Source organism: Pagrus major, chromosome 6 (genome assembly GCF_040436345.1).
Source record: "Pagrus major chromosome 6, Pma_NU_1.0".
NCBI lineage: Eukaryota > Metazoa > Chordata > Actinopteri > Spariformes > Sparidae > Pagrus > Pagrus major.
The window spans coordinates 30165955-30454312 of NC_133220.1; the positions used below are offsets into that span (position 1 = coordinate 30165955).

Consider the following 288358-nt stretch of genomic DNA (forward strand, 5'->3'; position numbering starts at 1 on the left):
TGTTCTGAACATTATGTGTACATTTTTCACGTCAGTCCTCGTGGAAATCAATCCTCGTGGTGACCCACCCGTGTGCTCTGAAAAAACCGGGGAGCATATTTATGAGCTTACTGTGCACTCGCATGGAAGGAAAACAAGAAGGGCAACATTTAGTCATGCACAGAAAGTATTGTTCACTAATACTGAAATACAGAGGAAACTCGCCTGAGGGTGGGTTCGCTATTAAACTTTGTTTTTGATCTACTTTGAAGAAGTTTCTCCGTCATTTACCACATCAGTGTTCCTCATGATCACTCTGATCTTTATTGTCTAATATTGCTTGTCAAAACCAAATTTTTCTTAATATTAAGCAGCAGGGATCTGATGACATTTTTGATTTAAAGTGTCATTTCATTCACATTTCCTGAACTGATCTGAAACATAAAACTGTATTTGTCGGAGAGCACGGCAGCTCACCGCGTGTGACTTACAGCAGGAAACAAGCAAGTGCTCATGTACAATGTGTGTGTGTGTGTGTGCGAGGTCAAAGGTATGTGTGTGCTCGTGCCCAGGCGTGCGTGTGTGTGCAGTCAGATCTCGCTCCTTCTTGTGTACCGGTGTGCAGGGCCACGCTGGCCCCTTCAAAGCAATCTCTCTCCATATGGTGTTGTGTGCTGTGAGCGGGTCAACTTGCAGCACAGCTCTGGAGAGGAGGATTTTCTCCCTGCCCATTGTCTGTCCACAGAGCCTGCGGAGAGAGCCTGCCGCTTTCAGGGCATCACCGCCAGCCCCTAATATGGCAAATGAATGCATGAGCGAATACAAGGGTGAATAACTGAATGAATAACCAAAGACAATTTACATAATTGCACATAGGGTATGTATTTTCTAACGTTTGAGCAGCTATTTGCATATTCACACTCTATAGAAATTATTCAGTCAATACTGTAGATCCATCATGTAACTACAACTCCTTTGAATTAACGGGAAAAAGGGGGGAAAAAAGAACTCAAACAATAATAATGTTAATGATGTTTTATGCCCTGAGGGGAGATCTCCTCCCAGCCTCTAGAGCAATTGCTGTCAGAATAAGAAGTGTGATCCCAAAAATTTGGTCATGACATGTTTACTTAACAGGTAAACATCAGGCGAGAGAGAAGAGAAAAACAGAAGTCTTCTCTGTGCTGCAACCCTTTTTTTCTTCTTTTCTTTTTTTCTTCTTCGCCCGCAGCATTGATCTTAGCTCGAGCAAACCGTCCATTTCATCCATTTCAAATGTCAGGGGGTCTTTGTTATACACATGTGATCACAGTTTGCAGAAAAAACCTCGCCGCAAATCGTCGCCACTGTCTTGTTGCATCATTTGAAGTGCTGTTTTCCCTCATGTCACCCTCCTTTGTGATCAAGATAGACACTGGGTTTATGCGCGCTGACATCTTTTTGAACTATTCAAAAGCGCCACCGTCACTCCGCGATCCTTTTGTTGTTGTTTTAGGCGGCATAAGAGGCCAGTTAACCTTCACATGGCTTGTTTGAGAATGAAGGCAGGTTCGTTGGCGGCGGTGGAGGGGAGGATGCAGGGGGTTGGAGTGAAGAGAGTGGCGGATGAAGAGGGAGATTGGGGGGAGAAAGGTGGGGAGAAAAGTGTTGTGCATGTGTGTGTGTGTGTGTGTGTTTTGACCTGGCTACCCTTCACCTTTTGTCTCTCTGTGTGGTGCTGTTGTGAGTGCTGGAGGAGGACATGTGAAGAGCCGGACTCTGGCCAGCAGAATGGCACCCCTGCCTGGGTTTTCACAATCCCCCCTCCCCTTCTCTCTCTTTCACTCCGTCTTCCTGGCCTGCAGCTAAAAACACATATTTTCTCTGTTAGGGGGGGGGTTTCAGATCAGAGGGGAACCAAACACATCAAAAGCCCAAGGATGGAGTATGTAGTTGTATTTGACCAGGTCGGTCAGCGTTGTCAGATTCTACACGGCTCCCTCACTTCACTCAATCATCTCATTTTGCAGAATACGAGCCTTTATGCCTCATTTTGCCTGTCATACTTAAATTTCTCTTGTTTGTCAGCCGTAATTCAGCGGCTCATGAATTAGTCATGAGAATAACTGTTTTCATTTAGGGGCTTTAACCTGTGCAAAATCCTCCTTGGCTGACTTGGCAGCAGCACGCACATTTTGGGTGGGTGCTGCAGGCAGGAAGCTGGGAGCCGCGCTAGATTCGCAGCGCTCTGTCCACAAACGGGAGAGAATGTAAATGAGATGGCCTGCAGTCCTGAGAGGGGGTGGTGGGGGTGGGGGGTGGAGGGGTGCGCTGATCACTGTCCACCACATTAAGCACCACTCATTCCCTCCCCACTCACACGCACAATCATCACATCATATGCAAAACAGGCGGCTTCCAGTGTGAAAAACAACAACAGCCGCACTAATGAAATGCTCGCCTTTAATGTGCTTCTGAGTAGCATGTCATTTGTTGAAGATGGAGAGATGTTGTGTTTTAAAAAGGAATATAATCAAAGTGGAGACTTGCTGATCATGAACACGCAGCACAGTGCAGGTTGGACTGCTGTGGGCGCTGTTAATGGTTAAAGGATGACACAGGTTTGTTAAACTTAGGTCTTATTTTCATACATCTGGCCATCATTTTTATGTGTTATGATAACATTGTACTCACCATTCATTCATGACATCCTGCATCCTGCATCCTGCGTGTGGTTAGGTTTAGCATAACCAAAGCACTTTGGTGAGGATAATAGAAAGATCATGGTTGTGGTTATATATTGAAAAATTAAACCAATCCAAGTGTGTTGAGTTGCTTAAAGGTAACCATAAAACTATTGAAGTTTGACATTTTAGGAAACACAACTTAAGAACAGATGGATCCCACTGCATTTCTTGCAAGACCTGCCCTACTCTGTCTCTGATTGGTTACTTTTGCTACGCTTGACTCAAACTGTTACCTATGGTGGTTTATGAGCTGTAGTTTCCCTGGTAAACACACTGACCTCTTCAGCCTCCTTCCCAGTTTACTGCTGCTCCCATTGGAGTCACTCATCCTCCGGAGCAGTGCTTCCCTGCCAAATTTGCAGGGTGGGCTGCGACAGCTGAAGAGGTTGGTGTATTTACTAGGGAAACTACAGCTCATAAACACGAGGCAACTGCTGAACATACAGTTTGGAAATAGCACACTAGCTAGCTAATTCCTGTCTTATTTGTGGTGTTTCAGCAGATTCAATGTGGTCCCACTAACCTCCCTCTCTCTGGTTGTCCAGTGGACTACCAGGGCACTACAGGGGTGTCTGGACACAGGAGGAATTTCAAGAACAGGCATGTGGCCATTGGCACGGGTCAAGCTGATCTATCTTCCACTTGTTGTGGACAGTGGACTTTCAGGGCCGCAAAAATCTCTGTCAGATTGACTGATTGATTTTTGTCTACAGGAAGAGGATGCTTATCAGTTGAACTTTGCCGTTTATCTAATTCTCTTCCATTGAAAATCTTATTGGATCACAAATCTGTCGAGGCTTATAAGAATACGATAATGATAGATGCAACCCAATCACAAGAAGAGATGGGTGGGTTCTGCAAGAAAGCAGGGGGAGACAGCTAGCATGACTCTGTCCAAAGGTAATTATCATGTTATAAGTCATTGTTTCTTCAAAAAACTGAGGTGCAAATGACAAATTGTAGTTTTTTGCAAGTTATGTAGTGTGCTATTTGTTGGGCCAGATGGAGTGACTTCCTCAGGTGATGACAAGAATCCAGCTCCAGTTCAGGTAAGTGGTTTATGACTGTAGCTTAATATTTAAAGGACAGATATGTGAGCGGTATTATTATTCATTTGAGTATTTTAGGAAGTAAAAGTAAAATGAATTAATATGAACTTTGCAGATACTTTTACTGAAAGTCTTCTTTGAATATAATCCAGGAAACATTACATTTCTTTCAAAACATATTTGCTCTTTCAAAAGAGTGGTATACAGTATCATTTTGTTGAAGAAAACATAGAACTATCCTTTAAGGAGAGCACAACCTTGATGAATTATGGAACCATAGCTATAGATTGATGCAGGTAGGAGACACCTCCCATGCTGATTTGTCAATAGAATCGGCTGTTGGTCACAGACGCAGTCGATAGGACAACAGAGAGGACTGTGACCCGGCACACATCCTTCAGTAGACTCATAATAACTTGACAGGTTGTGACACTGCAGCAGCACATTAACATCCCGTATCTGTCAGTGACAAATACAGCAACACTTGTTGTGTACTTTACTCAGATTCACCCTCCCGTCCACTCAGCAAACAAGCGCTGCTGCGGTTATTTACAGCAGTCGCGAGTTCTGCAACGGTTAACACATTTGTACTCCCTGAATGCTTCATTTATTAAACTGTGTCGGCGCAATTTGTTCACTTAGCTACATGCCTACCTATTTGTTCCTTTACATGACAGGGTAGAGCTTCCTGTCAGGAGTGTTTTTGTTTCCTCTTAGTATGCTTCCAGCATTCAAATGTGCTGAACACACAGAGCGCACCCGGGCGGGAGAGGAAGAGAAGGGAAGGAGAGTAAGCAGACTGGAGTAAACAACGCTTTGGCTCCTTAAATAAAACATTTGTTTGTGATTGAGGCTTCGTGATGTGAACAGCATGACCTGTTTTACTGGGAGTCTCTAAACAGCCAGCCCGTCGCCCTCGCAGAAACAGATCCCATCTCTCTACCCACAGACTCAGGGCCTATTTATATTGCATGAGAACAAATTTTTTTGACAACTTGAGTGATAGATTTGTACAAGGCCCAAATGTTTTCTTTTTCTGCAGAGGCCCTGTCTGAGTGACATAAATTGCTATTAATAAAAATTTTAACAATACATGGCAAATGAGTTTTTTCTGTTAACATGGTAGGAGCAGGAGCAAATGGTGCTTGTTGAGGGCTTCCTGGGAATAAGGGCGCTGTCTGAGTCAACATTTGAAGAAAGCATGTTGGGGAGGAAAGAAGGCATGTGGTGCTGTATTCTGAGGAATAACATGAACACATGGATGGTTAACAACTGAGACAACACTACCTAACTGACAGAAGAGACCACATTGATGGTGATCATTTCTTCAGCTCTCAAATTCTTAGTTTTTATTTAAACCAAGCTGCATGATTTTCATTATTGGAGAATTCATGCTTTAACGATTGAATGTAAAAAATGTTCTCAGTGTACTCAGATGAATTCAATCCAGTTTAAAGACATTATTCTATATTGATTTTTCTTCTTAAATCAAGAAAAGTGGTTGAAAAGGAGACAGACAATAAAGAGGAGTTTGAGAGGTATTGTGAACCCTTAAATTTTGATCCTTGAGGAGCACTGTAGGAGTGCGAGTCATGGGGACTATAAACCTTTGAAAACAGTTGTATAATGTCTGCTGCGGCTCTGGAGGAGCTGTTAAAAGCCTGCAAAATAACCCTCAATGATGTTATCAGCTGGGACACAAGAAATGTATTACCACCTCATCACAAACTGGAAGTGAGCTGTTCAGAGGTGGAAGAAGTACTCAGATCTTTTATTTAAGTAAAAGTTACAATATCTCAGTGTAGAAACACTAACGCTAACAAGTGTTAGCATCAAAATAATCTCCGAAAGAGTTGGCACGCTGTGGTTCTCCCTTTGCATGTTGCAGACTTCCAATTTAATATGAGTGTATATTCACAAAAAACAATGAAGTTTAGCAGTTTGAACATTAAATATCTCGTCTCTGTACTGCATTCACCTGAATGTCAGTTGAGAAAGAATTGCAAATCATTGCATTCTGTTTTTGTTTACGTTTTACATAATGTCCTGATGTTTTTGGGATCAGGGTTGTACTTAAAGAACCAAAAGTACTCATTATGCAGAATGGCCCCTTTCAGTAAAATGAATTGTATTATTACTGGATTATAATCTTTCTTCTATATGATAGTGCATCGTCATTTTTTTTCTCATTATATTTAGTACTATATTAATCTGAATCAGCAAACTCATAGTAAAATTCTTAACTAAACATATAGTGGAGTAAAAAATAGGCCCAAAGATTTGGCTCTGAATTGTAATGTAGTATAAAGTAGCAGTAAATGGAAATACTCAAGTAAAGCTACTAAGCTACTAACCACCAGTGACATTTAACAGGTGTTGAGGGACGTACAAGGAACTAAAGCATCAAAGAGACAGAACCAAAACACGTTCACATGTCCTTAACGACTCTGCAGGAAAATCCCACACAGGGTTTAAAAGCCAACTCCTCCAGTTAGTTAGAACTGAAGAAGCCTCTTTGATGAGAGGTGAAACGTCTTCAACAAACTGGAACAAGTCCAGTTGCCTACAATACAGCACTTAGATTTACCATGACCTGGATGACTGAGAACCTTCATCAACACAACCAAAACAATTGCATTATGGGATGTGTAGGATCCAGTGTTTTGGGGGCTTCACTCATAAACGGCTGGTTGACCTGCAACCCAGTACAAAAGAGGTGACCAGACCTGTGTTTGTGGTGCTCACAGTATAAAAAATTTGCTTCAGCAGTAACATGTCTTTCCAGAAACGGTGCCCACATTCATCTCAATAACCCACCAACCTTGAATTGACAAGTTTTCATTGCAACTACTCTACCAAAGAAACAGTCCAATGAAAACAAGTTTTTGATTTATAAATGCTTCAAGCACCAAAAACAGATGCTATTCACCCTCATTTTTATTGAGGTGGGGGCAAAAGAGAGACAAATATCCCAATAAAACCTGGCTATACAGTTTATCACTTAGAGGTTTAGAGAAATGTCTTTTTGGTGTATCAACCCTTTAATATTGCATATATTAAAAGACTTCTGGGTGCACTTTTGTTTTTATTTCTCAATCTTTTCCTTCATTTCTTGTTATTTAGTTTTGGTTGTCCTCATTAAATGCTGGCTGTGCTGCACACACATACACACACACACACACACACACACACACACACACACACACACACACAAACACACACCGCTGCATGAGGCGGACTGACAGCAGAACAGGATTCCACAGTTGCCTCTCTATCTCCCGTCTACGCGTCTCGCCTCTCACTTTGTGCTGAAATAATTAACTGCGTGCATGTTTGAAGGCGGGATTACAGTTGTCTAATTGTAGTGAGCGTTGTCATGGAGACTATCAGGCCATCGGTGAATAAACAGCCTTACTTGGCAGTGTTTGGCTAAAACGGGGCTTTGTGCAGATGTCAGACACAGATTTATGATGGTGAAACAGATTATATTTGGCAGGAAAATCAATAGGCTGACCACTCTGGACTGGCTGCTTATTTTGATAAACAGCTCTGTGGATGTAACCTGCCCAGAAGCTTGTCTCCTCATCTGTTTGCTCTGAGAGCGTGAATTAATGTAAAAGTTTACTTTTCCAAAGTAGCATGGTTCAGTTTCACACAAATTCACCCTGTTTTGCTGTAAGGTACATGAATACTTACTGCTGTCAAAACATAACAACATTATCTTTTTTGATTAAGTTACTTGCAGTGAAAAAAGACATTTAAATGCTTTCTCCTTTCGGTAACTGAAAACAGTTTGAGACATTTATCAAAGGAAATAAAACTGACTAATACAATGCAGGTTTGGAATCTCAATTTAAGGAAATATTCGATTAAGTTGCCATGAATTATTACATCATGCGGAATATATGGGAATAATTTGCACACATCTGGAAAATGAAACTGGTTTTGTCTTTTATTTCACCAAGATCCAGAAGTCAAAGAGAAAAACAGCGATGACAGAAAGTTGATGACAATAACAGTCAGTTCTACTGTGATGTAACGTTGATGACATTATGGAGGATACAGACTGTCTGCACAGTAGCAGTGAACAGGTGTGGACAGTGAGACGTGCAGTAGATACAGTGTCAATCGTGTCATAACCCAAACAAACCAAACCCATGTGAAGCAATCGACACCTGGAGGGAAAAGTTCAACTTGTATAAAATAGTTTAAAGGTAATCTAAACATGATTTTTGCTAATGTCAAATAAATAGAAGGGTATGTTTGTGACCAGAAATTGAATTGTTTGTTTATATTAAACAATAATAATGATTATAAATATGAATAATCAACAAATAGTAGCGAATAAATAATGTAAGATTTTTTTGGGAAAAAAGGTAAATTCTTATTTAGTAAGAAGGTAGCTGCTGTCAACGTTAGCGTCACCTTACACTTGATCTTTAGCCACTTGGGGGCAGCAGAAAGCAGCTGTCGACACATAATTTAAATAGAATTGCTACAGTTGGTATGGCAAACTCATTAACAAACAATAGTTTTTTTACACTTGCAGCAGTTACGGGGCAATATTGATTTACAAAAAGAGAGTAAATATTGGACTAAATGATCCAATATTTACTCTCTTTTTGCTCTGTTTTGGTCTCTACCAACTCCTGATGGGAACTTTTCACTCTTCGGCTGCTATATACTACATTATGTTCACCAGCAAGTTGCTAACTTTGTCTGTCTGCTGTTTGGTGTTGGGCAGGTCTCGTACGGCGGGCTTTTAGCTTTTTCTCTGAAAATAGCTGCGTGCTGTGGCTGAAAACAACGCTATGAGAGCATTGAGAGTGAACCAAGACAATAAAGTTGTGGGCTGGACAGCTAAACAATGAGCTGAAACTCACCATAAATCACAATCAACAATCACATAACTGGCCCTGCCCTGTTTGTCTCGCCTAACACAGAAAATGAAATAAAGTGGTCATAGAGAAAACTGCTGTGAAATGAAACAAACTTTGGAAAAAGGAATTTTGAAATAAAAAAACTTCTGACCTAAAATAAAATCATTAATGTGAATAAAAGTATGAAATAAGTTGTGATAATAAATAGTTGAATTCTAAAAATGAATTGCAGTTTTTCCACAGTGGCATTTATTGTATATGGCACTTAATATATGTCATACTATTTCTTATCTATTTGTTTGGTTTTGTCCACTTTGTGTCTCCATATCCACACAGATGTTTTTACTTAATGTGCCTGATTAGACGTGTTTTATACTTTTGAGAGAGGCACTCGTGCTGGTTTCATTTTTGCAAATGACTGTTGAACTTCTGGAAAGTCTTATCAGCAGGAAATTAGTTTCTGAATCATTGTTGTGCTTTTTGTAAATAAAAAGAAAGAAAAGAAAAACCCCATCTGCACCCATGACATTAGTCAGATTACAGTATTCCTCACATTTTAGCCTTTCATGTTAAAATGGTGATACTTGTAATGAACCTACGTGACCAAAATGTTGTGCACAACTGTCCATGATCTTGAGGATTTCATCACTCATACTCAAATAATACGCTTGTGTTTTTACACTCTTCTTTGAGAGTAGGTATTCGACCACAAATACAGCCAACAGATTTTTCCTGGTCTGCTTTTATTTTGAAATGAGCTCATGGAGTGCTTGGAATAGCATCCAGAAGGAGCTTCAGCTCATAAGTCTGGTCCCTCTGGACAATTCACATCGACTGTAAAGACGAGAAAGCTGGATGTTGCTGGTCACTGTTCAGTTCTTATGCTTTTATCAATGCGGTGTCATTGATTTCGTGTAACTCAAGCTGTGCTGTTGTGTAACTGTGTGAAAACGCTGCCACTATAAAAGCAACATGAATGCTTGGTTGATCTGCACAATATCTTGTATCCACAAAAATCAATCTAAATGATCGATTTTTGTTTTCAGTCATTCAATCAATTAATTAAATCTGCTATTAGCTTCCAAAAGGGTTGTTTTTTTAAAATCTCAAATATAGTAAGTGAGGATGTTGATAAGACATTCAACCAAAGCTAAATGTTTTTTCTTTCATCAATTGTGTGAAATTAGATATTATATCACATAATGACCGTAAATCGCTGAAGAAAACTCCGGACAATGTGTTGTCAGGTCGGAGGAATGCAGCTATCTGCCCTCTCATCTAAGGCCCAGATGTAAACCAGCCCTCCCGGCAATCAGCAGCTATTCCTCAGACAAACAGTTAAAGAGAAGGATATGTCTGTAATATATTCACTTTCCACACATGCCTGCAAACTTAAAACGAGTTCAGTTAACAGTCAGGAGAAAAACATTCCAGGAACAGGAAGTCAATAACGCCGGTATCCCCCTCAGGGTGCACATTACCATTGTTGTGAGCCAGGTTAATGTACTTCAAACAAGGTTTATTATATACTGCAGTGCACAATAGTGAGGTGAGGAGTGTAGTGGTCATGTGCTGAAGGTGAGACAGGGAGCTGTTCGCTTCTCTCATCCCTGTCTCTGGTTGTAATGACCTCATATGTGCAATAGATCTGTTGTAGATCTGTTTGTGTGACACAGTGTTGGTGTGAGGGAATTCTGATGTGACCCTTATCTGAAGCTATCCGAGAAACACTGACACTTACTATATTACCTCCTCATGTAGCTTGTAAACAAGATCCTGATGTACTGTTTTCGATGATATCTTATAAACACAGCTGCTTTGTTAATGTGCTTTTTTGCGAGAAATCTGCAGTTACCTTATAAATCTTTCAGCTGACACCAGTGGTGGAAACAACATTTACTTAAGTTCTGTATTCAAGTATTAATTTGAGATACTTGCACTTTACATGACTCTTTCTTCTTCTACTCCACTACATCTCACAGGCAAATTCTGTACTTTATACTTGACTACATTTATATGAGAGCTTTAGCTTTCTAAAAAAAATCAAGATGTTTGAATACGAAACGTAGTAAAAAGCTTATGAAATAATGAAACAACAGATTACAGATACAATTTTTTAATAAATGGATCAGTTGAAGAAGTTGAGAAATTAGCAACTATTTTGATCATTTTTCATGACAAAACATTTAATGGCTCCAGCCTCACAGATGTGAAGATTTGTGGCTTTTCTTTTAAATTATTTGAATTATTTTATTTTATTTCTTAGTAATTTTGAGGTTGGATTAAACAAGCATTTTGATTTGTGTCACTTTGGGCTTGGGATATTTATGACATCATCAATCATTCGCTGTTTTAAATTCATACTATAACAGCAACAGGGGAAGTTTATCTGCATTTAGTCCATTTTCCTGATTATACTTGCATAATTTTTCTAAAGTAACATTTTAGTGCAGGGCTTTTACTTTAGTATGGTATTTTTGCTTTTTGAAGCAAAGGATCTGAATACTTCCTTCACAACTGCCTGAGACAATCTATTAAAGGTAGGGCAGGTGAATCACACAATACAGACTTTTGGTTTCATTATTTCACGACCTGGGAATGAGACTCAACAATCAACTATCTTTGTCCAGAATCACCTTTGCTTCCTTTAAATCATAACCATCTATGTTTGTTGTGCAACAACTACAAAATATTTCACAAAGCCCCACAGCCTGCCTTATTTAGACTTCCTATTTTCATTATTTCACATATTTCCAAGAATCACTCAGTGCACTTGCCTGGACTTGTTGTGACCAGGTGTTAGATTCAGGGAAAATTTGTCCAGATTCATCGACCTGCTTTTCGTAAATGACTCAGTATTGACTCAGATATGAGACATGACAGCTCTTTGGCAATGCATATTTTGAATGAAGGCCTTCTGTTTGATGCAGGTCTGTGTTTCAGTTCATCTGAGAGATCCAGGGCTGTAGCTAAGATTTTATATTTAGTCTTTTGAGGTCAGAATTCACCAAAAAGAAAGTCCCTTTATTTTGTGTAATTGTTTGGATTGTTTTATTGTATTTATTCAGTTGTTCAATTATATTTTCCACCAGTTTAATTTAAATTGGCAAGTTCTTTAAAGGATATTCTTCTCGAAGTCTTTTACTGCCATCAAGCTCAAAACTCTCTCACAAATGTATTGCTGTTTTATATGTAAATTCTGGAGGAGAAATATTGAATCCCATACTTATTTATTTTGTTGCAAGTAGTCCATTTTGATTGACTAGTCTAAAAGAATTGAAGTCAGGCTAATGTGTTTAAATTTAACCCAAATTCCTTGAAAAATGACTACCTACCTTCCTACGTTACCAGTCCCTGGCTACATTGTTTAAGTTTCTTAAATTACAAAAAAAAAGTCTTGGGCCTCGAGTTTTATGGCAAAAAACTAGCCAAATTCTGCAGATAACCCTGGAGCCCTGACAGAATCTCTTTCTGTTGGTGTGTTAACAATATTTGGCTCTCTTTCATGATCTTCTGACTCTGATCTCGCTGCCCGCTGCAGCCCTCAGTGGCCCATGGGGTCCACTGGAGTCACCCTCCCCACTCAGCAGGCCTGGGGTCCAGGTGGGGGCTTTTAGGCCGTGCTCCTACACTGAGGGGCCTGCAGGTCATCAATATTGCAAAGGAATAAAGTAGGCTGGTGTTGAAGGACAGGAGTACTGAGGCCTAATCAACCATCAATGTGCGCCAAACCAGAAGACTAACAGGGATATAGATTAAGGGATACACTTTGCCATAGCTGTTTAATAAATAATAAGGAAACATATGGCTTATTGCACATCCTACAGAAATGTACCAACGGTACAGGAGAAACGAGATAATGTGTCATGCTGGTCCTTAAGCCTGGGGTGTCCATCAGCAAGTGAAGACACTCGAGCCTCTCACTTGACTGTTGTGGTGACCAGAGCCTCCCTTTTATTCTTCAACGGACTCCTAGCACCACCCGGTTATGCACGTTTCTTGTACACAACAGCAGAAGAATGCACGCTGCAGCTCAAAGGGATGGAGAGTTTACCTTTATTTCAATTATAAAGTATACTGAATATGGCTGACTTTGAACACAGCAGGGGTGCCGAAGCCCTGCACGGTTTTTGTTCGTTATGCTGCGATACCTCAGCGACGGCCTACGGTGCCGCAATAAAAGACCAATGAACGGTGCACATCCTGTATTGATTTGTTTGCTGAATATCAGAGTGAATTTTCAGATGTATTTATAATGGCCTTATTAAAGCCCCCTTTGATCTAAAGAATACAACAATAACAGAATCGTCTGTGTTGTTTGCAACCGAGATCCACTGTGGTAAAAATGTCAATATTAACTGGAGTTTTTCAGGGCTATTCAATTATTTTTCCTTTTAATCATAAAATGTAATCACTTTCATGGGGTGGGCTCGGGGTTATTCTTTTCTACAATTGATGCAAAGCTGTCCATCCAATGGTGTTGCTCCACACATGACTTTTTTTGTAAATGAAATATTCTATTTGAAATACAAAACAGCTTTAATTATTGAAACTGACACTGCACTTGACTTTGAAAGACTGTCAGCTGTTGACATTGAATAAAGAAACAGCGAGTTGTGAGGGTTTCTGCGCTCAGCACTTGTACGATGAAGACATTATTTGGAGGTGAATCTCATCTGTTTTAAGAGTTACTGAAGCGGGCGAACACAAAGACAAGTGATCTGATGAATTGGTGATTAATGTGAGAGGTCGTTAAGTAAGGATGAGGATCAACCGTCTGTGCTTGTTTTCTTAGATGATGTTTGAGTGGAGTCGAATGAAAGAAAAACACTAAAGAAAGACAATATCAAGTGAAACTTGAGGAGCGCACATTATTCATTGGAAAAAACTGCAGTTCAAATGTACCCAAGGATAATACAGAGCAACATTTTCTGGTGAATAACTACTTTAAGACAGTCCTTGAGATGAAGAACGTGTAATTTGTTGGAATTAATTCAAATGCTTAATTCAACCATACAAAAATATTCTATGTTGTGGAATCAATGTTGTTACATACCTGTAATGCAGTTGCTATTCACCAAGCCTTACCTTGAAGCAACAATACTCAGTATTTTTATAGTTACAATGACAGTTTGAAAGGTGTAACCTGTAGTTATGAACCTACAGAGAATCATCACTTGAATCTGCAGCTCTATTTGGCTTTATGAAGTTTTAAATTGAACTTCAGCTCATAGTTCAGCTGCATTGCTTCAACTTTACTGATTGGTTCATTCCCACTAATGTTGTTTTCAGATACAGCAAACCCAATGAACACAAGTTTAGCAACTAGCTGTTGAACATAATTAAGCATTTAGGAGCTAAGGAGTTAGCAGAGACCAGTAACAGAGCTGAAAACAGTAAATGTCAATGTTGTGGTCACAACTTGTTTCCACTAACCCCAAAAGTCCAACAAAAATCAGTTATTGAAGGTTAAATATATGTAATACATATGTAACGTTTCTGCATTAAAATGTCATAAAACAACTAGACCTGGTTTCTCTACGGAGCGGGATCACTGATTTAAAAGACGCTATAAACTCAGTCCGCTCTGATGTGAGAATCACGCAGCTGACTATCACTCAGATTCAATCTAGACCTTTATTATATAATTTGTTGTGTTGTGTACTTACATTATTTCCAACAATGTTCAAAGCGAGAGAAATCCAAGTTTACTTAGAGTAATGCTGCTTTTTATTTCTCTCTGGTCGCTATAACTTCCAGAAGAGATTCAGAGTGTGAGAAAGAAAGTCACCAAATGAGGATACACACCGTTCACTAACATTTGTGCCTGAGTCACGTCAGATAGATTATCATCAGAAATGGTGGCTGTTTAATGGTGTGTTCACTGTCAGTGGGATCATTTGTGCTTATTCATGTTACTTGCGCAAGTGTTCATTTGCCCCAAATGGCCGTAAGCTCACAAGCAACTGCACACACAGAGGTGTCTGTGTTTGAATTCAGGTCAACTCTCACTACACTCAGCATGCACCAGGCTCCAGTTCTCTCTCTTCTTTTCCCCCTCTCTTCTCTATGATGTTACGTTCATGAAGTAAAGCGCATTTTGCTTCCAGCTCCAGTCGGCAGTCAACATTACAGCAGATAAACACCTGACAACTGAGGTCACCTCTGTGGATTGCTGCTGCAGTCAGGTTGTTAAATGTGAGTAAATATAAATCCACTTTTTCATACCAATAGTAATCTCTAAACTCCTGTCGGATCAGAGCACAAACTGATGTGACTCTGGGTGTTTATTCCTCCAGAGGTTCTGGCTCATCACTTGACTCCACAGATGGCCAGCTCTGAGCAGCTGAATGGCAGCAGAATGAGGAGGTCATCCTCCGACTTAGCATCCTAGCTACCTAGCTACATTCACATTCATGAACACGATAAATAATGAAAAACAAAACAGCAATTCGGTCCGATTATCAGGCCTGTTGAATCCAAAATGCTTCCACACATTACCTCTCAGAGTGTGTATTTTTACCACCTACCTCGGTGTGGCAGGTTGAAAGATAGTTTGATCCATTTTGCATGAAGAAAAAGAACAGCAGATGGTGGTAATTTACTGATGAGCGAGGCATGCAATAAGTAAGAGTGCCTGCTGTGCTTAGGGAATAAAAGTTAGAATTTTAGCATTCCTGAAAATGTAATATTTAATGTTTCGCCACATTGAATTGATCATTCCAAATCTGGATAAAATCTTCTATTGAAAAACTGCTGAATTATCATTTGCCGTAGTGCCTCATGTCAATCAGTAAGTTGTTGGCGCAAACAGAATTAATGCTGAAGTGAACACTTTGTCACTTGCTTTTCCAATTTGAGGTGGCATCTGTCGTTAGACTTTTATGCTTTGATACACTGTCCCATCGCTTTATCAGGGCGGATAGCAGGATCACATGTGCAGCTAATGAAAGCTGACATAAGGACTGAATCAGTATTCATGAATTTATCATGCAGCTGACATGAAGCTATTGTTTAGGTGTTACAAACGCTAAATAAATGAGCGCTAAATTGCCGGCTTGTCTTCTTGTTAACCTGAACTCTTAGGTTGCACATTGTGATTATTGTGACAATATGATAAGACACAGGACAGCTAAATTACACTTGGTATGTCTAGTGGATTTTCACTGTTAATAAATCATCACCATTCTTCACATATCTTCCCCTCCACTGTGGCACAATATAAATGTGTTGTTTTTAAACCAACAATCTGTTGTCCATATTTAGGGAAAGTTGGTCGCAACCCAAAAATATCATTTGGCTTGGCAGACCTCTCTAGGAAACCAGTTGCTACAGCTTTCTGCCTTTGTAGATAAAAAAAAAGACACAAATTTATGCTCCTTATGGATCCAGTCACTCAGAATCACTGAACAGGCAATTTATAAACACGTCTTCCTGTTGGACAGTGTGTGCATCCCTGTTTTAAATCAAGTCTCCAAGAGTCATGGTTATCTTTAGGTTCTCAGATGTGGTGAGGTGGTTTTTCTTCAGCTTTTCATCAAGTCCAAACCGTCTTCATGTGCTCGAAATTTTACAGCTGTAGGTTATTTGATCCTTTGCTGAGAAACATGCCAGTGTGAAGATTTGATAAAGCTACAGATAGAAATTCAACAGGGACTTTGCTTTTTCCCTGATCGTCACCGACAGACGATCTTCCTGATTGAGAGACGGCCTCTCAGCTGCCAACAAACACAAATGACTGTCTCTGTTTCTCATTGTGTTGATGAGGTGCTGCAAAGGTGCGACGTATAGAGTAGCCAGAGTAAACTGAGCCGTGATTGCTCCGAATTGAAACGCTTCCATGTGAGCCTGATCGGCGGTCCCCGTGCGCTCCGACAGCAATGTTTAGTTAAAGCCCAGTTCCACATTAAACCGGAGCAGTGAAACAGTTTGACTTGTGCAAATATCATTCATACATAAAAAATGATCATGCTGTTCGTAATGTTTTCCTTTTTATGGAATCCGTGGCACTGAAGGTTATTTCACAACCGGGACGTTTTTTTCGAACGGGTTGTCAAATACGCCTTGTATAAAACTCCCCACACACAGCGCATGAAAACATCAGTAAATTTTAAATATCTATAAATGGTTTTACTCAAGAAAACTGGTGGAGCAGATGTGTCGGTGGCAGAGAGAATAGGAGAGTTTTTCTCTTCTCTCAAGGGAAGACAATACCGAAGTTCTTCTGAGGCCAGTGGTTTTCATCAGTGGCGTGCTGTACGCCAGCGGCAGGGGCACTGGTTTGGCTGGATCATGAGACAGGAGACAGGGGGAGGGCAGGTCGTACATTTGTATTAGTTTAGGATTTCATACATCATTAGAGAATGGACTGACTGTATTTATCCACAGCCGCTGCTCTGCTCAGCTCTGCCAAGAGGGCGCACGTAACCTGAAAGACAGAGCTGAGGAGGGGAAAAGAGCCGTTTCTTTACTTTAAAACCTAAAACAATGTCATTTATTGTAACATGGCACCTCTCGTGTGTCTCGTGAAACTCAAATTATCAAATTAAGTGCACCAGATCACATTCCAGTCCTTGTGAAAAAGCTTCATTCTGCTCATTTGGGGGGAAAATTAAAACAAACGTAAATAAATAAACAATTCAATTCCTCCAAAGGCGTCATTCTTCCACATTTCAAACACCACAGCAGCTAATTATAGCCTTAAGTCAGGCGCTTTGATGCATTTTCCCTCAGCAGGAATCCCTGGCTTTTCTTTTCCTGGAAGTGCTTTTCTGTCGGTCCTGAGGTAAACTGCCCGATGGCGCACAGCAGGCTCGGATCACTCTGAGCATATAGTGCATTTATCTGTGTGTGTTTATGTGCATCTGTGAGGGGAAAAAAAAGAATAAGAGAGGTGACACCCATACCATGTTGTCTCCAGTGTGGCATGGCACAAGAACACTTCTAGAGCCCACATCACATGCAGATTGTAGACTTTGGGGCTCTAAAGAAGCAACCACAACCCAAGCAGAAAATGTACGTCTACACTGCACAGAAAAAGAAAAAAAAAAGAGACAGGGAGAAGAAATTACCTTCCTGGTTGTAGACCTACGTCTGACATTGGCAGGCCCTCTGCGTGTGCGCACCGCGAGCCCAAGATCAACAGCGAAGACGGAGCAACCACCCCGTGTGTCGGCAGACCGCTGCTGTTGGGCCCGTCACACGCAGGAGGGCTGCTGCTGTCACACTCAAATGCACGAAACCGTAAACTTGTCTGGCCTATATGAAAAAGCTTTGGGAGGGAAAGAGGGGAAAAGGAGGGGGTGTTGTGTTCATACAGGGGTGGAAGTGTAGACCCTGGGCACTGCCGTTTCCTCTTGGCTCCCTTCCCGGTCTGCCTGCATGCACACACCCCGCACAGGCATCCAGGCCGCCTCACATGCAAAGAAGTGTGAATGTAGCGGGGGGTTCACTCCGAGGCTAAAAACGTTTCACCGAGCAGTGACGCAGCTCCATCGTGCTCCCCCTCCCTATTAAAGTCAACCCAGGGTGACATATGACATCCAGACATGCAGGGAATAATTGTTTTCACTGATGCTCCCTGACGATGCCTCGTCAATGTATGAGGCTCCTTGTCTCAGCGGAGCGCCGCTCATGTGTTTCCCATCAGGAAAGTCTGTGGTTACCTTCCTGATTTTGCTGGACTGGAAAAACATAGCTAATATGGTGTGATCTGGAAAAAGCTTTGATGCAGGGGCTTTACAAATAAACCCCCGAATGCCATATGGTTTGCATTCATCTCTTAATTTATTTCCTATAAATGTCTATTGAATATTGGGCCGAGCCAACATGTGTGTAACCAGACTTGGAAAACAGAAGGCCGGGGAGAGCAGTTTGTGGCAAAGTGTGATTATTATGATTTGTCCGTTTTCTTCTCCTCGCTGCATGATAGATGAGCGGCGAAGTCGTTCCAACACAAGCAAACAAGAAAACATGCAAACAGTTCCCCTCTGAGCCTGACAGTTCCCGGCTCACCTCCCGGTGCCAGGCCCGACACGGCGAAACATTTCACTGAAAGAGCAATTAAAAAGTAATGATTGTAAGCTTCACCATGACTCATCAGCTGACAGACTTTTCCCAGTGAAGTTGGGTATTTGGTTACCACTGATGGAGAAGTCAACAGACAGCGGGCGTCCAGCGGTGGAGGACATGGAAGTGAGCTTTTCCAAACGCAGCAGACTTTCCTACGGTGGCTTCCAACGCAGCGGAGATATAACCTGCTTTCTGTGCGAGGCTACGCTCTGGCTACAGGGAGCCCAAAATTTGTCATCAGCAGCTGCCAGCTGTGTGGGTGTGAGCTTTACAAAACACACAGCATTGTGGTCCTTTTCTATGCTTAGAGCCATCTATGCAAAAACACCAAGGAACAAACATATCGAGCGTTTGTTTCATGGTTGCGGTCAACAACAAACCTACAGCAGACACGTTTTCCACTGTCTCGACCTTTTCCACGATGATGGCAGCTAAACAGGAAGTGGCTCGTGTGCTGGAGTTTCATTTTCTGCCCACTAATAATCTAGAAATCCACCACGAGATAAACACAGAGTGTGAGGAAGACAAACAAAGCAAAACAAAATTATGAGTATAGATAGGGCGAGTGTGCTGGGCACTAAACAGCCGCCTCGGAGCACATGTCACATGCCATTTGGTGGCCACTTTAAGCCAAAATGAGACATTTTTAGCACGTCTGAGGCTCCTGGCAGTGTTAGTGCCACGCTGTGCTGTATACAGAGCAGGGAGCTATTAAAGGATGCACTTGCAGCATGTGACACTTAGCAGCACATGGTAACTATGTACCAGACAGAATATTCATGCCTATCCCTGCGGTCCCACCAAATGCATTTTAGCCGGAGATAGTGGAGTCCTGTATTTACTTTCAGCGGGGTGAGAGGAGGAGAGGCTATAATCACTGATTGAAATGTAAATGTGAGGTAGCTAACTGAAGTATTAGGGCGAGCGAGCGCGCAGAGTGGAGATATGAATTACAATCTGTCTGACAAATTTTTCTCATCGGACATTATGTAAATGGAAGTATAAGTGACTGGTAGTATTTGAAACAAAAATCGATGCAGTAGGCGATAAGTGAGAGTGGTTGACAGAGTGGTTCTGGATATCCACAGATATTTCAAATTCAGGGCTGATAATTTGATCATGCAAAGTATATTCATTACATAAGGGCCCCTGCATGCTAATAGAAGACATTATGTGTTCTATAAAGTTAATATTGACCATATGTGATCATTTAAAACTAGTGTTATTATCATGGCATGTTTTCTGATTAACGATTTTTAAAGTTGATCCGAAATGAAAATTCTTTGTTGATGAGAATCAATGTGCAGATATATCCTTAGTGTTTGTCTGGACTTATGTATGATATTGGTCAATATCGTAATAACCAGAAAGTTTTTCTTTTCTTTTCTGTCAGAAATAGCAGTGATCAGAACTTCTGCATTCTCTGCGGAAAAAAAAAAAAACTTACACTTTTCATAGGCAAATGACTTAAATTAAGCCTGAAACATCACTTCATGCTTACTTCATATATCTAAATAATTATGGAAGATAATGAAAAAATAAAATTGATCTAATATTGTTGATTATTATTGAATATATCAGTTTTTTAGGGCCCTTGAACAACACCACATAAATACGAGCTCATTGGCAAGAGTGGACTAAACAATGTAGAAGTACTGCTAAAATCATTGAGAAATTACATTAAGAGTGTGTTGGTACATGTTTCGTGCAAGTAGAACAAGTAGACCCAGTTGTGACAGAAGAAGCCTAGCCTTAATTTTATTAGTAGCTGTAGTTTTTATGCTAACAAATTAGCCTAGTTAAGGTTTCATTATGTTAAAATTACGAAGGTTTCAGCCCCTTACAACTAATGCTGTAGAGGATTCAATTCAGTCTTTGAGTAAAGCTCAGCAACACATTCACAGAAGCTAACGGAGCAGATGCTAGCCTGGATGTGGGGACAGCCTTCCACTCCAAAACACTGCTGATCCAACTTTCAAGTTCAAATTACTTCCCAATAGGGTTAGGGTTAGGGTTAGGGTTAGGGGTTCCCCAATAGCCTTTTCAGAATAGCGGGGTCTTTAGAAAAAATGGGAAACCCCGCCATTACGAAGAATGGAAATCTATTTTCGGAACAGCGGGGTTTCGGAAAGGCGGAGTGTAACCCCTGGATGTGACATCAGGACTTCAGCTCTTTATGGTGTCCCCCACTGGGTGAGTACTTGTTGCGTTGTTTGACGATGAGGGTATTTTGATGTCAATAAAGTTTCAGTTTGTCATAATTAAACTAAAATATCATCTAGTTATGTGTTAAACACTCGGTGAACTACATCACATTGTTAGCTGTTAGCTGTTAGCTGTTAGCCGTGAGCTGGTTGCTGTACTTCAGTGTTACCGGCCTGGTCGTTTACTGTCACCGGTTACACCCCGCCTTTCCGAAACCCCGCTGTTCCGAAAATAGACTTCCATTCTTCGTGATGGCGGGGTTTCCCATTTTTTCTAAAGACCCCGCTATTCCGAAAAGGCTATTGGGGAAACCCTAACCCTATTGGGAAGTAATTTGAAGTTGAAAGTCGGAACAGCATTGTTTTTGGGGGAGGGTCGGAACAGCGGTGTTTCGGAATGGAGGGTGTTTCGGAATGGAAGGCTGTCCCCACCGTCACCGTAACCTAGATAGGCTAACGCGAGCTAGCCCCTCTCCTTGCTTATAATGTGGTACAAATACAGCGCTGACTCTGTAGGAGCTGCCGACAACAGCCGATGCTGAAATAACATGACATGTGGATTTCACCAAGTGGGAATGAGTGCTAACATTAGCAAGCTAGGTCAACTAGCTTTCACTTTCTGACTGAAATACATACTTAGGGACACAGTGGGTCATTCCAAATGTTGAATGTTGGAAAGAGACAGACAGCTTAAATTGCTAAATATGGATAGCTAACATTATGTAGACTTGAAAGAGGCACACGTGTGAGTGTTCAAAGGCCACACAGTCAGTATGAGTCAGTAGCTTCCTGCAGAAGTTGAGGCTTAGATGCTGTTTTCTTAGTCAGAAGAATTCAAATTTTCTATTTCAAGTCCCTGAACTGATCTGGTCATAAGATGTTGTGAACATGATTTAATTTAGAGAAAAAAACACTGAAAAAGATTCAAACGCAGGCCTGAAATAACATCAAAGTGAAGTCCAGCTTGACAGTTTTATCTTTTTCCTCCTCTGTTTAGAAATGGAGTAGCCTTGACAGGGGGGGGGGGGGTAATCGGGGTGGACCGGCCCGGTCTGCACCCAGCCCAGTTCCCCGTCTGTAAACAATAGGGGTGTGGATTAGTTTGGAAACAATGTGTTTATTTAAAAAGCCCACTTCCTGTATGGACTCAGCAAGTCTCCCATTAATTTTATTGGCGGCGGCTCCAGTTCTGAAAATCATTGTTTGGAGGGGGGAAAAATACAAAACAGGCAATGCGAAAAGGAACGCTTTGCATCAGCGCTCGGTTCCTGTGTGATACGACGACTGCATTAATAGAATTGGTGCTCGCTATTTGTGTGTTTTTAATCATCTGGAGGGATCTTACTGTAGTGTTCAGAGGAAAAAAACAAATGGGGAAATATTTTGATGTTTTTGTTGAGTCTGCCTTGGCAGAAGCATGCTGCTGCGTGCCCTACGTGTATAAAGATGTGAGTTTCATGAAGAAAAAAACAAAAAAAAAGAAAGCCAAACAGTTTTTCTGCTTAGTCTAAACTGCCATGAGCGGTCTACAGAATCTGCCTGCAGGGGTTGAGATTCAGCTGAGGGCTGTGGAGCCCAGGAGCGACGCCCACCATCCCCAACTGCCCAAAGCCACATCCTGTCCAAAAGGAAAAGACTTGCACTTTCTCCTCAGGAGGAACACATGCATTAATGTGATCTCAATTACCCATAAAGCCGTCGTGCAGCAGCGCTCACACCTCACAGCCTCATTCGGCGTCGGTCACATCCTGCCGTACACATGCGCTTTAACTTTGGCTGATCTGATTGCTGCAGTGGAAAGTTTGGAGGCCCTCCGGAGCAGGAAACAAACACAACTGCTGATGTGCCGTTACGCTAAACCAATTTTGCAATGTAGAGTAGCCTCGGTGGAGTTTATGAGTTCATTTCTGAGACTGACAGATATGAGGGGGGATGAAAAGGCATTAAGAATAAGCAGAGCAACCTTAGCCCATCCAGACGCACGCTCAGAGGCCAGAGAGTAACAGGTAAACTCGGGGGAGGGTGGTTAAGCCCTAGTTAGGCATGTAAATCCCACCCTTTACAGGCAGAGCGCTCCAGTAGATCCCTGTCAATTTCCTGCAGCTGTGCTTGGGCGGATTTACATGAATACACTCTATCACTAGCGCTTAGCCTCCTGTGTTATACATTTACTCACTTCTGGGTTGGTTCTAAAATTGGTTATTTTCTTTTGACTGTTTTTTTTGTCTTCTGTAGAGAAAGAATGGTTTTATTTACAAGCCACCCGGCATGGCTTCTTTTGTAAATTGACTCCTCAGTTTTGTCCACGCGCCAGGCACAAGAAGGTTAGCTGCCTGTTTCCTGATAAGCTGGCAGAACCTATCAACCCCGGCAAGAAGATAGTGCTCTGTATTTCTGTCATGCTTTATCATCAGCTGGGGTGAAACTAAACCGGTGTTAAGCGAGAGTAGAGGGACCATTTCCCTGGATTACAGGCGTCAACTTTAATTTCAAAGACCAATGGTGTATCCAGGGAAGGTGCAGGCTTCGCTTGCCACAGATTGGCAGCGGGTTCCTGATAAGGACCCAGTAGCGTTGTTCGCATTCACCACGGGGGCCTATTGATCTCCGAGCCGCTGGTTCATTTCATAAAATACAAGGCAAATGGTGTTAGAGCGGCAGTATGGCTCCCTATTCACCAGACACACTGCGTCCTGTGCCAAGCTGTCTCGGCTCTGTGCTGTGGCGAACAGGAAACGCACCGCAGGAAGACGGGGTATTTGTCAGGAGTCATTAAGGAAGGAGGTGACAGTTCAAGCTTTTTGCTCGGAGAATACGGCGCTGAATGAGCTTCAGAGGGAAGATGCTTTTTCTTTACAACAAAGCCGAGTCAGGTTACGAGCAAAGTTGTATTCCAGCGCAGTGTGAGCCGCTCTCACTGGTCAGACTGAACCTGAAAGCACAGCTATCATCTGTGATGCTAAAATTCATATCAACATATTGAGCACTTCTTCATATTGAAACGTCTCCCTCCTTCTTCATCTTCTTTTTTTTTTTCCAAAACCAAATTTATGAAAAGCATAATCACAACATGAGGGCCCTCTTATTTTATTATCAGTGGGTGTTATTATTAGAAAACCATTTCAAATGATATGTCACATGGGAACAAATATCATTTACAAACCACTAATGACTTGCAAACACTCCTCTAGCCTCCGGTGCAGAATGACGCCGTCTCACAGTGTGTGCTCTGCTCGCCTCTCTACGGGGACGTGCAGTGGGACGCTGCACGCTTTCAGAATCAAACAGAATAAACAGGAAGACCTCTTTTCTTCCAGCTCGGGCCATACAGTGGCAATAACACATTAATTCTTAAAAATCAGCCCATTTAAACCTGTCATTACCACGGTCATCTAATGGTTTTAAGGTGTGTGTTTGTTGCAAAAATTCAAATGAGACACTAAAATATGTACATATTCTCTGCAGAGATGGATTAGGTTTTGGATATTAATAATTAAGCAGGCATTATTATTATTACACTTTGCATCTTCTGGGTGGATCAAACTCACCTCACTGCTGGACTGCTAATAATGAGTCATCAATAAAACATTTTCATAATGTCAGGAAGACACTTGTGTAGATGCACGGTCTAATTTTACATGGGCTGACTTGGTCATTAGTTCACTATGGCGTGAATGCTTCGCCATGCAAAACACAGAGGAGGTTACAGAGGTGGCCTGATGTGGCCTGACAGTCGGTGCATCAAGCCGCTCCTTCATTAATGTTAATCATCTTGAAATTGTGAATAACCAAATCAGTGCACCTATATGCAAATATTTAAAGCGTTTTACTTTTTAATGGAAAAGGTGTTTTTGTTTCTGGCACTATCATTTGCATAGTAATCGTGTCTATTGTGTCGTGTTTCTTTAACCTCAGACCGGCCTGGATGAGCACTGGATAGTTGTCCGTGCTTGAATGTGAGCTGCAAATGAATAGATAAAGGTTGCAGCACGCAGGCAGGAAAGAAAATCATATTAAAAAAAAAAAACTCTGTAAAAGTTTCCCTCTTCAAATCAAACATCATGTAGGCTGTTGGACTTGAAACCTTCCAAAATTTCACCGAGCTGTAATGAGAAACTAAGAAAAGCACCGAGCAGAGGCAGAGAGCCGACTTTATTGCCACCCAGCCATAATAAGTTAATGCAAATTGTAACTAGTTAAGCACAGCAAAATAATATGATACCATTGTCTGCGGCAGATTGATATTATAATGTTAGCATGTGCAAATAATCACATTTTCTCCCTGATACAATTACATTATTTGTTATGGTTGTATCATACACCAATAAAAGCAAACATCATATTAGGATTCATGGCACTTTTCGCATTGCGTTATCAATATGTGGAAATAATTGTCTGCAGAGAGATTAAATTACATTATTGTGTATCTTTTTCATGCCTAATAAATAATGATGGATGGCTCTTATTTTCATCACCACCTGCAACCATTTTGTCTTCTTCCCCCCTGCAAGTTAAAAATGAGAGAATAAATAAAGAAATAAAGGCGGAGAGTGAGGGAGAACCTCGAGCCATACGAGCCCGCAGGTCCTTGTCACTGAAGTTTTACTGTCTGATCAAGGCAGTAACTGCAAATAAAAGCCAGAGAGACGCCCTGAAAGTCAACACGCCGCTGTTTGTTCATTGACACGTCTTCTAAAAGAACACATGTGATTGACACAGAAAAAGCCTCGTAGGGTTTGTTTTTGTGCATCATCATCATGAACAAATATTGTTCCTTCAAACTGCAGCATATGTCATGCACAAGGTAAAAACCTGTCGCAAGCAACATATAAGCCCTTTTTAATTTCTTTATTTTCAGATAGAGTCATCTTCTTCTGTGCTGCCTGATTCTTTTAGTCAATGAATTAAAAGTTGTTCCTAATATCAGATTATTAGAGCAGCAAATGGTTCAACTAGTGTGTCTAAATATGCTACTTAGCTACAGGGTTAATATGATCGTGACGACAGATAGTCCTCCACTTACTTATTATCATTGTGTAATTAAGCGTTGTCAGTGTGTTCTGCTTACACTTGTGACAATGCAAATGTGTACTTGTTGTGTAAAATGTAGCCACGAGGAGATACGGATGAGTTGAGGTGCGGTTCACAGTAAATATTGACTGATGTAACTGATGAGGGTGACAGGTTTCACTGAGAGTCCCACACTGAGACAATAATTCAAAAGTTTTTGTTCCTGAAAAAGTGAAAGAGTTGAAGAAGAAATGTACATTTCACAACAATTGGAGAATATCTAGAATATTATATGTTGAAATATTTTCAGAATGAAAATATTGGAACAAAGAAACCAACTCGGTTTTCATTTTCAACCCACATCGAAGGGTTAAATATATCTTTGAAAACCCTCTGTCTAAATTTATTTTTGTTTGAATTTCCTTCTTTGACATTTCCAAAATTTTATTTAAAATGCTGCAATTTCAAAAAAGTTGCTCAAATTCAATTCACATCTATTAATTCAAGTCGAGACATAAATGTAATTGATGAAATTAGACTGGTCAAACAACGGATCAGGGGTGTCGCAATATTCATGATAACCTTGATATTAATAAATGAAATTTTGATGTTGTGTTAATAATCCACGTATGATAATATTGTCTGAATAATCCAGCTAAGATGTCAGGCATCTTTTGTTTATGAGTTCATCTGGTTGCCTTTTTTCTAGTAACTGTTCTTTCTGTGCACTCGTCTTTTGAGTCATTTATTTCCCCAAATAACAAAACACACATAAACAAAGTTAGAGATAGATTTGATTGCTAGCAATTTTTTTTATCCCTGAGGATATCACGATAATATCATTAATCGTGATAATCGTGTAGTGAAAATCTGATATCGTGACAGCTCTACATTAGATAATAAATAATTATATCTGCGATATCTGAATTTGAGAACCTTGAGCAAAGCTTTAAACAACCTTCTTGAAATTCCAAAGAGGGGAAGTTCAGATATATCGTTTGCAGCGTACAATATTCTAATAGTTAAATATCAACATTTAAAATAATCTATGTAGGTTAAATTTCACAATCAGATATAGAATCCAATCATTACAGCCTCTCTTTGCTTCCATAGCGCTCTGAGTAAAGTGTACATTTAGCAGGTTGTTTCACAGTCCTGACAAATGAGATAAACCTGTATGTCCAGCAGCAGCAGCAGCAGCAGCAGGCTGTGTGGCCGTCGTACTCATTTACAATTCTCGTTCACTCCTTTCTTTTGCATAACCTTAATTTTAATCACTTCATTTGCACTTTAGGTAGATAAGAGAATTGATTAGCCCACCACTCTCCAGGAGGCTTCATGTTTGACTTTCTCTCTTTTTTTTCTTCCAGTCCACCAATCTTAGCTGTCAATACCTGAAACTCTTGTTGCATGTGATGCATTTGTGGCGCGCTATTATGTGGCGATAAAACAAGGTAAGGACATTATAGTCCCCCCACCAGTTAATTGGCATCAGAGAGAGAAATGCTGTTATAACTTCATAACTTCTTAAGTCATGCCTTGTGCACAGCTAGACGTACGGCGTTGTAAAAATTTACATTTTAATGAAATATTTGAATAAGCACTTGAAATTCACTCTACCAGGTCTCCCGGTTCTAAAACCAACATTTCATGTTTGTGTTTTGAATGGCAGCGTCAGAGAAATTAGCATGCCAGTCATACAGATTAGGAGGGCATCAGTGTAAAGTCACAGGCTTTCTCAATCAAGGTTCACTGCAGGTAAACACTACCCATGACATGTTTAAATGATAGCTTTTTTTTTTTTTAAGAAAGGGGGAGGAAAAGGCATTAAATTCACAGGGGAAGGAGAGAAATCCCATATAGGAGAGGAGAGGATGGAAATTCAGACTGAAGGCTATCTGCAGTTTACAATAATTCACTTCCTTGAAGAGAACCACCAAACTACTATTTAAATGTCCACATAAGTGATGTTATATGTTTTTATTTTAGAAAATATGGATGGTGCAGTTGTGTGGAATTCATGACATGTGTTAAGTATATAGCTGGTAGTTTGACAGTTGGATTTGCCTCGAGGCAAGAAATAGAGTGTCATTTCGGGAAAAACACTTATTTGCTTTCACTTCAACTCGACAGTTAAGATGAGAAGATCAATAGCACTCTCATGTTTGTACACTTAACATAAAGCTATAGCCAGCAGTCAGTCAGCTTAGCTTCATTTAGACTGGAAACAGATGGAGGGAAGCAGTTAACCTGAATCTGTCCAAAGAGACAAACTCAGCCAACCACCACCTATTAAAGGTGCTGATGGTGCAATGTGTAAGATACGGACAAAAAAAAAGAAAAAAAAGAGAACTATCCCGTCTTGCAATACCACTTCATACCTCAAGAGGCAATAGTCTAATAGGGAAGCCGGAGATACACTTGCTGTTGAGCCACATGTTAGCGTAGACAACCTGCTGCCTGGTGAACGCAGTTGTTCACATATTTGCCTCTTGCCAATTACGTTACATTAAATCTGGACACAGTGTTGGAGGTGTAGACCCATTCATTCCTTTAAAAGCTGCACAGTGGTGCATAAAGACAAAATGGCTCGACTTCCCAACTATAAAAAAAACCCAGATCTTCCGTGTTGTGCGACCCATAGAGTGCACGCACTAGAGACTTCCACCGACCGAGCAGTAACTTCCATTTTAGCGCCTGGCTAACGTGAATAGAGATAAAATGATTTAATCTTGGCCTTAGTGCATCACATGACGTTGTAATTACACGGTTGGACCACTACAAAAGTTGGCTTCAAAGCGTGGCGGTCTTCCTGGGGGCTTGCTCCTACTGTTCGTGTACATATTGCATCTTGCGTACACGTAGCATAAATTTCTGAGGACATGTGCAACCGGTGCTCCAAACAGAAGAGGTATGGTAGCGGCGAGTTTGATACGTCTCACTAGCTGCACGGCTAACTGAGCTAACTAGCTAACCGCAGCTAGTACCTACAGCCAAAGATAGCTACTACAAGGTGTGTAGTAAGCAGCAGCTGTTGGTGATGTGCTGCCCCTTGTTTGTTTGGAGCAATCTTTACATTTTGCACCTTTCAGTTGATTAACGAGCACGTTATATATTGGATTGTGTTACCTTTAGACAGAGCTGGTTATCTGTTTCCTCTTTTTCTACTAAGCTAAACTAACTGGCTGCAGCCTTTAGCTTCATATGTAGCACACCGCTGTCAGATCCATCTTCTCATCCATCTCTCAGCAACAAATCAAATGAGTATATTTCCCAGAATGTCGGACCTTTCCTTCAAACATATTGTACAGCAAATCCATCAAAGTGTAAAAAATAGAGCCATATTTCTACATAAAACATTTTTCAGCCTTGAACCTTCAGCTCCAACAATGGTTTGCAAGCTGTGTGAAAGCAAACATATAATCTGGACCTTGGTTTTAGTAACACGCTTGTCATCTGATAAGAAATCTATTATCTCTTTTAAAAACCGTCCCAGCAGCAGCCACTTCTCTGTTAATTCACTTTGACACAAAGTGCGAGAGTCAAACGTAATTATTCATGTTGTTTTGCATCTCTTCAATTATTCAAACAAAACATTTCTTACAGGGATGCTGGATGCTGGCACAGGTCAGACGGAGAGGGCTACAGTGCACTTCATCATGGGAGTCACTTTGTTTACAGCGGAGCAGAATCAACCCGAGGCTCTACACTCCACACCTGCTCCACACGGCCCGGTTACGAGTGATGATGCAGTTCATTAGATACTGATGGTGACCAAAATCTCGGGCCTTGTTGATTTGATTTTCATCTAAAAACACAACAGAGGTATATATGCAAGTCACACACAGATCTGATCTCAAGTCGAGTCCCTGTAAGTCAAGCAAGGCAGGTCATTGCTCAGGTCAAGCAAGTCACAAGTCAAGTCAGCACAATTCTGATGATCTCGCCAAGTTTCCACATTTAAATCAGTTAAATGAAGGTAGTAAACAACAATGGAGACACTCTGAAATTATAGTATAATTCCCCGAGTGATATCATACCCTTTCCTGGATTTTACATCAGCAATACGTCTAAAATGCATGTAAGCCTGGTGTGTCAGGGTCCTCACATAGCTCAAAGTTAATATTAGCGTTTGGCTAGCTAAGAAATTCACTAAAAAGACACATTCACATACCTTTCTTTGTGGGTTTTGTAGTTTTATTTGTTTCAAGTTTTCTATGCAGTATGTCAGGCAGTGTGTCAACCATTCGCATGATGGAGGCGTTTACGTCTCGTAACAGAACTCCTTTCTTGACCTGTCCTCAGGCTCTTCAATTCTTCAATTACTGAACTGGGAGCTGACACACAGAGTGATCTTTAACATAGATAATAAGTCCTAAACATCTTATCTCCATACCATTGGACCGTCCGTCTGCTGATGAAGACTTGTATAAGGTTAAAAGTCCAAAAATTAGGTAGTGGACCTTCAGTTGGGATTGTTTGTCAGACTATTATTTCAAAGTCAAGAATAAACTTTAAGGCTTGAGACTTTAAAGTGGTCCTGACTGTTCAAAAAGAATGACGAGCAACATGAAACAGCCAAATATTAAACTGAAACCCTTTATATCAAAGAAGAGATGAAATTTGGGGGATTGGGGTTGCTATAACAACATCAGCGGGTCTTTAACCAACCGTGCATCCACATTCAGCTCCCATCTCAGCACCTGCATTGTATTGTTAGTCGTCTTCAGTTAGTGAACCCATCAGTGGATCCAACAGCTCCCCCACCCTTAACCCTCTGTTACCAAGAGAAGGAGACATCTGAGCATCTCGGCTATTTACTCAATGAGCGTAATTACCATTGGCTACTCACACGAGGCCTGCTAACTGATGTGATAAGTACCTTTATACTTTCATCTTCCTTTAGTTCCCTTTTTAATTGCTTGGACTCTCTTTGAAATCTAGCTGTGCCTTCTAATAAAGAAGAAAGCAGGCCCAGCTGTGAAGTACTGATTGTTGTGTTGGAGCTGGAGCTGCTAGTAAAGCAGGCCTTGCGGTATTGTTGTGTACATGTGTGTATATATGTGTGTGTGTTTGTGCGTGTGGGGGGCAGCGAGGCATGCCTTTTGAACAGCAGGTGGTAATTGAAACAAAACAAGGGCTGATTAGGGAAGCGTCTGGCAACTCATGATCCAAACAGCGAGCCGCCGAGGAGCCACAACACAAGAGCCCTGGAATAAAGTGGTCATCATCTAATTAACAGAACACATTTTAATTACCGAGTAAACCAAGCAGTGCAGTGTGTCAATTTAACTGATGTGGTAAGTGCCAGTTTACAATATCAGAAACAGACAAATAATTGGAATCTAATTACAAGCAGGTCTATTGCACACCAGCGCCTGCAGCCCATCTTAATAAACAAATTTTTACATCAAACCATGAATAACAAACACTGCAGGACTGCTAATTGCCTCGCTGCAATGTTGGGAGTTTGCCAGCTTTGACTATTTGACTGAAGCTCTTGTGTGAATGGATGAGGCTGTGCCACTCCGTAATTAGAATAAAGTGAACAGCAGCCATCCATGTTTGTTTTTGTCATCTGACAGAGCTTAATAACATGACTGGTGATCTGTTTGAGTTGTAGGGTCAGTTCATAACAAAGACACATTTCCTCACTGACGTCAAGCGGCATGAAGATAGGTTAGGTTTAATTTGCCCAGGTTTTAAGACACCTCTGCCCACACCTCGGCGTAATGGAGGTGAATGGAACTTCATTTGCAGCGCTGCAGCACTGAGAAATTATCCTGTCTCCAGACCATGTATTATATGGAAACCCATTTCTGCCAGGAATAGGAAAAGATTCACATGATAACAATTTTAATAAGACATGATAGTTCAAGAATTATAGGATACCAAGTCAAAACTGTGACTACATTCTGACATATCAAGTTGTGATACATGATACTTAATCAAAAATGTGAAAAAAAAAAAAACTGAAGTAGTATCTTTTTCCTTTTTTAGCTAAAAAAAATGGACTTTCCACATCTCTGATTTGTTTAGCAATCAAAACACGGTCTGGTGTTGTGCTACTTGATTGTAGTTCCCAGGGATGGAGAAGAAAAATCAACCAATCACAGCTTTGCATTCAGGATTGAGAATGTTGACGGTTCCCACATAGCTAGCACTGCTGTAAATTAGCAATGACACAATGGTGATAGGTATAGATGCAACCCAATCACCAGAATAAAAGCTAATTTCTGCAAAACCACAGATATGTTCAAATTTAACATTTATGTTGCTACTTGACCTTTGTTTAGGTTCAATTTTCTATTTCCCATTGTGCTTATGCTCTGGTTAGGTTTAGGAACAGAAACCACTTGGTTAGGGTTTGGAAAACATGATGGTTTGGCTTAAAATACCTGTTCTGGTCGCCACAAACATGAATGGAGATGGTCCAACTTCCTATGAAAAATAGCCAGTTTGGTCGCCACTCGAATGGCTGGAAATCTCCCAACAGACTTAAACTGCTGTCAGCCATTTGGGAGCCTTGTAGTTTGTTATAACCTCACCACCATCGCCTCCACTTCCTGATGTGAAAGTCAGCTGATACGCATTTAATGTGAACGTGATATGTCACATTTGGGACAAATGTATAGATATTCCTGGCAACTTCTACTGCGGCTTCAATTTCAACTAAAAATTAAGCAAAATCTGACTTTTTTTTTGGAATCCGTGTCGCCATCACTCAGGATAATTGACAATAGACAAGTCATCAGTTTTCATAGGGACTATTTCTTCAGTACAAACAAGTTCCAGTGTAACCCAGTGACAGTTAGTGGGTCATCCTTGAGTAATAGCAACTTTGTTTTTGGGGGAAAGATGTAGATGTTAGTTTTGTAAATGTGTTGTTGTAATGATGCAATGATACATAATACAGTGTCACTTAAAGCAAGGCGAGATGGCTGCCAAGCGAGATGATGTTTCAACATTTGTATGTCTGAAACTGGATTTTTTTTAACGAGATGTCAGGACATTGTCCAGCTGTGTTTGTGGCAACCAAACTGGATACTTTGACGAGACATTGGGAAAATTTGCAGTCGAAAACTTGGTATTTTTCAGTGTTTATGCTGATGGAACCATGTAAACCAAAACAAGATCTTTTCCTAAACCTAACCAAGTGGTAGATACATGAGTTGCAACATAAAGAAATGTAAAGTTGCATCATTTGTGGTTCGCAGAAACGGACCTTGGCATCATTTATTCCTGGGACTGGGTTGATGAGATCACATTCTAGACATGTCAGCGCTCATGACTCATGCGGTGCCTGTATTATCCGCTCCTCAGTCGCTGAGCCACTGGTTGTTCAGAGAATTCTATAAAGAACTGAAGGAAAACACAGCAGTATTAGTGAGGAGCTGCTTGAGGGAGGCTTCAAAGAAAGACCACTCATAAGTTATGAATGTGAGATTCAGAGAATTCACAGAACCTGATCAGAAATCAGAGGAACTAGAGCCATACTTAGACTCTGTTTTGTTTCATTTAGAATTTATTTTAAATGTGAAAATGATTAACACAGAATTGCACCAAAACATCATGTCAGACTGGTGTGCGTCAACGCTCTGCAAGGAAAGTCAGATTTATGTGATGAGGGTCTGTATTGGCTGATCATGTCACAGCGCCAATATATCCACAGAGACCCACAGTTCCCGTAATATTTCATCCACCTTTATGGTCTATAATAATATCATATGTTAATGCCTCTCTGTAAGTTACTGTGCTCAGATTAATTGATGCGAATGCGTCTGCTCTGGATGACTTTTGAGCACAAACGCCTTCCATTACCGCGTGTTCCCTCCAACTTTATGTTGCCCAGTTTGTGATCAGTGTCATGACAACAACACAGATACACATGAATCCTGACCACCCGGTGAAATACGGCCTGCGGAAAGATTGCTTGTGATTTTATATCGTTTCCATTAAATCTTGTCTTTCAAAGCTCTTAATTAATAATACACTTGACATTTATGTTTTCCAGCAATAAGCTAAGCAAGAAACGATTTATGTCACCTAAAGCTTTTTAACAAATCAATGCAACTATTTGTAATTGCTTGTTTCACAAGATTAAAAGTGCTTAGACTTGATCTCTGTCTCCTGTTTAGTGGCCAACATGACCTGCGCCTCCATCGTAAAAACGCAAGTCCTGGTCATCAGCATTAGCTCCCGTCACCAAATCCATATCGCTATTATTTCTGGAGTTTTAATGCTGTTACAATTTATAGCTTATCAAATGCAGTTACCTAAATTGCTGTTAGGAAAAGACAGTTTAACTGTCTCTTTTTAATTACGATATAATTTAAGGTTGAGGCTGAGATGAGAGCCTTGCTTGGAGATGACAAACAGGTCTGTGTGGATCGGGTCTGCAGGCCAAAATAATGAGGGAAACAGCACTGATGGGGGTTTGAAAGGTGATATCTGCAAAACTGAAACACTCACTGTTGAGAATTTATCTTGTAATATGAGTTTGTATCAGTCAGAAATATATTTACTTAACTTTTGATGCATTGACTGACCTTATAGTGGATAGCAACTAAGAAAAAAAACCCAGTTTTTTTGCATTATGAGTGCTGCAAAAAGTAATAGAAAGTATCGTTGATGTATTCAAACTTTAAATGACTTGTTAATTCTGTCATCACTAGAGTTCAGTTACATGTGATACAATCAAAACAGTAACAGAAAAAGAGACTTGGAGAAAACGATGTGAACAACCAGCATTTTATTGCATGTTTAGAATGCTCACGTCAGTCGTCGCCACTGACTACAACAGAGTGGTCTGCATCAGACAGACGAGGAATGATGAGGAGGTTACAGACTGATGGAAGTGATGAGCAATAATATTTCTCTATAAAAAAAAAAAAATAACAGGAAAAAGAAACTACAGAGTACATCTTCAAAGAAAAAAAACAAGAGAGAGAGAGAGAGAAAGAAAAGAAAAGCTGCTGCAGGATGAGAGCACCGTGACAGCTCCTGGGCTGCACACCCGCCTCCCTCCCCTCTCCCTCCCTGCCTCCCCCTCCATCTGTAAAAAAAAAAAAAAGAAAAAAAAAAAGTGTGGTGTGAGAGAGGGAGAAAGAGGGGGACGGAATGACAGCGGGCTGGATGGTTGGCGATGGATGAAAACGATGGCGTTGGAGCTCGGGTGCCAGTGTGTGATGTGATGTGATGTTGGGGGGGGATCTGATGCCACGTGGCCGCAGTTTGCAGGACGTTAAAGTCTCCAGCAGCGTCTCACCTTCGACCTGCCTGCTGTGCTTGGTTTGACTCATTTACAATGACCCTTGAGATAAAAATATAAATATCTTGATGCCGAACAAAATGTGTGTTTTAGGTGTTTTTACCTACATGACATGGATGATGATGATCATGATGAGAAGGACACATCTTTGATGCGTGAGTGAAATGAAATTTTCAAACAAACAAAAAAAGAAAAAAGACAGCATTTAACAATATTCTTTACATCTTGGCACTGCATATTTTTTTCTTTTTCCTATTAATTTCATATAAAATATCATTAGATTGATACACCCTTATATTATTACTGACCACTTAAAACCATATCCCCCACCCCTCCCATCTCTGTGACCCTGGGATTAGTCATGCAAGATATCTCCGTCTCATAGAGGAAATATACCTGTCTGCCCTTTTCTCCGAGCAGTAATCTTTAACATACAGCCACAGAAGGCAGTGGTTGGACCATCAAAAGGAAGTATCAAAAAACAGCTTAACACAAAGAGGGAAAAAAAATCTGTACAAAATGCTTAGGTCAATGATAACAGAGAAAAGTCTGTTTTTCTATATTACAGTTTAAAATCCAAAATGGGGGATAATCTCCCCCCCGGCCTGCCCCTGCCCAGCTCACCCAGATGTCTGCGTGGATGATGTGATTTTTTTTTCTTTTCTTTTTTTTTTTTTAAAGCAAGGATTACTAAGTAAAATACATTTGCAGCACAGTTTGCTATTCCAATACATACAGCAGTTTTTTTTCTCATAGCTATTTCATAGTTAATACAAAGCAGTCGCGATAAAGCAAACATCATAACACAAATGTATTTTTTGATCTTAAAAAAAAGAGAGAGAGAGGAAGAGAGGACAGGAAAAGACAAAAGGCTATACCGACATGTATGTACAACCTAATATTGGAACGCCCTTAAAACAACCCATCAGTACATCGGAGAACAGACTTTTGACAGGATGAATGGTGCCACACACAGCTGGGTGATATTTCGATGAACAAAAAGGCCTGAGGTTTGGATTGGTTTGGCAAAAACAGAAAAGGATGAAGCCTTTTAAAAGATAAACGAGCTCTAATTTCATTTTTTTTTTTTTTTTGTCATTTTCTCTCTACAGTATCAGACTACACATGCAAGACATACAACTAAGTGCAACTGAGTGAAATGTTTATTTTTTTCTCATTTAGTTGACTCATTCCCTATAGGTTTGAACTGAGGTATGCGTACAAACGGTTTTTTCTCATGCTGTTATCTTTAGTAATGTCAAGCTACACATGCTGAGAATGTTTTCTAATCTAACCAGCCATTTTTCCTCCTTTTTGAATACCAAACAAACCAGCCGCACGAGGCGACTGGAGGTTTGTGGATGAGCTCGGCCCTGTTCTCACGATCCTAGCCTGGCTGTAACTGACCCATCCCACAGCTGCCTGGATATTAAATACATCTTCTGGAAACCACAGATTGCCCTTTTCCTCTTTGTAATTAATGAGCGGTGAACTTAAAAAATATAATAATCATAATAATAACAATAACTGCCATAAAGTACCTTGTACCCAGCTTATTAGTTGACAGGAGTGTTTTTTAATATAAAAAGTAATATGTTGACAGAAACTAAACACAATCATAAAGTCTTGCCAATCTTAACAAAGACGCTAAACCCCCTAAAAAGTGGCATACAATCATTACAAAGGATACAAATGAAGAAGGAATCAAAAGAAGAGAAACATTGAATCATTGTGTGGTCCAGTTGAAGTATAGAATCCGTTTCACATTGTTCTCTGCAAAGCTTTTTCCCATTAACCAGTATATTTTTTTTCCTTTATCTACATACCCTTTATGTTGCACACAAATCTGCTCCTGACCAAAAAGCTCCCTTTTCCACTCACTGGCCCAAAGACAAAAGAAGTTTCCCTAATTTGGTCATCATGTAGTCAGACTGTCAGCGCCTCCCATTCACTTTTGGTCACTGCAAACTTTACTGCAGCTGCCCTGTTCGAGACACTCCCCTTTGGTTTTTTTAAATCTTTTTTTATAAAAATGAATGAAACACCAGCTTGAGGAGCTTTTTTTTTTTCCCTCGATTCGATCTGCCACCGGCTCGATCGCAGCCAATGGGAGAGAATGGAGGAGAGATATTTGGCCTTATCTGCTATTGCATGGAACACACAACATCGACTTTGTAGTTTATCTTTGGTAGTCACAGAACAAGATATTCAAACACATCAACAACTAAAAAAAAAAGCCAAATAAAACATAAAATAATAATAATACTAGTAATAAATAAAAAAAATTAAAAGTGGTTGATTGCAGTCTTGAAATTCATGGTCTCTTTCAAATTTGACTCCCTATCAAAGCTGGAATTTTTATGTCGCTGCATCACAAAACCACGTGTGGATTCCACTCAGTTCAATGCTGTGGACTACATCTATTGGCTTTTTGGGTGACACTGAACGTCGAGGTCTCCACATTCCCTAAAATAGCATGTATGGATGTTTGGGCCCTTTTATGATGGCTGTCAAATGCTGGAATGTGCAATGTTTAGGTCTTATTGCAGGTCTTTTCTCCCTCGGTGAAAAAGAAAAGTGAGCATTTTTCATCCGGTGTGCAATTATTAACACTCACCACAAACTTTAAACTAGCCATGCGTGTGATACAAATAAAAAAAACTACAGGGAATGCACGTTTATCTTCAAGCACTGAATGAAATTACAGCGTGGAAAAAGGCAGACAAGTTTGATTAACAATGACAGTTGTGTTCAGGAATCACAATTAGTTGGTCTAAATCATTATCTTTCGCCGGTGCACACCTGACATTTTCATTTTCCTTGAAAAAACCCGGAGCTCGTAAGTGATCAGAAATTCTGTTGCGGCTCAACATGCTCTGCCGTGAGGGGCTGTTTTAAAGTGTAATTTCATAAGGATAAATCATAACCTGCATGATTTCTCTGTCATTCATTCGCATCTTAAATTAAACTTCATTGATGCGTGGAGAGAGCCTTCATTATGAGTAGTGCATTGCCAATGGACTTCATGAGCAGGAGGAGGAGGAGGAGGAGGAGGAAGAGATGGGGGAGGAAGAGGGAAGAAGAGGGGTGAGGGGCGGGCTACACGTCAGAGTGGTGACTTTTCTTTTTTTTTTTTTGAAGATCGTGGAATAAATGACAGAAAAATACTACTTGGTATGTGACATTCTGCTTCATGTGTGTGTGTGTGTGTGTGTGTGTGTTTAACAGAACAACATGAAAGGAAATCATAAACATTCATCATCAAGTGCTGACCACACAGAATCTCCACAGCATGGGCATGAGGTCTGATCAGTTTAAAGGAATAAAACAACAAACAAAAGATGCAACATCAACAACAGCACTGAATGGAAAAAAAAGACACATTATGTTGATAATCTATAACCTCTCACCCCCCGACGAAAAAATACACCCAAATAAAAACATCCCCTCCCACCCGAGATGGAATCAAACCAATGAGAAGTGTCGAAGGCAGTGACAATGAACAAGTCCGCACTCGCTCTCCCTCATGCGCGGTGTAAATTAAACGTCAGTCATTCCCTCTCTCTCTTGAGTTTGTGGTCAGATGTGTGTGTCTGAGAGAGGGAGGCAGAGCGAGGGTGGGGGAGGTGGGGGTGGGGGAGAGACACAACCCCTCTTGCAGTCCGCCGAGTGTGAGTCCGTCCTGGCTGCACGGTGAGGGGTCTCCGACACCCCCTGTACCAAACAAGTCCGATCCCACACACGAGTAGAAATGAAGTTTGTTTTCACGTTTTTTTTTAAGCTTTACTTGAATCAAAAGTAGAAAGTAATCAGAAAAAGGAAAAATCCCACGTGTGGGGGTGTGGTTTTTTTTGTTTGTGTGTGTTCTTGCTATGTATTGTAATGGCACTAAAAAGTTTTACTCGGAGACATTTTGAGCGCTGTCATCAGTGGCTGAGACTGCAGTTCAGTGTTTGTTATCTGCGGAGCGTTTTCTCCCAGATCACCCAGACTGCCTCTGCCTCTGAGGCCGGGGGAAGAGAGGGGAGGGGGGGCGGCGCTAGCCTTACAGCATGTCGTCGTGGCCCTGGTCGTCGTCGTAATCTCTGTGGTGATCTAAATCTGGACTGTGATTGGCAGTCGTTACCAGGGAGAGGGGCCCTTCGTGGTCTTCGGGGTCCAGTGGTTCCTCCTTAACGCTGATGTGATGCCTGGAGGAGGAGGAGGAGGAGGAAAAATTTAACTTTTAGTTGTTTAACTTTCTTAATTTTTTTTCATAACCTTTCACAAATTCAACTGATTCTGTTTATAAAGAAGGAAACAGGGGAACAAAAACAAATGTCTAGCTTCAATGAGACTGTGAGCGGGGGCCTCACTGGTGCTGATGATAATTTCAGCTTTCTTTTGAGGTATTCCAAACCCGGCAAAGCTGCAGGCTTTTTTTATTTTCATGGCAACCGACAACAGGGTATTCACTTAGAATTGATAAATGAGGAAGATTAACAACGTGAGATGACGAGAGGAGAGAATGGACTGTGCCGAGTGAGCGGGCTGCCGTTGTCAGCCTCCTGGTGGCGGAGGATCAGCGGCGCGCTGTGTGTTCCCCTTCCTGCTCGTTAACATGCACAACCTGCGAGGCGGGTCTCCAGAGGACGACCCCGAGCCGGCTTCTATCATTAATCAACTTCAAGCAAACACAGCGACCAGACACCGGCGTACATGCTTTAAACTCCAGAATTAATGCATATTTTCAAGCAAGTGTCAATAAGGGAAGAAAAGCGCTGGCAGGAAAGGCGCGCGAGGAGAGCAGCGGCGGCTCACTCGGCACAACACCGTGATAAGAAACAGAGCCCTTATGAGAATAATAACGCTGTCACTTGTAAACAAGGCAAAAACATGAGACCACCCCCCCCTCCTCCTCCCCCCCTCCAGCTCACAGCCTGGGCAAAAGAGCCACTAAAGAGATGAGATCTGCCAAATTTCTCATTACAGAAGCAGAGCAGGAATAAAGCACAGGGGGGAGAGGAGGCCTGGCTGTGGCAGAGAGGAAGAGAAAAAAAAAAAAACCTTAAAAACATTATGAGCAGCTGCAGGGGACTCGCCGCTCTAACCTGCGGTGCCAGGCTGCCTTAGTGGAGGCAGAGTGGTGTCAGGATGAGGCACCGGGCTCATTTACTACAACAACAAGGGACAACTGGCAACATTCTTCATCACCAAAGCCCACATTTGATTTATTCGCACCAGGACGTCTTGTGTGATCTGCAAACTATTGTGATGGAGACGCCTGTATGCTAATGAGCCGACATATTTTTGTGTAAATTATAAAAAGGGGGAAAAAGTAAAGTCAGCTTTTCTATCACTTTCACATCAAAGTAACTCCACAAGTGCCGTTGCCTCGGGTCTGACTCCGTGGCTGCGGGGCAGACATGAAATTGTTATTATTATGCTATTGAACTGCATGCTGATTCTACACTTTGCTTATAATTAGCCGTCTCTGGGTACCTGCTTCTCGTCTGGCTGTTTAGGAGAAGTGCTCTGGTTTCCTCAGCAGTGTTAAAAAGCTGCGTCTTGTCAACCAGCAGCAGCACATGTGGAAAACACATGTCGTTACACAGTTAACAGTGGTGATGAACTTGTATTTGGCACTGTGTGAGCCAGAGCATCACATTAAAACGGGGATATTTTTTGCACATGTTAGTTTATTGCTTATTCCCTGCGCAAGAAGAGACTTCCAGTGCTGCTGCTACTGTATATAACATTTAATGCTCAATCCGTAGGCATGAAAGGCCGCGTATGTTTTGTTAATAAGAGAATAAAGTTCTTTAAAAGCAAAAGAAAACAGATTTAACTCATTTTGTGCTTGAATAAAGCTTATAGACATAATTATGGAGCGAGAGTTTGTGAGCCCCATCAGCCTAAAGATAGAAGCAGAGGGGCAGAGGGAGAAGCAGGCTGCCTTTAGGCCAGCACACCCATCCTGTCTCTGCCTTTCCTGTTCCACAGCCATGCTCAGAGCTATGTTCACAGTGATTAGAGATGGCACTTTCCTCCATTTGGCCAGGAGCTCATTACTGCACCTTTTTTTTTGTTTCAGGCAGAATTTCCCCCAAGCTCAGACATTTCAGGAGGCCATCCCTGAGTCTACCCGCGCCGCACGTCGGTGGTCTGCCCCCACATCTGGAAACGATGCAGCGTGTGCTGTATTATTTTAGGCTTCAAACAACTTAGCAGACACTCCTATACAACAAGTGAACGGGGAGCTGTGGTTTCCCGGCCGACCGCAACTTTCCTACATGAGAATCTTGGATGATGTCCTCCAGACTAATTATGCTTTTGTGTTGTTTTTCTTGCCACAGCTCGGAGGCGTTTGTGAAGGTGTTGCGGCTCATGTTTCGGAGCCAACAGCTCTGTCACTCTGAGTTCTGGCATTTTGTAAATATTTGAACGAATTGGAATGCTGATTATGGCGGGACTCAGACAGACAGCAGGACACATGAAGGAGAGTTCATAAACTCGCTGTTAGAATAACAGAGAGGCTCCGGTCTTTTCTTTCTTCCAAAAGGTGGAGTTTCCTTTTCTGCAGGGAGGCCAGCCGCAGCTCTGGCCATGACCCCACACACCACTCCAATATCACCCCTCTTCACTTTATTTATTGTCCTCTTATTGTTTCTGTTTCATCTGATGCCATGCATTAGGTAGTATTTTGGGTGGTTATTGAAATGTTTTCTGTCTATATTTCTTTAGAGACGGCGGCTGAAGCTCTTTTCCTCTCCTCTATTTTCATACACAGACTGTGGTGCAGATAGAAAGCGTGTGCGTGCCACTCACATAGCTGGCAGGGGCGAGCGTCCCGGGCTGCTGTCACTGCCGTTGCTGTTTCCATGGTCCATTGCTCCATTCATCTCCTCACGGATGGCGTTAGCCAGGGAGTTGAGGGTGGGACTTCCAATGGAAGCAGTAGTGTATAGAGGTATGTTGTTTTCTGCCATTGAAGCCTGAAAAGCAAAGCCCGAAGCATTAAATGTGAAACGGAAGAGAGTTGTCAGCACTTTCTCAGTAGCCCATCACTCTTTTCACACTGGTACAACCCCTTCAAAACAAAGACTAGAGGAGAGACTTTTATTAGCTTTTAAAGTTCCGAGTGCTGCAGCTAAAGATGAAGTCACTTTTTGTTTTTACCTGGAAGGCAGCAGAGAGGGTCGGACCATAGCCCAAGCTGGTCTGAATGTTCTTCACTAAGGCTGGACTTCTGCAAACAGAAAAATCAAATTACAAACCACAGACTCGTGTCTCACCTAGCATGCATTCCTCAGCTGCAGGATCTTATTTCATAAAGAGAAATCAATGCACTTTGTATAAGAACTAAACACATTTACTGGTGTAGTAATGTGGATATTAAGGCTATAGTTCTAAGATGTTCAATCACTTGACAATACCACACAACTATCTGAAACACTTTGCATTTCATGGGAGGAAAGAACAGGTTGATTGAGCATGATGGATGGCGAGCCAAACACAGAAAGCATGATGACAACATTGAAGGGAGGGGGAGAGGAGGCATGCAGGTGGGGCTGGGCCTCTGGAGTTTGCAGGGCAGGCGGAAGTGCTTACTGTACGAGCAGTTCGTCAAAGTTCTCATCAGCGGCGTATTTCCGAGGGCGACCTCGCTGTATGTGGCGGCCGCGCTTAAACTCCTCATCATCAACGGTCCAAAAGGACCCAAACTCATCCTCTACTCTCACAAAGCACTTATGCAGGGAAAGGTTGGTGCGAATGGCACCCTGGGAAAGCAAACCAGCAGGGGGGGGGGAGCGGGGGCAGCCAGATGCAGATGCAGTGATAGACGGGACAGAGACAGAGGACGGACACACACAGAGACACAGGGAGGAGGGCAGAGGGTGAGGACCAAAATGAAAAAAAAGCCATTGTGAGTTATGAAGCATCACCAAAAGCATGGAGGGGAGGCACACACCAAAGCAAGCAGGGACCTTGGACGTAATGGCAAACAAACAACGAGATGAAGCAGCAACAGCCTCTTTCCATCAGTGAACGGTGACACAGGGCTCAAAAGGCCAAACCTACCCACTGATCTTTTGAGGCCGTCTCTTTTGGAACTCTATTTCGTCGACTGTCCACACAGCCCCTTTTACGTTTTCTACCCGCACAAAACACTTGTGAAGACTAAGATTATGCCGGACTGCATTCTGCAGTTGGTGTAAAAACAAAGAGAGACAGAAAAGGTTGCTATCAGTACAGTAAACATGTCTGCATAGGGAAAAACAAGAACTATTTTGACAAGCACTGGATGAAACCTGAATGAAAACAATAAATAAACCAGAATGTTATTGGCAGTAAAAAAGTCCCGAAGTTTCAAATTACTTAAACAACACATAAATATTTCTTGGTTTCCATGGCAATAGGGTTAGTGACATTCTTTGTTCTTATCATTCATGACGCTGCCTTTGCTGCTCAGTCAGTGTGAATGTAATGAGTGAGATACAGAAACTAGCATTTTATTCATAATATCTGCACTGACTAGAAAAGGTCATTTAAACATTTCCTATTACATTATCTGAGGAGAGAGAGCGAATTAAACTCAAATCCAGCGTCCAATCCAAATCATTTAGGCATGAAAGTAGACCTGCATATATCATTCCAGGAGCTACGCTGAGTGTGTGTGTGTACACTGAGTGTGTGTGTAGAGAGAGAGAGAGAGTTGTGGACTCCAGTGTTTATAACACCAATGTGCCCCCTGTCAGTAAGTGTGGGAGCAGTGTATGTGTGTGTGTGTATGTGACATATCAGGTAAGGCTGAGGAGACTTCATCATCAGCGTGTTGTGTTCTGTTGTGTGTGTTTGTGTTTTCTTGTACTTGCTCCATATTAAGGACCATATTTTTAACCCATAAAGCGAGGACATGTTTGGAAAGTGGGGACATTTTGGCCAGTCTCACAAATTCAAAGGTCTGTATGAAGGTTAAGACTTGGTTTGGGATAGGGTGAGGCATCCAGTCGTGATAGTTAAAGTTTGGGTAAGGGGGAATGCATTATGTCACTGAGGATCCTCACAAGTACTGAAGTACAAGCATGTGTGTGTTTGTGGCCTGGTGAAAAACAGAGTGTTCCCTTCTGAAGTGAGTGTGCGAGGCTCAGCCAGGAGTCACTGGCAGAGCTCTGCTATGTTAAACTAATGCCACCCACCACCAGAACATCCCCACATATTACTGGGAGATTTCTTTTTCACTTTTCTTCTCTCTCGTTCCCTTTTTTTTTCTTTTTTACAAAAAAATGCACATATTCCTCTCCTTGGTTTTTCTCCACGGTTCATATGTTTGTTTAAAGGGTGGTTCATTTGGACAGAATAAGTGAAGTATTGTTATGTGTCAGGAGAGGGGTTCATTTATAAAGGTATAATGCCTGGCTATCATTTAATTCTCCTTAACATCAACTCAATGTCTCCATCTGGTTTAAAGAAGTCAGCAGGAACAAGCAAAATTACCTTCCACGTCGCTGCGTTGCGCCTAAAATATGCAAACATTCGTGTGAACCAGTTGTAGATTTCGTTTAGTGTTAGCTGCTTTTCTGGAGATTCGAGGATTGCCTGCATGAGGAACAGTGACAGAAACAAACATTTACAATTTTGCTCCCTTCACAAAGCAATCAATAATTCACAAGAGGCATGCAGGTTTGTGTGTGTTCTCTCGACAAGAACACAGACAACAGCAGAGAAATTGTCCATGTGAAGTGTTTTCCGAAGTCTTCTGCACTTTTCATTCAAAACGGCAGATTTGAATATATTTTCTTTTGTGGGTGTAAATGAAGGGCAAGCGAAAACATTTCTCAGGCAGATTACAGGGCGGCAATTATGGCCGGCTCAGATTAATTCCTGAGATCCCAGATTACTGCGGCCCAGCAATAATTGAGTGGCCATCTTAAAACAGGTTCATCCCTACTGTTGTGTGAAATGAATTTGGTAATAATCACAGCCACTGAAATGCTTAATCAAATGCAATTGTCGTATGTGGCTGTTTTTTGAAATCCCGTACGCATTCTTGCACTCATTTCGAGATGGTTAATGTGTTCCTCTGTCTAAACTGTATTGGAAATTTAACAACGAAGGAAGAGAGAAATAAGTGGAACAAATGTAGTTTGTGACCTTGTCAATAGCGGAGTGTATATTTGCTGTATTTCTTGCTTTGGCTAGGCACTGTGAAGGAGGTTTAGGGCTTTTTCCTAAATGTAGACACATAAAAGAAAAAAACACTGGCAGAGTTCTTACCTGTCTTATTAATGAGGCGTACGTGAACGGCGGTCTAACATCTGCATTCATGTAAAACTCTTTGTTCTGACTGAGATCTGCACACAGGGAACAAACACAAACTGTGTTAACATAGAACAAAATGATTGGGTGTCAACAGTAATGTGCCATCAGGGGCTGATAACACAAATTATAGCATGATAACATAATTGTGTGTATATACAGACACGATATGTAAGGTTTGCGTGTCAGTCACAGAGATGAGTGTGCAGTTTGTGCATGTGTGTACCTGGAGAGATGGGCATGTTGTACTTTTCTGAGTAGCGCCGTCGCATGGGGCCCATGCTGTGGAGGCTGTTGGCTGTGATGACGGAGTGGGTCTGGGACAGGGGTGTGAGGGGTGCCGTGGGTGTGGTGGGGGTCTGTGGCAGGCTCAGAGGAGGAGAGGCCTCTGGGGCCGATTTGGACAATGTGACGTTGGACACCAGGTTGAGCTGAGGGGAGGAAGGACAGAGAGACAGATAGAGAGGGGCACAGTTAGACCTCTAATTACCCATGTGTCTCAGACGCCTCATTGGCTATGCGTATCTCCGCTCTAATTGCAGGCGGGCCCTGAGATGATCCATGAGCGTTTGCTAAATGTTTGGAAAACAACCCTGGAGGCCGGCTCCTCCACCTCCTCCTTTCTTCACGCTCTGCTCTCTCCTCCCTCCCTCTCTGTCATGTCGGGCCCGTTCCCAGCTTTCTGTTTCATCGCCTTTTGTTAAATCTTTTGTCCCTCTTGTCCTGTTTGGACAACACGCCCCCACCTCCTCCACCCACTCTGGAACAACAGCACGGTTGCTAGTGAGGGTTGAGCAGAGTGAGGGAAGATGGGCCCGAATAGCTCTGAAAAATGACAGTGTGATTCTCACCTACCGCTGAGCATCCCCGCTAATAAGGCAGCCAGAGGAAGAAGCCAATCTGGGCTAATTACGAGCTGAAATTGTATTGTGAGGACTCTAATTAGGCGCTGCTTATGGAGGTGATCTGATGATTAACTACTGTATCTGACTGACCTCCATCATCAGGGCCACGATGGCCGCAGCAATGACAGCCTCAGTATTTTCAAGTAGAGGATATTTGGTTTTTACCACTGAGGCCTGCATGTGTGTGTGAATGGGCTGGGCGGGCGGAGGAGAAGGAGGATTTAAGTAATAATGGCTACAAGGTAAACTAATTATGGCAAGTGCTCCAAAGGTATAGCATAGCTTCCAGCAGCTGCGGCGGCTCTGAGCCAAGTGCCAAGCCTCCGTACTGGAGCAGCAGTCAAGTGGAAAATTCTAGCCTGACCCCCTGCTCCAGCTATTAATTGGCAGGAAAACTAATGACACAGATACATATTCCAACAAAATTGTTCTAATTGCTAATTTGCCGAAGGAGGCCAGTTTCCAAATTAAACATGACTTCAGACTGTGAGAAAGAGAGAGAAGAGAAAATACAGAGAGAGAAATGGAGACAGGAGCCACATCTCATGTGTGACGTCATTGGTTGATTACGAGGGGTCAGATGATGATGACAGTTAAATGTGAACAGACATCTGACTGTACACAGCAACACAGATCCTGTTCAGCCACAATTATTATTATTATTACCAGCACAAATTATAGGGCTGCAACTAAGGTTTTTTTTTTTTCATTATCAATTAATCAAATGATTATTTTCATAATGAATCAATCAATCTTTAGGCTATAAAATGTATGAAAGTGATGAAAAAGTCCTGTCACAATTTCTCTGAGCACAAAGTAACATCTTCAGATTGACGTCTTTGTCTCACCAACAGTCCAAAACCAAAAGTCTCTACATTTACAAGAAAAAGCAGCAAATCCTTACATTTGATAAGCTGGAACCAGCTTGATTACATGATTAATGGATTATCAAAATAGTTGGCGATTCATTTTCTTGCGACCAACTAATTGAATAATCGACTAATCATTGCAATCCAAGCTCCCCAGAATTGACTGCTGACGCTGGCACTGTCATTTCATTTTAATTATTAATTCACACTTTTTTATTTCTTCCCAAAATTAAACATTATCAAATGATTAAGTTTCAAACTGCTCTCACCAAAATTAGAGACAGACATGTGTCCAAGTCCTCACAATGTCTGTTTATGTTTTGGAGGCTGAACTCTGGCTTTTTTGGCAGAGTCTGCCCAAATAATTTGGATTACTGCTGGGATGTACAAATGTACACTACATCCTCACCAACAGCAGCACAAGACGTGTTATTCTAAATCACGAGCAAAATAAATCACACTGGGGTTCGCGTGTTTCTGACACAATGCTATCAATAGAACGGGGCTGCGGTGTTGACTTCTCTTCCTGTGGATTAGCAGGCTTTGTTTCATGTTTCATCCATATTCCCTGGCAATAAACACAGAGAGGCTTCAACAATAGGCCAGACAGGCTGGTAATAGCCTTGCCTTTGTTTGCCTCACCATTTGGGCTCACTCCAGTGCCTAGACAAAATGAGACTTCAGACTGAAATTAATTAAATGGTAATTGGTGATCTAATTATACTGGCTTTGACTCGGCAAGCTGCTAAAGAAAATAAACAAAAAGTCCCTCCTTAATTATGTATGGCGTAAAAGGTCAGATTTCTGACAAGAATGCTTAGTGACACCGAGTGCAGACACCCACCCACACACTCAGAGGCAAATACAAACACGCACACACACACACACGCAGAAACAGGCATTGCTAATGTGGCACATTTTGTTTTGATCCCCCCCACACCCGCCCACCCACCCACCTCAGAAGAATAAAATGAGTCCTATTCATTTGACGTCGTGCATGCACAGTATCACTTTGTTTGTCTTTAATTATAACTAAATGTAAACCAGCAAATTCATCTGAGCTGCTCTGCTGTGACAGCCGGCCACTTACACATGCCTTTATTATATGCAACAGCACAGAACAGCAGAAAAGCATAACTAGCAATTACAGGACGAACACAATTGTTTCCTCAGAGTGGCTGCATCTCCAGTCAGCTCTGACAATACTTTCATTCTGCAGCTACTCAGAGGGCCACCTCTGATCTGCAATCTCACTAAAGCCTCAGAGGGGCCATGGGACCCTGACCTGTGTAAGTCCAGCACTCACCCAGCCGAAGCCAGACATATTTATCATAGCGTTTCATAGCGGCTCGCAGCAGGCAAAGTGGCTCTGAGAATGGGAGTCTATTTATTTGAATAAAAATCCCAGCGTGCCCCCTTGAGAGTGTTAACGCTGAGCTCTGACACAGCCATTCTCACAGGCCCCGGGGAGAGAGGAGAGGTAGTGAACTCAAGATGCTATCTGCCGCCCCTACCACTTTTCATATACAAATGTCCCTGTGTCAGAGCCCTCGTTTTGCACTCTAATCTACACAATCAGTGTGTGTGACACAGGCGCAGCTTTTACAGACAGCCTATTGTCGTTCGACATCTCCAGGCGCTTTATGTTGACGGGCTGCGCTGCGTGGAGCGCACACGCAGCATCTGCACGTCAATAGCCACCTCTCTGACTGTAAATAAATGATCCAAGCTGCACAGTGCGCTGAGAGACGAGGCTCCTGCATGTACATTGTGTGCGCCTGTGTGCGTGATTTCACATTCACGCCCTGCAGTAAAATGATCTTTGCACATTTGGCTCTCTGAATGGACTGTCATACAGACTGAAATATGGTGCTGAGGCCCCTTCTTAAACATGACAAAACAGCGCAGACACTTAAATGCCATATGTTAAGCCCTTGCCCCTATAGGATAGGGATTAGGCAGGAGGCTTTATGGCATGGCATATATTAAGAGTGATAAGCATGATGTCTGGAATGTGTCAAGAAGATAATAAATTGATCTGCTGTAACATTTACTCACACTTTCAGCTGATCAGCTACAGAAAATATTGGTGAATTACCAGTTAGACATTTTTTTTCTTTATTCATCCTGCAAGATATTAATTTAAACAAAATGACCTTTGTTCACTCTTCATTCTGTTGTCGACTTTTATGCCAAACTCAGCTTAAGATACGTAGAAGTAGAAACTACAACTTAATGTAACGTAAAAAGATGCTTACAAATAAAAACTGATATAACAACTTTCACTTTTCTGTCTGAATGTTTGGCTAAAATAAATTTTACCTTGACCCAAGATTAACCCCTGTTCAGTTCTAATTCTACTAATTACTTTTAAAGATGGCTGAGGGTAATTCCTGACAAATCTTTTACCTAAAATGAGGATTGAAATGTCCTCAGGGAAGCGTTAGCTATCATAGAAAATCAATATTAAAATCAGTAGGTGTTACTATCATCTGAATGTTTCTTTAAAAAACAGCACGGAATATCTACATCAACACATTAATCAGCCCCTAATTGAAATATCACAATTTTAATATATTGTTTCAATTGTTTCGTCATGTAATACTGTTTCATTTTTACAGTCTTCTTTAAGCTACATCCATTAGAATGATTTCTTATATATTTAATTTTACGTGGCAGGAAAGTATTTTTTAACTCTTCTTTTAAAATCACTAAAAATAAATGTTATATCTTATCTGTTTATAAAATACAATGCCTGATGTTATTACTGTATTTCTATCTCTTTTCCATCTGCCCAAACCGGCTCTGGTTCTCTGTGTCTGAGGCTGTTACAGAGTGAGCATCCAGTTCATCACAGACACCCAAATTGAATCTCAGATGTCAGCAGATGTGGTCCAAACAATATTTACTGCCTCCCACAAGAGAACAGCTGTTTTTATTTAGCACATAAATAAGAAGATGGAGGAAGGGATTAATGAATACATGTGTGCCAATTAAGACAAACAAAAGGATGGGGGAGGGACAGGAGAGAGAGAGACAGAGAGACGTATGACGGGGTCGCTGCTCACCGGCTGTGGGGTGGCTTTGGGCTCCGTGGACTTGACATGAAGGTGCGTCATCATCGCTTGCAGACGCTCTTTGTCTTTCGCTAGCTGTGATGAGGAAAGAGAAGACGTTACATTTTTTATGAACCAAAAGGAGAAAAAAAAAAAAATCTATTTCTCTACTTTAGTTAATTCCAAACAGTGAAGGCACCTTTTACAATCAGCGAAACAAATCGATCTTTTTGCTCCCGAGACTCGTCTAATTATTTGTTTTCAAAATGCTTTTGGAAGCTGTCAACAATCCTACACTTCAGACAATCTAACTACTGTCTCCAGTTCAAGGTTAAAAGATACTGCGTCTCATTGCCAATAACAAGCCCGGGCCCTTTCTACCTGTCTAAAACTCAGTGCTGTCTTAGCTGCCAGCTTAAATCATGGTGATAGGCTGCATGCAGAGGAAGTGTGCGTCTGATAAACCTTCACGCCATCCCTCTGGATAACACACCACCAGAGCGGAAATAACAGGACGCTGGTGTGGTGTAATGTTCGAGCAACTGAACTCTCATTGTTGAAGTTTAACATCCTGTAAACCACGAGTGTTTCACACTCATTATTTGGGGTATGATGTGAACTGCAAAGAAATCTGGAATATGTTGCATTTGATCCTGCTAATTAATAAAATACAGTTTAATGGAATGATTGATTTTATAATAATAAATAAGTGCAACCTTACATCAGCACAGTGGTCATGTTTGCCATTTAACCCACCATCGTCACACACGCATATGACACACTGGCCATTATATTGCCCCCCTAATGGGATGACATTGAACCATGTCTTTTTTCATAAGCGCATTCTTAATGTACACATGCAGATTTTTTTTTCTCGCGCAGAAAAAGACAATGAAAGATGACACATATTAAGATCCACTCATTACCAAAAGTTTTCTCCAGTGGGATGTTTTTTCTTTAAGTCAACGCTGAGCGCCTAGCCACAGTACACTGCCGAGTCATTTCACTAAGTGTTTTATTGTTGGTGCTAAACAGTTAAAAGTCATAAATAACTTTAAAACCCAGTAAAATTCAAAATGTAATTATCTTCTCTTCTTAGCCCCGGGCCCCTTCATATATCTTTTCCTGGCTGTCATGCATACATAACACATTTTTAATGACTGATTACTTGCAAATGTACAAAATTATTTTCATTCTGCCCCCCCTCCACGAGTGACCCTGTGGCTGATATCAGACGGACAGGGAGGGGTTGGGCAGACACTGAGGAAGTGTCAGGAGAAGAAGACACATAAATATTTGGGCCAAAACAAGCGCAGAGACAATACCTGCAGCTCCAGCTGTTGTACGACCTGCATTTGCACCCGACACTGGGCCGTGCTCCTGTCATCCAGGGCGTGCTCATTGTTAAGATGCCTGGAAAACAAAAAGCAGAGAACGGACAAAAAAAAGCTGATGTCAGTTTGATTTCGCCTTCTGCAGCTGCTTAGATGTAAAAGAAACAAAAGTCCTGTGATGTCCGGTTTAATGACGCAATCCGGTAATGGAGCACAATGCAAAGAGAATATGTGGTAACTTGAAGGAAAATATTATGCAGATCTTCAATATGAAACTAGCAACATTTTGCAAAGATTACACACAGAACCAGAAGAAGTACCTCTTTTAACATACAAGAATGACACTCAATATTTCATGGCAGTCATGTCTGCTCCAACTACAGCTCACAGATAAGAAGAATGATTGAAGAATTTCAGGTTGGACTCCTTTGCTAAATTATGCACAGGTGCCCTCGTGTCATTTCTTCTCCTTCCAGCTCCATTGTGCATTCTTGAATTTGCCCCTTTTGTGTTTTTTCTGCTAATTGTGTCATTAAAATTAAGAGAATTCAAATAAAAGCCAGACCAAATGCCGAGGACAACAGGACGAGGAGATGGGATCTGTCACAAACTTGAATTATTGCCATAATTATGCGTGATTATTTTATACAGGGAAGATGTTCTCTTTTCCTGTACGTTTATAACTAATCTAAATAAGTAGCTCGCCGGGTAGCAGACGGGGCTTTTTTTCTGTGATTTATATAAAATGGTAGAGATAAGGTTCACGAGTGAAGGAAATATGATTGGAGGAATTTTATCAGCCGCCGCATGAATTACTGTTTGAAAATGCTTATGCAGGGGCATTTCATTAATCATTTAATCATAATCCGAGCAGGATGTTTGAACTGATTTCACAAATACCCTTTCATTTCACTACTTCATTATGCTCGCTAATGGATCCAATATATTATATATATCATAAATTATATCACATCTTCGGTGACCATGTAGGTCACTGTCACCAGGCATGTCTGTGTGCACACAGTGGCGCCGGCAGACGGGGAGAGAGGTGTGTAATGCGACTGCCTTTTCAAATGCACTTTTTCTGTCATTTACTGCAAATCAAAAATAGCCAGAGTCAACCTGTGAAGGCAGCGCTGGCGTCCTGATAGCCCAATAAATTTTGACGCCGTTGCTTTATGTACAGACAACACATTTGTGCGTTAAACAGCACGCGGACACTCAGAAAACAGACACATGGGAAGGGACGGAAAATTGATAGCGCTCTGCTTGGAAAGTGAAGGTTTCTGTTCAGCTGTGGTGTTTTCAACCTTGAGGTGAATGATTTAAATCTTTATGGGAAACGTGGTCTCTTCTCTTCCCCCCTCCACTTCAGCTCCTCCTATTGTGTTTTGATAATACATTTTTCAAAATGACCGTGATATACATTCAGCACTCGGAGTTAATTATTGTGGCGGAAAAAGAAATTAAAAAGGCATATTTAAAGAAAGCGTGGGCAATAACCCCCTTTTTTCGCTGAAATCAATTCAGACTTCTTCTGGGCTTTTCCATTTGTTTGAGTCAAATAAATGCCCATTTAATTAAGTAGGTCGGAAAATGAAACTGGTAAACATTTCAGGACATCTTACTAAATTTCAAAGAGGAAAATAATAGGTAAAGACGTTTCAACTTCAATTTAACTGGCACGGACTGAATTTTCAATGAAGGGTGGCCTACGTGAGCAGCTTTGGAATTTCTCTGTTCATAGGAGACATGTGCCCTGCTTCTTTTCATCCTTTGTTACATTCCACTTTATTTCTTCTAATGACATGGAGAGTCACAGTGCATAATTAATAGGAAATGAAATATTCAAATGGCCCTAATGCAGCCTTGAGAGGAGTGTCTGGACACGGGAGCAGGGGATACAGGGGAATTGACATCGAGAGAGACTATGAACGTTGGCATGTGTCACTTTCTGGACTTCAAATGAAGCCACTTTTAAAAGCTCTCTGGCAGGATGACAGTCCCTAATGTAAATTACCACAATAAAACAAGTTAAACAGGCATTCCTGTACCAGTCTGCTTTTTACATATCAGTTAGTTTGCCTGCTATTTTTTTTTTCCTTTCACAATTTCTAATTACATACATAGAGTGGACCCAGAGCTTAAGGCTGTCTCTGAGGAAGGTTTATCATCTTCACTGTTTGGTGGATTTTAAATTAAATCACACATCTTAATAGTAATATTTACATTTAAAATGCATTAAAAATTCTGATGAATATTTTTAATTATTTCTTTATTTATTAGTGCAGAGTAGGGCTGCACAATTGATTGAAATATTACTGAAACCACAATATGGCCAAGTGTGATATCCAAATCGCAGAAACTGCAGTTTTTTTGATAAATGTGACAAAACTAAATTTAAATGAAGTGTAGTGCCGCAGAGATGCAAATCCTGTTCTCCATGTGAGAAAACAGGTTTGTTTCATCATAATCATCATGATTTTCTTTCACTGATTTTCTTTCAAATGAAAAAATGTTTATTCCCACCTCATAATAACAGTCAAAATAATAACAATATGATTTTACCCCACCGTACAGCCCTACTACAAAGTATTTATTTTAACTAACATTATTTCATGCTTGGCCTTTTTTGTGTTTTTTCATGCGGGCTGCAGCGGCACAAAGCTGCGCAAAACAATTACTTTGTGGCGTTGAGGTGTGAGAGGAGTGTCAGTGGTTCCAGCAGACAGACAGTGTGGCACTAGAGGGCACTGCAGTGTTTCACTGGCTCTGACCTCTGACTGGACACTGAAGAGACGGGTCCTGACCCCCGTAAAAACACCGGGCTCCTATATGAACCCGGCCCCACCCATCTGTGTGCCGAACCCCGAAAACAGGAACAGGCATTTGCTGCTTCGTATTTATCAAGATAGTGCATGTAGGTATGTAATGTTTTCTTTAAAAGATAGAATAAATACACACACAGTTTAAAACAACATTTCAGTCCCATGTTAGTTGTTACTGTTGGCATGCAGAGCTGAAATCTGGTTGACGTTAGAGTCCTCCTCACCTTTCTTTTCTCTCTGGTATACAGTACACTGTGTTCTGCTGACTACACACACACACTCACACACAGACACTAACACACACACCTCTCTTCACTTATATTTTCAACATTTCTCCCAACCTTTTAGAGACTTTCATGAGAGCATTCAAACGTATTCTTTATTTTTATTTGTGATTGTTTTCGGAGGCCCACGGTATCAGTTGCTGGGATTCATGTGGAAGTGCTTAGGGGTTTGAGAGTTAACACCTTGGTGAGCTGCTCGCACTCTTGCCTGCTGTTAAACAAAGGCGGCTTTGTGGAGACTCTCCCCAAATGTTTTCTTAACATGTTCCAAGCAGTTTGAGCAGGCAACTAAAGTAAACAAGATGTTGCCATGATAAAAACACTTGTAAAAACAGAGCAGAGTGCACTTAGTGACTTTTGAAGGCAGAGCTCCACCGGGCACACTGAGTTTAATTCCCCCTCTCTTCTATAAACAAAGGGTGAGGCAATGTCAGAATACAATAAATAGTGATGGATTTAAGGGGCACTCCCAAAGCTGAAATATGTGTGTCTAATGTGTGAACGTGTGTGTGTGCAAGACGTGGTTTAATAACTACGTGTCACAGGATGTTTATTGAATGAAAATAAGAACACATAACTTTCGTTTTTTTTTTTTTCTTTTTCTTCTTGAACAGGAACTGTACTGTTGAGCTGTTCTAAAGCAAACTGCTCCGAGTGGATTTCAGTAAAGGATTCAAAATGTTGACAAAGACAGTGAAAACTTGGAGCTGCCTGTGAGGCGTCCCTCTGCAGCACCTTTCTCTCCTGCTCCTGCAAGGAAACCGTGTGTTCGCTGAGTGCTTGTTTTAGGATAATGGAATTGTGTCATATCTTGTTTAAAGTGCGACTAATCCAGGGTGACAGTGAGCCATTGATCTGCTGCCACAATGCAGATGTTTTCATCCTCTCCGTAACCATGGCGCTGTTATGTGTTGGATTACCCAGAGCGCACTGCACACAGGGCTGATTAGTAAACCAGGGGCCTGACTCAGGCAGAGAAACACGGCGCACAACAAAGGCCTGTGTCAGGCTGGACAGGGTCAAACCTGTTACACAGTTCACACTAGATAGATGCTGCACAGCAGGTGATACTGGCTTAGTACTGAACGCATGATTCATTTTAATAGTGCTAAGGTGTGGGCCTTCTGTAAACCAGAAAACAAGTGAAATAAAGAATGAGAAAGGAGAAGGAAAGGCAAACAAACCACTGAGAAAAAGACAAGACACACACACCAATCCCCCTGTCCAGTGACAAGGGCAAACATGCAGAGCGCCCCTAAGTGCGGGCTGCCACAGATAAACATCCTACCGTTGTTTGTTTGGGAAAAACGGCCCCTGTCACCATGGGAACTGCACTTATCACAGGAATTAGAGGCCCATGCCATTCTCAGAAGGAGACCCCGCCACAGTACCCTTGTCAAGCGAGTGCCAGCCCAGGCACCCACACTCAGGAATAACAACCAGCTGCACCTGTAGTGCCTCTGAGTCGCTGGGGGTCACCAAACGTGTAATCGACCCAACGAGAGGACAAACAAACTGCGATAGGAACACGCCTCTGCACGGACTGGGACTTTTACTTACTTGAGGAATGAATGGAAATCATCGAACACCGCCTCACATCCAGGCCACTTGCAAACGCCGTGACCGTATAGAGGGTGACTGTGGTGGGAAGGCTCTTCTAACGTGGATCTAAAAGAGACAGAAAGAGACATGGTTATTAATGATAGAGCTGCGTGATTAGTCAACTGGAAATAATACTAATCAGCAACTGTTTTGATAATCCTTTCAGTCATTTTGAACCATTTACTGCTTCCACCTTCTTAAATTTAATGATTTGCTGCTTTTTTTGCCATTTATGACAGTAAATGAAGGGTCTTTGGGTTTTGGACTGTTAGTTGGACAAATGAAGCAATCTGAAGACATCAATTTGTGCTCTGGGAATTTTTGATGGGCACTTTTCACAAGTTTTTCCACATTTCTTAGACAAAACCATTAAAAAACTAATAATAATCCACAGAGTAATCGATAATGAAAACACTCATCTGTTCACTTTCACCTTTCTGTCATATTAAACCCTCCATCACCTCACCAATCACGATCATCTGATCCCTTGTAATCAACCAATGACATCACAGGTGAGATATATCTCGTCTCCATTTTTCTCATCTCTCATCATCACATTTTTCACATTTTTTTGACACTTTATTCATCAAACGATTATTCAGCTAATCGTGACAGTCATCATTAGTTGTGGCCCTTTTTAATAAAAGAATGATTTTCAGGTTTTCTGCAACACAAACACAGTTACAGGCCTGAGGTCATATAACATGACAAGGGGTCACAGGAGATGGTTTTAAGCTGGTGAACACCTCCCTGTGTGCACTGTATGATGTTTTCCACATGAGAATGTCATCCTCAGTCTGTGTGGAATCAGTGTACCTGCGTGATCTCTGCTTGCTCTACTCTTAAAAGAGGGGACTCACGGTGTGAAAGCACAACCAAATCAATATGTAATTATTTAGTATCACTGAGCCATGCTGCAGTTCACTTTGATCAGAACTGCTAGGGGGCTCCCTCAATCGCTGCATCACATCCCAGGGCCCACCTGGAGGAGCGCGCACCACAATGTGAAACCCCCAAAAAGCATCAGGCACTTTCACGGCGTGCACAAACTGTAAACATCCCCGCCTGGCACCAATTTATATACTGACCAATCCATGTCGCTGGGGGGCTGACAAGCACGCATCTACTGGGAGAGTATGGCTCTGTACAATCAGTCTAAATAGTGGGAACATCCCTGAAAAACAAACTTTACAACATCTTCCATATGGCGAGAGGCGTGGAAGCACAGCTAACCACAATGAGCGCTGAGAGAGAGAGAGCGGCCTGTGTGGAGGCAGCGTCTGCTAAGAGAGCGAGACAGGCAGCCATATGGACACAGGCACTATACAAGACACACAACTTTCAGCAACAAGAGCCTGGGGGACTGGCCTATATCGCTACCACCTGTGCTTCTGGTGGCTTGTGAGCACAACGCTGCTGCTTCTCCAGTCTGAGCACCGCTCTCCAAGACAACAGTCAGATAGGGAGATTCATTACACCACTGTAAACTGTTGTGTTGCCATGTGGGAATAACTCCAAGCACTACAATCTCATTCATATACATATATTAAATAAGAGATAACGCCTAATGCTGCTACTTCAGGGGATGTCTTTAAGGACAGAGAGGATAAATAAATACTGAAAATAACGTCTTGCATTGCTGAGCCAATCGTCAATCTACTGCGATTGAAAAAAATTGTAAATTCAAATGAATAAAAAAGAAAGTAATCTAACCATGGCGTGCCAATTTTGCAGGATTAAACAAGCCGATGTTCAGATTAAAATCTCATTTGTATCGATGTTAGTAAAGCTGTACCTCAAGTAGGAAATTTTAAAGGTCGTCACAGGTTTCCTTGTGTTATAATTACTTGCTTAAGAGTTCACATTGTTCATAACATGTGATAATTGCATTGCAATTAGGAAGCAGTCAAGCATTCATGAATGTGGTTAGCAGCTTTTTTTCCCTCCCTCTTTCAAAAGTCTGAATTTTTTTTATTCAATTATGAATTATGCATTCACATTAAGACCTCTGTTTTGATACAGCTAATAAATAGATGGAGGAAGACCTATTATAATGAGTTTTTAACAAGGAAATGTGTGTGTGGACTGGCGAAGGTAACGCTGGTTTTTAATTTAAAGAGATCCTTTTTTAATTCTTTTGCGAGCAGGCTTGTTGGTTAATTCTGTATTAATAAGATATTGAAATGTGGAGTGCGCTGGGAATCAGTGAGCACAGAGTGCTGTGAGGGGCTGGCGGCAGAAGAGCCCTTTTAAACGCTGGATGGCTAAACAGTAGTAAATGACAGAATTTACACCAAATGAGCTACATTAGTGTAATAGGAGAAGAGTGTAGGATTCATGGGGTTTTCTCCCATTTGAGAACATGTTGAAGGAAGGGGGGGAAAAAAAGAAAACCGCTTTGCAGTTCCCTGTGTTGCGTTAAATTTGACTTGCACCCATGACAGGTCTGTCAGGGTGTTATTATTGTCAGGCAGCCCGCGGGAAGAACACTCTAATGATCTTGTAACAGCGATGAGAAAAAGCGTGTCATCAGCTCCCTTTGGAGGAGAAGGAACATTAAAGCGCCTACAGACCCGGACAGAGAGTGTGCGCACCTTCCAGGTGTTGCACCGTGTTTACATGTGGACAGACAGGAGGAGCTGCGCACATATACGACTCCGACAGCTGCTTGCCAGTTGTTTTCTAGCTCACTTCTTTTGATGAGATGCTCGGGCCATAAACAAGTCATGATCTATGGCATCCGACGCTGATGGACTCAATCTATCAGCAGCAGTGGAAAGATTGATGTCCGTCATGCTAGGTCAGAGTCTGGCCGCAGTGTGTGAAGCCAGTCACAACACTCTCCCTCACCACTGGTGCTAATGTTAGCCTATTCCCATGTGTCCTCCCCCTCAATCCTCCATCCATACCCTCCTCTTTTTAACTCTCTCTGCCCAATACTGGATCCTTTCCTTCGGTCTTCTCTGCGCCGCTGCATGCTTTACCCTAAATGATTTAATTGTCATATTTTTTTTTTCTGGTGTAAGACAAATGAAAGGCAAGAGAGATGGGAGTGCTGTGCCAAATCTGATAATTTATCTCCTTTACAGATTGCTGCGTTACAGTCCCCGAGCTGTGGTTACTGATGGTTGTTGGGAAGTAAAGTGGGCCAAGCGCTTTGTGAGGATGCTCCCCCTTTACAAAGCTGATGCAGCACTGTATTGGGAATTTGTGTCAGATACAGATCAGGCACTTTTCATTTAAATAAGCAAATCATTGAATAAAGATGACCTGGCTCACAGGGGTATATCTCTATCTATGCATCACAGTTTGTGGGGCTGGGAAACAACACGTGCTGACAGATTGAGTGACTCAGGCCCTGGTCATATTGGGCATGTTATTCAGAAATCCCAGCCTGCCTTGTGCCAGAGTGTTCTTTGAGACAAGTAAGAGCAGGAACACGTGCCCCGTCTTCGGTGTGTCAAGCCGGCAGTGATTGAATTTCTCCTCCTTCCTTAAGACGGAAGTGCAAAGCCGGTGAGTGATTCCTGTGGATGCACTTAAGGTTTTAGTTGCAGGCGTCGTTGTGCCTGGGCAGATTTTATATGACACATGAAACTAACTACATGGTACTTAGGGCCTGCTGTAAACCAATCTGAAGCCAGTCGGGAAAACAGGCCCATCAGCAGAGAGGCTTGTTTCTGTTGCATGACAAAAGGACTTGCAAAACCGCATCAATTAAAAGTTCATTAAGTTCAGCGCTGGGAGGATGAGTGGATGCTCTCTATTTACGCCCGGGCCGGCCCAGCCCATTATCTTCAACCTGATTATTCAAATCCCTGGATTATAACACAGACGTTTTCTCAGAGCCTTGCTTAGAATAATCATACTTAATAATATTTCATTTTTCTTCCCATGGAGTCTGATTAGAATTGAGTCTGCATCATCAAAAGAGAGGAACAATGCTCTCGATATTTGCGCGATTCAAGTGTTCCAAAATTAACACAAGAAAGGATTATTGCTTGTGTGGATCTAAATTAGCATCATTCAGCATTTAATGAGGGATGTTTTGTGTTCACTTTGTATCGTTCATTGGAAACTGCGTAGGTAATCCTCGGGCAGATGGGCTGGATGAGAATCACCTGCTTGGATTTCTGACAGATCTAAGATACAGCGAGAATATTCAGACTGAGACTGCCTTCTTCACTTAAGCTTGTGTTAAACTGCTGTTGACATCTTCTTTAATCTCTGACAGTCAGTGCGAGGCAGAGGGGGCTGCCAGCTCTCGTGTTATGTCTTCTCCGATGTTTCATGGAGCCCTCAGCTCAGGCTGGTTCTTGCCTTTTCCTGCCATCGATGCTCACCTTGTTTGCTCGCTCGCGACAATGTGTGATGGAGTGATCGAGTCAATATCCTCCCCTGCGATTTGTCTTCAGCTGCACAGAAACCAGACATTCAGCCAGACACTGGATGAAGGACTGGAAGCCTGTGGAAACTGTCAAACTGTGGGAGCAGCGATCGCCTGTTTCTTATTTTATTTTTCTCCAGTGTCTGTGCTGGAAGATAACTTTGAACAGTGAACAGTAAAGAGGATAAGTCTGTGGAGGTAATATGAATCTGTTTAAAAACCTCTGCTTCTTTGGTAATAAGCGCTTCCCGTTTGTATCTCTGCATCAATGAATCATAGTATCATGCCTCTCGAAGTCACTCAGATCCTCTCTGCAACCCCCCTCCCTCCAACTAGCAGCCCCTCTTCACCTCCAAAGGCCTGCTGGTTTACTCTGCTAAACATGTTTTCATCTGCATTGCTTTCATAATGACGAGTAGGTTTTGATCACTGAAACACAAGTCAGATGTTATGCAGTGAGCTCATGGTGCCTGGAGGCTCCTCACTAGCAGTTCAAAGATCAGGCTTTGGTGCAAGAAAACAAGCAAATGTGTAAGATGCCAAATTAATTCCTTCCTTAAAGACGCAGACACAACGTTCAGAGTGGGCTGATGCATCCTGGTTTTGAAAATATGATACACTCAGGGTGTGTTTGTTCTGATGCATAATAGCATGTTGTTCTTGTTATGCTCTCTTTTTTTGTTCCTGAGCTGACAGGTGACGATCGTGTTGATTCTACATGTTCCAAGTACACAAGGAAGTGTTTTTCATTTCTGAAAAGACTCTGGTGTCCGGTGATGTTTTCAAGGAACTCAAGTCACAGCTGCAACTAAAACAATAGCAGGAGGGGGTCAATATCCTGAACCTCCTCATTAATAGTATTGTGCACATTTCTCCAAATCCCTCTATTCCTCCCAGGTGTTTCTATGAAATCCCCCGCTGCACAAAGGCACACACAAGTGTGACCTTAATGGAAATAATACTTACAAACTAGAAATTAATAGTAATCTCAATGCAAACCCTATGGGGATGTGTCCATCAACTGAGGCCCTGTGAGAAATTGTTATTTTAAATCATTATAATATGGAGCAAGGGCCTAGTGTTTGCTTTGTGTGAGGATGACAGTGAAGATCACTTTAATTACCAGCTGTAAAATGTAAGGAAGACACATGCAAATAAAAGAAAACAGGGAATATGTTAAAGACTCACGCTTCTCTCTTGTGACTCATGTACTGGCCGTTGGTGGAGGCATGCTGGTTGAGGAGTGGGTTCTTTGGCGGTGCCGGGGACGACAGGTCGAGGCCCCGGTGGCCGTTGTTGTTGCTGCTGCTGTTGTTGTGCTCCTCTTTCACGTGAGCGTTTGTCACCTCTTTCCACAGTTGCTGCAGCTCGGCTGGAATCATGCCTGAGACAAACAAATTGGATAATTAAATCAATTAACAGCTAATCCAACTCTCCTCTTCATCACTTAATTAAATCAAAGCGTCTGTAAACAAAGCCGAGTATTAATTAGAAAATATTCCACTACAGGGTAATGCACTGAGAGCTCTCGCCTCCCTCCCTCTCTCTCTCTCCCTCTCTCCCTGCCACCTCCTTCTCTCCCTCCCATTTTTCCTGTGATCTGAAGCGTGTTTGTATACACAAATCCCTGGCATTCACGCAAATTTCATGCCCAGAGTAAATAATTAACATCCAGACAAGGCATGAAATCTGAATAATCACCATCATTTTTCTCTCAAACAACAGAGATGTGCGGGAACATACACAACAAAAAGTTTACAATAGCAACACTAGAAAACATCCCACCCCTGCCTCCTTGAGAAACAGGACCCTGGGGTAATATTCTCAAAAGCGCATTAATGTGCAAAATACTTAAAGCTCTGCACCGCCTCCAATTGACACAGAAGACTTAAACCTCATTTAACAAGTCAAGCACACTGCAGCTCACACAGCCCTTTGAAAAAAAAAAAATCCCTTGAAGACAGAAGACATTTTTCAGTGTGCTGGAAACACGTCTACGGACTGCGTGTGTGTGCTTTTTTCTGCCTGTGAGTGACAGCGATCCCGACACACACGGGCCAGAGTCAGGACGCAAAAAGGATAATGCTGTGTTTGTGCACCCCACTTTCCATGTCTGAGAGAAGAGAGCCTTTGTTGGGGCACAATATATACGTGTCCATCTATGGTGTTTGTGTTTTCTGTGTCGGAGAGGTCCGCTTTCATTTGACACGAATGAGAATAAAGCTGATGTGTTAAATAAGATTAAGCCTCACGGATGCAGAATCTGTTTGTATTTTCTTTGAACACATCTGGGTAACCCTTTTCTTAATAGCATGCTGAAAGAGCTAATATGTGTGGATTTGTATTGGGTATTCAAATCCGTGCTTAAATAAGCCACATGTTTTAAGTATGGTGAAAGGAGCCCTCGGATATGTGGTGAATTTAACCACAGAGCAAATGGGCAAGACCACTCGTTTAACATTACAATTAATTAAATCCATTCTCAAAATGAGCACTGGCAAATGAAAGATGATTTGCACATGCTTATCTACTTGGGTTTATATTCTCCGGATCCCCCCTCCCTCGCCGTTTCTCATCAGCAGCTCTATAGATACCAGAAGTGCTCCTTTCAAGCAGCAGATTGTACCACATTGTGTGCAAAATGCTTAGTCTTAATTTATTCCTGTTGTGGAAAATAACTGTGAGGTGAAGATCTCAATACGATCAGCAAAAATATTTTTAATTTGATAAGCTACTAAAGATTTTAATTATGCTGGTAATGGAGAACATTGGCCTAATGAGGCGGAGGACTCCAGAGAGACGCAGGGGCTAAGAACTGTGAAATGAGTCTGATAGGATTGCTGTAAATTCACACTAGATCGTTTGCATATCAAAGAGCAGGAAATGATTACAGGACAAATCAATAACCTTTCCACGTTCCAAGGAGCGTCTTTCCTCATTCGAATATTTCAACAGCCTCGCTCCATTCTGCCTGCCTGTATTCTCCCTTATTCTCCTCAGTGCCTTGATGTGCCCTAATCGAAGTGCACGTCCATGACAGGCTAAACATGCTTAATATTGGGCTCTGTGTTGCAGCATGCTAATCCACCGCTTGCTGATTTCCAGTTGCATTATCAAAGGATCCATTGTTGTTTTGATGGGAGACTTTGGAGCCCAAAGTCTTTCTTGTTTCCTTTTTTTCTGGTTTGGAAGCGGAAGGTCACTGGTGATGCGAGTGTCCTGCGCTCCGACAGCGGGAACAATCATTTTCCCCCCACTTGGTGCCCGGTGACAGTGGGCGATGTATTTTTAGCCGATGTGCTTGACAGGGCGGCCCACACTGGCTCAATTACCCAGCAGTCCTGGTGACCCCGACACCACTGTTTACTCAGATGAAACCGCAGCGGATAGAGCGGTCTGATGAGGGAGCTAACGGAGTGGGACCAGGCTGTCTCTTTCTGGATCTGGTCCCTAGTTTTATTGCTCTCTGTTCGCCTCTTCCCTCTCGGTACACCTATCTAACCCTAACCTCTTCAGACTCCACAACAGCTATGGCTCATGATTCCACATAAATGACAATAAAATATCATTACACAAATGTCTCACAGGCTTGTGTTTGGACAAAATGCATTGAGTTTCTCTCCATCTGATTACTGTGGGACACATAATGACATTGATCTGTAAATCCTCTTCCTCGGGTCCCCCGGTTTGTCCATCCTTTAAATGGCGGATTGGTTTATCTTTCCTCTTTCCATTTTTCAACACAACTATTTCACTCATTACGACTGGGAAATACGGACAAGCACTCTAAAAAATGTATGTTGTTGGGACACTTGATTGATCACCGGCCTCCCAACTCAATTTTACCTCTGCAGGTAGCTCTGGCACCGAGACAGGCCGAGCTCTTCAACCTTTTCCTGTCCTTGTCCCCCTGTACCCAGGTGACCATGTTCAAGCAAGCAGAAAGTTGATTTAAGGTTCATAATGACATCAGTTGCAGGCCATCATCCCCCAAATAAAAAATGGCCCCCGGTGCTCCGGACTCTTTAAACCGAGCTGTTACTTCTCACACACAGTGCCGGTGCCATGGGGGGACAGTGACATCGCTATTAGTTTATTGTTCCGTCAGGCTGGGACCTTTACTGCACCCCTGTTTATGTTGCCGTAATCACTGGCCTGCTGATATGCACCCCTTAGGCCTGAAATATGTCCTGTCCTAATGCTGCAGGAACTATTACCAGTAGCCCACTGCTGGATGTATCAATCACTGACAGGTCAGCCGCATTACCCGCCGCTGTCCCTGATGTGCTGCTGCTCTGTGAGCACTTCATGGCTCGCCACATTCTTTGCTTTCATATTACCGACAAATTTGTCTTGTCACTGTCCCACTGGCCTCTCCCAGACAGCTTAAATGATGTTGTGCAGCTACAAGAACTCACTCTCTTGCAGAGCAACCTCGGCCGTTTTAGGCAGGATGTGCACAAACACTGCCCACCGCTGTGACACACACACACAGCCACACATGTGCATAAACATGCATACACACACACCTGAGCAACTTGAGCCTGAGGAACCACTGACTCACTTATCAGGTCAAGAGGACAGGCTTTTTGTGAGGAGGGGGAGGGGAGGGGTGGTGGATCAAATTTATATTTATGAGAGTTATATCCTCCCCAAACACATTGTTGTAATTTATAACAGACACCGTCTGGCCGCTTCCAACACTTTGAACATTAATGTCAAAAGAATTTACGACAAGAGAAACAAATTATGCTCCAGATAATGCCGGCAATTGTTTTTCACTCAAAACGCCTATCTACAAGTTTAGACTTAATTAGCGCTATCATATTTTTGAAAAACTAATTCAAATGCATTTCTTCAGTCCATCGTTTTGGCAGAAAAATGATGGTGATGAATCTGTCTCAGACAACAATTTAACTTAGCGGGAGACTGAGCTGTAAACTCCATCACAGAGCACAGATTGCACACCTACTATTCCTTAATTACTCTGTTACAGTGACCTATTATTTGAAGACCTTTTGTTCCTCAGCACATGCAAAAAGGATGCAGTGTATTGCATGTGATAACAGCACCTTTTTTTAATAATTACACTGATATCTACATTTTGGAATGAAAGAAATAAAAGGCATCAGTTAAAAAGTCATGTCGATTTACTGCCCCCAAGTTTGAATCCGTAATCAGCGCGACCCAAACAGAGCAGATCAACTCATCACTTCCGACGCAGTGTGCTAACTGCTAGCTGAATATTGCAGATTAGATCTGAGCACCATAGGCCTGGCCCGCTGATGCATGAAAGAGTTTAGTGATGTGGAAAACAGAAAGGTCATCAATAACTTCAAACAGTCAAGCAGAAAATGTGTAGAATAGGAAGACAAACCGGGGGCCTGAAGCACTGGCCTAAGTGTTGTAACAGCTGTCGGAGGCACACAGTTAACATTAGGGCAGAAAAGAACCAGGTTGGACTGGTTGTGACAAACTGAAACAAAACACTGATTGTACACGGGCAGACTCACTTCCTCATATTGATGTTTATGCACACACAACACTTTCAAGAAACGATCCCCTCAGTTTTGAGTGCAACGATACATTGTTGAGGGTAGAAATTTCATTAAAAATTAATATAATAATTTTCTCACTCAGTATTAAAAGTAAGATTTTATCTCACAATTCTTTGAGTCATTTTCTCAACTAAAAATATTTCCTTTGTAATTTAATAGCATCTGTGGTACCATATTGGGTATGGTGATGCAGAAACTAATCATTGTTTTCATTAACAATTATTCTGTTGATTATTTTCTCGATTAATCGATCAGTTGTTGGTTCTATAAAATGTCAGAAACTGGTGAAAAAAATGTTGATCAGTGTTTCCCAAAGCCCAAGATGATATCCTCAAATGTGTTGTTTTGTCCACAACCCAAAGTTATTCAGTTTACTGTCATAGAGGAGTAAAGAAACCAGAAGATATGGACATTTAAGAAGCAGAAATCAGAAAATGATGACTTTTTTCCCCTTAAGAAATGTATGTTATTTGGACAGATTAATCAATCAATCGTTGTAGCTCTACTGTATTTGTCATTTGTTGAAACAACTTAGGAAGAAATAAAGCACATGACGTGATGCATGGATCCTCATAGTAATAATCTAAATGTTTTAACCATGCAGCTCTAACTTTCAGTAAAGTGTACTGGACTTTCTTAATAAGATGAGATGCCTTGGAGGTATTTGATGACGGCTCAGTATAAACAGGATGTTCTGAGACTGTTGTGAAATCCATCAGCAGTACAGCACCTAGTCATATCACCCATATAATGCTTTACTCAAGGGGTGTGTGTGTGTTTGCCAGACATCTGACACACAGCAATTCAACAGAGCACACTCACAACAGAGGCGCTCCACGCCTGTGCCCATGGCAATCGTCTGCGAGTGGATGAGTGATTCCATACCCAGTCCAAACAATAACACCACTGTACAAACCATGTTTGTGTTTGCCTATTACCTAAGCACCCCCCGAACCCTCCCGTTTTTATCGCCCTTATCTTGTTATTTCAAAACTGTTTGTCTTTGCCGGGAATGAATAGTCTGTGTCATGTTCTAAAAACCCTTGTGTGACTGCGTCTTTGTCAAAGGGTGACCACTCCTTAACAAAAATATTTAAGAATAAATAAAGAAATAAACTTCCTGGCCAAACAACAAGTATTGACTGCCTATCAAGTAACAGGCAGTTTCACAATGACAAGTTCACTGGCAGTTTACGAACAATAGATCCAGTCTTTCTCCAGGCTGAAGGAGACTGCCACCAGGATGCCAATCACAGGCCCAGTACAGAGAGTTCAAGGACAGAGCATCGATATTAAACTCTGAGCGGAGGGATACTTTACTTCTCGAGTCCAGGGTGATAATAAACAAAGTCTATCAAACTGTATTGGTGCAGTAAAGGTTGAGGGTTTACAGAAGGTGTGTCCTGAATCAGTGAAACCACGTACAGTTTGTGGTCACATACTTAAGTGGCACTTTGTTCACTTTGACTAAGTCTATTTGTACAGGTATTGTAGAGCACAAAAGTACCAGTAGCAAATCAAACCATTCTGAATATACAGAGATACACATCTAGACAAGCTGTGATGTTTAAATAGATTGCTGGTAAAATCTGAAAAACTTCAGAAAAAGTACTCTCATTCAAGGTTTAGGTCTATGAAGACTCATAGAAATACGAATATTTTACAGTGTGGCTGCTTATAGTTTGTCCTGAGATCAGTATAAAAAGTATGGACGGGAAACACCTCATGATTTGATCCCATCCGATTCAGTTCGATACAATTAGATTTGATCATTTAACTGATTAAAATAAACAGATACATTTACTTCCATTATCTTTGCTCACACTCAGCCATCCTCACCAAAGCTCAAGAGGTAGCCTAATGAAATTGAAAACGAAATTAACCGAAACAAGACACAGATGTTTACGTCCGTAATGTCTCACCATCCAGTTGGTTCAGCCGTAAGCAACGCACAGCCCACTTTTACAAAATTGTTTGAATTGGGTTTTAAATGTCCAATTATTGACTTTTCTGCATCGAAACATACTGTAATCTTTCAAGAGACAATCCTGATGCATCTAAGAATCATTTTCTTCCCCCGCCTCTAATAAGCAGGAACATCTTTGCTCGAGAAAAATCTTTTTTTTCCTCCCGCAACTGTTGGAGATTAAAGGCCCGTGAAACAACATCCATCTTCATGATGATCATGTGACTCTTCAAATGAAAGCTCGCTCACATAAAAACGATTTTATGTTCTGATCATATGTTAGCAGGTGACACTGTACTTTTTACAGACAGTTGATTAAAATCCTCCTACACTACAATCAATTTCTTTCTCTGATAAGATATTTTAACAATTTCCAGTATAATTATAAAAAGACACTCACAGGCTGTGCACATGTTCAGGGGACAACTTCCAAAATAACAGGTGGAGGAATTCAACTGACCAACGTTTTAAAATACAAGGCCAGGGTCAAACAATATATCAATAAGCAGATGTATTAGTATAACCCTGATCTCCATTAGACTCTAGTTAGACTCTAGTGTGAACTCAACAGCAGACTAAGTCCTCACTATACATCAGCAAACACATTGTGAGCACTTCCACATCTATTTCAGGTAAAAGGAGGTGTTGGATCATCTCCAGAGATAGTTTTCTAGCAGTGTTTGGTTACCACAAATGCTTCTGAGGACTGATGGACAGCAGATTTGACAAAGTTCAGTGCAGTGCTGTGATATCATGTACTGACCCTGAGTGAGGGAGTGCAGTGGCAGGCCGGTCTGTCCCGGCTGGATTGTGAGCAGCCCCTGCCTCTGAAGGTTGAGCAGATGCTGCTGCTGGACCTGCTGGACCTGCAGGAGCTGCTGCTGGAAGGCCAACTGCTGTGCTGACACCTGCTGCTGATGGTACAGACACAAAAACACACACACACGGAAAGACAAAGAGGCACACCATCAGCAAACATACACATATATAAAAGCTCAACAGCCAGTGCAAACATGTAAAGCTGAATATCAGGTTTGTACATTACTGGACTGCCTTTGAAGAAAAACATTTGAAGTCCGAGGCCACTGAGTTCATAGCTCTTCACTTTAGAACAACAAGTTCATTCATAAAAAAACAAAGTTAATGGATTTTGCTTGTGCTAACACACAAAAGCACACTGTAATTTTCATAAATTTCACCTTTACTGTGGGTTTGTCTGGGCCCACTTAAGACAGGTAGAGTATACATCTCTCTCTCTCTTAATTAACGAGGAGTCGGGCGGCAAATGACAAACAATGAAACAACATAGTTAATCATTCATAATAAGAGCCACAGGAATTTAATTACAGCCATTCATAATTCAGCAAACAACGTGTGACTAAATCAAAGTGCTTAATAACCACCCGAGCAACTCTCACAACTCTCCCAGGCATGGCGCTGAGCTCAGGGATACACTCTCCCCCCCGACTGGCGCAGGGAGCTTTGTTCCATCGCACACTGTGGACTCACTCAGAGATGTGCGCTGTTTTGTTGATCTAACTGAGCGGCGGCTGTTTCATCGAGAAGTTTTTTAATGAAAAGCTGGTGTGTCTTTACTGATTTAGGGGTTGGGGGGGAGATTTTGGCTCTGCTGAGTGAAACGTGTGAACTGTGACAGGATGAAAAAGTGATATGAGAGTGGAGAAGAAAGTGGAAAGCAGAAAAAAGTCAGAATAATAAATAGAAGGAAATTATCTAATATCCCCAATCTCCTACGAGTCAAAACAAATGAGAGATGTTATTTAGATAACAGGGGCACAGAGCAGGGAGATGACTTTTGTCAACTCCGGCTCTCAGCAACTTACAAAAATGTCTATTATTACCAATTTAACAACAAGATCTATCAAGAGATGAACATAAAATATGCCTGAGACTCATCAGCATACAAGGCCTGTTTATGAGTACACAAGGCCAGTTGTCAGGCGGCTGGGAGAAGGAGAGGAGGGGGCACTAAAAGCAGTACAGGGGCTGCCAAGCTGTGCACCGCACCCTGTTACCAAACACAGGATACACCACTTTTGTTTACTTCTCACAATTGAGTGCATACAAAAAAGGTCTCGGTGCAACGTGGCTGTCAGGTCACTCGCTGGCGGCTCTGAAACAGCCAGATAAAACGCGTCCCCTCCGCCCACCCTCGTTCGGCTTGTCAAAAGGGTCTAGCGGCCTTCCTTTCCCTTCCTCTCTCCCCCCCTCCCCACACACCCTCCGCCTGCTGCTCCCGCACTGGCTCACTAAAAATAAAGCTCTGGGCAGCGCTGGTCTATTACAGCAAGCCGGGTCGTCTCATTGGATCAATCAGGGGAAGACGGCGCGTTGACAGTGGATAGCGGAGGGTCATAATTGAGGAGTAACCACATTCATTCACAGGCTCATGTGTGATCTAACCCAGAATGAGCCGAGAGAGAGACATTATGGAGGTTTCAGTGAAATTCAGGATGCAGGTGGCCTGTGATCCCCTCTGATCTGTTCTATTTATGAAAGATGGTTGCTTCTTTTTCCATCAGTGCGCGAAAAAGTTCCTCATGTCTTGAGTGGCTTTCTGTTCTCCAGCTCCTCCCTGACAGCCCGAGACAAAGATAATAGTGCTCCGGGGGTGGGAGTTCACTGGGAACAATGTCTTTCATCAAAACGCTAAATAAATAGAGGGTGGCTTTTCAGAGGAAAAAAAGGAAAAGAGGAAGAAAGAAAAATCGAGTATTGCAAATGAATTTAACACTCTCCCCTTCAGTTTTTTCTCTTCTTCTGGTCCCATCAGCTGACAGGAGCTCCTGTGCGCTCGCAGCATGCAGACACATTAAAAAGCCGAGGCCCAATAGACCAAATAAGAGGTTAACAAGAAGTGGCACGAGGGAGAGAAAAATACAGTCACTGACAAATGATAAAGAGTGGCACTGGCAGGCCTTTATTGTCAAGCTTCAAATATAAAGTTAAAGATCTTTGAAAAACTAAATTTTGATGTCTTTAAAATAAAAGAGGCACAAAGCAACAACAGGGGGTTATTGTCTGGCAGCCACAGGGGAGTCACTGCGTAATTCTTATTCTGTCTTTTGATGGCTGCGAGAAATGCGACTGGAAAAAAAAAGAGAGGGGGGGGAGAGAGAGAGAGTGAGAAAGAGGGAGAGAGAGAGAAAACATCGGCAGAGGGGGAGAGCCTCTCGAGGCTGCATCCATTTCCTGTGATCATACATAATATGCTTCAAAAGTTGTTTTTTCTTTTATTCTCATGCTCCATTCAACTGATCAATTGCACCTCCTTGCCCCCCCCGCCCCCCCTCCTCCTCCTCACCTCCCCCCTCCTCTTTTCTTGCTCCTCTTGTGTTTACATCAGATGCGACTTGGTGACAGGCCCTATCTGAGGCCGAGGAGCTCTGCTGTCATGTTGATTTATGGGAGCATCACGCCACAACTTGTCCAAACTGAAGCCCGCAGTTCATTAATTAGGGAGCTACGACTTTGAAGTTGGGAGCTTCGACAGCGCGCGGACGTGTGTGAGTGCGTGAGCATGCGTGGTGGATGTGTGTATGTGTGTGTGTGTGTCTCTGCTTTTAACATTGGGCTTAATTTTCTATGCTTCCTCTACTCTCCAAACATGGAACTCAACGGGGACAAGAGCGAGAAAAAAATTTCCCAGATTGTCTTTGAACTTCTTCTGACCGCACAATAATAATTTGCTTTGTCCACAGCGGTGCCTGTATCCTCCAGTCATTAACACGCATTAAGCTGCTGCCTATGAGCGTGCCCTGCCGTACTGGAGGGAAAGAAGGAGAGAGAAAGATGGAGGAGAGGAGGGAAAAAAAAAAAAAAAAAACTCAACGCAGGCAACAAAGCTGGGAGCGCTCTCTGCACTGATATCTCACAATTACATGCCTTCTCTTCCTCTGCCATTTCCATGTTAATTACCGAGAAAAGCCTCTCAGATTTATGTGCTCCGTGTTCCTGCCTTTCTCCCTTCTGCCTTTCATTATGTCCTACACAAGGCTCACAGGAGCGGTCATCTCTTTGTTGCATAGGACACTTGTTTACTTGGGAAATAAAAGAAACATCCAGAACAATGCACCCAGGCTCTATAAAATATTATACATTTAATGTGCTTCCAGAAAAAGAGATGCTGTATTCTTAGCACAGTATCAGTCAGTTGTTACCATTTATCCAGCAAGTCTGACATGCTAATCAGAAGCATGAGTGCACTTGATCCCCCCCCCCTTCCTCTGCTTTAACCACAGTCTGGAAGCAGATGGGGTTGAGGGAGGGAGCACACATGCCTTCCATGCTCTGTCTGGCCGACGGCTTTGGTAATGGCAGGCGGTTGGAGTGATGTCAGCCTACCTCTTTACTCTGCTTGCTGCCTGCATGCTGCTGCTGCTGCTGCTGCTGCTGTAAAAGCTGGAGGTGGAGCTGTTCCTGCTGCTTCTTGTAGAATTCTTGGAGTTGCTGCTGCAAAAAAGACAGGAAGGTGACTGTCAGTCATAAAGGCTCAGCAGTGGGTTTAGTGAAAATTTTCAGTACTTTGAGGAATGTTGTCTTTGAGGCTCGGAGAAAGAGAAAAGAGCAGCGGCTCAAAGTGAATTTATCTTTGTGAAACGCTGTCTGTACATGAGAAGATTTTTTACTCCAAACTGTGACATTCGTCATTTAAAAACACGTCTGACAAAAATGATTTTTGACACGACTGTCCGTTACCTGCTGTAACATGAGGGCCTGTTGCTGCTGGAGAAGAACCTGGAGCTGCTGAGGGCTCAGGACTTGCTGCTGAAGGATCTGCTGCATCTGCTGTGGAGTTATCACTTGAGGTGTCATCATAGCCACTGAAACTGGAACCTGCACAGACACACAGAACAAGCAGAGGGATGTCAGAAAAATCAACTAACACACTACAGAATTTAATCAGGACATAAAAAAAGAGACTGTGCCAAAGCTTATCCCAGCATGCAACAGGCAAAAACTCTGGTTGAATATGCAAAAAACTAAAGCCTGATGACTTTCCAGGGAAAATTACAGCTCCACAAATAAAAATAGAAAAAATATATTATAATAATGTATATAAGATGAGCTCTTGCTTTTGACTGGATTCTAGGAATACATCTCAAATGTCATCTTGATGTGTTACAAGCAGCACATGCCCTCCAACAATCACACAAACACACACATTACAACCCCTCTAACCATTCTGACACCACTCCACACAGAGGCGGACTAAAGGACACAAGACAGCCAGGCGTGGATCTTGCCTGTGGAGTAAACGTCCACATATCCATCCCAGCCTCCACCCTCCGACCTTCCCCTCTCACACACAGACCCCTCAACACCAATCGGATGCGATCTGCTCCTCCAAGCTCGCCGTTTACACAACATATCAAACGCACCGTACCTGAGGACGTTAAAGATTGCCTCAAAAAAAACGCTGTGGTTGGCTCATCATCGCGCACGCACTACATGTCATGTGAGAAGATTTCATTAGAGACGCTGTCAACAGCGATCTATTATTGTTGAAGATATGTAGTGCCTGGAGGAGGAGCCACGGTGAAGAACACGGAGGCCTCTAACTAACTCCCAGTAGAAAGGTGTGAGTGCATGACTCCTCAAAACAAGTGATTTGTTGTGACACTGAAGGAGCCCCCACAGTTGTCAGGGTGCCTTAATTGCTCCGGCGGCGTAGGGGACTCGGAGTGTGTCTGGATGCTGCCACTCACTGCTCTGATGTGCAGTACCATTAAAAGCTCCTTTTCTTGACATTCGGATGACAAACGGCGACTAAGATGCATTTGATAGTGCTGCGTCTTTGCAGCTGTTAACACGTTTTGACAATTTGTTCTTTCGTGTATGTATATATTAGGATGTATGTGCATAAGTGTGTGTTAAAATGTGATGTCAGCAGCTGATAGAGCGGACATACCAGGTGACAGTCTGTCTCCACCAAGGTTACCCAAATTGTGCGGCCGCCTTACAGCTAATGACACCCTTTGAATTTTTCATGCATTTCTGAATGTTATTTTGCTGTTTAAAACCTCGTCCGGTAAGAGGCTTTTCTTGACACACACCCTGCATGCATATCACCTTATTCATTGTCCCCACTGTAGCATAAAACAAAAACAAAGCGCTGCCATAATGAACAGCTTGTACTGCAAATGCAAGAGGAAAGGGCAGCGGTGTCAAATAGGACAGAGCAGCTTTGATGCTCTCCGTTAACTTTATTGAGCAGTGCCAGACTACACTGTGCTGTGCTCCTCCAGCCCCCCAAGAGACTGAAGGAGGTTCAGCCCCACCCAGGACTAACACACACTTCACATTTCTCATCTCCAGCACCAGGCGCAGGGAGCGCGAGGAGGAAAATGCAATATTAATTCCCCCCTGTATTATGTCTTAATATGCAGTTCATCTTGACTTTTGCACATGACTTGTCCTGTCATTTGCATAGCCCCGGCCTCCCATTTCCTAATTTCACAGTCATTATCCACTGAAGTCCTTTTTTCTGGGCATCGCTAATTTTGATGAACTATTTTGAAGGTCAACCAAGCAGCCCTGTCTTGCTGACATGCAAGCGCCATGCGTGATGTGATATATAGTTCCCGTCCAAACGTGACATTTACCCCCCGCGCACAGATAAATAATAATGCCCTCCCGTTTTTTTTTAAGCTTTACTTTAACTGCATGCATTAAAAATCTACTCCATACTTGTCATGCTCTATTTTTTACAACCGTGTTAAAGCTGTAAATTTAGTCTTATTTTCAAATGTATAATCATTTTGTCATGCCTTGTTATATAGAGTGTGATGTGAAAAAAGGGAGAGCAAGCTCCAAGTTACCACAGAGATTTTACACACTTAAGCAGCTCTCAATAGCTGCCAATTTCATTACAAATTAGGCTGAGATTTCCTTCAATTTAACTGTCTTAATTCTTTACACCTTGGGTGTATATCTCATCATGCTTTCACACTTCGCCTTGTCAGGAGCGTCTGGCTCACAGTAACTACAGCTACAGCAGCTTCCTCTGTGCACAGCCCCAGCAAGAGGCTATTACAGACCCCCATTTTATTACCCATTACTACTGAGGTCATTAGCAGCAAGAGGGATTGTATGCTTCTTAACCTATTGATCAATGTAACTACTACCATTTAATCCTGTGCTGAAGGAGTGAAAATCTGCCTAAGACTGGATCCTATTGAGAGGAAGGGCGGGAGGGAGCACTTTAACTGAAAAATATTGCCCTGGCCGCTGTATCATGCCCATTTAACGAAAACACAGGACGCCAGTCGCCATTTAGAGCACTCCCATATGGTGCACTCCCTTATCTCCTGGATAACATCATGACTCCAGATGATCCACAAAAATATATCACCATCTAAAGATAGTCTAAAAGGAGCGTCGTACTGGGCTAATAACTGGAGGGATCCACTGAGCCCAGCTCTAATCTACTCTCCCAATATGAGGGTGTGAAAAAGAGGACATTCTGAGGATGCCAGAAATAGCTGACGTTTATGAATTTCACGAAGGTGTGGCGCTCTCCAGGTGCCTCCCATACATAAACATTCAAACCTGGAACATTCTCACACAGCTGCAGAGTGACTGGAGGCAATATACTGTACCAGCACGGGCCTGCTGGCCAAACACACACACACACACACACACACACACACACACACACACACACACACACACAGAGAAATGTAAACTGTGGCATGTTAACTGTCACAAGCACATACAGGCACATAACACACTGTATATGACGAGCAAAAACATGTTTTCCATATGGGGTAAGTTTGTTTGCACTGTATACTCAGTGTAGAAATGTATATTGAATAAAGAACAAAACATTTAAAAATACAATTAAAAACTAAGATTAAAAACAATTGTCAAAATATTACTTCTGTTAAAAGATAGGGACCATTCATTCATATCATATTTCTCTGCACCTCTGACAATATATCAAAACACACGCACAGTATCTAAAACATTTGTCATGACAGGACACCTGCAGTAAGCTTCTCTCTGTGCATCACTACCCCGGAAAAAAGGTGCAAAATATGATAATCTAATGAGGGAACACAAACGGCACACGTGAAAACGTTGAAGAGTAACTGATTCAGAGTTAATGAAGACGCTCCCCGAGCACCCCCTCCTATCACAAGTCAGAGGTCAAAGCCCGGTGAAAAGGAGAAGGGGTGAAAGAGGCTGCGAGATAGCCCCTTTCCCCGGCACTGAGGCAATTAAGACGAACAGAAACGAGGGACAAGGAGGTGAGACCGGCACAGACGTTTCACTGGCCGCAAAGGTGCAGCTCGGCTCAAAGAAAAAAGCAAGAAGAAAAAAAAAAAGACAGAAAGAAGAGAATTATCAAATTTTCATTTGTGCTCCCTGGGGTCATCTTGTTTTGTGGGGGCATCAAATGGAATGGAGAAGTGAAAAAAAAAAGAGAAATAACAAGCCCTGGAGAAATCAGTGGGTCTAGTCCGTTTGATGCTGTTGTTTTACCTTGGCCAGCAGTGGCGCAAGGAAACGACTTCACATCCTCACTGTGATCTCCTGCATGAAAATGTCGCCGAAATGAGGATTTCACGGGAGCTATTGTACTTAAGTGATGTGTGAACATAATTAGTCGTCGACAAGACTGGAAAGACTAATTCCATATTACCCATTCAGGTTGATTGAAATCTCTGAGGTGGAGAGCTTTTATTCCCCTCTTAAAAATAGACGCACTATATTCACATTTTCCCCTAATAATAATAATAATAATAATGCTAATAATAATAATAATAATAATAATAATAATAATAATAATAATGATAATAATAATAATAATAATAATAATAACAATTTATTGCTATCAAAAAATTACAAAACATAATGTGTGTATAAAACATCACATTTGGGACCTTAGATTCTTCAATAAACCTAAAAAATGTAAAAAGTCAGGACAGAACAGACCATCCCTCCATGTGTTAAGACCTCCTTAATTCCTTCCTCGTCATCCACAATCAAGCTGCTTTAAAAATGTTTACAGCTCAGATAAACTGGATAATCACAGCCACATTTTGTCTCCCTTCACCATACACGACACACTCTAAATTGGGTGTAGGGGGTGTGTAAGGGGTGGGGGTACTGGGGCTCAAATTATTTGCAGCAACTGTAAAAACAAAAGTTAAGATTGCATTTTAATTAACTTTTCGACTACAAACAAACAGGTTGGGGCCAGAGCTGGTCCCAGTGTCGGGTTTAAACAAACAAACTGCGCGCAGAAGTGAGCAAGCTCTCACCCCAACAATAACAGCTGAGCTGCGAGCTGGACACTGTTTCCCACACTGGAGGCAGGTGACCACTGCTGAGGGGAGAGCACACAGGGCACCCACCCCAACACACACACATGCACACACACACACACGCACACACGCACACACGCACACACACACACAGATACAGACACAGCATCCTTTGCATCACCGTCATCTCTGAGTAGAGCATTCCAAATGTAATATTTGTTTTCCTGATATTAAAAAAAAAAAATCAAAAACCAGTTGATTTCTTCATCACTATTATCTGACATCATTATTCATTTTGGTAATATTAAAATAAGACTGAATCAGTAAATTATTTTAGTTTTTTTCAGAAGTGAGCATTTCAAAACGCAAACATTTAAAAATAAAATAATAAATCAGTTTCCCACAAAGTTACATTTTGACATGTGACTCACTGTCCTGTCACTCTTTTTGACCTTTTAAAGCCACACCTCCAAGTGCGTATTTCACAGCCACGAGGCATTTCAGTCCTGAAACCTGGCTCACAAACTCAAGGTGACAACTAGTATCCTACACACCGCCGCTCACTGATTTCACCTTTCCTGGAAACGTCTTACGAGCACTGTTTGGGGGTGAACCGCGTGCCCGTGATCTCTGCTCCACGAGCTCTACACGGTTACGCAACAATGCAAGTCGTCTTCAGATGCATTATTTGAGTCGGTTGAGATTTAATTAAGATCACAGCCTCTAAAATCCCTTTCAAATGAAACTGTAGTCAAAAGACAATGGCTGACACATCCTCGCGCAGATTGTTTCTATTCTCTGCACACCAGCAACGCTAAAGCTAATCCTTGTTTCCATGACGGCAGACAAGAGGGCCATAAATTGTGTTGCTTCATGACACTCTTAATGTTGTGTTATGTGACTCATTATAAAGTATACAGCTAATTAATGAAATGATGGAGAAAAAGATATTCAGTGTCAGCAGTCAGGAAGGTTAAAAATCAGGATGTGTCAAACTTGTTTGTGTCCACACACGACCCTAACAATCCACCCTTATTTTCCAGGTGCAACATGTCGATACCATCACATCCCTTATTGTTTTAAAAATATATAGGTCGTGACAGGGACGAGTGGTGAAAAAGACCTGCTGCCATAAAACACTCCACACCATGTAATCTCATCATTATCCTCCCATCTCAACCCTTTGAAACACATGGCATCTCAAGTGTAGAGTTAATCTCCCAATCTGAAACAGAGACGCACACACTCGGGGCAGTAATGACCCTCAACACAGGGAAAAAAAAAAAAAAAAAAAAATGAAGGAAAGCCTTTTTCAAGTAAAAACATGTTTTAGTCGGGAATAACAGCAGCGAGCAGCTGGTGGCTCACTATATCACTGCTAAACTATTCCCCCGTCTCTCCTCTCTGTCTTGCCTGCCTGCTCCAGTACAAAGCAGACACCGTCCCTGTAAAGGATATCCCAGCAAGCGAGCTGCGAGGCTCTGGCGGCGACCCCCTGTGCCCCCCTCTCCGGGTACACGGCTAATATCTGGTTGCCTATGTCATGGTTTAGAAATGACAGGTGCTGGCAGCCCCTCGCCTTGACAGGCCACTGCACAAATAACGCCCCTGCCTGAAAGGGCTAATGCACTACTAATGAACAATAAATCAACTTTGATTACAAACTGTCAACCCAATCAGCTCGCACTCCAGCTCTCCCAAACTGCGAGTCTCGGCACAGCTGCACAGCATTACGGTGCACGCTGCCCTGTTTAGGCTTCGCTCACCTCCTCCTTCAACCATATGATATTCTCCTCCATCTCTCCTTTCAATCAGGCACACACTTTCTTAGCTCTGATGCAAGGGTGCTGAAACATTGCACTCAGAAAAAGTTTCAGTTGAGTGGTGAGTGCAAACAGACAAAAAAAAGAAAGAAAAAACACTGAAAAAGTGACTCACATGTAGTTGCATTACTGAAAATGATTGTAATAAAATACTTGATGATTAAACAACAGAAAGTCAATAGCTGTCTTCTGTGTAAAACCTCAAAGCTTTCAAACAGGACTCAAAGTTGACAGCAGAAAAAATGGAAGAAATGACCACAACTTTCCCTCCTAAATGAACTCTGCAATCCCTTTGTTGCAACTACACACACACACACACACACACACACACACACACACACACACCACACAGACATGCATGTACAAACATTCACACACTCCAACTTTTCAGGAAGATACGAGCGATGACATTTGGAGTGACAGCGTGTCTCTAACGTGGTTTTGTGGTGACGGTGTCAAATATAGAGCTGTGCCAGCCTGTCTTAATTCACTGTGACACCATGAGGAGAGTGAGGATTAGTCCAGGCCATAGCCTGAGAGCAGGCAAGGTCTGACCAGCAATCATTAACTCAGGAACAAATCCTCACAAAATACACAAGCAGGAAAACATAATGTGAAACAAAAAATAAAAAAGGTTATTTTAAATGCCTCACCCTGGAAATAACCCTAACCCTAACCCTAAACAATAAAGCAAAAATACAATAATTTCCTGTGAGAAACAACAACGTAAAAGAGAAGGCAAACCTGTCTCCTGTTTATCCAAGAACTTTCCGTAATTCGGACAGCATATAGTACAGCACAGGATCCTGCTTAACTGGTTAGCCCACTATCAGTTAGGTAAACAAAACTAAACAAACAGTATGTACTGTCAGACAGAAACTTGTTGTAAATGGTTTCGTACACAACACACTAACTGACAAACAGGCAGAGCGAAAGAAACTGTTGCTTGAACTAAAATTGAAAAAGCTGAAAACCATCAACAGCACAGAACACAAATAAACAGAAGCTACAAATCCATAAAGTACAAACATTCTGATACAGTAAATCTAATGCACATGACACCTGCTCACTGTGTCTCTCCTGTCAGAACAAGACTGTAAACTGTCAGCGTCCCAACGGCGGAGTAAATCCCACATAACTGGCTTCCCTCATACAAACTGCATGACAAAATTAACCAATTACAATGACAGAACATCAACGATACACAGACAATAAGCCTCCGTTTCTCCTTTTCCCTGGTCAAATTAAATTGTCAAGTTTTTTACACAAGAAAGCTGGCAAAATCACAGAAATCAATCATATTGACAAACCTGACAAACTCCATTTAGCTGGCAGGGTAAACAGAGTGCTGGGCCACGCGGTGTGGAGTGAAGCAGAGCGGAGAGCAGAGCGGAGAGGGAAGGAGAGAGAGAGAGTGAGGGAGAGAGAGAGAGCGATAGGGAGAGGTAGAGGCACACAGGCTGGGAGGCTGAGAACGAGCGCTGCTGTGCTGTGGAGTCTCCAACCTTCCTCGGGATACAGACAGATTGCACGCGCAAGGTTGCTCCCTGGCTGACAAGATACAAAACTATCCAATCAACCACGCCCTTCTCCACCAATCACAAGCAGCCCTCTAAACATAATCAATTCAAATGGGGCCACACAATAGGGAGCCTCAGGCTGGGCTGCAGGTGAAACCGTGCCTTTGTGTGAGGGCCCCTTTAAAAAAAAAAAAAAAAGACACAGTTGACGGCTGTTAACCCTTTGACCCCTGCTGGGACTCCGGCCGTGCTATTGAAACAATGGGAGCCTAAAGAAAAGAGGCCCTTTAATTAAACAACAGATAAGTAAACACAGCTATCCAGCGGAAAGAAAGAAAGCTGGCCCCCGCTATCAGCCCCTTTATTGTTCTGCTAAATGGAATTGTTTACAGTGCCGGAACAAAGACACAACTCATTTCACATGTTCAAACAACAAATGCACAAACATTTCTTTGGAGTTATTTGGACTTTTTCTTCCTTTTCTGATTTCCCAAGCCAAGACAATAACACATGTATTTTATTCTACATTAAAAATAATGTATTTACGAGAACAGTTTGTTTTGTTTCCTCCACTTATGTTAATGTGTGCTCCTGCAGCACTGAGGACGCAACTAGTTGTGTGTGTATTTTTTGTCATAAAATCAGCCACGGCAGCATAAACTTTTTTCCAGTTTTTAAACACTTATCCTACAATTTGGCCTGAGACAAGCTGAAAAACCACTTACATTAATAGCTAACATTACACCAGCTACCATGCAATCCATCCAACTCCATCCCAATGAGAGCAATTAGCTGTCATAATATCATCACACTCTTTAACACCCGTGTGCACTCGGTAAGGGGAAGAGACAGGGGAGGAAAACAGGACTCTGCCACCTACTGGAGATCCTGCTTAAGTCACCAGGAGAGGATGAAGAGCCTGGCTCCTGTCAACATACACTATATATATTATAACTGTCTTTTTTTGTACATTTAGCAGCATTTATATATTCATATATTTCATTGTAGAGTAAATAAAAAGATAAATAAGTGGAATGAGTTGTTAATCAGACCTAGTAAGTAATAAAACCAGGTTCACTAACTTGTACAACCCACTTAGACAAAGAATTAGAAGAAGGCATGAGGCAAGATTAACACCTCACTTTGTTAATTATCATGACAATAAACACAGGGCTGAATAACAGAGCTCTAAAACACAGCTCATATCAACAGCTATAAACCCTTGGCCGAGGATGAAGGAATGTTCACGGGATGCATTCCAGTCCGCAAACACACTGGTAAAATAAACAGAGCGCCTGCATAACAAGCCACTGCTCTCATCTGCTAATAACTAACAATGAGCTCTGCTAAGCTGGCCTGACCTATATAAATTATTGACTGGGACACCTCAAGTGTCAAAAGTGACAATTCCAATACATATCAGAGTGAATAATTAAGTGGAAGAAAAGGACGCTTTTATTTTCTATCTGACACCCTCAAGACGGCTCACACAAAAAGACAGTGACGTGCAGGCATGTGCTTACAACTGCACTCCACATACACACGCACAAACACACACGTGCACAAAGTGGTTTAGGCTATGGCCACACTCTTCTCCCCCGGCACTCTCCCTGGGGTGGCATGTCGGCGTATTCTCAATAAAACACCTTCTTAGCAGTAATAGGCCACTGTTCTCATTTCAACGCTCCCAAAGGCCTCATGATAAATTTAGCAGACGCACAGTTCAAGCTTCTCCTCTCACACACTGTCTTTCTAATCCATTGCCTCTGTGCCTGCGCCATGTAAAATAATTACACATATGTGTCGATGTGATACACACGCTATATAGATTTTTTTTCCCGTTCCTGTGCACAGGGAAACATCAATATCCTCGAGCCTTGAACCGGCGTCCCCTGTGATAGTTTACAGAGAGTACTGAGCGATTGTGTTCATGACAGAGTGGATGACATTATAAAATACTCCCATTTCCTGCTTGAGTTAGAGTGAAAGTATGAGTTAACGTCTGGTCTGGCCCGGGCTCTGCTCCGCCTGGCTCTTTGTTAAAGATAACGGCTCGGCTCCAATTACAAAGCCTTCCCAAAACACTAATGCAGCCTGTGAATAAGCTGCACCGGCATGCCAACCAGTGTCTTACTGCTATTACAGAGAGAGAAGGAGAGAAGTGGAGGAAAATACAAAACTACAGTCGTTCCTTTTTCTTGAAAGACTCTGGTGACCTGGACCATTGTCATGAGAAAACAAACACAGTCTGTTTCCCTGTGTGGGTGTGAAGTAAATCATTGTTTACTGATGGTGGGAGTCAGCAGGGCAGGTGTGGGACCTATATAAATAACAGCTGCTCTATATAATATCACCACGGCAACAAATATACCTTTTAGATCAACAACACTACCATAATGTGTGATCTTTCCATTATTTCTTTCTGTTATTTCAACAGTGTCCCCTCAAAGTACAAAGAGGCGCATTTCATCACAGACATAAATCACACTTATAAACTGCTTTTTTTCCCCAAGCCACGGTAAAACTCAGACTTAAAGCAATTCAGAAAGTCTGACTTTGGAGACCCACTCACTCGCACTGAGACCACAAAGAGACTGCACAGTGTCATTTCTGTAGCAGTTAAACAACAGCAGAAAAAAATCTTTTTGAAGAGGTGGAACATTTCCTTTGTATTTCTGTTGTGAAGTCAAGCAATACGAAAAAACCAAAGGTATCTTTAATTACATCAAAGCTTAACACGCTGGCTTTTGAACGTATGCACTCTTAACGTTATTTTTGTAGTTTCTTTCCTTCCTCGTTGTTGTTATTGTCCCTCTCAAACTCTTAACTTTTAAATATGTAAATTATTTTCTTCTTCTTCTCAGCTCTGTTTAGTTTTTGCTTTGTTTTAAAGCAGCATTTGTTCTGTACAAATGGCAAAAGTGACAATAAAGTTAACTTTGAATTTTTTGTTTGCAAACTGCATTTATTTCATATTTAGTTTATTTTCCATTCCCTTGTTCCTAACTCAAGTGAAAGTACCTCATTGTTTTTATACTGTGGAGCTTTATTTATCGATGGTGCTGTGTTTTAAAATAAAGTGTATTTCCACAGTAATGTCAGACAGTGAACTCAGCTTTCAACGTCTGCAACCCACCGATACTCCCTCTGATACTTGGTCATATTTGTCATATTTGGAGTGAATGAGGTTATCACCTGAAGCACAATGCAGTTACAGTAAGTCACGCCTGAGTCACCGTGTTCCTCCTGGTCTATTTTATACGGGTTTGGTTATTTGCTTTTAATTTCAGTCTTCAGGAACACATTGTTTAGTCAGCACATGTAAACTCTGTATTTGCAAAATTTCCTGAGGAGATATGCCAGCCAGTGTATAACGTCTAGTGCGGTTTTTCACTTAGTCAAAACAAGAACACTTTTGGGTTTGAGCAACATTATACGGAGGTGGGGGATTTTTCTGCCTCATCTTGTTTGGTGATTGATTCATCTCTGATTTGAGATCAGAAACTATATTAGTGCACAGAAATTGTGTTTTAATAAGCAATAACACTTGTTTCTGTGTGGGCCGTAGAGGTAAAAAAATAACCTGACCACTAAATCTGAAGCCACGAAAACTTTGAATCTGCTTTTAATCATATCATATTGTAATTTACAGGGTTTGATATGCAGTTACAAATACAGGAGATTTACAATTATATCTTCACATTCTAGCAAAGTACATGCACGTTTGTCTGTGGGTGGCTCTTGTCATGACTTTTTAAGGAAGACTCTAAATGTAGGACACACAGTAAGCCTACAGCATCGCTATGATTAAGTGTTTAGCTAACCTTTTCTGTGGTGTTATTAAACACTATTTGCTAGTCTGTCGTGTTTCCAACACTCACCAATAAACGTCCTCGGGAACATTCCTGGAGGTAACAGATCACTGTATAAAATATGGACAGAGGTTCCGGGTCTGAAAAGTGAACCTAAAGTGAAGTGCCCTAAACCTGCAGTATTTTTAATATCCAGCGGGGGGCGACTCCACTGGTTGCAAAAAGAAGTCTGATTGTATGAAAGCTTATGAGAAAATGACCCTAATTCTCACTTGATTTATTACCTGAATACAAAGTTTCCTAATGACTTTATGGTCTCAATCACTAGTTTCAAGTCTTCTTCAACACAGCATAATGTTCATTTTGTAAATTATCAACCCATTTAGAGTAAAATAGACGATAAGACTTGACTGATTAATTGCTACCACAGCATGCCCAGAATCAGATTCAATCAGGATATCTCCAGCTCCACCTTCTTGTCCAGTATAGTCACTTGTGGCTCGAAAAACCAAGACGACAACAACTGTAATGCCAAAATCTGGACTTAAAAATGGTAGTTCAAAAACCAATGGGTGATTTCACAGTGAGTTTACACTTAACAGATAAAAATGAGCACTCTTCATATTAATTTCTTTTAACCAATAAGGCAAAAATTAAAATGCAACAGCAAACTATTGTTACTTTGGATTGAAGCTTTCTGCAGATTGGCTGTAGCTACATGGAAGACTAGGATGTGAACCGTGTCCAACACAAACATATAATACAACTCTAAATCATGTACTAATGTGGCTGAAGGCCCTTCTGTCTCTGGATCTCTCTCATGCTGTCTGAGCGAGAAAATATTTCTCTTTCCTAGCCCTAAGAAAAAGTGAAAATGGAATCTGAGAATTGCCAAGCTGTCAAAACTGTGCGACGACGCCCAAACTGCATCGAGAGCTGATGCTGACTTGACTGCACCTTGCATAGCTGTTAGTGTTTATTAATGCTATGGTCGACTGTGCATCCATCCATCCTTCCACCTCTCAGCAAAGGGCGTGTGAATCACTCCAAACAACACACGCTTGACATCAAGATATAGTGCCAGAGGATGACACAAAGATACAACAAATTTTAGGGGGGGAGCGTGTGTGTGTGTGTGTGTGTGTGTTAGCTGGGTGGATGACTGAGTGGGGTGGAGGGTTGAGAGGGTTCACTGCTTGAAGGGAAACATCAGGCCTGAAATGAAAAGAGGGTCCTGAAAATGGTAAGTGGCTCCCAGCGCTGTGACTGGAGTCAATTCGACAGTCATCGTCTTGGCTGGGAGAGAGCTCCTAACCCAGCAGCCCCCCCAGACTCTGTTTGGCTGTGTGGAATTGGGACAGATGACTTCATTCTGACAGGATTATCCCAAACCTGGTTCTAATCTATACATATACACATAATACATTTTTACAATATGACAAGAAAAACAAGCAGCGAAAGAGACGGACTGATCCTGGGGTTCCACGTGAGCATCGGCCTCCGTGTTGTGTTGATCATTCCTGACAGATTGTATCACCTCAAAGCGATGCACGCGTCAAACTGAGGGTTCATTACGGCATCACCTTGAGACTTTTTACAAACACAAAGTGATGAACTCCTTCTGAGGATCACGCACAGACCTGATGAATTATAGGATTTTACTGTTGCAGACTGATAGGGGAGCTATTCTGAATGACATTTCCCCAAAATATTCATGTCAACACATGCTCAAGGTAAAGAAGCAAAGACAGCAAAACAATGACAACAATTATAATTTCAACAGAGTATATTAAAAAAAATTTTAACAAAAAACACCACATCTCTTAGTGGAGTAGTTTGACGTTTTGCTGTATGTATGTATAATGTAGGCTAAATTTGACGCTAGAGAAAGCAGACAATTAGCTCAGCTTACCTCAAAGGCCCATTTTACATAGCCTGGTCAAGGCATTTGAGTCCTAGTGGAGGGAGTAGCAGAGCCGAATTGACGTCTGTTTAAAAAGTGTGTGATGGAAAGACGGGACACACACTGTTACGTGTGCTGTTGTGTTACACGTCACACCTCTCTTGCTACCGGAAAGGTGGAATGCTATCCAAAATTGTTTGGTTTAGAGTAAAAAAGCAAAGCTAGTGTAATGTCAGGTCTTCTTTACAGCAGTATTGTGATAGCTCTATGTAAAGGCGGTTTAAGGCTAGCAACAGGGGTAAAAAGCTAACCAGACTCTGTCAGGGTGCCAAAAGCCCAGTGTGTTTTACTTCCTGGAGTCTTTACGCTAAAATAAGCTAAGCTAAGCTAAGATAAACTAAGCTAAGCTAAACTAACTGGCTACAAATTTACTATACAGACAAAAGAGTAGTACCAATCTTCTAATCAAACTCTTAATGTGGAAGTGAAAGTATGGATACACTTTAGCCTGAACAATTTGAAATAAGGTACAAGCTATGAACACTTGTGTGGTTATATCCACAAAATAATCGACTTGATCAGACAACAGAGGTTTAAACTCTAATAGGTTGGCTAATCTTGGCAGGCTTGGCAACACGTTTTGAAAGAGTGCCACCACTCCTTCTGTATCTCCATGTTCAGCACTTCTTTTCTTACACTGTTTTTCCTCCTGTCAGTATTCTTTTCTCATCTAAAATTCTTCCAATGTATTTAGGCTGAACATAAAAACACTCTGGTTGTCTTGGCCAAGTCTCCCTTGTGTAAAGTGAATCTTGAGCTCAGGACAACTAACCCAGAACATAAATCCAGACTTCTACTCGTCGTCACCTCGCCGGTGGGCCACCACACTGCCGGACCACTTTGGGCCGACCGGTCTGCGGGAACACCTCGAAATGCTGCCTCAGATCGCCCTGCAGCACTGGCTGAGCTCCAGCTGACAGGCTTCGGCCTAGTGCTCTAATGACTTACAGATTGGAGCGCTGTGGTATACATGTGTCAGGACAATGCCATGGGCCTACTGCAAAAACAGTAGGAGAGGGAGAGAGAAAGAGAGCCGGCGGCTTCTCCCCGTACTGTCAGACAGAGGCTTGGCCCCTGGATTGTGTCACATCACGCTTCCCCCCAACAGACCACAAATGAAGGATGTGAAGAGCAAACGTGGGGAGGAGGGGCGTCGGAGGGGCGCTCTACAACTTAAAAGGCTTTCATCCTGTAAACTGAAAAGACATTATCTTTTGACCTGGAGATGCCCTCTGTGAGGCTGTACACTATGGTGTAAAAACACAAGGAGAGACAGAGAAAAGAAGAAAAAAGAAAAAGGAGAAGTAAGAAGCGTGGATTGTGGTTTCAACTGGTAATAGTATAGATAAGAAAATAGTCTGCTGGCATGGTTTTAAAACATTATCAGTAGTCTCTCTGTTTCTGAAGAATAACAAGTGATGCACCTTTGACATCATGGAAATGTTCAATGCAACATTTATCAGAGAATACTGAGTGGTGCTTCTCATTTCAAAACAAAAAGGCCATCACATAATTACAATAAATATGAAAAAACAATAAAAACTCAAAGGATTGAGATATTCTTTTAGCTTCCAATCCTTTGCAAAGAAGCTCCCTTAAAGATGAAAGCTCTCAATAGTGAGTAAAGTGATGTTATCATTTTCCTTTACCCTTCTCTATAAGCAGACTACCGCTGCTCTGAATCACAAGTGAAAACTGCATGTGTGAAGCATATCTTTACTTTCCCACAATATCCACCTGCCTCTCCTCTAACTGGCCATTCATGTCTTCTCATTAGAATCAGTGCAGACGTACTACAGACAGAAACCAGTCAATGTCATTCATGCAGCGTCCACACAGGGAGCTTCAGCTGGCTGCCGGCCATTCCTCACACTGTACCAGTGACATGAATAATGAGGGCCAATCTCAGGCACAATCCTGGATGGGAAACAAGCATAATCTGGGCATTACACTGATAGCAAAGACTCCATGTTGACACAACATCTTCAGCCCAGCTGAATGCCACATAATCCCCTGTAGGAGGTGGATGCCTACCTAGAATCTCTTGCAATGAGGTCTAGTTAACCAGCCGGGCTCGTGAGCAACGCCACAAACGAGCTTCAATTTCCCCCTCCTCCCACCTCGGTGCTGGTGGACTATCAGCGAGGGTCCGACAGTGTTGTTCCTAATTACCTATTTCTCCACTCCTGATCCTGCGGCTGGCATAATTAGTTACCTGGGGCTGCAATCCAATTTGAAGTGATGACAAGAAAGTGATCCATGAAAAAGTAATAAGTTAAATCCAATTTCAGCCTGCCTCTAATTAAATGCACATGGAACTAATGAGTCAAACCCTACCATTTCACTGATAATGGTAATTAGTGGGGTGGGAGTTGCCGGCTCTCGTCGTCGTGCCACTGTAGGTGTGAAGCGCAGAAAGGTAAAAGCGGCATGGATTCTTTTAATCACACGTGTCATTCTGTCAATGTAATTTACTGGCTTTTTGACCAGTCAAGTATGTTTAGCTGCTTTCCAGCCTGCATAGCAGCTGTTTGTATATCCAGTCTGATTAAAGCACCTCTAGGCTGCTGAGTATACAGCGGAGGCATCTTCATCCAGAGGCAGGGGTGGGCGGAGTGGGGGTGAGGGGGATGTGGGGGGGCACCCCTGTTGGAAAGATAAAACCAAAGAGCCATTTAATGCTGATCAAGGATTCTGAGGCTTGTTTGACTCATATTTTTCCCCCTTCCACTACACTATGCAGGTCATTCTTTTTTTCAGATCTTCTGTATATACCGTGCTTCATTATTTTTGACTTGAATAAGAATGAATTGGAAAGTGAGTCACATCTCCAAATGAGTAAAAGTCTCTCTGCACATCTCCTCGTGCCTAATGGGAAGACCGCTGAGATGAATGGAGCCTCGTCCGCAGATCAGGTGCTTTTATGGGGTGTCAGCTTACTACACAGCCTCATAATTGTTGGATCATGTCTTTTGATGACCCAGTCCAGCTCAACAGAGAATCATTATCCAGGCTGTGTGATGGAGATAGGGAATGTTCTGTGTGAAGGGGGCTCCTCTAAGCACAGGTTTGTTCTTAAAAGAGGACGGGAGATGAGACTCAGACCGTCACCCTCTGGTGTTTCACAAAATGTGTTTGTGAGAAAGAGGGAGAAAAAAAAAAAACACAAAACAAGAGAAATCTCGCCAGCAGAAAACCATGAGAAGAAAAAAAACCCCAACAAAAACAAATGTAATACATCCTCTCACAGAACGGCACACTGATGTTTATGTATGAACTCTTGGCTTTAAACTGTGTGTGTGTGGTTGGGGTGTGTTTAATTAGCAGAATATGTAATTCGGAGATAAACAAACACTTGTCTGGACCTGTGGCTTTTTCATAATGGCAGTTTCAACCCGGCAAAATGTAACATACAACATTAGAGAGCAGGCAATTTACAGTGTTAGTTAGATACTACAGCGAGCCTGTGCTCTCTTCACAAGAACCGGGCAGGAGAGGGGAGGGGAGGGGGAGAGAGAGAGCGGGGGGAAAAGGGCCCGACTCTCTTTTCAATAGCTGAGTGACAGCTTGGCCAAGCTCTCTGTATACATTAATAAATTAGAATTTTAATTTTGTCTTTGTCTGCAGGAGATGGTCTAGTACTTCACTATGTACCAACAACTGGCTGTACGCTGGAATCTGCCGTTGTGGTCCCCTCTGTTGACCTCTGCAGCACAATTCCCTGCCAGGCTGGGGAAACTGTTTAGTTTGATCCTTTCAACTTATTTGAATCCTGACAAATATGCACACAACTGAAAGGTCATCACAGTCATATTTCATCCTCTGGAGCTATTCCGAAGACATCTGCACAACAAAGAGGCTTTTTCACAACCTGACATTAGACCTAGCTGCTACAATAGCTCATTAAAAAGGGCCCCCAATGGGATAGTAAGGGTATTAAATATTATATATATACACACATAGAGAACAGGGCCTCCGTATTAATTACCAAATATGCCCTGAAGTCGTTTGCAATTTCACACCGACACAAACAAGCGCTCCTTGTTCAAACATAGATATACATCTCTGAGGCAGCTGATCTGAAATTAACGTAAATATTGCATCAGACACGCCGTTCATATTGAAAGCAGAACAAGATGAAAAACAAAAAAGGTTTTTTTTCCTTGCATCACAAAGACAGTTCAAACAACTGTCCTCACACTTTCCCACTCTTTGCATGTCCCCCCCACCTCGGAGCCCTCCACCTGGATCACCCACCCCACCTATGGGCTGCTCCATAGCACCTCCTGCTGCTGGTGGTAGGGACCTGCCTCCTCTTTCATGTCTGCTGTGTGATGAGAGGCAAACAGGGAAAGAGTTTCCTCTGCTTGACCCGACTCACTTCTCTGTGGGAGGAATGGAGCGCTCTCATTTCCCCCCTTTTCTTCTCCCTCATCTACACTTTCTTCTGCTTTCACCCAAAAGCTGTACAACTCCTGAACTATAAGTGCAGTCAACAGAGGAGGCCTTTCCACTGCAGAGGTCAGAGGATCAGCTACACATGCTGATGTGTGTTCCTGAACTGGAGTGATTCTGGATGAGCTCATGTGATCTAAACCGGCTTCACAGGAGCTCCTCTAACATTCTGGGCTACATATTTCACAACAGTGCTGATTTCCATGTACAAGCTCATAAGACACATGGCTGATTGTGTGTGCATGTGTGCCTGTGTGTGCTGCTAAATCTCACAAAATGCGTGAGCATACATAACTGCAAATGTTGCACAGCCAATATTAATTTCCTGTTTGTGAACTTAGTCGAGCACTGTTTTCTCGCACACTGTGTTCTAGAGAGAGTTGCATAAGTTTGCTTTGTTTTTTTTCTTGCATCGGATCAACCACAAAGTCAGATACCCCAGTCATCTGATCATCATTGAGTTAATAAATAAGAGAGCGTGCGAGACTGTACCTGGAGGTTTTGCTGCTTGTCGTTGGCTTTCGGGGATTTGCGGCCAGTGTTTTGTTGAGATTGTGAATGGGACTGCTGTTGTTGCTGCTGCTGCTGTTGGTGGTGTTGCTGCTGCTGGAGGAGGATCTGCCGGGCCACTTGGAGAGCCTTATAGAGAAAAATACGAATAAAGAGTTAAAAAAAATGTCCAATAGAAAGGCTAGAAGAAGAAATGCTAAAAGCCCCTTGAGATCACTTTGATGCCTATTATCAGAGCAGATGTATCCCCTTACAACAATACCCTCTTGGCCTGGTAGATAACAAACAAACACTACAGACCATCTTTTAATACTCTCCCATTCAGAGTCATAAATCTAAAGGGCTGGCATAAACAATTCCTCCACAAACACACAGGGAACAATGATCAGATGTCAAAACAAATCCACGGACAGAAAGAAGATAAAAAAATCAACTGCAGCCATCCAGAAGAAATATTTATCTGTTGATAAGTTCCACTTACAGCAAACACAAATGTGTGTCACAGAGACACTAATCAGTGCTTTTGATCCTCCTTTAGCTCAGTCAAACTCCCCAAATAAAAGGCTTCATGGCTGCCTCAAATATCTGTTAAAGGACACGGCCTTCTCAGTGGAAAACAAAATACAGTGCAGTCACATGTTTATTGCTCCAGCTACTCCCTTTTCCCTTACGATAAATAATCAAACATGCCATCCAGAGCAAACAAAGCCGGAGAGAGCTGGGGGGGAAAAAAACACAGTGGTCTTGAAAACGGTCAGCGATACCAAGAAAAGCAAGCGTTGTGTTCCCACAGTGAGCTGGCCAGCCTCACACCTCCACCAGTAAACCATCTGGGTAAATAACTGGCCTCATTCTTTCCATGTCCCTCAGACGATTGCTCCCACAATTAAACAAACAGTCGGGGGCACATCCAAGCTCATCTCACAGATGGACGATCTGCAAGTTGTCCACTCAATCATCTGAGAAAGTTCAGAAATTGCAAAAAGTAAACGGTGGAATGTTTAATGAGAAGATAGTGAGAGAGAAAAAAGTTAGAGCGACGTGTGAACAAGTGAGTGAAACCTGTGAAAGACTGTGTGAAAGTAAGATGTCTACAGGGAAAGGGCAAATAGAAAGCTCTGTAGACGGATGAAAAGATCGAGATAAGTCTGAGAACTGGTCTTAGTGCCAGTAAAGTCTGACAATACTTTAAGACAGAGCGGGGAGAGGAGCGAACAGCTGTATGATGGTCTGTGCGTGGGTGTGTGTGTTGACCCTCCCAAACACACGGCTGTCGGATGACATCATGAGGCATAAATATGACCGCAGGCTACAAAGAGGCCACACTCCTGGCATTTCACCAGGCTTAACTTTAAAGTACATAAATTCTCCTCCTCTCTGTCCGTCTCTGTCTTTCTCCGAGCTCTCATGTAGAGACAAATGAGCAATGCGTGCCTAATTGTCCTCCGCCTCGAAATTTGTGGGGAAGGGGAACCCCCCGCGTGCAAGCATACTCATAAAGAAAGTGTATAAATTGAAACTAAGAACTACGTGAGCAAGATTCACTCCCACACAAAAGCAATATTTACATTTTAGGTATTTAGCTTTTTCTCCAAAGCGACTTACAATCTGGTGGAAAAATCAGAAACAACAACATGGTGTGAACTGACGGGACCTGGGGAGGGGATCTGAAAAATACTAATGCCAGGTACTGTGAGATCGTATCTTGCGGTCAGAAGAGCGTGCCGATATATTTTCAGCACAAAAAAAGCCTTTTTATTTGTTAAAACCAGTAATATTTTAAAATGGTAAAAACTGTAACTGAAAGTTAGTGACATTCAAAAAATATATTTAATTAAATTTTAATATATATAATTAAAATAAAAGATCATTAAGTATTTTTTTTAATTATAATATTGGGGGGAAAACATCCCCTTGATTTCTATCATGGACTAAAAAATGCAAAACAAATATAATAAAATAAAATAAACTAAAATACAGAAATAAAAAAGTTTGTGGAAATAAATAGGGAGGAAAATGCTTTAAAGTAATAAGTTTAAATTGATAAACAAAACGGAACAGTACATAAAAAGGCAAACTAAAACAAAGATAAATAAACAAAGATGCAAATTTAAATGCAAATAATAATTTAAATAACATATTCTAAATTAACTAATGCCTACATTCTTTTTTAATATAATTTTTGGTGCATTTAATGGCATATTAACTCATCTATTGAGCAATTTATTTTTACTTCATTAATTTTTGATGTGGGCGGTTTTAGTCTTCTATAGATTTCCACTCACAGCTTAAAAAAATAAATAAAGTAACACTTTATAATAACCATCAATAATACATGGTAAATGTATAGTTTTAAACTTTAGTTAACAGGTATTTAACTGTTAACAAACAATTAAATGTTTAATAAAACATTTATGAAGCAATTGTAAAAGTTTATTAACATCAGTTGCAACTTAACAATTGAAAAATGGCTTAATAAATTGATTATAAAGCAGTTCATTATTTACTGTAAAGTTGCAACTAATGTTTATAATACTTTATAAATGGTTACTAAACACTGTAGTTCATCTATAAACATATTTGGATATCCATTTTAAAGTTGCAACTGATGTTTACAAACCTGTACAATTGTCTAATAAATGGTTCATAAAACATTGTATTTGTTTGTTTAATATAAATAAAATAACTATTAACTAAAGTTTAATTAACGATACATGTTTACATGTATTAATGATGGTTATTTTAAAGTGTTACCAAAAAAGTTATGACAATAAATCTAAGAAAGAAAAATATAAATACAAATACCACATAAAAATACCAAAGTTACCAAAGTCACAAGCTTTCAAACAATATTCATAACAACAATATAATTTGGCCGAGAAGGTAGTGTGAATATTTTGCGTTAGCAGCTCTGGTGAGCTACAAACAATCCAACCATGACATGTTGAGTGATCACAAAGTTCACATGACTAAGACAGAGAAACGCTGATATTCAAAAGGAAATTCAAAAGACAGATAAAAGCTGTAATGAAATCATTCACGACGCCCAAGGCGTGGTATTACGGGCACACTGAAGAGTAAACAAAGTTTGCTGTTTTCTTTTCCGCTGTTACTGATGACACATGCGGTGAAATGTGTGTGCGTTGTGTGTGTGTGTCTGGGTTTACAACTGAGGGTGTTGGAACAAAGAGAGTTGAGTCAACAGTAATGGATGAAGAGATACAGTTCTGGGAAGTCTTCTTTCACTGTCATCTTTATATAAAGCAGCAGACTGTAAACCTGCCCGATGATAGTCACCACATGTAGATAAAGAAATTGTTGCACTGCAGCAATGTGCACTACTCAAACAGTGGGCAGTTGTGTACATGTGTACATTGTTCTTATAATTTTGTTGCTCATGTTGTGACATAAACATGAGTTACTCAAAGTGAGCATCAGTCATGCAATCAAACTTAGATAACACGTCAGACTGACAGACACGGTGTCCAGACGTGTGTGACAGTGTGTCTGTACTCAAACTGTCTATGTATACATCTTCTGGTCACAGCAAAGTTACATGACATGGGATAATTATGACTGAATAAGGTAATGCCTAATGTGCTGTGGAGCCACATGACATTTTAAACAATGACGGCATTCTGCAACATCACATAAATACGGGAGAATTTACCCAGCCTCCTAATATTCACGTCAACAGTTTCATCACATTAAAGTAAGGGCAATAATTATGCAATCACGCACTTGAAAATACAGTCAACGATCATCTTGACACAGGAGAATTAACTGAAGTCTCACTGCTGCCTGACAGCACATGCCTGCCTTAATAACTTTACAATGTGACTTTTGACAGCCGAAGATGCGAGATGAGTAAACACTGTTGCCGCCATAGAAAACAATGAGAGAAAGAAGACGAGTGGGCTGAGAACCTGTGTTGTGAGCTCTACTCCACTGTTCAGGAATGTTGCTGTCATGTTTGTATTTTAAAAAGGCCACTGGAGCTGGCATGCCTTTGAGAGGCCTAATGCTGGGCTAAAATAACCTATTGTGACCTGTCACTGCCATGTTTACACAGCAACCACTCCTCTATTTCAGAGCTCGCCCCCTCCTCCTCTTCCTCCTCCTGCTCCTCTGGAATTTATCTTCTTTTGATCTTCCATTCAAAGGTACTGGACGCTTGATAGACATGTGAGTGTATGAGCTGCTCCAGGCAAATGTGTTAAACTGGAAGCTGATGACAGTTAAAAGGTGTCTGAAGCACGGAGAGATGAGGGAAACAGCATGTTGTCTCTGTGCTATAATCATAATAACTACAGTAGGTCGCCCTGAGAACCGTACTGTACATAAGAAAAATGAACTGGACAGGATCATACTTTTATACTGTATATATTATCTTTAAGGCTGACCAATACACAAAAAATATATATATATATAAAATAATATATGTATCCAGTATTTGTTCTTTATTTCTGTGCACTACTTACAGCATTCATTGGGATACACAACAAATCACAATATAATCAAAATCGCAACATGATGAAGAGCAATATCCAAACTGCAGAAGCTGTAATATTTTTTGGATAAAGGTGTCCTGGTCTACAAATCTTGTTCTCCAGATCTAAGAACATGTTTGCTTGGTACACAGTAGACCGCAACAAATGTCCCAACATCCAGATTTTGATCATTTTTTGCAGTGAAAATTACAATTGTGAGGCAAATGATGATCATTTCCACTAATTGTGAATCACATCAAAATATCTGTCACAATTATTGCAATATGATTTTTTTTTTTAAATATCAGGCAGGCCTAGTTTACAATGTACAGAACTTACAGAACAGTGTATACTTTTATTGTGATGGTGTTGGTAGGTTAGTGTTGGAGCCACATTAATTGTAATTTTGCAGTAGAAACATCTGGTGGACCAAATCAAACTGTATGGTGGGACTAATTTGGCCTGTGGGCCCCACTTTGGGCAGCCATGCATAGAGAGTGTAAGGTATATGTATGGAGATGTATTCAACTTTAACATTTTTTTTTTTAAATAATAGAAAAAAGCAGGATTTGTGATTGATACATACGTTGAATTTGTGTAGATTACATCATCTTGTGTGTAAACATACAAAACTACAGTAGCCCACTGTATAAACGCAAACTGAGACTTGTTCGGCAGGCGAGCCTGTTACTAGGCAGGGCTGGGTGATATGGCATTGAAATACAATTGCGATAATTTTAGGCATGATATTATGAAATCTCATCAAACGCACTTCATAAATGCTCGGACTGGGTGACAAAATCAATTTCGATGATATTTTTGACCAAATAATTAATCGATAATGCAACAATATTGTAGGGATGACTACTGGTGCTTTCACAAAATGTAACCACAAATAGATTTTTGAAAACTAATGTGGATCTAATGACTATTAGAACAAGCAGAACAGTCTGGTAAGTTAAGAAAATGACATCATTTTACTGTAATGCAGCCCTTAAAACAAGGAAAAGACAATATTTACATCATATCAAGATATAACAATCCAAAATCTAAGATGATATATAGTCTCATATCACGATAAAGGTAATACTGATATATTGTCTAGCCCTACTACTGGTATAGAAACAAAACTGCAGAGATAAACGCCTAAATCCCCATAGCATACATACATTCACTGTTAGTGGGTCTATATGCACACAAACACACAATCACACACACACACCATGGACAGAGTGAACCCTCCAGGTGCTTTTGATTAGAAAACACCCTCCAGCACATGACAAAGGTATTTATCAGCGACAAAGCCGGTGCAATTTGGTATCCTTGTCATTTGCAGTCCTCTTTTATGTTCCCCCCATTCCAAATGTGTTCAAAGTTCACACCCTCTTCCCCCGTGTTAACGCAACTTCCTCAATAAACAACAGGCGTTTTATCTGCAACTACTTTCACACCATATTAGTGAATAGAGGCAGGAGCGTCTCTTATGTCCCTGGGCTATCACGCTGTGATAAGGGAACTGCTAAGTACTGGATGTCTTTATGTGCAGTCTGCACATGTGGATTATTTACAGGCTTTGGGGTTTCCTGCTGCTAAAGCCAGCTCTGGGTGTCTTACAAATCCCAGCTCAGAGCATTGCCACACAGTCAAGTCTGCTCTCTGCTGAATCCCTCACTCACTGCACCTCTTTCACACTATGACAAAAAAATGGCACATTACAGCTACAGCTAATGTGTCTCCTTTTTGTCCTTATTTTATCCAACTTCACTGACCCATAGTACCAATCAAAAAGGGTACCAACAGGCCAAATCTAAGTGTGTATAAAGGATCCTCCAAGTGTGATGGACACACACCAATCACATCACGTTTTCTGGAGGACAAATAGAAAGGGAATGTAATAGAAGGTCCAGAGAAAACAGAGTAAATGTTGAGTGGAAAAAGTTCAGGGGGGAATCATTCAGGGTGTCTCCATCGGGAGTCAGACGGTGCAAAACGGGACAGCGTTGTTTGTTCAGGCCCATCAACAGGGAGACCTCTGTGGTTCTATAAACGTCCGGCTCCTCTTGCCACAGCTGGCGGAGACCTTGAACGTGAAATGGTTTCAAGCAGATTGCTCCTAATTGCTAGAAGATGTGCAAGCAGGTGTAACCGGATCCCTGCGGCCACTCAGAGAAAAGGAGAAGGAACGAGATGTGCATCTGTTTGTGTGTTTCTGCACTTGTGTGTGTGTGTGTGTGTGCTTCAGAGTATTTACTCAGCAGCCACGTTTCAACAGCCTTTAATAGTCAGGAGAGCGTGGCTCAGAGACAAGCCAGCAACAACACGGCTAATAGGTTAGCTCTTAATGTAGTCCGGCTCAGAAGACACCGGGCCCTCTGGTCTCACCCTGCAGCCTCTGCGGGGCTCCAACACCGGCGGCCTAAATGTCAAGGTTACCTGCTCGACTTTCTGACTGATCGCACGTCGCAGCTCACCTGACATTTATCACTTCTGCTGTTTCCTTTTTCAAAGGCAAGGCCCTCTGCTCCTCAGCGGGAGTCTTACCAAGCCAGGCCAACTCCTTCACGTAACTTGCTAATATGCTAAGCTAATGTGCTGTCCGTCCACAGGCTGCTCAAGAAAGCAAAGTTATTCAATCATTTCATAAATTATATGGGCTTTTGTTGCCAGTGGCAATGAAATCGGAAAAGCTTGGGGCACAGCTTGTTCTATATTCACAATGTGACAGATGTGGTGGTCGAGCGGTGTTGCCTATGCAAACATATAGTAATGGAATTCACTTGGAAAACTTGTCATTTTAATTGAAATGCATATACTTTTTTATTTTCTGGCAGGGGGTGATTTTTAAACATGTAAGCGGATAAGCAGCAAGGATCATGTCTATTTATATTAATTGCATTTTTTCCCCTTTCTCTTTTTCTCAGTAATACAGACATTTATCTGCAATGCAAAGCAGGGAAAGTCTGGTTTCCCAGTAAGTATATAATTAATGCCATTTCCAAAAAGCCACTCCACATGGAAAACAGGCCCTGATGCTCAAACCTTGCACATTACAGGGCCCTCGCAACAACACTCTCCAGTCTGTGTTTAGATTTCCAAACTAATTCATGTAGAATACATAAATAAATCAGCGTTTTATACCCACTTCAAACCATTAGATTCCCTTCCTTCGCTGCACTTTTCAACTAATCTATTAATATTTATGACAACACTAAACATTTCAAATATCCACGTTTAAACAATAAGGGAGTGCGTGCACTTACATAAGACGAAATCTGCCTTCAATAAAACCCCTGTTTTGTTTGTCCAACACACCCCCTGTAACCCCCTCCCCCTCTCTCTCTCCCCATAACAGGTAATGCAGCACCCTGACAAATGTTTTGTAGGGAAAAAAATGACTGTAAGAAAAACAAGACGAAAGCAAAGTTATTAAGTGTGAGTGGAGATAGAAGAGAGGGGGCTGTGAAGCAGGACTGATGATGGAGGGAGTGGAGTGAAAAGAGAGAGGGGGGAGGCAGACAGATGGAGGAAGAGAGAAGAGAGAGGTAAAAGGGAGATGCGAAGAGAAGGGGGTAAGAGTAGAATGTAGCAGAGGGGAGGCGGAGGTTGCAGGAGGTGCAGAGGGGAGGGTAAACAGCGCCCCAACCAGGCGGCGCGGGCGCTCGGAGCCTGGTACAGAGGGGTCAACAGCCCTCCCCTCACCGAACCCGGCGAGGTCAGCTCAGCTATGCGAGCCTGACAGCTTCCGTTTGCTGTGTGCTCGCCGTTTGTTTGGATTCCCCAGCCTTGCTTAGCCAGCAGCTTAACAACAGATGGCTAAAGAAGGCCTCTATTCAGAGCGGTCCGGATCAGAAAATCACACCAAGGAAAGTACACAGGCTGCAGACAAAACACACAGACGCATCTCGAGCACACACATGCAAATGACATGGATTGTCAGAGTTGCACATGCTGCAAAGGGGAGAACAGCAAATAAGGCTTTGCTTGCTGCAAACACTTTCATTTGAGCGCCAAAAAAAAAAAAAAAAGCATGCAAGGACACACAAGCAAGTGAGCAGCACAAGCACATGCACGGCGTTGTCTGATTATACCAAACAACTTCCTGGGACGATTCAATAACTGAGCGGATCTGAGTGAAAGCATTTCCGTCCCCCGCCATTATCAAACGAATGCTGTGTTTATTACAGCTTTAGTGCGGTGTAAACTCATAAACACCCTCCCGGAGTACAAGAGGAGCTGTCAACTAAATATTGTTTCTCTCATGAGTCGCTCTTCCACCTCAATTACGCCTTTCAACTTCACAGGCTCAGTATGATAAAGTGGCAGTAAAAATCATTCACATTAATACTCCATTGTGCATCTGCTGCTAAAGGTAATTAAAGAAGTAAATGACTCATAAGAATAGACATATTAGCCGCAAAATGAAAGGCAACTGGGCTGCCTCATGAAAATATGTACCATTAAGATACTGCATTTTCATATTGGGGTAATCAGCTCCACTAGCCTGATGCTGATTTAATCCACTCCAGTGGAAAGTCTATCAGCGCACAGCCGCGTGTCACTGTCTCTCTTATGTCTACCCGCCAAGAGCCAGGCATTCTACTTCAGCACTGCCTGTGAATGGCTCCACTAAAGGAGGGAGGTCACACACAGGCAAATCAGTCGGAGAAGCAGTCAATGCTTGGGTGTCATTTAGAGGCAGATGGAGAGAGAGGGAGAGAAAAAAAAGAGGTATGAGGGTGAGAGGAGGATAAAATGAGCTAAAAAGAGCAAAAAAAAAAAGAAAGAGCACAAACGATCTGGGAACAATGCAGCGGGCCGATCTCAGCAGCCCCTCTCTCCCTGACCTTAGCTTTTTGTTCTGAGCATATGATGCCTCAGGATGCCCACCACTGAATACAGCGATAAAATCCGTCAAGTTGATAAAGTGGGAGGAAAAGAGCCGAGGCATGCCAACTGTGCTGGGTGCTTAGATGGACTGTTAGAAAACACGCGCTCCTCCCCGATTGCATCTTCGTTGGAAGTGTTGCATCACTTGGTAGCGGGGAGTGTTGTGCTTGGGAAAATGGGCGCTTCCAAAAGCCCAGGGTGAGACCCAGAATACTGTGAGCAGATTTTATCATGCGTGAATCATATTGTTTAGAATGGGAAGATCTGTCTGCCCTGGTCTCATAGACGGAGGACTCAACACTATTGATACACTCGAGACATCTGGGATACGACCAGTAAAACCCCTAATCTTCCAATTTAGTTGTGGTGAATATAGATGAATGTAGTCTACACACAGCTATAGAATAGTGCTCGATGAAGGGAGGAGTGATCGCAGTCATGGAGCGTCATAGTGCTCGGGGCCTGAACTTGATGGCCTGTGTTGTCAGCTGACCACTCTCTGGACTCTGCACTGCAGGGCGTGTTGATTAACTCTGTGTGGATGCAAAAAGAACTCATCTAGATGAATAATCCCGCTAATCAGGAAAACAGACAACAAGCGTGACGGTGCCCTGAGCAAATTTGACACTGGAGATTGATCAGAAATGACATCTGCCCAAAGAGCATCTCCTCAGCATCCTGTTGATTTCATTAAGACACTAAAATCTCTCTTCTTGAAGTAAACAAGCCTTTGTTGTCTGTATCTTGTATTTAACCACCGTGCCGTAGCCTTGATGCTGAGGCTTTCTGTGGTTTTCGACTGTACATCTTTTCCCACTGATGCTCGCTGCCTTGAACTGTCCTGACCTGAGACCTAACACATCATGAGCTGCCGACGGAGAATTCCCAGTGTGTTTGTGTTTGTGTGTGTGTGTGTGTGTGTGTGTGTGTGTGTGTGTGTGAGATTGTGGGTGTGTGTGTGTGGAGCGAGAGTTCCTCCGAAGGAGAGGATTTTCTATAAATCACAGGCCAGTCCAATTGGCTATGGATTGAGTTGCAGCGGGGAGAGACAGCTCCCTGGGAATAGCAGTGTCTCTGCTGAAGTCATTCCAAGATGGGTAATATGATCCTATGCCGCCAGGAATAAAGGAAGGGGAGAGAAAAGGAGGAAAAAAAATCTGATTGCTCCGGCCATAAAGAGGAGTAATCTTCAGCAGGGTCAGACACATCACCCGTCACACTGGACTGTAATGTATTATTGTCTCAGAGGCAGATGACGTGACACATGGTGGGCCTCACTTTCGGTGGGACAAGAACTGATTTTTTGGATATTTTTTCATCTTTTATTGACTGACAGGAAGATGTCGAGGGTGTGTGGAAAAACAAAGGATTGCCACTTCTGATGCCAAGGAAGATGGAGATCCTAGCCTTATTTTGTAGCACAGAGATCTGACAAATGTAATGGGGACTAAGATTTATCTTCCGTTGATCATAAGCTAATTTAGAGCTATAAAAAACCCTTATCTTTGAATAATGTTTAATCTCTACATATGTTATAAGATGAAAAAAAAACTAAAAAAGTTGGGTTTTATGACAACTAGGATGACTTTTAATGTATGCAAACATAGTCAAGAAGACGTCACCCAACAAAACTGATGGTGACACGTGAATCTTGGCATAAAGCAATGATGGTACTGAAGAATCCAACGGTCATAAACTGTATGCTTGAGCAACATGAGCCTAACCAACCACAGCTGGAAATCCAATAGAGCATCCTCCTAATATCCAACCCCAAATGGAACCAAATAGAAAGTTTGCCCATTCTCCGGTGACTAGTAATGTAGCATGAAAACGCCCAAGAAATGATTCAATATAACAATAAATGGCAAAATAGGTTTGTATCTTACAGTGAGGGTCTGTACATCGGGCCAGGACTGGAAGGTAATTTAGCCAACAAAACTGTTTAATGTCACACAACCACCTAGGGCTGTAGCCAAGTCACATGTAGCTTGGAAAAACTTGATGGTCGGCTGAAAGATGCCAACAAGGAACTGCTGCGATCTTCACTAAATCTTCAGCAAGTCATGTTTCTGTGGTGCTCCATCCCAATTTGTGACAAAACAATTAGCGGCTGTTCAGAATGGAGCACTTCAACCAGGAAATAAATGTAATACAGTTTAAGGAAGAGGGGGGAATTTTTGAACAATTGGTGCCATTTCTCAAAATTCAACACCAACTCAATGACAAATTCATGATTTTGAGTTTCCTGAAGCTTTAGGGCAACAACTGATCTCCAGTTTGCAGTTCACCTACCTCTGAATATAAGAACTTACCATCAGAAGTACTCATAGTCGTCCACGAGCTTGACCATTGCCATTCACAACTTCAAAATTCAGATTTACAAATCCTCTTTCATTCGAGCTTCTTTCTGTGAGTGTTTATGGACTAACAAGTCATGAAAAAATGTCCTTTGAGTGTAAGCACTTCTTCAAACCACCTCGAGCTTAATTAACATGCGGAGAGCGGTGCGGTGACTGAATTGGCCGCCCTCAATCTGCCTGAGCCACCTTCAGCTTTAGGCGCTGAGACCTGCAGGCTGGAGGCTTCAATAAATGTCGCTCGAGAAGATGATCACAACTCAAATTAAGTTATGCACTAAGCTTGAAGGGCTTACATAAACATGTGATGGAAATATTAACAATATGTAACAAACTGAGGGACTAGATAGGGGAGAAAAAAAAGGCCCTGATGCAACTTGAAAACCAGTTAAAATAATGCAATTGGCTGAATAATTTGTCCAGATGTTGAATTTTCATTGATGACTGAACATTGCATATATACAATAAATCACCACCCCCCTGTTTTTCAGAGAGAGGTACTTAGCAGCGGCTGGCGCGAAGAAGAGGTAAAAGTAAAATGCAGGTGGCAGAAGTAGCCCAAACAACAAGCACTGCAGGAACCAAGGGCATGTGGGCTATAGAGCTGCTGGGGTGGTGGGCGGGGGGATGACAGACTGCTGTTCAACTCCATTAGCTGCTATGTGAGAGGGGTGCATCTAGCAGCACACGACCTGTGAAGAATCTTAGATCTCACTCTATCTTGGAATGGGGATTGCCGCATTAATTCTAGGAAACTGTAATCTCTCAAGCAAATCAAATTACTCTCATTAAGCGCAAGAAGAAAACTGCCTCTGTAATAAGTATGTATAAAAAGTATTTATTACCAATAATCACCTCTTTAATATGAGCTAGCTTACAACGGCTTTTATTTTTGCTGATTAAGTTTAAAAATGGGGAAACAAGGAAGGGCACATGCTCACGGACGCATATACATGGCATTCACACACACACAGGCAAACACACACACACACACACACTACACCTCATGGAGTTTATGAGAGTGGTTGATACAGTGATTAAAGGGGAGGGTAGAGGGATACAGTGCTTGAGGGCCTTGGAGAGGACGTGCCTCACCTAGTCATAAAAACACACCTCTGTCTTTAAGCCAGCACCAGAATCACTCTCAGCGGGTTCACTTGGAGGTGAATCGCTAAAGAATTTACATGCAAAGTAGCACATGTCATCACCCCAGACCGTGTGCTTGCACACGTAGCATTGCATTGTAACTTGGCATGCGCGCACTGACCGCCACATTTTTTCAACGGTTTGTGAGGTTGACGTCCTGACCCGGGGCGGCCACTCTCTGAACAATGCTATTTCTGAAAATACACACAGCTGCTGCACACTGGCTTTTGTGCTTTTTTCATTTGCATAATTTGTGTATCTACAAGCCCAACTACTCCACCAAAGAGTATGTTAATGTTATGCATGTACAGTTTTTAAACGGTAAATAAAGCTAAATAACAATTGTGGCATCCTGACTCTGGTGGGAGGTGAAGTCTTTGCTCTTCTTCCAGGATATGACATCATTTCTCATAGCACAAGTTGCCAGCTATAATCACTCTGCCAGTAAATGGAAGACACACAGATTTTCCTCCGACCCTGTTTCTCGTATTTGATTCTTTGTTCATGTAACCAATTAATTACATCCAAAAAAAGAAAAAAAAAGTTAACAAAAACACATCAAAACGGCTGATAAAAACGATTTGCCTCTACAAAATCAATTAGGACTGAGGGTCAGCGGGTCTTTCATTTACTGGTTCAGCATAATTACCTGTTTTTCTTCCCCTCATTTACTCCTTTATTCATCTGGGACACCGATGTCCCCGCAAACCAAAAGAACACATTTTTTTTGTGATTATTCAAATTAAACACCGATTCCTGAGAGAAAACGTCTGTCAGACTACAATGCAGCGAAAGCTAATATGCTCCAAAAACAAACTCCCCTGCAGCCAAATGAGGGAATTCTATTAGATGTCAGCCTACATACTGTAAATTTCAATTTGACTTGCCCAATCAAGTACAAAATAAATAACACAAAATCAACTCAGAAATCACTATCTGATCTTGTGTAATGTGAATTATGACCAACATATGCACAAGCGCCTGCACCTATGCCTCCATCTGATACGAGTGCTTGGCAGGAGGACAGGTTACAGCAATACTGTTGCCCTGTGGCTACAAATCACTGCTGCTGCTTCTTTGACTGTCTATCAAAGAGGCCGCATCCACTCCTGTCTGTCCTGTCTGCCATGATTCATAGTGGGAAGAAACAGGAGGTGGGACAGAGAGGAGGAGGATCACGGCTTAGCGAGAGATGTTCTTTCCTTCTTTTAAAGAAAGCCGTAAAAACATCCATAAACGGCGTCATTCCACTGTAAAGTAAAAGGTGTTGGTCTTTTTAACAGACCGAGGCATTTATCATGTTTAACACATAAAAGCAGGCTCAGTTAGTCAGCCTGCAGAATATCACATTAACACTTTGTAAACATCCACCCATAAAGATAATTATTTTGATTGCAGGACTCTGGTGAGGCTTTTCCTCCCCTCCTCAACATCTGGTTAAAATATGGGGCAAGTGCTGGCTTCCTGGCTGCTGCTCAGGTGGTTAAAATAGACTGCGCACACACACACACACACACACACACACGTATAAATAGAGTGGTGGGTAACTTTCATTTTTTCCCCACTTCTAGTTTACAATTTCTTTTTTCACGTGGTGGAGAGTCAGCGAAAAAGGCCGGAGCTGCTGTGGCTCCCCACAACGCACCTGCCAGGAAGTGATCCTTTACTCTCCAGCCAGAGAGGCTGTTGGGATATGCCAGGACATGCAGCTGGAGCGTGAGCCTTTAGCTTGATGCTCCTACAGGCAGGGAAATGCGGAGGCACACACGGCACATTTTCAGTCATGAGTAACACAGCAGGAGAAGAACGTGTCTTTGTCTTGTTAAGGAGAAGTTCACCCAAAAATGAAAATTCAGTCATTATCTACATTATAGGTTTATGTAATAAACTTAGTAGATGGGGACTTCTGGCATAATCCAAGCCGCCGGATGCCCAAGAGATCTCACATTGATTTGAAAAGACCCTGTTATGAGTGGAAATCTTCACTGGAGATGCAAAACTACGGTAAAAGCATTAGTGTTAGCACTAGCACAACTGTGTCAAGGGTGTAAATTACAAACTTGGGACTTCTGGAGACTTGGATAATGCTGGACAAGCTGTCTGAAGCCATTTAATGTTTTCTTTTTGGTAGGTTTTTTTTTTTTTTTTTCATATTTTAGTATAGTTTGCTGTGAAGCTCCAGAAATGTTTTTGTGGTCTACGAAAGTTAACCCGACTTTCCATCAGCATTGGGGTGATTTGATAATGACTGAAGTTTAATTTTTTGGGTGAACTGCTACTTTAAATAAAGTAAGTGAACCATTTTGCAAACATTTTCATTATTCCACTGATCTTGTTTTTTGTGTTCCTGGCTCTGTAGACAGCCAGACAGATGCGGAGAGGCCTCAGGAGTAGCACAGAGCAGAGGAGACTGTGATAATTGACCAAGATGCTGCTACCTCTCAGTCCCCTGTCCTCTCACCCCCAAATCCCAGCGGCCCCGTTTTCAATTTAACACAGGACCTGACCAGATTTCACTCATTGCAGGACTAAGGCACATCTTTGACACTTTTACATCAGAAGCACAGCTTTCTACTGATTAAAAAAACCTATCCTTCTGCCTCTCTCTTTCTGCCACTGCATGGCGAGAGGTAATGTGAGGGGGGTGTCCATTTCCTGTCCCCCCTGCTTTTCCCTCCAAATCAACCACAAATAACTCACAGCCTCCTGCGCCTATCTTGATTTCACTCCAGAAGATAAGGACACCATTTTATTGTTTTCATTGAGCTTGAGTGCTAAGACAGAGAGCACGAAATTACTCTCAGATCAAGATAAATACGCCACAAATCGCTAATTCAATCCGTCCTCGATGCCGGTGATGTTTTAAAGAGAGGGCAATATCCAAAGATCGCGCTGTGAAACTGGAGTCTGGTGGTGCGATACTGGCTAGAGACCTCATCAAATTGAGAAGAAAAGCGAACTGTAACTTGAGTCAGAATTCCCTTTGGAGATGCAGGGAGCTGGTACAATATGTCTGCGCGTTAAATATGTAATGTGCTTTTATGTGCACGCTTCATAGCTGTGATAGGAAAGGATTTATAAGAGAATGGACAAAATATGTTTCATGATTCCAGCTCTTAGACGTCCACGACACAAAGGAGAGCTGAAAATGAATGGAGTGTGTGAAGAGAACAGCGCTGGCCCCGGTAGTGTTGGTGTAGTGGTGAGGGGCTGAGGAGTGGAGAGTATTTACTGATGTGGTTATCTTGTCCTGTGACAAGCAGGACCACTCAATCAGCCAGCGATGGCCCAGCTCAGGCAAGCATTGAACGCACATCCTCATACTTCTGGGGAGGAGGCATCAGCCAAGCCAAATCTGATCAACAAATGCAGTTCCCCTGTGCCACAGCTATCTGAGATGAAGATGATATTATGTGCAAGTGAGCAAAGTGATGGAGACAGCACAGGGAGAACCGGAGAAGGACAGAAAGAGAGAGGAGAGGAGACAGTGAGACCTGAAGGCGGACGCTCCTCTTCTTAAAGGCAGAGCGTCTCCCTGCTGGAGAGCCAGGAGATAACACGCTGGTATATTTTAATAAGAAGCATGTGCCTCACAACACTCCCTTTACCAGATCAAAGAGCTGAGCATTTATATGCTGGAGACAGTCTCACATTAATTATCAAAAACTTGAGTTAAAAAAATAAAAACTTGTCTGTCCAGTAGAGTTACATACCAATTAAAAACACAATCCTGGCAAAGTCCAACTGACATTTCTAATGATTCCTTTTAAAAATTACTGACATGTATATGTTATTAAAAGGTTAGAGAAATTTGCATTTAGCAATGAGGAAAAATAAATATAGTGTTGAGTGTGCAGATAAGAGCTCAGTAATTAGGAGTAGGCACTGCGGTGGTGGAAAACATTTGAAGAATAAACCTGGACTAGTTTGCTTCTTTCCCTGTTGCCCTACAGATATTTTACATTATTCAATCCAAAATACCATCTTTCTGATTCTAACTTTTTTTTTTTTGCATGTTAATGTTTAATAAGAGCCCTTGGCTATCTGTGGGCACAATTATTAGATATCCGCAGAGAGAAATTGAAAAATTAATCATACTCTCAGTTTTGTACTTTTCTGATCCATTGGAAATTGCTCTAAGAGCTGTGGCTTCTCCCCTGTCACCGTCTAAACACAATCAATCTGCTGCCAGAGATGTTGCTTGTGCGACGGACACAATTGCATCAATACAGTAATTAACTGATTATTTATGTGTTGGCGCTTGTCCTGATACACAACAACACCGTCAGGCCTGTTGCAAGTGATTATGGAGATGTTTCTCTCCGGCCTGACACAGGAACACTCAGTATGTGTTCAATTATCCAAAATATTATACCAGGTAGCAGAGTAGGGATCCGTCTGACAGGGCGCTGTGTCAATAGGTGCAGACTGTGGGGAGAACTCTATTGGCCTTGAGCACATAGTGCTAGACGACACATTAACACGCTAACACACTCCCTGAATTACATATAGTGCCATAATAGGATGCATATTCACCGACAACAGTTGCAAATACAAAATTGCTTAGACCAGGTGTCTTGCACCGTTTCACATCCATATGACTCAATTACCCATGCGTGGGCCCTGTAGGTTTTCAATAATCCTTGTTTTGGCCCTCACCATGCTTTATGCAGTCTATGCTAATATAATGTACCACATATAAAATATGCTAATATGCAGACAAAACAGCATTAAGTTATAGTTGACAGAGGGATTTATTCCACACACTATCAAGTTTCTAAGTGGCAATTTTAGCTTTTGAAAGGCACCTATATAATAAGGCATTATGCAGAATAATGGAAACTAAAATGTCAGTACCGCTTAAAAGGTCCAGTGTGTAGGATTTAGTGGCATCTAGTGGTGAGGTTGCAGACTGCAACCAACTGAACACTGCTCGTCCTACTTTTTCCTTTGGTGAAAAATGTGAAAGTCCCTCTCTAGAGCCAGTGCTTGGTTGCATGCACTATTTATTGTCTGATTTCTGATCAATAAAAAGTATGTAATAAGTTAGTATCCTGTCCAAAGGATAAAGCGCGCTGTTTTTTTTAACATTGGACAGTAGCTGTCAAATCAAAGTGACATTCAGACTGACAAACATCAAACGGGGGGGGACCACATCTTGGACTAAATCCCAGTTCACTTAAACTGGTTCCTAAATCGTTGCCAGAAGTGAAATGTTTAAGTGACACAGAAACATGTGCTGCTATAGCGTCCAATTCAAGCTGATGCTTAGTTTTGTTTCTCACTGTATCACAGTTATATTAAGATTAACTGTAGCAGAGGCATCTGAGAGACATTACTCTGTGTGTCTGAGAACAAGACCAGTGATGGATCTTATGTGCTCTCCATCTGCCTCCCAGTACACCGCTGTTGGACTTACTCAATTTCCTCTCCCATGCTTCAAACCCGACCCCCCAGCCCAGCCCGTCCCACACACAGACACACACACACAAAGACACGAGCCCCCGGACAGAATGCCCTCCTCCCTAAACAACTCTTTCTTTAACATCTGCCCAGAAGCAGCACGGCTGCCTTTTGTCCACTCACTGTCTCCTAAGGCATGTCATCCAGCTCTAATCAAGCAGAAAATGGTCATAAATATTTCTTTCTGCTAGATTTCACATTCACATTTCACGCAGTGACATGATATTTTCCCCCTACCTCCAGGGAGTACCTAATGCAAAAAACAGTTACTTATATTCAAGGCTCATGTTCCTTCAGTCAAATGCAGAACATATTCCCCGTTTGCAGGGGAAAACAAGAAAAAAAGAGGGGGGAGAAGAGGAGAAAAAGAGGAGGGGGAAGACATAAAGGACCGTCTTATTTTCTGTGCCATTTACTGGCTAGTACTTTCACAGCCATCCCATTACATCATGTCAAAGATTGTAAACAAGCAAATAACAACAGCGCATCAGAGACCACAGTGAGAGAGCGGCACACATTGTCCTGCTCTGGAGGTCTCTCTGCCACCAACTGAGGAGGAAAAAACATTTGTTTTTACTGTCCATTTAAATAATATATATCTTTTTGAACAGAGAAAAAGGGTTGCACAAGGATTTATATGAACCATTGTCTGTGGCCTGGCTAAGTATTTATGGCACATGCCATTCACAGGATGCGGAGGTGCCATCACTATTATTTATGACGAGACATCCCATCATGGCATATCATTCTCTAAATGGTATACAGCTATTCACCAGTGAATACCGACCTGTGCCATTTTTCTTTCAAATAGAGGCCATGTCACTGCAGAACGTGCACAGGGGTTGTTATTAATCACTGATACATACTTTGATGGGTGAATACATGTCAAACAATCAAATTTACTCAAAGACACCTACACATGGCGTGGCTGTCCATGCATATTTACTTCAATGAAGGCTCATTTGATCATCAGCATGGGTCATTTATCATATTCCACCCTGCGAGCCAAAAACAGAGCTGTCAGTGTTTTTCTGTATCACAGAAAAAAGGATATACACTGTACACTAGTGCTGAAATGATAACTGAAATTCAATTACTACTACACAGTTACATACGATTTAATTCTATATCAAAGATCCTCTCCACACAAGCATACAAAAAATTATTTAAATTATGTCTGACCACATTCTACCTCACAAGAAAATCCAGAATATAGCACTATGCAAACATTTTTGATTTCATAAGTAAAAAGAAATTCAGCTGGACAATTTCACTATAACATTATATTTAGATATTTCAAAGTTGCAATATGTAAGAATTGGCCACCTGTCAAATCCAAATATGAGGCAGCATACATCCAAACAGCTTACTGCTGTTAACTGCAGCATCCATTAGCTAGTTAGTTCAGTTAGCTTTGCAGCTAACGGTCCTATTCATTAAGTAAAGACACATTTACATATGAATGTTAGTAAGATAGTTGGATTTTATATCACAACTATTATTCCTTTGTTTTTATTAATTGTTTTAGAGTGAAATTCTTACATATTGCCTCTTTAAGCCTTAAAGGGGTGATGGTGATTTTTTCTTTGGTTTCAAATTATTTTTACTGAGTCAATTTTGCTGACATGACTTCTATGAAATTAAAGTTAAAGGTGAGGGTGAGATAAATCTCTGTCCTCCAGTCTTTTCAAGCGGTCTTATCTTCATTTCATCCTATCAGCCAGCTCACCTGTTTAAACTTTGAGTCCTTTTGGAGCTGAGACACAGTGGGCACAGTTGTCTCAGGATGCCCTGGGGACCAATAAGTGCAATCTGTGTGCTAACAAACAACAGCAGGTGGCAAACAGGCATTTTGCTACCATCACCTAGCTCCCCTTAGAACCCTAGCACTTCCCCCTCTGTCATGCAGCCTGGGCGGGGGCTTGCGGGCTGACGCCGAGAATGAACACTGATGCCTATTACCCACATTGTGTCAAGAGATTATGAATAAGATATAAAAGCCAGGCTCGCAACAGCATTTTCACATTAGCCTGGCTGTGTAGGTGATGCCCTCTATGCATACATGTATACAAGCAAGTGCGCATGCTTGCATGTGTCCTGCATGCACATGCACACATCAACACTTTGCATGCGCATACACAAGAATCTCCACAATGTCCCTCTACCTTTGTAGTCATTCACATGTGCACCCAAAAGATGCCTTAATCTACAACACGGATTAGGTCTTATTGAAACAAATAAGTGTTTTAAGAGGAGACAGTCCCAGTTTCAATTTCAATAGCTCATTTAACCCTTATCTGCCCAAATCCTAGGGGTCCATTCTATGTTAATTGGATCTACATTGCACTTGCATTGGGGGTGTTAACAAGCACAGCCTATGAATATTAATTACCCTGAAGTTTTCTGCACAGGAAAGACTTCACTGATACATATTAATTCTATGAAGTTTTTAAAGTAGTGCTCTCATTAAAAATGAATAGGCCCTGCGCTTGAATGTTTTCCCAAGAGGAATTGTGCATCCTTAAGTCTATCCCTAATAAATTGGGTCAGATTGGCTATCCTTTAAGAATAGCTGCTCCTTAAATTGGCATTATTATTCAACTAAATGTAAACATTCCATTCGGGTGAAGAAAAGGCTTTTGTTGAAACAGCGTTTTGACAATGGCTATTAAAGCCAGTCATGTCTGAGCGTGTACTTTCCCGACCACAGTCTCCTGGGGCCCTGTTAAAACGGTTACTTATTTACAACACTAAACACACAAGTTGTTCAGCTAAACAGCGCAAAATTACCCTGTGTGCCTCTGTGTGTGTGTGTGCATGTGTGATGGTCTGTGTGTGCGCGTCTTGATGTGGAGCATTCAGAAGCAGTTGTTGGCACTACTTTAAATAAAACATTGAGGATGCATTAGTCCTCTGGCTAGCCGAGGCCTCTCTCTCTAAGCCATTTAATACTGAACTGACGCAGACGTGTTTCCCTGTCTGCCTCCAGCCAGCTGCTTCAGACACCTGCTCAAAGTTTAGAGTTGCCCACTTCAGCACAAACACGCAGACCGTGGCCATCAAAGACCATCCGGGCGCCACACAACGAGAGCCACTTCACTCTTTCCTAATGATACCAGCATACACTTGCATCATTTACATGGGAGGCATTTGTACGTGCACAAGTCTTTGAGAGGTTTCCTCATCCACAGATTTTCCACAGGGACATACAATATAACAAGCCTTCAAGATGGACAATGCAAAACCGGTCTTTCTCTGACTATGTTTACACGCATACACAAGAAATGAAATTAATATGAGAAGTCACTTTAGGATTTGAAATCAAACGATGCATTTACATGCTCAGCAATCATCAGTTTGTATGCAACTGATAGGTGATCAGAGACACTTTGAAACAAATATTTCTTAGCTAATATGTTACATAAAGAACTGGCTCGGTGATGTGATTCTAGAGTAGTGAGAGGTTTGCTTGTTTAGTTTTAGCACTGAATTGAAAACGCAGTGACTGGACAGACTTAAGACTGTGAGCACAGTTTCTTCCTCACTATGAGTTTACATTTAAACTTCTTAAAAATGTTGCTTAGCTATCCATCTTTGTCAAATATGCAAATGCATATGTATACAAATATGCACTATGAACAGTTGGCAAAATGATCTCTTTCCTACCTAAACTGAAAAGAGATCTTTTTGTCTCCACATTGACTCATGCTCACATCACACGACATAGATAGTTTACCTGTATTTAATGTTCTCCAACGAGTTTGCAGCTTAGAATAGTGGTTTGAGAACAACCAGGCTGTGTCTGACACACTTCCTGACTGCTATTTTGATGTTTGCAACCAAAAATGAAGAAAGAGGAAGAGATTTCCTTGTTGTTTTGGTATTTCAGTGCAGATGGAGGTAGATTGAGTAATTGCCATGGCGTGTCCATACTCTTGACTCCTTAACCAGATACAGGAAACACATGTATTTGCTTATTTAAAAGGTCTAATAGGTAGTTGATTGTTGAGTCTCATTCCCAACTCGGCAAATGCGATTTGGGCTGCTGGGTTGGGCCGGCCAGGAACCCAAAGCATCACTATCAACAATCCACAATCTTAGAAATTGGACCTTTAATTTTCTGGAGTTCAGGTTCATCTTCATGTGTGTGTAATTTATTTTTCGTTTGTTTTTTAAATATATAATAAGGACTGTTGAATCATGGACTTTAAGCAACGCTGTAATTAAATTACATTAAACCTGTCGAGTGGATGTGATTGGTGTGTCAGCTGTATCTGGACTCATTTCACTTCAGATTGAAGAGCAAATCAAACAAAGACGATCTTTGATGACCTTCGTTAATTAAACGTACAACAGCAGAACATTTCACTGGTTATGAAACAGTCTCAGTTTAATACTAATGTCTCTATATGAATTACATAAACAAACACGATCATCAGCCAGATGACTATTTCTGTATAGTTATTACAGTCGGATTATAGTCTGTCGGATTCCAACTCATTGGGGTTGGATAACTCATAAAATCAAAACCGTCTTTAATGGCAGAGGGCTGAGGATGAATTAAGGAGTCTCAGTCTGTGAAAAGAATCGTAAAAACAGAAAATGTTATAGCAGTAACACAAATCAGTCTTCATCAAACATTGTTTTGGTAAATAAAGGGGAGCTTTAATTCCAATAGGTCTATTAAGTGCCATAATCACATAATCATATGTTTTTTTCTTTTTGAACAAATGGAAACTTAGATGTGATGAGTGTGTGTGTGTGTGTGTGTGTGTGTGGCCAGTGTGTGTGTGTGTGCATCCATTCTTATTACCACAACGTCGAACAACTCCTCTGATCCCCCTCCTGCTGCCCACATAAGCAGGGTGTGTAAACAGGATGTCAACCAGAGCAACAGTCAACTATTTTAAACTATGGCTTCGGCACACATGCAACCTGTGCTTCATCTCCTCCCAGTTGGGGAGCGGCGGCTGGAGGTAGACTCAACAAAATGGATGAGTTCATACGCTGGCTGTCTTGGAAGGCATCCATAAAACAAAGCAGAGAGGTGCTGGGTGGTTTACCTCCCAAAACCCCGCTAACAAAACCTGAGTGGCAAAAGGATTTGAAAAAGTTGCACCTAGACTAAACAGATCGTCCTCCTGATAAAACAAATGCATGCAACTGTGTTTAAAACAGCAATAAGATTCAAGTAAGAGACGCTTAAGCCCGAGTAAAAACACTCCTGATATTTTCTGAGACGCAGCCTGTGTTTTTTCTTTCCTTTTATAATTATTTCCCTCTTTTTTCAACATAGCAGCGCATCACTGTTCAATTTTCACCTCCATCTGTGTGATTATTAATCAGATCACACATCAATTGCCAGAACCAGCAAAGAAATTCAGCCTGTAATAAAACTGTCATGTGCTGTGGTATAAAGACAGATGTTGCCAGTTGTGTGATAACATAATTAAACTGTTCTGTGAGGGATTCCATAAAATTATTCAAATTGGACGAGCACTATCATTTTACCAATAAAGCAATTTAGGGCAATATGCAGTGTCATAACACTGATGTTATCCTCTCCGCCAGATTTTCCAATAAGTTGGAGCCTGTGCTTGGCCTCCTGTGACAATATGAACAGTATACATGGAGATACCTGAGAGCTCCTAGAGATGAAGGAGGAACACTTTGTGGACTCGCTGTGATCCGCTCTGTGTGTGTGCACGAGCTAGACGACATGGCTCAGGAGGGAAGCACACATTCAGAAGGATAATGCACAACAGCTTTTGGTCAAAAAGCACCCAAGGCAAAGGAGCCTTTTATCACACATGTCAAATATTCAGGACTGTGCTGCACAGATATATAGTTCTGTGGCAGAGCAAATACACAGATACAGGCAGGAATTTAAGTGCGATGATAAGTCTGCGTACTCCTTGTGAAACACCATATTTCAATCCAGGCATAGCACTCTTGCCCTCAGCTCTGTGGCAGAGTACATGCCGATTAGCAGAGATCTGAGGCAGGAGCTGCTCTCTGACCTCCTCTCTGACCTGACGCTGTTAACTCCCTCAGTCTGACCATTAGCCCATAATGTGGACTGGACGCCAGAAAGCAGCAGGCCCTGCACTGGCAGGCATAGCCTTTAGCCTCTCTATTCTGTCTGAGCATGCATGTGTTTATGTGTACTGTATATCTGTGGGTGTGCACCTGTCTGAGTGCACTGTGATAGCGAGGCTTATCATCCGGCACTTCCCCCCTGAAGCTCGGCAGAACGTGGCTCGGTGACGGTGGCTAAGACGTGCATTTCCACCTTCTCGAGCCTCCGCGAGGGACCGTGTAAGCCTTGCATTATGCAAACAGGAAACCTGTGCCCGCTCAGCTCTTTCTGCGGCCACCGTTCTGCGTGTCACTCTCTCCTCTCTGCACACGCAACACGTCGGACACCTCAACCACATAGGCAGAGGGTGAAGAAGAAGAAAAAATAATTGGCTGGCCTTATCTTGCGATATGTGACAAAGCTTTAAAGGCACTTGTTTTACAAAGCAGACTGGATGGATGTGAGTGCAATAAAAGAAAAGCAATTATTCATCACTGTTTTTTTCTTTTGAGACATTGTTGGGGTATATTTGTACAGTATCACTGAGAGGAAGAGACAAACTGATATTTTAGAAATCGCTTGATTAAAAGGGGCTCTTCTAAAAGACAGGATATTAATATTTAATGCTCTACAGTTGTATCAGTTGAACCAAATTTCAAGTGAAGGAATCACTTGCATGGTTAAACATGTGAGATGTTATAAATGCGTTGCTGAAATTGACCATATATCACAGGAAATATGTGCTGAATGTCCCGAAGAGAGCGAGTCCCTGACATTATCATTGCGTGTTTATTAGGCCACAGCTACACAACACAGCTTCCTGTTGCAAAATCGTTCAAATCACAAAACAGGTTATTGCCTAACACCCCTCTTTCGTGCTATTGTTTTTGTTGTGTTTTTCTCTCCTAAAGTATCTTCACTTCCTCATGAGAATAACGTTAAAACCACAACTTCTGCAACACAAACAAAAACAAAGAGAAAGCAAACATGTTCTGGGGCAAACACAAAGAAAAAAATGATATTCATGTTTTGTTTTTTTCCTTTTAAAAGTAGATACTCATGTATTATACACAAGAAACTGCCTGAAAAACAAACATTTAGAACACTCAGACCTCTAACCATTACATCACAACATATATCTCTTTGAGTTGCTCAAAAAGTGAAATGTGCTAAATTTCCACAGAATCTTAGAGAAAAGCGAGAGAGACAGCGCTTTCTTTTCATCCTCCCTTCTTAACAAACAGTGTTTGACTTACTAATAGAGATGCTTAAACCAAGCTTATGGTCCACTTCCCCCAAATCTGACTAGTCCACAAGATGAATTCCCCTGTCAGAATCAAGATGATCAAACAGATTACAATTATTTCATCCCCCATCTTTATTAATGAGGACTGTCTTTCATAGTTATGTTCCCTAATAAGAATAAATGATATGCCACTGCCAGGTTTGTTGTTCCTGCTCACTCAGGGGACTCTCAGACATGTGCACTTTGAGTCTTGAGAAGATTTTAGATTGATTTTTGCATCACCTAAAGGGGTAATAGCATCTTGGATGTTGTGGAGAACAAAGAATGTAAAAAAAAGAAAAGAGAAACCCTCAGTGTGTCAGTTAGAGGCGTATTAGTGCAAGCCGCAAATAAAACTTAAAAGAAAAGACTGTGAAATGCCACAAAAGTAAAAAGTTATCAAGTAATTGAGCGAAGATCGTAATGCCCTGGGGACAATTAACATGGTTCATGGTGCATGAGTGAAAATCCTGGGTTAGTCTAATGGGAGAATAAAAAGACTGCCTGCCTGCCTTCCCAGTAACACTACACTGGTAAGTAGCCTATCAAAAGCCCAGTGTCACGAGCTGAGAGTGAGACATCTCTTCCTTCGTCCCCATCCATGCGCCATTTATCACACACAACAATTAATACGCCTCCCTCTGTTTCAACTCCAACCGCGGGCCGCAGAAATTAACCAATGGATTTGTTCAAAAGGCATAAAGCACAAAGCGTCTGCTATTTACCACGTAGAAAGCACAGGGCAGAAAACGCGTCTGTAATACATTGAATTGGGAAGGAGGGAGTTTTTCCTTCCTTTAAATGTCAGGGCAGATCCTGGAGAGTAATGATTCTTTTCTGGATGACTAGAAAACAGGGACCATGCTTGGCCGACTAGCTCTATTCTAGCGGGGAGGCTTTATTTTCATCCCTTCTTGGTGTCAAGTGCACATCCATGACACTTTTCTTTCCCTCTCTGTGTCAATTCATCAAAGTTGTAACCCTGTTGTCTTTGCAGAGCGAATCAGAATGTGCCCCTGGCAAAGAATGAAGGAAAAGTCAACAGGAATTAGGTTTCAGTGCAACTGTTTACTCAACTGTGGCCTGCAGTTATTGAAATTTTATCCATGGTTTTGTGTGACTACTGCAGTAATGAATTCAGTATGGCTGTGATTTTCTCACTGACGACATGCTCATTTTGAGCTGGAAAAAAAGATGGGTGGGAGGTGGGCTCTGGGACTCTGGTCTGGATCCGGATCTGGGTGAGTGGAGATGAAGAGCAGATCTGGCGGAGGCTAAAGGCCTAACACTGAGACTGAAGAGCAAGACGCACGCTGACACACCCATTTTACTTACTGATCAGCTTACACTTCTTAACTGCTGTGTATTCCAATACTGTAGCACTCAAAAATCCAGTGTGTAGAATTGAGGGGGATTAAGGGGCAGAAATGGAACATAATATTCATAATTATGTTGTCATTAGTGTTTAATCGCCCAAAACAAAGAACTGTTGTGTTTTTGTGGCCTTAAAATGAACCGTTTATATTTACAGAAGGAGCAAGTCCGTGGAGTCTGCCATGTTTCTACAGTAGCCCAGAATGGAGGGCCTTTCACGTTTTTCTGTTTTTAATGGCAGGTTTAGTGGAGGTTGAGACAGGGGGTATTCAGTTGGTTGCAATATGAAACCTCACCACTAGATGCCACTAAATCCTACAACTGGACTTTTCATACCCTGAAAAACAGGGTTGCAGCTTACAATTATTTTCATTACACATTGGTCTGTTGATTATTTTCACAATTAATAGATTAATGGTTTGGTCTATAAAAAGTCAAAAAATTGTCAAAAATGCTCATCACAATTTCTCAGAGCCCAAAGTAACGCATTCAAATCACTTCATATTTCCAACCAATAGTCCAAAACCCAAAAATTCATCATCATAAGTGACAAGCAGCAAATTCATTTAAGAAGATGGAATCAGCAAATGTTTGACATTTTTGAGATTAAAAGATTATCAGAATAGTTGGTAACTAATTTTCCTTCGATTGACTTATCGATAAATTGACTCATTTTTGTAGCTCCGCTAAAAGTGTGATTAACACAGGCACACACCATGTACTTCTATCACATCTGGCCTGTATTGTACATATGTTTGCTCCTCTACCATTTATCTATACATCTATCTAATCTAAATTAAACAAAGCTCGGGTAAAAAGGGGGAATAATTAAAATATATCATAATGTAAATGAAATCACTTATGAGGTCACATTACTATTCAAGTGATCTATAAGTAGGGTTGAGCATTATAGCTGAAATTAATGACTTTTCTGATTATCACTACATTGATCTGCATATTATGTCAAGTGACTTTTCAAAATGCTGAGCTATTTAGGGAGAATGTGTCATACTTCCTGTTGTCATAATGAGATATGACTGAATTTGCTGTTAATCATCAGTTCTGACAACAGAACTGTGTATCACTGTGCTACAATATCCTATCATCATAACGTCGTGATGATTCTGCTGAAAGATGACAAATGATAATAGTGAATTATAGCCCAACTCTATATGTTACAGTGCCACAGCCCACATGCAGCATGGAGCTGCAGCATTGTTGCCCTCCCTGTACAAACGCTGATGGATGTGCTGTGACAACAGACGGCGGCGCAGCGCCTGTGCATCATCACCAAACAGCTCCTGACAACAACCCTGGTCGTCCTGTCGGATAGACCAAGATAGCAGAAGACACACTGATCTTTTCAATGTTGTTTCCTTAAACACGCTGTCGTGTGCCACACATAACGCTGACACCGACAGAAAGAGCTTGTCTGTTTGCCTCAAGTCTGAGACGCTGAAAATGTTTTGGGCTCCGTCGACGAGAACGCCGGCGTGCATCTCCACACCTCATTGGCGAACGCCTCCGAGTGTGGCATTAGTTGTGAGTGTGAGGTGTGTTTACAATGAGCCAGGGGAAAATGCTGTCATCCTATTGGATGTCATGGTTTCTTAACTGTCTACAAAATCGTGCGGCACCTACATACTTTAAATATGTTGGAACAGCGTGATAAATATTTGACCAACATGCAGATGCTGCATGCCTAGATAAACACGCTCACAACCAAACACAATCACAAGGAGAGAGCACTTCTCCATCTTTAAATATTCAGAAAGGGCCTCAATATACATAAATAATAATAATAATGTGTTTATGTACTCGATGTACTTTGAGGTGGAATTAAATATTAAGTGGCACTTTAAGAGGGGGGGTTGGGCCTGCTGTTGACATGGCTCCAAGAAGTGAAGGCAGGTGTGAAAGGGGGGAATGGTCTACCTGGTGCTGCTGGAGATGCAGGAGGTCAGCTGCTGTCACCTCCATTGACGGCGTGGCACTCTTGGGTCGCCCCTCCCTGGACCCGCCCTCCACGCTGGCTCCTCCATTTTGACTGGCTGGTCCGTTGCTCGTCGTCTCCGTCCCAGATTCTTGCATCATGACTTAAAAACCTGAGAGAAGAGAGAAAACAGGGACAGAGAGAAACAGCTGTTAAAACACGCAGCAATGAGGTCGCATGTTAACTCCGGGCCAAACTATAAACATCTGTCACATCCTTCCCACACAATTTCACTTTTATTGCAGGTTTCCCTGTTGGTTTGTGCCTCGCTGTGTCTTGTTTGTTTGCTTGCTTGTAGCATATGCAATGAGGCAAATGCACACGCTCTCACAGACAGCTGCTCCACAGAATAATGAAGCGCTCCTTTGTTTAGTCTTTTTTTCCCGATCCTATGACATGTCCATACTGGGCTGGAGAAGACTGAGAGTGTTCTCCATTATGGGGCATATGTCGGGGTGCGGTGGAGGGGTCGGGGTCTACGGCGCACATCGGAGCGGAGAGGAACCCAACCTGAGTTGAGTGAGAGCAGAGGAGCCCAAGAAAACACTGGACCTCCAAAACAAAACACTTTCTATGGAAATGGATATATTTACTTGCATGGCTCCCAGAAGAACCACGGCAGAATGGCTTTTTAATGGGAAACAGGGAGACTTTGTGAGGCCTGCCAAAGGATCTCCATGAGAAACATTCAATCTGAGGCCGTGGAGAAAAAACAAGTTAAACCCTTCAGGGGTGCTCAATTAACACCAAAATGTATGTCTGAATATAAATAAAACCCTTTGAGTTGTTGGAAAAATGTTGTTTTTCATAAGTTTATGTAACTCAGAAGGATAATATACTAATTACAGCTCCAAGATTAATCAATTAATTGACTATTTAGAAAATGAATTCATCAGTTTGAGTAATTTACAAGGGAAAAAGTCGAAATTCTCTGATTCCAGCTACTTAAATGTGAATATTTTCTGGTTTCTTTACTCCTCTCCAGTAAACTGAATATATTTGGGTTGTAGACAGAACAAGACATTTGAAGATGTCAATTTGGTCTTTGGGAAACATGTATCAACATTTTATAGACCAAACAACTTATCTATTAATCGAGAAAATAATAAACAATGAAAATAATCTCTAGCTGCAGTCCTAATACTTATATTTATACTAATAGTGTCAAAGATGAATACAGAGATATTTTCTTACATGTCACATCCATTTTGAATACATAAAAGCCGGACAGACATGCCCCCTCCCAGTCTCTCTGGGGTTGAGTGCTGGTGACTCTGGTGCATATCTGCTCCTGTACTCCGCAAATCAGTGGAATGATTTACAGCTATTGTGCGCTGGTCGCAGGCCTCAGTGGCGCAACGCGACTAGCCTCCCAATTCCAGGGCAGTTAATGAAGCTGACCAAGTCAGGCAGAAGCGAATTAACTTGGCTGATTAATTATTTATATGAAGCAGAATAAATGCCTTTAAAACACTGGGCCTCATCATGAAAGAAGGTGAAAATGGAACTAAATGCAGATTTATGGTGTTGCATTTAAGGCGTGTAATAGGAGGGCCGATGCAAATTAATATGTGCTCAACTACACGGGCACGGAGTCTCCAGAGATCCAGATCTAAACAAGATGCAGACACACATCCAGACACCGCGGGGACACACACTCAGGCTGACAGATAGGAAATTGAGGTTGACAACTTGTCATATAAGAATATTTACAGAGCACAGGTGAGATAATAATCTAGGAATGGGATGATTAAAAAATAAACAGCACTATGAGCAGCACTGCTGCTCCCAGCTCGGTGTCTTCAGTAGCAGTTGAGGGCTAAAACAGAACCAGAGTGAAACTCTACAGTTCACTCTGGTTTACATGTCCTCTCCTGTAGAAGCCCTCTTTGCAAGAAGCATATCCGAGTGAGTCATCTGACACTGTGGCCTGTGCCGGTTCAGTTGTGTGTCACAACGCCCCCACACTCAGGGGCCTGTCTGAGCAGCTTGGACCCGGCCTACAGGCCCCGTTCTCTGGGCTGGGGCTAGAGCTGGCCCCCCTCTCTCCCTCCAGACAGATGTTGACCCGGCTCACCCCTCCAGTCTGGCACGGCCTCGCTCCATAATGGGATTTTCTAAACAAGGAGTGAGCAAGAGAAATACTGTGGGATGGGATGCAGCCAGCCACGACTCCATCTACAGGCCCTTGCTCGCACCAACTCCCCTTCTGAGACACCAATTAGAAACACACATTCTCGGGGCGAAATTAAATGCCATTTGAAATAAACCATGGGCTGACGTTATTCGCCCCCACTTCTCTTTCAAATAAAAGACATTTTTTCCACATGCAGAACAAAAAGAAGGGCCTGCTTTCTTTTTTCCAAAGCTACATAAAAAAGGGGGTGGGGGGTAAGGGCTATTATACATGCACTGTCATTCCATGCAAAATTTTCATAATTATAACGGAAAGGCGTAAATTTCCAAATGCATGGCATCTCCAAAAGTAATCAAGAGAATGAGCCGCGGGGCTATTTTAATGTATGCAAAACTAGTGACCCACAATAAAGGAGAGAAAGGGCCACAATGAATGCAAAGTAATGCGCGCATGCTTGGAACCGGCACTGATGAGGGGATGGCTAAAATTAACACCCAATTAATTTTCGAATTGACAAACAAATGAAACCCATAAATCTACTTTCTCATTAATTTCGCCACAGAATAATTCAAAGCTGCAATATCATGAGCGAAAAAATTGGAGGAAAAAAGAAAATGGAAAATGGGCATTATCCATCATAAATATCAAGCAGATAGGAAAGAGCCTTATTAGAGAGTTGTGCTGATAACAATGTTAATCTAGGGAGCACTGAGGCAGGGACGCCGTCATCAGCCGGGGCATATGGGCCACGTGACCTGGCCCCGTGTTTGTTTATCTATCTATTTATTTTCACTTTGCTCAGGGGATAGCCTCGTCTGGGATGACTCAAAAAGCTCCAAGATTTTCCATCCGTTCCATTTATACGAATTCAGCTGTAATTATGGGTCAAGAGTGCTTCTAAAAGGGGTGCAGTTACTGGGGTTAAAAACATATGTATTCATTCTCCAGACACAAACATTTCAACATAACACAACACACAAAAGGAGACATGAGGGAAAAAAACTCCTTCTTGTTATTAATGGAGCATGTCAGGCCTTTTTTTTTTCTTAGCTGGAAAAAAAAAACTTTTAAAAAGAATCAAAATGATGGAAATTCCATGAGATCAAAACAAAGCAACAACAGTGTAGAAAAGAACTGGCTGTGCTTTTGATTATTAGATGCCTGTCTGTTCTTCGGGGGGGAGTTGCTTGCAAAACAAAACAAGTGTTTGGAACAAACACTGGATAATAAAAAAGGTCAGAGTTTCTGTTTGTTTACAGTTTGTTTTGTTTTCCCAGCCTCAAATATGGGCAGTACAGTACAAACAAGAGTCACATGTGTCTCCCACCTGACCAGACAGGTTGAAGGTTAAGAACAGCCGGCGGCCAGAGCTCATCAACCCTGCCTCCCCCGCCTCCCTCCCTGGAAATCTAATGCCTGTCCCCCTGTCATGCTTGCCTGGAATTCAACAGCTCAAACAAGTCAGCAGTCGATTCAAGGTAGGGTCGGCCCGCGCAGCTGTGCTCTGACCCGTCTTCGTGTTCTGTTTTTCTTTAATGCTCATGACAGTAAAGCCTCGGCGGCCACCTGCTTCGGTTGGCCAAGTTCTCACACAGCCCTTGTTTACACAAGCACACAACAAAAGCACAACATTTCTTGGGCGGGAGATAAAGACACACCGAGGAGGAGACAATGGGGAGAGGTTCAATTTAGAGCTGTTTAGGTTCAGCTCGGTTGCTAGACTAGACAACACATCAGCTCGTACCGAAGGTGCAGTAACAGAATGCTTCTCAAGGTTTGTCTTGTGTTCTGATGTATTTTGGCTCCTGATTCGAGGGAAAAGTCAGAAGACAAACACGAGCTGTATGTTAAATAATCCATTATCACAGCCCTTATCGCTGATAACAAACCACTCCGTCTCTTGGAAACATCCAGCGGACAACAGACACAGAAATTGGGCTTAATCCCAAAAACCTTTCCAAAGTGCAGTCCCACACCCTTCCACGTATTATCTGCAAAAATGGGCCTTCTGCAAGCCAGAACCACCTTTATTTGTTCAACTAACCATTATTTTCCATTGTTCATTAATCTGTCAACCATTTTCTTGAGGAATTGATTCGTTGTTTGATCTATAAAATGACAATAGTGCCAAAGTTGAAGAAAGACATCCTCAAATGTCTTGTTTTATCAACAACCCAAAGATATTCAGTTTACTGTCTTAGAGGAGTGTTAAGGGTAACGTACTACAAAAGCAACACATACATAATGAGTAGTTTAATACATTTCTAATGGAATTTTGGGAATATTATTACAGTCACTATGTCCATTAACATGTTACCAACTGAAATTAAGTGTGTCTTAATGTTTTTTTAAACATTTATCCACACCACACCACTTCCACCACCAGAAAATATCTGTCGAAGAAGAACTGTGTTGGTGAAATGCCAAAATTGCAGCCGAGTCAGTCTCTAGGTTTGGGGTATACATACGTTTTCAAGTATTCATAACTTTTGGTGTGGATCCAGATAAAGGGACAGATCCAGGAACTATTTCCCACTTTCTTCAACATTGCGAGATAGGACATCGCCGTTCATTTCGCAGGAAATAATGTATGGACCTTGATGAAAAAAACGGGTGTATTTAGATGGCTGGTATCTACATATGATTGAGTACAATTTGATGTGAACCCGAGTACAAATCTGGATCTAGTGGATTTAAATATGCTATATTGGATCGATTCAATTAAAAGTGCCAGGTGAGCCTTAGTGGAAGTTTGCGCTCTACTGAGTGTCATCCTAATCACACTTGTATCCTTTATCTGCCTGCCCATCTCTGTGTCCGAGTCTATTCGTTTATTTAAAAAAGGTCTAGGCTATTTAATTCTATACCATCATCGCACTATTCTTATGTAAGTGGGCGGTTTTCATACATAGTGGTAACCACTGCACTGTGAATGCATGACTGGGCTGGATCTTTGTAATAAACTGCAATAAACTTGAGCTTCTGTGCTTTACCTGCTATAAAACAATATGACCCTCTTCCATTTTTTTAATGCCTGGTTGTACTTCTGCAGTTTTATAGGTCAAAGTCATGTAAAAATAGTGTAATCAGTAATGCATTACTCTACACAGACAGCAACATTGAATAGTAACTTAATACTTTTAAATGAAAGGAACTGGTAATATGTAATAGATCACATTTTGGAATTAACATGCCCAACAATGTAGCAGAGTGAAGAAACCAGATAATTTTCAAATTTAAGCAGCTAGAATTTTACTCAAACTGAATAGTCACTCGTCAAAATAGTTGGCAATTAACGTAATAGTTTATAACTAATCGATGAATGGTTGCAGCTATAACGACTTCAATCAGAAAGACTCAATCTGGATTTCTCTGGCCCTTCTCTGCTGCGAGGAACTAACGGCAGGGATGACATTCTGCCAAAGGAGACTTCACAGTCAGACCAAACAACCATGTAATCTTGTCAGCCACTTCAACCGAGTCACAGATAAGCAGAGCATATCTCCAGACTACTGTGACGATATAGTACGAACACGCACCCCGCCCCCTGCAACTAATACCTCCATTGAAACCCCACATCCCCGCGCCACACGAGACGCACAGAGGCGTTCTCCAAGTTCTTCCCAGACCTTGTACGGGGTATAAGCAGACCACTCATGCTGGCAAACAAAGCAGCTGTTTGTTTAATAAGTGATTGCTGCCATGGCTACAGTAAACAGGGGGAGCGGGTTTGTGTTTATGAACAAACACATCTCCTTGCAGGAGCCATTTAATATTAACCAGGTGGAATGATCAGTCGATTTCCTAGGTGACACTCGGGGCAGGCATAGTGTAAACAGGTTCTGGGAGGAGGGGGGAGAGAGGGGGCCAGGCTTTGGGGAATCAAGGTCGATGCAAATGCAGCTTTGGGCTAGAATAAACAGCCAGGCAGAAGTCAGGATAAACAAAAAGTCATTCTTCTGACATTTGAAGACGCATTAGGGCTGGTGTGTTGCAGCTGCTAGCGAACCACCGAGAATGAGAACAAGATGGGCGATGGTGGGGGTGGGCAGCCGGCGAGGTGGTCTCCTATGGAAACGTATCATTGTCAACCAAAGCAACAGAGTGTTTCTTCCAGACCCAACAAACAGTGGAGCTTCACGACGGCGCAGCGAGGAACTTGTAAAAACATGTTAAACATTTACCTCGTTCAATTATTCAGTAACTGGGTTTGTGGAAATAACAAAGGATGTCTGAGGGCTGCGTGAGCTGGCACATCAGGGAACGGAGGGAAAAAACAACAACAAAATAACAGGAATTACCTGGAACTGAAAAGATAAAGATGTTATCGATCTTAAGTCAAAGTGCATGGCTTTGATTTTTTGATTTGTCATGAGTTACTCCATCGAACATTATTGTCCAAAAATATGTAGTGATTACAAAAGATAAGGTAGGCAATATAGTGTAGGGACTTTCAAGCTGCATGTCACCTTGACTATAAATTTTTCATGCATACAACAACTTGCCATCTGCTGAGCTGAAGCCATCCAACAAGGCTTCCCTACCCAGAATCCATAGTTTTCCATCTCCATTTCCCCTACTGATTTCATTTAGTCACCAAAAAAACAGCAAGACAGGCATAAAATATGAGCGAGGGTGCCAAACACATATTTATAACACGTCGGGACGACGGTGATAGGATTCTCAAGCATGAAATCTAGATCCAAACCCATTACTACACCATGAGCAGAGGAGTATGTGCAGTGTGGAGTATGATGATTCATATGAATATCAACCTATTATCACGCTACAAGCTCTGATAAATTAACAATCAGAAGGGTACTAGAAGGCAGACTCCAATGGAGAAGCTGAGTAGATCCATAATTTCGGAAAATACACAAACCAGTTTGTCTCCTTTGCGTGGAGCCATCTGAGAAACACCTCGGTGTAAAGGCCTGCTGTGCACAGACAATGACGGAATGTGCCAAAGTAAGGCAGGCCATGGTATTTTTAGTCCAACTAGGGCCGATAGAGACTAAGTAAATAGAGAAGTCTAATGAGTTTAAATCTGGTTGTACATGAATGGAATAGTAATTCTGGGATGTGGAGCCTCTTTTAGGAGTGGTTCGCCACACATTTTCTCCGCCGCTCTCCTTCATTTGACTTTGATAATCCCGCTCACATGTGGCTCATGCCCATTAACACGACAGCGAGAGGACAGACACCAGGAGACAGGGGGCCTCCTTTTCTGACCACGGGCTCACTACACAGAAAGAAGCAGGCACTGCTGCCCTCCAACTCGTCTTACCAATTAGACCTGTCAAACATGCAAACCCAAAAAGACAAACACAACTTCAATCTATCAGCAGCATCCTATGGGATCTGCAAAAGCGCTTATTGTTTTACTTAAAGTGTGTCATATATTTTTAATCATTTTTACTGGAATTCATGGAAGGGTTGATCCCATGGGGTGTGGGAATGCGAACTTGTGGAGAGGAAATGTGTCAGACGCATTTTCCTGGGAAAACCAAGGTTAGCCTTGACGAACTTGTCTAATTAATATTGCGTACCTACACAGAGAGAGGACAATATTATTAGAAGGGCTGTCTTTTGGGGAGATGTCAACTCACTGGAGTGCAAATTTCCTCTGCGAGCTGACAACATGTAGCCTAATCATTTTTTTTTTGGAGGGGGGGAATCATCAGGACAGACTTGTGGTAAACCAACGCTCTACAAGTAAGCCGCTAATTACTGCGGAGTAAGTCATCAAGTGTGGTCGATGCATTTATTATGATTCCTCTCTCAGTAGCGTGCGTGATAACTGGAAGAAACGGTGGTGTCTGGCTTAACCCCTGCTACTTAAATGATTCTGAGCACTGTTAAATGTTTCTTTACAGACAAAAACACACAGCAGGTGTAGCTCTCCCACCTCTATTGTTTAGACTTGCTCACATAGAGATTAGGTTAAGATATTGATTTTTCAGATGTAATATTAGTGGCATGGAGATGCAATGGCTATTTTAATTTTTTCTTGTTTTCTTGTTCAGCACTTGGAGTTGCACTTGATGTATGATCTGTGCTGTATAAATAAAGTTTGATGGACTGAGTGATTAGGCGTTTTTACACTGGACAGCAAGCTGCCAATTTGGCTGTCCTTTTTGCGGCTCGGTCCGGGCATTTAGACAAAGCGCGGTATATTGGGGGTCTGTTTTGGTCCGCCAATATGACGCCTCGGAGGGTACACTTTTTGCCGCCTCCATTTCTATGTATATGCAAGGTTTCAATGTGCCGGCAATTGCGTGACATGGGCAGAGGTGGGGCTATTAATAGCAGGGGCTATTATTTCAATAGAGTCTCACCGACCACTGTCAATGTTCAGTAGATAGGGCTGCAACTAACTCTTCAACTTTTTATTATTGATTTATCTGTTGATTATTTTCATGATTAATCAAACAAATGTTCAGCCTAATGTTAAAAAATATATGTCTAAATAATGGCTAACAAACTGTTCATGGAGAACATTATGATGTTGAGGTTGACCTTTGACCTTATGGATAAAAAATGTTATCACTTCACCATTTTATCCCATTTGAAATTTGGGTGAAATTTTGTCATAATTAACAAATTAATTGCTGGGTTATGGCCAAAAAATGTGTTTTGTGACATTGACCTTTGACCATCAACTTGTTAAGAGTCCATCCTTGGGATCAAGTGGACGTTTGTACCAAATTTGAAGAAATTCCCTCAAAGGGGTCCCGAGATATTGAGATATTGGGATGGACGCACAACCCTATAATGCCTCAGGTCACAGCTATCGCTGGCGCGTTGTTCATTAGAATATCCCGGGACAAAGTGACTTCTATAAATTTCTTCTTTCATCGAACCATCAGCACAAAACCCAAAGAAGAAAAGCAAAGAAGCTGAAACTAGCAAATGTTTGACACTTTTACTTGAAAAATCACTAAAATGTTCAATTGACTATCAGAATAGTTACCAATTAATTTTTGATGGACTAAATGATTAACCGACGAATCGTGTAACATTTCTGCATCAAAATGTTAAGAGACGACTTGGCCTTTGTTGTATATTTTGTTGAGTTGGGAGCTTTCAAACTAAGACAAGAATCGCAATTTTGGTCAAGGTAATAGTACGTCTCATTTACATCGGAGGAAATCAGATGATGCATCTTAAAGTAAGTACCTGACTTAAAATAACAACAATAAGACTTGTAAACATTACTTTGACCTTGTGAGTTACACAGTTAGATTGTAATCAGCATGTGGTTGACCACCCTAACCCTAACTCCCATGATCCAAAGCAACTTATGTCTTTTGCTTCAATTGAGAGACACCTAGCGATAGAAATGACATACTGAGTCTTTAAGACAACAGCCATTTTGCTATTGCTGTCATTGGTATGGGAGTGGCTCTACCCATTGACCCCTCCTGCTGCCTCTGAAGGAGCATGGTACCGGGGTCGTTTAAAGCCAAAGAAGCATGTCATTATTTTAAAAGCCCCAGCCTCCCAGAGCGTGGACACAGATGGTGAAAATGGAAGGGAGTTTGTGCCTTCCATTAAACAGTTAAACTGAAGATAAAAGGCGAAGGGCTAAATACCAAAAGACCTCACATGAATTTCTGCCTTTTAATGGAATCAGGTTTTAACAACTCTTTCTTTTTGGTTAAATACAGCCCATGTCAGGAGGATGCGTCCCGCTCATAAAGCAGCACAATGACAATGTACAGTGGCACTAATACAAGGACATAGTTCATCATGACATTTTCTGCAATTCCCAACTGATTAGGGTCATTATGTTGGAGGCCTGATTTATGTTGTCATTTCCTCTCACCGATCCTGCATCAATGAATCTTAATGAATTGGTAAATAAGGGTGAAGATTACACTGTGTGACACTGCAACATTTCTCACCCTCAACGGCCGAGATTTATGTAGCCAATTAGAGACTAACAGAGAAAATTGGCTGGCAGAAAAATAATATTCTTTATGGTCCAAAATGGAGGAGCATTGGCAGTGAAGGGCAATTGTGTTGTCAGTGTAAAAGTCCATAAAGCACCCTCCAAACCCACCTTCAAAGTGTAGAGGGGAAGTCGGAATCTGTTTCCGAGCAGGGCAAGTTTCGACCATTGCGAGGCTTTTGAGCCCTGCGGCGAGCCAAAGTCCTTAACATTCACCATGGGCCACCTCGCATGTTTGATCAGCATAAATACACCCCTGTACGACAAACATGTTTACCATCTCACTGCAAACATCAGACAATCAGACGCCATGAGGTGCTGCTTCTCTAATGAAGACACAGGAGCTTTTATCAAGGCCGGCCGTGTCCCTCTGTCAGAAACATGCCTCTTTTATACACACATCAAAAAGCATTTGTACAAAGAGAAAAAGCCAAATTATTTGCTCTAAACATACAATAAGGCATTATTTTTCAATTAGTTTTTGGTGAGGGTGAAAAATCTTCGTTAAAAAAACATCCAAATGCCCTTCATCTTTTTTTTCAAAGGAAGAATATGAAAATACAATCCGGTCTTTGAAGATATCTCTGATCAACACATGGAGGACGACATATACAATATGATTAGGGGCTCTTTAACTATTCCCTGGCACATCGTTATCACAAACCGTGATGGTTTTTATTTCTCGTATGCAGATTAAGGAATTCTGAAGATGATTATGCTGTTTTTGTGTATCACTACAAAGCACGAAAAGCTTGCCTGCTTATTAATACCAACTTCTTAAAAGAGCACTTAGAGTTATAATGAGAGCCTTTATGTATTACATATTGTGACTAGATTTAGTGTGAGGAAGCGGCTCTCCACATCAAACAAGCTGGCCTGCTATTAGGCACAGGGGCTGAGGGATGCTGTGTGAAAAGGAGTGGAAAATTAAAGCTGAAGCAACGCAGGAAAGGGCTTAATTTACTGGCATGTACAGTATGCAAATGAGATTACTCTCAGCTTAACTGCATCATTTATGTCCATAATAACAGCATCATCATTACAGGGCTCAAATTAAATTACACTGTAATTAGCATATCAAAGTGATTGGTTAAAGTTTAAAACAAATACCCAATTTTGTTAATGAACATCTGTAATCACCATGTAGACTCTCAGTGAAAACATCCAAAACAAATATGTGTTTTGGAGAAGGGGAGGACTATCCCTCCCAAACGTCTGTCTGTCTCTGCATGTGGATGTGTGTGGGTGTAGTGCGTGGGTGTAGTGATGTTGGTAGGATGGGGGGGTGTTTTACCTGGAGAGCTCCACACACTCAGGATATATTTCCCAAACTCCAGGAGATCAAAGATCCAATTTCCCACACTTGCCACTTCAGGAGCTCATCAATAAAATACTAATCACTTCACGCCTGATTCTGAGAATGGAGCCGCAGCCGAAGGCTTAAGGAGACTTCCATATCACCAAAGAAGAAGAAGAAAAAAAACACCACAGCGCTGACTGTCTTGACTGTTGTTGAATGTGCACACACTCCTGCACACACACACACACACACACACACACACACACACACACACACACACACACACACACACACACACACACACACACACACACACACACACACACACACATCATTTGCAGTCAGATTTATCCAATAGCTGTCCTGCCTTTTTTCCTTGATAAACATGGCAAGTTTTAACATCTTGTGCTGGAGCCCAGAGAGCACTTCTTCAGACCTCTGACACAAATCACACACACCTTCTTCCACATGCATATGAATGAAAGTCGACCCTTTTGATGTAGCACTTTTATGGACCGCATGTTATTGATATAATTCAGAATTTATGATGGATTACATTTTTTACTTTCACAAAATGTCATCATAACCCCATAAATACCTCTGTTTTCCACTTTTCACCACAAATATTACTGTTTTTTTTAGATTAATTTAAGGAAAACAGTAAAAGGCAGCGGTGGTGTACATAATCAGAAATGCACTCGTCAAATTTTAAAGAAGTGGCATCTTATTTTATTCATTAAGAAATCCATTAAAAGGCCTTATTCCTTGCAAGTATGTAAGAGATGTGCCTTTCAAGGTAGAGCTAGGGCAAATCCACTCCATCAGCTAATGACGGCACTCATTACACAGAGAAGCTGGCTAATGAAGGCGCGGTGGCCGGCCGATCCCCTCACCCAGCATAAAGCCCTATGAAATGCTAATATCTCACTTCTAATTAAAGCGCGCTAAGTCCAAATGCACCTTCACGGCCAGTAGCTGGCAACATAAATTTTATTTTTCAACACTACACTACACCCAGAGATGTGCCTGAGCAACATTCCATTAATTCATATTTAATACCCCCACTAGTCCTGCGTTTGCCTTGCTATCTGCCTCTCCTCTCCTTCTCTCCCCTCTCAGCTTTTACACTGTGAGCAGGCACATCATTACGCTTTCTAAGAGTAATTTTTTTCTTTTTTCCTATTTTTTGCTTTTTGTTGGTGCACGCATTACTTTAAAGTGCTTCCAGAAATAAAAACATATGCACACAACAAGCCTTTGTGCGTGTGTCACAGGGGAAAGGTCAGGAAAAAAACAAAGAGAAAAGAGGAAAATGGGCCAGTATCGCGCCGGCTGCACCTGTATACATTTACAGTGTTTACACATCTTTGGCTGTAAATATGTTTACAAGAAAAACCCGCTGCCCTTCTCAGAAACTGACCTTGAAGCCAGTAAACAACCCTTTCGCAAAGTTCATTAACGTCAAAGAGGGTATGGTCTTTCTGCTTGCATGGAAAAATAAAAAAAAAGGAAAGGTCAGTGCCATTAGCTTATCAACAAAATATAAGTGTAATGGAGTGGAAATAGGTAGGCTTCAAAAGAAGTGTGGTTCAAACTACAGTAAATGTATAACATAACTGAATTGTGTCATTGTAATCATCCCTCGTTAAAAATGTCAACCTACAAGTCATTATTTCACCACTTCCGTTCAGCTCCCTGGGTGTGTGCTAGCCTCACAAATATCAAAAGTCACTGTGACTCAGAATATCTATTTCATCGCTGGCCTTCTGCCAATCAGATGAAAACCATGGATCTCAAATCTTTTCCAGGAATTCAGAAAAGTCTCTGGTTTCACTATGAATGTCTATGCATATTCAAAGAAGTCACACCGCAGCTTTGATTCAGCAAGTTCAGAACTGAATCACTGCGTCTGGTATCATCTTTATAAGAGAAATCATCATCAGTGCACAAGCAATCTGACTGTATAACTGTGCAAATAAAGGACCAGTATCTTTAAAAAGAAAAAAAGACGTTTTCTTTAACTTGCATTCATCTTCAAAATGTGTAAAATACAAATTGTTTCACGTTTAGTGCATCATTTGCCAGAGGGGAGCAGTAAAACACATGAATTTAAAGGTCAGTGTTAAGAACATATCACATGACGTCTGTTTGATCCTGGCCCAAGTATTTTCCCAAGGATTCTCTGGCTCTGTACTGTGTAAATCACGCAGTCTGACCTTCTACATTCCTCATGCTCTGTCCTCCCATTCATCCACAGGCACAGATAATTCTGGGCAAATATCATAAACGTGAGGATTTTAGGATTGAGGTGAGGCTGCCATCATCTTCCACCAACTGGGGAAAAGAAAGCCCATGCATCTGAAAGAAAACCCTATTGCCGGACTAACCTGTAGTGAGGTTGCCTGACCCTAATGCCTAATAGCCTATATGCTGAAAATCCACGGAGAATACTCCAGGTAGATTGGCAATTTGAGCCAGGATTTTGATGACATTTTACCTGGGTTTTGTGTTGATAACACGCTAAACTGTCCACCTCTGCAAAAAAAGGTTGAATCTGAAATAGAAATAGAATAACATTTTTATAACTGATGTTCCAGCAAACTTCAGAACAATTAAAATAAAAACGCCACGGCCTCCAGAATGCTACATTTCCTCTGCAGTAACCCAGAGTTTTCTGAGTTCATCCAAGTATCATAAAGGCTCTCAAAGCATCGCCAAGATGTTTCCAGTTCAAACGCAGCGCCGGCTTCGGGCCAGGGCGTGACCTGCAGCTGAACCGGCCTCTGCTCGGCCACAGGGAGGAGGGCAACGGCTACTCCAAACACATCACCCCACCCCCTGATAAATAACTTAGGACTGCAAACAGAGGCCCATCAGTCAACCTCCAAATAGCTAACACCGGGACAGGGACAGAGATCGATGGAGAGAAACAGACAAAGAAAGACAGAAGAAAGACAAGAAGAGAGGGAACAGAGAAGGAGAGAGGTGGGGGTACATTGTGAGGGCATCTAACAGTGGAGAGTAGATAAATATCACACGGGAGCCTGAGCCAAGCAGCGTGGAAGGCCAAGTACTGTAAGGCTGTGAAAGCCAGGCTATTTTGCCGAGCTGTGACATTTGTTTCTTATTGTCTAAGTGGCAGCTGAAAGCGTCTCCCTGCGAGGGCCCCTCGGCTCTGCTCGGGCCCGCTTTGACAGGGAGGTAACCATATTAGGACGTGTATGGTAAAGTAAACAATAACATAGTTGCAATGAGATGGAAATTTTTCAGCTAATGGTGTTTGTCATTCCTGTTTTCAGTGCACTGAGCTGCCCTGTGTTTTTTCTAGCCGGCCAGAGAGACTTTGTTTATGAAAACAACGCAGGAGCCAAGGCTAAAACCAGAGCGAAAAAAAAAACGAAGAGGGAAAGTGTAAATAAATATCAGTTTAAAAAATGCCTCTACCTTTTTCATTTGATTACATAAATAAACCCACATTTGGGTAGAAACAGCCTCTAGCTTTCCGTGTCCCTCCCAGGCCAGGTTCACATGAAGGCGGCTAAATATGAAGAGTATATTTACCTCTCCGGTTTGGCCTTCTCTCTATACAAATTCACCAGTTCACCATCCAACACTCACCACAGTGGATGAATCTGAAAACAATGGTCTTGCATTGGAAGCTAGAAAAATCACTATCTAACAAAGAAACAGAGAAGTATGGCAATGTGACCATCTAAATAATAATTCTTATTATAAATATTGTTCATGGGGAGTAAGAAGTCGATTTTTGATGCCAGCACTAATATGATACCTCCAAAACATTCAATGGTGTCTTACAACAAGCAGCTAAATAAGAACTTTATCTGAGTAAAATACAGTTGAAACTGGGGGCAAAGTTATGATTGTAAAAACCGCCAAAACTCAGTTTATTACAGGAGAATCCCTGGGGCAAAGTACATACATGTCCACATTTTTTAACTGTGGGGAACAAGTATGTGTGCACCGTTGTCCAATACCAAACGATCTTGACATTACTGACCTTTTAGGGAACAGAGAAGCGAAGAGTACAAAATGGAGTAAGCTATCGTAGCTTATTAACTATGTTGCACTATTCACTTTTATTCAAGCCTCCCTCCACTGGAAAAGTTATGGAACAAGAGTTAATGGAACAAAAACTGTGTTAACTTAGCGATCTTTCCAACTAGCTTGTTAACTTTTGAACCTCCATCACTGACTCTTTATTAAAAAATAATGATTTACAGTTCTGAGAACAAAATGCCACAGGGGAGTAGAAATACCAGTATGGAGAAAATAGAGAGAAGTTTAGAGAGCTATTGTAACTGACCAGAGCTAGCCCAACTGGCTAGCATGTATGAAATGTACCATCTACTTCAGCCCTGCGACTATATGTCACCAAGCTTCTACAAACTGGGGGCAGCTGCAGGGCGACACACATGGATTTTGCCATGCAAATGTGGATTTTCATATTCAAAACGATCTGCTATAATGTGAATGTAACCTCAAGAAAAAGGTTTCAAAAGGTTTCAGTTAGCTGCATTTATAATTCTGACACAGTATTCAAAATATTTTAACATTATCCAGACAATCCAACAAGAGAGTGAGTGGGGACGTAACTGTAACAATATGTATACAATATACTGTAAAGAGCCAGAGCAATGGGCTAACTTACAAGGCTCCGTTTCCTACTAATTTCAAAGGCATGTTGATATATTTTACTCATTCTGCTTAATGTTTCACTGGTCACTTGTTCTCCTCCCTGTTCACTCCCTTTTTCATTGGCTCTAGTTTCCACAATATCTTTTCCAGGTTAAGAAAAGGCATAACCGCTTGTTTTTGGAAGTGCAAGAGTGGAAAACAAAGACTCTTTTCCAGCCCTTTTGAATGATATCCTACTGCTGACTCACTGGTCAGCTATTCAAAAAAGGAGCTTTAACTCAGCATGAAGCTGAAAAAGGAAAGTCTAACCGAGGTTCAAAGCTCACAATGTGCCGATGCTAACGTGCATTTCTATAGACGTATTATACATACAGTAAACTAAAGTCGGAAGTCGAAGTAAACGTGCAACTCCTCCACTTCTGTCCTCTCCACATGTTGACTTTCTTTGTTTGGTTTTTACCCACCTCGCTCCAGCTCTCTGTCTCTCGCTCGCTCTCAGCCTCATTCCTAATCTCACACCAAAAATGCAAGCTGTTTATTTGCGTAGGGCTGAAGCCATTCCATTAAGTAGCCCCACCAGGTGCTTTATCCCTAAAAGGGATTTGTTTTCTAAAATAAACGGAGAAAAAGCAAAGGACTGCCAAAGTGATATTTACCATGACATGACGTGATTGCAACAAAGTCAAAACTATCCAAATAAGAATCGCTGCGCCTCGGAGGAACTTTTTGGAGTCTCCTTACATAGTCAGAGACCTTCTGGAAACCGTAAACAAGTGTTCTTTTAATGTGTCATAATATAGAAATGTATGATATTGATTTTGGGAGCAGGGCCAGCATGTACATATATTAAGTTATATTTGATATTCCACCAGTTGCAGTACAGTATATTGTTTTGCAGTAAAGGCAGTCTGACAGATGCCGGCCACGAAAAAACCCTCTGTATAGTCATTTTGCTCAGAAGACAACAAATCAATCCAGGTTATTAGTTCTATTTCATCTTTTCTGAGGCAGAGACACAAGGCCAAAGCTAAAAAAGAACAGCTCTGACACCTTTTCTCACTTCTGTGATTTTCTTTTCATCTTGCTGTAAGACAACTCATCTGCGGATGGAATTTGCTTACTTCTGTCACCGCAGTCAATCTCGCACAAAGGCCGTGTCACGTTAGCCGTCTGCACCTGGTAGCAGGCTGACGTTATCAGAGCTCCTCACTCTCCAAGCAGACCATAGTTTATACATCCATCGATATGTTCCAGACCAAGAGGAGACATGTCTGTTTGATGCTGATAGAAAAAGAAATTGAAACTTGCCAAACGCGTTTTCGTCCCCAAAAAGATACTTTAAGTAGCTTTGAGATAACACATCTGTGATAACATTATCCGGGCAATTCTTTCTACCTCACAGCAGAAGATAACTCACATGAAAGTTGTAGGAGATGCAAGAGGAAATAAGAATGTTGCTCCGTTGGGTGACATAATGTATTCAGCATAAGGCGTGCATTTAACTGTGCAACCTGTTTAGCCAGACAATACCGAGGCGGGCGATCTGCCAGAGTGTGTTCTGATAGCAGCTGATGCCGACACGGGAGCAGAGCATCAGATAGGGAAAGCAGACGGCGGCCAGGTGAGGGTGTTTAGAAGGCTTTGACACATCCTGTGATCTCAATCAACAGGAAAAGGCAGAAGCACGGCGTGGCTTTATGTCTCCGCCTCGGTCTCCATTGTAACGTCTTTGTAGGGACGATAATTTTTCATTTTCACGCTGCCTTGCATCTATTCTGCCTGTCACTGTTTTTAACTACAGCAGCCAAGCTCAGAGAGTAGATTACGGCACTTACAGTGCATGAAAAACACAGCAACAAAACTGCCAGCGACAGAAAGCGTTTAACTTTCTTGCTGGAAATCTCCCCCATGTGGCACTTTTGCTACAGCGAGTTGTTTATTATGTTCCGAGCTAGGCATAAGCGATTAAAGGAGCTCTTAAGAATCAAAGTGTTATAAATGCATGGAAACACAGCCGGCTGTAAATGCCACAGAATTAGAAGCTTACCAAGCCTAATACTAATACATGGCAATTTTCAGCTTGATGCTGATATAAAGAAATTACTTTTTTAAAGTAAGCAATAAATGCAGTCAAGGGAACGATTACAGAGGCCCTATTTTCATCCCAGCATAAATCTGCACACGACCTTTTCTGCGGGTCCAACTCATGAATCCACTTGTTTATTCTTAACACTTCCATAAAAAGTGGATTAAACAAAGCAACCTCAACAGCTACAAACTAAGGCAATATAAACCAAAGCATTTACAGCAATGGGAGAATTACAAGAAACGGAGTGTTTGCATGATGTCTTCTCCACTCCCTTACACAGATTCATGAAATTCAAATGAAGTCCACCATGAGGCGATAGCATTTTGAAGCCCTCAAAACAGAGACGTATGTTTTGGGCGTCTGTGGATTCTTCTAAGTGGAGGCACTCTCTTCTGGAAAGTTGGATGCCATCAGGTCTGAATAAATTGGCGCATATCAGAGGCAGCCCTATTACATAGATATGCCCATATGATGAGAAGTATTCCACAGATCTACATCAGAACTTTGCTCTCAGGCTCTCCCTCCGTCTCAAATTCCTATTTTGTAATTCGCAAAGATTTAACAATAAAAAAGTCAACACCCTGCTTTCACACACAAACACTTATTAGAGTCTATTGCACTTTAAAAGAGCTTTAAACACCAAGACATAGTAATCCCATAAGCTGCCACAGGGATTTAGCATTAGTGATGCGATCAAAATCACATTGGAAAGTTGTGTCAATAATTAGGCTGATTTTGCCACATTAACATTAATTACACTGCCATTTGGAAGTTCTCAGGGCTGATCTTACATCTGGAGCGAGCAGCTGAGGGGCCTGCTGGAGTGGACCTTACTATGCAGAGAATGCACTCCAGATAAACAGCAGCAACACTTCCATTTTCTCCAAGTCTCTGTTTTCCAAATGTGTGGGTGACTGTCTGGATCAAATAAAAGAGGAGTACGGGCTGCTTAACAGATTGTGGGGAAGAAGAGAGTCCTGCAGATATTGCTAAATGTTACGATGACTGCTGCTTTTGCTCTTTCCAAACTCGACGAAGAAGCTGCAGCAGTTAATATTCAAGAGGAAAATGATTTATTACTGATGGCTTTTTTTGGTAGTCATGATAACACAATTAAAACTTCAATACAATATAAGTATTTAAAAAAAGATACTTGATACTAGGGATGGACCGATTTTCGGCCTGGCCAAAAACAGGCAGATATTCAGCACACTTCTGATAATCAGTGGTTTTTGTGTCACTACAATAAATTGATTTGAAAACGCACTACTTTGGCTCCGATGCAGCATCCTTTCTCTGCTTGCAGTCACCATTCTGTGTTCTCACTGACTGTCGCGTCCACAACACTATCAGAATGGTTACAGTACATGTCACAAGTTATAGCCTATCAGCAATAAATAATTTCAATCTGCAAAATAATTAAAGTTATCAAATAAATTTAGTGGGGAAGTATTAAGTAGCAGATAACAGAAATATTAAAGTACTTCAAAATTGTACTTAAGTACAGTACTTGAGTAAACTGTATTCGTTACATTACATCACTGGTTATTTTCAACTTTGACACTAATTTTGACTGCAAATCTATATCAGCTCCAATAACCGGTTAACTGTCTCCTTGGTTACTATTAATCGGTATTGGCCCTGAAAAAAAAACATAGTTGATCCCTACTTGATATTTCTTACGATACCAGAGCAAGACAAAAAAAAGTAAATAGAATGATTTTACATTTTTTTTTAGCTTCTGTACTTTCAATACTATTAAATGTGGATATCATATTGTTTTAAACAAGTGGTGTCGAAAAAGTATTGAAGTATCAATACTTTTGAAAACCAACCCTTCTATGTAGGAAGTAGTTAGGTTAATGACATGTTAATTGTATAATTGTGCAATGCTAATGCAAATGCTAAATTGTTTGTCCTTTGGAATTCCTTCTGGGAAAAGTTTGTGACAAGAAAATGTCCACATTTAGCATATTGTTTAAACTTAAAAGTCTAGTGTAGGATTTAGTGGCATATTGCAGTAGGGTTGGGTGATGTCTGCAGAATTGGCATTACACGATGTCTACAGTGAAACATTGTGATGGAAGATGACATTGTTGTATACAAATTTGAGACAGCATGTCCCCTCAGTGTTGTCGTAAGGCAACAGTTGCTTATTAGCTCATTACTGTAGCCGCCGCTGTTGCCCACCGTCGCTCTGACATGAATCTCAAACTGTCTCACCCTGCAGAGGAAACTCCTGTTACCACCGACATACATCCCTGTGCCAGGTTTAAAAGCATCCTGGTCTTCGCAGCACATGTCGGTAACTTAGCTTTATTCAGCCTCATACGCATAAAACTGCTGCAACAAATTTAACCGAGGGTTCTCCTAACTGAGCTGGTTTAAGAAAAGAATAAATGGGACATGGAGACGTAATGTTAGTGCACTGAGCAGCTACATACTTCTTTTCATTTCCTCTCTCCACATATTACAAACAACAACTCTTGCCCTACGGCAACCCTGAGGGGACACGCCTCTTAATTGTGCTCTCTGGTGGGGAGCCTTTTGAATCACAATGTTACGATGGTCAGGCTGTCAACCATCGACTACTAATAGCGATAGCTATTAGGTTGGGCCGGTGGCATCGTCCATCGGCCCAAAATACTCATCATCACAATCCTTCCCTATGGGGGCTGCTAAAAACGAGAAAACTGTGAATGGTCCTCTCTAGAGGCAGTGTTTGGTTTGTCCCTTCTGGGCTACTGTAAAAAAATGGCAGTGCAACATGGCGGACTCTGTGGTAGAGGACCTGCTTTTTCTGTAGATATAAAAAGCTCATTCTAAGGTAATGAAAACACAATAATTCTTAGTTTCAGGTGATTATACAATAATAAACATATAATTATGAATATTTCATTTCTGCCAATACATCCCACTAAATCCTTCAAACTGGACCTTGATCACAAAACATAATGTAAACTGTTAGTATAAGTTTATAGCAAGATAGAAAAGGGAAATGACTCTATGAAAACAGATATTTCATCAAGAAAAAACACTGAGAATAAGCAGTGCTGTGCTTCCCAATTTTACTAATGTGTATGTCAAAATATTTAGCTGCAATCCCAAAAATTATGACTTGCGGAACTCAAGTTACACTTCACATATATTGTTGCTTCGAACAGTCTGTAATATCTTCTAACGAGGACGACACACTGCTCAAATGTACAGTCGTTATTTGGCACATCACTGCACATGTCCTACTTACAAGTCACAACATGTTGATGGAGGGAGAGACAGAGAGGAAGAAATGATACAGACAAAAAAGAAAATGAGTGTAAGAAATGAGGTTGAAGCTGTACGAGACAGAAAACAGACACACTCCTCCTCCGAAGCCCTGAGCTCCTGAAGTGTTAAGACCCCCCCCCCCCCCCCCCCCCCCCCCCACACACACACACACACACACACACACACACACAAACACAAACACTCCACCTCACCAGATCACTCCAGACAAAAGTTCACATCCTGGGGGCCCCAAATCTCCTCAGATAGGGAGACGGGTGTGAGGCACAAACACGAGATATCCACCAGAATGGCTGAGATCTCAACGATAGCATGACTGAGTGAGGTAAACCTCCCCCCTCTTGTTTGGTAAACATGGCATTACCATATTTCAGCTTTTCCCGACAAATGTCAACATGCACAAACAGACAGATATCTCCACACTGAGCAGCATAAAGCTAACTCACAATCTCTGACTTCTTACTAAGTCCAGTTTGACCTTCAGGTGAACTGTCCTCTTATTACTCGCCATGCTAAAACCACTCAAAACACTGACAGAGTGCACCTGTCGAGCCCCCCGCACCGCTACCAGTAACAACCCTCCCACCCTCAGGCTCAAAATACAGTACACAAACAAGACAACCACACCGCATTCAGTTAATTATTAAGCCAATTCAATACAGCATTTGCATACATGCAGAAGGCTGCAGTCTGGTGAATGATTGTGTGTTTACCTTCTCCGATGACTTGCTTATTTAAAGCAATCTTCAGTTCCAGCCGTGGTGGTGAAAAAACAGCCTCCTTGCCCTGCGGAGACATAGAGAATTACTTAGTGTTATGAAATAATTACCTCTGCAGATCATATGCCATGTCATCAGCACCCAAAAGGAACACAGAGTACTTGGGTGTAAACCAACGCAGCCCACAGGTTGCCCACAAGTTGCTTTTGATCAGAATTTATAGCAGCGCACAAACAGTCATATAAATGTTTGTCAGATAGAGATCAATTCACTGCATGCCTGTGCTGTTAGCTTTCCTTTGTTTCAATGAAGCTGTGTCAGTCGGCCTACCTTCCTTTGCAGCTACACCACCACGTCAGTTCAGAGCGGGACAGAAGGCACCTATCGTTTATCGTCCTGTAGCCGACTATTGTCCACATTTCCATCTGTCTGTTAACTACAACTACACCCACCGATGATAGCAAATGAACAATGGGGCTGTCTGATGCGAGCGAGCAGTTTATTTGCAAGACAAAAACTCTTCATATTGCACACAGTAGGGGCCCTTCTTGCTCCCCCCCTGGTGGTGAACACAGTGTACCTGTACCTGCTCTGCCCTGACTCAACTCCCCCTGGGCGGCCCTGATCTGCATGCACACAGCTTTCCTAACTGAGCACTCAACCCAGGCAAGGAAAGAAGGAGAAAAAAAAGGAAGAGAGAAGGAAACAAAATCTTATTTTTATGGTAAACTGAGAAGTGACTGTGGGGCAATATCTCAGGTGCATTTGAATAAAAGCATTAAAGCATATCCAAATACGAAAGGGGGGAGCTCCAACTCCCTCTCCCACCGCTCCTTTTTGCCGTTTACATTTGGCAGTCAAAACTGCGGCCAGGCGCTTGTGCGAGTGTTTATCTAAAGCAGACTGAGCACAGATAAAAAAACACACTGGTCCAACTTGCCCGGTTGCAGCATTAATTATGTGTTAAATGCCCTCGTTGAAAACGCGAGTCAACATGCAGCTCGCTCTGAACTCTACTGAGGGTTGAACAATCATCGAAAATGGACCATTCCCACCCAACTACCCTATTATTGTGATTCATTACACTTCAATTAACATATCATCAATGCAATCGTAAATCAATGGCGAGTGGTGACAAATGACAGATATTTTCAGTTTCAAACTACTAAACATCATTAATTCCCATCACCTGAAAGAGCCCCGGGAGCTAAATGAGTTTACCCAACGCATAACATCCATTTAGATAAATGTTCCATCATTTTAATGACGGAAAATTTGTATTGGAGAGAAAAGGCAACAACGGGATCCTGATAGCAGCTGTACGCCTTTTCTCCTTGTAATATAATGCCCATCTTGTAATGCCTAAACAGATAATTGTCTCCATTTCAAACAGCACAAGGCTGTAATATTGCCATTTAGAACAGTGGGGGTGCGGAGAACGTAGGGTGAGGATAAACAAGCACACGCTGCTTCGCCCGGTTGGGAAAACCGAGCCCATCACACACTCCCACATTGAGATTTTAGGGAATAGAACAACTCCTGGTTGAGATAATTACCCACCTGGGTGGGTTATGTGCATGCTCAGTAAGAGGCTTAAACTGAGAAGATGAATCAAAATGCAACAATTTCAAAAGACAAAGGAAACTAAGGAGCATTTTGCAAGGTTCTCTTGTAAAGTCTTGTAGGTGTGCTGTGTTAAACAAAGTGGAAAATAGCACAACAAAGACTTTTGACAGAGAAATATCTCGTGGAAGTGTCACAACTCTTGTGTGCGTGACCGTTAGCCTGATACCTTCAGAGGATCAGGTGATCCAAATAAATGTTTCCACTCTCTATGCAAATACCACAGGCCTCATTGTAATTGTGGGAGGGAAAAAAAACATGCAAACACCCTATTTTAAGAGGCAATGGACAATCAGAAGGGTTTTTTGCGATGGTAATGAACCGCTGTGGCTACATCTGAGCACGAACAAAGACTCATTTCATTCTGTCCACAAACCTGTGAAGTGGACTTCCCTATTTGTGAGGGGGGTCACGGCTTCACAATATGCTCTCTAGTCCCAGGTATGTTATCGGTGCCTTTGGCTTTGTTGTAAGATTGCATGTTCAAAATATGAATTAATACCCCTCCACTGAAACGCACCCAATCCCAACAAAAGGCCCGCATTCACTGTGGACAGCTCTTCAGCTCCTCTAATGGACAGGCTCTCCTCTCTCTTCACACGGCGCACACAAAAAGATGAGGGCCCCATGAATATTTACCACTAAGTAAAGTTATTCCATTAATTACTCCGAGCACGCTTAATACTGTATCTGTGGCTACTTCTGTGGCGGCTCGTTAATGAACCTTCACACATCATTACCATATTAATTAATGCTCAACTCAATGGTTGTCAATAGGAGGCTGCCAGAGTTGTCTCTCGCTTCTTTACAGCCTGTGCAGGATGTTTCGATCACTTAGTATCAGCATCTGAATGGATTCACACTACCTATTTATCATGCCTGGGCCTACATGTGTGTGACTAAAAGAAAAAAAAAGAAAAGCAGTGGCCCTGGTTAACACTCCTCGAGGCTGGTGGATCCGTATTAAGAGCATTGTGTAAATAAGAAGAGGGCGTAGTTGTGTCGAGTCAGTGATATCTATATACAGGGTCACTGGTGTTTGTTTTTAGGGTGTGTGCAGCAGATTTTCCAAGTCACTGTCTGTGCTCTGAAACACAGGAAAATCTAAAGCATGACTCACTTCTCAACAAACGCAGCTGCTCACTGTACGATCTGATCTGCTGCTGTTGAAAGGGCTGACTGCACACTATTTTCCCCCTCTTTTCTTCTTCTTTCTTTTATTAAGAAGGACTGATTAAATGAAAAACATGGCTAAGACTCGTAAAGACGAAAAAAAAAGTCAGCATTCGAACAGAAAAAAGTGAAAAAACAAGCAATGTTTTTGATGTGATTGGCAGGATCCTGGCATTATATTGTAACACCCACACAGACTGTAAACAACAGCACTTTCTGACACGCAAACAGACTCAAAACCCACCAATTAAACCCAACTTCAATCCAGCCGGCCCTTATTCTGCCTGCTTTTTTTTCTGATTCTTTTTTTTTCTAAGCTTAAAAGGCAGCAGTGCAGTCTGGTGAATGTCAGGCCTGTCTGATCCCCCAGATTCTTTGGACCTGCCCTCACATTTTGCTGAGCTAAGAACAAAGTACACAGAGTGCACACAGAGAGCTTTGCAGCCTTAATACCAAGGAAGTGGAATTTCACTCCAAACCCAAAACAAACAAGGCCACACATTTCTTCACACTATTTAAATGAGCTCATTGAATACAAAAAGTCCTATCAGGTTGATATCCAGTGCACAGTGTCTTTGGGAAGTCTAATCTATTGATCCATGAGACAAAACATCAGAAAACTTTGTGAGTGATTGTGTCTGCTGAGGAGTCACAGCCGGGGCAGCTCAGGATCCCATCACATGAAACAAGTCTCACACTCGAAATTACATCAGTCAAAAAAGTTCAACCCTAATCACACACATACATTATGCAATCCTATTTTTATAACCAACCCCTTTTCCACCTTGTCAAGTAGGAGGACTGTCAATTCTACCCCGCCATATCAAGTTTCCACTCTCGCCCAGGTCCCGGCTCCTCTCCGACCACAGATCCTGCGCGCTATTAATATCAATAAGCTGTAGATTCCATTTCCACAGACAAAGACAAAGGGAGATCGAGAGGCGACGAGTGAGGGGAGGAACTAATACCCTCACGCATCACCATGGGGTTAGAGCTGACTGTCACCTCCAACCTCCAACCCTGCTGCTGCACTGACAAAAGGAAAGATTTGTGCACGTTAGCTCACACGTATACACCTTCAGCACACCCACATCTGGGCTACGCAAATACAGTGTAACTGCAGGCTGAGGTTTTCCGATCATTTGTGAGTTTTAAACTTACAGGTTAAGGTGAAACTATACATCAGTTTTGTTCATTGTCATTGCAATTAAGATTTACTGATGACAAAACAAAGTTTATCTTCTCATTCAGGCTCTCTGAACGCACAAACTTCATCTCTAATTTCTGTGCTGAATGCATTTAGACTTGAAGTTTCAACACCCACACACAACTAGGGCTGCGACAAACAATTATTTTATTACCTTCACCAAGGAGGTTATGTTTTGTCAGCAGGATTACACAACAACTACTGACAGGGTTAAGATGAAACTTGGACGGAGGATGGGTCTCGGCACAGAATACACCTCATTAACTTTTGGTGTGGATCCAGATAAAGGGACGGATCCAGGATTTTTTTCTCACTTTATTTAAAAGTTTTAGTTTAAAACATTGAAAAATTAACTGAAATGATCAACAGAAGGTGAAGAAATAACAGCTTTGACATTATGTCGAGGACAGAGATATCTATTGTTGTTAGCATGCTAACCAGCTAGTCCCTCACTAGTTTGCACCCCAAAAGGTGATCTGATAGCAACACCACCAACGCTGTACTGGTGTGCCAAGCTCCCAGTCCAGCAGAGTCATCTAATATGACTACTAGCTGCACAGTTAACTGAGCTTACTAGCTAATGGCAGCTACAGTTAGCACCAGTTAGCAGTTACTCTGGTGTTATGTTGCACCCCATTTGTTTGGACTATGGACTCTTTGATTTGATGCAGATCCAAATAAAAATCTGGATCTAGTGGATTTAAATGCTTTATTTGATATTGGATTAGCCTTGATTAAATTAAAGGGGACTGTTGGGCCTTGGTGGAGGTATGCACTCTACTGAGTGCCATTCTAGTTATGAATGAATCTGTCAACTACTGTCTTGATTATTAAGTCATTTGTTTTTTATCTCATCAGTGTCAGTAAATAGTGAAAAATGTCCACCACAATTTCTGAAAAACTCAAAATGACATATTGAAAGTTATTTATTTTATTTTGTAATTAGTTATTATATCTGACAAATAGTCCAAAACCCCAAAATATTTCGTTTACGATTACATAAGCCGAAAAAAATACAAAACAAAATAAAAATTCTTAGATAGAAAAAGCTGGAGGCAGAAAATATTTATTTTTCTTTAAAAAAAAAAAAAAAATCTTTTCAGCACTACAAACAACTTAAACTCGTTATTACTCATCCTCAGGACTTCTAGTTAAACCCATTGCTTTGTATCTACTGTACATCATATATACCACCTCTGTCAATCACTTACAGAACACACCTACAAAACACATCCGCATGGAGGACATGCACACACACACATCCACCAGCGTCCCATAAAAGGCGTGAGCAGGAGGAGAAGAAAAGTGTGGAAAGATAATGAAATCTTTACTGACTTACCCCTGAACAGTTAAACAGACTTTTATCATGTTCATGAAACTGTGTATTGATGCAGAATCCCTCCAAGCAGCGAGTGTTTTCAAATCCACTTCTGAAGAAGAGGAGAAAGCTGCCAGTGAAAGTAGCAGGTATGGAGTAGTTGAAGTAGTGTGTGGTAGTTGAGTGTGTTTGCGTGTGTGTGTGTGTGTGTGTGTGTGTGTGTGTGTGTGTGTGAGTGAGTGAGAGAGCCAGAGTCCAGGCTGCAGTGTTGAGAGGGACTGGAGGTATGTGGGCCTAACACAACAAAAGCTGGTGCCCTGCTCCAGATTAAATATGCAGGAAGAGGGCCCCTTTGCATAAACACAAACACTCAGCAAATGAAGAACTGGCACAGAGCAGATGCCTGCTGAGAGCCCTACCTGTCCTGGCCTCTTTTAATTAGACAAGAGCAGGCAGAACAAATGAACATCAACACGGTCACACGAGGCAGAACAAAAGGAAGGGGAAGGAGAGAAAAAAAAGAAAATACTTCCTCAATCCGTAATAATGTCCTTAATGAGAAGAACAGAAGTTTGTAGAGAAGCTGTAGTAAAAAAAAAAAAAAAAAAGGGCAAAGATTTCCTAAATGAAACTATTTTTTTCTGCTATGATTATCTTGTCAGATACTGTACATGAGAATTCTACTTTCAAAGAAAAAGTTCACCCAAAAAGGAAAATTCAGTCATTATCTACTCATCTTCATGCCAATGGAAAGTTGGGGAAAGTTTCGTAGTCCACAAAATATTTATTTTTCTTCTTCACTGCAAAAGTTTGCAGCGTTGCAGCCTTCTCCTAAACAACTGAAGTAGATGGGGATTTGCTTTAAAACGTATAAAGAACAAGTAGAGAAAAAAACAATACAACTCTGCAGAAGACCTAAGATCCCAAATGGATTAGAAAGACGTTATTTACACCTTTTTCAGTCTTCACTGTAGCAGCTAAGCTTAAAGCATTAGCTTGCACCCTTTTCTGAAGTGAGTGCATGAGCTTGTGTACAGCTGACAAGCTGTATGGAGACATTTTATGTTTTTTATTGTGTTTTAAAGTCCCAATCTACTTCAGTTGTTTAAGAGAACGCTGCAGTGCTGTTTTGCCGTGAAGTTCCAGAAATGTTTTGTGGACTAAACAAACTTAACTAAGACTTAAAGCTAATTATTTTGCTAATAGACTTTGTCAGATTGTTGATAAAACTCACTGTCTCATATTAAAACAAAACTATACAAGGATGTGACCAGAGCATGAAGACTTCAACATGAAACTGCTTAATTACAACCTAAAACACTAATTAAAATATAAAATATCAAATTTAATTAATTTAAGTAGGTCATTTTTTTTGGTGTGGCTTTTCATTAAATTATGTCCTGGATTTAAAAAAAAAAAAAAAATACACCTGTGATCCTTTAATTCATCTTTATATACGCTGCTCCTCCACACTCCTCCTGCTGGAAATGGGAAAAAAATAAAAGCTGAATTTTAATCAGCATAAAAATTGATTTATACTAAGGTCCATTGTCCATGTCTTTCTTTCTAAAGCCTCCCTCTCTTATTCTCTTCATCTATCTGTCTGTCTCCCCTCTGCTTTTTTTTCTCATTTAGGACAGGAATGCAGAAGCGTGTGGTGTTGGAGGGGAGGGAGGGAGGAGGGGGGCGCTGTCAGAGTAAAAAAAAAAAAAAAAAAAAAAATGAGGAGAATGGGAGCTGAGCCCCTCCAGAAAATCTGCAGAGTGGCGTCAGATGCTGAGTGACACATACTGATGTGGCCAGTCAAATATGTCATTTTCATGTGAAACCCTCTCGAATGGATCACGGGGAAAGGGAGAGGTGACACTGGGTGAAGGCAGGCTGTAAAAAAGGGGAAGAGAGGAAGAAATTGAGGGGAGTCAGAGAGCAGAAACGAGAGCTCTGGAAAATAAACAGGGTGTAGGGTTTCAAAGGCGAGGGGGACACAGGCATTCCATTGTTCAAGCCAATTATCAGTGGAAAATAATAACAACAGATGGATCCAGAGCGGCCAACTTGTGCCGGAGCACCCTGGCGCTGGAGAACAGATGATGAAATGTGAGAGTGCTGGCGGAGGGGGGACGCTGCCCCACAGTCACACACACACACACACACACACACACACACACACACACACACACACTCACAGCTCCACACACCAGATGTGAACTTCCACAAGGACAGTTTAATATGTGCTCTCTGGCCACCACTTGCGCCGTGCAGCTTGGGCATACCAGACAACGACTCGGTCAACACCTCCGTGTGCTCCGAGGAGGCGTCTCAAGTCAGATGACACATATGGCTCCCGTGCTGCCGTGTGATAAATTCAAATCCGTGCGTTCCTTTTATGCTCAGCAGAGCGGGGTCATTTGATGGCGAACACATGCTTGTAAGTGCTGTAACAACACTACAACGAGGGTTATAGAATGAAGATGTATTCTTTTTATTCAAATCAGCCGCATATCCCACATGACCTGTTGTGATGTTTTCATTTGATGTTCACAGGCAGGCAGATGCAACAGTGCAGCGGAGACAGACCTCATTGACTCGGGGCTTCATTCACAGATCGCTCATATCAGCCACAGACTGACAGGCAGCGGAGGGGGCTGCAACCTTAAAACAAAACCAATTCTCCCCGTGCCTTGTCAAGGGTGGGAGATGTCTGCGAGATAGCAGTACAAAAGATCTGCCCGTCCTCTTTCACAAGAAAAGAGAAGTTTTCGTTTCATTAACTCCAGACTAAAGCGTAATTATCTCCCTATAGACCTTAATCACCAACAGAAGGATAATAGAACAAAAAGCGGTTTCTTCTTCGGTCATTAAAGTTTTTTTTTTATGTTGTTGTTCTTTTTTCTCTCCTTGGCACTTTAGATGAGTCAATCAAATAATGCAAAGGAATCATGGGGGCGCAAGTGAAGTCTCATTTTCAAATATTGTCGGGTGCAGCGGGTGAGAGATTATAAAACTGACTCCTTTGCTTGAGTGTGCCAACTCTGGCCTTTTTCTATCAGCTGTTTGGCCTGTTGACCAGTGGAGTAGAAGCCAATGTACACTCACAGAGATGACTGAAGTGGGAAATGACTAAAATGCTTGAAATAAAATCAGGTTAAACATCAAAACACCACTTTGGAATTGTATATAATCTAAACGACCGAGATAGCTTGAAGGTGCTTGTGATACTGAACCCCCAAATGATAAATCCCTGGAGGATTGCACATAAGGAAAAAAAAGGATGGAAAACTTTGCCTAGATTTAATTAGCTTATGAGAAATAATTGCCATTAGCAAATCTCGTCAAACGGGGTTGAGGCATTTTGCTGGGGAGGGAAAAAAAAGTCATATTTTTGGACGATGAGGAGACAAAGGGTTTTCAAACAGGAACCGACGAGCCATCAGCCGTTTTAGTGCGCTGAGACTGAGGTCGAGTTAATTAGACTATTGTCATTTTAATCAGGACAGCTCGGCGGCCATCACTTCCTGAAAGAGCCAGTGGACTTTAAACGGCTGAGGGATTCTTGTGTATGTGCGTGTGTACTGTATATGTGTGTGTTGGGGCCCGAGGTGTCACCCAGCTATGGGTTACGCAGTATGGTCTGGTTCTCTCACATGCTTGGAACATTAATGAGCTGGAGACACACCAAGGAAACAAAGACGCCCGGAGGATCACCAGGGGAAACTACTCGCCTCTGCTCTACTCATGTCTCTGTTCATTTGAAAATAATTTAAATATCAAATATTTGAAATAATTTGCTTCTCCCTGGCTATCAGATTTTGAATAGAGACTCTTTCATGTCTTGGTTATTATGTTCTTCACTGGCATTAGCATTTAAAACATAATTAATGTAACCATATTTCCTAGGTGCTTGCCATTATGTTACAATAATGGTTTATTTTTTTCTGCTTTCCATATTTTATGAATACAATCGGCAGTTCGTAATAACAAACCAAAGAATTGCAAATGATATATCAAATCTTTGCTGAATATCATTAATCTAAAAGAGAGTTTTAATCAAAACTGACAAAAGACTAGATTTAACCTCCTCTAGGCCTGCTCGATGAAATTTACTTTGTGACACCTTTAGTGACAAAAAAAACGAGGTAAAGCAGACAGCAATCTGATCTGAGTTCAGCCACCCGCCCTCAGAGCGAGAGCAGGGAGGTGGAGCTGAATACTAGAGCTGGCAGAGGAGCTCTGCCAATCAGCAGGGGTGATAAAAGGGCCAGCCCAATATTAACACCAAAACATCTTTGCAACTTTTCCCCTGGCCATAGTTCAGGTCATCAGTGGACAAGGTGACAATGATAACCTGCAGACAAATGCTGGTGAATGCCCCCCCTGTGACACCGCCATCAGCCCCGGGGCAGGACTGGCCAATGACACGAGCCGAGCGTCTGAGCACAAAGTCGACACGTGCAATATTTCATATTCAGCGACCTCAAGGGAAAGCGCATTAAAAGGGATCGGAGCGGTTCCAGCACATTTGACTCCATGCCACTTTTTACTGTGTCTGTTTATGATTATATTAATAGATCCCTAAGTTCATCGTTTTTAACATCAGCCATTAATATTTCACAGGGAGTTAATATTAATCTGATCAGAAATTATCTTCCTTCAATAATTCAATATACACATTAATAATTCAATAAAAAGAATGTTCAGCATATTTGAGGGGGAAAAAAACTGGAGACATTCAATAACTAAATGTGAGAAAATTAAGCCAAGGAAGTCACATTACAGCACCAAGTTAAAGCTAAATCTAACCGCCAGTGCTATGGTCGCTTGTTAGCAATAAAAGCTAACAAAAAAATGAACGATATCATGAAAAAAAAAAAAATCGCACAACCTTGTTTCACTGTAAACTGCTTTGTAATCCCGACTTAAACACACTGACTAAAGAGGGACGGCAGGTTGCTGTATCTACATGTGTACATTCACAGATAAGGAAGACACGCAGCCTGTGAATCTTCTGCTGCTCCATTAAAAGCCCTGAACGGCCCAAGTTCCTCCATAAGAGATTTACAGGGATTAGATGGTGAAATAAGGGCCTAATCTTTATTTGACAGGCAAGCCAATCTCTGGCTCACTGGTCAACCCCTTGCGGTAGGCCCCTCTCTCACAACTCACTTTCACCGCTACATACCTCTGGCTCATTTAAAACCACATCTAGTGTGCACATTGTGCCTTGTATGAGCTCTCAATCCAATTTTCATGCAAAAAAGTATCATTTTTCAAGGGAGAAGTGTGCAGATGCATAGTGCTACAAAGACTTATTCCATAAATGATGTTCTATATTGGGTCACAGCCTTACCTGCTTGTGAGTACATCTTTATGGCTATTTCCTTTAATAATTTTCCCTCTTTTTTTTTTGTCTAAGCTATGCCTGATTGAAAATCTAACCAATTTCCATGTGCAGTTTAATGACAGATGGAAAGAGATATTTCATGGAGATGTATAGTCGAGACTGATAAACTATTAATCACACTGCTGGACAATGACACCAGCTAAATTTAAACGCAAGGTGAAAAAGCGTTGAGTAACAGCCTCCCTTATTCCTTCAATTATTCATTACTGGGGGCTGTTATTGCACAGCATATAGAATTAAAAATTGGAGATTCCTCTTAATTACAGTGTGTGGTGGTGGTAACTACAGATGTCACAGCCTGTACTGACAATCCTTCACTATGTTTAACCCTGTCACATAGTGGCCGGGGCCTTCTCCTGCCCTGCTGTCCTTCTTCTAACTGTCCCTTTGTGTCTCAATGTCTGACCTACAGTATCACTGCCAGGATGATGAAGGAGGTGTGAGAGTGAAGATGTGTTCAAGTAAGAGCTGCTTACTTATTGTAATGTATATAAATGTAGTGCAAAATATCCAAAGTATATCTGTTGATGATTGTAGTGCTTTTGCATTGCATTCCAACACATCGTGTTTCTGTTGGTGGCACTATTTTCTGTCTGTTTATCTACCCAAGTGTTCCTTTAATACAGCTGTGGACGAGAATTCCTATAAAAGTAAAATCTACCAGACACCAAAAAACATTTGCAAAAGGTTTTCTGATCAAGATTTCTGTTATGGTTTTGTCTCCCCAAAGCCTAAAAATCCTTTTTTTTTTTTTTTTTTTGTTGAAAATGTTCAGTTTGGAGCATTTCCTGGGGAGATAAATGATATACCATTATTCATAAATAGTACCTTTACAGTTAATTAAACTTAAGTTAATAGTTATTTCACTGTCAACAAATAAGCAAATGTTTTATACACCATTTAATTGATTAACTGTTTATTGTAAAGTTGCAACTGATGTTTATAAACCTTTAAAATTGCTTAATAAATGGTTTAGGAAGCCTTTCATTGTTTGTTAACAGTTAAATAACTATTATGTAACATTCAATTACTTAAAGAGTTACCATTTATTATTGATGGGTATACTAACATTTCACAAAAGCAGTTTTTCCACCCCCCAAAAAAAATTTTAGGTTTTGGGGAAACAACCCATAACAGAAATCTTGATCAGAAAATGTCTTGTGTTTTACCTTTTATTTTAAATTCTGGGGTACAGATGGTAAAACACAGCTAATTTCAGTTTACCTGTGGCTCCATTTTATCTGATCCTAATGTTTGGTTTGCTACAGTCCTTAGTGTAGTAGTCTCCACTATCAAATTCTCTATGTTTGTTGGCTAGATTATCCTTCATTGTGACTGGTTGAATGAGAAGAAATTAGCTGTAACTCAGCTCGGCTTTACCAAAACAGCATAACGTACAGCACCTTTAAAGAAGTAAACACCTTCTGAGCACCTTGCATAACTTTCACTTTGATTTTAAATAGTCGGCAACAACTAAGAAAAAAACAGACTCAGCGCTCAGTGTGTAAACACTCGTTGACATCTGTGACTACAAATTAGTCAGGATTCAGTTGTGTGGTGGAAGGAGAGCGCACCATTAGCAGAAGCTCTGTCAGGTGGCAGATTATCTCTGCAAGTGGGCTGTGTCAGTGGTTTACTCTCCTCTGATTTTGCCTGTAACTGCAATGAAACACAGACGTACAAAATAGGCATGATCCTGACGACCAATTTCACATCGTTTTACCAGAAGCTTAAACTTACATTAATCAACTAGTTTTAAAGTAAACAAACACACAGAAAACAGTCAGAATTGAGCACAATTTGATTGATACGGAGATACATTTTTCAACCAAATCCTATTTCCGATGCTGTTGAACTGTGAGGCACTTTGCTGACTTTTATTCCGTGATTGGTCGTTATGTTTGTAGGATCATGTGCCATGTTAATAGAACATGGTGCAAACACATTTATAGAAAACAATATTCAACGCATCATTCGGGAATGTGTCTGATTATTATAACAGCATTTTCATTGGGTAAACGCAATTGCATCGTCGATGCAACAGTTAGTACAAAATAATGCTAAATGTTCTCTCTCCTGTCCCGTTATTTGAGAGGCAGTCGATTGCATTAATGGATGTAAATGAAAATCAGATTAGAAAAGACAGATATTGATGTATTATGTACAATAATGACTCTTTTTCATCGTAGGTTTATGTCTAAACAACAAGCATACAAAGTCTGTGGAGTTATCACATGTCAGTTTCCTCTGACTGGCATACAAAGGCTTTGTTTGTGTGCTCCACATCCTCCCCTCAGTGTTTCTCCCTCACTATCTCTCTCTCTTCCTTGTATCGCCCCAGCTCGCAGCAGCAAACAGAGTTGTACGCAAATGCTAAAAGCCATAATGCATTATATTGTTTGGTGTTAACATTTGAATATTTAAATGGTGTGTTTTAGATCTAGATGTTCCCATTTCAATTTCCATACACTGTGCATGCTAAACGCAGACAGTTAAGTTAGCCCACATGGCGGGTTGAAGACTTTGTGAGCATATTTGCATCTTTTCTGCGCAATATTGATTTGACACACCATCGTTTTTACGATGATGTTCTTGCTTTTCACACACACTTGTTAACAATGCAAGTTACCTATGTTTAATAAATGATGACTGTATGTGGCCTGTGTCAGAGCCACGGAGCTGAATGTGTGAATCACCCACGTACATGCCACTTAACCAAATTGGCAAAGCTGATAAGCCATATTTACATAGCAGTGTTGCTGGGCGTGATTACTATCAGTAAAACTTCCCCCCACGCTTTAATGGAAAGTTGGGATAGAACTTAGTGTGGGTTACAGCTGCCCTCAGGAAAATAGCTCAATTACACCCGTGCATATAAACACTCATGTGGCTGTCGGAGTGGTAAACAGATGTGGGGTGACAGTCTGTAGTACATGATCAGTCAAGCAGCTGTTGCTGCACCTTCGTTCATTCACTTGTTCTGGTGATGGATTCCTATTTCTCCCCCCACAGCTCGCCATCCAGCCACACTATTTGCTTATGGGGCAGTGGCAATGGGCAGATTAAGCTGCTGAGAATATCATTAACATGTTCCCTGTGTAAAGCTAACGCCTGCCGCTCTTTTACTGTCACTGTCAAACACAACAATCAGTTTGCGTGATCATTGATGGACTGAGTATCTTTCTTCTTCTTCTTTCCAAACTGAAAAAAGACAGCACAAGAGCTTTCACAATGATGTCATATGATGTTATTTTGTCTTGGCGTGCTGTGCATTTGTACTCACACAGTGTATTGAAAAGGACATCGCCCTTGGCTGTTGTCTCATTGGGAGCCTACCTGTCATACGGCTGATATGACGCTCTTTGAATGCGGCGCGTACATGTGATCAGAGCTGCAGCGAGCGCCCCACATGACAAAGTGACTAGGGGTGTCAAAGCAGCCTACAAACAGGCCTGTCCTCTTCCAGACAGGAAGCTGGGAGCAGCAGAGGCGCTGCCTTGTCTCATCTGCCAGCAGCGCTCTCTGCCTCATCACAGCAACCATGTCTGATGGTGTGCACAACTCCATGCTGGACGGCTGTTTTGATTTCATCCTGTGTGACACATCTGTTGCTTGTCACGTTGCGTTGTGCCTGTCTGTGAGCTGAGCGCGACCGGGGCAAATGCGACTCTCATCCTTCTGTCCGTGTTTACAAACAGGGCTCGCGCTTACAAACCGGCCAGCATGGTCCACATCATGTGGAAGGTCAGGGGGCCTTATGAGACACTACGTGCACCTGTGCAGCTGGTGTCACAAGCTATCAATCCTGATGCAAGTGTGTGGTGTGTAGGCTGTAAAGTGTGAGTGCTCTGTATTAAAAGATGCATTATCTGCTAATAAAGTCTGAATGAAAGCTCTAGAAGTAATTACAGTGATGATTGTATATAATAGGAAAAGAAAAAAGGTATGGATCTTGGTCGCTTTATTATCCTCTAAGTTTTCTCCATCACGGTCTGATGTTTTTCTGAAAATAAATTATTTCCCTGCCTTGTCTAATTGAGAAAATTTGCTACAGCTGTAAATCAAATCTCCATCTAAGGTGCATTCCTCACAACGTGCTCTTTATGGACTTTTAAAGTGCTTTGCAAGAGCATTTAAACAAAACTACCAAAATCAAGGATATTCTATGCAAGACTCCCACTGTCAGCTTAAATACATGAGCAATGACCATGGCTAATTGGATCCATCCCGTCCATCCATCCATCTATGAAGTACACATGCTATATCAGCGAAAATCCAACGACATTGTTTCACTCAGCGTAAGGCAGGCCCGGCACTAAAGAGCCAGAAAGGTATTTATTAATGGGTTGTTACAGTAGCTCAGGAGGGCTGCATTCACAAGTGCTTCATTTCTATGTCCTTGTCTTTCCAATCAATATTCAAAAGTGCCTCGTAATTACACGTTTAGGATTCATTTACATGCAAAGTGCCGGTGTGGACATAAATTACAGTGAAAAAGTTCTGTCAGTGAGATTTTTTTATTATCATTATTTATTTGTGCTTATTTTCACACACTTTACCATTCGTATTATTTATCTCATCATTATTATTTTCTAATATTTGGATAAACAGAATAATTTCATTTGACATGAAACTAAAAAATAACAGCAAAATGAGAAACCTCAGGTTCATCTACTTTAATAATTTGCATGAGCACCAAACCCCAGCCTGTTATGTAAATGCAATCCCTCTTAAGAGGGTGGGGAAAAATTTGAGATGGCTCATTTACATTGTCAAATAACACAACACTCATACTTTCCATTTACTATCAGACTGTTTTTGCACTAACGTGGAAATGATCAGCGTGTGTATTTCCTCACAGCCAAGCCGAAGCAAACAATAGCGCCGCAATACAATATGAAAACTGGGCTGGGATGGTGTACAACGTGATCGAACACCGTGACTGCCATTCTGACCGGCCTCGTCAGACCAAAAGACAACACGTAGCAGCGCAGGCACGGCAGGGAGGCGCAACGCTGCTATGGGGCTCTAATATATTCAAAGAGGGATCATTTACTTAAGGCTCGCATCCAAGGATCAGTCTGGCCTTCATTAGCCTCAATCTGACACGGATGTGAACAACATGTTGGCTTGCCACATGAACACTGCCCCTCCTCCCTGCAAAACCCCAAACACTCAACTCCCCTCCCCTCTGTGAGACCTGCACAGCAAATTCCTCTGGAAATATCACAGGTTGTTAGCATTCCACAGAGAATTTTACATGGGTGTACACTCAGGCCTTAATTAGAGACACTATTTGATCATTCAGCAGCTGGGCTTTATTAAAAATACGGGTTCACGTCGGCCTACAGTCACCCCCGGCTCACTGTGAAAGAGCTTGCAGAGGCAGGAGAGTGTATGAAACAAGAAAATGAATATTCATGACCTGATACATAGGGTCCCTGTACGGGAAATCTACACCCCAGCAAACCAGTATGTACACCCAGTTTAGAACAACATCTGGGTTTGCTGGAACATCTTGACGATATTGGTATTTCAATTCATATCACTCAGTGTCATCCACAAATAAGGAAGGTGGGAGGATTTTGTGTGGGGTTGTTCTTTTTGTTTTCACTTTTATTTGAAAAGCTGGCCTGATACACAACTTCAGTAGGGATTCTTTCTTAAATCATTGTGTTAGTATTGAGAGTTTTAATGTCCCCTAATGGATTGATTATGTACATTACATCCATGTATACATAAATATTTATATATAATATGTATACTGTTTCTTTTGCACTTTCTTTGCGTTACCTGCGCTGTTACCAACATACAGGACAGTTGACTTGTATACAGACTCTTTCGGCCTATACTTTTTTTGGTGATTTGACATTTATTATAATCTGTGTTTTTCACTTAAATATAAGTAAGTAAGTTAGTAAGTTAATAGAAAGGTTCTCAAATCAAAACAGAAGACATTGAAGCAAAAGTGAGAAAAAAAAATCATCCCTTGAACATGAACAACAAAAGTAGCTCAGTGAATAAATGCTGCAGATGCTTGCATGATGGCGTAATCACGTTCACAAACAAGACATGTGTGATATCACTGAAAAGCGTAGAAACTCCGCTTCATGTGAGTTTTTTAAGCATGTGAATAGGGTTAGCAGGTCAAAAGTTATTAAACACTTTAGAACAATAGCTATTCTTAGCCTGTGATACCTACTTTCTTTGCACATGCTGCTGTACAGTACTGTCCTGTACCATTCACCTTTCTTTATTCTTTACCTTTAACTCCTTTGTTTACTTCTTCTTGCCCTTGTTCCTCACTGTATATATATAATTCTGTGTAAGTACACTGAGAGCAATGTCAAATCAGAGTCATATCGTTGTATTTGTATATTTATTTGGCCAATATCGTACATTTTGATCCTGATTCTGATGGTCTAAATGCTGTATTCAGAGCTTCTTTTATCCTATCTCTGAAAAAACATTATGTTTTTAATAAGTAATATGTATTTGACTTATATTTAAATAATAAATACCAGCAACCTCAATCAAAGCAGCACATGATGACCTTTAACAGAGGTCCACTGAAAGCCTCAGCCTAAATGTCAGCACAGAACCCGAAGAGAGGCGAAGAGATGTAAACTATATCTGACCAAGGTCGACAGGGACCATAAAACAAACAGCGGGTTTAAGGTGAAGTCTTCCCTGCGTGAAGGTTAGCCATGTTTTGTGTTTACACTACACTGCAGGCTTTGAAATTGTTTTGCAGTGTGGAGTCTGCCCGGGGTCATTGTTTGTTTTTGACGTGTTTATACACCACACAAGGAGTAATGACTTCTAGGATAGTCAGGGGGATGCAGACACGATCCAGCATGCGATCTGCAACTTTCTTTACTTTGCAGGTTCACAGACGACTCTCAAAGGGTCAACACCGACCTCGTCACTGTCAGCATCGTTCAAAGCGATGTAAATATGCGACTGCATCGGGAAGTGAGCAGATCGGTTACTATGCAAAACCTCTCTTATCATATCAAACTCACAACAATTTCCATACAATGCCCTTCTTTAAAAAGACATAAAAGCAGTCTGTTCACATGTCAGAAAACAATGATGAGTTTAAAGCAAAGCTGATACATCAGTAGTGTTTCTGTGTCTCCTGACGTGCACAAGAAGTACTTACTTTGATCTGTGGCTCCACAGGATGTCACCACTGGAGTCTCCTGGCTGGACCGGCAGGCAGCAGATATGGAGGGGAGGAGAGAAGAAGAGGAGAGGAGAGGAGGTAGGAAGGAAAGTCAGGGGGTGGGGGGAGGTGTAAACGGAAAGAAAAACAGAGAAACAGTGGAAATGATTTGAAACATGAAGGTGAGGAACTTTAAGCAAACACAAGCACCTTATTACAGCGGAGCCACCTCAGACGGTTGATGGTTGTTCGGTGTGTGTGTGTGAGCCTACACACACACACACACATACCTCTGAGTGTGGAGGGACACAAAACAGGTCGCTTTCAAATTAATTTTCATCAAGGCAGAATTAAATAGGTCTCACAGTGTCCCCCCCTCCCTCCTTTAAATATCTGTGGATACATATTTAGTATCTCAAACGAGAACTCCCTTGATTAAACAAATAATGACACATTCCAAAAACTGTAAATGAGTCCAAATTAATTTGAGAATTGCACTAATTGCATTTAAACACTGCTCCTCCTAACCTTAGATCAAGCACTTTTTAATTACTGCCTTCTGAAGACTGAATCCCTGCAGTGTTGATGGGAAAATATAAACAGTTTTACAGTGTTTATTATATTCATATCATATATAAATGACGCTCCAGCAGAGTGAACACCCAGGGTATTAAAGTGGCTCTCACAGTGGAGCTCTGTCATTCAGTCCCACTGCCCCATGCCCCTTAGCCTTAACTCCTTCCCTCCGTTTGCAAACACAGAGGGAAGAAACAGCAAAATGTGTTTCCTGAAAGGGAGGAGAGGTGGAAAAAGCCCATCCTGCCCCGAGAATCACTGCCGCCCCACCAGAGCCGCCGCCACTGGCCTTTCTGCAGAGGCAGCAAAAGTTCCCCGAGAGGGGAGTGTCTGCCAACTCAAACAGGGCTCATTCTTCTCTCTGTGGGCCGCCAGCCGCCCATGTGGGCCCGCACTGGGCTTCCTGAGGGCTCGCTGCAGCTGGAGCACTTTGAATAAAGGTAACAGCAATGTCACAGCTACTGTAAACTTGCTCGGCTGCTCCTGTCAGCAGGACGTTCCCAATCAAAGCAGAAACAACCCCACCTAAAACACAACAGTTCAATCCTTTTTTTTCCACCGGCCCCAAGTCCAAACTTCCCACGAATCACAAAGAGAGCGCACAGGCGAGAGGGCAAAAAACGGTTCCCTGATCTTGCCAAACAAAATGCCAGGAGAGCGGGGAGTGACATTCAGCTCAGGGGTTTAAAAATACGAGCAATTTGAAAATGATTAGAGTCTTATTTTATTGTTGAGCGCCTGACACAAGAGAGGAAACCAGAACAATCAAGCCGACTGACTTTTTTTTCCCGCTGAATTTAGAAACACTAATTAGTTTTGCTCTCGTAAAGCCAACCTGAAAACGACCAATTAGAAAGTGAAAATGAGACGTGCAGAGGAAACAAGAGCTTGTCATCTCCACCGTTTAAGTCCCATATGCACAACTTTGCTGTGATGACTTTCACACGCACACACACACACTCAGGATGATTGGCATGCCGCCTACTAAACCTGATGTCACGTACACACTCTGACCAGTTAATGGCACTTTAAATCAAATAGCATTTTGCTTAAGGAAACTATTACAGATCTGTATGGCCACATCAAACCTGGGCAGAGCAGCTTGGCCATGCAGATGTCTGAAGCACCAGGCTGGGAGAGGATACTGACCACAGCACCAGCTGCTCTCAGCTATAGACCTCACAGGTGCCTTGTTTCTATGAATTTCCTCTTTCAAGGGTACTGGAATAATTCCACTGCATGAAAAAATGCTTCATAGAAACCTTCATGTACTTATATCTCACGCACATTACACCCGCTGAGCAGTGTTGGCTCATGTTTAGCCCCTCGTTAGAAATAAAAACCTGTGGAAATTATCTTCAGGAATTTCACTGCTATTCCCCGAGCAAAAGGTGGCGAGTGTTTCATCACTGTCGGACTGAAGACGGATGGGCTGTCAGTGCCTTCCCCTGTCCACCATCCAGCTCCTGGGCTGGGAAGTGGCTAAAAAAGGGCCGGGGCTACGCTTTCCAGGCCTGCGCCTTTTACTGGGAGTAATTCTCAGATGCCAGGTCGCTGCCAACGTCCTTGCAGCCAATGGCAGAGAGGCCAGTAAGTTCACATTAACTGCAGAGTGTAACTGCGCTGAACATCTGCTCATGAATGAGAGCGCTGCCCACTAACTCAGCGAGTTGAGGCCCGCTGATGAAAAATTCAACGTTCTCCTGGCTGGCACGCTTGTTTTGCACTATTCTCCTGAGCCCCCAGAATTATATTAAGAGAATTTCAGCACGGCCTGGTGTATCTGAGAGAACAGCTGGCACTGAAAAGGGATCTGCCGCTCGGCGAGAGCTCGGGGACTTCACACGGGATCTGCCTTCTCCTACACCATTTGTCCTTGAAGGAAAAAAAAAAAATACGAGTGTTAAGCACCCAGGTAATAAGAAGAAAGCAGAGGCTACATTTAGCTGATTACACCACCCATGTGTGCTACAGCGGACAGAGCATAACCGATGAAGACATGAATCGATATGGAGTGAAAAGAGAAGACAGAGGGGCAATTGTGACAATAAGTAGCTCCCTCAGGAGACCTATTCACTATACCTCTCCTTTGTTTGGCTTGTTTAGCTCATTAGATTGTTAACTAGGAAGGATCTGCCCCCAACCCCACAATATGGAATCAGTCTAATCAGAAACAGAAGCAGCCGGCTCAGGGGGGCGACTACATCAAAGACTTTGGAAAGTATGAAGGCAGTCCCACAATCCTGTCCTTCAACCGCTGCAATTATGTGCCTCATAAGTTTACGATATAACCGGAAGGACAAAGTATATCATTGATTATTAGATAAAGACGGCTATTTTACTACAAGATCAAATCAGAAAATCCTCAGTAACTCGGCTCACACATGAACTGACACAGCCTTTCCTCTGAAGATGATGAAATAGTTTAAAAATGTCAAGTTTAAGGAAGTGTTGACTCCGAGCACACACTAAGAATAAAAGATTACCACACTCTGTAATTTCACTTCTGTCTTTCTCAGAAATACAGTTAACAGATTTCTATATGTCAGCACACAACACAACCTGTGAAACTCATTGGTGGTTTGATCTTAATCTAGTCTCATTTAAACAACACCCCAAATCATGTGGAAATCATCATGGTAACGGCCCGTAAAACAGAAAGGATGTGTGAATATAATATCGCCAGTGAAAACCAAGAGGATGTCTGGAGAGAAGCTCATTTAGCCGGTGACAAATGACGGCACTTTGTCTTCCTGACAAGATCCCTCCTTCATCAAATGTCCAACTTCACATGGAAATAGGAAATCACACATTATCACACTGACAAACAATTACAACCATGTCATTAGCAGCAACCCTGGGCCTGAAACCATTAACAAAACACAATGTTGCACACCACGCTAGCCATCAGAAGAAACACAGGATGTAGATGAAAAGACACAGATAAATCAATCATGACACAAACAACCTGATGCGAGTTAGAGTTTGAGAAGGATCTAAGTGTTGGGAATGATAACAGGCCTGTGCGCCAGCTGAATAAATCACCAAATAATCTCCAGCAATCAAAAGTTCCTCATCTCTGAATAAAGATTTATGCCCACGTTGATGACAGAACAGTGCTCGCCATATATTAAAAGTCAACACTTTAGAGGAGTTTCTCTCTAAGTGACTTAATCAGATACAGAGCATTAGTATCTTTTTTAATACATCTCCCAGTGTCAGGCGGCAAATGAAAAAGCTGGCCTCTGTAAATATGACTGCTTACTTCTAACACAAACATTGTTGACACCTAATGTAATTTCAGCGGGACATCCAACTGAAAGCGCACCGGGGTAATATAATGCTCTTAATGAGAATTCCTTCCAGCTTGAGACCTTGGCGAGATAGCCATAATGCATGGCTTCTCTTTTTAATAAAATAATTGTTACAGTTATTAAAGATGAATCTCATCACAGTCGAGATGACAAAATAATTCATTACCAAAACCAAGGCTTTAAATAGCTGCAAATTATGAAGCCCTACCCCCCACTACCCCTCGAAAATACACTTCCAGATAAATGGGTTCGTTATTTCATATAAATATTAGATATATGCTGCCCTTGAAAGGAGAGAAATATTGCAACTGTCCATTAGGAAGTTTGCAGACACACAATGCAGTGTGCACAATAAATCAATACAGAAAAAGCTATCAATAAACAACAATGATCCAAAACTGTGAATAATTTGATTTTAAATCATTACATTACAACCCTTATTCTAGTTATAACACAGAGAACTGTGGCTGTATATTGTTTTATCCCGTTTTCTCTTTTTAATCTATATATATATTGTGATAATAGTTGTTATTATTTACATTACAGTCACAGCATTTTTTGCTGTATAAATCACTGGCTACATTTACAACAACCATTATGATCACTTACAATATACACACACGTTTTTCCACATTATTTTTTGTGTTTTTTATAGTCTTGCTGTTTTGTCTTGTAATGTGCTTCTAAATAAACAATTGCTAATCACAAGTCATCAGTTAGCTGCATCTTAAAGATTCCCTTGACACATTTATTAAGCCATACAAATAATTGTCTAATGTGTGTTTGACTTGGTTTTTGCAGGAAAAAGTATAAAATCCTTAAAATGGCACCTATTACTTACTTACTGGAAATCCTGAATATATGAAAATAAATGCAAATATTTTTCATTTTACAAGTTTAAAGGAACCGTTTGGAGTTTTTGAACACTAGAGGCACTATTGAGTAGAACCTGACTGATATACCGGTTGGCCGGTATTATCGGCTGATATTAGCCTATCACAGATATACTGACTGAAGTTTACCATTTCAGTCCACTAGCGTAATTTTAGTTTATTATGAAACTATCAAATATGTCAGCCTCCATGACACATCTTTGTCACAAGTGTTTGATAACATATTTTAAGGATTACTGAAAAAGAATGTGTGTATGTCGTTGATATTGGAATTTTTTACACCCTGATATTGCCATCAGCATCAGCCCCAAAAACTGCTCTACTACTGAGCAATATCTTTATGAGTGGTTCCTCATTTTATGTGTATCTTGTGTGTGCCTGAGGGCAAACGTTTGGACAGGGAAGTATATCAATATTATATTGTTATCGTGAAATGAGACAATACTGTGTCTAAGGCTTTGGATATTGTTATATCGAGATATATAAGTCTTGTCTGGTTTCAAAGGCTGCAATACAGTAAAGTTGTGTCATTTTCTGATGATTGTTTATCAAAAATCCTATTGTGTTATTATTTTGTGAGGGTACCCACAGTAAATCAGTCTATAATATTGTCACAATATCGATATCGAGATATTTGGTCAAAAATATCATGAAAATTGCAAGCTAGTAAACATGGATGTAAACCATGCATGATTTAAAATTTGTTTTTTTGAACGGCTCTGAGAAGACATACAACACAATTTTCAGACCTAGCATTTTGTTGAGAAACACTTCATGTACATATGTTTGAAACTCCACAGTACCCCTTTAACTGCTGGACACAAGCTGCCTCCTACTTCACTGTAGGGTCTATTCATGTGCACAGGAGGCTTCAGGTTTGCACATCACGCTTGTGTACGCTGAATATTTGACCAGTATTGGCTTCCAAACTATTTGTGATGTCACAAATTGTGCTAATAGGCCCGCCTCTTAAAATCAGATTTTCAATGAGCTCAGAGGAAAATTTCAGCTTTGAGCAATGAATGTGAAAACAGCCTTCTAGTGTCAAACTCTGGACGTACATCATTCTACACAGTGAAGCTCAAACATTCAACTGTCGGAAGAAAAGGGAAAAACACATTTTTGATTGGAGGAGGACTTTAAAATGTCTTACTTAGTCCAACCAACACGTCAAATGATGTATTAATAAGTTGATTCTATTTCAGCAGTAGATAAAACCACATGCTAACAGCACAACACTGGTCTGCTTCTTCTTACACGATGTTGCACACATCTTCTTTTGGAACGTGCAGTGTTCCTCCACATGTGAAACAGAGAAAACACCGGAACACATGTTTGTACAAACCTGCAGCCATCCCCCCACTCCCTTCCCGTTCACAGTTCTCTTCTACCTTTATTTATGTATTCAAAAGAGATAATTTACAGTGATGGCATGGAAACTTCCCAGCATGCCTTTTAACCTGTCGTTTTTCACTCTCTCCGCAGCAGGATGTCCAGAGGAAATGCTTTATTAAGATCCTGCCGACATGAAGAGCTGCTGTGACTTACTGGTGCATTACTGTCTAAAAGGCAAAGTTATTTAGACCAATAAAAGGCTAATATATTGTTGGAGTGGAATTACACAGAAGTTATCTCTGCCTTAATAACATCACCGCAACCCCTGATGTTGTTTAGATCAATAAAGCCCATTAAAGTACAGACCTCAAGCGCAGATAAGACTGCACTGCCACAGCAAAATACTGCTCGCCCGCATTGTGAGAGAGCAGAGGTCTTTCTCTGGCAAACAAAAAGTGGCCAAAATGAGAGAAAAACACTTTGAACTTAATGCCATAAAAAGTTCAAATCCAATGAAGTTCATTGTCTGCCTTATGGAGCCTTCAGGTCTGCTGGCAAGGAGATAAACAAGTGGAAAGATGCTAATGGGTTTTAGATATCGGTCAGAAAGAGGTAAGTAAAGGTGTGTGTTTGTATGTGTGTGTGTGTGTGTGGAGGGGGTGTTAACACTATAACTGATATTAGAGGAAAGGTGAACCTGTACTACGGCCCTCAGCTGCCTCCCTGGACTGAGTTTCCTTGAGGCAGAGGAGGGCTTGAAACAGGTTCTTCTTTCTTTCTTTGTCCTCTTCAACTGTTACATAAGAGCTGAATAGTTCCATTTATTTTTAATCAGCGTTTCTATAATTATAATGCTGTCAGTGTAAACAGTTGCTGATTCTGAGGTATCTAACCCACTTCTGACAGGGGAAAAAGAGCTAATATAATGAAGTGAAATAGAGCTGCAATGATTAATCGATTAGTTATGAAACATTAAATTTATCGCCTACTATTTTGATTATCAATTAATCAGTTTGAGTCATTTTTTAAGAAAACAAAAGTCAACATTCTCTGATTTCAGCTACTAAATGTGAGTATTTTCTGGTTTCTTTACTCCTCTATGACAGTAAACGGAATATCTATGATGTTTTTCACCATGGTCTGACATTTTATAGACCAAACAAGCAATCGGTTAATCAACAAATGAATCGACAATGAAAATAACTGTTAATTGCAGCCTGAAAATGAATAAATAAATTCAAAATCAGGAAGAAATGTCACTGTTTCAGGCCGTGTACATTGTTTTGGTCACTACACTATATGTCCCAGTGGTAAAAGTGGTTTAATCAAACGATGCTCATTCTTAGCAGTGTCCACCAGGTGATGCACTAAATCATCTGTGCAGCAACTGTCCATCAGCCCCCTGAGGTGTGATGACCACAGTCTGACCACTCCCCTGAGGCTCCGCCCCGAGTCGTGATGACAACACAGAAAGGAGAAGAAGCCTCAGGAGTGTGCATGTGTCTGACTGTGCCCGTGTGTGTGTGTGCATGTGTGCACAATCGCTTTTGGAAGTGCAGACAGCGTTCACGTGCACTTAAATTGCAGCACACAGAGACACCACAGGAAACCACAGGAAACTGAGTTTGACGCTATCTCTATAAGCATGCGAAAACACAAACAAGATTTTTTTTTTTTTTTTATAAGTACAGCGTGTCCCCTATGGCTCATATGCCGTCAATAGGAAGTTTACAGACACCGAGCTACACGGGTGGGGGAACTGCACTCAAAACAGACACAGTGTTAAAAAAAGAAAAAGCTTTTAAAAGGGTTTCTGCTGCTTTTTGCGCCCTCTCACCTCAGTATGTGTTTCAGAGGACCAGCCTGACAAAAACTGTAACTTCAGCCCCTGGAAAGCAGTGAGATCCTCCCAAAAATGTTCCCAACCCTTTCTTTTTGATGTTTGTGTTATGCTTCATCACTCTTGCTGTCATCGTCGAGCAGCTGTGCTGTTTTCACTGTAACACACTACTGATTACAGCAACCAGGATATTTCATTTGCAAATAGGAGATTGTTATTACACCAACGTTACCTAAATACGGTGAATGACAGTTGTTTGCAACATTGAAATTTGACGAGATAAAACTTAAGAAGGGAGGAGCATGACTGTACTTTTCCATTCTCAGACCTACAGTTTTTAACAAGAGTGGAAGGAGCAGAAGATTTCATATTTATTTAACAAGCTGTTGAGTTTAAAAGTAAAATCGAGCTAAAAAAAAAAAGAAGAAAATCAGACAAATGCAATATCTTAAAGAGGTTTAGATAATTTGACAGTGAATACAGAGACAGGACAGATTATTCTGTGTGTCAGACACACACACACTCAGACCACGGTAATGATTGTGAATAATATCTTTGTAAAATGATCAACCCTGACAATGTGATATTACCCAACAATAAATACATCACAGACAAAAAAAGGGGAGAAGAAAGAAGCTCTTCTTCCAGCTCCAAGTGAAAGCATAAATAAAGTGTGCCCCATCTTTTACCTTCTTCAATTATCTTCCTTTTGACATACAAGCTGAGCACAGTGTAATTAACATCTCAGGAGATAATGGGGTCGCTACTCACTGATCAATCTCACACATATATTATTTGCCTTTTATCAATCCAACCTCCTGTTATTCTGGAAAGGAAATATTCCACAACAGATTCTTTTTTTAAAGCTCCTTTTTGGTGGGGGCATTTAACAAAACTCTGGTAATAGGCCTAATGACTCATCCAATTGAGCTCATCTTCCAAAACATCAATTAGGCTAAGAGACCCAGCTTGCACTCAAATACAGCTCCTGCTATCACAATAAATAACAAAAAACTTTTCTGATTCATGCACGATGTAACCGTGTTGTCAGTATCAATCATGGGCAGCTTCACAACACAGACAGAGTGAATAAAAACATTGTAGATTCTTAGAGATTGATCTCTCTGGGCCTTCAGCAGTGACAGGTGTTGCTGCTGGACCCTCTGAATTTAAAAACGCTGGAAAGTTTTAAGGTACATTCTTAACTCATTAAAATTGAAGATTTTTACACACATTTTTTACTGTTATATACAAAATATTCACTTTTTTTTCAAACTGAATATCAAAATAGTTAATAGATTATTAAAATAGATTATTCAATTCATCCTTGCAGCTTTAAATCACAGACTCCAGTCTACAACTGCAGCTTCATATACAACATAATCTATCACCAATAATTAGGATTATTGTTAGGATGAAATCATTTGCAAAATTTGCATCATCACCTTTTTAACTCACTGATGCTTTATTTTGTGTATAATCCTTTGGTGGCTAAACTGAGATTCCCAACAATGTCATGAATACTTTGAATGCACCACAACATAACCAATAAAAGTTCAGCCAGTGCAATCATATCTCTGTATATCATTTACAAAATATACAACTCGGTATCAATGTAGTTTGTGACGAAATTTAATCTATAGGATCTGTGAACATTTTTTTTCAAGACACTCAACAAAATTTCCTGTACATTTGTGTCCATGTGAAGGAATCCTTAAGATTACATTTTGTCATTATTTCACAAATGTATGTTTTACTATATATCTGAACTCGCAGTCTTTTCCTAAGCATAACCAAAAAGAGATTACATTTTGTAACTCTTTCACAAATTGAAAATATCTCTTCCTAACCTTCACCAAAGTGCTTTTATTTAAGGGAAATCCTGTAGATCATAGTTTGTGACAATTTAACAAACCATGCCATGATACTGTTGAAACATACTGTAACTGCAACAAGTTTTTATGAAAAGATTGTGTGATAATTAATATGTTACAACCCTGCACAAACCAACAACGTCTGCATGTCAGACCAAGCAGGAATAGTGACTTGTCTGACCCCCTACACTGTGTACATGACAGAACTGCAGAGTGTTTCTCCCTCAGGTTATTTGCCAGATGCCTTTGAACAAACCTCAAATCAGGCCTGATATTTATGTTTGTGTTGCTGTGTGTGTGTGTGTGTGTGTGTCTGTGTGTGTGTGTGTGTGTGTGTGTGTCTCCCAAAGCAAAGCAAAGTGTGTGTCCCCTGAAAGAACAACACAGACACACACCTAACTGACGGTGGTAGAGGGAGATCAACATACAGTAGAGTACAGTTAGGAGCAATGATTGAATACTTTAAGGGAAGAAACCACACTTCCTCTTTAAGAGACTGAGCTGGGTGAAGTGTGTAATAACTGTGTCCGTGTAATAATAACTGCTGCTGAAGTTGCATCACTTACAGATCTGTTCATAGTACTGAAGCTAAGGTGCTAAACCTCAAGACTGAGCAGAACACTGGCCATTGCAGTATTTGGTAATGATGCTAGCATTTTTAGCTCCAAAGCTAACCTCTATTATTTGTATCTACTATTTCCTGTCACTCATGCCGTCACTCAAAATGAAGGTGTTTGATGTAAAGGGAACTGTAGGCTTTTACTGTAAAAACTAGAATGGCACTCAGTAGAGTGTATACCTCCGCCAATGCCCAACAGTCCCCTTATGTGCTGACTTAGATACCAGCCACCTAAATAAACCTGATCGTTTTCATCAAGATCCATGCATTTTTCCAACACAAATGTCAAAAAAATCTCTCAATGAAATTCCAGAATGCGTCTCTTTACTCGGCTCCACTCCAAACGTTAATTGGGTCCATTCTGGGCCGAGACCCATTCTTAAAGGATACATAAGTAGTTTCTGTGTAATTGTACATGAGTGAAAACATAACCTCTGTGGTGTAGTGGTTAGTGTTCACTGGGCAATTAAGGTTAGTTAGTGTTAGAAAAAAAATCATCTCGATTAAGCAAATCCAGAAGTCAGTTTTCAGAACTTTTTGACAGGAATTTAGTCTGAAGCATTTTAAGGACAAAATAGGTTTTATGCAGGTGTTTACAAGGAGCTATGTTCACTCCTGTTTTTATTTATCAAATGTGCAGTTCAGATGGGGAGTTATGTCTGTTGCCAGCAACACAATACCTGACATCATTAAAAGAATGGAGTTTATGTATGTGACGTTACGTAGTTAACGTTGTCAAGCACCAAAACTACTCAGGCCGGGAAAAGATTGTGGTTTTGGGTAAAAAAAGTATGTTAATTATGTTAGTCAAGTAATGTACAGTAGATTAAGTATGTAGCTACCAGCAGGCAAAAGATGGACGAGTGTGGGGTGGATCATCCTTTCCTGTGTGAAGCAAAATTATTCCAACCCAAACTGTGATGTCTTATTATTTCCGGCATTCTTAAATTTCCTGTGATTGCCAAAGGAAACGGAAATATAATCTACCGTGTGTATAACCAATTGCATTCTAAAAAAATACCAAACAATGAATACAAGGTGTTTCTTGGTTGAAATAAGGGGAAAAAATCTGCCAATGGAACAAATCAAAATTGTCTGAAAGCCAGTTCCATTTATCTCACCAAAATGATACTTTCTAGGTAATTGTGTCTTATATTAAGTGTAATGAGCTACTTTTGACTGGAAATTAGAAAAATATACTTGGTAAGATTGTGATCTTTTGCATGACAATTAAGTAAAGTTAATGTGTTGAGGTCTTGAAACACAGCCACAACAATAGCTCCAGATGGGATGTCATTGCCTGCTTCACCATAACTGTAAAATTTAATAGCTGAAAAAAGGATTTTCCCATCCGCCCATGATACCTTCACAAATGCTATCAAAACCTCTGCTAGCTTTCTCCAGTCTTTTTGACTATACAGACGCCATCTAACGTAGCATAAATTGTGCATGTCAGAAAGATAATATACATACACTCTTTGAAGGTCAAGAACTTTGAAAAGACATAAAATTACCAGAAAAAGATATAAGAGCTGATCAAAAGAGGTGAATCTGTGACAATCAGTGCTGTTGTTGCTGCGGGGAGAGTTATAAGCTGCTGCACTCTGAGTGTATTATTAACTCAACGCTGCCTGGACACGCGGGGGTTGTTTTACAATTTAGGCTTTAACAGATGTGCGTTTTATGTGGCAGGTTCTCCAGAGTTTAGATGCCGCTGTCCACGTAGATGAGGCCGTAAGGCAGGCCATAAAACCTGCCTTTGAAACTTTGGGGCGGATTAATGCCGTCATGACAGCCAGCGAGCACAGATCTGAAAGGCTCACCTTTTTTTCTCAGCACCACCCCCGTGTTTACTGCTCGGCATCCCACCAGACCGGGCCAGGTGAGGAGTCGTGCCTGCTACATGTTCAATCCTATCTGGCTAATAAAGTCTGTTCGTGGGTGGTATGAAAGGACGTTGCTCACACTTTAAAATGAGAAGTTTACCGTAACGTGAATATTGTATTGTATGGTGACAACAAAGGTGTCTGTACTGCAACTACAGTGTACGGTGTAATTACTGGGATTTACAAACCTTCAACTCCCCCCAACCCCACTGCTTTACAAGGTGGAATTCCTGGCAGGGCACACTCACACACTCACACACACAAACATACAAACACACACACTCTTTTGGACTGTCTTAAAACACACACTCTCTTTAACACTTATTCACATACTCAATTTTGTTAATTTTCTCTAATTTACTACACAGATCATCGTTTTCTTTTCTCTGTAAGACCTGGAGACATTTTTTGTCACACAATCTTAAAGCGCCACGCTCCCTTTTCTCAGTGACCTGTGCTGACTTTGATGCCTCCTCCTGGGCCAGGCAGGAAGGCATGCTGAGTGAGCTCTCTGCTGGCTGTATCCAGAACCCAGCCTCTTACACAATACAGCCAGGCCGGCCCTGCAGCAGGCCAACCCCTCCTCCTCAATAACCCACTTCCCATTCTTGATCAAACCTGGAGGATTGTAGTGTGAGGGTGGAGATGAGAAAGATGGGAGGAGGTGTGTGTGTGTGTGTGTGTGTGTGTGGAGGGGGGGGGACGGCACATCCTGCGTGAAACCGCATCCTGAACAAGCATCGCTGCATCTCACTGTAAATAAATACTCTCTCCTCCGCGCAGCTTCCGTCAACTGTCACCGCCTTGGCTCCCAATCACCTTCAAGTCCAAACAGGAAAGTGCAGGGAGGCGAGGGAGATGGCAGATATGAGCTTTAATTTGCTTCACGCTGCACTTTAGCCCGGGTGCACACCGCTTCCTATTCTCCTGCTCTGACCAGCTGCCCCGGCTTCGTTCCAGACCCTGAGTCCTTCCTGTCACCTTTCATTACCACATTATCCAGGAGGAGGCTCCCTGCGTAGCTGGGAAATCACCATTTGGTGATACTCCCCCCCTCCGTTTATGTAGTATTGTCTGAGACATTCAAAGCCACGCGCGACATCCTCAAAGGAGTGCTGCTGCCTTGTTACCTGCTAATCCCCTGGTGCATTATCACAGGAGATGCAACTGAACAACAGAGCATGACGAAGGCAACAACTGAGACATGACAAGCTCTCAGTCTGTAAACTGCTTTGTGCTGCAAGACTCCCATCAGACCGGCTTCAACGTGTGAATATCTATTATTTGATTAAGTGTTAAAGCCTGCATGTTGGGATGACAAACCGACCTGTGTAATATTATTTTCTCTTTCTTTTTTCTGTAAAGCATTTTGCAACCTATTGTAACAAATAAAGTTTATTATTCTATAATTTCTTCTATGACAAAATGTATCTGATGACAGACAAAATGAGGATGAGAAAATAGAATTTATATGGTAGCAGCTCCACTTGTTTATCCCATTGTCCTATTTCCTATTTCAACTTCCTTCAAGAGTAAGAGAATCCAGGCCCTCAGTCCTCCAGCACTTCTTGCATTGTTTTATTACACTTGACTGAGTTGAGCTGAAAATTGCATGCAGCTGCTGACTGCAGCGCATCAGTGTATGGCCCAGGCATCGCATTGCCCACCAGGCTTGAAAAATCATTCAGTAACTGATCTGTCAAGATTGAAAGCCACATCTATGCTTTCTGTATGGCTGCTTGTGTTATACAGAAATTGAATGTTCACTGAAATCAAAATGGTCACATATAAACCTGTATAGTTAATACTTAAAGGACACCAAGCAGGAGCATACACATTTTGTTGGAGGAAACAAAAGAGAAAGGTCAGCACAGTGTTGCAATCAGGCAGTTTAATTCTTTTTCAAGGCAACATCCTCATTGGTTTTTTTGGGGGGTTTTTTGTTGTTTGTTATTTGAAGTGATATATGTCTTGTCTCGCACCTGAATTATTTCTCCTAGAAGAGCACATCCTATTGTTTGCAAAATATAAATTCTGAATACTTTAAATGATTTCAAAACTAATTTTTAGCAGTATCGATAAGCCAGTACAAGCTGCTTTTTCCGCTCTCCTCTTCAACAGCGAGTTGACACATGTACTGCTGTCATAGTTTTGTTTTCCTTTCATTTGCCGTTTTATACATGTTCTTGTGCAAGTAAAAGATCATGAAAGTTAAAAAGAACAACAGCAGCTCCTCTCACATAGAAAGCACTGCTCCTGAAACGCCTCATCAGTAGTCCCGCCTTTAATTTTGTGACTTTGTGACATCACACTACATCACCATGTCACACATATGCATAATTAATGTTGCAGCTAGTTTGGCATGCAAGCATTGATTTAGCAGAGCTGCTCTGTTGTTGTAAGTGGTGCTGGGTCAGGCCTGTGTGAGCTGACCAATCAGAGGAGGCTGGGTATTTAGGATGGGGCCTTAAAGAGACAGGAGCTAAAACAGAGCGTTTCAGAGAGAGGGGGAATACAGTGCTGCAGCACTGGACAGTATGAGAAAACTGATGCGTTTTTTGAGCACTAACGCATCTAAACCTAGTCTAGTAGTAACCCAAAATAAAATTATGAACCTGAAAATGAGCATAATATGCCTCATTTAAATCATGTTCGTCTTAACACATAGTACACAAGCCATGTCATATCTATCTTTTAATAAAAATCTAAGATTTGATGTCGTCAAATTTTTCCTGGTGGTATCAAACATGGTATCAAATATTGATATTTTTCAAGGTATTGTATCGAAGTTAGAAATCCCAGTATTGCGACAAGACTAGCGCACACTTGGTCCCTCCCTCTTCTGATACATATTTTATTGTTTTCACTGATAAATTGCATGAGTCAGCTGGGATTAAGATGAGGACAGCCCTCGCCCTGAACTGTTTAATCCATACACAAAACCTTTGTAAAAATAGCAGCACTGTTTAATTCCGAGCAATTTGCTGCTTTAACAGTGATGACATTCTACATGCAAAGGATGCAATGCGAGGACGCTTCAATTCAAAACCATAAAAACAATGATATGAGGATAAAGGATGAAGGAAGTAAGTCTAAGCTAAATTAGCCTCGCAGTTAAGCATTCTGTGTACAACAAAACAAGAGTTGTTTCAGTAAAGAAGCTCCTCGCTGTTTGAAACAGGAAGAGCTGATAACTGTTATTATTTTCTAACCAAATTGGCAGTTAAGATAGGAGCTTCATGCAAACTCATTCATGGGAATCTTGTGCAGGAGAGACATAAAGTGACAGATATAAAGCCAAAGATTTAGTGCCATCTGTCCGTAGTCTTGCATTTTACATCTTATCAGAAATCAGCTGAATGTGATTAGTTCCTCATGTATCGGGCCTCTCTCTCTCTCTCTCTCTCTCTCTCTCTCTCTCTTCAAAGCTCCAGCAGTGTTAAGCGAGCCATTCTGCAGAGCTGTTACATTTGTGTTAAGTTGTGCCATCTTGATCAGGCGCTTACAGACGCCCTCCTCTTTGCCTGAGGAGAAGGCTCGCTGGCCAGACGCATTACTTTAAAAGAGCAGCATCTCACTGAACATGTCACAACCTGCCCAGGGGGGAGTGTGAGTGTCTGCGGGCTTGGGTGTGTTTATGTTTTATCCTCAGGACCCCCAATTGTTGTTCATTTCCTGTACAAAGGCAAAATAAGCACATAAAGGCCAAAATGTGCTCTTCCCCAGCCTTCACCCACATCACAGCACTTTTCCGCACAAGTGGCTGCCGCAGATAATTATACAATTAAAACAATTTTCCGCATCTATCAGTCAGACTGATCTAATTCACCATTCGAATGACACTAATGGAGCAAAGCCTCTTTCTCTCTCCTTCCCCCAGCGAAGCCTTTTCCTCTGTATCACACAACGCAGCAAAAGCCATCTGCAGGAGAGGGAAAAACAGAGAGGCAAGAGGAATGGTGTTGTATTTGTTCAGCAGGATGTTGGTGAATAAAGTTAAGACCCAGCAGTTTTCATTACGACCCGTAGTGCGGCGAGGAAATAGGGAGGTTCATTTGATTGTTGGTTCAAATTAACCCTTGGGTAAAGAAGAAAGAAGAAACAGAGTGACCCTCTTATTTTCTGAGACAACACTCCCCTCAACCAACGCTGACATTAATAATTCATCATGACAAAATACATTACCAGGGAGGCTGAATGTGAAAAAAAGAGGAGTTGAACGTGACAGAACAACAGTCACATTAAAGCTGGGTTCAGACAGCAGTGTGCAGAAAATGAAAGTGTAATCTTTCATTGTTTAAATGAGCTGGAACAAGCATTCCCAATTCAAAATTTACATTGAACTGTGTGTCCAGTGTCTGGTCTGAGGAGAAGTATGTGCCATTTAGACAGACCCACACAGGGTATGAACGACACAGGGAGGATTTAGCCAAACCTTGACCTGGATATCCTGCATCTCCGTCCACCCAGTGTGCACGAGGAACACAGATAGGAACCACTCCTACACAAGTTCAAGGGAAATGCTCGCATGCCGTGGCTCTGTCCTTCCCCAACCAGCTCCACCGAGTACAATGGCAGCAGAGAGTTTTATGTTTATGAGCTATCCTGATGGGGATACACATATCCATTAGATATGAGTCCGCCTATGGAGGGGGTCTAGTATTAACCCACAAGCAAGTGCCCCATCAGCAGAGAGGAAAAAGCTGCCTTTTATGGCAACAGATCACAGACTCAAGCCATTGGCCACAAAGCCCACAAATGAGGCGTTAAGTGTAGTGGAGAAAGAGGAGCAGGGAGATATGACCCTCTCCTCATCCATGCATGAATCTGCCCTCTGCCTCCATCTTTTTCCTCTCCAACACTCCTCCCCCAAATAAAAAAAGATCAAACCATGCCCAACAACAGTCATTACAAAGTAACAACTGTCACCTGCAGCAGAATTCATCAAAGCACTGGTAATGTTGCAGCCCTGCAATGTAATTTTTATAATTGAATATTAATTCTTCTACAATATTTAGAGAGATTCCATAATGGATGTTTTCTGTAATTAATTGCCAGACAGAGGCAGGGCCAGTGCGGCAAAGTTAAAAAACACAACCTGACACTGAGATTGGGAAAGAAGAGTGCGGAGAGGGGCCTGCTGGGAAGGTTTCATCATCGCGCCTGACCCCCCCTGCTGCTGGCAATGGCAGGAGATGGGGGGGGAGCAGGGAGGAGATAGACTCCTCTTCACAGTCAGAGATTTAATTGCACGCAGATTCCATTACCTCTGCACAAATGTCACATTCTCTTCTGATCAGGGGGCACGGCAGCCACTGGCAGCATGGCTGGCGAGCCGCCAGACTATAGTGCAGAAAGTGTTCAGCCAATCAGGGCTCCCGGGGCAGACAGAGGTGAGGAGAGGGACAGAAAGACTTGAGTACGCCAAAGATATTAAAAAACAAAGGAGAGTCACGAACACAAAGCTGCTGACGGTGCAACATTCAGGTAGAGGGTAATATGCTGGATGCTAACAGATGTCAAAGGTTTCATTGATTTCAGGTGTGGAATTAACTCTATTTATTATTATTATTATCATCATCATCATCATCATCATTATTATTATTATTATCATTATTATTATTATTGCTATTATTAGTAGTATTACTATCAGTATACAATTTCAGTTGGCAGAGGTTGGCAAATATAGGTGTGTAATATTCATATATTTATAAGATCATACTACTGTATCACGACAATGAGACGACAAAATGACCTGGCATTTCAATCTGAAAATACCTTTAACACTGCATGAAAGCAACAAAATTTAACTTTCTGGAGAAAGATAGTTGATTGGAGAGTCTGTTCCCTATTTTGTTACTCTCTGAGCGTCCAACCCAGAGAATCAGTATTTGACGATATGGGGATGAGACTTCCAATCCGCCATTGTTCTCCTAAAGATACATTTTGTTGCTTTAACAGTTTCAAACACTTCATCCTTCTACATTCACAAAAATATTATTGCATTTTACATTGATGACAAAATCATCTGAGCTCATCATGCACTTTGAGGGCTAGGACTTTGTCTAGCATTCTGAATGATTAAACTTTTTTTTTTATATAAATTCATGATTATTTAAAAAAGGCAAAAACTTCCATTTTAATTACAGTTAACAGGGCTGCAACTAACAGTTATTTTATATATGTCAAATAATCTACAGATTATTTTCTCGATTAATCAATTAACTACAATCATGTTCACAGAGCCCTGGGACATGTCTTAATATGTCTTTTTCTTTGTCCAACCAACAATAAAAAACCCAAAGATGTTCAGTTTACTTTGACAGAAGACCAAGAAAACCGGCAAATGTTGACATTTGAGATGCTGGACAAAGCTCTTTGTGGAATTTGCTTAAAAAATTACTTAAACATTGACTGATTGATTGATTGATTGATTCTAAAGATATTTTCCAATTAATAGTCAACAGACAATGACATTATTATCACGAAATGTTGTAAGGAGGTGAAAGTTTTAGCCAGAAATCTTTCAGTTCAAGAGCTGAAATTGCAACTGTTGCCTAAAAATGTACCTTATTTATTTGTTTATTTGACAGGGACAGTAGACAGCCTCTTAGCTGTACCTGAGTTAGCTATAAGCTAGTTTACATCTGTAGACCCTTGGCAGGATTCAGAGAAAGAAGTCTCCTGTAAGAGGTCACAACTGTAGTTAAAGATTCTACTTATACCAGAGTATTTCTCTTACCACACTATACAACGATTATATAATAATGATCAGACAGGTAGTTAGCAACTAGGTAGGTAGTTAAGATGACAGAGTGGACAGATTCTTCGAGTTAAATGCACTAAGATCATATTATTGTTTAAAGCATATTCATTTAATAGGTCTGAATGTGGACCTCCATGATGAGGGGTTTGTGAAGCAGCCCTGATTGGCTCTGCTGACTTTCAACTGGGAAAACAGCCATTCAGCAGAGCAGTCCCAGGCCTTTTTAAATCGCTGGCAAAATCAGACATGTGGGCAGCAATTCAGAGGCCTGGAACTAGTCCACACAGATACAGTCCTAGAGTGTAATTTATACAAAACAACTGCAATATTGGTCAGTAAAATCGCAATTAGATATTTTCTCCAAAATATTCCACCCTTTTCTGGACTATTTGTGTCTTTTCACATCCATGCTCACTGAACTAAACTATTAGCCTGATGAAATGCTCAGAATACATCTGTGGGCTCTGATTCAAGCTAATTAAGGCCTGATATGAATAAGTCAGACCTAACACTGTTTTGGAGTCACTTCACAGAAAAACAGCACACACATTACTGTATGAAATAAGAGACGGGATAGTGGGAGGACTGCCACATACCCTGATCACTGGTGCAGGACAGACTGGCACTCCATTCCTCCAATCAGAACTCGGATCACAGTTTGGAGGGCAGGACCACGGGGGTTTCACAGAGGACACTGACAGAGAAAGACGCAGAGAAAGGAAGGAAGGGGAAAGATAAAACTATTACAAACAGGAAGTGAAAGGTGGGGAAAGCCCCTAGCCTGGTCCAATGAGCCCACATGTACAGAAATGACATAAGGCAGGCAAAAGTAAAAGTGATCGTCAGCCACAAGTGTTTGAAATGTTATGACACACTGATTCCTGCTGGCATGTCCTGGCCTACATGCATATCAAGGCACCTTTCATATCTGAACATGCAGATAAGCAACGATGACGGACACATGATGTAAAACGTGTTTGTATCCAAGTCACTGGTTTCTGTGGTTCATGTCACAGTTTCCCTTTATTAACGTGTGAGAGCACTTTTAAAAACACCCACACTAAAAAGTGCTGCATTGATTTCACATACCTGTACGTGTTCTCAATCATAGTAAGAAGACATTAGACATCAGCAGGGCTTCAGACTAACTTTACACATTGGTTGCATTGGTGCACCGAAGTATTTCATTTAGGTGCACCAGCACATAATTTGGTTGCACCCAATAATACATTTTGATTTGATTCTTAAGACATTATGTAAATTATTGTAACAGAAAATAGGTATGTTTAAAGGCTAATTTGTGTTCAAGGGCAACCATCTACACATCCAGTTGGTGATTTTTTGTTGTTGTTGTTGTTTTTAAATCAGACCTGCTTAATGTCTGACCAATGACAATGTTTAGCTGCACTTAACAGATTTTTGGGCCATGAGCGACCAAAACAGTCACAGCCTGGAACCCTGATTAGAGATGTACCAATACCATTTTTATTTTTACCATACCAATAATGATAACTGAACTTTGTGTATCAGTCAATACGATACCAGTGTGTTACAAAATGGCCAATTATACATATACAGTATATATTATCATTTTTTAACAGCTGTATACCCAGTAGCCCAGTATAGATGTTATTATTTTGGATGTAATTGATGTTAAGCAAGTTGCCTGCTGTTTGTGGATATTTTTGTTACTTCTGCAGTAAAAACATCTGCACAAGTAAAAGCTACAGGTGTTTGGATGTTGCTGGGAAATAAGGGTCCCATTTCTAATGAAAATATTATGTATTATCAGATCGGTACACAGACGTGTGTGCTCACTGATAACAATTTCAGTATATTGGGTGGTATCAGAGGCATTCCCGATACTGGTATCAGTATCAGAAGAACCCTAATGGACATTATTTTAAATGAAATAATAGGCACCCACACTTAACATTTGTTTCCACTACCAACAGGATCTACAATTTGTACATATATATTTTTATATATAGTTCCCCAATAAGAACAATTATGTGAGGGGAAAAAAAGCAATTTTAAGTACATTACAGATACCACATTACATAAATTCAATTACAACAAGCTAACAAAATAAACATGATGAGATATTTAGTCCAAAAAGGTAATTTAGAGTCTGATTGCTCAGGAGAATGCAATGTCATTAATACAGTGACCTACAGGCCCTGCAGTGTTCTCTGCCTCAGTAAAACAAAAACAATTATTTGTAATATAATTTCTTACATAAATGATGCATGACTACCACTACAAAAACATGCTAAACAAGCTGGACATTTTGTTTATTCGGAAACCTGGTGTGGAGCTCAAAAGCATTCATCTGTAGCCAGATAAACAAGTGGAAAGATGCTAATGACTTCCAGATACGGTTCAGATCATGCAAATGAGGCAGCAGAATGGATGGCTTCTGGTTTTGTCCCTGTCACAGGAGTCATGGCTGCATGTGTGGCTTGTTGCCCTGTGATATATATGTGTACCACTTTGCTGTTTAATGTGGGACTGTGTCTCCGGCAGCACAGTAAAGCAATTCAGCTCCCAGTTAATTGGCCTGTTCTGTGAGGGAGCGTGTCAAAAACCAAATGTATAACTCTGTTTCTGTGTGGAGTCGTGTAGCTCTTCGACCAGACACAACAAACCACAGCCCCGACGTCCCAACTCCTCATAATTCACCAGTGTGGAATTCAACTAACCCCATTAGTGCAGCCGTTGTTTCCACAGCCGGGCCACATTCCTGGGCCTGCCATCGGCCCTAGATAAGACCCCTCTGATTACTCCGTTGCATCCCTGTCATTACTCCCAAAATATGTTGATCCCAACAGACAGCCCTCACCCCCTCACCCCTTGGATTTATGGCTGCTCTATTGTATCCCAATGCCCCTCAAAGTGGAGCAGTGGCTTCTAAAAGTCCCCTCACTTTCAGATCAACGGCGATCGGTCTTCCACATACAGCTTACTCCACTACTTGATGGGACGATTAAAAAAAGATAGGATTTATGTGCGGTCTCACAAAGAAGATGTTAAAAAAGCACGGGAGAGCATTTTGAGTCTTTATAGCAAATTAACAAGCCCTGGATTTTAAAAAGTGGTCACGTTTAATTGTGTAATCTGTCCATAAAACAGACTAAACAAGCAAACACTTTGAGCTATACTGCCTGCTAAGACGCCGACATACAGTTAAACATTTTTTACCTCCAACTGTAAAGCATTCTCACTTTGTGGCCATTTGCATGCCAGCTGCTCAACACTCACCTCCCTCCTTCTCTGGAAACATGTGGTTGTAATCCCCCCTTTTCACTCAAATTGCAAACTGTGTCAGTTTCTGAAGAAACTCCACATCCAGCCACTTTGCAGCATGTGTGTTAATTGCCACTCATTTGTGAGTTTCCAGGCAAACTAGACAGGCATTTGAAGCTGTCCATCCTTGTTGAGGTGTATGAGAAATTAGCACCCGTCAGGTGCCGAATGATGCTTTTTGCTATATAAATCAGAACAGTCACATGCTGAACACTTGGAAACATATTTGTTGTACACTATTCTATACTACAGTTGCATAACAATCAGTCTCACTATACATGATAAGAATGCAGCTTTGAAACTGACTGAAAATTGTATCAGTTATTTTAGATGAAATTTAATAAATGGTTTTTAGTCTGTTGTGTTCTGTGAGATTATGGCTATAAGTGGGTCAGTCATATTTAGAGGTATGTGGCACCTCATTGCATGGGTATACAGGACTACATTTACATGCACACTAGTATAACAAAAATGAAAATATTCCAAATTTGATAGGGATCATCCTGAAGGATATATCTGCTGGTTGATATTATTAGTTGATATTGGACTACCGCAGATATATCAGTTTCGGTGTGTTGTTTGACATGTGCCAACATGAAATTATGTTTATTACAGAACAAAATGCAAAAAAGATGCTGGTGTAGGTGTAATTAACTTAAAGTTAACTGTTTCATACTCATGTTGGACATTATTTTTTATTGTTAACTGTAGAATATGCTTCCTCCCTAATGTTCTTATCTCCTGAATATCAGTAATGACATAGGCCCCGAAAATCTGGCATTGGTCGGGCTCTAATGTAAACAGCATATTCTGTTTGGATTATCTGAATTAGGCCTTATTCTCAATGTAACATTTTCCGATAAAACAATCAGGGTTTTTACCATGGTTTGCAACACACAACCTCTTTCCTGTTGGTGGTCAGCTCTGTGTGTTGTCACGGATGACTGTACACAAACCAACTAGTCAAATAGAGATGTTTGCCCAAAACAAAAGCCCACATTACATTACATGATATTATATTACATTACATTATATTATATATTATATATTATATCCCAACGCAAACTTTTTCAAGAAGGTGACTGAAGGAATGATAGAGCAGATCCAGCCATTTCAATGTTCTATATTCTTAAGTGACAAACGAAATGTAAGAGTTGTCATATTGTGCCATGATTTACAACAAGGAACTTGTTTAACACATTCAAATAGTCGTAAAGAAGAAAATCTGAGAGTGAAAAAGGATAAGGGCACAATATGCCATAAACAAGAGGTGATACTCAAAGAAGACTGTGGACTCGGTATCTATGAAGTCTAACTGACAATCCCTCAACAAGAGTCAAGCTAGTGATCAGGTATTGCAGGGATGGTGACTGCACTGGGGGACATTGGTGCGGTATCGGATCAATGGCTTGACCCATTAAGTCACACCACTCCCAGTACCTCATCTAATAAGAGGCGGTCTTTGGGAACACCCATGGCTGACCCATGCTGCTGGGGACAATTACAAGAGAGTGGTCTTTCAGGGCCGACGCCCACTTGACCCGGTAGCATAAAGACACGGAGGAGATCCACATGATTTAAACTCCTCCCCAAGACGTGCTGACAAGGTTAGAGGGTCAACGCAGACATTAACAGGTCAGTGTGTGGCCCACTTGGGAACAATTACTCCCAGTCACAGCTAAGTGGACACTTGATTGAACACGACGGAGGCAGGACACACTTCCCACAGATAACAATCCCCAGAGCCATTTAGGATAAAAAGCCCTTGTGATACAGCCTTTATGGGCAAAATTCATCTTCCTTTTCCCTTTTAAAAGAATGTGAGAGTGTGATAGAGAGCCATTCTCTGGGAAAGATGAGTCTCTCAAAGCATTACCATTTTCTAGCAACACTAATAGCTGCTTATGACACAGAAACAATTACAAGGTGACTGGGAGAAAAAGCTAAACAATGGGATGAGCTGTTAAGATTTCATTTTTCATTCATGGAAAAAACAGATATCACACAAAAGAAATTGTCGTGTCTTGCATCAGACTTATTATATTTTTTACAATGACGTTTGAAACAACAGCAGCAAAGACCTGAACACGCTGACATAAATACACCAATGGGCGATACATCTGTCATCTCTAATTAACTGTGTGGGTGCTGCAGTTTTTTATGCTCTTGCACCTTTGACCCACTGACAGTTTGACCCCTTCTCCCACCCCAATGACTAAAACTTTGCCTCGAACATCTGGTGTCCTATGTGCAGACGGACACCCAACTCAACTCAACAACAAATAGTTTGTGTGTTTCATCATAATGTGTGGGTTTAATATGTACTGTAGAGGAGACAAAACTAAACAGATGTTTGGGGGTAGCTACTGCAGATAAAATAGCAAAGTTATTAATGTGCATCTCTGTGTAAAAACTCTTGTCCTATAGTCTCTTCGTACACAAATAGGGCTTATCGATTCGCCAACACATTTCCGCAGCATTTGCATAAGCTGTGTGTTGTTTGTGGTATTGTTTCTTTTTTCCCCAGGGGCTTTGTTTATTTATTTCTCTGCGTTAGAAAATCAGTTTCACATTGTCCCTCGATCTGGAGCGGTGGCTGCTGCTGCAGCTGTTGGTTGTTAGTGGCTGGAGATGACACAGTTCAACACTTCTCAAGGAGACAGCCAGCTCTGAGACCAGCACAGCTGCAGAGCAGGAGGCACACTGCAAAACACACAGCGAAGAAGAGAAGAGACTTTGCCTTTTTTAAAGATAAGACGGTAAAGAAATCACCTTGTTGTCAGACTTACATCACTCTAGAGGCAAAGCTCATCACTTGCCTCCCGCGCTCGTTTCTGCAAGAAGCCCGACATTAGCAGAGAAAAAAACGAACTCCTGCAGAGAATCTCTCTCCCCGATCTCTCCATCCCACCCTCCTCATTAACGGAGCTCTTTTCCAATTCATTTAGGACCCCTGAGAAACAACCTTCCCAAAGAATTCTGCAAAGTGACACACAACATTAACCCATTTGCACACGCAGAGTGCAAAAGCAACAGGCTCACCGGCTGACCCGTCGGTTGCTGTGGCAGTCAGCTTTATTTCCCAGGACCGTTTTGTAACCAAGTGGGCATCATGTGAATACCATCTGGGTACCACTTATTTAAAGCTGGCAGTAGTCCCGTGGCAGCCAGCCTGGCAATGAAGAGAAGGGAATAAATTGCATCATTTACTTAACATGCATTTACCGTTGTGCCCGTTAAAAGCCCATGACTAAATAATTTGGTTTTTCGGGTGCCAGGTTGTGCTGTCAGCCAAATTGCGTTGTATGTGCAACTAACAGAGCAACTGTCAAAGGGCTGATAAAGGAGATATCGAGATGTTAACCACATGAAATCGCATTTACCACCAAGTATATTAACAGCCCTGAATCCATTTACACCAAAGAAATCTCCCAGTGCGTTATGCACTGCACAAAACCCATAAACAGACAATAAACACATTGTAATTATAATGCCAACTCTTTAATTACGTGTGTCATTTGGGGATGGTCGGGCTGACTAATTGTCAGAGTGATGTGAAAGGATTGGGGGAGGCAAGAAGGAGATCAAGCCTCGGGCCCGATGAGAACCATATTCCCCACTCTCCAAGCGTGTTAGAAGGCAGAAAATTCAATTGGCATGGTTCCAAAGAAGAACAGTCCAAACAGCCTTAATCAGCAGGGACAAACTCCATGCAAATCATTTACATTAGCACGAGTGGGGAAAAATATCTAAGGTTTAATTTCCAGAACATGAAAGCAAGGAAAATCTTTGCCTGCTGTAACCTTGCTGCCAGATGTCTTCATACAAAAGAAGAGCTCAGATCAGTTGCCACTTCCCCAAATCTTATATTATCTGAAGAGGCATAAAAGGAAAAAAGGCACCTACTGTACAAATCTTAGTCAGCTGGAGTTAGAGTTGGACGGATATTTCACTTGATGTGGTCATGTTGTCATTTTATGGCAATTCTCTTTTAAATAAAAAAGGATTAAACCACAGGACAGAAACAATGCAGAACATGGATGACACGGTTAATCCTATTATACTGCCAGTAAACAGTAGACTTACTGCAGAATGTTAAGCTAACAAAATACCCCATAGTTGGTTTTCTACGCCACAGTTGACCCAGCTCACTGTCTGGTATGGATATTATGTATTTTGACCCTACTCACTCTCATTAGACCATTTTGGTTATATTTTTATGCAGCAAATTATGCTTTTTAATGTTATGCTTCATTCTTTTATGAATGACTTCTCACAGTATTTAGCCATTAATTGGTGAAGCAAAATAGAACTCGGTGATGTGGCTAAAATCCTCTGTATATGTTATCCTATATTGCAATATTGATATACATTGTGATATAGTAAATTTTGTGAAAAATCTACTGTTAAAGTGTATATAGCTAATGATGGCCAATTACACACAGACCAATTAAACTGATAGCAAGATCAGAATAACACTACAGACATATCTATGATGGCTTTATCCTCACAGATTAAGAATTATAATCTCAAAGTATGTGTGACTCTATAGCACAACCCTGGTGAACATATGTATAAACACTAGATTACGCTGCAGGAGTAGGTTTTGCTATGGCTCATACTAAAACCAAATTCTGTACCCAAAGGTCCTGTACTTCACTCTGTCTGTATTAACAAAAATGTAATTTCAGTTGTATCTTTTACAATTCAGACGAAGCCACACTGCGCGAGTGTTGGCTAACGCTAATGCTAAGCTAACATGAATCTTGCAATGAAAAAATGTCCAGTTATCTCCGACAACACCTCATCCAACGAATTAATTACATGAAGACGTCGATGAAGTTGTTGAACCATCACTGAAAGTCAACTCCTTGCTCCTTGCTGCGCACTGGGTACAGGCATGCTAACGTTAGCTGCGACCGCTGCTAGAAACTTGTCTTTCAGGCTTTCAAACACGGTACACTCTTGCATTGCGCATTATAAATATTGCCGCAAGCATTGTCTGCATCGAGTTTTGGAAAGTGTAACCACATTTGCAACCGCTTTCAGGTTGCCATTGCCCTGACTCATTGTGACTTGAACAAGCTGCCGGGGTGACGTAGTTGCGCTCTCACTCTTTCTCTCTGAGGTCCCAAAATTTGGCACCAAATTATTATAACGGAATCTGTATTCGGTAGTACCAACGTAATTTGGTCTGTACCCTTTAAAGTACCAAGTTCGGTACCCAACCCTTTGAAGGAGTGTTTTTTTCTTTTGACTCTCTTGAATCTACTGTAACTAGATAATTGTAACTATTGCAATTACTACATATATACATATATATTCAGTTTGCTCCATGTAAAGCACATTTTGCAATGAATTAAATTAATTACATTAACAAACAAGCTGCGCAATGTTTTGTCTATGAGCCTACCTTCAGCAATTTAAAGTTACTTTGAACATGAATACTTGCCATATTCAACAGACTAAATGCGTTTATGGGTTTACTTGCATCTTTGAGCAATTCAAACCTATTGGGATTAGGTCCATAGTAAATCATCATACTGTCTAGTTATCCACTAGACTTTAACGCAATCACCTCCATAGATGAGATGAACTTTAAGACCTACATGCTGATGACAAAACACGTGTAGCTGTAGTTTGCAACAGTATCATCTGTTTAGTCAGGACAACTTGTTTTTCAAAGTCTGGTCACATGATCTAGAATATCATTGCTTATTTATGGATCAGAGTCCAAAACAAGAAGTGAGCAGCCTTGAGTAGTCTACAACATTAGCATATACAGAATATGGCAGTGAATGTGGTGGACAAAGATCACTGAGTGAATTATTAAAACCGCCATGAGTACAGTGCACCCAGAAAACACTTTGTGAGATGACATCTCTCAGATGAATCATCAGCCAAGCAATGAGAAATGTCAGTTAGGCAATGAGAAACTGTCTCCACCATTGTTTACATATTGACTGGCACTATGTGGTTGGCCCTGATGAGAACAACACACACAGCCTTCAATGGTATGATCTCACTTGGTGGAAAAAGAGCTGTCACCGTGAATCTGGTAGGAGGGTGTGGCGTAGCAATCAATGAAGGTGGAGAGACTTAAACACAAACAAAACAAATCTATTATTGCTTCCACAGCATGAAATCATACATTAGCTCAGCTTGTTCTGAAACAGTCCATCCTGTGCCAGCTACTCTACAATTTAATGCTCAAATTGTTCTCACCTCTGCTTTTTCCATTCCTCTGTCTAGTTGAGGTTCAACTGAACACTTCACTGTGGCCTGCAAGGTCTTTTACACAAGACCGCTATTGACGAAAGAGATCAGAGTGACTGAGTGAAAGAGAAAGAGTGCATGAAGGATACAGGATTTTCATCCGTGATCCATCTCATATTCTAATGTAGCTATTATGCTCTAAAAAGAGACTGCTCATCTATTCATTTTATGGGGAATTTGCAAAAAAGATGACACTGCAAGAGGGTTGGTCGGAGTGATTAAAATTCTTTGAATTAGCCCTTCAATCACTGCATATGATTGTGTATAAAGTACACAGAAATGCACTCAAAATCCTGGCCCAGCTCCTCTCTGTATAGCAGGATATGAAAAGATTGATTTACTCATTTCTAACTGTGAGTTGTTTTCAGCGTGAGGAATTGATTGGTCAACACATTAAAAGCTTGTACATCATGCACTCCATATACACAACATGAAAAGGCTTTTAGAAAAATATCCAATAACTCAGGATAGATGATTGCTCAAACCGCACCATATTTGCAGCATTTACAACAGGTGCTGGAAGTTTCCAACAAAAGGCTGTAAACAGTAAATAGTAAATGGTTAACAGTCGGGAGCTGGAAGGAACGTGTGGAACATGTGTGCATGATGCAGAAGGCACTTTGATGTCACTTGTTAGTATCACTCTATTACTACTAGATTTCAAAAACATGTTTGTACTCGTACACTGGAATAAAATCAATCATTTCAAGGCAATGTGATCGTTCATGTGCTCAAAAATGTATTTAAAATAGAACATAGTGATAATGAAAAGATGATTAAGTTTTAACAAAACACTACAATTAAAATTAATTGATTAAACAGTTTGAGAAATAGTCTGGTTTCTTTACTCCTCTATGACGGTATACTAAATATCTTTGGGTTGTGCACAAATATTCTCAGATTTTGTCGATGTACATTCACAATACAACAATAGAAATCTGCTGAGGCTTTGACCACAGCTAACTGAAAGCTAAAAAAAAATACGTATACTAAACATAAATAAGACAATAAATAGATGGTAAAACAAAACTGGGTCCTCTACATAATCAAACTCCATATTTGATGTGGTGTAACGCTCACGCTTTTGGCCGACTTATAGCCACTGCCGTCTCAGGTTAATCTCTGGTGCGACTGGTAGTCGTCACCGTTCACAGGGACTCAGATCTGCAGTTGACGATCTATTCACATCAGGGTTATTTTTTCTCAGGCTTTTTACTATAGTACCTGGAACACAATAAGTACCAAATAAAGTTTCAGTTCCACTTCAGTTTCTCTCTCTCACTCACCCACTCATACTCTCTTTAGAATGGTCTTTTTTTAGACCAGTTAGGTAGTCACTGATAAATGTCTTGTAATCCACGATAACAAACTAAATTTCCACCACTGACATAAACGTGTGTTCAACCACTCATAGGAAAGCAGGGCACCGTTGTTAAGCTAAATCAGCACGAACTCATTCAGATTAACTGCAAATGCTGGTTTATAAAAGAGATATCAAAAAGCTTATGTGTATGTTTGTATTAAAAGTCCAAAGTTTTTGCTGTTGTCTTCTCCTCACCGCTGTAAACTCACTCACTCATTTTGTTTTTGACAGATCACGTTTTACACATGAGCAACGTGCCTGTTTACTGCCTGCTGTTATGTCACCTGACTGCCAGTGTGTGTGCGCACACACAAGAAGTAAAGCGCATTGATCTCATTGGAAACAGTGGAATACTACCAGCACTAGTTATACACAAAATGCTACTGACCTATAATCATTCAAACTAGATGTATTGACAACACAGTTTGACATATTGTACTGCTGTGATGGCTTCATAGCCATTCATTTCATTTCATTGTTTCAAGTTTTGAGTGTGTTTTTTCTCCTAGATGTGGTTGAGTAAATTGGTACACTCTCACAGCCGGTGCTAGTGGGGGATTACATGTACTAGTGAGTCTTGTACAGAGCAGAGGAAATGAGCTCTTTGTACATTATCATGTCAACAAACTCATTTAGTGCCACTTTGCTCCTGTCCCCCTCTTTTTAGTTAATAAAACAAAACTATTGGCATGTTGTCGGGCTGGAACTACCAATTTTCATCGTTGATTCATTTGTTAATTATTTTCTCGATTATTCAATTAGTTGTTGGGTCTATAAAACTATAGAAAATGGTGAAATATGTCTTGTTTTGCCCACAAACCAAAGATATTTGCCATTAAGGAATAAAGAAACCTGAAAATATTCACATTTAAGAAGCTGGAATCATTCTTATAAAAATGCTCAAAGAGATTAATCAATTACTAAAATAGTTTGCGATTAGTTTAATAGTTGACAACAAATCAATTAATCATTGCAGCTCAAGTGTGTTGATGTACGTTCTGTACAAATCAAACAAATACTTAACCTGATATGATGATATAGACTGTTGTTGTACCTTAACAATATTTAGCACTTGTGTGCGCAATTGCATTTAGCTAGCTGAATGAACATAGTCTACACACCGGCTTTCCCGCATTTGTATTGACCTCAATAGTAACTTTGCATAATGCAACAGAGTGAGAGCTAGAAAATGTTTCCCACTCACAAACTTGAAAACAGAATCTTTCGCGATTTCTGCTGACGACCATTTCAAACTTGCCGCTTGCCGCACCCCACAACCCGGACACTGCTTTGTTTGCTGCTTTGTGATTCTGGTGAGATCGTTACAGGATCGGTGGCAGCCACTGTGGCTGTGGCCTCCCATCTAAAAGGGACTTTACACACATCCGCAGCCTCTGTTTCTGAGCCACTGTGTGAAAGCCACAGAAGTATAATACCTGACAAGGATCTTTCTCAGGATCGCACCTTTTTCACACATGATAAACAGGAACCTCAAATATTAGTGACGCAAGTCTGTATCAATCCAAATATCGTCTCTATATTACTCTAAGCACAGCTTCTTCTGTCATGATTCAATTAGTACATTTTCATGGTGGGCTCGAGAAGGACAAACCATAGCCACCCACGTGTGTGTTCAGTGATTGACTACAATAAACAAAAATGTTGTTTTGAAAACTGGGCTGGGAATTCATGACTTTTTGACATCTAACTGTAATATTAAAATCGCAAGGGTGTAACCATTCTGAAACCGAGATTGAAGCTGCGATACAAACATATATGCTCCCGTCTTCCAAAAACCGCTACTCCCCATCACCAACCCGCCGCCACCCGCGTCATAACAGCATCTCTTTTACTTTCATTTTTATCATGACTCAGATTGACCTGTCTGTAAAGTGCTGTTTCCCGTCAGTCTTTCCCTCAAATAGACAAAAACTGCAGGAAAACCCAGATTCCCTATTTGTCTCTAACAATAGAGTTGTGTCAGACTGTTCAACAGTGCTTTTACTCCGTGCCGGCCCCGCGGTACCCGCAGGTTGCTCATAAATTATGTAGACTGGTCTTAAGAGATTTGTTTTTGTTTACTCATTTTTGTTTACTTGCTTAATTTAAATGAAGTTCGTTTATTATGTTAATCTACTTTCACAATGTTCTTGATATTAGAAATTTCAGCGTATTCATAAACCCAGAATTTTTCTTATTTTTTTTATTTTTTTTTTCTTAACCGTGATATGAACCAAACTGTGGCTCCACTATAATATGGAAAGCAATGTGGCTGAGTGTATTATTCAAATTGTTAAAGGTCATTTTTTGGTGAAGATAAAATGAGTGACAAAACAGCATGTTCTGTCCTGACCAACAAAACTTGTTCTCCAGATGTAAGAAAACATGTTTATTTGAGACAGACCCCAAAAAATGTCACATCATCATGATTTGTATCTTTTTGTGAAAATAACAACTGCAATGCAAAAATTATCATTGGTACTAATCCAGAATCTTATCGCAATCGCAATATCAGTCAAAATAAACACAATATGATTTTTTCATAATCAGCCCTGCTTCTAAAGAAACCACATCTGTGGACAACCTCAATCTTTTCTTCTAGCAAAGACATTCTTAGTTAATCCAAAAATGATGTCCTGAGTAAAGACTTCACTGAAAGTACCAAATGTTACGTACAGTGATTAGGTATTTAAAGGGGGACAGCATGGGGCAATTTTATCTCACAATGTCCAAAAATCTCCCTTTAAATTTTAACTGGTAACAAAGTGAAAATATATGACCAGGCTACGGGTGTACGATATGAAAAAATGTATATACATTTTATTGTGATTAGCACTATCTTCTTATTATATGTTACTGTATTAGAAAAGTGCTCAAAATAACCTGTTTAAAAGTAAATATGATTTAGAAGTTCTTTGAAATAAAATTATTAAATCATTAAAAAATGTAATTTCACAAGATTTCACAACTACACATTTCGGCAAAATCTTACTTATTGTTTCAGACTGATGACTAAAGTAAAATTTGAATTTTGGCACAGAATAATAACATGGAAAGATAGAAATGATACAACTGAATTATCACCCAGCCCTAACAAAGTAAGAGATATGAATAAAACCAAAGCTGAGTGCTTCTTTAATCACAAAAACAACAGTGACAAAGTGTTTATCTAGTCAGCACATGCAGCGAACGGTTGGCCACACTATCTGCTCCAACACATAATTCCATCCCAGGCTAATCTATTGACCGAAATGATAAACAAAACAAAAAAAATAACTCCTGTGTGAAAATAACCTTCTCCAACTGAGTGGTTTGGGAATGGAGCTCCACCCTGTTTACAACACTGAGAACAAAAACAAACTCCCTCCAAGGAGCCCGGGCAAATGCAAGTCACACACTCCAACCAATACAGGCAAACAACAACAATGTCTGAAGATCTACTGGGAGAGCGGCCTATCAAACAACAGCAGCCAGCACACAAACAAGGTGTGCATCGCTCTGTGTTTGAGAGAGCGAGAGAAAGTGACTGTGAGAAAGAGGGAAGAGAGAGAGAAAGCGAGAGTTGGTGTGAAAGTGGAATTGAGTAGCAAACAAAGTCAAATACCACCCCCACCGCCCCGGTCTCAGGTCAACTGAATCATCAGGAGTCAGGGAAGATACCGTCACCACCTTCCATGAATAGCACACGAAACCACATCAGTATGACTTCACCATGGCAAAGCCAGTAGTTTGAGAACACTCTCCCTCAATATCCAGGGGACTCTGAATGAAGAGGTAATGAATCTCAGTTAACAAGGCCATTATCTGTGAAGGAACTACATCATCAGGAGGGACTCCAAATCCAGCAACTGGCCTTTTATTGTTGCTATTAACAGCTCAGGTATACTGGTTGCAATTGTACCACAAAAAAAAAGGCACAAAGATAAAAGTATCATGCTTGTGACCTCACGCTGTACATCATCACAGTAAACAATGAGACTATAGAAGGGACACAGGCCCAATTAGCCATCGCTGCTCTGCGCTCGCAAGTATTTAAACAAACCTGCATACTTTCATCTGTGCTCCAGACTCATCAGCCTGCTAGCACCTCTGCTGAAGCGCTGCACTGCATCTTGGGTAATTACTGCGCCCCAATTACCACCCAGCTGGTAAATATATATCAAATAAACAAGCAACAACCCGTCAATTAGGAGCACCCTTTCATAATGGGGGGTTCAAAATGATGTTTTATGTACAGACGGAAGAAAGCCGAGCCAAAACGGAGCATTCAACTTCAAAGTGAACTTGTATCAGTTAACCAGTAAAGAGTACATCTGAACAGAACTGTTTGTAAAATCATTAAATCACATGTGTTTTTTTGAGGCAATTAATATGCACCTCCAATTAAAGGCGTTTTAATTGCCAGGAGGGCAAAGCACACAAAATGAAAACGGTGTTGTTCCACAAAGAAAAAGGACTTAAAAATGAAACATGGCCTTTTCTTCACAGACGAGTGGAGATGGACAGTAACATTGTTGGATTCAAAGGCAAAGAGAACAGCTGCAGTAACAGTCTGTCAACAAAATTTGCATTGCTGCTCTCTCCTCATCTCCATTACTCTCTCCTGTCTCTCCTCGAGCCCACGGAGCTGCCGGCTTAGATCTGAGTACTCTGATGGCTTATCACATAGCGAGCAGCAGGCTAAGCCGGAGTGATGCGCCCAAAAGACATGATCAAAGCGCACCAACTTTCCACCCAGCAATGATGATGGAAGAGCAGGCCCTGCCATGTTATGTTTCTTATTAGGCTGGGACTGCCAAGTGAAAACACAGCCAAGAAGTCAAGGATGAGGCCCTTAAAGATGTGCTCCTGCAACCTCATTTTACATTACGCTGCCTACTGTTAACAGGGTTTAAGTAATAGTCTGTGACATTTTCACATTCGTAAATGTCAGTTTTGCTACTCTCATTCTCACATTGATGTAAGCTAATAACGACTTTACCTATAGCCAGATTATGAAAGCAGATTCCCGCAGCTCTACACATTCAGTTGTGGAAAGGTCTTGGATCTAAAAACTTTGGTGCAGGTCAAGACTTTTACATTTCCAGCGGGAGTAAACCACGGTATGTAGTTTCTGCTGCTAGGGGTCTCTCAATCAAGAAGACGTAAGTAGCATGGGACCATGGGAAATGTTGTCTTTAATGTTAAAAAAACCACCATTGCTAATGAATACATGACTCAGAACGAAATGTTCACAGATGAGGCGATGTATTCAAGTTTAATTCACATTACATTCAGCCTCGTTTGCCAACTTCCTTCCTCACTCTCTGACTCTCTCCTAGAAGTTATAACAGGTGACCAAAAGAAACCCACTGTCACTTTAAGTGATTTGATTTCTGTGGGTTTGAACATTGTTGGAAACATTTGAGACAACGTAAGCAAGCAACTCAACAAAATATATAACAAAGCTTTTGTCATTCTTAGACATGTTTTAATGCTTTACATATTCTACCGCTAACCTGAGAGATAGCGAGAGCAGCCACCGCAGCTGAACAGAAAAAAAAGAGCACCACCAGTAGAAACCGTAAACATGGACAAAATAGCCGCATAATAACACATCGTTAACACACTGTTTGTCAGGATTGTGTTTTCTGGCAAGAGCAGCACAAATTTGTCCAACCACACAACTTGTCATAAAAATATTTAACCTTTACAAATTATAACTTTAACGTGATGCATCTTTTTCCACTCCCAAGTCACATTGTCTATTACAAGTAAACATCACATCCCACATCAGTGAGGCAACATTGTCAGCGAGCGTACCACCATTTAAGTGCAGGAATAGCCTAACTCCAACACTGGCCGCTCCAGGAATTCAAGAGTCATCATCACCACATTTTTTTCCTCTTCCTCTGACTCGTATAGTTTTGCCAGAAAGCAAAGTCAGGCCTACTTATTGAAGACTGTAATGATGGAAAATTATTAGGAATGACATCACTTTAGGCTGTGTGTAAAGTTTTAGTCTAGACAACAAATGCTTCTTGGAGATCTGGGCAGCAAATCATATGGTATTGACGAAAATATTGCGACAATATTGTAGCTATGTAATACTTTCATTAAATACTAAGACAATGAGATTTTTGAAAAATAATCATCAGTAATGAAGATATAATCACTAAGTGGGTAAAAACAAATATAAGAACAAGTGGAACAGTCTAGTAAGTTCAGAAAATGACATCACTTTACTGAAATGCAACCTTTAAAACCAGGAAAGACAACACTTATGTCATATCATGACATAATGACATCCATAATCTAAGACCATATATATTGTCTCATATCACGAAAACAATATAATGTCGATGTATTGCCCATCCCTAAGGTTTTGTTAGAGTAAAGCCACTTAGTGTTAACATTCATCAACACATATTTGATCAAGAATTCCCTAACAATTAAAGCCACGTCATCCATCGGGCCATCGATGTCGCATCATAAACACACAGACAGACATACACACTGGACAGCTGATAGAAACAGGTGCGGAGGTTTCTCCTGGCAGCTGAGCACAGCTTGTAGCATATGGTTCAGCCCCTCAAGTCTGGACAAAAATGTTTGTAGCTTACCTGTATCACTCCCAAAACAGACAAGTGCTGTGCTATTAAAGAATCTCTGATTTTAAACTGGTTTTAAGTTCTTACGTGCTAAGAGGCTCCTGCACTCGGTTCAAATGAAAAAGTATTTATACTGCAGTATCTGTAGTACAAAAAGTAGGGGCGGGAATCACAGAGTGACTCACGATACTTTACTATCACAATGCATTTCCCATAATAACCATGGTATCACGATACAACAATTCTGCCATACTAGAAAATCAATCAATGTCTGTGTAACTGAAGAAGAAAAAGTACGCCTAAAAAGAAAAAAAGCAGGAAATGTGTATTTATTTATTGTACTGTGGTGTGAGATCAACGATGCCTCTAGAACACAAAAACACTGACTAGTGGAGTTAAAATGTTTAAAGGAAGGATCCAACTATAACTCACTGAAATCTGTATAAATACAATCTGTGTAAATTAATCTTACAGAAGTTTACACCACAAGGAGTCATAAAATAGTGACTCTAATAAGTCAAATTGGCAGGGGAATCTGTTTATAGCATCTGCATGCTTTAAAAGAGAAATATTTGGCGTCAGTGGCCTTGCAATATATCGCTACCGCTTGTGATACAATCGATAATTTGTCCCGAACGAACGAACGAACTTAGTCCACCCGTGACATAATTAATCTCATTAACAAATTATCTACTAATTTCAACTGTTAAAGTTTTACTTGGTGTTTTTTTTAAACATGTGACCACATGTCTGACTATTAAATATGTTAAGAAAATGATAACATCTTGAAAAGGTTTCAGGGTTTCACTACACTGTCTGTAATTACCCTAATAAAAGTGTCAAATCTCAATGCAAACCACACCACAGTGCAATGCCAAGTCCTCTCATTTTTTCAAAACCTTTGTTCCAAGTCATCTTTATCCTGTTTGAGAAGAGGCCATCAGTCAAATCAGCTGTTTCCTGCAGGGTGTTCAAGTAGCAGATGAGCATTTATAAGAACACATTTTACCTAGATTGACATCCAAGGTTAAAATATGTGGATATCACTCTGAGAAAAAACACGTGTTCATACAGTAATTGTTAAGAACCGTGATTGAGGGAAAGGGGTTGACTGAAACAGCTTTGGTACCACTGCCATGAGGCTGCTGCAAAATGTTATGCAGCCCATCAAACATAATTGAAACAGTGTGTACAACAGGCCAATTATTAATTAACACTAATTTTATCTGAAACCAACACACCAACAATTAATTTAATATACCAGCTCAACAGACAAACAAATACACAGAATAAGCTGAGGACAGTATAAGATATTATCGCAGTCCACAATTGAAAACACTCAGAATAAGTTGATTATGGGGAATTGCTATTATCAGAATAATCATAAATATTAGCTAGCTTGATAACGTATAGTCCTATATTGATTTTATTCCTATTTTTTTGAATCGTCACAAAGGGGAGCATGCATCCTTCCAGTCACTACAAAATCCTGTCACCATGGTTGATAGCTTGGCTTGCCTACTGCATCCCCCACATTAAGTTGTATTATTATGGGGGATACATCTCCACAGCCTCCATCCAGTTCTGTTCACTAAACAAACTGTTTTTCAAGAAAAGGATGTTATAATAAGATGTCCTATCTGTGATGCAAGAAAATATTTGTCCCTGTATGTTTTAGTGCCATTTCAAGAGTTTAAAGCAAATGCTGATGATTATCAGGAAAAAATCGTGAATTGCAATTATTTTTGCCAGAATAACCATGACATGAAATTTTCATATCATCCCATGTCCAACAAAGAACGCTCAATATTTTCCAACAATGGACAATCTGCAACTCAATATTGTACTGAATTCCTGAAACACAACGCAAGTTAATTGATAGCAGTCACACTGTCCTTCCACACAGACAGGTGATATTTTTTGTCAGCATCCCTCCCTTTATTAAGGACACATGACAGTAGAAGACAGTAATTAATGGCTGCATGAGTTAATGGCCATCCTGAGTATTTTTGCTGTCTCCATAGAGACCTAGGAGCTGCACAGAGCACACCTGAAGCTGTCCACTCTCTGACCAATCGCCTTCCCTGGCACAGAGAACCGTCTGCCTGGTCACGCCACGGGGGCCGGGACACACTAACCTTTACCCTGGAAATATTGTTCTGCTTTCCTTTTGTTATCGCTTCCATTCATGTAATACAGCACTAATGAGCGTGCTGCACTCGTCTTCATATTGCCACTACTCTTCCCCTTTGTGTTGTGTGAATCAAACATGCAAAAATTACATGACAAAATCATTTAGCAGAAAATCCCCTTTTATTCATCCGTCACTTGTCTCGCTTTGTGCAAAAAAAAAAATGCTTCAAGCAACTGGTTCGAGGGCGTCTTGTATCTGAAATCAAATGAAGGGTGAAGCCGGCAAATAGAAAAACAATACAGCAAAAGTGGAACCTTATTCCCACACTGGACCCAAAATAACTCTCCTTATCATTCAGCTCCAAGCAAGGGTGCACAGTCAGTTTACAGCCCCTCCGTACCCAGCACAGGGTATTTCAATGTGTGCTCACAAATACTGAGCCGTCAGATGAAAGAGAGCGCCGCTCCACTCAGGGATGGGAGTCCCCACACTGAATGCATGAGTGACTGATTACTTTCTTACCAGTTGAATCTCAACTCCAAAGAAGAGCGTTAGCCCCAGCCTGAAGAGGCCAAACTAGAAACAAGGGCTTTCCAAATAATACTGAATCACAGATTGGTGCGTTAAGGATCTTGCGTCATTACATTGCATACAGCTGCTCTTCCTCAAATTTCAAGCTTTTTCACTTTCCCCCCTGCCAACTCAATTTATTCAGTTGCAGTATGGGGCAGAGAAAGTACAGCCATTCTTGTTTCTAGAAGCAGACGCGTGGGGACGGTGTTAGCTTGTTCCCATCAGAAACAATGCTATCTTTCTGTCTGTCTGTCTGTCTGTATGTATGTAGCAGCCGTGGTTGTACGGCAGGCCAGGAAAAGTTGCAAAGAAAGTTCATCCTGTGTTTTAAAACCTGGGTCAGCATTTGCGAAGGTCCATTTCTGCATAAGTGAGCACACAAACCCCAGTGCCTGTTCAAATAGTCTGCAGCTCTCTCTCAGGCAGCTCATGACAACAGCCCAGCAGCAGCACTGTTTGATCTCCAATGTTTTCCTTAATCTGGGTTGTCAAGGTTCGCTTGTTGGAGGCTGTTTACTTTACTTCTCCTACAAAAAAGTGTTTTTTTCCCCTCAGACAATGACTAATCCAAAGACCAAGAAGGAGGGAGCACTGCCAGCAATAGTTGTTAAAGCTGCAGTTTCCCTTTTGTAAAAATTTCAGATGGTTTTAGTCCTGCTGTTGCCAGCTGCAGACTTACTGTATAATATATTAGGGTCATATTTCACTCTTATATGCGTGTAGTAAACTCTCCATGGGCGTACATGAACTGCATCTTTTTATATAAAATACGTTTTTTGGTAAATACACTAATTCTCTCTGACTTAACAAATTGCTAATAAATCTATACAGATTAAGTACATGAGACATTTGTTTAAAATATAAACATACACATTTTAAGGCTGCATATTCATTATCATAATGGTGGCTGGTGTCCCTTAGTCTGCAATACACCTGTTGTAAAATGATAATTAAAACAGAAAATGGATGTAAAATATTTTAAATATAGGTTTACTTCATTTGTTTGCTTTTAAAGTATTTCTTCATGCCGGAATATTTTTGCTCAAGTACATTCCTTTGGACTGTGCTTATGAATAACATTAGTGTAAAATAAAAATAGTATTTAGTCTACTTACACACTACAGTGGCAACAAGTAATTGTTAACTAGTAAATAAGCAAAATTTAACAATTTTTCCACAAGTGAAAATAAAGTGCTGTGTGACTTCAGCCTGTTTACAGTGAAGAAAATGCCCAGCTGTAACCCACCCCATATCTGACTCCATAAAACCACTTAGCTCAAACTTTTAGCCACACAGTTAAATAAGACATGACGTCCAGAACATTTAACGTTGACTCTAAGGTGTCACCGCTATAATTAAAATTTAACTCGCTGTATCCTTCGTGTTAATTAGCTTAAAGTTAACTGAGAGGTGAATATCCGCTTTAAATGCATTGTGTGTCGCTGAGCAGAGAAAACCAGCCCTTCAACAACGCTACCGATAAACAGCCGGTTAAAAGTGTAACCTGCCTGTTAGTTAGGACTGTATTACAGTTATAATAACCACAGCTTGTGGCAGTTGTCTTGCCTTCCTCCGGTCTCTCGGAGTTTGGAGGACAGCTAACACGTGGGGAAAAAGCTCCTTCCCTGGTCTTACTCCAAAGAAATCACGGCACTCAAACTTCCCTTTCACCGCGTGAACTTAAAAAACTTTACGGCTCTCTGCCTCACAGGTAGGCTCGCGATTACGGTCTTGTTAACGGCCGCCGCTAACCGGCACTTTACAACAAGCTCAGGTTATAAACGTGCATTTCCCCAACCACCACGGGGGTCTCACGAGCAGCCACAACTCAGTTAGAAACCCAACTTTCCAAAAAAAAAAAAAAAGTAGAGGATACAACACTCGTAGCATAGTTACCGAGAACACTCCTGTAACAGCCGCTCGTCACAGAGACATCACACGGCGCTAACTACTAGCTTAACATGATAACAATGCAGGTGTTTGTTTATTTGTTTATTTCGCTAATTGTAGCAGTTCTGGAAAAAGAGAAAAAGCCCAAGACAAACTCCCGAGTGAGTGTGTGTGTGTGTGTGTGTGTTTGAGTGCGGCAGCGGCAGCAGCAGCAGGTATCTACATACGATACAACAAAGCTAATGTTAACATGGTGATAATAGTGAAACTTACCCGAATGGAAAAACGCTTTACAGCAGCTAACAGGCGCACGCGGAGGGTACCGATTCGCTTGTACGGGAGCCCGTGCACGCTAGATTGTGTACCAAGACCCGCGTGTGACAACAAATCACACGCAAATATCAGTAAATATTTCTCGGCCCGCCTTGGTGTGGCTGGCGAGGTGGTTGTGGTGGTGAGGGGGAGGAGGTGGGGGCACCAACTAACTAACTTAACTACAAGGAGAAAAGAGATAATCTTACCGAGGGCGTCGAGAGAGAGAGGAGAGGAGAGGAGAAAAAAAAAAAAAAAAAAGCAAAAATGTGGAGTTGCACACTCGCCGCTTCCCGGTCCGCCTCGCAGGGAAAGGCGCGAGCTCCTTTTTTCTTAATGTTGTTATTAGATTTTTAACAGGGCGAGAAAAGGAGGAGGAAAAAAAAGGGGAAGAATCGCCGATTTGGATGTTGTTGTTGTTGATGTTCCCAAGTCCGTGACGTCATATCCACCTGCTTCGGTAAACAACGATCATTGCATCGCAGATCCTTCAACAAGAAACATCACAGTCACAAGTACATTTCAGTAGCACTTAGTAGCACTTAGTAGCTCCTTTCTATGGGGAAATGTAATGATATGCATTAGTTTTAGCTGAAAGTGTGACAGGAGAGAGGGGGCTGTCAGAAAAGCTAAAATGTCTAAGCTGACTAATTACAACTGAGGCACAATGAACTTGTATTATTTCACTAAATTTCTCCTGTCTTTTATTTTTTCTTTCTTTTGGGGGGATCTGAGGTTCATCACAACTGTTCCAGAGCCATGGTGCAGAAGAAAAAAAAAATGAAATGCTTTGACATAATCATCAAAGATGTTTTAATCTCAACTGTAAGGAGTTTGGTGGTATTATGGTTTCGAAAATGACAGTGTAGATAACCAGAGTGCAGGTTCTCTCAGTTTGGTGTGGTTATGTTTTGTGACATGTGGGCCAGCTCTTCATAATATTTTTAAAGAGACATGACTGCATCTAAATTAGAACAAAGTTAATAATACGCTCAGCTTTTTTTTTTTGTTTTTGTGGTAAGCAGTTCTAAACAGTTTCCCCTCAACACTGTCACCCAAAAAAAGTGTAAAAACATTATGACAGTAGTTAAAGTGTCACTGTCACTTGAGATGAGAATTATCACGGGCCAGTTCAACAGTCCAGTTAACACTCATTGTAAAGCAACATTAATTTAACCTCAAGAGAAAATACTTTAAGTCGTTTTTTGCCCTTGATCAAGGTCTGAGGAGCACAGCTCATTTCGCTGTGAACGACATTACATTTATCATGGCTGCATCTGGGAGGAATGCTGCTGTGGACCCTGTCAGGAAGGTCTGTTTCTTAGTAGAGAGCGCCACCCTCTGACCAGACCCAGTCACAGAAAAAATGACTGTTCTTCCACAGAATAACCACTTATTCTGTAGGATGTGAGTTTTATCAGGATTGTACTTAACATTCTCTATCCTCTGTTGTGTTAATATACAATTTCTTACCTACATCTCATCTGTAATATTGTCAAAACCTTCAGTGAGCGTGTGTGTGTGTGTGTGTGTGTGGGTTTTGCCTCGGTGACTGGCAGCAAACACAAATTACTACAGTAGTCGCAAATCACGGTCACTGTGTTGTGGTCATTGTGGATTGTTTTGCTGTCAAGCTCATGTCATTGTCGTACTCAGACTCCAGTTCTGCCTCTGAATGTGGGACTGATCAGTCGGCACAGAAATATAATCATCAGGCTTCAGGCCTGTCTTCATTTGAAATAATATTCTGAACACACCAACAACATCATAGCAACTGTGGCTGTAAACTAAGATAAACAAAGTCCTTTTTTTTCTTTTTGTCAGTGTCAATTTATAGTTACAGTGACATAAAATGAGGAAACAGGAAAACACAACATCACCTACTACTTCCTGTTACCTGCATAGTGAGTGATCAAACAAACAAACAGAAACAAAACACTCCTACACAGTTTGGGTATTAATTCCATTTAATACAATCAGAAAACAACAATGTTGACATAAAAGAATTGTTCAAAACAAAGACAGGATGAAGTGAAGGTATCAGACAGGGGATAAAATGGTCCAAGAGCTCTAAATGTATTTAGGATTTAATTTGTATTACATGTACACACTTTATGGTTAGTTACAGAAATGTTAGCACATTAGTTATATTCAACACCAGTATCACGGCAGTTTGTGAAATAGTGACAAAATTTAAACCATAGGATTTGTGTGCATGGACATGAACTGTGAGTGAGTCTTAAAAAAAGGGAGTCCTCTAGATTAAATTACATGACTGTTACACAAACTGTAAATATCTTTTACTAAACTAAACCAAAGTGCTGTTGTTGCTGAACCCTCACCACAGCCTGAGTGCAAATCCTGGAGTCTGGTGTCACAGCTGTACACTTGCCTGCCTGCCTTATTTTTTCTTTTCTTCTTCTTTTCTCCTTAATTTCCCTTGTTTGTGTATCTGCTTAGCTTGTTTGATTGTTGTCATATTTCAAATACTTTTCTATTTTGTTATTGCATGTCTGTATTGTATTTTTATGTTCATGACAAGAGGCACATACAATACATCTCCTGCTAACAGGAAACCTTAAAGATCCAGTTTATATGAGATTGAACTCGTCAAATACTGACACTTTGGGATTGTACGGTAGGTCGGGTCAGCCGCCATCCCTAAGGGTCAGTATGTGACGAGCTGGGAATTCTCACAAACTGGACCTTTAAATAAACAAAAGCATGAAAAGAAACGCAATGCAGGCATGAAAGATAGTAGAAAAGAAAATCTGTGTCCATGTTGATGGATTGTATATATACTTATATACAGAAAACATATAATAATGAGTACATTTAAAATCAGTTTCTTTACTTTTTGTTGTTTTTGTTTTTGCAAATGTATATCCTTAATCCCACAGTTCAAAGTTGTCCATCTGAAAAGAGTAAAATAAAGCAAAATTCCCACTTTAAAGATGCAGAAGATGCAGTATATGTTGTAGTAAGTACACTGAAGCTACACAGACACACAGCAGTGCAGTCTGTGCATGGCCTAAAATCATGATGTTGTGTTCAATGACCACAGGGCCCACGAAACCACAGCTACACACAGATGTCCTCTGAGTCATTCAGCTGATCAAAGCTGCAGAGCTGGATTCAGATATATGATTTAAGGCAACACACACATATTCACATACAGCCAGTCAGATGATACCCTGACTTTATAATTAAAATGTACGATTTTAGAAGAATTGAATTATGCAAACAGAGAATTCTTGACATGAAAGACTCGACCTTTTGACATCCCAGAGACAAAATAACCTCACTATCTTCATCTGGCTTTTGATTGGCTGTGATTGATTTGGTTATTTGTATATCAAGCCAATCTTAAACTCTTTTATAGGATTACTGTATTTTTGTTGTAAACATGATTTTCTGATGCAATTAATGAGAAAATACCAAATGTATGCACAGTGTCATGAAGACAATCTAACACATCATCTAAGCTTTCTAAGTCTTCAGTGGCCTGATCTGCATGTCAATACCGGATCTATGAGCTCAGCGGAGCCCAGCAGCCATGTGTCGGGCTCTGAATTTATTATCGTGTTTTGTTGGTGTCACGCTGGTGATGTGTTGTGTGGATTAAGCCCCTGACTCGATGGAGTGTAGTTACAAATTAATTGAGGATCACTATCTGTTACGTAACGACCTCTCCACACATACGCGTGCACACAACAAAGTAATTAGCTTTCTGTTAATTAGGTAATTAAGCAAATGAATAGGGGCTCCTCTTGATTCCCAAAGGGGGATGGATGGCTTTCATACGGTGTTTTTCCCCTGCTGCTGGGGGCTGTAGCATTCAACATGTAATGAAAGGGAGAGGACTTCTGGAGAAGCTGTACAGATAATGAGCAGTGAAGAACTGTCAATGAGTAGAAGAGGGAGAAAGTAGAGATCATGATACCTTGTGCATCATTCTGCAATTGTAGATATACTAGAGGCCTTTTTTTTCATTTTCTGTCATCAAACATAAGTTAAAAAGTTCTTACTTTTTAAGGTAAAGCATTGTAAGGACACAGTTGAGATTCAAATTGTTTTGAAAGAGCCAAACATGAACATTTCTTTATGGTGTTACCATATTTTTCTTTGTATAACTGAATCCTTAAAGGCATATATTATTACAGCCAGACACGATAGGAAAAAAACCCACAGTTTTTTCATGCGCTGGCCATTTTTAGATTTTGGGCTATTTGCATCCATAAGATGTCGCTCAGACAGAAAACATTCTAAATACAGATTTTGGTGTTATTTGCATATTCAAACATACAATTTTAGAAACTTGTAATATAAAAAGTTATTGTTTTAATGTAAGTAATCAACAGGGGACATTTCCTGGGAATATCTATTAGTTAAAAGTTTTAGCCTATATGCCATTTTTTAAAATGTATAGAATTTACAATACATATGTTTGAAGGCTGTTTTCTCAAAATGAGTTTATTTCTGAGACTCTGAGCCAGAATTATCCACTTCAGCTGCAAACGTTCCAGTTTTATTCCTATCTTTATTCTGAAGGTTTTTACAGTGGGGTTTGTTAATATATCATTCATAGCTTGATTTATAAAACATTTTGGAAATATATGCTGAAAATTGCTTATATATATATATATATATATATATATATATATATATATATATATATATATATATATATATATATATATATATATATATATATATATACATATATGTGGCTGTTAGAGTGATACATAGAGACATCTGTAAAAAGCTTTGACTCTAATATATATGACTATAATAAAGAAAGAAAGAAAGAAAGAAAGAAAGAAAGAAAGAAAGAAAGAAAGAAATCTTTTATTGGCTTCATCCAATTTTTTACATTTCTGCCTGGAAATTCATGCATATTGGTGCATTTTTAACTGGATAATACACCTTTTGCATATTAAAACATAACATTACTGAACATTTTGTAATAAAAAAAATAATTGGCTTTCTGTAAGTAACCAACTGGGGAATATTAAAAATGATATCTATTAGTTAAAAATTTTACATTTTAACTGCAGTGTCTCATTACAATAATCTAAATTAGATTTACAAATGATCTTTAAATGATCATCTTTAAAAGATCATTCGTTTTTTCAAGGTATCACATTCAACAAACTTAGACACAGTCCATGGTGCACTTCAACAACAGTTCTTTATGTATAATGACATTGTATATGATTCTGATATTAACACAATTGTTTGTTTTTGTTTTTTTGTTTTTCAACACTATTAAACAGTCTATGTTGACTGGAAAACCTTTTTAATAGCAGCAGTTCATTCTAACAGTGAAGCCCTCTGGAGGTCACAGGTTCTTCACCAAACACATGCAAACATGAGCTGTCAACTTTTTCTCACCCAGATGTTTATGATAAATAGGTCTGATGTCACTGTTACCATGGTAAGTGCTAATAACAACGAGCTTTGGCCCACATCCTCTTTTTAGTATTTGTGTAAAACCATAACACATACCTCATTTTACAATCATGCAGGTAATGAACTTGAAACTGTCTTAGCCTTCCTACACAGATGATGAATCTGACTGATTATAGCAGATAGAACAACTACTCGAATGGTTTTCGGCAGCATCATTAAAAAATTCAGTTTTGATGGTCTTTAAAAAACATTTTTAGAACGTTCAGTACATTTTTATGCAAAGGTTTAACAGCAAGGTTGCTTTTGAAATGTATCACCACGGTTCTGTAACACTGTGTCTGCCAGCACAGATCACAGAAGAACAGGAGTATTTCCCTAAAGATCAAGAAGCTTTTCTTTGTAGCTGCTGCCAGCAGGGTCAGCTGTTCTGTCTGCCTCTGATCATTAGAGCAATGTCTCTGAATGCACAAGCCACTGACTGGTGAACTTTTGTTATGGTTGGCTGCGGATACAATCAGGTTCAAGCTAAGGGATGGTGAGTGTGCTGCCGGCCATAGCAATTTTTGTAACCATTTTCAATTGGCTGTGAAAGTGCAGCTCAGTGTGGAGGCAGATGCACTCTGGTTCTGGTTTTCTAAATTACTGACACGCCTTCTCACTGCATTTGATAACCACAGGGTACAAAACGCACTCTGAAACCTAGGCAAGCTGCCCATGAACAGAAAACTCTCACCCTCAGGTCCTTCACAGGAGAGATTCACATCACATCTTGTATGTTTAAGACGTCAGACGTGTTGAGAGATCAAAACAACTCGTGGTATGATTTGGCACCAGCTTGTATTGCAGAGTTCACTGTGTTCAATAACAGACGTGTCATCAGGTTTCCTGTCAAAAGCTCTGAATCAGGCTGCACACTTCTGGGAATCAGATTTAAGTTTGTTTGTTTTTTAAACAAAACCAGTAAAAATATCAGCAAAAAAACATGCAAAATCACAACTGAAATTTTCAAAACATAATAACAGAAATGGTTAATAACTGTGTTTCACTGTTAAGTGATTACATATAATAAACCCACTGACGCGTCTGAAACATTAAACCTCAAACAAGTCAAATATGTTGCAGTGCAATGCACATAAATACAGGCAGGCCTGTTAAAACCAGCCCAGCGTACGACTGAGCACAGAGTTCAAGTTCAAGTCAAAAATGAGACGCCTGAACAAGGCCAACAAAAATAGTCCTATTCCAAGACTAAGCACAGCACACACAGTACCTTTTAATTCTCGTATTTTAAAGTAAAGTGTGATCACTTAAGTCAATAAACTGGCTTCAAACATCCAAGGGTAGGACTTCATCTATGGCTGTGGTCTGGACTGTGGAGCCAAACCTACAGCAGAGCAGACTGAAATAAAATGGGAGAAAATTTGACTAGGTCAAGACCTGAGTACAACTGACTGAATATTTAAAGGTCCAGTGTGTGAGATTTTGGCATCTAGCAGCGAGGTTACAGATTGCAACAAACTGAATACCCCTCACCCTCTCCCAGGCTTGAGGAGTAATTAGAATTAGAATACAAAAAAGGTAAGCATATTCCTTTAATGTTTCAGAAAATGATGTAAATAGATTACGGATACATTCAGTAAAAAAAGGGGATTACTGACAGGATTACAATTTTAAAAAAAGAATAATATACTAGTCTGTAACCATGCAAACTCACACACATGACAACACTTCACAAGTCTCACACAACACCACTCGGGTCTCGAGTGAAACAAGTGTACACATATTTCTCTCTTGTCTTCATTTGCATATGTTTGGTATTGAGGTAATCCAAAAGTAACAGAAAGTAATCAAGTTACATTACCTTAATATTGTGGTACTTAGATTAGGTTACTGACTACAGTCTAATAAGTAACTGTATCAAAATACATTTTTAAAGTAAACCTCCAACTTCCAAGCAAGATGGAGAACCTACAGCGGCCAGTAAAAACCATAAAAGGCTCCTCCTCCCCATTAGCTCAGTTGGTAGAGCGGGTGTCCCATATACAGAGGCTTTGTCTTTGCTGCAGTGGCCCCGGGTAGTCCCGGCCTGGGGCCCTTTGCTGTGTGTCGACCCCCCCCCATCCTGTTTCCTGTCATCTCTGAAGCTGGCCTATCAATAAAGCCATACAAAGGCCAAAAAAATATAATAAAGAAAACAGAATTGTGAATATTATATTCTATATCTGCCATTAGATTATCCTAAATCCTACACACTGAACGTTTATATAATGTTATTTCATGTAACACAAAAGACCTTTCATAATACTTTAAGACTGTGTGAACCCTGTTGAACTGTCATATAATACAATGACTTTTTTTTTTTAGTTTCTACATGATACTGACTCTTGATTACACCCACATTACTAAATATGAGTTAAATGATTGCCTACTAACAGACTGGTGCTGTAACGTCTCTTTGAAGTTATAATTGTCACTCTTCAGTCCCTCAACTCCTCAAAATGTATCTGGATTTTGTCTTTAAAGCTGCAACAAAGGCTCAAATAACTGTGTGTAATATGAAAGGCATTGCTCGTGACGAAACCGCAAAGAACCTAATTTTGCAGTTGCCCGCTCTCCAAAGCACTTTTCAGCTAATTGCATTGGTTTTACGCCCACAGCTTTACTACTCTGGTTCACTCTCGCCTTTTTGTTATATTTTTACTTATTTCTTGTATCTTGTTTGTTGTTATTTTGTTATTTTATTCCATTTTCTTGTTCTTTTAGTTTTCTTTTGTCCTGTTTATCCTTGTTTCTGTTTTTTTATTTTGCTATTTTTTTCATTTATTTTATTTGTTGTTGTTGTGAGAGAGATCGCATCGACACGTGTGTTATTGCTCTTTGTTTACCATGTGGCCAGAAATACAGCTGCAAATGAAAGCTTATGTTGCTCCAATTACATATCAACAGTTTGCTCACACAGCCATATTGGATTTAAAGGTGTTTATGTCAATATGGTGACTACAGCTTGTTGCTTTGCCCTTAAACAACATTTTATTCTAATGGGTAATATTTTCATTGAGTGCTTATAACTATGATTATGCATTAGGTATGCTATAGGCACATTAAAATGAATTATAAGTATGTTTATAATGTCTATAATGCGTTACAGACTGGGCTGCATGGAAAGTCTTTAAAAGGCCTTTTCCACTGAATTCAAGTTAATATGTCACTGTAGGAAAATCACAGGTGTAATTAATAAAAAATAATGATGTCTGAATTCCATGCAGCCGCTTCAGTTTCAGGGTCTTTGTATTATTCATGCCAGCTCACTGTCACACTGTCATGACTACTGGGGCACTTAAAGGGAACCAGGCTATGATCAGTGTTATTAGGAAAACCTGTGCTTTTCCGACTATGTGTGCTGTGAAAAAGGTCCGTTAACACACTGATGGAACTGAGTAAATTATCATACCTGTGTTAACTGTAATTCAGAAACACATTAAGGTCTTAACTTAATTGCAGAGCCGTTGCTTCTCCCTGCTTTCCTGACCTTTGCAAGATTTCTTGAGAGGTATTTCTAATCTCACCTGAGGAGACATACTAGTCAACATATAACTGCTATAATTAAATGTGATGCATCAGCACTTAATAGCTTGGCATAAGTAAAAGATGAGGTATTAAAACACACACATGCCTGAAACACAACTCTGTCCTTTAATACATATAGTCGTGTTACCTTGATGACTGTCCTTACATAAAGAAACACAAATAATTGTATTTTCGTTTCCATTTTATTTAGTTTGTCCATGTCACTGCAAAAATCATGTTTACAAAGGAAATATCGTCCTCTTATAACTAACTCATCAACCAGTCTAAACTTGATCTATAAAAGTGATGTGATAATGACAGAAGCATTCAGTTTACTGTAGCCTACACTGCAATACGACAACAACATGTTAACAGTGTTAGTGGAAGGGACTCAGACTGGGTGATGAAGTGTCAGAAAATGTGTGAAGGTATCAGACAGAAAAATATGGTTTTCTATTTATTAGTAGTAGTGGTGCTGATCAGTGTAACTCATTATTTAAGGTGGACTTATCTTTGAAGCAGCAGTCTACATTTACTCAGCTTAATTAAATTAATTAAGAATTAAAACCTACTACATCTGTCTTACTTTTTACTAATGGTCATGTTTGACATTGTATCAACAACCATGCTAAATATGGGAACAGCACGACCTGATGTTATTTTCTTTTAAGCAAATAATGCTGCATTTTTCTGTGTGTTGTGGTTACAGGGACACAGTCCAGTAAGCAGGGGAAACGAGCACAGACAAGTTAAAAGGAGCACCACTGGTTGAGCACAAAAATGTGCAGTATCTCTTCAGAGTAACACACTGAACAATCCATGACTCCATTTAGGAGAACAGAGGGTCTACTTTCAACATTTGTATGCAGAGAAATGTCAAACGCAGTGAGGACGGGAACATTCAAAGAGGCACCTTTCAGGATGGGTTATGCTCTTTTAACTAGAGCTGTAAAACAAAAAACATGTCAGAAATGTTTCTTAGGGCCATGTCTGTCTTAGGATCTGTTCTGATTCCCTATGATGGCTTTATAACTGAGGGACACTGGGATTGGAATAGGTAGTCGTGTGCAATATTTCCAAGTGTTACCCTGATTTAGGTTTCATGTGGAGTTGATGGAGTTTCAAGAAATCAAATGGGACATTCACTCTATCCTCCGAAGTGGAAAAACTCCAGCTGAATAAAACATGGTTCGGATAAAAACTTCTTAGACGGCAGAAAAAGTGCTTTGGCACTGATTAAGCTAACCGAATTACAACATAAGAACTGAGATGTCTTACATATCAAACTGTTAAAACACATTATATTATGTAGCTGCTACCTCTATACCAGGAATAAATTGTGGAGGTCCAAAGGCCGTGCAGAAAAACAGGACCATGACAGTGCAGTTCAGTATAGCAGGAAGTCAACATGGAGTAATGAACTCTGGATGAGATTTATGCTGGATATACATTATCTGAAGAGCTCAGAGTTTTAGGACCCATATCGAAATGAAACAAGGCATCAGTCATTAAAAGTTATAAAAATATATCGATGACATTTTCTCGTTGAATGCAAACTAATATCCTCGATTAGGCTGTGGACAGTGCCTTTATGAGAAGGAAGGAACAGTTCAGGTTCAAATAAAAAAAAGTGCTTTACAATCTAATGTCTTGAGCGTCCTCCTTCAAAGGCATGATGTTCCATGTGAGCTGAAAAAGATAAAGGGATTCATGGTGAGTATACAGCATCCTGTTCGGCATTCGACCTGTACATCGAGTCGACAGCCATATCCTCTTGTCGCATGTTAAGCAGTTCAACAATAAAATCTCAGCAGTTTAACCTAATTACGTTGAACTGTCACTCATTACAATTTTGGGAACAAATATTAACATGTAGTAACAAGACTGGCCTATGTGAATGTGCTATGTGGAGCAGGTATGAAGGTATGTAGGCCACTTGTGTTAATGCCTTTTCTACACCGTCAGAAGCCCTGGTTAGCCTACAGCCATGTTAGATCCACTGTACAGATGTTTACTTTTTCCAATAGTCTGATATGTAACTGTAAAGCTCATCTCCATTTCTAAATCCAAATAATCCAATAATAATAATAATAATAATAATAATCCTTATTTTTAATCCAATAAAAGTGGAAAAAAATAAGGGTGCTCTGATGAGGATTTTTGGGGCCGATCACAGATTACTGTAGGCAGTTTCAGCTGATACAGATCAAAAATCAAAAGGATTTTCCTTCTTGTTAACTATACTTGTTAATTAACAGTGGCATAATAAAAACCCCATAAAAATATTGATCAATGCAACATTTTATTTTCTTTATACTGTGGTCCCTTGGTTATCTAGCTTTCATCTCTTTGGTCAAATGATGTAAAGTGTTTTTAAACCCAAACTCAAAGTACTTTTACCTCCAAACTGTACTCAGCTAAAGTACTTCAGTACTTTTTTTTTCCACTTTAATTTTTTTGTTGTCACAATACACTGTTGCTCACTGTTTAACACTTTATGTTCATTTGAATAAGAAGTCTCAGTCCAGTTGTGTGTTTAGCTCTGCTCTAAGCTATTAGCTCCATTAGCTGTTAGCTCTCGAAGCCAAACGCATCACAGGACTCTGTGCTCAATGGCTGCTAGCAGCTAACTAGCTCTCCTTCTGCAGATTTCAACAAAGATTTGTAGTGCCCTTTTGATTTAACCAGTACAACATGTTTGTAAGGTTCTGCCAGCAAGCCATTTGGGACTGAGGGGATAGATTTATTCTTCGTAGGTCTTTTGCTGAGTGGTTAGCCAGTTACTGTAGGTAGCAGCACAAGACAATGCACTTTGTAATTAGCAGTACACTATGACATCTTAGCTGTGCTTAGAGAAAGTGTTGCACATGTTTATCTGAATGGCTCTTCTGATCTGCCTTTATATAGACCACCCGTCAACCTCTAAAGATCAGTGGACAATCAGTTGGAGCACGCTTAGGAAAAAATAGGCATACTTACACTTATAAAAAACAGCTTTAAAAGATATGGACGGGAGGAGCTCATAGACTTTCCCCAAGATATTTGATTCGTTAGCAAGAGATGCATCTTTATTCCAGATCTGTACAACGTCTTCACGATCTCGAACGCTAACACTGACGCCAACAACCTCGTCATCTGGGAAACAAACAGACAGCAGACACAACACACAGTGAACAGATAATCATTAATGCTATTGCTATGTTTGGAAAAAACATTTCTTTCATCAAGTATGAATGTATACATTCCCTCTGAAAGTATCTACATATAGACCTCACCTGAGGCACAGTAATCTGCAAACTGCTCCCCAATAGTAGCAAGTAACAATTCTTTCCAAACTACAGACTGAAACAAAAAGAACACACAACGATAATAAATGAATCAGGTATTTATTTATATTATCATGTGGTATTATTGTGAGAAGGGGAGCAAAACACTTACAGCGCTTTCTTTTGGTATTTTCATCTTCCATACTCCTCCTTTTGCATTGCTTTCTTCTTCCCTGTTGGGGTAAGGGATTAAAAATAAATGTATTTTACGGTGTTGCATTTTAAAGTTTCACACAATATTTTTAATATATATATTTTACTTAAACTTCATTCAACAGACACAGAAATAAAGTGTGTGTATGCGCTACCAATCTTATTGAAACATTTTTACCTAACAGTCTTATGATAAACAGCTAGTACAGGTTCTGACCCTGAGAACAGCTAGTACAGAGCTGACCCATGAGAATTGAGTACTCATGTAATAATGTAGTGATGAGTACTACTGAGTACTCACTAGTTGGAACATGTTGACAGGCGTTGAGGCAGGTGAGATCCCATTGCAAGATAGTCTCTAGTAATTACTATGTAATGATTCCAAAATATTACGATGTAACAGTTCAAGCTTTTATGAGATATTTAACATTTAAATATATTTTAAGTTAAATGAGTGTTGTGTTGTAATTATGTTTAATGCAACTGATGAAAATTCTGAATTAAAAGAGTTATGACAGTACAAGGCAGTTACTGACTGCATGAGCTACAGTCACAAGTTGCCCTCCGTTCGAGCCAGTGTTGAGGGATGATATCATCTTCAAAATAATAATAGACTCACCACAGTGGCCTCCGCTCTCCACGCATTAGGTGATAGCTACATCTCAAAGGCAGGGCTGTGACTGGGGGGATGTTGTTGTATACACTCCAGAACATCTGCAAACAGGAAAGCAGACAGGTATTACCTAAGACATGTAGAAAAGAGTTCATTTTCTTTCCTAAGGCTCTGGGACAAAGATACTTTTATTGTGACAAAACAGCAGAATTTAGCCCCCTTCATCCAGCATGCATTTGGTTTATTTACAGCACAGTAGTTACACTGACAATGGGGATAAGCCAAATACAAAAAAGAGCAACAATTCTTAAGGCAAAGCTTTTCACAAGATGTTTTGTATTTTCACACATCAAATCAAGCCCAGACCAGTTATGACACTTTGCTTGTTAGTGGATTTTCCAGGTTTTGTTACGGCTGATTGTTTTGGCAGGCTTCCCTAGAACCATACACTCTACTATCTTTGCTGTAATCCAGTTGAAATGTTTCAATGGGGCAACAACCTGTGAGCAACCTTGGAAGCTTTGGATATAAGCCTTCATATCGAAGAACATATTCACACGTAATCAAAGAGTTTGACTTCCTGCAATTTGTGTTTCTGCTTAGTCAAACTGAAACTACAAGTCTGTTCTGTGTTTACAAAAATTAGTCACGTAAACAAAGATTAAACACTGTAATATTACCAACTTATTTTTGGCTGTTTTGTTACACTCATCCTCATATTGAAATATCAGTCCATTAACTGACAAGCCATTGGAGCATTATATCAAAAGGCAGTAATGTATGCACTGTAACATACAGTGTTGGAAGCTACTGTCACTCTTGCCACACGACATGTTACTCAAGAAGAACTTTACACGTTTGCAGTAACACTAGCAACAACGGTCTGTCATAAACTGCACTACATGTTCATGTGTCATGATATGATAAGTAGACATGCAATTATATAGTGCTGTTCTGTTCTACCAACCACTCCAAGCCCCTTTCAACACATGCCACATTCATTCATCCACACACACATTCAGACACAGATGGCAGAGTTTGATTTTTCCCCCCACTAACCGTGCTTTAGTGCCAAAGAACTGCATATTCCCTTTCATCAAGGATGCTCTTCTGAAGCCAACTGGACTCTTAACCGAGTCATGCATTTGATCTCTTTGCCCTTATGATGATGAAGCCCTTCAAGCCGACACCAAATCTCACCTGAACACTTTGCACGGTGTAGATCTTCTTCAGATTGGATTCACATTCTGCGGCTGTCGTGCCTGGTAATGACCTGCAGGAACAAGTGAAACAGTGATGATTCAGTGACAGAGAGACAACAAACATGGTCAGGGTTCATGGTTCGTTTTTTTTTTGCACAGCTAATCTTTTTTAACAAGTGCATATGGCAATAAAGAGCACTTATGTATATAGGTTAACAACTAGCCTAATCGTCTTGAACAGCAGTCGTTTAAGTCTGGTGGATCACATTCCTTATATTTAATTTTCACATATGTTTTCAAACCCTCCTTTACACATGTTTAACAGGATCACACTTGGTCACACTCTATGCTGGTGGTTAACACTCCATTAAACAACCACCACCGCTGATTAATATCTATCTGACATGACTCAGGCACGAATGTTCACGGAAGAGTTACGTTAGGTTCAGACTGAATCACCAACTGCCCTCGTCACTCTCCGACTCCATCCCCGAAGTTTTAGTGACAGTGACCTGATGAAATGCACTGTTACCTTGAGTAAACTTGTGGATTTCTCTGGGTTTGAACATTGTAGGAAACATTTGGGATAATGTAAGCACACAACTCAACAAAATATAAACCAGAAGTCTAGTTATTTTTTTACATTTTCATACTGAATTCTTACATATTATATATTTAACTGTTTAACTAAAATCATTATTACAGTTCTAAGAGCACGATGTGGCATCTGCACGTCTGCTTTTTCGCAACCCAGTTCTCCAAAACCCAAAATAAACTTGCTCTAAAATATCTAACATTTGCGTATTGATTCCTTCTTGTATTGCTAGTATTTCTTATTCTTTCACATTTTTCTTAAGTCTGCTACCTCGCAATGCCACCTTCTGTTACAGGCGTAGACCGATGATCGGACCTGGCTGATTACTGGGGACGATATTCAGCATTTTTCTGATTATGGGTATCTACAGTTTTTCAATCAGATTGCTGATAAAATAAACTAATTTTAAAAATGTGCTACTTTGGGTCTGATCCAGCATCCTCTCACACAATGACCCGCCCACGACACTATCTGATTGGTAACACGTCACAATTAATAGTCTATAACCAATAAAGTAATCTGAATCTGCAAGGTAACCAGTACCTGTAGGAAGTGTAAGTAGCAGAAAATGGAAATACTAAAGTACCTCAAAATTGTACATGAGCAGTACTTGAGCAGTACTTGAGTAAATTGTACGAAGCTTATTTCGTCACTGGTCATTTTTCTGCAAATGAATATCGGTCCCAAATATCAGTTTTCATGCTGCGGTGTCAATTTGAATTTCTCCCAGGGGGGATCAATAAAAGTACATCTAATCTTATTACTCAGAGAAAAGCTGTAATTATCTTACAAATGTCAGAATTGTTGCTGATTAATTTTCAGTTGTTGGGCTTATAAGTTAATTGATTATACAAGTTTTAGTCTTAATGTGATCTGTGGGTCTCTTCACTTCTCATAGTTGTTGTTGGGTTGATTTCTTGTCTCTTTCACAGTCACCTCCATGAAACAATAAAAAAAACAAATCACACGTGACAGGCAAAATTCCTATGATCTCATACAGAGGAAAGACTCTTATGTAACGTTAGCATGCTCTTTAAAAGACAAGCATTAGGTCACTTTGCACTAAGGACACTTATATTACTAATACAAGTGTCGCCCAAATAAGTACAGTGTATTACAGCCTCACATTAGTGTTAGCCTACATGTGTCTGTTGAAAAAGGTGAAGGTGGACAGTCTTCATCTGAGCCCGAACCCTCTCAGTGTCCCCTGCTGGGAAACAGAGCTGAAGTAACTTGAACTGCAAAAAAAATAACAAGCAGTCCAGCAAAAAAAATAACAAGCAGTCCAAACATGTCCGCCGTGTCAGGCAGGGAGTCACTGTTGGGTAACACAGCAGTGGACATGCTAACTTTTCTGGGGAAAAGGTTTTGTAAACAGAGGACGGTGGTGCTGAACGCGGACACTCTCCCGCTACATTTCGCTCCCGGAGGCCTGCGGGAAGCTGTTTCGGCCTTCAGTCATATTTTTCCCTCCATCATTCCTGCTCGTCCTCAAACTACAAACTCGACGTTTCTTACCTGTCCAGCCAAAACGTCCAAGGTGAGTGCAGAGGCAGCGTTGTCGTCTCGTCTTCTCGGTGTTTCTTTGTGATGTTTTCCAACTCTTTCTCGTCGATGTCAATGTTGTTTTCAGCGGACACTGTCTGACCGCTCAGGCCGCCTCGGTCCATCTGTACGTCCGTGTGACCCGCAGGAACCGCCATTGGAGCAGGCTAACAGCTAAACGTTTTAATATCTCCTGTATGGAGCTCCGAAATAAAAACACCCGGTTAGGCTTTATCTCCACACACAGATACACACTGCCGCTTTTCCGCCTACCGACTGCTGACGTATCTGCGTCACCGGGCAGAAACGTCGCAGTTGGTCCATTCCAGAGAGCAGGAAAAAAAGAGGGAGAGACCTCACTCTGACTGTTTTTTCTGAAACACAAATCTCCCACTCCATCATGGAAGGAGACTGGATAACTGCTCCAGCAGAGATTCATATATTAAACTACCATGAGGCTAACAAGAGAAAGTGATGATGTAGGGCTAACCTGCAACTGTTGTTTGTGTCTGGTAGAAGTTGGCTTTTAAATGGGGTCGCTTTGAAAATGTAGGTTACCACAGTTTCCTCTTTGCAGCAGGCCCATGTCAGAGCCTGACTGAGCTCAGTAGACCAGGCTGTGCTATTTTCTTATTACAGATATTTCTGTAGGCCTATCAGGATAAATGTCGACCAGTACTTATCAAGAAGTTCACACGTGTCAACCAGAGAGCACAGAAAAGTTTATTTTTCACCTGTAAAGTGTCTTCCTAATGACAATATTTGCATCTGCCTCAAAAATCCACTATAGGTTAGGCTACGCTGTAGAAAGATACTGTGTCCGGTGTCAAGCTGAACACCGTTCTGAATTGCATACTTTTTACTTTAAGTATGTACTGTAGCAGCCCTTACAAAGTACATACTGTTGCATGCAGTATGCACACAGTTGGGACGTACTACTGTCATCATGACAGCGCGCCTTGAACTTTGACCCTCATGCTCCTACAGGCAGCCTTGGTAAGACCCTAGTACTTACACTTACATGTGCTTTCTGTCAATGCCGTGTCAGTCAAAATTAGCTGTCAAATGTTTGTGCTCTCTCTTTTGGCATACTGCATTTCACATACTTCACATTGGGACATACTACATCTTTATCTGGCATACTAAATAGTTAGTTAGCAGGGCGAGTGTCAGTGAGTGAGCATGCACAGTACCGGACACCCTGAACTCACCTAAATAGAATGCAGCTGTTAGTAATGTTATAAATTTCACCTGTGCTTTTCCTGCCTTGACCGTGAAAAGGGTCTATGTCTTGTATGTGTTAACGTACTTGGCTGATAAAGTTAAAGCATCTTTTTCACCATGATTCTTGGTATTATTTCAGTATTGAACATTACCTCCAGAGGCATGATTTTCTTTTTCAACTGTAACCGCCACTTTCTACCAGTAGAAGAGATGCTCACCTGGAACACAGTGTCCAGAGAGGCGGACAGTTGATAAATTATTTGTGTAATTTAATGGGACTGCTTCCTATCTCATTAGCAATGAGACAGTTCTTTTCTGTAGGAATACAATCTCAGGAGGTGTGACTGTACTCAACATGTGGGGCAGTAGCTATATTAGGAACCAGGGTGAAGAGAGGGACAGACTGGAGCTCAGCTTCAGATCGCAAAAAGTTACAAATGTATCTTTCTTTTTTTTTTTTCCTACCGGCCACATTATGAGCAAACAACTTCACTAGTTGAGGACCAGAGTCCCTTGTATAGCCAGTTACTTTAGTAAATAGACATTAGTTGTTTTCATATGTCAATGAGAACTGCACTATTCTCACTGAAAACAATATTTTATTGCCTCTACCTCAGTCTGGTCAAGAGGTGCAACAAGTACTAAGCAAGCATTTCTTAGAGCCAGGAGAGAGTGATTCCTACTTGTGCAGACCAGGAAATGGGCAGATTTTTTTCTCCAAGTGACACATCATCTCATTACACTATCTTCAGTCTCAAGCCTTGCTGCCTGTTTCAGGGCACTTTGGTGAAAGTACTTTGCAAACTCCAACAAGACAGTTGCTGGTGAAGCCCCATCCCCAGGGAGACATGTCTATGCAAGTTTTAGTAAGCCAAGCAATGCTCACAATAAGGGAAAGACAAGTTTGCATATTTTAATTACACAGTTAGATATAATAGATATTTATGTTGGTGTTATAGTGTTATAGTAATTGTTCTTTAGAGAGCAAGCAAGAAGTGAAGTTTGAAAGCAAATCTCAGCTGTTAATTCAGCTGTTAACAGACTAGATCCTTACTTACAGAACCATTGTTAAACTTAACTGCCTCTAATCTAATACCAAAACATGACTATTTCTTTATGAAATTAATTTTTCATGAGTAAGAAATTAATTTATTATCGCAATCTTTTTTACCATCAACATTGTTGCACCAACAGATCCTTAAAAAAAATGTATCTAACTTCAGTGCAATAATTTAAATCTATACCAGTTAATTTGATAGTCAGAACCATTTGACAGATGTGGTGGAGTTACTGGGATCTGCCTGAACATCCTACTTTAATTATTCCTCTGGATTCCAGTGTGGTGACAGGTTCATATATGAAAACCTGGCCAGGCTTGAAATAGAAAACTGTTCCGAGGCATTAAGCTGAGCTCGGGCATGACCAGTGTGGATACTGCTGAGTTGTAGGCTCATTTTTGACTGTTTATTCTCCCGGAAAAGGCTCATATTTATCTGTAACACAGCACGGAGGGTTTATGAGCCTGATATCTCGCCTGCTCGTGATGCTCCTCGGAGCCTGCAGGGGGCGCTGGTGAATCACTGCAGCAGCAGCAGGTGCAGCCTGGTCACATGATGGCAACTGTAGTTCAAAATACACATGATCTGCTGGGAGCAGGACTTTATTATTGACAGACCTCTAACATATAAATATAACTCTTTCTACATGATGTGATTCTGTGTTTTCTTCATCCTGAAAAGTCATACTGCTGTCAGGAAAACACATGTATTTTCCTCAGAGTTCAGAGTGCAGAAGGTCTCCTCAGCTCAGCTGCTGTGTCACATCCTCTGCCATTTTCTCCCAAAGACATGAAACAAAGCCGTCGTTGTCAGACCTACTTTTCCTCTGCAGAATTATCTTCTGAGGTTTCTCTCTGCACACAACTGCTGTATTATGCAACTGTTTACCTTATGTGAACTCACACTGTTAGCACTGACTGTGCCATCCCTCCTCCAGTCGCTCTAATCAGCTGTAGCTCAGTGATACATTTCATTGTAGACTGTAGCTGTGTGTGCTGACTCTCAGTTGTTCAGTGTACCGCATGTGTGCAGTCAGTCAGAACAGTGAGGACAGGGTTAGGAGCTCTGGCTGTAGTCTGAATCTTGGTGGTAGTCTTTTTGCTTAAAGGATCAATGATTTTAATTTAAATTAATTTTATATATTTTATTCTACTGTTGCCTCATAAAAAGCCATACTTTGGTCAGGGGTTTATCGGAGTTGAGCCCAAAGAGCACAAAGTGAATGTGAGTGTATGTTCAGGATGTAAGCCACTCAGAATTTAAACATATAAATGTGATAAAAACAGAATTCCTCTCTTTTGACTTTGCATTAAATATGTTGATTTTAACCTTAAAGTATATAACAGGTTATTAAAGTCCAACCCTGTGTTGATTTGGCATAGCCTATTATAAATAAGAAGTAATAGCATCTGGACATGAGTTATAGTAAGATATAGACACAGTGACTCTGACCAATCTGTGACTGTGAAGAGGTAGAGTCATAATTTTAATATTAAGCACTATTTTATTTTATTTTAGTCTTTCAGCCCATTTTATTCAAGAAATGTTCAGACAGAAGCTTAATATTGTTTGTCTTTGTGTGTGAAAATGAAGTATGGTGTAATCCTCCTTATAAAAAGCATAATCATCCTATATTTTTATGATGTTTTCCTAAATATGTTCTAACCTGCACATCAGTGAGGCTACATGAGGATATCTCTGTCACTCTGCCCTCATCAGACACACTTCCTATAGACTGCATTAGACAGGGACCAGCAGATGAGACTCCAGGCTGATCCCAGGCCTGCTCACATCGTGCGAGCGGACGTGCGTCGCATAGGCTAGACGCTGCCGTGTGAGATCCACCGAGCAGAGACCCGCACAGGCGCTCCCACCTCTGCGTGCCTCAGACCCGCACTCAGCTCCAGACATGCTCGCCTTTTTCTGTTCTTCGTATTGGTGAGGGGTTTTTTTTAGCCGCCGCTGCTGGTGAGGCTCTGGATGCGTAATTGCGCCATGCTTCCGCTCAACCCCGTCTGTTTTTTCACTCCTCGAGACGATCGGGAGACCTCCGCCATCGGTGCAGAATTGAGATGTGTTTTCTGAGCCGCTCGTCTGCTGAACGGACGCCTCCCGAGATGGTGGGCTGCCTCTATCCGGCAGAGAAGGGGGCGACGGACGGGGATGTTTCTGGCACCGGACACTCGTGAGATGAAGGACAAGAAGAAGAAGAAGAAATGCTGAATGCTTTTTGGGTTTGTTTTTGGTGGGGATCGCGGCGCATCGTCGGGATGGATGTGAGCCGACGTTGAACGGATGCTTCTGGGTGGAATTTGTTCCTGAGTGGTTTTTGTGTTAAAGGGGGGGCGGCGGGATCGTGTTGATTTCTTTTTTCTTTTCTTTTTTTGTGCTTTTCCTTTCAGCCCTGGCAGGATACTAGCGCCCGTCGATGAATTGATGTGGGGATACACACGACCTCGGCTGCGTAGATGGCGAACACAAGTGAGTTTGGGGGGAGCAGCCCGTCCTTACAGAACTATGCGTCCGCGGCCTCTGCGGTCAAGCTGGCCTCCCTGGGTCTGATCATGGGCATCAGCCTGCTGGGCAACGCGTCTCTGTCGCTGCTGCTGCTGAAGGACAGCTCGCTGCACAAGGCTCCCTACTACTTCCTCCTGGACCTGTGCCTGGCGGACGTGGTGCGCTCCGCCGTCTGCTTCCCCTTCGTGATGGCATCGATCGGCGGCGGCTCCGCCTGGCCGTACAGCGCGCTCAGCTGCAAGATCGTCGCCTTCATGTCGGTGCTCTTCTGCTTCCACGTCGCCTTCCTGCTCTTCTGCGTCAGCGTCACCCGCTACATGGCGATCGCCCACCACAGGTTCTACTACAAGCGGATGAATCTGTGTACGTGCGTGGCGGTGATCTGCATGGTGTGGACCCTCTCCGTGGCCATGGCGTTCCCCCCGGTGTTCGACGTGGGCACCTACAAGTTCATCCGTGAGGAGGAGCAGTGCATCTTCGAGCACCGCTACGTGAAGGCGAACGACACCCTGGGCTTCATGCTGATGCTGGCCGTCATCGTGGGGACCACCCATGTGGTTTACATTAAGATGCTGTGCTTCGTTTACGACCACCGCAAGATGAAGCCGGCTCAGCTGGTCCCGGCCATCAGCCAGAACTGGACCTTCCACGGCCCCGGAGCCACCGGGCAGGCCGCCGCCAACTGGATCGCCGGCTTCGGCCGCGGACCCACCCCGCCGACGCTGGTGGGCATCCGGCAGGCTTCTCACCTCGGCAACAGGAGGCTGCTGGTGCTGGACGAGTTTAAGATGGAGAAGCGGATCGGGAAGATGTACTACATGATCACGCTGACCTTCCTCGTCCTGTGGGCTCCGTATATAAGCGCCTGCTACCTGAGAATATTCGTGCGGGGGGCTCCGGTCCCGCAGCTCTACCTGACCGCCGCGGTGTGGATGAGCTTCGCCCAGGCGGGGGCGAACCCCATCATCAGCCTCATGTTCAACAAGGAGCTCCGGATGCGCCTCAGAGCCTGTTTCCCCTGCTGCCTGGGGACACAGACACCCATGGAGCCATACTGTGTCATCTGAAGCCTGACAATACTGCCAAAGACACATTTACATGTTGTTTCAGAATGTACAGACTGCTGCGGTGTGGAGGGAATCATTTTTACTCTGACACACTTGAATATGGTGTAAATCTGACTATATTTTGCTTATCAGAATCAGAACCAGACTAATTAAAGCAACCCAGGCAGATGTGTTATAGTCTGCCTCACAATCATGCTGATGCCACCTTTTGATTCTCACCTCTGCATGTACTGTAGGTGACATTCACTCCAAATACAGGGCATGACAGTCATGAGTCATGTCACAGGAGACAGTTTAAAGGAGCACTGTGTAGTTTTGGGGAAGAAATTGTAATCAGATGAGAAAGATTGATTTTTTTAAATGTCCAAACAAACAAACTCTCTTTCTTTCATGGCTGAATAAACAAACTGACCTGAAAGGACAACACGGTCTCATACTGTTTTACTTTTGTTTATATTTGGCGGACCCCGCCACCTTTCTAGCTTCAAACACTTACTTTCCTCCTAGGACAGCTTGTTTATTCGGTCGTGGAAAAAATACATATTTCTGAGTTTCCTTAGTTTGAATTTCTCCTCCAAATCTACATACAGTCCCTTTAATGCCCCTGTTGAGTCCAACAACCTTTTTTTGGTCGACTACAACATCGTACCTGAATGTCACTTTGGCTATTTGTTTGTATATTTTGAAAATTACACCCCAGCACACCCATCTGAGGTCGTTTTGCCTTTTGCAAGAAAAACTGACAGCTGGAACACAACAGGACTATTTTATCAGCCGATCGGCGTCAGTTTTCTCCAGCATCTGTGACACGCTCGGTTTCTAATCGTTTGGATACCACAAATGAGACGCAGATCTCTCAGATATATTTTTAATGAGGACGTCACGTTTGTAAATACTGTACAGCCCCCTCTCCCTCTTTCCTTCGGCTTTTTTTTAACCAGATAAGCTGTATATTTCATAATCTCTTAGGACTCTGTGTTGAAAAGGTGTTGAAACTCACTTTAAAGGTATTTTGCAAATTCTTCTTGTTTTTTCATGGGTCAGCTGTGTTGAGAATCGGGTTGATTGGCGTTCCCTGCAGGATATACAGATATCATTCTTTTTCTATATGGACATTGGGACTCTGAAAATATCATTTGGTGCTTTGGAAAGGATGTTTGCATTGTTTGTATTTCTTAGCAAATAAATAAGAAATGGATGATATGTTGTTCGGACTCTGTAATCTGTTTGTAACACGATGCTTGGTTCTGCTCTTGAATACATCTCAGATTGTGTAATTAATTTGATTTCCTTTTGTTAGCGTGTTCAGTTGCGCTCATCCTGTCTTGTGTATTCCGGTCAGTGTTTGCTCATCAACAGGTGTGAGCTTGTTGCATCAATCCGTGGATATTAAACGGAGAGGGTAGCAGACATGTTGAAAGATTTTCCAGTTGAGAAAAAGTGAGCGTTGCACCCTGTTTTTACACAAATTGGCTTCCAAAAATACAGACATGTTCGTGTTTCTAAAGTGGATTCCTGCTTGTCAGGGCCATAGCCACCTTAAAGGACACTGATGTCACATCATTGGTATTTATTATTGGACTTTAAGGTTTTAAAGAGGCACTCCAGAAATTTGCCATCACACTTCAATAACGTTGAGGGACTCAAGAGACAGATTCAAAGAAAAATGATCAAAATTGAACCAGCAGAAGCTGGAATATCTTGATTTTTAGTCTTTCAAGTGGATCAAGCTCTAAATCCTACATTTCCCATCAAGCAACTGGAGGGCATCTAAAATGCTGACCTCACAAACCCCACAACTCCAGTTTGTAATGTCTGGTTTGGGTGACTGTGGCGTACTCTGATGCCACTGTGGGTTCTCGGCAGGAAAGACACAAGGAGTGATGATTTTTACAATGTTTATTTCTTTTTACTCAAGCCACACAATAGCTCCCTCGGGGTCGTTCGCAGGCGTCCTTTTGCTGCCGACCGCCGGGAGCATCCGTCCATGTGTGTCTGTCTCTTCTTCCCCCAGGTCCAGCACGCTACTGTGTTTTAAAGGAGAGAGTGATTAGCTCAACAGGAAACCGGTGTGCCAATCACTCTCACCTGGCGCTGCTCTCCTGAGCCCTCCCCACACCTCTCTCCTGCAGCCGATGCACCACGCCCCCTCCACAGTGACACTTTATAATAACCATCTTTAATGAGTGTTAAATTTATAATTAATTAAACTTTAGTTAATATTTTTTTCACTGTTAACAAACTAAATGATTTGTCAGTCATTTATCAAGCAATAGTTGATTGTTAAGTTTCAACTGATGTTTGTAATACTTGTAAATGGTTATTTTAAGGTGTTACCCCACTTTGTGTTTGAAAGTCTCAAACCCAAACCATGATTACCCTGATGACATCATCAGGGTAATCTCAGCTCATACATTCGTTTCCAAAGACTGAACAGGACGTCTTGTGTCCAGTAAACTGAACTTTATAAGTAAAATCAGCGGACAGACCCTTTAAGATTTTAAAGGGTCTGTCCGCTGATGGAGGAGAGTTACATAGGTTACTTACTATCAGACTAAGGGTGGGTGATCTGACGATTTTAGCTCACAATCGATCTTGAAGACATTGACAAACTCATTTTCAGGTAAATCGTAAAGATTGTGATATCCAGTGTCCCCTTACTTCTGTTTCCAAACTTTCCATAACCTCACTGACCATGCTATGTAAACAAACCAGTAGAGTTATATAGCCAGCTAGATGACTATGCTGACTGGACAAATTACTTGGCATGGCCCGTACTTGGGTGATGTATTGTAAATAATGAATATAAGTTACAGCCACCAACATGCCAGATGAGGAGCTTGTGCCAAAAAAGAGCTATGTTTAATGTTATGCTGTGTTATAACGGTGCAAATGGTGAAATTAATAGGTTATTTCAAGTCTGGCTATCGTCTACAGGGCATTTCAAAGCTGAGGAAGAAGACAGAATTTTAGATAGTGATGCACGGTGTACACTACAGTGGACAGATATCTGGAAGCCATTTTTCAACATTTAAATTGGAGCACCATGGATCCCCAAAGTCTTGTCCACAATCCCAGTTGATTATTGTCTTTTTTACCTCTTTGTCATTGTGAGTTATGGCATCTTAAATTCATAATGGTGGAGAAAAGACAAGATGCACCAAGTACCTCTGGACAAACTTAACCCTGTTAAAGCCTCTCAGAAAACCTGACCTGGTAATAAAGAAAAGAAAAAAAGCAACTTAATAGGCATCTAAAATACTTTTATTCAGATTTACAAACATTTTTTCTTGTAAAAACATTTTCTGTGACTGAAATACATCAGTCCACTGTAGTGAATGTTATGGGTTAGGGCATTTTTTTTGTTGTATGTTTTATTTAAAATTATGATATAGTTTACACTTGAATAGTTTTATTAAACAGGAATATGAAATAGTTTTCAGGTTTTATCTTAATACAGGCCTAAGTATAGGTCCAATAGGCAGAATATATATTGTGCATAACCTCCACAGATGTATTTTCGGTCACAGAGAAAAGGTAGAAAGATAAAGATAAAATACTACAAAAAATTAGAATCTGGTTAAAATAATTCCTAACATCTCTTATTTAGTCCACAGCTGTGGGCGTTTACATAACTCCTTCAAAATAAGATACGGAATACTGAAAAAATAAATGATTGGCACGATTTTCACTTTTAAGAGTAAAAACAAAAAATAACTTTGTGATTTAATAATTCATGCATGAAAGGGTTAAATAGATATTATTTTTGTCCAGATGGCCCATCCCTAATTTAGACCTTCAAAAACAGGCAAATATAAATAACTATAAAATGAAAGATTTAAATATATTTTAAAAGATATACAGTCCTGCTCACCATTATTAGCACCCATGAAGTTTAAGTACATAATGTGGAATATCTTCTGAAAAAAATGAATCAAGTGAAACATTTCTTTTCTATAGAGAACTTGTGTTTGATACAAAAGAGCAAATGATAAACAACAATTTAAAACAATAAACAATGGGAGGAAAAAATAGAAAACCTTAAAGCTTGCTGTGTCACTGGTATTGGCACCCTTTGCTGTAAATCAGTATGGAAACACATTGTGTTCACAAATGAGAAATCACCTATGATCAATTGTCTGTGCCCATGTGACATGAATTAGCCAATGAATGATGACTTCCCTGTTTTAAAAAGCCATCTGTTATCCCCTGTTCCTTTGTCACAATGGTGAAGACAAAGGAGCTGTCTGAGGACATCAGAAGTGCGATAATTGGCAAACACAAGACCTCCAAAGGGTATAAGGCCATCTCCAAAGACCTTGGTGTCCCTGTTTCAACAGTGCGTAATGTTATTAAGAAGTTTGCCAAGCATGGAACTGTCAAGAACCTCCCTGGACGTGGGGGGAAGAGAAAAATTGATGAGAGAAGTCTTCGAAAGTTGGTGCGAATGGTGGAAAAAACACCACGTCAAACATCCAAAGACCTGAAGGCCAATCTGGAACAGTCTGGAGTCATGGTTTCAACAAGTACCATACGCCGCACACTAAACCAAACAGGGCTTCATGGGCGAAGGCCAAGGAAGACATCACTGCTGAGGAAAAGACATAAAAAGGAACAACTAATCTTTGCCAAAGAGTACCTGGACAAACCACAATCCTTCTGGGAAAATGTTCTGTGGACAGATGAAACAAAAATAGAGCTTTTTGGCAATGCACACCAACAGTTTTTTTATAGACGACGCAATGAAGCCTACAAGGAAAAGAACACCCTACCAACAGTTAAGCATGGTGGAGGATCCATAATGCTGTGGGGCTGCTTTGCTGCATCTGGTACTGGAGGCCTTGACCGTATCACAGTAATCATGAAATCAGAGAATTATCAAGAGATTTTAGAGCGAAATGTCCTACCCAGTGTAAGAAAACTTGGTTTGAGTCGAAGATCATGGGTCCTCCAGCAAGACAAAGACCCAAAGCACACATCCAAAAGCACGCAGGAATGGTTGAAAAGGAAAAAATGGACTGTTTTAAAATGGCCAGCCATGAGTCCTGATCTCAATCCGATTGAAAATCTTTGGTATGAGCTGAAATCTGCCATTGGGGAAAAGAAACCTGCAAACGTTCAAGAGCTTGAACAATTTGCAAAGACAGAGTGGGAGAAAATACCAGCTGAGAAGTGCAAGAAGCTTATAGAAGCGTATAAGAAACGTTTGGAGGCTGTCATCACTGCCAAAGGGTGTGCAACCAGATATTAAAGAGGGGTGCCATTATTGCTGCACATGCTGTTTTTTCTGTTTCTTCTTTGAAATTACAATATGTAAGTTGAAAAAACAATTTTCTTTGTTAAATTACTTTGGACCTCCGATTAAAAGATCCTGATGATATAAATTTGGTACATTTCCATTTATTTCTGACGATACTGTAGAGGTTATGCAAAAAATGAAGGGGTGCCAATAATGGTGAGCAGGACTGTAGATCTGGGGTGCACTGAAGGGGAATAATAATCTCAGTATTTATAAAAATCCATGGCCATGGCTCCTTTTCTCTGTTGCCTGCACACCTTCCTCTTTGATTCTGACAGTCTGATACCGAGCCTTAACCTGAGATTTCTCACCAGTGTTTCGTACCAGTGGGAAATGTTCTGCTGTTAAACTGATTGCAGCTGTTTGAAATACAGTATGTCAGTATTATGTCACAAGAAATACAATGTAGCCTGCTTGAAGATGCTTAGTTAGAAGGTAAAAGGGTTGATGAAGTGTTCAATTCAAACAGAGCACATAGTAAACAGCTCATTAGGTTTGTTTCAATAGACTGTTAGTGTGTCATCTGCTTTTTAATCAAACCACAGTCCCCTCCTCCCTCTTCAGGCCAGTAGCAGCTTATTGATTCACCTAATTGCCGTTGCATTCATTGACATTGGCCTCGATTACACCAAACCACAGCTTTTAAAGAAAGACCGAGCGGTTCTCTAAGTACACACTTGAATCACTGTGATTTAGTGAGGTGCTCCTGAGCTCCGGCCCCTCCGTCACTCCGATCTGCTACACAACACTGAGCTCCTCAGCGCACTCTGTGCCCTCGGTGCATCCATAACCATTAGCATCACAACATGCCTGCTTGTTCCTGACAGCTGGCCGCGCTCTGTTACGAGCGTGCCGAGGTTGCACGGTGTAACTGCTGTGGCTCCTCAGCTGCAGGAGGCTCCTCACCTGCACGTGCTCTCGTGCAATGCAAATGCAGGTCGGGTATTTTTGGTACATCGTGTTGTCTTCAGGGCACGCAGGCTCCAATGTGATGCTGGGGAAATGTGACTCTTTTTGCTGGGCTTTTACAGCTGGTTCTTTCATTGACCTTTTCAATCTTTGTAACTGCTGAGCAACTCTGATGACCTCTGTAGTCCTCGCTGGGTTTTCCTAAAATACGGCTTGGACAACTGGAAAAGTAGCTTTTTTAGAACTGTATCTGATGAGTCAGGTATCCAAAGATTCTGAGATTTTTTGACTTTAGTTTCTAAGAAATAAAATTCAAAAGACTCCATTGATTTTGTTTCAAATTCAAAAGTGTACTCCATTTATGCAGCAGAACCAGAGATATCATCTTTTATATTGCAAGAATTCTTCTTCCTTGTCAAAACTCGGTGCCTACATTACCCACAATGCAAGTCTAATTGCTGACAGTTGGTTGAAGATTCGCGTGTGTTGTGCTAGTAGCAGCTAATGTAGCCTCGAGCCACCAGCGAGTGGTCTGGATAACCACTTCCTTTAGATATTTTCATTTTCTAACTTGTAGTCTTCAGCTTCAACTGGTGCTGACTCAAGTGACATCACTTGAGGCAATTTATCAGATCTCACACAGCTTCCTCAGGAGTCACAAAAGGCTTTATACACTTTTTTTCCACATACACAGTGGTGGCAAGGTTGCCAGATTATTGTACGTGGGTCATAACCACGAGAACAAATAGGTGTGAATGTGCAGTTCAACATGTATTGAAAATTCACTTGCATTCAAAACAAGCTAGTCTAACTGAATGCAGAATACCTTAATTAGAAAGTACAAGCTCCAACTCCAAGTTGCTTCAAATGAGTGTTGAGCGGCGGGTGGAAAACGACAGCCATGCTCGTAAAAAATGATGTTCATCATCAGAGCATGATTGGCTAACAAGATGTCACGTTAAAACTAGGATCCATAATTTGCTATCTTGATCATGTCAGGGAGTAAATTTAAAACGAAACAACATACACTCAAATCAACTAGTATTGTAAGCACAAAATGGTCCTGGGCATTTTTGGCATTATTGATCATGCATCATAAGAGGACAAAATCATCGTACCGATGCTATAATTATGGTACATCTGGCAATGCTGAGTGGTTAAAATCAAAGGAGTTCCCTTTCAAGGCAGCAACTACTGATTATTTAATTATTCATTAAACTGCTGATTATTTTGTCAGTAAAATGAATTATCAGTTGTTATATAAAATGCCAAAAAACTATGAAAAATGCCCATTGCAACTTCCTACAGCCCAAGGTGACGTCTTCAGATTGCTTGATTAACCCGTCCAACAGTCAGAACTCGGACAATCTCAGCAACAAAACAGTGTCAGCTGAAGGTCCATAAAGTTGTTCGTTCTGGAGCTTTCAACTGTATTACACAGTCTTCATCAGCAGACTGAATTTGCTCGGTTGCTGTGGAGCTGTAGATGTACAGTTACTATCCCATCAAACAAAAAAAGTGGGCTGGAACAGGGTACTGTTTGATATTTATGCTTAAAAATGACTTACATGGGAGAACCTGGCAGCTCAATTGGTGTACCATTTGCCCTATGTAGAGAGGCCCTCACTGCAGCGGCCCAGGGTTCGAATCCAACCTGTGGCACTTTGCTGCATGTCATCCGCCCCTCTCTCATCCCATTTAATGTCATCTCTCTAACTTGTCCTGTATAATAAAGCCAAGAAATAATGCTGATAAAAAAATTGCTAATAATTGCTCAAATTATTAATTAATTGACTTGTTTCAGCTCTTATTGGCTGATGTCTTACTATCTCAACTATTTTAAGACACCTGATGGTTTGTGGTTAATTTAATATTCACATTTCATATTTAGCATGTTGTTAAAGTAGATTAGAACAAGTTTTGTCTGAAGTTATTGAGATGTTACCAGTTTCTGTTCCTGGTTACTTTGTGTTCTGTACTCTCGCTAGCTTCCGTTATCCGGGGCATTGCCTTGTCACAGATCACGCCTCTGAGGATTTTAGACTGTTTGAGTGCTCTCGTGTTTAGACCCACAGAAGACTGATATCTATTTCTAAATTATAAGAGTGATGTGAGTCATCGCTTTACACATTGGACAAATCTAATTATAGCTTTGAGCCTTGAATAAATTGCTGTGAATCAGAGCCTGACAGTGATTAATTTCATAGCTGTCTTACTGTTTCCTGGTGTCATAAAGAAACCGTTGCCAAGGTGAATGTGAGAAAAAAGGCCCTCATCTTTTAACCCAAATTAAATGTTCACAAGTTTTTTCTTTTTGTACTTCGTGGTGAGGAAAGCAATTAAGCATGAAAAGATACTGTCACGTGCGTTTACGTTAGGAGTGAATAATGAAAGTGTAACTTGCACACCTCACTCAGCATGTCATTACCAGTAAAACATCACCAGTGAAATAACATGTGGTTCTCCTCATACTTCCCCAGAGGGCAGACAGAACAGTATAACCCAGTGGAACATAGAGCATGTGGCTTTAAAATTAAGATTCATCTAATTGCAAAGAAAAGATAGTAGAAGGTTTGTTTCTCTGTGTATTTTCATTGTATTCAAAAATCTAATAAAATGTAAATAACAAGATTGAATAAAATGTAATTAATCAGATAAATTATTCACCTTGAGCTGCATAAAAATGTGTATTTGTGCTCTCTGGTTTATCACTCACTGTGAGGTGTCTGTATTTCACACAGTGCAAAATATCTAATAATTGGGGAAAAAAGCATATATAGAATACAGGAATGAACAATAACTGTCCTGAGATAGAATATTCACTATTGCAAGATGGCAAAGTTGTGTGTTTTTAGGTAGAAACGACAGCACACAGTGCAGCGTTGTATATTTACACCACAACGCTCATCAGTGAGGGAGCAGTCATCTTTTCCCCAACTTCCCCACGTTAAATATTTGATTGGCTCTAAAACCCAAGGGGGGAAAAGATAAGCAATTGTTAGTGTACCTTTAAATATATGTATAGTTTGATTTAAAGGAGACATATGCTCATTTTCAGGTTCGTAATATTAATTTGGGTTTCTACTAGAATAGGTTTACATGTTTTAATGCTCAAAAAACACATCGGTTTTCTCACAGAGCAGCTCTGCTAAATCAATTCTTAAGTGCCAAACTAGCCGCGAGGCATAAATTATGCAAATGTTTGACATGATGATGTAGTGTGATGTCACAAAGTCATGGAATTAAAGGCGGGACTACTGACGAGGCGTTTCAGGAGCAATGTTTTCTGTGGGGGAGAGGAGCTTCTGTTGCTGCGGACTTTGACCTTTTTAACTTTCAAGATCTTTTATGCCACAAGAACGTACAGTATATAAAACACTGAAGGAAATGAGAAAGCATAATAGGTCTCCTATCATCTGAAATGTAAACATGAAATAATGATGCATTATTTAATATAATATATTTCTTTATTCAAAATAAATTTAAAAACCGAAGTGGAAACAGGCTAGTTACAGTGCAGGAAGCGAATAGTGTAACTGTAGGTGCTGGTCCTCAGAGGTAGTAGTCTGGATACTTGTTTGGTGACAGACATTTGGATCTGCCCTCCTCTATGGTGATACACGACAGGTTGGGCAGACAGGGGCAGGTATGGTGGAGTCTTTTCCCAAAGAAAGGAACCTGGAAGCAGAAAGAGACACACCTGTCATATAAGATTCAAAGTTGTTTCTGGCCTCTATAATGAATTTTGAAGGGATGGGTATGGCAAAAGCAAAGCAACATTTTTAAGCAGCAACAGACCACAGGGCCAGGTACAACCAGACTTCATTAACAGAAAATCTTCTGCTGCATCTTTTCACAGAGTACAAGGATGAGCCCGTTTACCCTGTGGCTGCATCATCACCGCCATGACACCGCTGCACGGAGGCAAATAAAATGACACTGTGTGACACTTCACAGCTGAGATGAGAATACCTCTGGAGATTATCTCACCGAGTGGCTCATAGGGTGACAGTCCTCTCCTTCCTGCCCCATGGGCGTGCACATACGCAGGCTGCGGATCCACAAACTGACCGCACAACACATCCCCCCTCCACACTGAGAGTCCTTCTCACAGGCCTACATGCACACACAATGCAAATTAATTAATACACGCATACTAAGGATGTATGCAGACCAAAGACTGATTAGTTTTATGGACATGCAGTCATGCTGATCAATACTGAAATGTTAATGTAATAATTCCCAAAAGATAATTAATGCTGTACTCTAATTAATGTAATTAGTTCCTTATTAATATTATTATAGTTTATCATTATAATAAAATTTAAATAAAATGAACAGCTGGTCTGATCAAAGGAGAAATGTAATCAGCAATTAAGTATGCAATTATATAATGCACACATGTATGAAATGTTATGTAATGTCATTAAACATAATTATGTGATAATTATTTATCAAAGGCAGGTGGTGTGGTAGTGTGAAATGTGTTGCAGTACACACTACCACAATGATGTTACTTTAACAGTATATAATGTTAATGGAAGTGTCTTTACAGCATTAGTCACATCATACCTCGACAACACACTCGAGGATCGTGGTGATTTATTGTTTGGAGTGTGTGGATGACAGGCTGAGTGACAGCTCTCACTTTGGATGAGATGAAGGGAACACAGCGAGGGGGAACGGAGGTGATTTCATGTGACAGACAAGGATGAAAATCACTTTCTGTTTTATGGCTGCACGCTCCTCTCTCAGTTCACATCAGCGGCAGAGTGTGAGAGGGCTGTTGTGACGGGGAGGGGAGGGGGTTTATTAGCAGGTTATGGAGGTGATTTATGCTCGTGGAATTATGCAAATCCTGGCAGGGAAAGGGAAATGATTCAAATGACGAGTTTGTTATAAATTGTTATGAATTGATATGTATTCATGGATAAACTTCATCAGTCATTTTACATTCTAATAGACGTTCATGTTGTTAGAATCCCCAAAATGCCTAATTACAGACTCTTTATGTGGCATTTATAGAGTTCCCTTTATGTCACATTAGAAAAAATTGCATCATATATTACATTATATAATGATTCATATTCAGTAAAGGATATACATTTTTTTTGCCCTTTACCCCCAAAAGCTTTAAAGTGCTGTAAAATTCAAATACTTCTTAAATTATTTGGAGATTTATCTGTCATAATTTGGTAATTTGTCTTATTTCTAAGCATAAATAGACATGACATTCACACACATAAAGGTATTTCTTACAATGTCACTTAATTTTCTGATTTGATATATGTGTCCTTTACTATAATCTTTCTTTTGTAAAGTTTATTATGTTTTGAGATTAATGTCAAACACACAAACACATCATCTAACTGTAGGGTTAAAAAATCACAGTATTCTTGATTGTATATTAATGCAAATATTGGCTTCCATTAAGATTAAAACAAATATTAAGCAGTGCACATTTTCAGAAAATAGCAGTCTGAATAGCAAGTACTTGCATATTCAGACTGCTGTCCGAGAGCTTTCTAACGCCCCGTCAAGTATAAACCTGTTTGCTCCCACTTACCCCCGTGATGACGGCTGAAGATCCGTTGGACACCAACAACAGGGAGAAGAGCAGTAGGCAGAAGGACCTCATAATGAAGGGCTGTCTTTGTGCTCCCATGCCCTCCACAGTGAAAAGTAAGGATGCTGAATCCGTTGGACCTTGCTGCATGTGCATACGTGACAGACCGCAGAGACAAGTGGCCTCCAAACTCATGTGTCGAGGGCTGGCGGAGGTTTATAAACCCAGCCCGCCATTCAAACACTCTGTGAGTCACTCACACCAGCATCACCTCACAGAGGCCACAGACAAAAAACAGACAAAGGTAAACTTTTACATGACAATGCCCCTGCCTTTCATTTCTCAGCCAGTTGTGGCATTGTCGTACTGAGACCAAAGCTAATTTTACACTAGAGTATGCTGAAGCTGATCAAGTCTGGACATGTTTAGTGTGGAATAATGTTTTTTAGCCCCCCACACCACCACCACGACAACCTTTTCAGGCTCCAAGGCCACGGTTTTGAATACATCCTTCCAATCCTGCTCATGAAATGAGCGAATGCCCTCCAGAAAATAAATTACCTTGAGTGGTGAGGGGGCCCATTCTTCATACGTTCATTCTCAATATGGCAAGTTTGATACGTGGATAATGAAATTATCCAGATTAGAACATTGACGATACGACATGAATCTGATTGATCGATGTTGGCTTAATTGATATCTGATGCTTTTTTTTTCAGAGCAACAAGTCATGAATGTCAAATTTGCAAAAGGTAACTTTTCATAAACAATTTAGCTGAATCATCAAAAGCCCTCTCCTATAAACAGAAAGCCATTTCAACAATGGTCGCTCAATTCTTAAGAGTAAATGATTGATGTCGGTGCAACAGAGAGCGGCAGCGATGACGAGTATTTGTAGGCTAACCCAGAAGTTAGCTTCGCTGTGGTTCCATGACAAAAAATGGCAATATTTTTCGGATTATTGCAGAAAATAAGTTTTGTGGGAAACACAACTTTATGATACATACATGTGTTGTTCAGCAAGATAATCTCCACAGATGAACACCACTTTTATTATTTTTGAGGCGTGTAATCACCACAAGTAAAAAGCTAACATTAGGCTACACCATGGTTGCATGACTTCAAAATCACCACCACCAAGCTTCCTACTACACCAAACTATACACACTTTACTATAAAATTATCAATCTTAAAGGTGGAAAGTTGCTGTTAGAATACTTGGCAACTAAAGTCCATCTGTAAAGACAACCTGGTGAACAGATGAGTTATCGTGTTCGGTGTGATGAAGTTTTATGTCCCCGACAAGCTCTATAGTCTTATTTAGCCACTTGTTAGCAACTGCATTTTTAAAGAGATGTAAATACTTCAAAATTCACAGGTGGGGTATTTACTAATGTATTTCATGTTGTAGAACAAAATGTAAAAATCTTAGAAGCTTATGTTAACCACAGACCTAATTTCAGACATTCAACCGAAAACCCATCGACTTTGAGACGATGGAAGTGGAATTTTCCGGACTCATTCCTTTTCATTCCTTTCATTGTCAGGTGAGCATATAGAAGGTGTATGACTGGAAGGATCCGTTGGCCTATCCAGAAAGGTTCTTGCTTAAAAGATACTGTACCGTCTCAACCAGGATGGTATGATTTACCTAAACAATCTACCAGAGTCACAAATGTACAACTCTAACATGGACACAGACCTTGTGCACTGAGCTGCACTTTTTTGCGATTGGTACAATCTTGCACACAATCGGCTGGGAAAGTGCTGTGTGCCAAGCTACGGGTAAAGTTCAGTTTACTTTGCACTCGCCATCACAAAGGGTTTTCACTCAGTTGTAGGTAATATGACCTTCAAATATTTTGATACTGATGGTTTAATCTGTTAATACAGAATGTGTAGTGCAGGTTGAGGAGGGTAATATTTCATACATAGCAGCATTATTATGGACCCAACTGCTTGTCTTGAAAAGACACGCCCTACCCTGCCTCTGATTAGTCGACAAATCAAGAACACAGCCTGTGATTAGTCAATAGACTCAACCTAAGGCATCATGGCATTGCCATGGCTAATAATCATGCTAATAACAACAATAACTGTTTTCAACATGGAAATTGGATAAATAATCACAGAAAACATTCAGCATTGGGTTTCTAGATTTATTTTACGTTTCCAAAAAGACACCGCAGTTCAAGGCTGGCTTACAAAGCTTCTGAAAGGTATACAATCACACTGGAGGCCTTGTTAGCATAACAGTTTCCTTCAATAAGTCATTAACATGCAGCTTTTGGGAGATATTTAGTATGTTATATACAACATGTTTTTATTTAGGGCTGTCAAATTCCTCTTAACGCCGTTAAGTAGTTAACCTTTACAAGTGTAAAGTTGGACACTACATTGCATTAGTATTACTAAGGAATGTTACATTTAGGTCAGTATGCCCATCTGTTGTTGCTTGTTTGGCTTGAGTTTGCCATGTTATGCTTTTAGCACATTTTTTGAGCATGCAGTACCTTTAAGGTTACTCTGGAGAATATTCTGGACAGTATTTTTTCACTGTTTTCGATTGTGATAGCATATTTGTCCACTCCCATGTTCATAAGAATATTAAAAACTTGAAAAATATCCCTTTAAGGTTCATTTAGAACAGATAAAAAAAATGTGATTTATTTGCGATTAATTGCAAGTTAACTACAGACAATCATGCAATTAAACGCGATTAAATATTTTAATCGATTGACAGCAGTAAACTTTTACATGACAATGCCCCTGCCTTTCATTTCTCAGCCAGTTGTGGCATTGTCGTACTGAGACCAAAGCTAATTTTACACTAGAGTATGCTGAAGCTGAACAAGTCTGGACATGTTTAGTGTGGAATAATGTTTTTTAGCCCCCCACACCACCACCACGACAACCTTTTCAGGCTCCAAGGCCACGGTTTTGAATACATCCTTCCAATCCTGCTCATGAAATGAGCGAATGCCCTCCAGAAAATAAATTACCTTGAGTGGTGAGGGGGCCCATTCTTCATACGTTCATTCTCAATATGGCAAGTTTGATACGTGGATAATGAAATTATCCAGATTAGAACGTTGACGATACGACATGAATCTGATTGATCGATGTTGGCTTAATTGATATCTGATGCTTTTTTTTTCAGAGCAACAAGTCATGAATGTCAAATTTGCAAAAGGTAACTTTTCATAAACAATTTAGCTGAATCATCAAAAGCCCTCTCCTATAAACAGAAAGCCATTTCAACAATGGTCGCTCAATTCTTAAGAGTAAATGATTGATGTCGGTGCAACAGAGAGCGGCAGGGATGACGAGTATTTGTAGGCTAACCCAGAAGTTAGCTTCGCCGTGGTTCCATGACAAAAAATGGCAATATTTTTCGGATTATTGCAGAAAATAAGTTTTGTGGGAAACACAACTTTATGATACATACATGTGTTGTTCAGCAAGATAATCTCCACAGATGAACACCACTTTTATTATTTTTGAGGCGTGTAATCACCACAAGTAAAAAGCTAACATTAGGCTACACCATGGTTGCATGACTTCAAAATCACCACCACCAAGCTTCCTACTACACCAAACTATACACACTTTACTATAAAATTATCAATCTTAAAGGTGGAAAGTTGCTGTTAGAATACTTGGCAACTAAAGTCCATCTGTAAAGACGAACTGGTGAACAGATGAGTTATCGTGTTCGGTGTGATGATGTTTTATGTCCCCGACAAGCTCTATAGCAGGGGTCACCAACTATATTTGTCGGAGGGCCAGAATTTTTCCGGACAGACACCTTGGGGGCCGGACATTCAAATTAAATGAAATAAAAATCACATTTTGGCCTAAAACATTATTGTTTCATGTTTATTGTTCAGATATTTTAATTTTATTACAAAACTAAAGGCATTTTTAGCCTTTACCAGTCAGGCTCCCATCACCTATACCACAGTCAACCACCAGGAGTAGTCTAGCCTACTCAACGTTTTATTTGATGTGCCAAGCATTATTTGTGACTTGTGTTTTGTTCTGTTACCACAGTATTTACCATAGTCTTTTAAGCTATGCCAGTTGGTTTTTCTTCTTTTCCTTTTGTACTGAGAAGTCTGTTAGTTTGAAGCTTGTTGTTGAGACTTTGAAATAAAAACAAATGTTAAGCCAAGGGCATGTGGAAAAATTATGTCAAAGAAGAACAGTATGTAAAACAATAAATGTTAAACAGTGCAGCGAGTTTGTCCTCATTTTGGAATGTAAACAGACTATGAGAGTCATAAAAGGTGGGGATTTCTGATAGTTATTTCAGTCTCAGTTGTTTTTTCTGTTGCTTTAATAGTGGGGACCACACGATAATTTCTCTTTGATCCTCACAATTTTGGAATCCAGTCGCGGGCCGGATTGGAAGGTTCGGCGGGCCAGATTTGGCCCACGGGCCGCCAGTTGATGATCACTGCTCTATAGTCTTATTTAGCCACTTGTTAGCAACTGCATTTTTAAAGAGATGTAAATACTTCAAAATTCACAGGTGGGGTATTTACTAATGTATTTCATGTTGTAGAACAAAATGTAAAAATCTTAGAAGCTTATGTTAACCACAGACCTAATTTCAGACATTCAACCGAAAACCCATCGACTTTGACTCCGGACTCATTCCTTTTCATTCCTTTCATTGTCAGGTGAGCATATAGAAGGTGTATGACTGGAAGGATCCGTTGGCCTATCCAGAAAGGTTCTTGCTTAAAAGATACTGTACTGTCTCAACCAGGATGGTATGATTTACCTAAACAATCTACCAGAGTCACAAATGTACAACTCTAACATGGACACAGACCTTGTGCACTGAGCTGCACTTTTTTGCGATTGGTACAATCTTGCACACAATCGGCTGGGAAAGTGCTGTGTGCCAAGCTACGGGTAAAGTTCAGTTTACTTTGCACTCGCCATCACAAAGGGTTTTCACTCAGTTGTAGGTAATATGACCTTCAAATATTTTGATACTGATGGTTTAATCTGTTAATACAGAATGTGTAGTGCAGGTTGAGGAGGGTAATATTTCATACATAGCAGCATTATTATGGACCCAACTGCTTGTCTTGAAAAGACACGCCCTACCCTGCCTCTGATTAGTCGACAAATCAAGAACACAGCCTGTGATTAGTCAATAGACTCAACCTAAGGCATCATGGCATTGCCATGGCTAATAATCATGCTAATAACAACAATAACTGTTTTCAACATGGAAATTGGATAAATAATCACAGAAAACATTCAGCATTGGGTTTCTAGATTTATTTTACGTTTCCAAAAAGACACCGCAGTTCAAGGCTGGCTTACAAAGCTTCTGAAAGGTATACAATCACACTGGAGGCCTTGTTAGCATAACAGTTTCCTTCAATAAGTCATTAACATGCAGCTTTTGGGAGATATTTAGTATGTTATATACAACATGTTTTTAATTAGGGCTGTCAAATTCCTCTTAACGCCATTATAGTTAACCTTTACAAGTGTAAAGTTAGACACTACATTGCATTAGTATTACTAAGGAATGTTACATTCAGGTCAGTATGCCCATCTGTTGTTGCTTGTTTGGCTTGAGTTTGCCATGTTATGCTTTTAGCACATTTTTTGAGCATGCAGTACCTTTAAGGTTACTCTGGAGAATATTCTGGACAGTATTTTTTCACTGTTTTCGATTGTTGCGATAATAATAAACATACATTTGCATAAAGCAAGCATATTCGTCCACTCCCATGTTCATAAGAATATTAAAAACTTGAAAAATATCCCTTTAAGGTTCATTTAGAACAGATAAAAAATTTTGCGATTAATCGCAAGTTAACTATGGACAATCGTGCAATTAATAATAATAATAATAATAATAACTTTATTTATATAGCACTTTTCAAAAACAAGTTACAAAGTGCTTTACAATAAAACAGATAAAATAATTAGTTAAAATCCAAACAGAGATATAATATTTAAAACAATTTAAATAGTTACAGCAATTACCATCAATTAAGAAAAGGCCATAGTATAAAAGTGAGTTTTAAGAAGAGATTTAAAAGAGGATACTGAGTTTGCCTGCCTGAGATCTCCAGGCAGGGAGTTCCATAGCCGAGGGGCCCGAACAGCAAAGGCCCGGTCACCTTTAGTGACAAGTCGAGATTTTGGAACCATTAGGAGGGCCCTGCTGGAGGATCTCAGGCGGCGATCAGGCTCATAAGGAGTCAGCAGATCATAAATATAGGCAGGACCTTGACCATTCAAGGCTTTAAAAACAAGCAGTAAAATCTTAAAATCAATTCTAAAACTCACAGGTAACCAGTGAAGGGCAGCAAGGATTGGTGTAATGTGGTCACATCTCTTAGTACGTGTTAAAAACCTAGCAGCAGCATTTTGTATCAGCTGCAGTCGTTGGATGTTTCGCCTGCTGATACCAGAATAAAGTGCGTTGCAGTAGTCCAGTCTGGAGGAGATAAAAGCATGGATAACCTTTTCTAAGTCTGCAGAGGACAAGAATGACCTGATCTTCGTTAGCTGTCTCAGTTGGGCAAAGCAGGACTGCACCACTTTAGTCACCTGAGTGTCAAAAGATAACTCTGAGTCAAAGATGACACCGAGATTGCGGGCCTCTTTTCGAACATTGTTAGATAAGGCACCCAGACTAGAGGAGAGATTGGTAATGCTACTAGTGTTGGGGCCAGAGGGGCTTATTATAACAATGTCTGATTTGGAGTCATTCAACTGCAGAAAATTTGCCGACATCCAATTTTTTATCTCAGCAAGGCAGGACAATATACAAGACACATCAGTTTTACCAGGCTGTAGTGGGACATACAACTGCGTATCATCTGCATAGCAATGAAAATCAATATTATGTCTACGCATGATTTGCCCCAGGGGTAACATGTAAACAGTGAAAAGGAGGGGACCCAAAATAGACCCCTGAGGGACCCCACAGAAGAGAGGAGCACAAGAAGAGGAGGCTTATCCACACATTACAGAGAAAGACCTGTTGGACAAATAGGAGATGAACCAATCCAGAGCCACATCACTGATACCAACATAATTCTTCAGACGGCTGATTAGGACATTATGGTCCACTGTATCAAAAGCTGAGCTCAGGTCAAGGAGAATTAATATTGAATACAGGCCTGTGTCTGCTGCAAGCAGTAAGTCATTGGCAACCTTGACCAGTGCAGTCTCGGTGCTGTGAAGGGAGCGGAAACCAGATTGAAATTTTTCAAAGATATGATTGTTGTTCATAAAAGAAATCAGTTGAGTAGAGACAATTTTTTCTAAAATCTTGGATAAATAAGGCAGCTTTGAAATTGGTCTAAAATTACTTAAAATAGAGGGATCTAGAGAGGGTTTCTTTAAAAGAGGGTAAACAGTGGCATGTTTAAAATAGGAGGGGAAAGTACCAGTAGACAATGAGCTGTTAATAATGGCCAAGATGTCTGGACCAACCGTCTGAAATACAGCTTTTAAAAACCAAGTGGGAATGCAGTCTGAAAGGCAGGTGGATGATTTTGAAAGTGCAATAGTACGTTCCAGGGTAGACAGAGAGATTTCACTGAAGTGGGTTAACGTTGAAAGTGGGCAGGAGTCAACTACCAAGTCTCTGGAATCATTGTTAAAATGCTGCCGGATCTCCACTATTTTGTTTAAAAAGTGATTAAGAAATTCTTCACTTTTGTCTGGGGAGGATTCAACTGGCTGGCTGGGAGGGGGACCAACCACAGAATTAATAGTTTTAAAAATAATTCTGGGATTATGACCCTGTTTGGAAATCAACTCAGAAAAATAGTTGTTTCTTGCTTCTCTGATTGAACACTGATAATGCAACATAAGCTCTTTTAGAGAAGCAAGGGAGACACTGAGTTGATCCTTTTTCCATTTTCTCTCTGCCATCCTGCATCGTCTCTTTAAAATCTTTAGTTCTTCGTTTAGCCATGGCAGAGAATGAGGTTTCAGCTTTTTAAGTCTGACTGGAGCTATAGAGTTTAAGATGTTTGTGCAAGAGCTGTTAAAACCACTGACAAGTTCATCTACGGTGAGGCCATGTTGTTCACCTGTATTAAGAACCGTGCTTGAGGACATAAAAGCTTGGCTGAAACGAGGAACAGACAGTGAATTTAGGGGGCGGGAGTGAATCAGTGTGGGGGGTTTGGGGTCAGGAGAGAGGAGCGGAACCTGGAAAAGCACTGCCTTGTGATCAGAGACGGCAAAATCAACCAAGTTCACTTCATCCACACAGAAACCATGGGCGAGCACAAGGTCAAGTGTGTGCCCTTTGTCATGGCTGGGCTGCTTCACATATTGGGTCAAACTAAAAGAATCTAAAAGTTTCATAAAATCAGAGGTAAACGAGGAGGAAGAAGGGCAACAGACATGGATATTAAAATCACCAAGAATGAGAACTCTGTCATATTGTAACATGATGACTGATAAAAGGTCTGAAAATTCCTTAATAAAACCAGAAATGAGCTTAGGGGGTCGGTAAATTAAAACACATAAAATAGGCAATTTATTCTTTAAAATAAAGGTAAGACTCTCAAAAGTAGAGAAGCAGCCAAGCGGGACTTGACAACAGTTAAAATCATTTCTGTGAATTACAGCAAGGCCCCCCCCTCGGCCTGTCATTCTCGGCTGGTGGAAAAATAAATAATCTGGGGGGGAAGACTCAATGAGAGGGGCACATTCATCAGGATTAATCCAGGACTCTGTGATGATAAAAAAGTCAATATTGTTTGACATGATAAAATCCTGGCAGATAAAAGACTTATTTGCAAGGGACCTTACATTGAGTAAGCAGAAATTAGCTGATTTAAAAGCAGGGGTTAAAGAAGTGGTTTTAACTGTGATGAGGTTGTTTCTGTGTGGACTTTGAGTGGAAGATGGTAGTGCACACTGCCTTTCAGTGATCCTAACAGGAATCCTAACAGGAATAAGTGACTTGATAAAACAATCACCACCATCACCACCAGCACCAGCACCAGGGCTGACAGAGGATTTAACATGGGTGAGAGAGTCAATGGAGGAGACAGATCCAGCACCAGCTTGACCCGCACTGTCAGGGACAGGGTTATGGGATGCCAGGTTAGGACACTGGGCAGGGTCTAGCTGGGGAAAGTGTCAATTTAGACTGAACGCAGTGAAGTTGATGAGATTGTGAATCAACCTGCTGGTGCCCATCCTATTTAAATGTAACCCATCACTTTTAAACAGGTCCTGTTCAGTCCAGAAATAGTCAAAGTTGCTAATGAAGCCTAGTCCAGTGGCAGTTGTGAAGTTCTGCATCCATGTATGCAGGCTAAAAAGGCGACTAAAACGCTCTGAGCTTTTGGTCATAGTAGGAATTGGGCCAGACAAAATACAACATTTTCCGAGGCTCTCAACTGTATTTACCAAAGACTCAAGTTCATAGTAGAGTTTTGTGGATTGTCTAGACATGACGTCATTAGTTCCTGTATGCAGAAATACATAGTGAACGGAAGGGTGGAGCTCAAGGAGGACAGGTGTCAGCTCTGTGAAATCTGCTGTTTTACCACCGGAAAGACAGTAAGTAATGGCGCCTGGGAGTTCAACATTTCTAATGATAGAGTCACCAATTACGAGAATTTCAGGAGGTCTATCCATACAGCCTTTGTTATGGATTGTTATTTTGGATGAGAGAGAAGACAGGATAGTGGCAGATGTATCACCGTTTGCTACCTTCGAGTCACCTGTGCTGATGACGTCATCGCCGGCCTCAGGAGTGACCAGTCCCTCTGATTGGAGAGACGATCGCAGCGGGTCCAGCTGCGCAATTAGATGAGTACGTTCAGAGCTGGAGATCGTAGGAGGAGGAGAAGAGCGTCTGGGACGTTTACTTTGCGAAGTCAACGGACTCGTCGGTGGGGTGCGACGTTTCCTGTTGAGGGAGCGGACCGGGACTTGATGCCCCGGGGGGAGCTGTGAGCATGTGGCCGCAAGCTCAGTTAGCCTCTCAAGAGGGGTGAAGAAGTTGTGCAGCGGGACAGGGTCGAGGTCATCATCCTCGGGAGTAAACAGAGGGAGAGAGACCCGTTTCCCCTTCCTCACAACGGACGCCCAGGAGGGAGAGTGAGGTTCAAATGGCCCAGGAACATCCTCAGCCGGTGGACATTCAGAGCTGCAGGGAGCACCCTGCTGCAGCGCGTCCACCCGGGAAAGGAGAAGGGCCTGCCGCTGGAGGACATCATCCAGGAGGCTCTCGATTGAGAGTAGTTCGGACCTCAGGATGGACAGCTCAACATCCGCTGGGGTAAGTGGAGGCATGCCGCACGGGCCCAAGGTTGGGCCCGGTGAGGTAGCTGGGTATTCGGTAAGCTAGGTGGATGTTAGCTGACAGCGATTTTCCCACGCTGTCAAACGCGGAAGATCGTGCTGTTGGCAAGTATTTTGCCGAAATATGGTCTTCTTGCAAGTGATATGAAATTTTCACAGTAAGGCAACACTTCGCACCATTGTTGCAGGACACGGCTCAAAGAGACCTGCTCATGTTGTTGTTACTGCTGCTACTCTCACTTCCGCACTCACTTCCGCACCACGTGACTGTCTGTCACTGTCTGAACTAGAACAGAGTTTGTGCTCGTTTTTCTTGGAGTTACTTCCACAAATGACAGATGATGATCCACTTCCAGGAGAGTGAAGCTACTATCACTTTCATAGCAACGTCCTGATGTGAATTTATTTTCCATAAAATAACACCAACTAGGACTTACATCACCCTGACCTGAGCAAATGGAATGGAATGGAATTAAACGCGATGAAATATTTTAATCGATTGACAGCCCTAGTTTTAATATAGTATATCACATCTTGGAATCCAGACACCAAGGTCGGGTGATAACGCATAAGTCGACACTGTTAATGTAATAAATTAGAGATCAGATCAAATCGTATTAGTCACGGGTTATAGTATTTGTATTTGTTACTGTTAAAAGTAATATAGAAGAATGTCGAAGAAATGATTCGTGAACAAGTTGATTTTAATCTGTGTGAACTGAACTATGAGCTGCCTCTTGTGAAGTGTGAACTTGCACAACAGTGGGGCAGTGGACTCTACACACATTAAGATTAAGTTACCATCTGTCCTAAATGAAGGGAGGCTTTGTGAACAGCAAGGGGTTCCATGGCATAAATGTACAGTTGCGTACCTTGAGTAGCCCAATTACACAGTTTCTGTTACCTCACATCTAATTGATCTGCCTTAACTCATTCACAGTTTCCCCTTGATCTGTGATGCGTCTTGCCTGATGAGTCACGCTGATGCAAAACGGCCCAGATCTGTGCATGTCTCTGTCTTCTCCTAAACACGTTTCCTTGAGCCTAATGGAAAATGACATGGTCAAGGACAGATGTGAAAGATAACTCATAAGGACTCAGGAATAGACAACCATGTTGCTAAGAGAATGCACTTACACTCAGGATGCCGTTCATCTCTTTTCTGAAAGGATGGTCCATGCTAAAGGAGATAAGAAAGGACACACTCAAGCACCTTTCATTCGCATTTACAGAGTTGGTTCAGCTCTTATCATTGCTGTCACACCATTTGTAAGTAGGTAAAATATACAGCAATCACTTGCATTACTTATTTGTTGACAATTATTATTTTTACCAATGGATTGTGTTCAATGCTGCATCTCATACATTACAAAAAAACAACCATTACAATGAACTCACCTCTCTCTCCTTTCCCCCACTGGATGAGCCAGCAGCTGAGGGAAGATCATCCAGGAGAGTGAAGCTACTATCACTTTCATAGCAACGTCCTGATGTGAATTTATTTTCCATAAAATAACACCAACTAGGACTTACATCACCCTGACCTGAGCAAATGGAAATAGTATCCTCATGCTCAACCATCTGTCTCGTTCTTGTTCACTTAATCAATGCTGCACTTGTGTTCAAAGAACCCAAATAGCTGGATGCAAATTATCCAGATGATCACTTTATCATGGGTTGGTTGAGTGGCTTTTGTATGCAACACCAAAGCCTTTTTGCCACAAAGCTACGTGGTTAGTGTGAAACAGCACTTTGGTTAGTTTTAGGCATTAAAACTACTTGGTTAGGTTTAGGAAAGGATAGTTGACGTTTGGCTTCAAATGCCATGCAAGCCCTGGTCTCCTGGGTGAAGTTCCTGTGTGTGAGCCACTCTCTGGACCTTGTTGCCCTCTATACTACCATGGGTGCAACAGTTGCTCCGATCGTATAATATTGCAACGGACAGGTTTCCACTGGACCCACTTTGACGCTCTGGGAATAAGACTGGGCAGACTGAATGAATGCGTAATGCTCGTTCATTATAATCCAAATACAATGAATCTCAGGATGTTTCATGATCTCTTCAAGAACGTTCAAATTGTGTGCAGTACATACAAGTCCAATTTTGCATGTTGGTTGTACACCAGCTCCTCCCATTAAGTTCTATGGAAATAAATGCGTCCTATAACCACACATAAAAAATGTCAGGTGATGAAGTATAAAAGGCGAGAAAGACCAAGAAGGGTGGAGGTGGGGTTCATGGACTGGTCAAACAAACACAGGACTTTCCCAAGGAGACCAGTGCCCGTGTCTTTTGTGAAACCAAAGCTTATCGTAGACTTGTTTTAACTTGCATCCGTAAGTTGTTGGACTTGCCGATGCCTCTTGTGTGCAGTCTACTGGAAGATATCCATGGATGCATCTCTGCATTTTGCAGTTACTGTACTGATAATACAGCTTCAGTTCTGAGAGACAAAGAGTGGTGGACAACCCTTAATAGTGTTTAGTAATCTTTAGCGTGGGTGGGGTTGGTGGTGGTGCGGGGGTTGAGGGGCGTGAAGAGAGCATCAAGGCGGGAGTGTTTGGCGACATGACGGACAGGCATTGACTTTCTCCGCTCCTCAGTGTGTCAGCAGTGATTACTGGCTCCCAGGAACCCCCCTCTTGGCAGCATGTGCTTTTACACTGATGGTTATGATCTAATGAAGGAAGAGAGGCATGATAGTGCTCACATCCATGACAAAAGACGTTTCCCTTGGCGGCTGACCCAGCAGAGTGCAGGAGGATGAACCATGTCCTTCACCACTGGAAACACGGAGACATGTTGGATTTCACAGACTGCAGTACAGCCGGAGCTGCCGTCACTCACTCATCCTCTGATTCCGTCCTTCTCTACCATCTTCAATCTCATTTGCTCCACATCCATAAACATGTGAGAGGGACACATGCCACTAGATTATGGGGTTGTGGCGAACATCACATTCTCTCTGCCAGGGCATGTCATCAGAGGATCAGCCTCTTGGATGACATAATGTTGCTGCTGTCGCTGCAGCATCATGCTCCCAGCAGGCCTCCTGCCTTGTTTTGTGCCACACAACATGCCAGCATCCCTCCCTCGCACATAATCTGCCAGGTTTTTCCCTCTCTCTATTTCATGACCCTCTTGTTCAAGGTTTCATGTTGGCTGAATCCGGTTAATGCCAGGCCCCTACCTACTGGGACAATCCCAAAGAAGAGAGATTAGGGAGGAGTATGGGTGAGCATGTTGTCTCTAAACCCTTACTGTATGGTAAGGTACAGAAAATGACAAGCAGAAAGGGAAGAAAACTATACCTCAAAGGCTTATAAAGCTTATAAAAGCCACAGTGATTGTACTTTCCTTTTCTTTCATAGGAGGCACCGTCAAGTCATTTCACAATCTACGTGGAAAATTAACATTCTATCAATGCAGCTCAGAGGCCGCAAGCCTCACCTCGCTCCCCACTTATTGGTCTTTTATACAGTAGCAATCTGGCAGAGCAAGAATTTTGTCCTTGGCTGTTGAAATAACAGCTGAGGACTGGATGTACCAAAACCGAAGGACACAAGAACAGCTTTGGATTGTGGCTCTGGGAAAATCATTCTGAACTACTCATTCAGGGTTCAATGTTGATGCCACTTTGCAAGAAATGCGCATGGGAGTTTAATCAAACCCAAGCTGCATTTTGAAATGACAGTTGCAGTAGGTTTTAAACATCCAGAAAATGGAATAAATTTAAAGTACACATTTAATAAAGTATATAATAATGATACAATTACCACTAATTATAAGTTTTCAAGTGCAATGCTTGTCATATGCTTTCCATCTTGTTTGAGAATCACTGCTTGCAATCTTCCAGCACCTCACAAGGTCACATCTCATCCATTCTCAGTAGTGTCCTTGCTTTCATGCATCTGTTCCACAAAGGCTTCCTCTCACGGCCGTCATCTATTCGTCTTACACATGTGCGTCTGTCCAAAGTTGACTTTCATTCTTTTTGTCTGAATAGCCGACAGTTCTGCAACGTCTACAGATTCTAACACACCTTGACATGAAAAGGATTCTTCGCTGTGATTACAGACTTCTGTAGGCAGTAATGGATGTGTTGTTGGTGCTCGTCACATCATTTTTAGACATTATGTCAATAATTTAGTGTTTTATTACAAGATTAGCTCGGTAGTCACTGAGACGGTCGAGTCAGTGCTAGAGCACAAAGGGCACATAGAGAGTGGCATCATTTATAATGAATGCTCTAGGAAGCGGAAAAAAACACACACACAAAAGATCCTGCTCTGAAATGTATGACTGTGTAGAACATGGTGTAATATTCTGCAGTATGTATGATATTTGAGGGATATTGTATAGAGTGTACGCATCACTTGTTTGTCATAAGGGTGTAAACAAACACAAGCCTGAGACAACGTATGCCGTTAAATTGGCAGATACGTTACATTGGTCACTGCTCATATCCACCTATCTATTTACATGTTTGAGTGTCTACATGGAAGAGGGCTGCTGTTGAGAGTACAAAGAAGGACTTGCAGCTATTCAGTGTGCATAAAGCATCTGCTATTCAAAGTTCAATGTAAGTCGGGTCTGTAATTATCCTGTCTGACTGATTAATGTTTTTTTTGCAGAGGGAAAGTGGAGTAAATGTTGCTCCAACATTCTCGTGAGGTTTGTATCCGTCCGGGTCCGTCAGTCTGTTTAGCCTTTCAGCAAAAGTTCCAAATCAAACACACTTTATTTGACGTAGCTTCTTCAGCCGTTAGAAAAAGTTTCTGTCCTGTTCCTAATGGAGCTCGCTAATGATGAAGACATCGTTAGCGATGTAAACAAGTAAACAGGCCTCATTAAGTAAAAAAAAAAGCCAGGCAGTTAAAGGTACGGATATATGCTACACATGCTCATTATCTCACAGCAGCTACTTGACGTGCTGTATTTAAAAGTTAGCCACAGGAGACACAGAGGTGATTTCAGTGTCAGTCCTCTCATCATATGTTGTGCGGGGGGACCAATGGGACTGGCTCTCAGAAAGTGGAAGTAGTTAAGAATAGAAACAACTTCAAAAAGGTTTGATTGCAGAAAGGTATCAGAGACTATTTGAACTTTAACATTCTTGTTTTTGTCTTATTTCACCATGACAGCAATCTATGGCTTCCTGGCTGGGGTCAAATGAACCCAGCATGGGTAGGCCACGACACACACAGGATGCTGCTGAAACCCGTGGATACATGCTGTCTCTCTGTTCGCTGCAGCATGATGCTAACGCGCAGCAGCATGGGAAGATCAGATGGCTCCTGGGCCTGACACTTAACCACATGGGTGAGGTTATTTGAGGGCCTGAGAAAGTGGACTGTCATGGCGGATCGGTCATAACCACATTCCAGGAGTCATAAATCCTACTCTCTTCACAGTAGGTGGAATTGCTGATCGGATCCAGGCTATGATATGATTTGTAAAGGGTCCTACAGAGCTCAGCCATTGGGAAGAATTAATATTGTATTGCAGGGATGACTATGAAAACGAACATTTTAGTGTCCCTAGGCTTTGTTTGTGTACATTACAAACAATGCATAAGTCAAGTAAAGTTGGGCCGCACAACCTGAAAATCATTTTGAAGGGAAAAGTTAACCCCCAAATCAAAAACATACTTTTTTCCTCTTACCTGTGGTGCTACTTATCCATCCAGATTGTTTTGGTGTGAGTTGCCGAGTTTTGGAAATATGTCTGCCTTCTCTCAAATAGAATGGAACTAGATGGCACTTGGCTCCTGGTGATCAAAGCACCAAAAAAAATTAAAAATAAAGATACATTCGAAAAACTCGACAGCAAGGTCTCTTTCCAGAAATCATGACCCAGTTATTAGACAATCTGCAGATGTTGTTGTGAGCAGTTTCATGTAGGAACTATTGTCCTTCTATCAACAAACGCTGGCCGTTGCCCCCAGAGGCTAAATCACTGCCAGATGATAGCCAGTGTGTTCTGCAGATTTACTAAATAGTCAACTTGATGAATGCTTCTGTCTTTTCACATGTTACACCAGTGTTCAGTGTCTGATGTGAATAACTTATAATAATTCCCTCTACTGCCCATTGTAGGCTACAGTATGTGGTAAGACCAGCTGAGTGTGGTTGAAAATGTTGCATCTTGTCTCACTCCTCAACATAATGCTGCAGGGATGAAGCATCGCTCTGGTTGCTGCGACAAAAAGCTTTTGGGATTTTTGAATTGGATTTTGGATTATTGCCGAAAATAAACTGTGGCAAACAATAGTTCATGATAATTGCACGTTTTGTTCAGCAAATAAACACCACTTTAATGATTTTTGAAGCGCAAATGAAATTGCCAGAAGTAACCATAGCATTAACATTAGGCTAACAAACTACATCACGGTCGCATGACTATAACGTCACCAACACTAGGCATCTTATTATGCTATAGTATACACACTTTATAAATTGATCTACAGGCTGTGAATTTAGTTAGAATAGTTTGCAACTAAAGTCCGCCTGTAAAGATGGACTACCTGCTAGATGAGTTTCTGTGTTCGGTGTGATGACGTTTATTGTCCCTGACAACCTCCGTAGTCTAATTTAGCCACCTGTTAGCAATCGCCTTTTTTGAGACACGTAAACGCTTTTAAATTTAAAGGTGGTGCTAGAACAAAAAGTGAAAATTTCTTAAGCTTATGTTTGACCACAAACCTTATTTCAGAGATCTAACTGACAACCCATTCAAAAAACCCATTGACTTCGAGACGAGGGAGCTGGAAGTGCAGCTAACTTATGTATTTCCAGGTTTTAGGACTCATTTTTGTGGCACTCTATGTAGTTGAGCGTGTGCTCCATGAAAACACCCACCCGGGGAGACTGCTGCTATGTGCGAGGTGAGCGTCACATGACCAACAAGGATAGCCAAGCTAGCAGTTGTGCTTGCCAGCTAATCTGCTAGCATGCAAGCTGTTTCCTCCTGCAGCTCTGTTCACAAAGTCTGCTGGAGGTCTTTGAGGAAACAATATGTGATAACAGAGCTGTTATACGAAAATTAAAAAGTGACTCACAGTATTTTGTGAGGTAGGATCATTTAATCATTTGAATATTCATAGTGGATATGATTATCATGTTTCTCACATGATCAGACAGCTGTGTGTTTCTACACTGTTTATCATCAAGAAATTAAATAAACAGGGGAAGGTACTGAAAATTACCCTACTGACGCCTTTGGCTATCTGCGTTGGTCAAGTGATCCCTCCCTTGCGAGTTGTAATGGTCTGCCGGGAGTCCCCCACCCCGCACCATGTACTGCCACAGTCTGAGGGACTCATATTTAGGAGCAACACTGCTGGTAAGACATCCCATCCTAACCTATTCTGGTGCATCATTAATAAATGATCACTATGCAGATGCAGGTTTCTGAACTTAATTATGTTGGGCACACACGGGTGGCTGAGCTCTATATATGGGGAGCTGTGGATGATGTCACAGCTGACCCGTACATTACTAATGAGGACTCATTGTGCCCAGGGGTTTCATGACCTTATTTTGTAACTAGCGAGCGTACTGTATAGATTGTTCTCGACCCTGGCACAAATAGAATTGCAGTTTCCACATGTTCTGACTCTGCTCAAGACACGACAAGAGATATCACAATAGGAACACTGCAACCTTCAATACCCAAACATGTTTTTCTTCGTCACCTAAGCCTGAGAGAAATGGCTTTTCTGTGTTCTGCATCTTTTCCCAAAAACTTTCAAGGTTTTTCCTCCAGTTGGACTTTTGACATCAGGTTAACCGGCCTTCACTCCCGTAAAGACACTTTCAAAAAACCTCAACTAACCCCCAGTAGAGTCTGTCAGGCACTGACTAACAAAATAACAGAATGTCAGAGGGTCAGAGGAGGCTAGGTTTGCCAGAGCTGCAGACTCATATGGGGTGAGTATTTGAGGATGCAGACCACACACTCTGTGTCCCCAGAAGCAAAAAAAATCAGAGCAGGAGTTCAGACAGAGGTCGGTCAGTTCCATCAAGGAGGCTACCGTAGCCTTAAATGCCTGTTTTCTGAGTAACATTGGGATACAGGTCTTAATCTGTCTGGCTTACCTCTGCCCCCTTCTTCCTTTGTGGTTTTATCTTTTGATGTTGCTATTTTATAAATATAGACAGTTTGATACCTGAGGTGTCTTTTGGATCTTCTGTAGCTCAGAACAGCACTGCACCAAGTTTCATCATAGCTGCTAAGTGACCTTGTTTGACAAAGATGAACTGATCTGTGGTTGTGTAAGCACTTGGGTATATTTTTTTGAGTTATTTTTATTATTATTTATTTGAATTGATCAAGATTTATTCCATTTGAGGACATTTCCTAGACTGACAGCTGATTCCACTTGGTACACTCAGATGTGGCAGCTGCTTGCTTGACCTGTGTCCATAAAACCTGACTGCACAAGTAGACAAAATGTTGATTTCAATCAAATGCTTCATTTTTTTAAAAGTTCTTCATATGTTTTAATATGTAAAATCTTGTTTTGTACAGTAACCAGTCACCATAGCGGTCAGATTAAAGGTGTTTACTTGTATTGCTGTACTGCTTCCTGCTGTCTTTGCTGTAACTATCTTTTTTACCGTAGCAACTAGCTGCCGTTAGCAAGTAGCTCAGTTAGCCGTGGAGCTAAGTGGCCCTATTATTTTTAGACAGCGGGACTCAGCTCAGCCGGTCTCCCAGTGAACACGGCTGGACACCAGACTGGGACCTCTGAGGCCAACAGATGCCAGTTTGAAGAAGGATACAGTACAGAAGTGATTTACAGCGGCTACGACCAGAGGACACGGCAGGAGGGGACGAGAGAGGAACTTCAATTTCAATTCAGATGGTGTACAGTTGTATTTTTCTTTTCAAAAAGGAATATAGGTGTAAAACATCTACTTTTTTTGAAATTTTGTGAGTGTATTTTGTTTACTTATTACACTTAATGACCAGGTTCTCAGACTATCACCTCTTGCAGTATAATATGGAATTAGGAGACAGGACGGGCCGGGGCTAGCTGGTTAGCATGCTAACTTCAGTAGACATCTCCACACTCATTATCACTCTGGTGATAATGTTAATTTTTAAAAAATGTTTTAAACTAAACTAAAATTCTGGCCGTATCTTACAAATTGTACACTATTCCCCTCTCAGATGCAGTGGAGTAGAATTAAAAAGCCATGAAGTGGAAGTACTTAGATAAAATATATATACCTTTAATTTGAACTAAGTTACATTCCGCAGTGCAAAATCATGTTCTTCATTTTAATACGCTTAAAGAGCTTTTTATGATCAAATACATTACCATGTTTCATGTATGCCCCCTCCCCCACATCCTCAGCTTGCTTACCCAAGACGAGATAACTGCCCCAGGGTAAGAAATGAACAGCATGAGTCCTGGATAACAAGGTGCCGCCATCATTAAAGTCAAGACCTGGCAAATCCTCCCCACCTCCCGTGTGTGGAGGAAGCTTCCCCTCCTCCCTCTCCACCCTCCAGAGGGTCAGAGTCTCTGATGGAGAGCATGAAAGCTGTGACTGGGTGATATTTCAGTGGCTGTGTGTTTCTTCTTCTTCTTCTTTCTTCTCCTGGGTAATGCCTTGGAGCCTTGATATTTTTTTTTTATATCTTGCTGTCGCAACTTGTAATGGGAGCCCCCCCCCCTACAAAATGTTTTTATCCCTCCTCAAACACATTTGTTTGAGGAGGGATAAAAACATGATGCACAGATATATCCTGAGAGGTTGTGCGGCATGTCAAACAACCTCAAGGAGTAAACACAAGGCGTCTGTGGGGAGAATTGGAGCAGCAGTTACTGTGCATAAATATGCAGACTGGTCCATAGATAGCTCCGCTGGGTGTTGATGAGCGCTGTTATTCATGTACAGAATTAAAGCAGCTAGGTCTGGCTCCTTAATTACACAGGAAACACCACACTTGACTGCACAGTCATTTGTTAAGGGAACAGAACACTGCAGCATGAAGGCTAACTTCCTGTATTGCGGTTCGATGAGTTACGTTTAACACAATCTCGGAACCATTTGCCATCGTCTGGCGATTATTTAACCTCTGGTGGCAACGGCTTAAGTTTTGGGAGACTAGTAGTCTCCCACGTAGTCTGCTACAGCAGATAGGTCGAAGGCCATCCTATGAGTTTACATAAACAACATAAACATATCTACAGCAGCTTCCAACTGCTAAGTTTGCAAAGGCCATGAGAGATATAAACTCATAGATCAGACGTCACTTTGCCCTCACCCATACCTTATCGGGCCTAACCTTTATGCAGGGTACATATGAAATCTTATCCTGTGGGGCCAGAGAGTTGTGGCCTGTAGATTTTTGCATTCATATGCAGAATATCTGTTTATGGGGGTTATGTTTAACAACGAGGAACCTTTCACTCAAATGTTATCTTATTTCTGCTATTAAACTTCCTGAACATATCAGGAAGAAGACAGTAGTCGGAAATTTTTGTGAAAATGCTGTAGCAGTGCAAATTATGTTAAGACTGCAATACACCATATTATTGGTTAGTTGAAGTTGTAGAAATGTTTATATCTTAGACTCCATCTAATGTGAAACAGGCAATGTGTTGAATACACAAAGATGAAGTCAGCAGTTCTGTTGCACTTTGGATGTGTTTTTATTGTGCTCAAAACTCTCTTTCAGGGTTCTGATTAAGGTTTTCTCCGAATCGAATGCACCAACATATCAAATATTCACAAAGAATCCATTCTAAACAGATATGAAAACATCAGTTATATTTGAAGGCATTGTGGATAATTTGACAGAAGAAGAACAGTGAAGAAGCTGAAGTTAGGGGCAGTGCAGTTACGGTGTATGCTAATGGGTCAAGGTAGGTTTTTTAAAACATATTTTTACTTTTTATTATCCATCCTGGCCATGTGAGTTATAATGGACAATTTTTTTTCAATAGCTCATTTTTTTCAATACAGATGAATACACAACCTCCAGTTTTTTTTAATAGTTAGAGGCTGCTGTGGCTCAGGAGGTAGGAGAGGATGTCCTTGGGCAAGATTCTGAACCCCAAATTACATCTGAAGGCTGTTTTGTTGGTGTGTGAGTGGATGTGTGAATGGCCGAGAAGAGAAATATCATGGGGCGCTTTGGATAGAGAGCGCTGTATGGCAGCCTCTGTATGAATGTACGTGTGAATGACTGAAAGTACATGAAAAGAGGTTAGAAGATCATAAAATACAAATCAACCTGTTCTATTTTCACTTCTTATTTCCAACGGGTCGAAGATGGGTGTGGTCTGACCCATGACTACTGAGTGCTCCTGTCATCATGGGGCGGAATGTACATTATTACAATATTATAAGGTACAGAGCAGAAAACAACTTAAGGCTAAAAAAATGAATCAGATTAGATTATTTCTAACCATGCTCACCTCTGGTATAACCCAAATACACATATGATTACAGATATCTTTGTCACATAAACAAATACAAGTTGGTAGCTTTTGTTGGATTAAGCTACGTAAACTAATTTACCTGTTTTTTTTCTGCGGCGTTATTTACTCAGCTTTTTGTGTCTCTGTGAATGAATCATACAATGACGGAGTGTGAATTCACAGTGAGAGCTGTGAGCGTGCTGGTTTTGTTTCACACACAGCGTGACTTCTCTTCTGCAGCTCAGCATGACACCCTAACGTTGGCATCACAGTGGTGGAGCTTTCATCCTGCTTAAAATGCATTCTTTTTCTTGAAAGTATAACTGAATATATTCTGAATGGATTTTTTTTTATGCAGAAAGTTCAGTTTGTTTGTTTTTCTGTGGAAAGAGCTACTTGCTAAGATTTGTAACTTGTGAAAACCAAATATCAATTTTCACTTCAAATCAGAACAAGCTCAAACAATATTTTGTCAATTTTTCCACACAGGCAGCTGCAGTATTTACTCTTTACAAAGACATAATAGAAAGACTTTGACAAAGCTATTACAATAGTTGAGTTTATTTGCATTCAAATGTACCAGCATGCTCTCCAACTACTGCACTTAAGCTGCACTTTCTTTGGAAAAAGGAGCGTCCTTCAGTGTTCATGTTAAATCTCCAGTGCTGAGTCAGCAAGAAAATGTTGCACGTCATAATTGAATCACCAAAATATAGAAGTTTATACAGAAGAAAAGTTTATTCAATCTATCATAAAAAGGTGAAATATAAAAACCCTGGTTCTGTTGTGGTTATCAGGGGCATGCAATTATTCCCAGCTGCCCATTCAAACACATTACCTTTTATTCCCCTAATATTTTTAGAAAGACAATTTCCGCCCTGTACAAGGGCATCACATTTATTATGCAAGATGCCGTGGAAGAGGACATTGCCTTTTACCTTTTATCTCTGCAGCCAAATTTATTAACCTTTCATTTTGTTCTTTTCCACAGAATCAGGTTCTTCACCTATTATTTATTTGGGATAAAAAATAAAAAGAACATTCCCTTCAATACACCTGAGTCCTTTAAGCATTCAAGGTCGACTACAGCCTAGTGATTCTCCATTGCTCAAGATGGTCAAGTTAAAATACAGTGGTTGTAGTTTAGTGTGGTGTAACACTAAAGACACGCTATCCACCCTGAAGAGTTACACAGAGTTAATCTGTGCCATGAGGTCAGTATGTGAATATGTAAATCTGCACATCATGTCTCAGTCCTTGTTGATGTGAGGTGTGAATGTCTGCATCAAAATGAGGGGGAAGGTTGAAGCCTGAATGTTCCTCCACTCACCAGAGACCAACACTCCTAGTTTTCAGTGAGTTAACAAACATACAGTACATTAATAATTCAAGTATCTCCAGGAATTAGATCAATATTATATGAATACTTCAACCAATGTGCCTGTCAGATGGTCAAACATCCCCCCACATCATCCTGATGCTGGGATAGGGGGAGGCTGTATCTCACTATTTTTATCTGAACCAGCATTCAGAAATTCACACATGCTTCCACACACTGCAGCTCTCATGCATTGAGCTTATGACTTACAGAACCGACACAGATCTCATGCACTAAGGCACACACGTGTCGGCTAATGCTAACTTTTCATCTTCACTTCCTCAAATGTTCTTTTTTTTTGCCAAGTTCAGACGGGTTGAGGCGCAGAGCGTAACAAGGGTGAGGCAACACTTTTCACAGATTGTACGTGAACACGCCAGTCTTCATGAAGCAGCTATAAACACTTTTGTGGGGCACGAGGCAGTTTTGGAGAAGAAATTCAAACTGAGAATTTGAATCTTTACAATATTAATGATGTAATAATACAAACTCAGAAATATTTAAAATGAATAAACAAGCTGTCCTCAGAGGAAAATAAGTGTTCGAAGCTAGAAAGGTGGTGGGGTCCGCCAAATAAAAACAAAGTAAAACAGTATGAAAATGTGTTGTCCTTTAAGACCCGTTTGTTCAGTTTACTTATTTTGTTTGTTTGGGTATGAATAATTAGTCAGTGAAGATCTTTCTCTTCTTATTAAAAAATCTTCCCCAAAGCTACATAGTGCACCTTTAAAGGTTAAAATTCCAACCATGAAGCCATCTGGAGACCTTTGTTGCACCTCTCTCTCCCTCATCTCTCCACTGTCATAAAGAAATCCCCTCAAAGACTTCATGCAGGTAACTGGAGGACACATCCTGTCACAGACCTGTAATTCATGTTTTTTATCAACCATAGTCTATCCTTAATCTTAACTATATTGTAGTTACCATACATAGATATTGTAGAAAGGGAGAATATTAAATGCATTGCCATTGGGCATCTAAAACGTTGTCATACAATATAATCCAGGTTCTCAATTGTCCAAAGATTAGATGTATAAATATGGCTTGAGCCTGAAAGAGAAGCACCTGAAGCACCTAGCTCCAAACTCTTAAGGGTCCAGGAGGTGGTGATTGAGGTTATACCCAAGTCCATGCAGGGCCTCTGGGCACCATCTCCCAGCCCCACCTCTGACATGCCCTCCCAGCAGCTCGATGACTGTCAGAATATGAAAGGTTTTGTTTTGAAGAAGGTGTCCTAGGCCATGATGTCTGTTGCCAGCTGTTGTGTAATAATTTTGGATCTGTATGATCATTATAAGTAGTAAGTCATCCTAGGCCAAAAATATAAAGCTGTTCACAGGTTGATTTCCACCTTCTTCATCCCTCAAACGACTTTTTATATTGAAATATCCTGTATCCACTACACACAGGATGCACTGTGACAGCAGCAATCTCTGAACCTACCGGCTATCATCTGACGACGATCTGTTGTTAGGGATTATGACAGCAGCACAAGGGAGATCAAAGATGCTCTGAAGGCAAACACTGTCCCTGTTTCTCACACTCACAATGACACGTACAGCTTTGTGTGTAACACCGATACAAAAACTCAAAGATAGCTAAGCGTGTATGCGCCCGCAGGGGAACAGCTGACTGCTTTGTCCTGGTTCTCTGACAGAAGCTGCAGTCTGCGTGGCAGATGTGCCCGTCTGACAGTAAAGAATATGAGTACAGACAGAGGAAGTTTCACGAACAGGAAGTTGTGACAGTTATTTATATTTTTGTGCCTGCGCTTAAAGGTTGAATTGCATTTCATGCTTTTGGGCTTAAATTGGGATGAATCAGAATAGCACTATATCTTTCCTGACAGACGGGCCTGGATCTGACGTGGCAGGACATCACACACACACACACACACACACACACACACACACACACACACACACACACACACACACACACACACACACACACACACACACACACCACTCTCTGCTGCTAAGGTGATGCGACATTTGGAAACATTTCAAACCAAAGTCTTCACTCTGTCACTCAGCTTAATACATGAAAAAATGGTTTGAAATCCTGAAAAGTAAACAGGCTGTTTTTCTATGCTTAATATAAACAGCTCCTCTTCTGATGCTCAAAACCATCTGACTGAGTTACATTATGGAAAGAAGTGGTGAATTAATAGGATTATAACATTTTTAACACGTTTAAGGTTATGTTATTGTCAGTGCAAACCTCCCTGCTTATGCAATACAAGCTAATGATGCAATAGTATACTATAACACTATTATATCAACAGACTTAGACAGCCAGCATAATGTTTGTTACGTACAATTTTTATTTTTTTATTCGTCAAAAGCCTAACCAATGACAAGGACTGTGAATTAGCCATGGCTAGAATCATTATATAAATTGCATTGGCTGTATTTTTATTAGATGTAACAATGCCTACATGTTTTGTCCCTCTCAAATAAACTGATAACTGGATGGATAATTAGAAATCACACAAAAATTCTTAAAATTGTGTATAATGAAATAAAAAAATGAGCGCCAATAAAACTTTGTGAGTTTGCAAATAAGTGGTTAAATAGCATATTATAATAAATTATATAATAAGTCTCATTTTATTTTACAATTTATTGTTTAATTGATATGTTGTATTTCTTCTGTGCAAATATTTGTTTATTTTGTAATTTCTTATTTATTTAATATTGGACACTTTGGCTTTCCATACAGTTCATCCGTTCTATGCTCAAGATGTCAATCTGCAAACTTTTAGCAAAAGTTACTCAAACAGAGGTAAATGGTGTACTTGTGCATTTTTGGACTATTTTTTGCAGCAGACTCGGTGCTCGAGTTGTTTTTTATGGCAGGAGGATGGTGGATATGGAATTCACCCCAAATAAACTACAGTATATGTGTGTGTGTATGTTCCTGATAATGAGGGAATCTGTCACCCATACCCAGTGTGGCTCACAGACGGGTTTTTAATAGTTTTTGGACGACAATGGAGGTCCATGGCACAGAGGAATAAGATAAACTGTATCAGGCTTTGAATACAAAGGGAATTGTTAGTAGGATCATTTTGATTATGCACCTGTCATGGAGTTTATTGACAGTAAGAAGGATGTAGAATATCACTAAGTTATTCTTTAAAAAGTGCAAGTGAATGTGTGTTTGTGCACATTTGGACATAATTCAAAGGTATACTGTGTGTATACATGCAGCTGGAAAGGTGTTCTTGACTCCTCTCCAGTCTCATTGGCTCTGAACTCCCAGCTCATGCCGAGGCAGCCCAATGATTAAAGACCCAGCCCGCCGTTTACTCCTCCAAGATCTCTGCATTTCACCTGCCGCAGGCCAAGGCTATCACCTCTAATACACTTCCCTCTCTCCAGATGATAATCTGACTTCCTGCCTTTTTGTCAATGTCACTTTAATGGCTCTGGTCCCATTCATCAGACTCCCTTCCTCCCACATAGGACTCCTCTGAGTACAGCATCCACCTACAGCCTCTCCCTGCCCGTCTTCGCTTGCATCTGGCGTCTCCTGCATAAGAGCCTGCTGTGTTTATTCATGTTCAGCAGGAGGAAAGTGCTCTTTAAGTACTCCTTTCATATTTCAGGGGTAAGTGCTCTGTTTCAAGACGCACTACTTGATGATGACATCTCAGCTCTGGAGTCATCTCTTCTGAGTAGGCAGTCAAGGACAGCTGAGCACACTCACCTTTAGATGCTGCTTGTCATTCAGCCAACAAAAATACCTACAAGGCAAATAAATTGATAAACATAAGTGGCTCAAACACGCAGAAACATCATCATTTGTTAATAACATTCTGATCATTTCAAGAGGACTCTGCTGACTTATCGCATTTTGTGTGACTCTTAATTCTATCAGAGGGCATCGATCAATAAATTGGATTAAACGCAAGGTGAATACACATGTTTCATGCAAGCTCGGCTTTTAATTAGGTAGTTAATTGAGCTTGCCTCCATTGAATTATAGGACATGACGGGGCGTCCATTTAATTAACCCAGCCAGGCTCACGACACAGTCACAGTTGTTTAAAATGTACCTAGGGCCTCCTCCTATCGGGGCTTGTTTATCTTAAAGTCAGCAAAGTGTGTCGAAAAAAACATTGTTTTTCCACCCCATTATCTCTTACACATTACTCTGTTTAGCTTTTGAAAATTATGTTACGTATCAGCCCTTCTCTGCGATGAATGAGATGTTACCGTCTGTATCAATATCTAAGAGTGGCTTTGAGGTCCAAAAATATAGACTACACACACACGCATATACAAACGTGAAGCCTCCAGTCAACATCCCACCAGATCACATGGAAGCGAAGATGCAACTCTGGCACATTGTTCAGCTAAATTGCCAGAGTGCTCTAAAAATAGGGCACACAGCTGAGAGCTCTGGGGGATATGGCACACGGCAGGAAAAAAAAGGGCTTTCACGGAAAAGCGGGAGAAAAGAGAGAATCTTCTAAAGCTCCAGCAGAGGGATGATGTAAACAGTAGGCTACGCAGAGAAACAATTTTTCATAATATGGTGAAAAAAAATAAAACTGTCAACAAAGCTGCTCTAAAAACCCCTACTTGCCCTTTATATAGGCTGAATTTAAAAGGATGCAGGCGTTCCAGTGAACTGCCTGTGGGTTGCAGGTCCAACGCAATTTGAGTTTTCAATTTCCTGCCAAAAATGAGATTCTACAAAGCCGCGGGAGAGCACGAGCACAGAGTAGGGATGATCTTTTTCTCTAAGTCAATCTTAATCAAAGGAATGCTTAATGATGACTTCAAGAGCGGAGTTGGGCTCCACACCGCAGCTAATTCAATAATCACTGCTGATTTCTGAAGGAGGGTAAGAGAACTATCTAAGAAAGAGATTTCTTTCAGAGCGGTGAGGAGCATCCCTGAAAGCACTGTGGCATATAAGCTATCACACAGAATAATGACACGCAGGAAACATCAATGTGGAAATCCACTCTGAAGAAAACATAAATGGCAATAATTGTTTTTTCATTAAGTACTGCAAACAAGCTAAAGGCAAAGTTAGACTGGAACAGTAAACTAAGGATTAAGGAACCTTCATGCCTCAGACGCCAACTCAGACCTCAAAACAGTGCCTCAACAGTCAGGACCATTCAACTCTGATGATGGCCTGCTCGCTGTCCAAAAGCTTTAATGGCTCGTAACTACGTGCTTCATATCTCACATTAGAGATCCAGATCTTCTCTCAGACCTAATGCCACAAAAACTAATTATCTAAATATGTGTGTTTTGGGTGTGAATACCACAAATATTTAGACTGTTATTAGTATTTCACACAGTTTTTTGTTTTTTATTTTCAGGAGGCCCATAGGCAGCAACGTAAAGTTTGAAAGTAGGTGGAGTATAGGAAAGTATAGTATCAAATAGCATAGTGTAGTATAGTATATAAATGTGTAGTATAGTTAAGAATAGCATGGAAGAGTAGAGTATAGAAACATAGTACAGAATAGTATAGTGTAGAAAAGTATATTATAAAAAAGTGTTTAATATAATTTAACATAGTAAAGTGTAGAGTAGAATAGAATAGTATGGAATAGAAAAGTGTAGTACAGTATAGTATAGTATAGTATAGTATAGTATAGTATAGTATAGTATAGTGGAGCACCCACTGAGCTCTAGCTCAGTTTGTAGAGCAGTCACCCATGTACAGAGGCCTTGTCCTCGCTGCAGCGGCCCAGGGTTCGAATCCAACCTGCGGCCCTTTGCATCCCCCATGTCTCTCATCCTGTTTCTCTGAGCAGTCCTGTCAATTAAGCCATAAAAGGCCAAAAATTTAAAAAATAGCATAGTGTAAAATGGTAAGGGATAGGATAGAAAGGTGTAGTATGGTATTGAGTATAGAATAGAAAAGTTTAGTATAGTATAATGTAGAATAGTATAGTGTAGACTGGTATAATATGGTGTAGTATAGCAATCCTAAACAGTATAGTATATTGTAGTATAGTGTAGAATGGTAAATGATAGGATAGAAAAGTGTAGTATAGTTTAGGGTAGTATAAGATAGTATTGCGTAGAATAGTGTAGTATAGTATAGAAAAGTGCAGTATAGTATAGTTTGACATAGTACAGTGTAGAATAGTATAATGGTAGAGTTTAACATTGTATAGTATAGTAGTATAGTTTAGGATAGTGTTGCGTAGTATAGAAAAGTGAAGTATAGTTTGACGTAGTATAGTAAGGTAAAGTGTGGCAACAAGTGGATTTTGCATCCTGGTCATTTATATTGTAGTATTATTAGTGGATTGATTTGTGTCAGTGTTAGTGGTTTGTTGTTATACATGTACATATAGATCAGCAGTTAGTCACCCAAACAGAACGACCACATTGAGAGTGTCTGTGGGCTGAGTGGTTGTTTTCCATAGCACAGCTTTGGCAATAATCTGAGCACCTCAGTCCACAGATCGTTTCCATCCACCACATGTGACGGTATACACCTATCCTTTATGTACTGTACTATTCCACAAACCTCTACTGCTTCTTTGTTACTCTCACTGTGACTGTGTTAGTGTTCTGCATCAGTTGTTTGCTCTCTCTTTGTTGTTCTGAGAATTGTTTCTTGAATTGTTTTTTGTCTTTGTGCTTGTTTTTAGTGATTTATTCATAGACGGAGCTCACTTGTAAAATAGACCTCAGTCTCAGAGGGATTGCTTTGTGAGGAAAAAAGGATAAATAAATAAAGAGATCTCTTGGATTTGATGCAACAATGTGACACAGCACCGCAGATTTTTAGTAAAGATAGTTACCTGGCAATACCTGTGTAACAATAAAATATAATTGCTGGAATATTCATTCTGATTTATAGCGTGCCAGAGATTCCTGTCATCCTTGACATGCTCAAACACTCCAGAGGTGAAGGAAGCCATAAAAGAAGTGTCATTCTGGATAAAGACAACAAACTGAAAGAAAATGTCAGACTGCCTTGAGAAGGGAGAGGATGTAAGTGGCATTTTCCACCCTAATAACTCCTTTATTTATTAATCAAGTTCCACCATATCTGTCAAACACTGTGGGAATACTGTGGGAATTGTTTTCACATGTTCTTGTGAGCGTGAATTTCTTTTTATTGGATCAAGCTCCCGCTCTTCCCTTCAGTGTGCAATTACATTGTTCTTGGCTGATTCCCATCTCTTGGATAGTAAAGTGGTGTAGATACAGAGAAATGACCAGAAGGCATCGGGCTACAATCCCTTACACAGCATTCCTCTGCCTGGTGTTGTGCCAACAACCGGCCCGATATGATATTCAGCATCACAGCTGGACATTTCACTGCGAGAGGGGAAAATGAGATGATACGGAGCGGAGACTCCATACATCCTCTGGGGTTTTTGTGTGGTGAGGAGAGCACATGATAAAAGGAAAGCTTGGTGTGAAACCTGATGTACATTTTCTGTTATCTGCAGTGAAGCTATGCTCATTGATGTTATCAAAAGAGACTATTTTCCAATATTTGTTGCTTTGTTGTCCAGTCAAATATGATTACATTTTAATAGAAGCATGTATTTAATCCGTCTCCACCATATTTCTCTGTGCGCCTGAGTCTGATTTTAGTTAGTTGATCTACCACTTTGGTCCAAACTTAAATATCTCTACCACTATTCGATGGATTGTCGTGAATTTTGGTGCATACATTCGTGGTTCCCAGAGAATTACTTGTACTAACTTAACCTTTCATCCAACATCGTCAGGACAAAGTGTCATGATGTCCCCATCAGCCTCAGCTGTGCTTTGTGCGTAATGCTAATTAGCAAGTGTTAGCATGTTAAACTGAGACCGTCAACATGGTAAACATTATGCCTGATAAACATCAACATCTTAGCATTCGCGTTGCTGGCACCCTTTATGCCGATGTTAGCATTTAGCTCAACATTTAGCACCACTGTGTCTAAGTACAGCCTCACAGAGTTGCTTGCATGTCTATAAACCCTTTTTTAACACAATTGCGTTATGTTTACCAGGCTTTTGTTTGAAGTCCTTAACTAAGTGATCAAATGGTTTTTTTTATTATTTTGTCTTCATCTTTGGTGCTTGATGCTCATTATTGGGGTGATTTTGCACAGTACTTTGCAGAGATTACCTACGTGACCTCTGCTAAGTGCTGTTACTTTTCCTGGGATTTTTCGTTTGAAGGCAGTTCTATCCACCTCATTCCCACCTCCATGACACCTTGCACAAATTATGGGCACGACTTCGCATCCGGTCACCTAATGGGAGCCAACATTTTCCATGGTAACAGCAGTACAGCATGTAATTTAGTCACAAAGATCTACTTATTAAACTTCAACAAGTTTATCAAGTGAATACTGCTGTAAGGTTCAGAATTGAATTGAATATATTTTTAGCAAATGAACTCAAACCTAATTTCCAATATATTTGTAGAATAACTTGGTAACAATTCAGTGTCTGAATATGCATATAATACATCACGTTGACAATGTTCTCCTGCTTTACCTTCCTGAAACATGAAGTCTCCAAGCACATGGGGATTTCAGAGCCTTTGTGTTGCAGGAAAGCTCCGAGAGCAACGTGTCAAGATTTCTCAAGGACTCCATCTCTCACCTGGGGGAGCAGTCACACAAGTGGGCCCCGCTCTCCCCTCCTCTCTTCATCTCAGTACACACCACGAACGCACCTTCATGTGTGGGCAATGAGCCAAAGCTGTGAGTCACTCGAAATAGTCCTCCGGCTTCCCAGGATCCTGTGCTGCTTCATCTTGTCTGCCTCCAAGGTATCTTCGGGGGAGGCGTTCGCGTCAGCTCGGCTAATTGAGCCGGGGATGTATCTTCAGAGAGCGCTAACGGCGAGCACGTAACACAACCACAAATGAACCCTGTCCAGCCTCCGAGGACTGAGGAAGCTGAGCCCCTGAGGTGTTGCTGCTGTCAAAGAACAAAAAAAACTACAAAAAAAAAACTTATGTAAAGGGGTTTCAAAGAGCTCTCTTTCCTGGTTAGAGGTGAGAATTATTTTAAATGGGAATTCTTATTAAAAACCTGGATGTGCACAGTGTATGTGAGGGACCACTATGAAAACGAGAGGCGCTACAAGGTGACATATCAGCCTCAGAGACACTTTTCTGGTGGCATTAAATCAGAACTGTATTTGCTAGATGATTATCTCAGGCAAAAATCAAAAGGGTCTACTAATGTTGAGCAGTGAGGGTCTTGAAAGCTTAAATAGAATCACTATCAAGTAGGATTAAACAAGGTCTAGTGTTCTTCCTGCACTCCACTTTTTACACATCACGACTCAATTTAATTTTTTTACCATGATGTGCCACTTGATCAGAGCTGATCATGAGTTTGCACAAATCCACTCAGGTATTGAATGCAGCCCTAAAAAGGTCCTATGAAGACTTCAGCCCGGAATCACGATTCTGCACGTCGATTTATGATCAAGTTTAATGCCACAGCAGTAAGTACTGTACCCTGTATGTGGTCAGGAAGGGTGGATGATGACCCTAGTCACCGTGGGACAGTTTCTATAGGTATTTGCCTCACCCCAACCACGCCATATTCTGACCGTATTTTATTTGCAAAACTGTAACTGCATTCGTTTCCTTACCTTGACAATATTAGAGCTACCAATATGCCATTATTATAGAAAATGAGAATAAAAAAAAGAAATTGGCAATGGACGTAGAAAGTGCTGAAAATAATCTTGAATTTTTGCAGAATCATCCAGTTATTACTAACTCAAACTCCTTCACATGGTCAGTAATTAAATATTTATGGAGAACCATTATTGATACATTTTTAGATTATCTGAACAATCAAATTTGTAGATGTTATATTGATCGCAGTGGTTACCAAAGAGATAGCCCCCTGGCCATAAGCAGCCCAGTCGGCAGGATATAATGGAAGCAGTTAACGTCTCTGCAGACCACAGGGTGGTGGCAAATAGATAGATAGATAACTGTATTAATCCCTGAGGGGATATTAGGTAATTAAACAACATTAATTCCCATACCGGGAGTTGAACCCGGGCCGCCTGGGTGAAAACCAGGAATCCTAACCGCTAGACCATATGGGAAATGTGGCATATTGTATATATGCTTAGTAGCTACAGCCAACAAGGTTGCTAAATTGCAGTTCGAGTCAAACCAGTGGATATTTTCAAGGCCCCCTGGGGATATTTCCATGCGTTAATTGGCAAAAAAAAAAATTTTCACTGGGTGTCAGACTCCATCATCTCCAACATCATCTCCATCCATGATCGTGGTGACCAAAACAGATATTTTAAGCCAAACCATGGTGTTGACTAACCCTAACCAAGTGGGGTTTTAACCTAAACCTAAGCCTTGTTTGTTTAAATTGATTTTACATTTTTAATCATGCTTTACCTCCTTAAAAAACAAGGTGACATCTACATTAACTATGTTTTTGGTTTCTTCGTTATTTACACCCTTGACGCGCGGTGGAGCTCATGCACCCACTTCAGACGGGGTGCGTGCTAACGCTTTTAGCTTAGCAGCCACAGTGAAGATTTCAGCTTTAAACACAAAACGAAACTTCACCAGCATGGGGGTGAGTCGAGACTTACTTTTCCTTTTTGATTGAAATTTTCCTTGAAGAAACATCAATACATCTCAGCTCTCAACGCAGGCTGAGATGACCGAAACATATATCATCTGCAACAACAAACTGTAAAAAGCAGCAGGGATGCCAAAAGAGCTAATATGCAGTTAGCATACTTTGATTTTTATTCATTATTTAGCTTGAGTTCTATAATTTTCAAGGCCAAATCTGCATAGCAACATGAAACAGCTGACCTCTTTTCTGATGATAAATATTTTATTTAATGTTTCATTTAATATTTAGTTTATATGTCAAAAGTTATATATGAAATGTAGGGGCTTATGGAGGGGTACCAACTATGAATGAATGAATTAGTAGTTATTAATCATAGCATGCCACCTCCTCCACAGGTAATCAAAACCCCCTACATTTTTAGCAAGAATACAGATGACATGACCTGAGTCCTCGCAATGGTAAAGCCCTGATCAGTGATGTTGTCGTGAACATGCCTCATCTACCAAGTTATGACAGGAGGTTGCACCTGAGACCTGCGGCTGTCACAGAGGGCTTCATGGGAGGAGATGAAGAAGCGTCTCCGTGGCTGCCACACACACCTGGATCCCCTCCTCCACGATGGCAGGACTGCAAACTGAAGAGCCTCTTCAACGTTAATCAGAAAGTGACACTCCAGCACCCACTTCCTCTGTGAAATTCCATCTGACGTTACCCTCAGCACTGATCCCCAAGCAACCTCCACCACGCTAGCCTTTACTAGACAGTGTAGCTCTGTGCCTGCCACCAACACTGCCAGCCAGGATTAACTGTTTGATCCGCTGCCACGCCAAGAATTCAATCTCTCACAGAACTGCGAGGCACTTTTGAATAAAAAACAACCACCAAAGTGGTGCTATGTTATATCCACGCCGGAGAGAGGCGCAGCAGCCGGTGTATTGCATATTTACTCCCTGGAAATTTCATGTTTCCTTAATTGACTTGGTTTCACAGCTTGCCTCGCAGCTCCAGCTGACGCCTTCAACCACTCACAACTGACAAAGATTGCCACCGCCTCCATATGCTCCTTTCTTGCACGTGGGCATCACGCCAATCGCACGACTTGACATGCATGAGACGAGTGCGTATGTGTGGCCGCTGCTTATGGTTTCCATGCATGTACGCGTGCGGTTTTAAATGCTGGTGGTGATGCACGCTTGGATAGAGGGCTGATTCCACCTCAGAGGCAGCTCAGCCAGTCAGGGACGAGGCAGAGGGAGAGAGAGGGAAGGGAGAAAGGCGGAGAGAGAGAGAGGATGAATTTGACTCCAGGCAACAGATGCCCAATTAACATATCCCCATAATTAGGATGATGTGGAAGGATGAAGATGAAGATGTAAGGGCACAGCTGTTGTCCATCTCAGGCAGCGTGGGGCCGCCTGAATATTCATGTGACATTTTTATGACTTTTTCAATTTCTTGCCGCGCACCACGATGATGCTGTGTTCGCCAATTACACGACCTTGGTGCTTATGTTCATTAAAGATGAAGGGGATCTTATTAGTGCTAAATGAGAGGAGCCACCAGCGTTGAGTTGCTGTGAGGGGGGGGGGGGGGTTATTGTGCAGTGATTAAACACAAGAAAAGGCGGTTCACCAAGTGTTTTGGCGGTCGTGGGAATATACTGTACCCTCTCTATACAGTCTGGTGTTTGCATTGTCGGCGGTGCAAACGTTTGACTCATTCACAACTCGCCCTGCAGCAAATTAATATGTGCAAATGTGTGCAAATTTATACCGACGTGCCAGAGTTCAAACATTCGTAATAATGTGGTTAAATGAAATTACGCTCCGGAACAGCGACTGTGATCTTTAGCACACATAGGGGAGAACACTGGGAGACGAAAAGGAGCCGACCACGAGCTCCAAATAGCTGTCAGAGAGCGAGAAGAGAAGAGTGCTGCACTCACTCCTCCGTCTTTGTCAGAAACTTCTGCTCCAGTAACTCCATCCGGCGCAGCTACCAGGCTTTTCTTTGTGCCCTCGTGACGCAGTGGCCGGCTACTTCCACATCCAGATCAATTATTCAGATGGCTCTCCTATAAATATCAGTCCTTTAAAGGGAGGAGATACCCATCTGAGGGGCTTCAGAGTGCCGCATGTGCTAAACTTAGACCCACTATTTCATGTGAGAGGTTACAGTATTTCATCTGTCGCATGACATATGGCTTTTTGAGAGCCCACATTTAAAATTCAATGCATTTAAGTTATGGAATCTGAGGCCTAAATCAGCAGAGACATCCCCCAGTTATTTTAGGAAAAGTGTGTTAAAGGGACAGTTCACCCCCAAATCAAAACTACATATCTTTCCTCCTGCCTGGAGTGCTATTTATACACCTAGATTAATCTGGTGTGAGTTGGCAGGTTTTTGAGATATCAGCCATAGAAATGTCTGCCCTCTCCAGAATATAATGGAACTATCTAACTAAGCTGGATAACATTACAGCTCAGCCGAGGAGGACACCATTCATGTTAACTACAGCGCTGTCACGAGCACAAGCCTATGAACGCTTCCTTCTGCGTGGTGATGCAGTTGCCGGGTGTAGTTAGGTAGAAAGAAAATAGTTCCTACATGAAACTTCTCACAGCACTGTGGTCTGTGGATTATCTTGACTAACTGGGTTATGATTTCTAGAAAGAGACACGGCTGTTGAGTTCTTCAAATGGGTCTTTTTGGCATTTTTTTTGGGCGCTTTGAGCACCAAAAGCCAAGTGCCAAGACCCTTTTGTTCATATAGCCCAATATTACAAATCACAAATCCCACTAGAGGGGTTTTTTGTTAATGTTTGTAAAAATGGTGAGGACCCAGCAGCAGACACAGCGAGGCAGGCAGGTAAAAGTACAAAAAAACAAGCTTTAATGATTAACTGAAATCCAAAGTCCAAAAGTCCAAATTCCAAAACACAACCAACAAAAGGTGAAAGGAAAGACCAAGAAAAAAACTAAAGAGAAATACAAAACTGAGGACAAACCAGAAGCCACGGAGAACAAAGTGGGAACACAGAGGACACATGAGGACCAGAGAACAGGCACAGGAAATGGATGATGTATGAGGATGATTAACAAATAAAACCCAGGTGTACACAGAGAAAGGGTGGGAAAAATACAAAGACTGGAAGTGGAAAGTCACAACAAGACCCTTGAGAACATAACTACAAAATAAAACACCAAACATCCAACCCAAACCATGACAGTTTTACAGTCAGCACAGCGTACAACAATGTCTATCCTTAGGGCCTCAGATTAAGAAATAACTATATTTTATTTATATTTGAGTGATTTGGACCTCCTTATTCCCAGTAGCACAGAGCCACAGATGGATGACAAATTAAGATGAAAACCTAAATAATAAGAAACTGAAAATGATTGAATTATATGCGATGGCGCTCACAGTCACCGGATCACAGCGCCATCCACCGCCATCATCAAAACACTGAATGAGGGACTATCTATCAGACGAATGGTGTTCATTGTGGCTATCTGAAGGTTCCTACAGTAAAAAGTGTGAACTGTGCATACAATAGATGTCTGGCAGGAACATTTACCTTGAGAAATCTTTCCTAATCCTAATGACATCTTCAAACACCATACTATGCCATGTTAGAAAGCAAGCGTGTTTGATTTTCTATGAGGAATAGTGCAGCAGCATCACAGCGTTGCTCCTTCTTGGACTGTTTATGTGTGACCAGCTGTAGTTTGGATATTTCCAGTAACACTGGCAGGCATCAGTAGACAGACAGCAGTTGAAATGGCACTTCCTCTACTGGTGACAGAAGGAAAGACAGGGTGACAGGAGTCTGAGGAGCCTCCTACAGACAGAAGCCTGCACCGCCTGACGCTCGACCCCTGGCTGAAGACAAACCCCCTCAGTGGAGTGCCTGTCAGGTCAGCTGGGGCTGAATGGAGAGATGACTTTTAATAACTTGCTCTGTCACTCTGAGACAGACTTGAGGAATCATTTTTATAACTCGAACAGTGTTGTTTTTTCTGGAGACGCTCAAATATTCACAGCCGGTTTGATATTACGGTTTGATGATGAAGCATGGATCTAATCAGTGAGTATGGGGAGCCTCAAAAATGGTGCTGAAAAAACAGCACCATCTGACAGTAGCTCCGCTTTGGTGCCAGAGTGCTGTCGACAGACTCATAAGTGGCACATGATGATAATTAACACGCCAATTAGACATCTGCTGTGTTTCCAAGGCTGTCTTGAGAATAATGTGTTTACAATTAAGAGGAGAGCTCAAATGAGCAAAGAGGCGCACATCATCCCCCTTAATGGCCAACGTTCAACAGGACGGCGGACTCGGGTGCGACGGGTCGACCAGTCGCCTGTGATTGTTTTGTAAGTGGCGGCCCGGGGAGCTTGTCATATCTGATTAAGTGGAGGGAGATTCAGGGGCCAAATGAGCTGGATGGAGCAGCGAGCACCAGGAGCGACACATTACCACTGGGTGTCACCGCTGATCACATCATATCATCACTCCCCTCCACCCCTGACAACTCAATCAATGACCTAATTGACTGGGACCGGGGCCGCTGTCACAACAGGTTCCAGCGCTCAGGGAAGAGCAAGGCTGCAGCTCTGATTTATGCAGGGATTAAAAATAGTTTAGAGCTCAGGAGCGAGGCTGGAGTTCAAGGCAAATGCTTCTTTTTTATTTCTTTCCTCGAGTTAAACCACAAGATGGCATGGTTGGACTATAAAAAGTAACAGGCTGCTCTCTCTTTTCCTGCCGGGTGTTTTTCTGCCTTTGTTTTATCTCACGTCATAAAGTTTTGATGATTCCTCATCAATCTGTGAAGGCTGATGATATTCTAAAACCTGTAGACTTAAATCTGTGGTTCTATATGTGAACATCATGCCCGAAGGAAGGCAGCTGAGGTTTTGTTTTCTCTTTTTGTGGAGAAGCATCTCAGGGACTTGTAAAAATTCACTGTGATTAAATCACTGCTGGCCTGCCAAAACAACTGAAGGTTGTTCCTCTTTTAGCTTTTATTGAATTTAAGTGCGTTTTGACCTGCAGGGAAATGTGCAGCTTTATTGAAAAGTTTTCATGTACTGGAAGTCATTAGAGAAAAGCAGTTCAGACACAAGGATAAAATGATGGCAGTTAACTTTTTAACTGCAAAACCACTGACATGTTCACATTTGTACGTGTTATAGGCTGGTACCATATCGACACTTCTACATTATGATGTTTACTCTCACATCAGGAGGAGGAGAGCATGGTGGTGGAGTTGTGGCAGTTTGAGACTGCATTTCAACATTTGTAAGTGTGAAACCAATGGAAAATCGTTTTGATGAGGGGCCACAGCATTCTAACATCATCTTCCAGGTTTGTGGTGACCAAAACAGGTGTTTTAAGCCAAAACGTGCTCTTTTCCTGGCTCTAACAAAGTGTTTTTTGTGCCTGAACCTAACCAGACAATAAGCACAACCTTGTCCCAACACACAATTGAAAATTGAACCTAAAGAAACACACAGAAGAAGAAATGTAGAGTTTCAACATATCTGGGGTTCGCAGAAACGTACTTTACCAACATTTTTTCTGGCAATTGTGTTGAGAAAAGAGTCCATATAAAAATAATTAAATACTGATTTCATTTTTTCAGCCAAAATGGACAAGAATTCATTAAATCCCCCATATAAATGAAAACTGAAACATCTACAGTTCCACGAGAAGTTGGTGACTCCTGCTCAGAAAGATGAGGCATGATCGAGTTTTGTGAGTTTGTTTGTGCCAGTTTCCTTCAAGATTAGATGAAAACTGACTCTCTTTTTTTAGCCCCAAAGTCTAATAAAACCCTTTTCTAAATGCTTCATAATGTCCAAATTACAGAACAATACAGCCAATTCAACATCTTGGAGATGCAAGAATTTGATCAGACACCAGTGACGTGGATCCACTGCAGCACTGGCTGACCAAACGACAGAGATGGTAATACTGGAATTTTCAATAAAAATTGTCCTCTAAGATTACATACTCAGTCCCCACTGCTGGAGAGCGGCCAAGTGCAAACACATGTTGCACACACACAAACTTACTTATGTCACTTTTGGGGAAATTACATAGACTTAGCTTCATTTCCTGGTGACTTAACCCTAACCACTACTTGCCTACCCCTAACCTTAAAGGGGCTTTTTGTAAGAATTTGTAACAATTTACATGAATTCATCACTTTCTTATGACCGTACGTGAGCGGATTGTAATGAGACGTGAAAAATGAGACCTCCCCTGTCTCTCTCAGTTTCCTACACAAGCCTGTGGATGGCTTGTTGAAGTTGTTTAATGCTGCTGGACTGTGGATTTCTTTGTACAGGACTCAGGCTGGATTTTGCACGACAGTGCAAAGGATGTGACTTAATGCACATTCTCGAGTGCCTCGTCTCAGTGCCTCTGTCCACTCTGCTAACAGAGAGCAACAGTAGCTAAAGGTTAGTCCGTTAACATAAACTAACGATGGACTTCCCACAGCGCAGAAGTTCCACAGAGCTCCTTTAACCACTGGCCCAAAAATAATGTTTTCTAATTGGGGACACAGCTTTTGTCCCCAATTGCAGCTGCTGTCCCCAATTAACTGTCTTGAGTCTGAAATGTGTCCCCAAAAGTAGCCTCTCACACACACACACACACACACACACACACACACACACACACACACACACAATTTTCATGTCACTTTTGGTGGACGGAGTCAGTGGGAGTGCTACAGTTGCATTTTACCTTAAATTGTTGGGTTTTTTTTAAATATGTTTCCCAGCATGCTCATCAATAAGGGGTTTATTTAGAAAGTTTTCACTCTAAATCATGCGGTTTATTCTGGCTGGCTGGTTGCTGGTCGTGCATGAACAATCTGGCTCTGATTGCACACTAAGCCCAAGTGAATTTGTTTCCAGCTCTCCTGCTGTGCGGCCGAGAAGGAGCCTGGATTTCCACTGGCTGGCCGTGAAACAGATACACAGTATTTGACTGATGGAGCCTTCCCTGCTTCTGTCTGCATCCTCCTTGGAAGCTTGATGGGCAGATATTTGCCAACAAAGTCCCGTTCAAGGAAAACCCCCCATCTGCCAGGTATCCTATCCAGGTATGTTTTATCTCTTAAAATAATGGCCAGAATACCAGAACACAGACACAAAGGCACATACAAGCACACACACAACTGAACGTCTAGAAATCCTATTGTCAAACGTCTATTTTGAGGTTATTAAAAACCCAAATCATGAGTCTCTCTGCTGGTTGGCCAACGTTAAATAGATTCCTTCACATACATTTTGCAAGACATGCCATGGTGATACGTACAGAATCAGGGAATGTGCTGAGGAAACTGTGCTGTGCTGCTCTGTCTGTGGACATCTAACAATGGACAAGCATGAATTTTTAAGGACTGCCTTTCCTTAATGAGGCTGTCCAGGGATCACACTGTTCAGCCTCCTTGGGCGAGCCTGTGCAGCAACTGAGACCAAAATTTGCCCTTCAGATTCAGAAACATTGCAGATTTTGCCCAAAAGTTGGAAAAAGAGTAGAGCGGCTTCAGATCCACTCGGATGATAGAGGAATCATGGACGATTGCTAACATTCAGCATGTCTTCTGGCATTTAGTTTGTCTATTATCTCCAAGTTAGAGTTGTGTTGGCACTTTGAAAACATGAAATCAAGTGGAAGTCTTTAGGTCAAAATCTAAAGTTATTTTTCACTGCAAGAAACAGATTATCTGGTAAGGTGAGGCATGTACAGATCCTATCTTAACCCTCATAGACTAATCGATGCGACCCCTGATGTGTGCGAACACAACCTGATTGCAAAGTGGGTCAGGATTTTAAAAGTCCAGTAGTGTGAGCCAAGCTTCGGTCTGCAGTCATGATGCCAGAGCGCTGAAGCCACGCTCTCACTGCTGCACAGAGCGGTGCTCGCAGTTTTATACAAGATTTATTGATTTTGAATGTGTCACTCACTCGAAATTGCACCAAATTTGACACTACATTTCCGCAGGTAATCAGCAACACACCTGCCATGTGTGAAGTATATTGGATGAATCGCTCTCAAGATATGTCAAGGACATACAGACAGACAGGGATTCCTTGCCTCATAGAGTGTAATTGTAAAAGGGATTGTTATGTGCAGTGTCTTCACAAATATTGCCATTGTTCCAGACCATGATGTAAAAAGGAAAGCCATTAAGCAAAGCATTTAATTTACCTTTGCCCTACTTTTAACCTTGACCTACTGAATGTTCACCAGCTCTGGGGACTGTCGGGAGACAGAGGAGGCTAATAGTCTCCAGTAGAGATACATGTGGAGCTGTGTGTCAAGCCGCTGCTCCACACTGAGAGACGACATGCTTCCTGCACCAGGTAAGGATATCTCTGAAGAGTTTCCGTTTGTAGGCATTTCAGACAAAAGCTGCTGGGAGGAGGAGCAGGAGACCCCAGGAGCTACTGCAGGGACTATATCTCCCAGCAGGCCCATGAGCAAGATGCCCTTTTAACCTGACCCTGGTACTCACTAAAATAATGCATGTGTGGATAATCCCTGTGGGAAAATCTCAGGGCCCGGTCGAACAAAAAGGAGAGGGAGGAGATTAGAAGAGAAGAAAACAACTACATTGTAGGCTATATTTAACTAGTCATTGAGCACATTGACGAGAACATAGAATAAAGTGATTGGAATTAAATAAATGTCATTAGAATTGAATCACTGATCAACTGAAAATGAAAATCACCCGCCACTGCAGAGGGGAGGTTGAGGGTTCAGGTCCCGGCATCTGACACGCTTCGAGGTATTTCTGTTTCTGTTAAATGAAATGCAGCTTTTTAATTAGTCAGATTTAGAAAGGTTGTACTCTTATCATCTCAGAATCTTTTAGATTCTCATGGCTCCACCTCCATCCTTAACAGAAAGACACAAGACTCATATTGGTCTTCCGTCTATCTCATCGTATTTCTAAAAATATCTAATTAGTCATTTCAAAAGTGACAAGGACACCATAATCTTCACTCCCCGTAATCTTCACTGTAGCCACTAAGATAAACGCATTAGCACACACTCACCGTCTGAAGTGGATGCACTAGCTCGATGTTGTGTTAATAACGTCCCCTCAAATCAATTTAGAATCTCGGGGCTTCCACAGGCTTGGATTACACTGGACAAGCAGAAGAAAGAAAGAAAAAAACATAAAATGGCTCCATACAGCCACTTTATGTTTTTTTTCTTTTTTTACTTTATGTTTTTATTTCACATTTCACATTTAAAGTCCCCATCTGCTTCAGTTGTTTAGGAGTATCCTGCAATGCTGTTTTGCTGAGAAGCTCCCAAAATTTTTTGTGGACTACGAAACTTCACTTGGGGGGTGAGGAGATGATGACTGGATTTTCATTTTTCAGTGAATTTACCCTTTAACGTTAGCCAGCTGTCGACTGGAGAAAGTTATGATTCATTTATTGTTTTCTTGCATGTTGCATGACCATTCCATTTGGTTCCCTTGATGATTGAATCTTCAAGCACTAACCGGATTTTGCAGATTGTTTATTCTCTAAAGAGTGATGGAGCATCGTTCTGGTGCGCTCCAGCAGCGTTACACCTGTGAATATAATCAGTGGGTGATTTGAGGGGGGATGAGAGGTGATGCCATCCCCCTTGTTAACCTGCCGTCCACCGTCTCCGTCTCCTATTAGCAGGGACAGTGCAGGAGCAGAGAGGTTGTTTAGCTGAATATGTTAGTCTAGTCTGCCTGACTCACTGATCCTGTCTCTGACTGAGGTTTGTGCGAGGTAGAATCTACGACCCCGACCACGGCTCTGAAACCAAAAGAGTCTGTTTGCTGGTTGCCAGTGAATAAACCACAGTGGGTCCACCCCCCTCCATCGCCTACTGAATATAAGGAACTATGATTTGGTTGACAGTATCTCTTCATGGAGATAAGGAGAGCCTCTAGTGAATATTACAGACTTTACCTTAATCAAGCTAGAGCTACTGTAAATGTAAAACATATAAATCATTATAAAGTCACTGTAGACTCACTAAACTAAGATGATAGCAGCATGTTAATGATTTCTGGTTAAGTATCTATCTGCCGTTGCCGGCTGCCTCCCTGTTACCACGGCAGCAAGAAGCAGCAGAGGTGCATAACAGCACAGCAGCCTGCTTTCACATTCATAGAAATCCTAGCCATTAATTCCCAAGAATGGAGGTGAGTTCAAATGCTGATGAAATATACGAGAGGAGCAGAGGCAATTTCTATCTTTAAGCCAACAGACAACCCCTCCACTTCATTCTGTCTTGGCTGGTCAGGGTGGTGTGGTGAGGTGTGGCGAGGTGATGTCGAGAGAGCGGGGCGATGGTTTTTTGGGGGGGCGAGGGTTTCTTTTTTTCCAGTCAGTCAGTCAGTCTCCTGCATCTCAATCAGACTGTGAAAACATGGGTCTGACTGAGAGGGATGCTGCCTGGTTGGTGATGTAAACACACGACTGCTGCAAAACAAAGCTGCGCTACAGCACTTCCACTCTGCAGATATATTTGTCTCACCCCTAAATCTCCTTACAGTACATCGCAAAAAGTGTGTCATACAAGCGTTGGCAAGTTGGAGCGTGAACATAAATGATTCACTGGCTCGCTGACTCCGAGGGGCCCACGGTGCTCTGTGGGCGCCGCAGGAGAGACACTCAATATGCAGCGCCGGTCGTGCCAGTTGGCAGCAGGGCGCCCGTCGGTTGGCACCGCTCGCAGCCCTTGTAGGTACTGACATCTTCAACAGGATTGTAACATCCCATATGCCCACATTCTTCCTCCCCCGCTCCTGAATCCAGACAACCGTCCTCACCGGAGCCTGAAATAAGACTGGGGCTCATACATACTGCGCTCTATCTCCTCTCAACATCTCATTATGCTCCCTGCTGCAGAGAGGAAGGCTTTTCACCCTTACATATAAGCCTTGGAAAATAATCAGGCACTTCTCAATCACACCAGTGCATAACAACCACTCACTTGCGAATTAAACGTCCTGCCAGAAGCACCTTTATTCTGCCTCCCCTCAGATTTTAAAACTCCCCCTCCTCCTCCCCCCTCTCCTCCTGCATCATCTTCATTATCGGGCGCTGTTGGGAGCGCTGCAGCTGCAGCGGCACAGGCAGCAGCTGCTGCGCTCGTCGTCGCCTCCACGAAGATCAGAAGCCTCCAGATCTGTGTCTAGAACCTGTACACAGATAAACATCAGGACGTTAGCAGCGACTTCACAGGCGCTGACAGGTGAAATCCCTCACAGATTATGTTATCTGTGAGGTGATAACGTTGCTCATTCCTCCTGATATGATGTGTTTTATATGAAATAGTCCCCGCGTGTCACTTCGGGTAATGCTGCTCCTTCAAACAGTCTTTGTCTCTGCAGTTGGTGCATAAAAATGTCTCCTGCATTATTTACTTTCTCACTAGAAAGAGCAAGCCAAATGTTTGCCAGCGAGGCCACGTTGAAGCCTTAATCATGCCTGGAAAAGATGGAGTTGTATTGTAGTGACACTTATGAAGAGGAAGAGAAAGATGCACGCAGATTTTGGCATGTTGTGAGTCGTAATGGGAGCAGCAATAGAGGTGTATTCGCAAATTTACACTGGCATCACTGGTTCCCCTGTTGGATAGAGTTGAAAGTACAGTAACACTTTCAGCACTTCATTATCTCATCTCTACCTCCAACACCGAGCAGCAAAGCTGTCAGACTGTGTTCCTCAGGGCTAAGTAATCTAGTTGATGTGACAGAGTGCATTTCAGAAAAACACTTCGACCTCAAAGTGGATTCCTTCTCCTCCGCTGTGGCGTTTGGATTCCAGGGGAAAAATGTTCTCCCGGGGTCGTCCAAGTGAACGAGTTCAAGTCAGCCCACCTCAAGTTCCCTGGATCGCTCATTAGGAGCCTGGCTGAGCACTCAAGGTTTCTTTTGGACGCCTCCCAAATGGAAACACACATCTGGAGGCGTGCCAAGCTGTCAGCCCCGTGTATGATTTGCGGCGTGAATGATGGCCGGCCGCTTTGATAGAGCAGTCCTCCGGGCCTGTCAGTGGAACCAACTCTGTGTCCAAATGAGTAAAGCACTAATCACTCGGAGCAGCTTGTTCCCACTCAAATCCTCATTCACGTTTGACACAAAAACAACAGCTGAACATGAGGGCTTTCAGATATTTTGTCTTCCTGCTTTCAAGGTTCTGTAGTCAGATATTGTGTTTACAACTGAGGATGCACGCGCAGCAGGGGGATAGAATAATCCTTGCCGCGAGGTAAGGATAGTTTATATATGGGCATTTTAAGTGTTTAGAAAAAACTGAACTTCCTTGAAACCAGTAAAATGAATGTTTAGAGATTAAAATGTATGGCTGACATAACATATGGTGTGAAATGGCAGCTAGATGCAGATAATGTTAACTCAAGCTAGTTATGGAGGTAGAGGAGGAATGACTATGTCCCTAACTACTATCAACAGACAGCATGGGTTAAAACAGAGAATCCATACTTTTTAGTATAACAGAGTAATGTTAGCATTATGAAAAATGGGAATGTGTGTGTGTGTGTGTGTGTGTGTGTGTGTGTGTGTGTGTGTGTGTGTGTGGGTGCCATAATGACAAAAATGTGGTCCTTGAGACACCTATTGTAGCAGGAACTACCTCAGAAGCGATTTTGAGCACTTTGTCAGGTGTTTATATTTCTGTCTTTATACAGATGCAGTCATGGAACTTCAGTGTTTAACTGAGATCAAAATGAAGGCTGAGTTTGAAGTAGACTGTGGTTTGAACAGGAAGACGAAGGTTTATTTTAAGTCATGGATCACTGGAACCCAATACCAATCCCAAGTCCTGTCCACTCTCGGGTAACTGGTTTTGTTTTCACCTTGTCTTTCTGTCTGTGGACAGATTTTTGCCACCACGTTAGCATCACAACCTTGCAACATTCATTACATCATTCATTACATCGTGCAATAATGTAATAATCACTGCTGAGTAGTCATGGATCTTGGTGTGGTGCTGGTGTGGTCCCATTGCAAAACAGTCCTTAGTTTTTTCCGTGCACATCAAACTGATCACCAAAGTATTGATCATAGACCCTGACCAACTTTTGTTCAGTATTCATTCAACAACCATGAACACAATAACATTATCACCTACCCTCCCTTAAAGGGATAGTTCGGGTCTTTTGATGAGGGGTTGTATGGTCTACTTAACCCTGTTCAGTGTATTACCTGCAGTAGATGATCATCAGCTCTCCCCCTGTGTGGAGAAGCAGCGTGTAGCACCGACAGGAAGACGCAATTTGGCCATCTAAAAGAATATATATCTGTTTAAGTGTATGCTATATATAAACTTTTTGGGTGCTTTACATTGCCGTCAGACAGCCCTTTCTTTTGGCAAAACATTTCTTCAACCGTACGTCTGTATTCCTACGCACAAGCACAGCTGTGCCTGCCACGCACTTTATCACACCACAGATCAGCTGTTTGGTTCGGACGTTCTGCTGCTGTCTGAGGCAATGAAAAGCAGCAAAAATGTTCTAAATATAGTGTACCCTTAAACAGGTGTGCCTTCTTTTCTTTCTTGCTGTCGGTGCCATTTAGCAGTACAATGTTCTGCTTCCTTGTCGGTGCTACGCTCCACACAGGGGGAGAGCTGACGGTCATCTACTGCAGGTACCACACTGACCAGGGTTAAGTAGCTCATACAACTCCTCATCAAAAGACCCGAACTATCCCTTTAAAACAGGCATTTCTCCTTCAGTAGTTTCAGTGCAATACTCTCCACCACTTTGTAAAATCCAGGGCTCTGACCAGATCAAAGTTTTCCTCTTGGCATGTAAAACATTCCACATTACTTTTATTACTCTTTATTTTTTACCCTCTTTGTTTGTGCACATCTCAATACTGCAGCTCGGAGACCAGTCTGTGTACGACCCTTCTGGCTGGAAGAAACATGGCAGTTTGTATCGTTAACATGTGGAAAAAGGTAGCTTTTCCACCAAGTATTATCTGCTTTTTCCATACTTTGATTTTAACATTCCGAGTTTTGCTCTGGACAGAGCGTTGCTGTCCATCACATTTTGTTACAGGAGTCTACCTGGATGTACTCTGGCTCTCATCCCTCCATCCTGGCTCCACTTCATCACCCCCTCCCTCTCCCCCCCTCGCTTCATCGGGCTGTGCAACTGCAGTTATTAGGAGCACAGATTAAATGGATGGTGCATCCCACGCAGTTTGGTCCTCTTAATAATTAAGCAGGGAGAATATTACACAGTTCACATACTTAAAACATGGAGTTCAGTGAGTAGGTCAAGAATGATTACACACTGCAGGCTGACAGGCAGCGAGAAACCATTTATTCTGCAGTAATTAGCCTAAATGATAAAGTAATGCACCCCCATTACGGGGAGAGAAGACAGAGCATTCGGGAGGAGAATAAAACTGCCGATTAGCCACAACAACACAGGCAGCGGCTCAGATCATGGATTTACTCGCGCGAGGACGACATAATCTACTCAGTTCTGTGTTTACTCTTGAAGCTGAAAAACAATGCTGATTTATATGTCTTCTGCTCCAAATAAAAACCTTCACTCCAAACCAAATAAAACCCTCTGGCAGTCATGTTTAATGTATTTATCATCTAAGTATGATGTCTAAATGGTGTCAGAAAGCCCTGAGGGCGAGCTGTCACAGATATCACAGAGTCAGTTTCTGACCTCCAGGTGAAGCTGCTTTACAAGCCTCTCAAGGCTCCGAGCTTCATCAATAATTTAAAGCGCCGCCGGTCATGTTAACACTATCCTTAAGCATGCTCATTATCTACCTCTGAAGCTCACACACACATTCTACATGCATGCACTGACTCAGACATGTTGTTAGTTCACTCCCTCCTCAGCACGTGCACAGGTAGGTTATAAAATGATCCTCATTACTTTGTATCGTGTTGACAGGCTGCAGATAATAACAAACAGGGCAGGAGCTCATGTGATGTGGTCCAATCACAATGACGGGGATTTAATGTCAAATATTCCGAGATGCTCTGGATTGTGTACAATGAGCGTTTCTTTTTCAGTATAGCTCTTGGCACAAAACAGGATGAAAAATATGCAGCAGCTGAAAAAAGGAAAAAAAAAAAAATGTCCTCCCACAGACAGGCTGGGAAAAAAAAAAAGAGGTAAAAGTTCTTCAACAGAGATTTACTGTTCCACTTTATGAGCACTGAGGCTGCTGCTCAATAAATCCTTTATCATTGTGCTTTTATTGGGAGATTTGATCTCAGCAGACAGATGGGGGGGGGGGCAGCGTTTAAAATCCGTCTGACTCCGCTCCGATTCTGTCGCTGGAGCAGACGGGCACAGGGGGGTACACACAGCACAAGCTTGCAAGAACCCCACATTGATTGTGTCGGTGTGATGACGCTGGTGGCTGAGCAATGCTCACTCATGTGCTGACTAATATTGGCTGAAGCCGGAGCTGGAGCTTCTCTCCATAGACCTGCGAGCTCCCACGGCTCGCGTCTGAGCTCCAGTGGGCTGTGGTGCGACATGCAGCCTTGAGTGAGACATCTTCATCGGCTTTATCATAATCACGTCAATAAAAATACAGCACAGGGCCCTTTAGTCAAATGTCTGGCCATAAATACACATCTTTTAAATGAGCTATCATCACCGCCTAGCCACAATTACACAGCTCTGTTCGCAGAGAGAATTCATTCCGTCAGCGTGGAGGTCGATGTCATATTGATTGATAGGCACCAAATAAGTGGTTCTCTCCATTGTTTACAGCTGTGAAGGTTAAATAAGGACGTCTGAGGGTTATGTTTCACGGTATGCTTTTTATATATAGAATTTTCTGCTCCCATGAGCCCACAGTGTTTAGAACATCAAGTTCAGTATAAAAGAAACTCTTGCAATCATTATTTGAGCACAGTTTGTACCACTGACGAATGTCAAAAAGAAGCGTTGCTCAGCTCCTGAGAAGGCCTTGTTGTTTTAATAATAACACTCACTGAAGCACTGATCTATTACACAGAACACAGTGAACAAGACACAATAGGAAATCAACTTTGTGAATGCTGAAAGGATTCTTGGGTATAAGCTCATTAGATCACTGCTGGTCTATACTGACTTCAGGACGTGAACTTGGATAATGATTTTATATTAATAGTGTGGTCTGAACCCAATGAAAAGGTCTGATTTCCAAAGTGTAAACACACAGGATACGACCACCATGTGCAACAGAAAGCTTTTCTATCAAGCTATCGGTCTATGACTCAGTGCCCCCCTCATATAGTGAGTCCACTGCCTCACCGGCATGTTTTGTATGAACTCACAAGAGTTTCAGCCAATTTATCAGTCATTCTCCAGAATAGGAGGGAAAAAGAAAGCAATACATTTTCTACTGGCAAGCAAGTCTATGCTGGAACAACAATAAAAACTAGAGTGTCACTCATTGGAGCTCATATCTCCGGCCCAACAGTCCCCTTTAATTCAATCTAATCCCATATCAAACTGAATAGCCTTCTTTCACTCTAAATTTCAAACCACTCATAACTACTTACCCATAATTTAAGCTCTGCAGAACTACGATCCACATCATAGATACCGGTTACCGAAATACGCCTTATTTTTCAATCAATGACTTCCTGAGAAATGAACAAAAATGTTGCCATATTGCACAATGTTAAAGAAGGTGAGAAAAATATTGCTGCATCCATCCCATTACTCGGATCCACACCAAAAGCTACTGGGGTCTATTCTGGGCTGAGACCCATCCTCCATCCAAGTTTCGTGGAAATCCATTCTGTAGTTTTTGTGTAATCCTGTCGACAAATCAGCCAACCAACCAATGGACACGGGTGAAAACATAACCTTGTTGGCGGAGGTAAGAATAAATGTTCTCTGCCATTCTGACCATATGTGGTGGTTAAGAGTGTCTGTGGGCAGGATTTAATGGGTTATATCTGTGTTTAATTTCTATAAACACATGTCTGCTTATGAATGCAGAATCTGTAGGCAAAGAAACAAGATTTTGGCATCGGAAGCATGATGGTCTCTGTCCGTTGTAGCCCAAGTGTTATAGTGTCTAGCTCTTTATTAGCTTATCTTAATTTATGTGCATTCATATCCAGATATCGGTCTGTATAGATTAACCTGCTGATGCACACAGAAAAATAAGTGTTGGCCTGGTTATATATCTTTTTTTAAATCACAGAGTTTGCACAGTTATTCCAGTTGTTACCTGGGGACAGCAACCGGAGAAAACAATCCCTCATCCTGTTTTGGTTGCGCAATGGCAGACGCGCTTCCTTTGTGCCGTAATTCATCCTTTATTTTAAAATTCCAGCCTGGTGGGCCGGATAGCACAGTGAAAGTGAGGTTTATAGGGAACCAATCTATACGCTGATGGTATTATTAAATGTGGGTGCCTCCATCACCCACATTTATAACCTGTGAAACGAAGATGGGACAGATGAAGGCGCGATCTGCCCACTCACCACTAGATACATAGATATTACTAATTGGAGAACAATGTACCCATTGAGAAAACCCATTGAGTCAGTAGCCTATTCTCTGAAGTGTGTTTTTCATTTTGTAGGAGCAATTCTTCATTAAAGGTCACAACAATGATCGTTGGGTTTAAGTCTGCTTGTCGATGCATCAATAGAGCTGGCACCAAAATCTGGTAAATTCGATGAAGTGATGTCCCGTCCATCTTTTGTAGGATCCTTGGTGTGAGACAGTGGAAAGCTCAGGAACAAGCGTGGAAGTGGAACTTGAGTGTTTTGTCAACTGTACGTCATATTTTAAACATACAGTCTCATTCCCAAGGTCGTCAGATACCAATGTTTTGAATCACTCACCCCACCTTTAAGGTATGACACTTTGGAGCTGTGCTTCTTTTTCTGTGTCTCTCTCTGTTGCTGGACTTGGCACCAGTCTGCACTGACAAAAAGGCACCAACACAAGCTATTTCCACACTGTCCTGATGTTCTTGAAGGCCACCATCATGTTCCTGGAAACGATGAATAAATGTTTGCGTGATTTCTGTGTGAATGACTCTTCTGTAAAGCACAAATGTCAACACGTGAAGCGTGTTTTTTTTTGTTTGTTTTTTGTTTTGCCATTTTCTACTAGATCATTTGATTCTGTGCAGAGGGGGGAGTGTAGTGAATAATGCACACAGAGGAGGACGTGTTGGCCTGGATATATGTTATCCATAAATCAGCTGGCTGCATCGTTAGCCCCAAAACATTAG

General features: G+C 41.2%; 4 protein-coding genes, 1 long non-coding RNA gene and 1 other non-coding gene across 17 annotated transcripts; 2 read left to right on the plus strand and 4 right to left on the minus strand.

Moving 5' to 3' along the window:
• Positions 1-38309: 38309 nt before the first annotated feature.
• Positions 38310-202729, minus strand: foxp1b (forkhead box P1b). Of its 12 annotated transcripts, none has more exons than XM_073467781.1 (20): positions 202515-202729; positions 180458-180555; positions 160756-160799; positions 142863-142935; positions 120671-120840; positions 91637-91783; positions 72998-73135; positions 72644-72751; positions 69042-69192; positions 61943-62138; positions 56326-56433; positions 51645-51732; positions 50332-50415; positions 45716-45920; positions 45448-45524; positions 44668-44769; positions 43252-43373; positions 42349-42418; positions 41998-42164; positions 38310-39380 (listed from the first exon to the last, which is right to left on the minus strand). In XM_073467781.1, the coding sequence occupies exons 5-20, from the start codon at positions 120827-120829 to the stop codon at positions 39236-39238; spliced, it is 2067 nt and encodes a 688-aa protein (XP_073323882.1). In that variant the 5' UTR covers positions 120830-120840; positions 142863-142935; positions 160756-160799; positions 180458-180555; positions 202515-202729; the 3' UTR covers positions 38310-39235. The 12 variants fall into 12 exon arrangements, with proteins under 12 accessions (XP_073323882.1, XP_073323881.1, XP_073323884.1 ...); XM_073467780.1 differs by lacking the exon at positions 202515-202729 and adding an exon at positions 202267-202504; XM_073467783.1 differs by lacking the exons at positions 180458-180555; positions 202515-202729 and adding an exon at positions 202267-202443.
• Positions 202730-211468: 8739 nt separating this feature from the next.
• Positions 211469-218969, minus strand: LOC140998013 (eukaryotic translation initiation factor 4E type 3-like). Its single transcript, XM_073468131.1, has 7 exons — positions 218692-218969; positions 216577-216649; positions 215383-215477; positions 214723-214783; positions 214560-214626; positions 214264-214419; positions 211469-212973 (listed from the first exon to the last, which is right to left on the minus strand). The coding sequence occupies exons 1-7, from the start codon at positions 218874-218876 to the stop codon at positions 212927-212929; spliced, it is 684 nt and encodes a 227-aa protein (XP_073324232.1). The 5' UTR covers positions 218877-218969; the 3' UTR covers positions 211469-212926.
• LOC140998015 (uncharacterized) lies at positions 218554-235255 on the plus strand. Its single transcript, XR_012179413.1, has 2 exons — positions 218554-218713; positions 234652-235255. It is a non-coding gene; the product is annotated as an uncharacterized lncRNA (long non-coding RNA).
• Positions 222681-225787, plus strand: gpr27 (G protein-coupled receptor 27). Its single transcript, XM_073469100.1, has one exon. The coding sequence runs from the start codon at positions 223469-223471 to the stop codon at positions 224582-224584; it is 1116 nt and encodes a 371-aa protein (XP_073325201.1). The 5' UTR covers positions 222681-223468; the 3' UTR covers positions 224585-225787.
• Positions 234345-236430, minus strand: prok2 (prokineticin 2). Its single transcript, XM_073468132.1, has 3 exons — positions 236359-236430; positions 234783-234908; positions 234345-234470 (listed from the first exon to the last, which is right to left on the minus strand). The coding sequence occupies exons 1-3, from the start codon at positions 236428-236430 to the stop codon at positions 234345-234347; spliced, it is 324 nt and encodes a 107-aa protein (XP_073324233.1).
• Positions 236431-269501: 33071 nt separating this feature from the next.
• trnae-uuc (transfer RNA glutamic acid (anticodon UUC)) lies at positions 269502-269573 on the minus strand. The gene has a single exon. It is a non-coding gene; the product is annotated as a tRNA-Glu (tRNA).
• Between the last annotated feature and the right edge of the window lie 18785 nt (positions 269574-288358).

What these genes read in the sequence shown, in the direction of transcription:
- foxp1b (XM_073467775.1), bottom strand. Translation starts at nt 120,829, where the DNA reads ATGATGCAAGAATCTGGGACGGAGACGACGAGCAACGGACCAGCCAGT. An exon ending in GATTTCCATTCATTCCTCAA is followed by an intron (nt 51,733 to 56,325) that starts GTAAGTAAAAGT and finishes TTTGTTTTCCAG; the next exon opens with GCATCTTAACAATGAGCACG. An exon ending in CCCTCTCTGCTGCCTTCCAG is followed by an intron (nt 42,165 to 42,348) that starts GTAAAAACAAAA and finishes TTTGCTTTTCAG; the next exon opens with GCTTCAATGGCAGAAAACAA.
- LOC140998013 (XM_073468131.1), bottom strand. Translation starts at nt 218,876, where the DNA reads ATGGCGGTTCCTGCGGGTCACACGGACGTACAGATGGACCGAGGCGGC. An exon ending in ACACCGTGCAAAGTGTTCAG is followed by an intron (nt 215,478 to 216,576) that starts GTGAGATTTGGT and finishes TCCTGTTTGCAG; the next exon opens with ATGTTCTGGAGTGTATACAA. An exon ending in TGCAGATTACTGTGCCTCAG is followed by an intron (nt 214,420 to 214,559) that starts GTGAGGTCTATA and finishes TTTGTTTCCCAG; the next exon opens with ATGACGAGGTTGTTGGCGTC.
- prok2 (XM_073468132.1), bottom strand. Translation starts at nt 236,430, where the DNA reads ATGAGGTCCTTCTGCCTACTGCTCTTCTCCCTGTTGTTGGTGTCCAAC. An exon ending in CTTCAGCCGTCATCACGGGG is followed by an intron (nt 234,909 to 236,358) that starts GTAAGTGGGAGC and finishes GTGTGCATGTAG; the next exon opens with GCCTGTGAGAAGGACTCTCA. An exon ending in GTCACCCTATGAGCCACTCG is followed by an intron (nt 234,471 to 234,782) that starts GTGAGATAATCT and finishes TTCTGCTTCCAG; the next exon opens with GTTCCTTTCTTTGGGAAAAG.
- gpr27 (XM_073469100.1), top strand. Translation starts at nt 223,469, where the DNA reads ATGGCGAACACAAGTGAGTTTGGGGGGAGCAGCCCGTCCTTACAGAAC.